Source organism: Podarcis melisellensis (genome assembly GCF_964234715.1).
Source record: "Podarcis melisellensis genome assembly, chromosome: 9".
In the NCBI taxonomy this organism is placed as follows: domain Eukaryota; kingdom Metazoa; phylum Chordata; class Lepidosauria; order Squamata; family Lacertidae; genus Podarcis; species Podarcis melisellensis.
The window spans coordinates 32,088,556-32,376,913 of record NC_138541.1 but is presented as its reverse complement, the minus strand read 5'-3'; the positions used below and the strand labels follow the sequence as shown (position 1 = coordinate 32,376,913).

The window sequence follows — 288,358 nt, the reverse complement described above, 5'->3', positions numbered from 1 at the left end:
CAGACTAAGGCAATTCTTCTTAACCCAAACTAAGGAAAGTAACAAAATTCATCAGGAGACACACACATACACACACACACGGGAATACTCTTTTGCCTTTTCAAAGAATGTAAAGAGACAAGGTATCTTTCTTTTCAAACAAATTTCTCCATTATAGTGCACTTTAATTTGATTAGACCATGAAGTATCATGTGTTTCCTAAGGGAGAGTAAGAAGCACAGAATGTTTATCTGGGAGTATGTCAAAGTTCACCTCTCTAGCTGGCTATTTTGATGCACTGACTTCATTAATTTTCAGAGAGTGAGAGGCTGCTGCCTTTCCCCTGACGTTCATCATTGTGAAGGAAGTATTGCCAAGTATTTGGGCTGTAATGCTCCTGGTCTGTCAGTGGGTGCTTCTATAATGTTGCTTGCCTCTGCATTCATTTCAGCTATTGTCAAATCACATTAAGGATGGGGGAGAATTTTAATTCAATTACATTTAAAGAGGAATCTACTTAAATCACACTTCCCAAAACAATGCATACATGGAAACCAAGCTGTCCTTTGAAATTTGACTTCTCTGTTTTTCTCAGTGCAGTTCTCTGGCCACATAATGTGTACATAAATGTGTATAGTTGGATAACATGTGCATAAAAATGCATACATTATTGAAATAGCATACAAAAAATGCACTGTATTACAGAAATTTGCTTTGCAAAAATTGTGTATAAATGGCAATATTCCATTCAAAAATGTGTTTGCTAAGACAAATTCACACTAAAATACTGGTGCATTTTCATGAGGACTCTTTAAAAATTAAGAAGAAGAAGAAGAAGAAGAAGAAGAAGAAGAGGAGTTTGGATTTGATATCCCGCCTTTCACTCCCTTTTTAAGGAGTCTCAAAGCGGCTAACATTCTCCTTTCCCTTCCTCCCCCACAACAAACACTCTGTGAGGTGAGTGGGGCTGAGAGACTTCACAGAAGTGTGACTAGCCCAAGGTCACCCAGCAGCTGCATGTGGAGGAGCGGAGACGCGAACCCGGTTCCCCAGATTAGAGACTACCGCTCTTAACCACTACACCACACTGGCTCTCAGCACAAGCTGATGTGGAAATGTGAAGAACTGAACTTAAAACTGGAGAAATGAGAAATGAAGAGAAATTGAAACGGATGGATTCACTTATTCCTAGCTCAAGGGGAAAGATAAACAGAGAACCTTTGAGAAAATTAAACAATACAACAGAAAACCCATTCCCTCAGGCATTATCCATGACAAGGTAGCAAAACCTCTCCAGTTCCAGGACACCAGATTCGGAATTGGCCCCAGACGTTTTTGATGCCTGAAGCAAGGGGACAAGATGGTAGTCTCCCTTCACTGTACAAAAACTGATCAAGCTAGCAGCTGGATCTTATTTCGACATGTGATTGGGCAGCTTCCTCCGCAGCACCTGAGGGCAACAGTCTAGTTTACAGGGCAGGTTATGTGACACACATCTCCATCCTTCACCGCTTTGCCACCAGTCCTTGCACACATGAGCAATTGACTTAAAGCTAAAGCAGAACAGCCAAGGAACAGGACTATCAGTGTGGCAAGGTGTCATTTCCAGTACAAAAGATTAAATACATGGGATGCTTAAACAAATCCACATGTCCTGAATCATTTAAGCTCTACTGTATGCTTAACACTTCAATAACTTGAGACAATGGTACAAAGGAAAAGGATGATAGCAGGAGCTTTTTACACCAATCCTCTGGCAGAAACATAGTCCAAAATGTGTCACAGTGATGAGATGGTTCTAAGGAGCTCGTGACACTTTCAACTCCTATGATAGATGCCGCCAGCTGCCACCATTTGCTAAGCAAGGAGAGACTGGAATCCCTGCATTTAGCTGAAAGTGTTGGGCAGAAGGTGTACCTCATTCAGCAATGGGAACCATGGCAGTTTCTAGCTAGATTGGTGCCCCCTTTCATGGGGAAAGTTGTTGATTTGGTGTGGGCATCTATGAATCCAACAAATGCATGCTTGCATAAAGCTGCTGTGGTACATAGGAAGTTGCTAGAGTAAGACAGATCATTGGTTCATCTAGCTCACTTTTGTTGGAACTGACTGGAAGCAGCACTTCAGGAATTTTGGCAGGAATCTCCCCTACTCCTACATGGAGATTCCAAGAATTGTACCTGGAACCTTCTACCACAGAACTACACTCCTGTATGATGTGCTCTATTACACTGGTTTTCTTCAGATGCTTACAGGTAAGGATGGACATTTACCTCAGCCTTGCTTTCCCCTTCACCATTGTTTCTGTCTGGTAAACTATATCGCTGGCCACTCCAGATTGTTCCTTTAAATTAGCACTGTGCTGAAAAATTGCCTTGCCTCCCACAACCATTCTCCACCAATTATTAAGAAAAGAAATTGCATTCAAAACTTATCAAAGATGATAGGAGATTTTTGAAGAAATTTTCATGAGTAGGGTGCAGGTTTTTCATTGCAGTTTCCTTACCCTTGAGATGGTCGAGGGGTATTTTATTTATTCATTCATCCTACAGATCATCTCAGTACTGGTCTATCCTCTGGAATGCCACCACTTCAGTCAAAGCCCAGCAGAAGACACTCCCAGGAAGCTTTTTCAGATCAGGAGCATGGGCAGCCAAGGGGGCTGCAGAGTGTTTACTGGAAAGAAAATACAGTGGTACTTCTGGTTAGGTACTTAATTCATTCTGGAGGTCCGTTCTTAACCTGAAACTGTTCTTAACCTGAAGACCACTTTAGCTAATGGGGCCTCCTAATGCTGCCGCGCTGCCAGAGCACGATTTCTGTTCTCATCCTGAAGGAAAGTTCTTAACCCGAGGTAATATTTCTGGGTTAGCGGAGTCTGTAACCTGAAGCGTATGTAATCTGAGGTGTATGTAACCTGAGGTACCACTGTACATACATCACACTTGGCCAACTTGCAAGACTAAACTAATCTCAAAATCCTGTACCCTACCAAAATTCTTAAGTTTTCTGAGAATGGGGCAGAAAAATGGAAACCTCTTTCACAGGGAAAAATAAATTGGAGAACAGATTTTGGCACAGCAGTGATTTTATTATTCATGTGAATGTAGAGAATGCAAAACTCCATCCACCCAGTTTTCTTATTTCAAATTAGCAGAAGGTTTGATACCCCTACTGCAATCATTTTTCCCCCGGGTTGCTGAAGAAGCAATTCCTCATTTAGATAGCTAACAGCATGTTTATCATATAAAAAGAAATTGGACATGAAATGACTTTTTGTTCCAATATGCCATATCATGTGCTTTGAATATTTCAGTCTTGTTGTTTTATCCAAAGCCAAAAGTATGCTAACCAGGATTTATGGTTCTGCTTTAAAATGTCATTTATTTATGAACTTTACATAAGTGTGACCTCCGCTATAGCAGGAACACTGTCAACAGGGTGGGTTCTTCTTCTTTTTCAAAGCCTCTTTCCGCTCCTTCCCCCAACAGCCTGTAATGAATAACTTGGAGCTTCCTCTGTGGGTGGATGTGACTGAGAGAAAAAAGTGATTTCATTGATTGTCATAGATGGCTTTCTTAAAGAGTTCAAGATAGCTGTGGCATTTTTCACATTCTTCCAAAGATGCAACGGTTCGGGGGATGCCAGGCCCTTTGCATTGGGGGCTTGCTTTGTTCTAGATTATTATTGAAAGGAACAATTCTGCCTTCATCGGAGAGAGATGTAGCTCAGTAGTAGAGCATCTACTTTGCATGCAGGAAGTCCCAGGTCCAACTGCTGGCATCTCCAGGTAGAACTGGGAAAAGATCCTGTTTGAACTCCTGAAGAGCCTACACAGTCAATGTAGACAATGCTGAGCTAGGTAGACCAATTGTCTGACTCATTCTAAGATGTATTTCTATGTGCCCCACACCATTCTCCAGACCACTGTGGCTAACTGTTAGTTATTTTAATTTGCAAAACGGGTATGCTGACTACATATTCTCTGCAGCAATCACTTTATGTGAAAAGCAGACTACGGCTTTTGTTCTTCTCACCACACGAATAATCAAATAGCTTTCCGAAGCTATATAGCATCACCGGAAAAGCTCAGAACTCCTTTGATAATAATAGCTTGAAGTGGTCTTGGTTAAATTAAGCCTCCTACACAAGGCTTAATGTGTCTTTGTAAGACGAGGAGAGGTGTTAAATTCAAAATATTTATGAGCTGGTTATCTTACAACAAGCCCACATAGTGCCTTGATTTTAACACCTTCTTTTGCGGCTTGTTTGGCAGATATGGCAATTTGCAATACATAGTTCAAGCATCTATTTACAGATTAAATCCTATCCTGGCAGCACAGGGTCTTCTCTTACAGTGCAACTCAATATGTGCTGTCCACTTAGAAGTAAGCCCACTGAGTTCAACAGGACTTACTTCCAGGTATGTGAACATAGGAGAGCAGTTTTATTCTGTCCCTGTCGAGTTTGCAATTTGTTTTCAGCAATAATAGAAATCCTGTTTGGATGTGTAACCTTGTTCATTTTAGCTTTTATCCATTCCATTTTGTACTGTGAGAAATTTGGCAAAACATCAACCAGCCTGAAAACCCAGGGGCCACCTAATAATATCATGATCATGACCTGGTACATTGGCTTCAGTGAAACAACATCAGTGTTGTAGTCACAATTTAATTACCCCTGAGTTATGTAACCAATGTCCAGTTGTATTTCTTATATACTTTGAGATTGTGCGCTAAAAGCATTGTGCATTTGTTGCACACAAATAAAATGTGTGTTTCTTTGTCACTGAAAGCAACATAACTGTAATGTGATCTGTTTCCAAGTGTTACTTAAAATAACCAGCAGCTTGCATTTAGATATGTGCCTGTATTAAAGACGCATAGATCATTAGTCTATTTCCAGATCGTGTCAATTTCACATGCATTCATTCTGTCCTGTTACTGGATTTATGTGTGGTTTCTTTCAATCCACAGAAAGATTTCTGTTTAGCTATGCTACATATGTAATATGCATTTCTAAAAGCACTTTAACAAAATGCGTTAAAAATACGCATTTTAGGATAATGGGGTTGATTGAGCTGAGAATTGAATCACAATATTCAGAGAAGTGTGAAATTCAAAATAAAAATATGTTCCAATCTATGAATTAGTTTGTCAGAAGTAGATAGGTTCAGTTTGCATCAGAATTCACAGAAACTAAATTCCTCAAGCATCATGCATGCAAAAACAAAAAAAGTCTATGATGTTTGATATTCAATTCAGTTTCCTTTGTTGGCATAGAAAGAGTGTGATGTATGCAGGATTCAGATGTTTGCTATGTTAGTTAATCACATGTGCAAAGTTACCCAAAAAGACATCTGTATTCAGGTACTGCTTTGTGTGTTTACTTAATCTCTACTATAATTTATCCTCTCCGAGGTGACCATTGTCACAGTCTCTTTCTGATTCTATGCTACCTTATATAATGGCTTTTAAAGAGGTTCCTTGTTTTTCTGTGAGCTATCCAGGTATAAGAAGACTGAAACAAAGGTGTACATTCATTATCTTTTCTTCACAATGGAAAGAATAACTTTCAGTTGCTAGGAGATCAGGCAAATGATGAGCCCTTGGTTAAGAGACTATGCACAAAAGTGCCTCAGCTTTTATTCCTTTACCAGTGCTGCTTGAGCAGTGAGGAGGTACAAAATGGAAAGGTATATTCATTATATCTTTTGCCCTCTTCGCTGGTGATTTAATAGCATTATTTGATGAGTCTAGAGAAGAAGAAACATCTCCCCTCATGCTCACCCCATGTCTGGCTTTAGCTCCAACACAGACACAGCCTCTGTTGTAATGTTGCTCTGCCATCCTGGGTTGCCAGACAATTGCTTGCACTATTCTGGAGTTCAGTGGAAAATCAGGACTTCTGATAGGGAAGTCCCGTCATAGGGAAGAAGTACTATTTTCTGCTTATTGAGAATCACATACCCTCCAAGTGTCTCAATTTTCCAGGGACAGTCCCGGAATTACAAGAGCCATCCTGGCTTCTGATTTGATCCTGGAATGTCCCTATTTCCCCTGCCAGTGCTGCCGCCACTGAGCTTGGGGAGGAGGATAAGCCGGTGCTTGTCCAAAGCAATGGCAGTGACTGCAGATGCAAGGGGACATCTCCATGGCTGCCTCCTCCCTTAAGCAGCTCCAGCTGCTGCTGGAGAGCTGGTGAGCAGGAGAAAAGGCTGCCACCACCAAGGCCTAGCCCTTCATGATGTGCCAGCTCTGTGAGGCAGGCAGAAGGCAGGGTCGCCCTGGGCGGGAAGAAAGAGGAAGCAGAGTGGAGTGCGAGGAATCCTGTTTTTTTCTTTTTCTTTTTAAGTGCTGTGTGTGTCCATATCACATCATGCCCCTTTCTAAAATTTATTTATTGGTGTGTGTTTTTCTTCTTGTAGATGTATCAAAGAACCACGTAAAATAAAATCAGGATTAAGGGTTTTTGGGGGGATGGTAGAGGGCGTGCGTACTGCATCACATTGGTGTAGTGCTGGCCATTGCTCTTCCTCTGGTAGGAAATGCTGTGGGGTGGGAATGGAGGGGAGGGTCAGTTGGGAGGGAAGTGAGAAATGTCCCTGTTTTCATCTGAAGAAAGTTGGAAGGTATAGAATCAGGACATAACTCAGGGGTCAATAACACGACACCCACGGGCAGCAGTGTGCCTCCCAATACAGTGGTACCTCGGGTTACATACACTTCAGGTTAGAGACGCTTCAGGTTACAGACTCCGCTAACCCAGAAATAGTACCTCAGGTTAAGAACTTTGCTTCAGGGTGAGAACAGAAAACGTGCTCCGGCGGCGCGGTGGCAGCAGGAGGCCCCATTAGCTAAAGTGGTGCTTCAGGTTAAGAACAGTTTCAGGTTAAGAACGGACCTCTGGAACGAATTAAGTACTTAACTCGAGGTACCACTGCACCTCATTTGGTGGCTGTGGAAGGTCTCAGCAAATACTCCCTTAGAAATTTGCAATGCATGAAAGATTGCTAATTCTTCCCGCTTGTTTGCTTTGCCCCAGCCTTTCTTACATGGAATATGCCCCTTTAAACATTTCATTGGATGCCAGGACTGGACACACTATCTTTCATTTGCAGAGGAGAGATGCAAAGAAATACTCTTTGGGACTGAGTAGGTGACAAAGCTGATTTTTCTTCATTGATGGGGGGGGGGGGAGTGCCTTTACGATTTTGTGGTCCTGACTCTTTCTGTGGCAGCTATTTTGTGTTAAGCCACACCTCTAGCGGTCATGTCCTCAAGCACATTCTCAACATTCCAAATCTGCCCACTGATCCAAAATCATTGGTAGCCTCCAACATAATCATATTTTCCCTGTTTGCTTTGCATAGTTGTGCTTCATCAGCAGTTAGCCCTTGAATCACTGGGGTTGACCCATAGGATCAGCCAAACCTAAATAATATTGTTAATGTCTTAGGACCCACATACTGTGCTCTCAAACTCTACATTTCTGTTCCCATGATGTTAATTGCCTCCATAAAGTTAATTGCTTTTGCTGTGTATTCTCTTCCCCTCTCCACAAAATACTTATCTCCTTTGAGATGCTGTGTTGATTACTATGCACCAACATAGCAATTACTTGGTTAGGTTGTCAGTCTGTCAATGAGCACAGTAAGTTCATTTCAGAATTGGTTCCTTTCAAGCAACTACCTGGTAATTTTGGTTGTTCTTGAGAACTTGGCCATGGGGCTTCAACTTAAGAGAAGCCACAAGCATTATTAGCATGTACTGTGAGATGACTTTTATTTGGAACAGGCTGCAAAATACGGCAGTTGCGAAGTATTTAGTACAACATCGCATTCCTTTAGTGCTATTTTGCTTGATTGGGTTGCATTCAGGGCTTCTTATTTATTCATTCATGGGAAATCTGTCATTCACCACAGAGTTCCAGGGTGACACATAATAAACATTAAAATCATACTTCACAATAAAATTTAAAACAAACACAAACCAAGCACCATAAATTCCAATAACAATGATAGTTTAAAAATAGGCAGCAGAAAGTGAAATGAAGTATCACCGCGTATTCCATACCTTCCCAAAGGCCTGGGCAGAATGCTTACTTTGTCAATGGTGTCATCACCTATTCCAAAGCTGTGGGACTACCTCAGAGAAAGCTCACTCAGCAATGTGAAGCTCACTCAGCAATGGAACCACCAATGCAGTTTCCTCTGTAGATCTGCTAAAATGAGAAGGCAGGTTGTTTAGGGCTATAACTGAAATCATACATACCTTGAAGCAGGCCTGAATGCTTCTGTCAGCCAATGCAGATAAATTCAATGTAGTAACTGGTGTTATATGCACGCAACCAGGATCACCCATTTGTATCCTATCCAGCACATTCTGCAGTTGTAACTTCCAGACCATTTTCAAGGCAGCCCCTGGTAGAGCACATTAAGTAGCTCAGTATAGAGGTTACTAGAGTGTGGATAATTGCAGCTAGAAAAGCATGACCCTATGCATGTCATCTGAGTTAGGACATAATACAAAATGGCAGTCCATCATAAAACTGTCCGCACTCTCCCTGTAACAGTCAGGACAATTTATATGTGTGTTTGGCAACCAGAACTGGCAACCAGAAGTTAGTCACCCTAAACATTGCCGAGAAAGGAGAGTCTACTAATTTAGATCACAGCCCTATGTTCCGTATGACCATCTAGTTCCACTCTTTCCCCAAAATATACATAGGGTTTCAGTCTTAGTGTTGAAATATATATCATTGTTTTTAGTTAATTTCCTTACAGTTATTTCCTTTAGTAATTTCGGGTTAGGTATATCTTGGCTTCTTTGCCCTTAAAAATGAACTATCAGCATGGATCCCTTGGCCTGATTTACATTATATAGGACCTTTTAAAACCATTGTGTAGTTTTGTCCAGCGAACATGCAATCATTACCCACCATCAGTTTTGTGCATCTACTGCAATGCTGAACTATTTGGAAAAGGAGACATTCCCCCAACCCCCCATTGAACTGGAACTATGTCAGTCATGAGTACGTGGCTGCCTTAGATCCATGAGCAACAATCTAATGGCACCTGTGGCCTAATATCTGCTACTGAATTACGCCATGAGATGGTAACTAATAAGGGTCAACCATTCCAAGACTCCCCCTTATATCTTTTCTGGATAGATATCTCCCTCCCTCCATTGCTAGAAACAAGTGAAGGCTGGTCACTTTTAGAGCTACGATAGCCATCATCCCACACCCCATCCCATGCCAATAAGTAATCACACTAATGCAGTTTCTAATGAAAAGAAAGTGGAGAATATGCACATTGCATCAGCTACTAGTAGGGATGAGAATCTGTAGTAATTAAGGTTGCATTGCCAGCTATGTTTTGACTTTATGTTGGTGAATAAATTAATTAAGCAAGGAAGGCAGAGGAGAAACTATGAAAGAGAGAGAGTGACTTTGGCGTGTGTAAAACGATTCCTAAATGATTCTGACAACAAAGAGGCCACATCCTCCCTGCTAGAACACAGCGCTTGCATCTGTGCTGTTTGCAGGGTCATTAGAGATGTTTGGACTGCAGGGACTAAGAGGTTCTGAGTAAATGTGATCCATATTGAATCAATAAGCTTGTGGCCGGTGGCATGAAAATCCATAGCGCTTGTCTCTGTGTTTATTTGATGCCATCATAAATGGCACCAGCAAAATCCATTATCTTTTGTGTCAAGCATTTAGAAATAGATGTAAGGCAACCCCAAGGGAGTACACTTATTTACAGTCTTGCTGCTGATTTAATTGTCAGAACATGCTTTATAGTTCAGAAGGTGCCTGAAGACAGCAGGCAAATAAGCTCGGTGCCCACAACCCGCAGAGATCACGTGGCTCTCCCTAGTTTTAAAAAGTATAGCTTTTCAGTACTCTTTGGCATGCGAATTTGCTTTGGAGGTGATTCATAAATAGGATACAGTCCAATTAGCACAATGTAATATGCAAATAACATCTTTAATTAGTATGCATTTCATAGAATCGTAGAATTGTAGAGTTGGAAGGGATTCCAAGGGTCATCCAGTCCAACCCACCGCAATGCAGGAATCTCAACAAAAGCATCCATGACAGATGATCATCTGAACTCTGCTTTAAAACCTCCAAGGAAGGAGAGTCCACCACCTCTCATTGGACTGTATTCCACTGTCGAACAAATCTTACTGTCAGAAAGTCCTTCCAGAATCTCATTTCTTGCAATTTGAAGCCATTGGTTAGGGTTCTAGCCTCCAGAGCAGGAGAAAACAAGCTTGCTCCAACCTCCATTTGACAGACCTTTAGATATCTGAAGATGCCTATCATATCTCCGCTCAGTCTCCTCATTTCCATGCTAAACATACCCAGTTCCTTCAATCATTCTCCACAATTTTATGATGTTTCAATGGTTTTTATTTTTGTTTACAGCACCACAAGAAAAATAAATTAAAATTATATTTCCTTCACCTGAAGAATCTCCTGAATTATACTCAACTCAGGGTGGTCTGATGGGTGGCAGCAAACTCTGGATCCAACTACACACACACACAGTTGTTGTGGTGGTTTTTTTAAAAAAAGCAATCTCTTCTCAATGTAATAGTGAATTCCATGACTCTCATTAAAAAACTATATATCAGTTTATCAACAAAGAAACACTTGATACTTTTAAGACACGTTGAAAGCACATTCTTTCCTACAAAGAATTCTGGGTAGTTTACGTCTCACAGAGTTACATATCCCAGCAGTCCTTAAGAAACTACAGTGCCCAGAATTCTTTGAGGGTAAATATGTTTCAAAAGTGCTTTAAAGTTATAGTGTGTACGTAGCCAAAGTGACAGGGATGTGCATCTTGAGCCTAATAAGCACATTTATGAGGAATTTGCATTGAAATGAAAGGGCTTGTTTCTAAGCAAATGCATTTGGGAATCAGACGGATGGTGTCAAATCATTTAGCTCCATTGATCTGAGAGACATTTCCCTAGCGAGCTCATATTTTTAAGGAGACGTCTTGAGTTCAGTCCCATTCAGAGTAAAGTAGTGCTTCATAATAGGAGGCATCAATAGCACAGGATGTTTAGTTTCAAGGGAGAAAAAGGAAATGTGCATGTACTGACAAGATGAATGAGGAAGCCAATGTGAGAGGTTAGACTTGGACTGTGATTGGCTGAGATGTTTCCATTCCTGGTTAGACGTAACCATGCAGCCATTATGCAAATTGAAGTGCTCCGGTTGCATGATAATAAGTTCCAACTGAAAGGGGCTTGCATATTGCATGGAGGAAAGCAATAATTGTAATGACATTAGGTTAATCAGCCCCACATAGCCAATCAGGATGCAGAAATAAATGAAGCAGAAATAGCTTTACAGCTACCACCACACAGACGCCACAGTCTCTCCACTGCTCTGACTTCTTGCCTTTCCTTCCCTTGCCTTGCTGTGTGTGTGTGTGTGTGTGTGTGTGTTTTAAAAGGTCTAGACTATAGAGTCTCCACTTGTATACTAATTAAGATTAATGTGAATGTGAAAAGTTGTTGACACTGTAAAAGCTAGTAACCCAAGGCATCTTTGAGCAAAATGCTTTTCAAGTTAACTTAATTGAAATAATTGTAATACTATAAAAACAGAACAAAATGGAGTACATTGGCAAAGGCCAGCACAGCTTGGGGCTACTGCTTGAATTGTATTATCCTACTGAGTAATGATGTAGTGTGGCATTGCCATAAAGAGCACTATATATTGCTTAGCTTCAGTGGGAGGGAGATAATGTAACGATGGTTATACAGGAAGTCAAGTCAAAAGTTGATTGTGATTGGAAGCAAGTTTCTCTTCATTGTGCTTTCTTCATCCCCTTTCTTCGTCGTTAGAAGTTATCATCGTCATGTTTCTCTCCTTTTATTCAGTGTATCTAGCCATCTGTTACCTTATTTCTCTTGCACTACCTAAACATTTTCCTCCTCTGCTGCCATCCTGAAGAAAACATTTCATCCGGAGGAGTGGTTTGCATTGGAAGGAAATTTCTCATTGGTTCGAATGGTGGGCTTGGATGCAGATTAGATGCCAGCTTGCTTAACTTTATTTAAAAGGTAAGGGGAAATCCACGATGATCACTACAATGCTGTAAAACCCGTGAGGCTGCATCCATACTATAAGTGCTGTAAAAGTCATTTTGTTGGATTTTTTTTTTAGGACTGTGGCTTCCTCCCTCTATTTACTTTGGAGCTGCAAGTTTACAGCTTGGAGTTCAAAACTGGGGCAGGGGAAAGTGGTTCAGACTTTTGCCCCCGTGGTAAAATTTGTAGATCTGACACTTGGCCTCAGTCTAAAGGTATTTGTTGTAGAAATGGGGACTAGTGTTTCTCTTTCCTCCTGGTTTAGCTCCAGACTCCTTGGAAACAGGCTCAGAAAAATCTATTGCTGCTAGGGAGCTGGGGAGTTAAGAAAGAGGTTCTACCATCAACTTTCCCTATCCTCAGTTTATCTCGTGCACATGATAAGCTTGGGGAAAGAGAGAAAATGGTGGAGGCCTATTGATATGGAAGGGCCATGTTGATTTATTTCTTTTGAAGTACATGACCCTTTGGGTCCCTTCCAACTAACAATTCTGTGATTCTGTGACTTTGAAGTTTCTGGACTTTATGTGGGAGTTCTTCAAGAAAGACCTTGTCAATTACAAATTGAGCTGAGGCAAGCTCACTGCCCCACTGCCATCCTACGCAAAGGTAGGAGTCCATGTTTCCAACATAGAACAGAGATCGTAAGATCTAATAAAAGTGTGATATTTCTTCCAGTTCCATACTTCATGTGACACTTTTCAGCATATATTAAATCTGTTCAATTCCTGATTTTTCCAGGGTAAAGTACAATGTTGTGTGCTTCAAACAAAGCAAAACTTACAAAACATTTATATAGTCTCTCTGCTTCTCACAGCAATCAAAGCATTCTGAGTGTTTTTTTCCTTCCATTTAGTTCCTGACTTTTTTCTACTATGCAGCCAAAGATGGCATACACTGAGCAGATCCAGACGGGATTAGTGCTTCAACTTGATAGTCCTTTAGGAGGCATTCTGGAAGATGGTCTGGAAAGATCTATGCCACATTATGAGTTTGCAGTTGCTGGTTTACTTTCTTTTCTCTTTTTTTGCTTTTTATTGTTTTTATCTATTGTTTTTATTAAGAATTTCCAAACAAATGTTTTGTAAATACATCTACACACACACACAAACCATAAGGGCAATAATAGTTAATAATGTTGCTATTATATTCACATAATGAATATAAAGTATCAGCATGATAAAGCTGATAAGTGAAAGCTTAAGGGTCAAATGAGGAGGAAAAGTATTATGGATGTTTTTCTTCTGGCCAAGGTGAGTATAGAACAAGTTACTTGTACCAGGTATCCATAGCTGCTGGAGGATGCAATTGCAAGTTTGCCTGTTGCAAAAGAGTTAAATACTGAAAGCTTTACTGAAAAAGGAGACAGGAACACCTCATCAGAACTGGACATTTCAGGACCCAGGGGACACAACAGAAAAAATATTGTTCCTAGTAAAATCAACCTAAAGCCTAGAGCAGGAATTCACTGACAGATTTCAACACTGATCCAAATTTAAGAATAAGGCATACTCATATTGTATCTGGTCTGATCCCTATTATCTGATCACAGGAAAACTCCAAGCCATGCTGGTCATCTGCAAAAGTGACTTGAAATGTTAGCGTGGGGTATACTGTATTTGGCTACAGAAAATGTGGTTTATGGCTGAGTAGACATGTATAGGATTTCACTGTAAAGCAGTGATCAAAAAAAGCCATCATGGAGACTTCCCCACACTTTAATACTAACAAGGTTTTGTTTTTCCTTCATCGGTTGCAGTCGTGCTTCTAAACAATGATTCCTGAAGCCCAAGGGGGTTTGTGTTTATTTATTGCATTACGTTTCTATCAAAACTGCAATATTCTGTGTTTCTCTTCCTCTAAACTTGCTGCTGCGTCAGGGACTCTTGCTCAGCATGTCAGTAGGAGTGACTGCCCAAAAGCACAACTTGTAGCAGCGGAGCCAATTTATTTTTTCTTCCATGTTGATTTAGACTGTAGCAAAGTGAAATGAACATTATAGGAAGAAATCTCAAATTGCTTTGTTGGTATATTTATTTTCATGCTACAGATGTCTCACCAAAGTTTAGAGCCTTTCTCAAAATTCTAGGCCTGAAACAAGAACCAGACATTTGCCAAATTTGCCAGTTATGTCATCCAGTTTTCAAATAAACAATGGCAAATTCGCCTCTTGATTGACGGGTGTCAAAAATGAAATCACAAAAACCATCAAATGTCAAAATTGGTCTACCACTGTATGCTTTCTACCAAGTGCTATCAGATAAAAATAACATTACATCTTAACTACTAAACACTGTAAAATACTGAATGCTATTACATGCAAACTATCAGATGCAGTTTTATCAGAAGAGTGTTCAATTATTCTTTTAAATTTACCACATTCCATAATATCAGACAAGCTACCCTAAAAGGCAGCTGATCTGTCATTCTCTTCCTCAGTGATCTGCAGCTACAAGGAAATAGTGGCATATTTCACAGGGGACATCCTAGAACATCTCCCAGAATCCTCTACACATTTTAATTCTTCTGACACCTTGCTCAATTGCTACAACACAGGGGTCGCCCTATATCCTGTTCCCTTGAAACACCTGAAACATCTCAAAGATGACCACCATTTCATCAAGCTCATAAACAGGCGCCCTTCTGAAGTTCCCTTTGAAGAACAAGAACAACTGTAGTGTAATTTCTTTCCCACACCACAATACTAATGGCAAAATGGTTTTCTCCCTCTTTCATAACACTAGAACTCGTGGACATCCAATGAAGTTGAACGTTGAAAGATACAGGACAGACAAAAAAAGAAAGTACCTCTTTACACACTGCATATGGAATTCATTTCCATAAGGGGTAATGATGGTCACCGTCTTTAAAAGAGTATTGGACAACTTCATGGAGGATAAGTCTATCAATTTCTACTAGCCATGATAGCCATGCACTGCATCCACAGTTGAATACCAGTTTGCTGCGAATCACAAGTGTTGTTGCATTCAGGTCCTGCTTCTAGGCTTTCCATAGGCATCTGGTTGTCCACTGCATGAGAAGAGGATGCTGGACAAGATGGACTGCAACCTGACCCAATAGATTTTGGGTTCTTGGGTTCTTTGATCCAGCAGAGGCTTCAGTTCAGAGAGAGGTGATTTTTGCAAACTTCCCCTTACTCCTGCAGCCCCTACCACATTGTTCCCAAGTGGGCTCCCAACCCATTAGAGCAGATTTTGGAGGAATGTAGGGGGGCTGCAGAGGCAAGCAGGAATCAGTGGAAATTGCCCCAGTTCTCTCTTTCTGTTAACAGAAGTTTCGACTGTTTCAACGGAGGACATAGATGATGCCTTCCTGGAACAGATGGCCAAGCATGCAAAAGGAAGGGAGACAGTAGTAATGGGGGACTTCAATTACCCGGATATTTGTTGGATGTCAAACTCAGCCAAGAGCATATGGTCAAACAGATTCCTCACTGGCCTTGCAGACAACTTCATTGTCCAGAAAGTGGGAGAAGCAACAAGAGGAACAGCCATTTTAGATCTGGTCCTAACCAATGTTGATGACCTGGTTAGTGGGGTAGAAGTGGAAGGTTCATTAGGCACGAGTGATCATGCTCTTCTGAAGTTTACTATACAGTGGAAAGGAGCAGCCAAGCATACTAGGACTCAATTTCTTGACTTTAAGAAAGCCGACTTCATAAAACTTAGGGAAGTGCTGGGTGAGATCCCATGGACAGTAATACTAAAAGGAAAGGGAGTTCATGATGGCTGGGAGTTTGTTAAGAGGGAGATAGTAAAAGCACAACTTCAGGCAATACCAGTGAGACGGAAACATGGAAGGTGCCTAAAGAAGCCAGGGTGGCTATCTAAAGAACTTTTAACTGAGTTAAGATTTAAAAAAGGATGTGTACAAAAAATGGAAAAGGGGGGAAACCACCAAAGAGGAATTCAAACAAATAGCCAGCACGTGTAGACACAAAGTCAGAAAAGCTAAAGCACAGAATGATCTCAGGCTTGCTAGAGAGGTTAAAAGCAACAAAAAAGGCTTTTATGGGTATGTTTGTAGCAAAAGGAAGAACAAAGAAACAGTGGGGTCACTCAGAGGAGAAGATGGTGAAGTGCAAACAGGGGACACAGAAAGGGCTGAACTCCTCAATGCCTCAGTCTTCTCCGATAAAGAAAACAATGCCCGACCTCAAGAATTTGGAGCAAATGATTCAGCAGAGGAAACACAGCCCAGAAAAACTAAGGAGATAGTACAATAATACTTGGCTAGTTTAGATGTACTGTATTCAAGTCTCCAGGGCCAGATGAACTGCATCCAAGAGTATTAAAAGAACTGGCAGATGTGATCTCAGAACCACTGGCAGTCATCTTTGAGAATTCCTGGAGAACAGGCGAAGTCCCGGCAGACTGGAGGAGGGCAAATGTTGTCCCTATTTTCAAAAAGAGAAAAAGAGAGGACGAAAATAATTACTGCCCAGTCAGTCTGACATCAATACCAGGGAAGATTCTGGAGCAGATCATTAAGCAAACAGTCTGTGAGCACCTAGAAAGGAATGCTGTGATCACCAATAGTCAGCATGGATTTCTGAAAAATAAGTCATGTCAGACGAACCTGATCTCATTTTTTGACAGAATTACAACCCTGGTAGATGAAGGGAACGCAGTGGATGTAGCCTACCTTGATTTCAGCAAGGCATTTGACAAGGTGCCCCATGATATTCTTGTAAAGAAGCTGGTAAAATGCGGTCTTGACTATGCTACCACTCAGTGGATTTGTAACTGGCTGACTGACCGAACCCAAAGGGTGCTCATCAATGGTTCCTCTTCATCCTGGAGAAGAGTGACTAGTGGGGTACCACAGGGTTCTGTCTTGGGCCCGGTCTTATTCAACATCTTTATCAACGACTTGGATGATGGACTCAAGGGGATCCTGATCAAATTTGCAGATGACACCAAACTGGGAGGGGTGGCTAACACCCCAGAGGAAAGGATCACACTTCAAAACGACCTTGACAGATTAGAGAACTGGGCCAAAACAAACACGATGAATTTTAACAGTGAGAAATGTAAAGTATTGCACTTGAGCAAAAAAAATGAGAGGCACAAATACAAGATGGGTGACACCTGGCTTGAGAGCAGTACATGTGAAAAGAATCTAGGAGTCTTGGTTGACCACAAACTTGACATGAGCCAACAGTGTGACGCGGCAGCTAAAAAAGCCAATGCAATTCGGGCTGCATCAATAGGAGTATAGCATCTAGATCAAGGGAAGTAATAGTGCCACTGTATTCCGCTTTGGTCAGACCTCACCTGGAGTACTGTGTCCAGTCCTGGGCACCACAGTTCAAGAAGGACACTGACAAACTGGAACATGTCCAGAGGAGGGCAACCAAAATGGTCAAAGGCCTGGAAACGATGCCTTATGAGGAATGGCTAAGGGAGCTTGGCATGTTTAGCCTGGAGAAGAGGAGGTTAAGGGGTGATATGATAGCCATGTTCAAATATATAAAAGGATGTCACATAGAGGAAGGAGAAAGGTTGTTTTCTGCTGCTCCAGAGAAGCGGACACGGAGCAATGGATCCAAACTACAAGAAAGAAGATTCCACCTAAACATTGGGAAGAACTTCCTGACAGTAAGAGCTGTTCGACAGTGGAATTTGCTGCCAAGGAGTGTGATGGAGTCTCCTTCTTTGGAGGTCTTTAAGCAGAGGCTTGACAACCATATGTCAGGAGTGCTCTGATGGTGTTTCCTGCTTGGCAGGGGGTTGGACTTGATGGCCTTTGTGGTCTCTTCCAACTTTATGATTCTATGACTGGATCAAAGGACCATACATAATGGTGGATGTCTCATTGATTCTGAGTGCAAGGTACTTTGAGGGCTGCATTCTTTTCTGGAGGAGCAGCATAAAATGGTGTCAGTAAACAAAAACAATAAGCAAACACTGTAGCCACTCCTACAACCTGAAGATAACATCAAAAAGCGATTGGAAACCGCATACAATGAAATGTTTTATTGGCAATTTTCATGAAAACACTACACTCTCCTTTGAAAATATCGACTTGATACTGTGCATTTATGTTATGGATCATTTTAAGTGTGTGGTTGAGATATGCCTATTATTCTTCAATAAATGTATGGTGAGAGAGACTAGAAAATGTTTTGTTTTTTTAAGTGATACATTACTGTACAATAAAGATTTAGCCTAGTGCTCTGGGAAGAATCTGGCAGTTATGGAAACAACAGTTTGCATTTAAAGGTGAGCCTGCCTTGTTTGCACTTTCTGCAGCCTCAACCCCCCAAATAAGGCAATGAAAGGACTCAGAATCAATTGCACGCATGAGTTGCACTTTGAAAAATAATGAAGGGAGAGCCATTGTATGAAGAAGGGTCATGGCTCAGTGGCAGAGCACATGACTTGCATGCAAAAAGTTGCCCCTAGGCAGATCTGATATGGAGTTAGAGTGGCTTTGTGTCCTGCCTTATGGAAGACAGTGCACTTTGGTAAGCAGTTGTTGATTTGATATTTATATTTATATATATTGATATTTATATATATTGATATTTATATTTTCTTGGGGAAATGAACTAATTCCTATGCCCCACAAATAACCCAGGAGATGCATTTTAAATAAATTTAAAACATGCTGATTCCCGGACTGCCCAGGGGCCGGATTTAGAAGGCAATTGGGCTGGATCCGGGCCCCGGGCCTTAGTTTGCCTACCCATAGGCTATCCTGTCCAAGTCTGGTTGAAAAATGAAGAGCCTCAAAAGGGACAGTAAAGCCTTGAAATAGCCTAGTAACCATTATCAGACTGAACACACATTAGTCAATGATGGCCACCAACTTGGATGGCTCTCAAAGAAGATTGGACAATTTCATGGAGAATAAGGCTATCAATGGCTGCTAGCAATGATGGCTATATACTGCCTCCACAGATGAAGGCAGCAATGCTTCTGAATGCACAAGCAGGGAGAGTGAAGTTGCACTCAGACCTTGATTTCAGGCTTCCCATAGGCAACTGGTGTTGTAGAAGAGCAGAGCAAGCATTGGCGAGATACGTGTGTGTTTGTGTATATATGCACACACAACAAATAAAGCATATCATAGAAACATATGTATGAACAATGGACTTACTTATATGTGATTGTTCCAAGGAAATGTTTGGCTGCCCAAGTTGAGGCCTTCCTCATCTTCATGGCAAATTGGCACAGTGGTGAGATTAAAGATCTTTGCAAACCAAAGGGTTATTGTACTTTGTTATCCCCTATAACAGTTATGGGAGCTGTTGTCCTTCAGATATTGTTGGTCTACAACTCACTTTACAGTGGTACCTCGCAAGACGAAATTAATTCATTCTGTGAGTTTTTTCGTCTTGCGAATTTTTCGTCTTGCGAAGCATGGATTCCCATAGGAATGCATTGAAAATCAAAAAGGAAACAAACTTGCAAGCCGTTTTTGTCTTGCGAAGCAAGCCCATAGGGAAATTCGTCTTGCGAAGCAACTCAAAAAACGAAAAACTCTTTCATCTTGCGAGTTTTTCGTCTTACGAGGCATTCGTCTTGCGAGGTACCACTGTATTCCTGGACTGAATGTGGATCACCCCAATCCTAATTTGACCCTCTAGTAACAATACCATGCTGGAAATATCCTGTGTAGCCAGTATAGTCTCATAGCTAACATATAACAAGAAATAATTGAATAGAACTTGGGGAGAAGATAAGCTAAGAAGACACCATTCCATGATGTTAGCAACCTAGATTCAAATATATGATGCTATATTGCCCAGGAATTACAGTAGGGATACCTTTACCTATTATTTTTCAAGCATCATTTTCTGTTTCCTTATTTTTTCAATCCACTCAAAAGAGCAGATCTACTAATGGCATTCTTTTAAATAGCAAAAAGAGATAATGGTTTATTATTTAAGTAGACAAAAGCACAGGCAGTTATAGTTTGGAAACATTTCTTGCTCTTGTTTTGTTAGGAGACAGCAGCAATTTTAGTTGACATGGATTGTTGTGGCCCATGGAGCTGGAAAGATGTATTCCACAAAATGTGCATATACAGTTAATAGCAGGATACAGTTGGATTATAAAATGCCATTGCTGTTCATTATTAATAGAAGAAATAAAATAATAGCTTCATTTATTTGCAATATGTTTCTCCCACTTCTGTGCATGAAAAGAAAAGATGTCCAAGTAGCCCCAATCATGAAAACAACTGTTCAAGAACAAACAGCTACAAAAATAATGTACAGCAGAGCAATAAAGAAATAACTCCATGCAGGGTGGCTGCTTGTGTACCACCAAAATAAAAGAAAATACATCAGCATAAAGGAGGACAAAAGAAAACCTAGGTTTACATAAAATGTGCATATGGTAATTTCTATGTATAGATGCACATTTTAAAATGTCATCCCATTGTAGTGAAGATTGTCCTCAGATGGCCAGCATGCCTGCTACTGAGGAGGAAGAAATTCAGTGCCGCTTGCATTTAAAGGCAAAGCCACCTCATTTGCACCTTATTTAGTTCTTCAGCTAAATGATGTGTACAAAAATGCATACCCTAGAATAAACTGCATAAAAAGGAATAAAAAGTTAAAGGACCCCTGGCAGTTAAGTCCAGTCGCGAACGACTCTGGGGTTGTAGCGCTCATCTCACTCTACTGGCTGAGGGAGCCGATGTTTGTCCACAGACAGTTTTTCCAGGTCATGTGGCCAGCATGACTAGGCCACTTCTGGTGCAACGGAACACCGAAACCAGAGCAGTGCATGGAAACGCCGTTTACCTTCCCACCGGAGCGGTACCTATTTATCTACTTGCACTTTGACATGCTTTCGAACTGCTAGGTTGGCAGGAGCTGGGACCGAGCAACGGGAGCTCACCTCAAGGCTCAGCGCCACCCGCATCCCTAAAAAGGCATATGTCAGTGAAAATTGCACGCAAGCATGTGCATATTATGAGAGACTTGCACTCAAATCCTGATTTATTTATTTTTTTTAAAAAAAGAATGCAAACTGATGTGGAAATGTGGAGAATTAAAGACTGGAAAGATAAGAAACTGAAATGAATAGATTTGCACATCCCTCATGCCTACTCAGTCTGCTATTGATTGTTAGGCCACTTCAAGGTCCTACTCTCCCTTTTTAAGGCTCTTCAAATCAAATCAAAGATTGATTATCAAAGAGAACTGTCTTCTGTAAGGTAGGACACAATGCCACTCCAGCTCCATGTCAGATTGGCTATGGGGCAATTCGTGAAGCATCGGCTCTCCCTTATTTTTCAAACCGCAACTCATGCCTGCAATCGAGTTCTTTCATTGCCTTATCTTTGGGGGTGAGGCTTGAGGAATAAAAACAGAACTGAGCTTTAAAAGGCTGAAAAACCTGCTCCTGGGAGGTGGGTTTCTGCTGTTACAACTTAGAAGCTGATCGGCACTGTGCACAGTCATCTTCAGCTGCAAACGTATCCAAGTAGTTTCCTTGGCCCTATCCAAGGAGAGAGGACTAGGTATGTTTGACAGCCAAGGAGAGAGAATTGCCTGTGTGGGGATGCAGCTCCATCACTACGCTGACTCCTTTTTATGCCTGTCTCTCTACATATCCTTAAGCTTCAGAACTGGGATTACTTGGGACTGAACAAGTTGTGATCAGGTCTCCTGGGGAAGAAGGGAGATTGAATGATTGACAGTTGAATCGGCAGCACATTCTTTCCCCCATGTATTGCAAAGGCAGACCTGGCCAGCCTTGCTCTGTGGAAGGAGAAACCACTGTTACCCCCTGTTTTTGTAAAAAATATATAATATCTGTTATGCACTCTAAAAACGGCTCTCTTCTGTTGTGGCTTAGGCACTCTCCTGCAAACTGAGATGTATGATAACATTTTATAGCTAAGCTCCTTTAGGATAGAGCCTGTCACAACAGCAGCTCCTGAGTTAAGAGGATGCCTTAAAGGCACAGCTGCTGCCCGAGCCATGTCACCACTTATATACTCTTTGCCGTTGCAAGTATATGGATAGCTGGAACTTGGTACATGTTGCCCGTTGGGATATTTTTAGACGATTTTCATGCAAAAGTGGCAACGTGTTTCTACTTCGGAAGCCGAGCAATGCGCTGGGAGGAGAAAGAAAGCATGCTCAATTTACAAGCAAACTATGCTAATGCCTGCTCCGTGGAAAGGGAAAATACAGCAAAAAAATGTATCCATTTTTAAAAATCTGTTCTGAATGGGAAGATCAGGAAGTCCTGAGGTGATCTGCTGAATAAATGCCAACCACATAGGTGAAAGCTGCCCAGTGGCCACTTTCAATTACGCTTTCACTTTCTGCATTCACAACGCGCAATTAAAGGATCCCACAACAATTCTTTGCACAAATCAATGCATCAACTCTCAAACCCTCCTCCCAAAATGACTATTCAGAGTTATGATCCCAAGTGCATATTGGGGGAAATATGCCTTGACAGAAGTGTTTTGTTTTTAAAATCTTTTTATTTTGTTACATATAACAATACAAATGTTTGTGAGATACAGAAGCAAACAATAGCTTGCCTGTTTGACATCATATGTTCAACAACTTAAGAAAAAAATGATGTAGAGTGGGAAAATGGTTATTGCAGAGAGATGAAAATAATGCTGCAGATAATAAGATCATGATTTCCTGCAAGCACAATGAAGCAGTCAATAAGTCCTAGAATACCATCAAATCCAGAAAAAAAAAATACTTTGCAGGAACTTGTCAGCCACAGGCTTGTCTTTTGACATAAGTCATGAGCAACTACCAGGTAGTTGCAAAGTCCATCAGTTTGGCTTTACCCCTGGAAACGTGTAAAGAATAAGTGAGTTTTTTTCAGATATTGAGATACAGTGGTACCTCGGGTTACGAACCGTCCTACTTACGAATGCTTCAGGTTATGAACTCCGCAAACCCAGAAGTGCTCCGGGTTGCAAACTTTGCCCTGGGATATGAATGTAATCCATTTCTGGGGCCACGGGAGGCCTATGTAGGGAATGCGCACCTCTGGTTAAGAACGTTTCGGATTAAGAACGGACTTCTGGAATGAATTAAGTTCATAACCTGAGGTACCACTGTATATAGGACTTTCTTAAACCAAGTATCAAGGGGAAATGCCGAGGTAGCCATCCAATTTGGGCAATGGTTAGTCAAGGGAATAGAATACATTTTTAAAAGAAGCCAGACTCAGCACTGGGAACTGTTTGTGATATAGATCAAAGGAATAAGATGAGGGTGGCCCTGCAAATCAGTGGCTCTTCATGAGCCCAGATGGCCTATTATTTTGTGTGCACAGTTCCTTTGAAGCATAAGGAGACAGGCCAGGGGAAAGATAACTTTAAACCGTGATGCATAGTAGTCTGTTTTATTATGATGTCTTCCGTCAATGCCTTAATGGCTATACTTTGCTATTTTTAAGTCAGGACTTGGCAGAAGAAGCTTCTCCTGCAGAGGCAGTTGATTTCCAGTTGAAGATTATGGTGCACAGCTGATAGTTCAGTGAATGAACCTGGAGTGTGGGGGAAGTTATCATTCCCCTATTCCCTCAGGACACTCTCTATTGTGCCTTCAGACTACATAATGCATGCTACTCCCACATCAGGCTGGGTTAACAATGTGGATCAGCCAGGCCAAAAATATCTCAGGTGTCTGAGTTGTTGGTGACTGATGCACCCCTGCAAGGCATATAGTTACTGACACCCCAGGGCCACTGGGAAAGCGCCTACTACTAGGATCTAACCAAATGTAAATTCAGTGATCTATACTCTATACAGGTTGACAGCAATGACTAGTGGGTAGAGTCAATACAGTCTCATCCTTTAAGCTGCTGCATCAGAAATACAGCTTTTCTGATAGCTTCAGAAACAGCTGAGAGTATTTGAAGGATGTAAAGGATGAGATAAATTCTTGGAGAATATGCCGTTTATTAGCCATGACAGCTAAAAGGAACTTTTGTGCACAGAGGCAATAGATATCAAAAACAGCATGCGAAGGCTGCAGCTGAACCATAGGAAAGCAGACACTATTATGCATGGCTTCTGATCAGAGCATCTAGGCATCTGTCTGAGTGGCTACAAGCATGACTGCTGGGCAGTGCTACATCTCTCTTAGATCACAATGTCGCTGCTCATTTCTACCAGGTGGAATCTGGTTTGAAATGATTTTAACTTTCCCCAAAGAACTTGGGGAGTGGTAGTTGATGAAGCCGTAGTATGCAAAGGAGTGCTAAATTCCCATTAGAGATCCCACAGGGCTAAATAAGAAGCTATGTTTACTGTGTGAATGCTAGTAAGGCACGTAATTTTTAAATAGCAGCCGTAGAACAGCAAGAGACGGAGAGGCAGAATTTAGCCTTTCTTTCACTGATGAAAATCCCCCCATCAACTCAATGCACAATTTCCCCCCAAACTGCTATTTACATTGTAAAAAGCATGCATGTTTAATTGCAGTTATGCAATTAATGTCACATCTAATTTAAGCCATTTTAAAATTATAAATCCAGAGACTTCCTTGTTTGGGAACCATGGTCTAGATTACCTGTTTATTGAGCAGTCATCATGGCTGGCTTGAACAAAGGAAAGGTTATACAAGGCCTGTTCCTTACTTATCATTCATTTTGATTTGTTTGAGGGGAAGCTATACGTCTTTCTGACAATCAATTGTTATCCCAGCCATTTTACTGTAGTTCTCCATCACTTTCCTAACTACAGAAGTCCACTCTTTGGATAGAGAAAAAAAGGAATTTGTTGTAGCAAAGCCCTTTAATGCGCCTTAACTGCAGAAAGATAAATATCCATTATATGATTTGATCTCTCCTGTGAAATAGTGACAGTGTGGAGGCAATCCATAACAATGAAACAAGTATGAGACTGGTTTAAATGTGTAGCATCAACATGCCCTTCCTTGTTTGTTCTTGCATTTCAGATACTGGAGCAGAGAACATTGCAAGAGCATAAGAAGTGTGTGCTGGGTCTTTCCCTAGATGAGACAAGGACCATCTAGTCTAGCATCCAGTTCTCACTGTGGCCAACCAGACCCAGAAAGTGGGACCTGAATCCAAGAGCAGTCTTCCTACCTATTGTTCCCAACAGCTGGTATTCAGAGTCATACTGATTCCAACTATTGAAGAAGAACATGACCTTTGTGGCTAATAGTAGCCTTTAACCTCACTGAAATAGTTTAATCCTCTTTTAAAGGTTGAGAGCCATCACTATGTCTTGGGGAATCAAATTCCATGATTTAACAGTGCACTGGGTGAAGTAGTACTTTCTTTGTCTGTCCTGAATCTTTCAACATTCAGTTCCACTTGATGTCCACAAGTTCTAGCACTATGAGAGGGGGTGGACTTTTTCTCAAGCAACTTTATCACTTCATGCACAGTTTTATTCATGACATTGTCTGCCCAGTTTCCTTTCTTTGAGTATCCCACATCCTTTCTTGCTTACTTAAGTTTCAATGCCTTTGTGCTGCACATCTGTCTGTGACGGATGCTTCAGATGGTGACTTCTCTTCAGAGATGTGCAGCAGTTCATGTTAGCTTTACAGTATTGTTCTCAGGAGCTCATATAGCACCACTTTCCTGGCTGTTGGTTCTTTCTCTCTCTGTCTTCACTTCTCAAAATATATCTGCATTTGAGTTTCATTTTGATTCTCTAATGTCCTACATTTTATCTGTGTCCGTTTTATTATTTGAATGGAAAACACCAAAGGTAGACCTCCAAGCTTCTATATCTGGTCCTCAGAACTCTTCCTACATCATACCATCTCCCCAGCCACACTGCCTCTCCCAAAACCACATCCCATTATTGGCCAAATAGCAAAAGAAACTTTATTCGCCTCAACCGATGGCCATAGCAACAACAGAACATTACAATATACAAGGAAGAAAATGGAAATTAAATATAAAAACACAGTTTAGGGTCAGATAATGGACCTTATTCTGATTGGATTGGCCCAATTTTGCATCCGGCATGAGCGGTTTTGCCTGGCTGGAATGTGTCCTTGAATTCTGATAATGCCTCTTGCTTGCTTGCCTGGATGGAGGACAGGGAGAGGTGTGTGGGTCTATTAACTATTAAATATAAATTTAACTACCAAATATAAACTTTCACCTGTGATGCAGGTTACAGAAGAGGGAGGCAGAAGTATGTCGTCTGGGTGGGATGCATGGGGTGGAGCACACAAAGCCCTGAAGCTTCAAGGCATGAAAAGGGCTTTGTAACAGCCTTGATTCTGAGTGCGGCAAAGCAAAGAGCCTTTTGGGTGAAGAGTCTGTGTGCTCCACCCCTCGTGGCCCCCCACGACACACTTCTGTGCTCCCTTCGTGCTCTTCCTCATGCTTCTGTGGAGGGGAAAGAGAGGGAAGCAGCCCCAGACTGGTGGCAGTGGCCTTAGCATGGTGGGAGTCTTGCCCCAAGAAGAATATTATTTGGGGTGGCACAACAGGCCTGAGACCCCTACAGTTGGCGCCTATGAAATCTGCCCTTTTGTCCTCAACATTGCCCTCCCCCCCCAAAAAACCCCCACATTTTATTGGACGGGAACGAAGGAACCTGGTTCCTTAGAATTGGCATCTATGAGCCAAAACATGACAGATTCTTTATAGATACCTAATACCCTTTAGGTGTAGTTTTGCTTAAACGCACAACAAAACTTTAAAAAAGACACTAAACAGCCTGATCTGAAATATTTTTATGCAGAAGTCCCAGTGTGTTTTCAGTAGATTTTACTTCCTAGTAAACAGCCCTAGGATTGCAGTGTTAAATGTGACTTCTAATAATATCTCCCATTCTCAAATGCCTTTGTTAGTTTCGCTGCTCAGTGAGGTGGAAATATCCCTGCAGATGGTCTTTACAAAGAATGAAAGCACTGAAGCAGCTCTGAGGTGCTTGAGCTTCGTCAATTGCATATGTTGCCTGATTAGTGAGTGTATCTAGCAGATACATATTCAAATAGTGTCATTTATCCCTCCCAGAGAGCTGTGCACTGGATGACACCAATGGGTTCTCATGCCATCAATGCTTTAACTAAGCAGAAAGTTAGCCTCCACAGTGCACAAATCTTTCAGTAATTTCCTGTAATTCAGCCTGGTGGCACTGGCATTTGGGAGAAAACAGCTGAATAACGAGATGAGACACAATGGTATGGGTGAACTGTAATGTACTAACTGTTTACAAAAGAGCTGCAGCTGAAACAGGGATGGGTCGTCACTCTCATTATAATTGGTATTGAGTAAGGTGGCACTGTGGGTTAAACCACAGAGCCTAGGACTTGCCGATCAGAAGGTCAGCGGTTCGAATCCCCGTGACGGAGTGAGCTCCCGTTGCTCGGTCCCTGCTCCTGCCAATCTAGCAGTTTGAAAGCACGTCAAAGTGCAAGTAGATAAATAGGTACCACTCCAGTGGGAAGGTAAATGGCTTTTCCGTGCACTGCTCTGGTTCGCCAGTCATGCTGGCCACATGACCCAGAAGCTGTACTCCGGCTCTCTCGGCCAATAAAGCGAGATGAGCACCGCAACCCCAGAGTTGGTCATGACTGGACCTAATGGTCAGGGGTCCCTTTATTTTTTTAAGGTAAACCAAGCTTGGTCTCTGAGTCTGGAGAAGTTATGACTACACTTTTCCCAGAAGCCACAACTTCTCAGGCAATGAAGGGGCCTTCGTGAGTCATCCTCTGTAGGCCCCACATCTCTAGCTTGGTGGCCATGATTGGCACCAAAGGGAACCCTTACTCTGCCCCCCCCCATCCCAAAGCCCTGAAGGGCAAGCCTCCTTAAAGGTGCCCCAGATTCTGTTTCTCCAGACGATGCCCAAATTGTCACCATATTAGCCTACAGCAGCTGCTCAGATCTGATTGCTATCAACAAATTAAAAAACAGATGAAAAATCCTGCAAACATAGGCCAGTACTGCTCATGAACCAAATTTTTCTCCTCAGCACAGAGTGACCAGTGAGCCTATACTACTACCATGGGAGGTTCAGCAGACTCAGGAAAACTGGAGAGATGGGGCCATGGGGTGGCATAGAATCAGAGCCAGCCCACCCATGAGGCAAGGTGGGGTGATCACTTCAGGTGGCAGGATCCACAGGGGCAGCAGATCCAACCTCTAAGGAACACATTGCCTGCTGCTGCTGCCGCTGCTGCTGCCACAGTCACTGCCACAATGGCAAGCAACAGCTGCAGTGTGCTCCTTGAAGACTGGATCTGACACCTCCTTGGCATTCCCCAATGCTGCCTCTATAGCAGCGTCTTGATGAATTGGAGGTGCTGCTCATCTTCTCCCATCCTTGTTCCCATTTAGATCTTTAATCTCCATTCCATTGTTCCTGATGTAGTTTTTCAATCACCCCTTCCCAGGTGGAGGAGATCATTTTTTGGTTTGCCTCAGGTGCCAAAAATGTCTTGTGTCAGCCCTGCATGGAATTACAACTTAGCCACACTTTTGCTTGACCTATATTTTGATTGTCGCGTGTACCAATTAATTTCCCTGGGTCCGAGAGCTTTCCTTATCATTCCATGGTTGTGCCTTGTGAAAATCCAGTCTTATCCGCTGATTTGAAGGTCGATTAGGCAAAATCTCTCTTTGGATTTTCCACACCTAAGTTCTGATTTAGCAGGTAGGATTGGATTTTCACATTGAACAATGAGAAAACCTCTCTGATCCAAGAGAGATTTATAGAGAGACAATATAATCAAAATATGGGTCAAGTGGAAGAGCCCCTGCTCAAGCCCCTTTCTACACAGGTGCGTATTGGCATACATACATCTGCATGTTTCCTCAACATGGCTTGTTCATGGGTAAACAGACACACCCTGATACATGCAACTTAACCCCCACCTTGCACTGTGGTTTGTGGATGGGAAAGAGGGTCGCCTGCATTCTTCTCTTGCTCTTTCTCTCATGCACACATTACTTTATAATGATCGCTCCCCGCTTAAAAACGGGGGGCGCCCTTTGCATGGACGCGTGCAGCCCCTAGATCTGGAGCGGCCCCAACAGCATAGGCTTGGCTTTGCCTTCCCTCAGGTGGGATACCTGGAGGTCTCCGCCTACCTCAGTCAGTTGTCCAATCCCACCTGGGGGAAGCGTTGCCAAGGAGACCAGGCCAGGTAGGGGAGGGATTACCTGCCCATACAATAGAGGGAGGAACTTACCTGGGAATTCTCACTTGGCTCCAGAGCTTCTCCCACCCTACCCACCCTCAGTTAATGTCTTATTTTGCAGGTTAATTTTTTCTCACAGGTTTTGCAGGTTAACTTTTCTTCACAGGTATGCGGGCGCTGCTACGTTAAGGTCGCTGTTATAGGGCCAGAAAGGAATTTCCCTGCATTGGCAGGTTTCGCCTTTCCCGTAGCAAAACGTCACAACTTTGGCGGTATCAGGCCTTGGGCACAATCCTTTTGTCCATCTTCCTCTTTGCGGTGCCCGTTAAAGGGGTTTTCTGAAGGGAGGCTTTGACCGTACACCGAAAGGTCGTCATTGCTCTCCCCTGCGGCGGCGTTACGGGGGCTGCTATCTCTGCTTGAACATATGTTTTCCAGAGCCGGCCCATCCCCCCCCACACACACACACTGAATAACCCTGATGCTCCCTAGATCCCCGGCTGGGGACTGGGGAGGGAGAACGCCCAATGCCTGAGCCAAGGTCTACCCACATTTGAAATTTAATAAAGTTGTGGCCAATTTAATCCCATAGCATGTTGTCTTGAGTCGTTATTCCACATGACGGGGGGACCGCACGGGATCTGGGGACTCCGCCTGTCCACGCAAACATCGAACTGTGAACCCAAACTTAGTCAAAATTAGGCTGCATGCATGACTTCCCCCAAAGAATCCTGGGAATTGTTGTTTGTTAAGGGTGCTTGAAATTGTAGTTCTGTGGAGTATAGACTATAGTTCCCAGGATTCTTTGGAGACAGCAGCGTGCTTTCAATGCTTTATGTGTACGCAGCCACAGCATATACCCATTCAAATTTATAGAACGTATGCTAGTTATTGCCTAATCTAGCCCCACTGTTTTCAATGGCATAGTTATAACCACTTTTGTTTTCAATATTTTAAACAATGGGTTTTTTCCTGATATTTTGTGCATGTGGATTCTCTTTAAAATAGGAACCATGAGTTAGAATATATTTGTTCTTTGTTATTCTTCTCCAGCCTCCCAAACTTACTAATGCACCTAAGTGGATACTTCCCCTGTGACCCATATACAACCACCATTTTCAAAAATAACTATATAAAATGTTCACTGCAGAAGAAAGATGTATAAGTTTGTATAATGTTACTTAAGACTATACCTCCTACAAACAGCAAATGCATAGGTTAAGAGAATAGAGCGATTCAAATGGATTTCAAGAGCTCTCTGTGTCAACCGTCAATATATATCCAAAAATGCTACTGTTGACAGTAATAGCAAGGTATTTTTTATAGAAATAATGCACCAGGGCTTTGGGCATGCCACTTTCAGCAAATATAACTATACATTCTTAAATAACTTCAAATTCACATTACTGTTTAGGATTGCCATGGGATACACGCACCAAATAAAAACATACTTTAAAGCATGTGAAGGATGAAGTTCACATTTTATTCATAGCAAGCAGTCGGCTCCCATCATGAGATTTTGTTAAAAGCTTTGCCAAATCTGTAGCGGGTTGTTTATTTGTAAGAGCCAGAACAAAGGATAAGAGAGAATATTTGATAAAGACTGAATGTCAACTACAAATGTTTCAGGAAAAGCTCCCGAGCCTACTAGAAAAGGAACATTTTGATGGCTGCCTAACTCACATATGATAAGTGAACCGCCCTGAGACTTCCAGGTATAGGGTGCTGTATAAATTCAATAAATAGTAATAAAATAATTTATAAACAGCAGAGAGAGAAAGAGAAAGATCATGAGATAGTGATAGTGGTTGGTGAGTTGGTGATAGTGGTTCTCTCTTTCCACCAAGGCTTTTCTGCTTCATTATGTGATGCCATTCCATGATCCAAACCTAAACCCCTGGATTAATTCCATCCCAGGACTTCTGTTACTCTGGAAAGACAAGAGCCATTCCATTGTTAATTGACATGCTAGCAGGAAGAAGGGACTTTTGAGAAGTCCCTTGCCCCTAATTTTCATGTCCACAGTGCAACTGCCTAAAGTAATTGGGCCTTTCTAATCATAGCCAGACATGCCAAGACTTCCACGTGACTTGGAACCCAGATTGTGCAGGGTTCTTGGTCATGAGGAAGTCTTCACAAGGACAGTTGCACATGCAAAGGCTCTGATGCTACAGATGGTCATGATTTCCTTCTGAAGGCTAGAAGTTGAGGCTAATTGGCACATCCCCAGTCCTATGCTGAGTGTTAATGTGGACTTGAACTAAAAGAGATTCTAGAAAGAAGAATCAAAGACTGCTCATGGTTGTATGAGGGACACGGGTGGCACTGTGGGTAAAACCTCAGTGCCTAGGACTTGCTGATCGTAAGGTCGGCGGTTCGAATCCCCACAGCGGGGTGAGCTCCCAGCGTTTGATCCCAGCTCCTGCCCACCAGCAGTTCGAAAGCACCCCTAAGTGCAAGTAGATGAATAGGGACCGCTTACCTAGCGGGAAGGTAAACGGTGTTTCCGTGTGCGGCGCTGGTGCTGGATCGCCAGTGCAGCCTTGTCACGCTGGCCATATGACCCAGAAGTGTCTTCGGACAGCGGCAGCTCCCGGCCTATAGAGCAAGATGAGTGCGCAACCCTAGAGTCGGTCACGCTGGCCCGTAAGGGCAGGGGTACCTTTACCTTTACATGGTTGTATGGAGGAAAGGAACCCAAGCATCGAACATTTACTTCTGCATTCAGATTCTTTTTCCTAAAAGTCCCAGGTCCTCTGACTATGGTACATTGTCTACTGCGTCATTTTCTGTGTGTAGAATTATTACACAAACACACACACACATACAAAAATTCCTATTAAAACTACATACTGAATACACTACAATTACTTGCACTGCAGGGCAGTAGAGAGAAGGAGAGATACATTTCCATAAGTGCTTTGGAAACAAAGAAAAGTGGCAATACATTCTGAACTGGTATATAAATTTATTGGTTTTTAAGATACTATATATTAGGATAGTTTCAAGAGCCTCCCCAACTCTTTTTCAAGCACCTGCCGTTTCAACATTTCAATATTTTCTTTGGAACTGATAATTAGCATGCCAGTGCATAGCAGCAGTGACAGGTAAAATTATCCTTTAAGAGCATTAAAATATTCTCTGGATAAACTATTATATTAAAATATGTCTGAGCAGTATTTTTTTTTCCTTCTGGGTCATAAAATTATTACTTTTAGCCAGCAAAAATTACTATGAATTAAGTCATCATTTGTATTTTTTTATAATTTAGGTACAATATAGTCTTTGGGAAAGGAAAGTGCTTTAAAATAAAATCCCTTTGCCCTTTGAATGCCCTGCAAGCTTCAAAATATCGGCTGACAGACATCCAAATGGAGAAAAAGGATGTTTAGGTTTTTAAGGCATTGCAAAGCCAAGACATCTTCTTAGAATTATGTTTAAGCATGGCTTGGATTTAATAGCATGCATAAACAGGCTGCTTTCATACAGTGACTCTGTTTGCCTCCCCCAATTTAGATTGTTATGTACTCAAAAGATATAGCACAGGAAAACTACTATCCATGAAGGTACTGTGACACATAAAGCATATTAGACAGAAGGAAATTCTGAGGCCATGGTGAATTGAATATTCTTATTCATGATGCTTGATTCTCACAGGACATATGGCACCTGTGCACAGCCTCACTCATTTGTCGACATGATAGACAAGGGGATCATGGCAGGACTAAGACAACATAAGAATTATTGAACTGAATCTACATTGTATATTGCTTTCTTAGATGCTGCCTTCCACCCTTCCTGGCTCAAGTGGGCATACAGGAAACAGGCATGTAGATAAAGTCCATTACCCCAGTCTGACAGCCACAATTGTCCTCTGAACCATTCTGGGCATATTTCTCAGAACCAAAAGCAGAACTAGATGAAAAGTTAGTAGACAATGCCAGATTTCATAGTTTCATGTTACTACTCACTTTGCAAGACAAGTCAGCTAGGACCCTCTTCAGACATTGGACATGCAGGAGACATACACATGTTCGGGGAGTCCGAGCCTGCGTCCGAGTCCAGACTCCACATCCCTCCTGTCGGCCCAGTGGACAATGCTATCCAAACATGCAGGGCAGATGGACCTAGGAATGAACAAAACAATATTAATAACTGCACCTCAGCACTGCTTCCGCACATAACCCCTGTATGCGTCAGACTTCCAGCGGCCCAAATCCTTAATTCTGTCAACAGACAAGCCCTAGTGCGCAGCAATAGTGGCAACACCAATATGGAAGGAATGAGGTGCATAATCACTGGCCAGCAGGCCACATGCTGCAATCGCCTTATGCATCACTGCAGCAAATTGATGCCTCTTTCACAAGGTCACATCCTCATGAACCAGGAAGGGACCATCCCCAGGTGGGTGAAGTGACAATATCTCTTGGCATCTTTCACTTGACAAGGGACAGGCTTACCAGTGGCATGCAGCTTCTCTTGTCCAAAAAAAGATCTTAGGTAAGGAATGGTGGAACTCTGGCCCTGAACATATTGTTGACTACAATTCCCATCATCCTTAACAATTTTCTATGCTTACTGGCACTGATGTTGAAGTCCGGCAACATATGGAGGCACACAGGTTCTGTATCCCTGTCTTTGACAGATCTGAGATCTTATAAATGGACTTGTTGAAGATTCAGCCTAGGACTATTATACATGCTAAGAATATGAGCTCTTTCTGTATCAGTCTGTCGGCCTGACTCTCTCCCTCTCCCTTTCTGAACGATGATAAAGATAAGATTGTTTTTCATATTTGATTACATACATGCTCACCAATGAAGCCCTTACCATTGAAGAACCACGTGGAATCCTTTCACACCTGGAATTATAGCAACATGCTCCTGCTCACAGAACATGACTTCCAAACAGGCTGATATCTTCGCCTCTCTCATTTTGCAAAATCAATTATTGTTTTGTGTGATTACTACTTGAAGCCACTCCAGCCATTCACTTCTTCTACATAGACAATATCCGACACTGGCACATTTTTCAATTTCAGTTTGCAGCATTTCAAGGCATCCTGGTGATTTGAAAGACATAGCACAAGATTAGATTTTTGGCTGTAATATGCCTTTGCCTAGGTGTCAGGGTCACGAAATAGCATGATATGCCTTTCAGAAGCATTGCTATACATCACAAAATGCTGCTGACTTTTTTTATGCTGGCTTGCAATACATACAGTTTTTGTTCTACGTTGCACTTTTATACCATAATAGCCCTGAAAATGCTGCTAACATTTAATTAGGTAAGTAAATGATTACTATTGGAAATGGCAATGCAGATAGAGAACATCTGGGGCTTAGATGATTCAAATGTTTTTAAAGCAAACTTGTAACTCACACAGATTTCTTTACATTATATATATATATATATATATATATATATATATATATGCTTTCGTAGATTTTCACGGGTACAGGAATGCAGGTTTTGGTGTCCTCGGGTGTCTTCCCGTGTAAAAGTTGGGGTGTCTAGGCGACGTTTCGACGAGGTCTCACTCGTCATCTTCAGGCTGGTGCTTTCGGCTTCTTGTTACTGGAACAGAGCAGGATCTCAGTGTTTGAGTTCCTATAAATACTGTTGAGGGGGTGTGGTGTATAGCCTCCAATGTTCTGGGCAGAGAGGAAGTTCCCAGGCTAGTGTGCCTTTTCTTCTTTTGTTCCTTAATTACTTGAGGGATATCTTGAGTGATTTCTTGAGTGATATCCTGAGTACCACTTAGGTGGGTCATTAGGTGTGGATTAGTTGCTAAAGTCTTTGTGTCTTGACCTCTTGAACTTTGTGAAGAGTTTTTCTGAGAAGATGGCTGTACTGCACTTAGTTGTGCTCTGGCTTGGCTTCGTGTATAGGGGCGAGCTGTGGTTTTGTGGCCTGTGTCAGCCAGATCTGTGTAGGGATTGCAGGGGGGTGCAGCATCCGGAGGTGCCACCATGGTTTGGCTACTGGATGGTGTCTGTAATTTATCTGTGGAGAGGGTCTGGGTTTGGGTCTGGTGTGGTTGATTGGTGATGGCGTTCTGTGTGCCTCTGGATCTGGTGTCAGTTTTTGTGGGGAGGGCTAATTTCCAGATGTCTGGCAAGCGGGATGTGTCGTCACGCTTGTTCATGTTGTGGGGGTGTTTCTCTATCTCGATGGCTTCCATGATTATTCTCTTGTGGTGATGTTCCATGTTAAAGAGCAATTTGGAATCTGCAAAATTAATTTCGTGTCCTGTTTCTTTCATGTGTTGGAAAAGAGAGGAAGTTTTTTCTTCTTTTTTGACGGCATTCTTGTGTTCTGCGATACGTGCATTTATTCGTCTGTTTGTTTGTCCAATGTTTGTCCAATGTCCAATATATGTAATGAATTTATAGCAACCATTGCTTAATTTATACATAAAATATATAAACTGAACTGGTGAACAGCCTACACTAATTAATTGGTTTTCTCATCATGAACTGCAAATTGAGAGCTTGGTTTCTTATGACAACCATATTTTTAATTCCAAATTTAAACAGAGGAACATTAAACAGAGGAAAGGGCAGAAGCAAATGAGATGGCACAGAATTAACAAAACTGCTAAAGGGGGTGCCAGTAATGGAACTGTTCATGTTTCAGCCTCATATACACACCTGAAGCTGCCTTAGAATGAATGAGACCACTCTGAACTGAAGACTGACTTACGGGCCTTTCCTATAACCTCTCACCATACCATTTAGCTGGAGATGTCAAGGATTGACCTCTGGACTTCCTGCATGTGGAGCAGATGCTCTGCCACTGAGTTATGAACCTTTTCCCATCCTCTAAAGCTGCAGCCCCCATTCCAGACATATGGCAACCCTAAGCACAGGTCCCCTGCAGTTGGTTGTGACCTTCCTTCACATGCCGCACAGCCCACCTGGAGACCTGATTGCCACAAAGGCCATATTCACACCATACATTGAAAGTGCTATGATACCACTTTAAACACTCATGGCTTCCCCCAAAGAATTCTGGGAACTTTAACATGTTGAGAGTGCTGGGAGTTGTTAGTATACCTCTTTTCCCCTCCCACAGCTACAATTCCCAGAGTTCTCAATAAAGAAGGATTGACTGTTAAACCACATCTATGTAGCTTTCTAGTAAGGATTTCCTTTTTTCAGATTTTCAGCTGATCATAGGCACCCTTAATAAACTGCAGTTCCCATAATTATTTGGGGGAGCCTATGGTATTTTAGGGTTGCAGATGGCACTGTGGTCTAAACCACTGAGCCTCTTGGGCTTGCCAATCAGAAAGTCGGCAGTTCGAATCCCTGTGACGGGGTGAGCTCCCGTTGCTCGGTCCCAGCTCCTGTCAACCTAGCAGTTTGAAAGCAAGCCAGTGCAAGTAGATAAATAGGTACCGCTCTGGCGGGAAGGTAAACGGTGTTTCGGCTCACTGTTCTGGTCTCGGTGTTCCGTTGTGCCAGAAGCGGTGTAGTCATGCTGGCCACATGACCTGAAAAAACTGTCTGTGGACAAACGCTGGCTCCCTCGGCCAGTAAAGCGAGATGAGTACCGCAACCCCAGAGTCATCTGCAACTGGACTTAACTGTCAGGGGTCCTTTACCTTTACCTTCTATGGTGTTTTAAGCTGGTAACACGGTGCTTTTAATGTAAGGGGTAAATGTGGCCAAAGTAAGAGAACAGAAGAACATATGGGAAAACTACAGAGGGAGAAATACAACAAGGCATGGCTGCCTTTCTTCCCCCTTTTGTGCAAGATGGGTATATGCTAAATGTTGATTCAGGAAAGGCAGCTACATGGAGTGCAGGAAACTGACTCCTTTGTTATGTGCAGAACTCTCAATAGAGCTAGTCAATGTACATTCCATCTTTGATGTGTGATAATTTTCAAAGGAGAGTTTGCATGGATTTATAGAGATAAGAAAATCAGAACTCTCCTCATTTAGTTTGCTACAAATCACATCAGCACCTACAGCTTTCTGTGATTATTTATCTGCAAGCGACAGCGTGCATTGTTTATTACACAGCCTGCTCATGAGGTATATTGCATTTATGAATTATATCCCCAATTAACCAAAGCCATGGAAAGTGCATCAGTAACATATGCATGGTTAAAGCTTCTAATCTTCAGCCACATGGCTGCACAGTATATTTCAGGTCATGCTGAAACCTTGAAAGTGCTGCAACTAAGGGATGCTCATTGAAATTGGCCAATTCAGAGCTTTGTAACGCACCCAACAATTGGGAACACGGTAACAACTTGCGATTCCTGTACCTGCGATTCCTCTACTTGCGATTCCTGTACCTGTTGTCTTTCAGCCTATGACCGGACAGCTGTTGTACATCTGCTTCTGAGCAGAAACTCTGAGTAGGCAGAAGGAAATTGAGTGGCCTGATCAGTAATGGTATTCAACCTTTCTGTTGAATAGACAGTGTTTAGTTGATCAGCCTGGGTAAGATTTCCTTAGGCCAATCATAGACAGTGGCTTTGACAGCTTGCTGATACAAGAAATCCACTACTTACAACATCCTTGATAGAAAGTCAACTAGACTCTGCTTAACAATATCTAATGAAAGGGAGACCACCCACTTCTGGGGCATTCTTCCTAGTGCTTATTCAAAATCATATTTCTTGTAATTTGAACCCATTGTGTCAGGTTTTACCTTCCAGAGCAAGAGAAACCAAATTTGCTCATAATCTATAGGACATCCCTTTAAATACCTGAAGATGACTTTCATTTCCCCTCTTAATCACCTCTTTCCAAGGCTAAAAATACCCAGCTCCAACCTTTTCTCACAGGATTTATCCATTTCCATCTTTGTTAGCCTGTTCTGGTCATGTTCTTTGGTCCATATCCTTTTTAAAGTGGACACAGTACTCCAGCCAGGAAAGAAAGATGCCTGTATACTGATTTAAGGGAACCATATGCAATACAGAGGAAGCCACATTCACAACGTAGGTTGAATGCACAAATATGCTACTATTAATATGCCTGCTATTATAAATATTGCCAAAATCTCAATGTATAGTACTGAAGATTGTCCTTCTGCCAGCAGGTGAAGACTGTTTTTTATTCTGACAGACTTATGGGAACTGACTGGGTTTTTTAAAAAAAAGAAAATGGCTTTTAATAAAGTTGTTTTGTTGTTTTTCTTTTTATTATCTGTAATTTAATAGTTTCATTATATGTTGTTTTAATTTTGTTACAGTTTAATTATTTTTAATGACTATCTGTTATATATTTTAGCTTTTTGTATTTTAATCTCTCTGCTTTTAATTTGTGTTAACTACATTGAGTCCCAATCTAGGAGAATCACATTGAATAAAAAGGAATACCATTGGCCCCATTTCTGTTAGTCTTCCTATGGAAGTAAAATCCCACAGAAATTCTTTCAGATTAGTAATTTAATATGCACAAGCACTAATTGGTTTGTATTCCAAGAGTGTGGTGAAAAGCTGCAGTTTTGTCCCGTCCCCCCCATTTTTTTAAATGTCAAACCTGAATCTTCAGTAGCATCCTTGCTATGTTAACACTTGGCAGAAATTCTGTAGTGTTCAAATAAGGTTTTAAGTCAAATATCTAGAAACAAATGAAAGCTAGAGTTGAGCAAACATCCTACTGTTTGCCTTGATAGTTCAGCCGCTTTCCCAATGATAAATGGTTATTCACAGACTAATGATAATTCTCTGAGCATGAGTTCCCAACTTTTCCGCAGTAGAGTGGAAATTATTTTCTATTAACTCTGAAACGGCATCTGTTTCTTTTACGTCAGTTGCAAAGATCTCTAGAGGAGTAGGTTCAATGTCCTGCTGTAAAGATACGGTTCTGTCTCCTGCAGGGCGGCCCTCTGTACAAGTTATTACTCTCCCTGAACACTTTGGGAGTAGGGTGACTTAAAAGTCTAGGGAAATTTTTTGCAGAGAGTAGCACTTCTGATGCAGAACTGAGGAAGAACAAAGGGATACAGTGAATACTAGGTGATTCTCAGGGGAATCCAGCAGCAGTGAGTAAGCTTAAGTGTAGCTAGTGAAGTACAGATGAGTGAGAAGCAGCAGAAGATGAGATCTAGCTTCTAGATGCCCGTTTCCTGGATTGAGGAATGAGTTATTGACAGGGGAGCTATTCTTCCCCTCATTTTCTTAATGGCTCTAGATTTTTCAAGGCAATGGAAACCATTTTAGAAGTTATCATTTTAGATTATTAAACATCTTAGGCCCACCTTCATGTGCCCCTATTTACAAACATTAGGCAGGTGTGCACCTGAAGAGTCTTTTTGGAGGTAGTGTCCCAGCTTGGTGATGGCATCCAGAGCTCACTTTCATGTTTTCTTTTGAGGCAAAGCTAGACATGACACTAATTTTCCATTTGCAGTTGCACATGGTTGCTATAAATCCCAGGGGGAAAGCTCCCATTTACACCAGTGGGGACTTCCGTCCTAGAACTAGTTTAAGTATTTTGGAGAGAGGGAATTTTTATCAAGACACAGGTTACTGTCAGGGATTGGGCAGAGGAGGAAAGGTGGAGGCGTCCTCCCCATCCTGACCCTTCCAGGGAAGAGGAAGACATTACAGATTTACAACAGGGGTTTGAGGGAGGTCACAGCTCAGAGGCAAATGAGGGGGAAAGTTGGGAAATTGTGGGAAAGCCAGAGCAGCTGGCTGACACATCATTAGAAAGCATTTCAGACCCACTATCTCCCAGAACCCAGCAGGTTTTAAAAGTAGGAGAGCGAAGAGCTCAAAGACAGAAGGCACTTAGCAGCACCCGTAGAGGAGGTGATGATGATGATGAATGAGGCAGTGGGAGAGACAGGGGTGGAGATTATCCAAGAAGCTGGGTTCTATAGCATCTCTCTATAAAGATTGGAATAAAAAAAGATGGTAAGAAACTTTTCCTTGTCTTTATACTTTCCTGGGCAACCAGCCGGGAGCCTCTAACAGCATCCTGACAGTTACCCTCCCTCATCATATGCCTCAGTCCTTATGGAAACTGGCCTACACTTACTCAGCCAATAAAAGTCATCCAAGCAACTGATGTCATGGTACTTCACCTACAAACCTTCAAAGATTCTTAATCTGAGCAATACGATGCACAGGGGGATAGAATTAGGTAATGCTCTGTAACCTTCCATCTGTCCTGTACCTGTTTTCCTCTTGTAGCTATTAGCACCTTCCCTTCTTCCCTATATTTTGCTTAGCTCACTTGGGCTCACTTCTTGCCTTCTCAATTTCACTTTGGACTATGCTGTTAGTCAAACCCTATGACGGCTGAACTTTCCATTTTGACAGCCCTGGGTCTGTTCCACTGGAGGAACCTGCCAGACCTGCCAGACCTTCCAAGGGGAGAAATGTAGCTAAATCATCTTCTAAATACATCTTCAGGTCAATGTGACATTGAACTGGCTTGTGGACACATAAACATGCAGAGAAAGGGTTGTCCAGACAAACACAACGTTATAAAAGGAGTGAGTTAAAATATGAAGGGAAAGTTGCCTTCTGACCTTTATCTTCATAAGTGATAACTTTCATATAATGACCCAAAGGTTAGCTGAAGTGAAAAGGTCATCTGTCAGTTCTCACTATGAAGACCCCTTTTCTAGATGTTCAGCTCCTGTTCATTCTAAACACCTTTTCACCGTACTGTGGTGTGTTTGTGTAGTTTATTCCAAAGTAAAATTTCCCATTCTGCTCTTTAAAAGAATATGGTTGAATGACACCCCAATCTCTGAGTGAGGGAAGAACGCTTGCCTGCTCCTCTCCCAAACATGAAGGATCACTGACTTCAGATGAAGGGCAGTAGTCAGCTTTTGCAAGAAATGATCAGGAGAAGGCTGCAGTGAAGTGGGTAAAAGAAAAGTAGGTGATCTTCTGGTGATATGCTTTAAAGTGTTGAAAACTCCTTGGGGATAAGTCAGTGCTGTGTGTACAAAAATGACGTTCCAGAATTAGGCATTCAAAAAAAGAAGAAGAAATAGCTGGTGCCTGGGTTAGGAACTGATAGATCACTACAGATGGTTTAGGTTGTTTGGTTTAATGGGCTGAATGTTGCCAGATGGCCAAAGAGGTCCATGAAGTGAGACAAATGTTAGTTGTTACAGGGGTGTTCCACTATTCTCTCAGTAGCAGTAGGTAATGGAGTGATATTGAACCTAGGAAGAGAAACCAACTGGTTCAATTAGTGTTGCATATAGGAAAGCAATAAAAGCAACATGGCAAGAAGACAAGGAGTAAAGAGGCCACGTTTTGCACCAGATGGTTGGTTAGTGGCATATCTAACCTGAAGCCATGTTTCCACAATTTTTTATATAAAAATACCCTCTAATACATGTTATAACTAATGCAGCGCTACAGACTGCATCAATTATTTTTCTCAGTGGCCAAGGGTTATATTATATTAATATTTGTATTTGCACAGAAAACAGCTGTAGACTACTGAATTCCAAATTCATTGTATGTTGTCCAGGATGCTAAATAAATAGATAAATAAGAATAAAAATGAATTCATGACAATTGAAAGCACATCCTTCACTTTACGTTGCTGAAAAAAATACTTTTATTTTATATGTTACCTGAATTATTTATTCAGTTTCTAGACAACCCAAGTATGCAACAACACAACATAATATGTAAATTCTGAAATTCAGATAGCTCCTAGATACTGTCCTGTTACAGTTAATTGTTGCTAATTTTTATAGTGTTCACATTCCCCCATAGCTGCCCCCATTCCCACTTTTTAAAAAACTGCTTTCTTAAATTCCTGCTCCTTCCATGTGGAATTCCTGCTCCTCAGTAGGAATTGAATAAAAAGATTCTGGAGTAAAAATGCCTGTGAGAACATAGCTACAAACAGATGACTGTACTGTGGCCATAACTGAAGGGGCTGACTACATATTACACACAAATGCATGTCTCGGACGTTAGAAGAAAAGAAATATCTTGGCAGAGATCAATCTGGAACCAAGGAGGAAAGGGATTCCAAATGCTTTCTCCAGTGACCATTTCCCTGTTCCTAGCTTCTAAGGCTGCTTTTCTTTCTTTAATTTATTCAAGCATCACACAGGTTTCTCTCACATAGGTATGTGTGTAATGTGTGTAATGTGCAGTAGCCATGAAACAGTGATGGGAAATGACATTTTGTTTCAAAATGACAAGATAACTAACTTCTACACTATTAGTCATTGTTGCTAAATTGAGGCTTCATATTAAGAAGCAATATCAGTGGTGTGGCCAGAGCTTCAGCCTCAGGACTGAAGAACAGGACCCTGCAGACCAGGGTGCCTCCAAATGGCCATTGAGAGAAGAGCTGGTGATGGGGCAAGTGGCAAAGAGGCCTGCTCCTAACACTTCAGCTGATGCTTCTCACAACACCCTTTCTTCTTATTTATAAAAGCATGATATAGTTAGGAGTCAGCCAGTTGGGCTTTTACATGGTTACTGATGCTCATCTGTATTATTTTTCTTTACAAATATATGATCTGCAACAAAATGGTGCTTATTCCCAAGTAAGTGTGTTTAGTGTCAGGGTAGTAGAGATTAAAATGTAGAACTGTATGCATTCAGAGCATTTTCTCAAAAAAGCAATACAAAAGGTTGGCAAACTGTTTGCTTGCTTGCTTGTTTGATCTATGTATGCCAGATGTTGGGACAAGGGCTTTCATGTCCTCCTTAAAAGCTTCTGGAACCATCTGGCTGGACACTAATGGGGACAGAATGTTGGATAAGGTAGATCTCATCCAGGAGGGTTCTGCTTATATTCCTACACAAGGCCCCTCAGAATGAAAACTGGGACAATTTGATAAGACAATGTAACCAACTGATGTTGAAGAAGCTGCCATGTCTGCTATGTTGAAAAGGCTCAGAATGTGGTTCCCTGAAAATATTACCCAGCCAACACTAAAAAACACTTTTTCGGGAAAATATTCATCTGTCTGTCTTTACAGCATGTAATGTAATTCTCCTTCTGTCTATAATGTTGATAACACCTTAAATGCGAGGGGAAACTGACAGTATGAAAAGCTCTTCTGATCTATGCGGCAGATTTAGTTTGTTGTGCCACATGAAAGGGCCAAGCCTTAGAAGCAAAGGAATTCCTTTCAAAGTACCAGGCCATGTCTTGTTTTGTTTTCATACCCTTTTTAAAAAGATGCCCATGCTCCCATTCAGAAAACACTTCAAGGCATTTGCACTCTCTAGACAGAACAGATGGGTATTGATGGACATGTTTTTTCTAGTGAATGTGAGGACTGTGAAAGGTTCAGTTTCACGTTGAATAGAATTAAATCAATGGAAAGGGGCCAGTTTGGTTGAAGGGCATTGGCAAAACAACTTCAGACTGTGCTAAGCCACCGCCACCCAAGTTCTTACTTGCAAGTTGTCTGGGTGGTGGCACTGCCTGTCAGGCTCCTCCTTTATAGTCTCAGCGTTGCCCTTGTAGAACTCAGCCATAAGGTATATAACGGCAAAACTAGAATTTGTTGGCTCTGCCTGTCATTGGCAATAGCACCACCTACTGTTGATTTCCCTCTGTTCTGTCCTACCAATCCCACGAGCACCAGCTACCACTGACTGTGCTTGGTGCTGTTCCAAAGCTTACTCCAAAGCAAAGAAGGTCACACTTCTGAGGAACTCCCCATCCAGCCTGGCTCAAAAACTGAGAGTGAATTTATTGCCTAATGAACCAAAGGTTGATGCATAAGACCAATCTCAGCAGTGGTGTAATGGAGGAGGGTGTGTGTGTGGTGTGTGTGTGCGTGCGTGCGTGTGTGCGTGTGTATACACACACACACACACACACACACACACACACACACACACTCTTCTGAGATTTTTTCCTGAACATCTGCTAGAGCAGCGTTTCCCAACCTTGGGCCTCCAGCTGTTTTTGGACTACAACTCCCATCATCCTTAGCTAGCAAGACCAGTGGTCAAGGATGATGGGAATTGTAGTCCAAAAGCAGCTGGAAGCCCAAGGTTGGGAAACACTGTGCTAGAGCACCAGAGTAATCAATGGACCTTCCTTGGCCTTAAAGAATATGTATCTCTGCAAGATTTCTCTGATGTCTTCTCCCTTCCTCCCCTTACACTTAGGGCTGAATCACTTCAGCATGTGATGAGACTTTGAATATCACTAAGTTCACTTTCTCACATCACTTGATGACTCACATATGATTGTTTCATCTGTCTCCACTGATAACCGTTGTGTTTGAACTAAGATGATGCAGCAGTAATACCCTATGGCAGTAAAAAGAACATTATTTGACCTCTAGGGATTAACATGTGTATGTGTCGTCAATAGACCCATATTTCTCCCCTTCCCTTCAAACATCAGTGTGTTGTTATATTTTCTGCTTGTTCCTTTCACTCTTAGGAATAGCAGGTCCTTTGCTCAAGCTACAGGACAGGCCTGTACATTCTGTGGTCTTTCAAGCAAGGAAGCACCAGCTCAGCTGCCATGGCAACTGGGTAGCCATATCCTTAAACTGGTGTCCTTAAACTGGTTGGCCAATTGGTGCCAAAGAAGGACAGAACCTTTTTTATGTATGCTACCACAGCAGCAAGAATTCTTCTGGCAAAGTATTGGAAGATGCAAGAACTACCTACTCTGGAAGAATGGCAGACGAAGGTGACAGACTTCATGGGACTAGCAGAGATGACCGGCAGAATCCGAGATCAGGGGAAAGAGACAGTGGAAGAGGACTGGAAGAAGTTTAAATTATATCTTAAAAACTGTTGTAAAATTGAGGAGTGTTGAGATGTCAAGGGGTAAGAAGTAGAGAAATACAGCTGTAAATATTAAGTTTAAAGAAATTTAATGAAAGGGAATCAATAGATAAACTGATTAAAGGGTTGCTAAAGAACTTTGGAACAAGGATGCAGCGAAAGGGAGGTATGGGGAAGTCAGTATATGTTTAATGTGGTGTATGTCTTTGTTTTGTAATGTGTTTGTCTTTTATTATGTGTTGGAAAAATTAATAAAAACTTTTATAAAAAAAAATAAACTGGTGTACTTTTTAAAAAAGAAAAGTGTGACAAATCTTTTTTTTTCAAATAATATTTATTACTTTTAAAGTTTACAAAAAAGGAAAAGAAGAAAGAAAAGACAAAAGAAGAAAAACAAAAGAAGAAAAACAATACAATACAAAATATAAACAATACACAACACAACCTTAACACATTAAACTAAACACATTAAACTAGACAAAACCCTATTCCTAACCCTAACCCTAAACTAAACAAAACAAAAACAATTTAAAAACATATATCACTCCTTTTCCATTCTCTATTTTTCATTCCCTTGTTTCATCGACCTCCTCTCACCTCCCTTTTTGTATTCCACTTCTATTAATTGTTTCAGCAAATCCTTTCCATCTTTCTGTTTTCTGTCATACTATAAATATCTTAACATATAACATTTCTGCTAAGGCCATAAAATTTCATTCCAACATTTTTCTATCACTATTAATTTTACAGTATAAATAAACTTTAAATTTTCCAATCTTGTTCCACCATCTCTTCTCCCTGGTCTCGGATTCTGCCAGTCCTTTCCATCAATTCCATATAGTCCATCAACCTGGAGATCTTATGCCCGAGGCTCTTAACTCTTTTCCAAGTCCCTTCTGCAGATCTTCTTCATATTCTTTAATGCTAAAGAGCAGATCTCGGGGAAACTCCAACCTAACAATGCTTTTATTCCTTCTCGACAGGTCAGCCAAATTTCCATAACTAAAATTAAGATCCATAAAGTATTTCAGAACATGTTTCAAGCTTCCTCCAAATCCAAAGGCCCCCCAGAGCTTCAATCTCCTCCTGGCCCAAGTCCATATCCCAAAAGTCCGTTAATCCCTGCATAGAGGGATCTTTCCAATTTTCCTTCTCCAATCCAAGCCGGGCTCTGATCCTCAAAATCTGACTTTTTCTAGATTGAATCATAAAAAGCCTCAACTTATAGTCATCAGTTTGCTTCTGTAAGGCTGAGGATCCCGCTTGTATTACTTTAGGTTTGACAACAACAGCTTTCTCCTTCTTCTCCACAATTTGTCCTGCCAAAGTAGATTCCTGAACCAAATCCTGAATACTTTCTGTGTTGGTGCTCACTTTTTGTCTCAAATTAATCGCTTTTTGTCCCAATAGTCATGTTATCTGTCTTCTTGTGAAGCTGTTCCAGCGAATAGCTTATCTTACATAATGCAGTCACTATGGCTTCTCCTGTCAACATTTTTTAATGGTCCAAGGTCAACCTCTGGTTCTCACAATTTCTTATCTTGCAGCTGGAGATTCCCCAGTTACACTCCTGTAACAGTTTCAAAAGCTCCCTCTAGAGGGAAACAGTCTCCACTTGTATCAGTCCTTTCAAGCACAACTCAAGCAATAAAAATAGTTTCAATTTTCAGTTACTTTTCCTCCTTTTTAAACGCAGAAGAGGACAATGGAAACAGTATCTTTCTCTTATCTAGCTAGCTGTCTAATACGTTCTGTTCACAGTCAATGAACTCTCCCAAAACGTCACTCTTTCTGGCAGCCCGCTTCCAGGTTCAGAGCAGTGGTAATTTGATTTTTCACTCTCTCCTGCAGGCTCTCTAGGTCCAAACTTCCCCCCTCTTCTCCTGCTTCCAAGGGGGGTTTTGTAGTTCTAACCGATGGAAATTTAATCCTTTGCCAAAGGCTTTCCAAGACTTTAGCTTGTAACGTCTTTGCTTCAATCTATTTACAAAAGAGGAAGGCGGACTTCCTGTTTAAAACCTTCCCGTTTCGGTGCCAAATTAAGGTATTTAAAGATCCAATTTTCCGTTCTACTCACGGGTAGTTGTTTAAAGTCCAATTGTCCACAGGAAAAAGTCAGCGCTCTCCGGCAACAGCAATGCGGCTTCACTCCGTGAAAGAAGCAGTCAATTCTAAGCACCGCACCACTCACCCCACGTCGCTCCGGAACCCCAAAACAGGGGTTCTACTACAGCTGTATGCTACAGCTGCCGCGAGGACCCTTCTGGCCCAAAGATGGAAAGTACAAGATATACCAACTATACAGGAGTGGCAGGCGAAGTTGACAGAATATGCAGAACTTGCCAAACTGTCAGGGAGGATCCGGGACCAGGGAGATCAAAGATACCAAAATAACTGGAGTAAATTTATTGAATACTTAAAGAAGAATTGTAAAGAGGTCAAGACACTAGCAGGATTGACATAATACCTCCAATGTATAATAGTACTAATTTGAGAATGATGTGTGTGATGGAAAGAGGATAAATATACCAGTTGTGGGGAGGGAGGGGGGTCGTGACTCGGCAGAGTCAAAGGGAATATATGGTGTTATTACAATTTGTTGGAAAAGAATATGCAAGGAAAACAATAAAAATTCACTTGAAGAAAAAAAACAAAACAGGGTTTCCCCACAAGTGGGGGAGACGCAAAAGGGAAAAGTGTGACAAATCATCCATACAGTACAAGAATGTTTCTGAAACATCCCACCCAGCTTGGCTCAACATTACTATAAGTAGATAGCAAATGGTCTACAAAATTATGTTCTGATAGCTCTGATTTTCATGGCACCCTATGTCGAAATCCTCTCACTTAATCTCTTTTCATTCCCACAACAGTCCACATATATAGGCTGTTTCAGCTTGCATTGTCCCCTGTCAGCCCATTTCAGAGGCCAGGACAACATGTGCAGCTGCATAGCTGTTTTCAAGCTATCAAATTAATTTATGGAGCCTTTCTCCACAGTGTTTCCCTGCAATCTTCACTGTGTGGTACAGAAGAGAACCAAAGAAAGCATGTAGCAAGCTAGTATTCAGAGCAGGTACCCAAGCTACACTGTGGGGCATTCTGCACAATGACATATGTTTTCAAGAAGGAAGACTTCAATTTATAATGGTAGCAAATGGGTACACTAACAATACTTGCACAGGTCACCTAACTGAGGCAAAGCATAGATGTTAGAACCAGTCTTTAAATGGCATTTTACTGTTTCTCTTGCACCTCTAACCCTGCTTTCTAGAGAGAAGTCCTAACACAACTCATAAAAAAGATTCTCACACAGCTAGGGATCACAAATACAGTGTAAACATAGAGTCATTCCTGACCTGTTATTTACCTGCCATTGTGTTTGTGTGGCTTTGGTTCTTGAACACTCCTGTTGGAAAGAAAACATACAATTCTCAAAAAAAGAAAGTACTGTAGTGAAAGTGTGTGTGTGTGTGTGTGTGTGTGTGTGTGTGTGATTAAGGGACTTTTAGTCCCAATAGAAACCACTTTACAAGTAGCTGCATTATTGTGTGCAACAACATAACCATTTTCTGTAAAAATAGAAGCCTGCAGAGAAACCTCTTTAAAGTTATTAAGTGAAGTTACTTTGATCAGACAATTTCAGAATGTTCTGCAAGACAGTTCAGCATGCGGGGAGTCCTGTTCCTTTCAAAAACTGATGTGTGCCTTCCTTTTTTCAAATGTGTTTGAGCATTCTGGAACTTTCTGTTCTCTCTCTCTCTCTGCATCCAAAGGAAGATGTCAACGATGAATTTGGGGAGTTAATCCAATGGGTAAAGTGTGTGTGTGTGTGTGTGTGTGTATCTTCACACACACAGGTCTAGCCAATGTCTGTTCCACACTTCTGTGACACCAGAGCAGCTAAGCCAATGACAGCCAGAGGACTTGTCTGCTAGTCCTGCCTTTGCTTCAACAGACAAAAATTTTGTTGTTGTATACACAGGCTTTTGGACTATTGATTTGTAACTGTGTTCAATTGGCTAGATTACAGATGCAACTTTATGCGTATTATTAATTGACATAGCAAAGTTATATTAGAATACTCTCTGAGAAAAAATAGAAACAACCCATAATTACAATAAAACAGTAGTGTATAAAGACATTATTGTATTTAATGATATAAATTTCTGGTTTGGTTGTTGGGGTCCCACTTTCAGAGGCATTTGGCAAGTACATAACAAATACGCAAGTAAATAATTTGCCATAAGTTCTGATGAACCAATGTTGGAAGATTTCAAAGAAAATGCAGAATGATTTAGGAACTTCTTTAATTATACAGAAGAAAAGTAGATTAAATATTTTCTCGTATTAGACTTTCTCACATCCCATCTGCCTCTCTAGAACCAACACGGCAATCATGCTTCATGCCAAAGTATTAATGACTAAGTTACTTCCCTCTTTCATGCTATGAGTCATCACAGGACCAATTCAGTTTCAAGTATTATCTGCCACTAATTGGAGGGTTAGTCTTACAAATGAAATATAAAGCAACATCTTCAGTATGTGGGTCGTGCAAGATGCTGAACAGAAAGTACCTTCAAAAAGAAGGACCAGCGCTGCGATATACACAAAGTCTCAGCATCTGTAACAATTAACATTATATAGTTCCTATGATATAGTCTGCAGGCTTCTTTCATTCTATAACTTCAAAACACCACACTAGTTTTTCTATTTAAAGTTAACTCCACTTTGAAATAATTAAATGTTTTGCTTTAGTGTTCTTAGTGAATTCACACTGCTATTTTTTGCTATTCTTTTTGCTATTCTTGTTGCATGGATATTTGGATACTTGAGGATTTAATCTGGTCTGTATTTTGAAATGAACCGATCTGATCAACACATACTGGATTAATGGGCGGATTGCACTGCAGCTGTCCTTTGGATATCACACACCACCTTTTTCAATGTAGTTCTCACTTCAAAATATGTATTTTTAGACTGATAGATTTAGAAAGGTCTATTTCGAGAGAAAATGCATTTAGAAATCCCTATTTTGTGGGAAAAGACATTGAAAATATGTTTTTCAGTAAAATGGATTTCTTTTTTTATTTCACCTATCCCCCTTTGTTTCCTACCCCCTTTCTTTGTTAAATTTGCTTTAAAAAAATAAACATGAATTTTCATGTGGATTTAAAGCAGAATCAGTAGTGTATAGACATGGACCCATGAAACCAGCATAAACAGGAAATGGGTGGATTCATCCACTCTTAGTTTAAATATCAGCATACTGTACCCTCAAATCTCTTAATTAGGCTGGAGAATTGGTCTTGGGACTGCATTCAACCTACATACCAAATAAGCAATGAAATGTGCTGGTTATATATGTGGATACCAATTTATGTATGATTTGCCCAATCTTCACAACCTTTTCTTCCAACCCTTAACAAGCAGAAATGTGTTCTCTGTGATATCGGTTGCTTCCACCACTGCTCACAAGCCGGGAGGCACTTTTATCCACTTATTCATAAGCCAGGAGGGACTTAAGAACTACAGGATATCTTGGGAGGAAAGAAATAAGACTTCTCAAGTCTGCCAGCCCCTGTCACTTTTGCGGCTGTATACCAGGTAAGTCTATCACAGTCTTCCAATTCAAAATATGTACTTGAAAGTTTCAATATAAAGTGAGTAGAGGAAATAGCTGTTACATTAAATACATCACTGACTTTTCTAGATAACACTGTTACAATCCTAAAATGCTGGTGTGGCTATAGGAGGGTAGCATTGAGGAAAGGAACAGTAGTGATTTCTGTGATAATTGTGCACAGTGACAAGCCTAGGAGAAGGAAGTGGGATAAGCCTAAGCAGAGAAAATAGGAGAAGCCCATAGGACAGGTTCCTGTGATAAACTGGGCTCCTGAATTTAAGAAGAAAGGACCCACCAGGTCTGCTCTGAAGCAAGAGTGGCCTGGCATTCTGAGGCATCAAGAGTGATGGATTAGAGGGGGGACCAGCTCACTGTGAAGTGTAACAAGGTTGCAAACAGACAATTTATATTTATGTACACTTAACCCATAGGTTATGATAAGAACTTGGTTCACATCCCACCAGAAGTCAAAAATTACTGGGACCATTAAAATCTGAATTGGCTGTTTCTTCTTCTTCTGCAATGAAGAATGCAACCTATGCCAGCCATTTTTCTCTTGACAGGTTTGTGAGGGCCTTTTAAGTTGTGGTGCCTTGTTTGTGGACTCCTCCCTCCAAGGTGGCTTGCTTTTCACCAAAACTTTTCTGTCACCAGGAAATGCCTTTTTAGTTGTCCAGGCCTTTCAGAACACACATGAAACGCTTTTCAAAGGATGTTTTTTTTCTGATCTTGCTTCTGTTGTCCTGTTGATTTTATTGTATCTCATATATTTAATGCCTTTTGCAAGCTGCTTTGTGAGTTTTATAAACTCATAAATTGTTTAAATAAATAAATGGTCAGGAGAGGCTTAATTTTTTCATGGCTTAATTTAGGATCTTTATAATTGTCATTTACATTTTTAATGTATTCACTTATGTGATAAATGCGTTAAAAGAGTAGAACACTGCCAAAATAGACAAGGGAAAGAAAATGGAATGGGCAGTCTGGGAAAATGAGAAAACAATATCAGCCAATTCCAAAACGTTTTTGATCAAGATTCCTTTGCTGAATTTCATGTTATACTATACTTCAAAAATCTTCCATAAAATTTGATATTCTGGGTGACTTGAGTCCTGACTGTGACAACATTTTTATGTTGTTGTTTTGTTGTTTAGTTGTTTAGTCGTGTCTGACTCTTCGTGACCCCATGGACCAGAGCACGCCAGGCATTTCTGTCTTCCACTGCCTCCCGCAGTTTGGTCAGACTCATGTTTGTAGCTTCGAAGACACTATCCAACCACGAAGACACTATCCAACCAATGCAAAACATATCAGTTGAGTCAATATTGTGTAGTGGATTGAGAGCCAGACTAGGAGTGAGGAGACCTAGGTTTATATCCCCACTCAGATATGAAGCTCACTGAGTGACCTTGGCTCAGTCACAAACTCTTAGTCTAACCTGTCTCACAGGTTGTTTTGAGGATAAAATTGTGAGCACGGTAGCTTGTGTGTCACCTTTTGCTCCTTGGAGGAAGGATGAGGTATAAATGAAATGAATTTATTATTATTATTATTATTATTATTATTATTATTATTATTATTATTTTGCCACCCATCTGACTGGGTTGACCCAGCCAATCTGGGCAGCTTCCAACAAAATATTAAAAACACAATAAAACATCAGTCATTCAAAGCTTCCCTGAACAGGGTTGCCTTTAGATAAATAACGCCCCCCCCCCCTTGGCAAAAGAGCTAAAATAACCATTTCTGTTTTCTGCTCAAGACAAAAGATTGTGTTGCAACTCCTCTGAAATCCAAGATGCCTGTTTTAGCCATTACAGGAGACAAACTCATATTTAAGGACATGCATATGTGACGGAAAACCAGTTACAACACCTCAGGGGGCTTGTACATGCTTCAAAATATATGTTTTCCTCACCCGTGGCTAGTGGGCTCAAAACGGTGAGACTCAAGTTATGCAGGAAGCATCATAGCTCAGTGGTAGAGCATCTACTCTGTATTCAGAAGGTCCCAGGTTCCATCCCTGGCATCTCTCAATAGGGCTGGGGCAGAATCTCCCTGCTTGACACCCCAAAGAGCTACTGCAAGTCAATGTAGAGAATACTGAGCTTGATAGACAAATTGTTTGACTTGGCATAAAACAACTTTCTATGTTCCTAATTTCTAGTGTTACAGATTTATACAGAGTGTGATGTTTTAATAATTTTGGTCAGTTATGTATGATTTCCATTTGCAGTACAAGTTGATACTATCCAAAAAGGCCTATAATATACATACCATTCTTCTTGTCATGTGTCTCTTAGCTTTCTTGTAAGGATTTCTTTCTTCAGATTTTCAGCTGATTTTCATTATTTTATAAGCCTTTCTTTCTTTCTTTTTCTTTCTTTCTTTCTTTCTTTCTTTCTTTCTTTCTTTCTTTCTTTCTTTCTTTCTTTCGAGTGGTGCTTTGTACTCATCACTCCCCTGCTCCCACAAAAGCGTTATCATTAAAAATAAGTAAATGTCAGCATTTTTTTCTGGTAACAGCATCCGTTAGAAAGAGGAGGAAAGGACAAAGTGTTGGTTTAAAAAGAAGTGTCCAATACATAAAAGGGATGAAGAATTTAAACAGATGGTATCATTGGAATATATATATATATATATATATATATATGCAGGTTTTGGTGTCCTCGGGTGTCTTCCCGTGTAAAAGTTGGGGTGTCTAGGCGACGTTTCGACGAGGTCTCACTCGTCATCTTCAGGCTGGTGCTTTCGGCTGAAGATGAAGCCTGAAGATGACGAGTGAGACCTCGTCGAAACGTCGCCTAGACACCCCAACTTTTACACGGGAAGACACCCGAGGACACCAAAACCTGCATTCCTGTACCCGTGAAAATCTACGAAAGCAAATATATATATATATATATGTGTGTGTGTGTGTGTAAATATATATTGAAACAGCCTCCAACTCGGATTGTGAATATGACTCTCAAAGCATAACTGCAGACAGTTATAAAAATAAAGTGACTGTGAAGAACAGTTGCTCGGTTTCATTTTGTGATAATGTGCTGTGCTGGTCCTTTAAACCTACAATTGGAAGTGAGGAGAGAGCAGAGGAGTTTTTAAACAGGAACTTGGCCATAGCACAAAGAGCGATAGAAACTTTCATGCTCAGTTTGTCAGCTTGCCAGTCCTACTAAACTGCAAATGCAGTACAATGCAGTACACCCACTCCAATGTAGTACATCTACAGCAATGTTGGATTTGGGCCATTAGTGTCATGGCAGCTATCCTTTGGAACTTTCTCCTTTTATTTATCAGGCAGGAGCCTTCTCTAGTGTCCTTTTGGCGTCTATTCAACACATTCCTCCTTCTACAAGCCTTCTAAATGGAGACTTTTAATTCCTGTGGGTATCTGTATTGGATTTGAATGTAGATATGTAATTGTTTATTTCAGGGATAGGGGACCTGTGGCCCATCACCCTTAGCCAGCATGTCCAATGATCAGGAAGGATGGGAGTTCTAGTCCAACAAATATCTGGAGGGCATTGTGTTGGCTACCCAATTTAGAAGTACTTGTACATGACCTCTTTGCATGCTTCTCAGATTGTAAATGGGAGATGTACTCTAACAACTGAAGGGCCAAATGTTCCCCATCCCTGGTTTTTTATTGTAGAATTAACCTGTGGCCAAAGTATAATGCTTCTTTCTTGTGTCTCTTTTTGCACATTTTACGCAGAGTCTACAAAACAGAGAGAGTGGTTTCATGGAGAGAGGTAAAACAGATTTCAAAGGAAGGTGTGGGAGTTCAGTCTCATAAAATGATGAAAGAACTGCCTTGTAAAGATCACTTTGCTAAGAGAGCCAGCGTGGTGTAGTGGTTAAGAGCAGTGGACTCGTAATCTGGTGAACCAGGTTTGCTTCCCCACTCCTCCACATGCAGCTGCTGGGTGACCTTGGGCTGGGTGACCTTGAATTCTCTCTGCCTCACTCACCTCACAGAGTGTTTGTAGTGGTTGAGGAAGTCAAAGGAGATTGTTAGCCACTTTGAGACTCCTTAAGGTAGTGATAAAGTGGGATATCAAATCCAAACTCTTCTTCTAATCAACAGTGGGAACAAACACTGCTCACTCTGTTGTTTGGATTAAACTTAGCATATGCACGGGAGAAATATGGTACTATATCAGGCAGGTGTAGACACTTGGTTGCACTACTGCAGGGCCAGCTCAATGCATTTTGGCACCTGAGGTGAACCATAAAATGATGTGTGTGTCCCACCCACCTGCCAAGGAGGAAGGGGTGAAAGAAGGTGTACATTGTAAACAAGAGTAGAGTAGAGATCTGCATTGGGAACAGGGGAGGGGCAATCACATCGACATTACCTGATGGTTGAAGTGGGAATCAAAGGCTGTCATGGGGGTGTGGGGAGGAAGCCAACTGAATCATGCCAGGCATGTGCAAAGCCCAGGAGACACCAGAGGGCAGCCCCTGCCATTTCCTCCCTGGAGATGGGAGGAGACCAGCAGCGCCTCCTGTTCTCTGTGAGGTTGCTGTAGAGGTGGCATTCTGGGGGGTGCTGAGGAGGAGGCAGATCCAGCCTCCAAGGTGTGTACCACAGCTGTCATTGATACAGAGACAGCGACAGCAGCAGTGCATTCCTTGGCAGCTGGATCTGCTGCCCCTGTGGATCCTGCCACCTGAGGCAGTCACCTCACCTTGCCTCATGGTTGGGATGGTCCTGCACTTCTGAATGCAACAGAAGCTGGAAAGGCAACCAGTGAGGTACAGTTGGCATTGCCAATGATATTTACACAGTAAACACAAATGACTTACCTACAGCTGAGAGTGAATCCATGGGGTAGATTTCCATTGGGTGCACATTGGTGTTATGCTATGGATGCAAACTGCATTCTGCCCTATTCCCATCTGCAGTGTGGAGAGGTAAGACTGAAGTATCAGCATGGTGTTTCTTTCTCCCTTTTTAAAGTCATTCAATTTAATTATTTGGTTGTTAACACCTAGAGAAAAATGATGTGGCCTTCCCTTTGTTCAATAAAGTGCATATAAGTCTGATTTCTTCCCCGCTGACATAGTGATCCCTGAACACTTCATAGTATATTTATGCCTTCATTTCAGCAAACCTGTATGGAAAAACACAGTATGACTCGACATGAGTGGCTACTTTTTAATTGGCATTTATTCAGCTTTCTCTCTTTTCACACTTCTGGTTTATAAGTCTGTGTTAATAATTTCATTCCTTGCATTCAAAACACTTGACTTTGCTCTCAAGCTAACACACCTTGAGTTAATCAGGTTGTTCTCAACACAGGAGGGACCTTCTGGTCTGGATATCACGGGGAATTGATAATAAGCAGCATAATGGTTTCATTCATTATCCAAAGATAAAAAAATTCAACAGTGAAATGATCAGACTGTCCCCATTCCAGTTTCTATGACACCTGCCCAAATAATACACAGACTCCAGCAAAATATTTATTTATGGCCTTGCTTATTTATTCAGGTCATGTCACTGAGTCCTACGATTGTTAAAACATTCCCTTCGAAAATGTGACACTGGTTCACTTCCCATCAAAATGCATGGGTCTCAGGCAGGCAAAGCATTTTGAAGATCATGACCAAAGCATTTTAAAAGAAAACTGAAGTTAATGTGGGTTATTCTTGGAAAACTAAGCCTGCATCCCTATGTACCCTTTCCCTATGAACACAATGAAACTTACTCTTGAGTAGACATGCCTAGGATTTCACTGTAGGCGACAGAGCTCTGGCTTTACACATGGTGGCGAGTGATAGCACGTTTCTGATGCGCTTAACCTCCTTCCATTACATGTGAACCAAAGCATCCAGATGCATGCAAAAGCATGTCCCACCTGTGCAATCCATCTGCCTCTTCTTGGTAGCCAATGCTTTAGGCTGCCGTCTAGAACTTATGCACATATTATTTCTAATTTAATTTATTTCAAAACATCCTGTGCTGATAAGTGCCATTATGTACTTTAGCTGCTAAGTGGCATTGGACACTGTTGTGTCAGGGTAGAGTCAACTAATCTCTGTCGTTTCACAGAATCATAGAACTGTAGCATTGGAAGGGACCCAAAAGCTCTTCTAGTCCATCCTCCTGCAATGCTGGAATCTCAGCTAGTTCATACATGACAGGAGGCCATCAAACTTCCGCTTAAAAACCTCCAGTGAAGGAGAGTCCACCACCTTCCAAGGGAGTCTGTTCCACTGTTGAACCGTTCTTACCATCAGAAAGCTATTCCCCTCAACGCTTCTGTAAAAGAGGAATGCAACATTTGTCCCGGCTAACCTAAATAGCCAGAACTATTTACGTTTTCAAGAGGCATAAATTGCCTTTGTTGTATTCTGTTCCCTTTTTTATGTTGTTGCAAGTCTGGATGCATTAAACAGATGCTTGATATATGTGACAGCAGAACAACTATCTCGCCCCTCTGAGCTGGGGAGCCAGATGTCTGTCATGTGGATCTCAATGGACATGAAGCCTTGGCTCTGGAGCTTCTCTCTCAGTCCCCAGATGGAGGCCCAAGTGGAGATGCCATTCCTTGCTTGACAGCTTAGCTAGATGATTCTATCACCAGACCACCAGGCCTGAATTCCCCCCTGGGGCCAGGTGCCATTCTTAAGGGAAGAAAGCTAAACATGTGGGAGAAGATCAAAGGGAGTGGACATGGTTTATTATTCTTGTTTCACTAAACATCCATTCACCTTCTGGTATAAAAAAGACAAGATGAAAATTGGTAAGGCTATCCATAGGCAGAGGGGTGTTTTCTGTGTGTGAGTGTGTGCTATTCAAGACAACCTTTGTGATTGTATAGCTCCTTCAATAATCTGTCAAAAGCTGCCATCGCTGGGTAAAGAAGAGCTGTTCATTTCTGTATCTCATCTTGGATTGATGTATGTGCCACTTCCCTCCCCCACCCCCATCCTTCAGCTCAGGATAACATTTGCCCTTTCATGTTCTCAGTTTAAGCCACTGGGAATTGAGAGAATTTCAAAGGATAATTATACCAATCTGCATATAAAAGGCTGGATGTCCTACAGAGGCTTCAGTCGAAAAGCAAACTCTTCCCAAAGATGAAAATGAGAAATGAGAAGTAAATCCCAAAACTAAAGATTCAATAAAGTTAATGCATTTTTCATCTGATGGGGTGAATGTGGGTTTGTAAAGTGACTGGGAGATTTGCTAAGCCACTGCCTTGAGTCAGTCTTCTGACATAAAAAGGGAGCTGTAATGGGGCCCCTAAACTCAATCTCTCCCTTGGTTTGCGCTAGTTTATTGACCTTCAGGGCATGCTGCAAGGCATACTTGTTAGCATTAGATGAGAATGAGAATGGAGGGGTTCTGTTAGAGATCCTAAATGGGATACCCACCCCCACCCTGTTGAGATATTGTTAGGTCTCCTGAAGGGAGGCTAAAGAGTAATGTGATCAAGCTTGAGTTATTTAAGAATTGCTAGTACACATCCATACTAAGGAGCGCACATTCTTGTGATTTAAGTCTTGTTGATAATTTTAATAAATAATACATTTTAAACTTGCCTTTACTATATATATGCTATCAGAAGTACAGGAACACCCCACATTTTATAGTAGCAGCTGCAAAATGGCATTCTAGCATATTGGATTAGGAGACAGGCAACCTATCGTATGACTTGAGAACCTCATTTTCACCTCTAGGTTTGATCTAGGGCCCCAACCTTGCTTTTGGCTTTATTTTTTTATTTATTTAAAAGCACTTAATATTTCAAAAACCCCTAAGTGTTTTTAGTCTGGTCAATATCATCTAGCATTAGCAAATATTTTCTTTCCATTTCATGTAAAATCAGCAGGCTTTGTTTTACATGAACTGAGCTGCTAGGCTATTACATTCCATGATTTAAGTCACAGGCTTGGACAGGCTTTGGGCTTGTGTGATCTGCTGTGTGTGTGTTTGCTACTAAAACGTCAAGATCCACCAATCAGAGCATGGTACAATAGAAGCAAGCTTACGATTAAAGAATTCTCCATCCATGAGTTTGCTACAAGTCCTAGTAGAACTAACCTGACCTCAACGTCCTTCTGTACAAAAATCTCCTCCTTGTTACCAGCAAGAATCCTTCATTTCAGCAGTATAATTTAGGGACAGTGGAAATCATTTCCCCCAAGTCAACTATTGTTAAGCAATTAAGAAAATGAAATCCTTGACAATCTACTACAAATCTACCAACTACCTTAATCCGATCTGCCTTCTGTTCTCACCTGCTTTCAGATCACCTGCTGAGTTCCTCCTTTGTGCGCTGCTTCTTCCAGAAGTAGGGTGGATGCTAGTAAAGGGACTTTTCACTTTTGGAATTTCCTCCCCAAAGAGACCTGCCTAGAACTAATATTGTTCTTTTCAGTACCAGGCAAAACCTGGTGACCTTACATTTATAATTCTAACATGTGGTATAGTCTTGCTTTTATTCTGCTGAGTACATTACACTATACTTTATTGTGTTTTAATTGTGGAATGCCCTAGAATGTAGATATAGGTACCTAAATGTTTTAAATATCTGCATCTGAGAGTCCTGCCCCATTATAATATATAAAGGAATTCAATTTCTATGAGCAGAACAAAATATTAATATAGCAGAAAATAGTAAGTTCTCTTTCTCCTCTTTAATAAGAATATGGAAAAGATGTTGAAGCTAATTACACTGGCATTGTTTTCAGTGTGGTTGGAGACAAGAATAGGCACATCTATAGATGTGAATTTTAGCTTTGCATAGTATGCTACACCCCACCCATGCAAAAATCAAATGTTTCTATAACCACCTACATCTTTCCATCCGGCATCCAAGCAACCAAGCAGCAATATCTCACCTCAAAGACACATTGCCACAAAGCAAAAGTACTTAAGGAGGGTGCAGAGCAGGGTCTAGAAGGCGTGCAGCCTGGGGAGAATCATATGGGCTGAATAGAGGTCTGGCAGACCTGAAAGTCCCTACTCTTGCTAGAAAGCCTGGTTTGTGAATGCAACAGAATAAAGTGGGAATGAAGAGGTAGGATTTTGAGGTATCAGAATGACAGGTAGAACTTCAGATTGCAAGTACCCTAGTATGACATGCATTTCTTTCTTTTTGGAAAAAAAACAATTTTTCCTTAGCGGTAGAAAACTAGTGCAGTAGGGACTGGACCCGTCTAGAAGTTTCCCCACCTTGCAAATGTGCTAGTGTTTTAGTTTTACTCTCAATGATCCCTCCCCCTTATTGGTAAGGATCATTCAAAACAGCTATTTCACATTTTTATAGAATTTGAAAGTTTCGGATTGCTCTTGAACCTCTGTTCTGAAATGCGTTGATGAGCTGTAATAGATGTTGACTGTCATTTCTGAGAGCTATTTTTTGCATTCTTTTTGTGAGGAGCCTCTGAGCCTGTTTTGCAGTTGGTTTAGGCCTTGTACAACCCCAGCAGAAGACATCTGTCCGTGATCATGCAAAGGAGAAAGGGCATTAACTCTGTCTCGTTTGATGTCTGTTGGTTCTGTCTAATTGTGGAGTGATTTTATTATGACCCGAGACCTGGGTCTCTTTCTGGCACTGAGCAGAATCTGGCACAGGGGGCATCCAATATTAATTAAGCCTTTAGGGTAGATTATCATCTGAAGCCATTAACCTTTAAACAAGCTTTAAAATGCAAAGATGAGAAAAATCAAAACCAAGCAAAATAATCCAGTGCTCAGAAAATGTTTATGATGGTTCTATTTCTCATGGGAGGCACAGAATTGTTTAGTCTGACCGTCAGAAAAGCAGGCTTTGCAAATGAAATATGTTTATATGTCACAAACCTTGTATATTCCAGGAACTATATAACTGAAGGCTGTTAGCACAAACGTGATGCAGCACATGGTGATCCCAGTCTCCAACATGAAAATGTGCCTGCCTGTGCCAGCTCTTAATTACTAGCTCATTAACACTCAGGTGTCAATTGCTGGTGGCAAAGGCAATACCCAAATGGCATGGTTGCTGTCATGCACAATGTAATTAAATTGACCTCAGCGAAAGGAGCCCAGCAGTTCCCTGATACTATTTGGACACTGGTTTCAGGCACTATTCACAATAGTGTAATTTGGTGAATCACAAAGTGTAATGAGGGAATGACTCTGGAGAGCAGAAAATTGTACTTGCATATGTAATAATGACTTTAAGGACAATTAAAGGAATATAATCACTGCTGTGTTTTGTTCCAAGCTAGTAAGTGCAGTAACTAGTTGATTTTGCATTGTTGATTTAAAGCTCTCGATGCTATTGGGGAGTGACTTTTTAAAGTCATTTTAAACCCTCAGGATTAACATTAAATGTTTTAACGCTAATTGAAAAAGTCTTTAGTAGTTCCACTATAGGCTCTGGCTTCTAGTGGGTTATCATGAAGCACTTTTATTTGCCCATCACCTCCTAATTGATAGTTGTAGTGTGTGTGTTTTCAGACTATGTGCACTGCAGTTATTGAGGATGACTTTTTAAAATAAAAAATGCATTATTGCACACATGCACATCGCTGAAAAGCGTTTTCTGTTGAAACACAGTTTACATCAGTCTTCTTTGGCAGGCTGGAAACTGATTCCAGTTACATTCCAGCTAGATCTATGGAGAAGCTGCCTTGTGATTTGTGTCCTATAGAGCAGGCAATAACTGACCAACTGGATGAGCCTGATTTAATTCCCGAAGCTTATGGGTGGGGCAAACCCAGGGGGAAACTGGAGTTAATTCCTGATTCCTTAATCAGGCTGGGCCTTGGCATTATATACAAAGGATGTAGAACTGGCCAAGAAGGCGAAGGATCTTTCACTGTAGCTGTAGCTCTAAGCAGGCAGGGGTGAAGCAAGCACACTATTCTGTCCAATGGCTCTGTTAGGGTTGGACAGAAGTCCAGGGCCCCGCAATGCAAGGGTGCCAAATGACTCTCAGAGCAGGCAACAGCAGAAGCTCATAGGGCAAACAATGTGACATCACCATTGGGATCAGAAAATGGTGCACCAGGGCTGATGTCAATGGCTGCTACATATCTTCCTTAAACATTTAACCAGGTTTGTGCACTACACACAGGGCTGTTTTAAGCATATCCGGTGCCCTGGTGCAAAGCTCCCTCCAGCACCGCTGGTGGGGCTGGTGGAGGCAGGCAGCAGCTGGAGGGCGGCTCCTCTGGCAGGGAAGAGGCAAAGGCTGGACGCGGCACCTCTCGGCTCATCTGGCCGTTTTGTGCCATGGTGGCCACGGCAGATGAAGGCTCCGGGTGCAGCGAGGGCAGCGAGCTGATGCCGTGAGGTGCTGCATCCAGCCTCCGCCTCTTCCCTGGTGCCCTCCAGAACTTGGCGCCCTGGCGCCCTGTGCTACTAACCTCTATGGGTAAGACACCCCTGGCTACACAGCAAAATGCTGCCACTGCATGCCAGAGGCACCACGGGTAAAGGAAGGTGTTTGGCACGGCTGGATCCTCAACAGCAGGCACTTTGCTGAATAGTGCAGCCTTCCAAATAGCTGTTTCTTGGAAAAAAGGAATATGGACAAAAAGAGTCTGATTCTCATTTCACATCACTACCTGAGAAGCTGTGGGAGGGAAGCAACCAGGTGGCCACAGCAAAGCAGCCAGGGTGGGACATGATGGGGCAGGAAGGAGAGGGTAGAGAGGATGCCCAAAGAGCACCTTGCCCACTTTCACTCCAACCCAGCACAGCTATTGACTCTCTGAGTTAATTTCCCTTTGACTTCATGTGGATGTTTGGGCAACAGGCCCCTCCTTGATCATGCCATGGTAGCACTGCATTTACACTAGTGTTTATTACCAGGTTGATATTGCTACTAGTGTTGTGGTGATTGTTTGCTGACAAAATGAAAGGGGGCAGTGAAGTGCCCCCTGAGTGGGGCATACAAATATACATTGTTGTTGTTGTTTTTATGTGTTTACAGCTAGACTTGGTTACTTCTGTTAGTTGCCTTTTCAGGGGCACTTTTTCCCTTTCACCATGTGGCACTAACCCACTTAGGAAGATTCTAGTCCTCTCAAGATATTATTAAAACGTAGTCATGTGGTAAGTGTAGGGCAGGTATGCTGGTTCCCCCCCCCCCCCAGCTTTGAGCATGCTTACAAGCAGTGCCTTTTTCTTTAAAAATGTTGAGGGGTACTTTCATTTTCCTACTCATATTGAAATACTGCCCCTCAATGAGGCCAAACTTAGATTCGCAAAATGTTTAGGGGTATGTGTACCCCTGCGTCACCCCAGAAAAAAGCACTGCTTACAAGCCTCTCCCTGGGAACATCCTCCTCCACTGATCTGAGTAGAAAATCCTGCTCCTACAGGAACTCTGTGTATGGTTTGAACCCCCCAAATAATCTGGTTTGGGAGCATGGACTATAAGACATGCTTGGGTTTTTACACATTACATTCAACAGGTATACAATCTGTGTACCTGTGTACACAAGTAGTAGAGCTGTACACTTATACATTTATTCACATGTACTTGGAAGCCCTAGAAGGCACTCCCAATCATGCTTTGACAGTGGAATGAAGCCTGCTGCACCAGCTGTTCAAGCAAACTCCCAGGGGAAAAGCAGAAAGCATCTTTCTACTCTACCACCTATCAGCTCTGCCCACCTGTTAAATTTGAGCCACAAGGCTGTGACTGGATAAGGATCTGACCTACAGAGCCAAAAAGGTTTTCTGCCCCTGACATACAATCATTTAAAATCTGGTTCTGCATGCTTCTATTTCTCTCTAAGAAAAGAATTCCTTGCTACCAGGTACAGCATGGCTCGTAGTACCAGAGTGAATACAAGCAGAAAAAATTATTACCCATGAAAAAAGTGCAACCCATCTCATAAAGTGTTTCTGAGCTGGAAAATAAATAAAAGAGGCTTTGTTTTCCTTGTGAATGATGTAAACAGATTTGCTGACAAGTTTATGCAAAGGGAGAAGTCATTTCCAGAGGCATTACAAAAATCTAATGAATAGATGAAAGCATTTTCTTGATTATGTATTTATTAAATATTGAGAAATCTGGGGGGAAATGATCTAAAAGAGGGAAGGCAGGGAACAAAAGGAGAGCACTCCCTTGAAGAGTGACAAGCAGTCACACAGAGATGATTTCCACTGAAGTGCTAACAGCTCCTGCAGGTGGGAATGAGCATGCTGAAAGGTACCCAGCCTAAAAACAGGAGGAAATCAACACCTTTTGGTTTTTCCCTGGAGAAAAACTGCTTAGGTTAGCTTCAATAAACAGTGCTAAGCGAGAGAAGCAGAGATGAGAGGAGAGGAGGGGTCAACACACACACACACAAAGCAAAGTTAGAATATTATGAAGATGGGAATCTTGTGGGGGGGGGTTCCCATTTCTACAAGAATATACAAATGAGTCCTTTCTCTACCCATCTCCAGGGCTGGCATAATCTCACCCCCACCCCTTATGGGAACATTTGGATCCTATGTACTCACAGCAACTTCTGGCATGCCCGCAAAACACCCACCTTTTTGCCTTCTGCAACATCAGAGCCTGACACAGCTTTACAGCTGAGGTCTGCAAATTTAGACCTCCCTCTCTAAGATCAGGCCCCTTTCTACACCTTCAAAGAGGGAGATCTGAATAATCTTGTGTCCCTGGGATGCCCTCCTGAAGGCCACCAGCTTGCAGCCTAATGTATGTTTTTAACAGATGTATGTTGGGGGGACAGGGACAAATTATATAGCAATTTTGCTGCCATCTTTTAAGGTATATTATTTGTTGGTTTATTTACCTGCTTGTCTACTTATTTGGCTGTTTGGATGGTTATAGAAATCTGTAGTGCTTCCTGGCCAGATTCCCTGAAGCAGCTTACAACAAGTCACAAAAGACAATCTTGTTGAAATGATTGTTGAAATGTTACAATTCGAAAACTGAAATGGAAGGACTCATTTTGGAAAGATTCTTTTGCAGAAGGACGTGATAAAGTAAACCACTAAATGAGAGCTTCTCCCAAGATTGTGCTGGTTTTATTGGGTGTATTTAAAATGATACAAGGACTGCAGAGAATGTGTGATTGATTGATTGATTGATTGATTGATTCTCTTATAATGGCAAGGACTGAGAAAATGGCAAGGACTAGTTGGAAAAGGGAAGGAGCTCTCTATTGATGATTGGCTGAGGGTAATGTGGGGTGCGGGTGGCGCTGTGGTCTAAACCATTGAGCCTCTAGGGCTTGCCAATCAGAAGGTCAGCAGTTCAAATTCCCATGATGGAGTGAGCTCCTGTTGCTCTGTCCCAGCTCCTGCCAACCTAGCAGTGCAAGTAAATAAATGGGTACCGCTGCGGCGGGAAGATAAATGGTGTTTCCGTGTATTCTGGTTTCTATCATGGTATTCTGTTGCACCAGAAGCGGTTCTGTTGCACCATGACCCGGAAAGCCGTCTGTAGACAAACCTCAGCCTGAAAGCTAGATGAGCGCCCCAACCCCTTAGTTGCCTTTGACTGGACTTAACCGTCCAGGGGTCCTTTACCTTTACTTAACCTTTTATTGTGGTGCACCATGCATGAAGGCTAGAACTTGATTAACAAATAATTGAAATTTTTGGAATAGACAATTTAGTCAAAATAGATCATTTTATACGAAATTATATTGGCACTGCTTAGAGATATATTCTAATGGAAAATGTGAAAATAATATAACCATTTATTTATTTATTTATTTATTTTAAAATGGTTTTTTGGGGGGGAATCACTCATAGATAGAAACTGGGGAGCATAAAAAGAAAGAACAGGTAGAAAAAATAAAAATTAAATGCTGAAACCCAACAGCTACAAAACAAAAGCAAACAAAATCTCATCTGCCTTTAATGTCCACACTTTCAAAACTGTATATAGCAGTCTAAAGTTCTAAGAGGCCCTCTTTATGGTCATTGCTGTTTTGTCCTCTAGTGGAATATTTTATTGCTTTGCTTTTACTGACTCAGTATCTGTCCATGCTGTTCTAAAAGGTGAAAGTAACTGGAGCTGCATCTGCAATATGGCCTGGAATTATTATTCTCCATGGAAGAGCAATTCCCAATAAGTGGGTCATAAAACAATAATGCTTAAGTATTTTAAAAGAAATATTTCTGTTCCCAAGATTGCATTAGAAATTTTGGTCCATGCTACACTCCTCTATTCCAAGCCTCCCCTATCACCTCAAGGCTGCGATTTTATAAATGCTTACATGATGTGAGTTAATCCCACCGAACTCAACAGCATTTACTTTTGAGGAGACATGCATAGGCTTGCACTGTTACTACCATTTTCTAACTAGTCTATTTGCCATTATCTTCAAGAATGTCTGGACAATTGTCTTTCAGAATAACCTATCAGGATGATAGTTGGGTATCTTCTCTTGCATTCTCTGTTTTATGCAACTGTTTCAAACTCCACAGATTGTTTGGTAGGCTAACTTTTTTTTTTACAATGTTTTCATTGCTGATAAGCAAAAACTACATCTGGCAGCTAATAGTACCTAGGGAAGTCAACAAAACCCGAACAAATGGTTAACTTCACTTGTTACTATACAGTTTAGTGCTACATTTGTTTCCACACAGTGTGCTACTATATGGCACCATACAGTTGCTTGGCCAGTTTATCACTATGCCTATATAATTCATGGATTTTAGATTGTCTTCTAATACAGTTCAGGCACAAATAATGGAAACCATTAGAACAGCTAGATCAGTGGTAGCTTTCAATATGGTGCTGAACTGCAACTTCCATCGTCCCTGAACATTGGGCTTGCTGGATGAGGCCTGGGGGGTTGGAGTCTAAAGCCACATTCCCCATCCCTGAGCTAGAGTGGAAGAATACTGGTGCTTTGCTTTCCTGATTTCACAAGCTTTAGTTAGCAGCAGCTGAGTGAAGGATGTATGGACATAATCAGAGGTAGGTATCTGTGGAACTGAAATCTTTTTTAATTCCTGGCCTAAGAAACTGATCATTGCACAACAAACATGGAGAAAGGTAGATTTGTCATAGTGCTATCTGGACTAGCTGTACTAGTCTGGTTGTCTAAACAATCATGCATCTCTGTGGCAAGGCAACATTGTATAATTACCCAACTCAGTTGAATCTTCAGTTTCTGACCCATTGGTAGAAACCTTGGCCTCAGTCTCAAGCCTTGTCCAAAATGTATATTTCAAACTTGCAAACTGTGCTGTCTAGATTGGCTCTGGGCAGATGACTCTTGCTCTGAACTTCACTGAGGCAATCCAAATGCATTTCTTGTGCATATCATGACCCTGTTAACCCAATGGATTGATAACTTGGACTTAATCTGCAGTCTGAATCCATATTTTGTCTCAGCCTTCATGGCCAGAATCCTGACAATACCATCATCATAATGTCTCTTATCCATCAGCCATTAGCAGAACAAAACCAGCCACAAGGCTTTTCTCGAACTTGTTCTCGACTCTTACTGTTCCCAGGTGGAAAAGCATAGTTTAGCTTTGTCTAAGGAAAAAATGATCTTCAGTCATACACACACATACACACACTGTTTTAATCATTTCAGGGAAGGTGAATGAATCTGAATAAAATATGATTGTGGGAATTGCACACTGAACTTGTGTGTTTTTGAGTTTACATATTTTAACAGCGCACAGTGCACACGGTATGTTAAATATGCTCTAAGCTCTGAGAAGAATTAGTTAGCAAGTCCCTTTCACATAACTTAAACATTCCTGGGGAGAAGCTTGGGAGCTGCATAAGGTGAGCACCCGCAGAGAGACAGACACTCATTTCTTCTCCTCTGCACATCAACAGACACTTGCCCATTAACACTCACAGTGAGAACAATCCAATCTTAATAAAAAGTTAAAACTGTGCAATCAATCACACCAAGAAATAAAGCTAAAGGTGATGTGACCACAATACATTCAGCTCTATGCTAATTTAAAAGCCTGTGCTCTACTTTAGGCTGCAAGCCTATGCCATTTACCTTGGAGTAATTCCCTTGAAATTCAATAGGACTTCAGTTGGAGCAGACCTAGACTGGATTATGTTGTGAAGAAACCAACAAACAGTACTGTCAAGTCTCAAGAAGCTGTTCGAAGTGGATTAATGCTGGCATAATGAAGTGCTATCTTTATTCCTGGCAACAGCACTTCCACAATGACATGGAGATTTTTATTTAAAAATACTACTTTAGACAATCTGCAAACTCAGGCAGATGTGTTTCTATTGGCCCAAATTATTGAATTTTGAAAATAGTTCCTCTGACCCCGGATCCTAAAAAAATTCCCTGGTGCTTTCTCTCTGAAATATTGGTAACTCATGCCTGCAACGTCAACACATACATAAAACTGTGCAACTGTCTGTATACCACAGTTCAAAGATTTTGTTCTTTCACTGCAAACCTTAGGGATGCTTCAAACCTAACAGATTTCCTGCACAGATGTTACTTATGTGTAATAAGAAAAATATGCATACATATGTCTTTTCTGATATACGTTATATATGCAGCCAAACAGAGAAATATACAAACATCACACATACTCTTTGCTAATACTCTAAACACTCAAAAGGAAGATCTGTGCAGGGAATAATCTGTTACTCATTATAATGCATAGTCACCTCCATAGGCCTAACATGCTTCTTCCTACACAGATGTACTTTCCAGTTAGTAAATTGGTCATGTGTGAAGTAGCCCCTAGGGTCAGGACAGAGATTAATCTAGGGGAGGAAATATTAATATGGAACTAAATAAATGTAATATGGCTTCTACATGTGCATGTCCCACTACCCCTCAATTTCCCAGGTGCAGCTCCCTGTGGGTCCAGGGACCCCTCTAGAGCAGCTCTGGCATAGCATCAGGTTCTGAAGCCAGAAGCAAAAATAAGCAATGTATTGAGAACACTCAGGAGAACAGGCATAGATAGATAGATAGATAGATAGTATCTATGTAATGCAGGTGAACATTATAAGCAGCCTGAAATACCTGTGGCCCATGGTTTTAATGTATCTTGAGACTGTTTCTACCTACATGCAGGAACATACAAAAACTTCTAATTTCTGGTAATAAAGAAAAACATAACAGAAACACCCATTATCTGCCCCCCCCCATATACATATACACCATGCACTCTGGTTATCTGTAGGACCACAGTGAGCTTGCTGGGGGGGAAATGATTGTGTGCACAGCCGTCATTGCTAGGCATTTGTTCACTGTGATTCAGAATGCTTAGGACAGAGATTAGGAACCTGGGTCCCTCCAGATGTTGAACTAGAGCTCCCATCATCCTTGACCATTAGCCATACTGGCTGTGGCTAATGGAAATTGGAGTCCTAAACATCTGAACAGTCACAAGTTCCCCACCCCTGGTTTAGGATAAAACTCTGGCTAAATTGAAACAGTGGAACATGATTTCTTACAATTGATATTTTACAGAGACCTCAGTTCTATTTCATCTCAGTAACCTAGATCCTAAAAAAACAAACATCATCTAAATAAAGAATTCCATTGTTGATGAGATTACACTAGATTAACTGCTTGTTTTCAGTAGACCTTTGACCTAATAAGCCAGAAATGACAATATAACAATATAACTATCCCATGGACAAATGCATTGTCCCTGCTCATACTTATTCTTAAAAGTGTATATCATTTCTACCTTTGAAGTCGTTGAAGAGAACTGTACACAGAGACCATTGATTTATATGCCCAGAAGACAGTGATGGCCAAACTTGGCCCTCCAGATTTTTGGGGATTACAATTCCCATCATTCCTAGCTAACAGGACCAGTGGTCAGGGATGATGGGAATTGTAGTCCGAAAACAGCTGGAGGGGCAATTTGCCCATCACTGCCATAAGAGGACACACAGTTTCATGGACTTTATTAACAAACTCAAATGCTAAAACAATTTCAATTTGAGAAAGCTGTCAGAATATACTTGTGCATGTGACACAGAAGAGCATGTACAAAGACACAGATAATTAGGGCCAGCCCAATACATTTGGGCAGATGCTGTGAACAACAAAATGAAGCCAGCTTCTGCCAGTGAAGAAGGGGTGTGTGAAGATCTGCATCAGGAACAAGGAGGTAATAAATATCTGTGTTGGGAACAAGGGTGGGGGGAGACCAGCAGTGTCTCCTATTCACCCAAAGGCTGCTGTACAACAAGGGTGTAGGAAGGTAGTTGCGGGAGGTGCGGGGGGTGCAGGTCACCCCGGGTGTCATCCCTGAGGGGGTGACAAAATGGGCACACCATAAGGGGGGCACGTACCGCGGGGCCTGGCCTGCAGTGTGCCCGAGCCACACGTCTCTCCTGGGAGTGATGCAGTGGCTCAATCCCCACGCTGTTAAAAACGGCAGTGTGGGGCTTGCGTACAGCAGGTAGACTCTGTGGGCAGCTCACTGCAGTGCCCCCATGGGCGGCTTGCCCCACCCCCATGTCTGGATCACCCTGCTCCTGTGAGTGCCGGAGCAGCTAGCTACGTCCCTGCTGTACAGATGGCATTGCAGGAGAGAGCTGCTGAGGAAGTGGCAGATTTGGTACCTAAGGAGCATCCCACAGTTGTTGCTGCCACCATGGAACAGCATCCCTTGGAGACCGGATGTGCTGCCTTTGTGGATCCTGCCACCTGAGGTGGCTGCCTCACCTGCTGGTAATCAGCAATGGACTGTGTGCGAGAGGAAGACAGTATTTATGTGCACACTTCCATTTATACCAGAGGCATATTAGCAGACATGTGGGGTGCAGGATAAGATGGGAGAGCTCTTGAAAAGATTTTCCATCCCTGGTTATATGAAGTCTTATTGGAATACTGGACAGATTACACCATTTTTATTCTCCATTTAATCCACAACTCCCAGATACATTTGGTCCACCCCTGAAGTTTATTATTAATTTCAGGATTGTGAACACAACCCATTAGAAGCTGCTGTTGACCAAGGCACATCAAAATTAATGGGAATCACACCTTTTGTTGGGATGTAACAGTATTTCATTTCACTGAGGCTCACATGTAAAGCCTACAACCAGGACTTCGCTGTTCCTTTTAAGAATGGAATCTATGTGTGCATGTTGCTTTCACAAGAGTCCTGCAGGTAGATGAATCTGTGTGTGCAACAGGTCACTTGGATATGAACTGATGGATCAAGGCACTTGGCCAGTAGCGGCCTTCAGGAAACTTTGCAAATTTTCCATAGTGTATTAGAAGACCACCTGCCACAATGGTGTTGCTTTACCTCCACACTTGGGATGCAATATGCCTATAAATAGCTAGGAACACATGTGGGGGAGAGTTTTACTGCACTCAGGTCCCGAATGCAGGTTTTCTAAAACCATCTGGTTGGTCACTGTGAGAATAGTATGCTGGACAAATTTGTCTTTGACCTGATCCAGCAGAGCCCTTATGTTTATGGAATAATGGCAGGGGCAAGTTAAATCAGATCACTGGTGCTTCCAGCCCATTACTGTCCATACTGAATGGCAGCATTTTTATAGGGTTTCATACAGGCATATTTCCTGTTGCCAGGGTATGAATCTGGAAACTTTTGTATGCAAAGCCTGTGCTCTGTCACCAAGCTAAGATCCTTCCCTATATATGCTGCATGTGTGTGTGAACCATGAGTGAGACAGTCCTAAATAAGAAGAAGAATGTGTAGATGGGCAATAACTAAAATAAATAAATTAAATAAAAGCTTGGTTGTGCTTAGCAAGAAGTATATTGAAGTGTGTTCAATTGTATTTAGGCTGCAATCCAAACTCCCTGCAACCCCTGACCTTGTGCCTTTTGGGAGAGATGGAGCCAAAGCTGCTTCTGAAGTCTCATGGGTATGGTTGCCATCTTTCTTCTGGCAAAATACAGGGCGGGACATCTTTTATTCTTCTAGTGCTGAGGTGGCTTCAAAGCAATCCATTAAGATCTATTGCAGCCTAATAGGATGGCTATTGCACACGCATGCACACATGCGCACATAAACATCAATTTGTAAATCTGTCTGTGCTCGACTACCCAGAGCTTAAAGACATGACCTTTCACACACGTTTTCAAACACATGCATTTGGAGAGGATCCTTAACTGGGCAGAGAAAGAGACTTGAAATACAGGACAAAGCTGTATCAATACAGGACACAGCATTTTACATTGAAATATGGGAGTACCCTGTTTTATACAAGACATGTGGCAACTCTACTTATGGGAGCCACAATGGAATGTATGAGGCAGGACCATCGGGTCCAGACTGGGCCCAATGTCAGTTTGCAAAGCTGCGAGACCGGCTTGGGAGTCAGCAGGTCCTCAGCCAGCTCAGTCCCTTCCCTGCCCCAGAGTGCCCCATTTGGGGCCTCTTCACTGGTTTCCACTGGTGGGGATGCTGCCTGCCCACAGATCTGGAAGCCAGCTTGCCTCTACTCAACCCAATAAGTGGTGGTGATGGTGGCTGGATTGTTCTCCATTAGCTGAGGTTGCAGCTGCAGCTTAAGCAATGTAACATAAAACGGCTAAATCTTGTTTTCCATCTATTTGTTGGACATTTGAACTATTTGTTGGACATTAAAACCATGATATTAAACGAAATTTTAAAAAAATTGCAAAGAAAGTATAGTTTGGAAAATGTTGCCATGAGAACTCTTGCTACTGACTTAACATTACGGTGAACGACCACAGCTCCGTGTTAACAGCAGAGGCTTTGAAAGCTAAAGGTCTAAGGATCTTTACCTGGCATCTCAAGTAGGGCTAGGAAAGGATGAAAACCTGGAGAGCCACTGCAAGTCAGTGTAGACAACACTGAGCTAGGTGGACTAATGATCTGATTCATTATAAGGCAGCTTTCCAGGGTTCCTAACATGTCAGGCTGCATCTGTTTACAATCTCTGTGACATAACCAAAAGCAATTATAATTTAAATGTGTTGGCCAGGCTCAAGGCAACCTACTCAAGCTTTAAACCTGGACCTGCTCAATTTTTCACAGCTGAAATCTCCTCACATTGCATTGGAGGCTTCTGTGAAATTTCTGGCAAGGTGCAGGAGAATCTTGCTGGACAATGCAGATCAGATCAAATGCAGATCCTATCAGGGGCTTGCTGTTGAAAGGAGGAAGCTGAGGTTCTGTGCCATATGCAGCTTTGTGAATCTGAGGCTGAAATACTCAATGCCATTTTACATACTTCATCAATATTGGAAAACTTAAACATAGTTCAGAAATGCAAGGAATTGTTTAAATTGTTTATTTTTACTCTAGGGAAAGATCCTCAAAGTAAAAACAAAACAAAATAAAATATATTGGCTTTTAAAACCACCCTTCTGTTATGGGATTTGGGGCCCATTCATATAATTTTGATGAAAAATCCAAACCACACACACACACCTTGATATACTATCTAATAAGTGGATGCAAACTATTCTAAAAGTAGATGCATGTTGTCATTTCTCTTGTACTTGGGCGGTTTCCCATCAGGCAGCTTACAAGTCTTAAACCTGCTTAGCATCAGCTGCAGAACTGCATTTGTACCACCTCAGATATTCTATACCTGTGCAGGCATTTGGCATGCAGAAAGCTAGAAGGATCCATTCTCTTTAAGCAGATTATGTTGGTTTTAGTTGTGTTGGATATGTCCTTTAGGATCACACCTGAAACTTTTATATCTTTCACAGCAACTTCTCATACTGTATTGGAAGCTGCTGTGAATGTTTCCCAAGAGTCTTGGGATGAGTGAAAGTGCAGAGAATTTGGAGTCTTGAAAGAAAATCAAATTCCACATTTGATGGTTCACAAGGAAATCAGAAAAAAAATCCCAGTTGCCTTTTTGCCTACAGCAAAAGTGCATCAAGTCAACAAACTTAGTATTTAAGCTATCTGAATATTTTACACTCTTGTCTATGCAATAGCTACAGCAGAGGTGGCCAGCATGATGCTGTACTGATGAAATTGGACTATGACTTCCTTCTAACCCAACCTGTGCAGCCAATGGTCAAGGATTATTAGAGCTGAAATCCCATAGATCTGGAAGTCACCACATTGGCTGCTGCAGAGCAAGAGGATTATGCTTAATTTCTCCAGCAGGTCAAATTTTTCTAAAATTGTTTCTTCAAAATGAAGAGATTTTCTCATATCAGTCCATGTGGTGAATTGTTTCACCTGCATAATGTGCTACTGGTTTTTAAAAACATAGGTTTGAGTTTCCACCAGGCCACAAATACCAGAAAACGCTCTGCTAGGGACATATACCAGAAGACACCTTGTAGTAACAAAAAGTAATCACCGACAGTAGTAGATCAGGTTACCCCACAACCAGATGCCCTCCAGTCGCTGTTGGACTACAAGACTTATCTTCCATGAATGACCATTGGTCATGCTGGCTTGAGCTGATGGGAGTCCTAGCCCAAAACATCTGAAGGCAACCAGGTTGGGGAAGGAAGTTGTCCTTGAACCATTCCCCTTGGTAGTAGTTAGCATCTTCTGTTTAGGCATCTAAAAGCCCAGCTTGATCATGTATCCATGCACAAGTCTCCCACTGACCTCAGTTGCACTGAGCATATACAGAAACAGGAGAATAAGGAAAGGCGAAAGCATGAAATGAATTGATGCATGCCCATGTCTTCTACTCATAATCTATTATAGAGAGAGATGGAATAAATGCACTAGAAAAGACAGATGAAATAACAGCATTATGAATATTTTCCCCAAAAAAGTTGCGGGCAAAATGTGAGGGAGATTTTCAGTAAATAAAAACACCTTTAATAGTCTATAAAAAAGAAAAAGAAAAAGTGATTATTTTTTCTCCACAGGACTAGAAACAACCCTAATTTACAGTATACACCTCTGTATAGAGAGGCTATAAAAATAAAGCAAAACCAGTTCCAGGAGGGGCATTTCATTTCTTGCCTTAAAAGCACGCTCAAGTTGACAGATTTCTTCAAATGAAATATTCTTCACACATTTCATTATTAATAGCCCATTCCCCCCTCCCCGCCATAAAACTTAACAAGGCATATAGGTGACCAGAACTCCCATTACCTAAAGCTAAAGAAGAATTTACGGCTGTGTTTGCTCAAATTAATAGTTAATTTGTGTGCTTTCTTCTTCTTCTGTGATTCATATATAATACACATTGTTAAATGGATCCCAAGAAATCCCTGTCAATATATAAATAATTTAGAAATATGCACTAAAAGTATTTAGCAGGAATATTTTGTTTCGTTTCGTTACGAGTTTGGAAACTAACATTGCTTATAAGTCAACAACTTTTGTACACACAGTTCCCATTCACACAATGGGAATATGGCAGAAAATAATTGGCGGAATAAATTCTTGTAGCTACTACTGGTGTCAGTCTGCTCTGCAACAATTTGCAGCTATTGGGACTCTGATGCACTTGCACACCTGGAAGTACAAAGATATGCTTGCAAACAGTTACCCCCACCACAGAAGTGAATGAGGAAGTCTGCCTGCAGGGAAGCTTCATGTGTGCATTGCTGTATATGCAGACTCAATAATAATAATAATAATAATAATAATAATAATAATAATAATAATAATGTAATCGTATTTTCACTCCCCACCCCACCCTTACTTATACCGAGTCATATATACCCTGTGAACAGAATTCATTGTCAGCAAGGAAGCAATTTTATGGTTCTAGGGTATGAACCAAAGGCTTCCAAAATAAAAAGAGTGGATTCTTATCCTCCATTCAAAAGGGCACTGCATCCATTACCTCCAACTGAAACACAAGACATGCTTTTATGGTTGTTGTTTTCCTGAACATTTGACAGGTAGTCATCAGAGAGAAAGAAAAAGACAGTAGCATTACGACAGAAAGAACAAACGAAAAGCCTCACTATATTTGACCTTTCTTTTTTCAATGGTACTTGTAATCAGAGGCCATGAAAGTAAAGGAAGCCTTTACTTTGTAGCATTTTGAATTTTTGACAATTTATTCTTTTTCTGATAAAAATATCCTTTCTGAAACGCTTCAAACCATCCAAACTACAAAACGATAACACAGGCAGGACTAACCTGCTTACCGCTGAAGCTGGTTCTGACTATTCCTAACTTCAAATCGCTTTTACGTTAAAGAGAAATTAATCAAATTAATGGCTTGGCAACATGTATGACTTTGTGGTTGGTCTTTCTTTGAAAACCACTGCAAGTCAGCATGAAAAGATGTATTGTGCAAAACAAGGTTAAAGGATGATATATGTTGTCAGCTATGAGTCTGGTGGCGCATGTGTGTGTGTGTGGGGGGGGAGATTGCCTTAAAATAGTTATCTTCACTTAACATCATATCTTACATTGCAAAATGTACAGACACCCAGTGTACTCTTTAACAACATATACATGTGAGTTTATAGAGCCTTTATAAAAAGTTTTTTGATTCCAAATTAAAAACCATAGAAATAGAAGCAAAATAATGGAGGTTGATATATATACTTCGATAGTACATAGTCAGTGCTCATTTTCATAATTATTGACAGCTGTATCTTTGGCATTGAAAATTCAGTACAACTTTCAGGAAAAAAATGTTGTTGCTTACAGCTTTTTTTTTTTTAACAAGGACAAACAGGATTGACCAAAGTACAAAAATTTGGGAAGTATTATTAAAGATTTATTTTATTTTTAGGCAAGGATAATTTAAGGACCCTGAATTACCTTCTCGCTTTAGTGTATGGTGTGGATTGTATGAATTCATTTAAAAATCAACTAAATGGTACCACGTTTCCCGGAAAATTATATGTAATATAATATATATATTTTATATTTATTTAGAAGCTTTGAAATAGTACAGTAAACACTTTGCAACACGGTGTATAAACTACAGAATGTCTTTGATATTTTGTGGGTCGGCAGATTAACAACATTTCCATGACCCACAGGTGAAAAGAACATGATTCACAATTTCTTTTGTAAAGTTGGAATAGTCTGGGGGACACTTGATCACACAAAAATAATATAAAACAGTCAAGTTTAAAACAGTGATATTGCATTTATAATGCACGTTTCCTTTTTTAAAATCTGTACGATTGGCTTCTTGTGGCGAATATAAACATCTAAAGGGCTCAGTGACATTTTGGAGAGAGAAAGAGAAACAGAGAGCGATATAGTGCTGTAAACAGGCACACACTGATCAGGGAGGCAAAGTCAGTTGCCCCTTGAAGTTTCTACAGTTCCATACATTTCAACTCATTTCTCAGGCCTGCTGAGAGCAATTAGGTCCTATTATTGGCCAAGATGTCTCCAACAGCACAGTAAATCTTCAGTTTTACACAGAATCGGATGGCCAAGATAATGACGTTGAAAAGTTGATGCTTTTGTTGGTCGACTTTTGTGCAAATCATGCTGCTTCAGGTAAGTCCCGTAGAATTGACTAGCATATCCTTTTCCGTGCTGTGGGGGGAAAGAAAGAAACTTCTGAGAAAACAAAGAATAATTCTGTGGCATGTTAACACATAGCTGGTGCTCTATATTAAATAGAAGAAACAGCAGTGGGCAGAGTTCAGTACTCCATAGGTAGCAGTGATAACTGGGCTTTAATGTTCTCTTTCAGTAGTTTTCCATTTTGATAGGCAAATAGTAAAGTTGTTACAACAAAGTGGATGTGGTTTAGCAAAACTACAGTGTTTTAAAGTCCCATTTGTAAAACTGAAGATATTTGAGCATGTGCTTTATTCTTCCCCACTGAAATCAACAGGTCATGCAGCATAAATCTAGGTAAATTCTGTCCAATTTCCATGGGGGTTTGCTCCCAAGTATATTGAAACATCACAAATTTCTTTATTTGTATAGGATCATGCTGAATTATGGATTTAGGAGAGGAGAATTACTGTGATTTTACATTACTGAAACCCAGCTTCTTGTTATGACTCCTCTGGTAGCCCTGGTTATAGCTACCTATGTAGAATTGTAACCTAGACTGAAGAACACGGAAAATCTATACAATGTATTGTTCCAGTCACCATCTATTTCTGCATGATAGTTCTGCATGATTGTTTATCCCAAGATTGCATTATTGTATTCCAGATGCTCTTGTTTCATGCCTTTATAGCTTGGTTACATGTCTGGGATAGGGTGGCCTAACATACTATGGTTAAGGATGTGTACTGGGTTTGCACAAAACACCAAGAAATAGTTAAAGCAAACTACGGTCTGTATGCCAGCAACAAACCATGGCTTCATACTGTGGTTTGTTCACAGTAAAGAAACCCTAGTTAAGTTGCTGGACAGGGCTTGGACAACCAAACAAACCATAGTTTAAAGAAACAAAGTTTAGCATTATGTGCAAACCAGGCTAGAGAAAGCTTTTACAGTAGTATCTCTGGTTACGAACTTAATTTGTTCCAGAGGTCCATTCTTAAGCCGGAATTGCTCATAATATGAGGCACGCTTTCGCTAATGGTGCTTCCCACTGCTGCCGTATGACTTCCGCTCGCATCCTGGGGCAAAGTTTGCAACCGGGAACATCTACTTCCAGGTTAGCGGAGCTCGTAACCCGCAAGCGTTCGCAAGGAGGACGGTACGTAATACGAGGTTCCACTGTACATCAACCACATTCACCTTGAAGACACTAAAAAAAATTCATTGAAAACACCAATTCAAGCGATATCAGGTATATGTATAGGAGCCTACACTAGACCTAGGACTGGCTGGCTAACCAATAGCAGCTTTCTGGATTTACGAGTCAAACTTTTCTCTGCTATCTCAGGTACTTGGAGTCACCTGGGATTGATAGTGGGATACTATAACTTCAGAGCCAGTGAGCCAATGTCTCTCCTAAACCTACAATCGTTGGTTTAGGAAATGACTGCTGGAATCCTAGTGAAATGGCCAGTAGGATTATATGGGAATGCAAATGAAACAACTGGACTTGAGGAACAAACTCCACTTGTTGTAGGCTCTGTGGTACTCTATTTTTCGATAAATAATCTGGTAGGCCATGGCAAGGATTCAGTAATGCTTTTTGTACATTTTGGATGATGAAGAAGCGCACTTTCACTTCAATATAGCATTATAAAAGTAGCACTTTGAAACCAATTTGCTTTCTCCTTTCTCCTATTTGCTAAAGCTAAAGATCCCACAACAATCTTAAACTGGTTTTTCCTTCCCTTTCTAACTGAACCATTATCGTAGTCACCAACAGATATATGTATTTTCTGGGACTGACAGAAAACGAAAATATGTTGCACTAATCCCACCATTCAAATCCAGGCATTTACTGTCATGCTGAAAATTGACCTTCTTTTTTGTAGGTGAAAAGGGCCAGTGCATTAGCAGACGGGTATCCAAATCTGCCAGCTATGCTGGCCGTGTATTGTTAGCACCAGACATCAGCTATTTTGACTGTAATTGGTAGCAAAGGTAACAAACAATTTTAGCGGCATTCAGAAAAGACACCAAATCAAATTCTCATCTGAGTCGCATGCCTGCAGCTAAGATGAGAAAGAAACTTGCTCTCTTGAAGTGTTCTTTTTGAAAATATTACACTTGTGTCAATACACGGTTTGCCATCAAACTATCAAAGGCCACATGGAAGAATCATCATTAACATGTTTTATGGGGTGAAATTTAACCTCCAAGGTTTCAGTGTCTTCAGATTCTAAGCTGTGGGTTTTTTTTTTTTTTAAAAAAAAGCTTCATTATGAGGGAAGTAAATACAAAGAAATCCCTATAACTGCTTTAATAAAACATTGCTACATGACAATAAATTAATTAATATTGTTGAACACTCTAGTTTGTTGTAAACCTAAATTGCTTTGAACCCTAACTTGTTTCAAACACATTTTGATATTGCGTTTTAATTGTTGTAACCCACCCTGGGACCTTGGGGTGAAAGGCAGGTAATAAATTGTAATAATAATAAAAAAACAAATATGATCCTATCAATAATTTTAAAAGAAACTATGGCAAAATTATACAAAACACACTAAAAGGTTGGAATAATATTGAGTCCAAAGAATATGCAGCTTTAGTATCTATTATGTTTATACTTGTTTATTTATTTTACCTATGTCTTTATTTGCATTTTACTTTTATGTAGCCTGTGATTATTTTTTACTAAAGGACAATATATAAAATTTACATATATGCATTTATTTATTTTTACTGAAAGGCAGTATAAAAAATACATATATGCATATTTATATTTATAAAAAATAAGCAACAAATTTACATACATCCTTCACCCCAAAAGGCTTACAGTATATTTTGATGTTATCCTATTGTAAACTAACAATAAACACAATCCAAATAAAACCTAAAATAAACAATGAAAAGCAGGAAACTCTTAAACTTATATAGGATGCTCTATCAAGGTTTATCACTTGATAAACTTGATACTTTATAGATTGCAGGTGAAAGAATGAAACTCTTCCACTGAAAAGCAATAGGATGAAGATTCCCTTCCTTCAACAGGAACTTTCTGGCTATTTTGGAAGGCATGATTGGATGTAGTGGAGACACCATTAGGATTTCAAAAAGGCATTGTTTAAACATTTTATATTGAATTTTAAATGAACAAAATACATGATGATACTAACTGCCTAGAATCCAATGAAATCAGTTCTATGAGGACAACCCTATTAGCAGCAGTCCTCCATCCCACATGGTAGCAAGTTTTGAAAGTAAGGGGAGTTTTAAAAGGAGTTTGTGATATGGTGTGAGGATCAGTTGCTCAAACAAAGAGAAAAGTTCCTACTGGACATCTTGCAGAACTGTAAACTGGAGTTTGGTTTTCAGTATTATGCAATAAGCTACTAGAATAGGAAAACTGAAAGTAGACTCTGTTCATTATGTATTGGAATACAAAGTATGAAGCGAACTGAGATACTGTTTCCTCTTTAGTGTGGCTTTACTTTACATTTTTAAAAAGAAAGAGAATGCCTATTTTCTTGAAGTGTTACTTTTTGCAACATCCTACAGCTAGTGTTGACATCACAGTAGCCAAAGCCATATGGAAAATCTGTTGTTGAGGTGGTTTGTGGGATGGAGGTGTTGGGATCAAAGTAAAATGTGTTTTCATAACCTACAGCTGAATTAATACATGCAAATCATGTATTCGCAGAAGCAGAGACGTCATTAAATCAAGTTGTCAGTGGATGTTATTGTAGGGTCCAGTTGTAGTACCCCCCCCCCCACTCACTCACACCTCATGGAAAGCACTTTGATCCTGGAAAGGTCAGATCTAGAAAGTGATTTTTCCAATTTCCCTCTTTCTCCTCCATCCTACCTCACACTGTGCCAGTTGGTCTCTGGTCTACAGTCTATGTAGCAGGGTTTTGGGGGTATGAGTGCAGGGGCCTGAGAAGTGAAATTAGCAAAAAAAATTCATTCCGCCTCCAGAAGAGGAGAGCCAGGGAAGGATGTAACCCATATTGTCTGATCCGAGCAAAATAAAACAGGAGGAGATCCATGATCTCTATTAAAAAAAAAAAAAAAACTATTAAAAATACCAATGCAGGAGAAAAAGAATCAGGGCATTGGGAATAGGAGGTGTGAAACCATTCCTCCAGATGTTTGCTTAAAGGTAAATGTAAAAGTACCCCTGACCATTAGGTCTAGTTGCGGACGACTCTGGGGTTGCGCGCTCATCTTGCTCACTCTATAGGCCGAGGGAGCCGGCGTTTGACTGCAGACAGCTTCCGGTTCATGTGGCCAGCATGACTAAGCTGCTTCTGGTGAACCAGAGCAGTGCACGGAAACGCTGTTTACATTCCCGCTGCAGTGATACCTATTTATCTACTTGCACTTTGACACGCTTTCGAACTGCTAGGTGGGCAGGAGCTGGGACCGAACAATGGGAGCTCACCTCGTTGTGGGGATTCGAAGTGCCAACCTTCTGATTGGCAAGCCCTAGGCTCTGTGGTTTAGACCACAGCGGCACCCACGTCCCTCAATGTTTGCTTACTAAAGCTCATATTGTGCCCCCTGGAATGACACAGGTTCCATGTCTTTTCCCTATTGGGGAAATTGGCAGCTTGTAAGGGGCATTATATTGGGAAAACAACACAAGTTCTAAAAGCTGATGCAGCCCTGAACAACAAAGTCACTTCTGCCATGTCAAAGACTGACAGTAATTATGGCATAAGCATTTAAGGATTACCGTTCACCTTGTCTGATGAAATGGACTCTACTTCATGAAAACTTGTGCTGTAATTAATTTGGCAGTTTTTAAAGTACCGCAAGACCCTGTTGTTTATGTTGCAACAGATTAACAGCTATCTTGCTGGAAACTGCACCCCTGAACTGATTCACCACCCTGGCTGCTTTTAAGATAAAAAAAAAACACACACCAAGAGGCACTCACAAATAAATAGGACAGAGGCTTTGATCCAGTCTCTGTACAACTTTCCTTGTGGCCACTTTTATCCTCATCTAGTCCAGCTGCTACTGTAAAGCTAAGTCATCGTGAAGACTCATTCCAAACAAAGAAGAAGAAGAAGAAGAAGAAGAAGAAGAAGAAGAAGAAGAAGAAGAAGAAGAAGCAGAAGAAGAAGCAGAAGAAGAAGAAGAAGAAGAAGAAGAAGAATAGTAGTAGTAGTAGTAGTAGTAGTAGTTTGGATTTGATATCCCGCCTTTCACTCCCTTTAAGGAGTCTCAAAGCAGCTAGCATTCTCCTTTCCCTTCCTCCCCAACAACCACTCTGTGAGGTGAGTGGGGCTGAGAGACTTCAAATAAGTGTGACTGGCCCAAGGTCACCCAGCAGCTGCATGTGGAGGAACGGAGACGCGAACCCGGTTCCCCAGATTACGAGACTACCGCTCTTAACCACAACACCACACTGGTTACAAGCTGTAACCAAGGTTTGTTTTATGGCTTACCTCTCTTAATTTGTCTTGGGGAGACAAACCATGATCTTGGGTTTGGATGGGATGGTTTAGTTTATGGAAGCACAGTGGCAGCAGGACAAGAGGAAGAGCAACAAGGTTTGCTCTTCTTTCTGGAAGACTCACTTGTGCTAAGTTATGGTTTTGCTTAGTGTTATGTGCAAACTGGACAACTATTTACTGTTGGGGAAGCCACCTATAAGCCACCTATAAAGCAGTGACGAAATCAAGCTTTATATCTATCTATCTATCTATCTATTCACACAATTTCATTACAGCAGTGTCATGACAATGCTGAATATCCCTTTCCAGGGGGCACTATCAATTAAAAACCAATTTAAACACTCATTAGAGTATGCAGTTATTAAACTAACAGACTGTAGGCCTACTTGATCAGATCCTGGGACAAGAATTCCTGAACTCACTTAATCCTCTGGAATTTAACAACGTTAGCATGTAGTCCAAGGTGGAGACTGTGACTCTACAAATATTGCTGAAGTCACATCATCCCTGAGCACTGGGCATGCAGGCTGGAGCTGATGGCAGCTATAGGTTCTCTATCCTTGTTATAAAACAATGCTTGAGTAGAGTTGAAAGACAGACAATAATCCCAACAAGAACACTCCCGTGACATGATGGGATGAAGATAATGTTAAAATGATCATGTGGACAAACAGCAGGGTCAGAATTATTTGAAGAGATGGGGGTGGAGTTAGCATTTTCTATAAAGAAACACACTGAATTGTGAATCACTCAAAACAGCCAGAAAAAGTGTGTAGCCTCAGAATTCTTTGCTTGCTGAGACAAAGGTATCTATTAGGGACAATATTATCCAATCCATGTGGGAACTGCTGTATGGTTCAGAGAATGATTAAAAGGCTTCTGGAAACCAGCCTGACAATATGGATGGGGCCTGATTGTATGGGTCTTTCCTGTGAAAATTGGTATCATGGAAGAAGAGAGGGGCTGAAAGTCTCATGTAGTTGAACCCAGCCCACAAGGTTAGGGCATTTAAACATTCTGCCAGTCTGCAATGTTATAAATAAACAGCTCCCCCACAAATGGGAGAATCTCTAAAGATTCAGAAACTCTATGAATCCTGACAGTATGAAACAGTATCTGATTTATTATGAGAGAGAGAAAGAGAGAGAGAGAAAGAGAGAGAGAGAGAAAGAGAGAGAGAATATTATTTAGTTAAAAGCCAGCATATTCTATTTAATACTACAAGTACCAATAGGGATAAAATAAAGTAAAACAAAAAGGTAAGTAAGTAAAACTGAAGGCTTAATAATTTAAAAGAGAGATAGGAAGTCTATATATATCCAGTAGGTAAGAGTGACTGATTTTATAGGCTGACGTGCAAAATTTTGTGACTAATATTGTAATCTCTGGCTTTCCATCTTCTAGAAGTAATCTAGATAATTCCAAATTAGAACTTCTGGACATTCTTCTAAGCAATGTGGCAATAATCTTTCCACGAGCATCCTGGTAGTAGGGGCAGAGTAAAATGATATGGTCTTAATTACGTGAATGTTCTTAATTACTTATGTGGTCTTAATTAATTACATGAATCACCAGTATCTGTATAAATCTGATTAAAGGCAAGAAGCTACACATGTGTTTTCATCTTGCATGTTTTTGCTGTAAGCCACCCTGAGATATCCAGATGAAGGGTGGTATACAAATTAAAGAAATAAAACAAATAAAAGTAAATGTAAGATACGGTGGAAATGTTAGTTTCAATTAGTGATGCTGCCAAAAGGTCATAAATGGGGAAAGGGAGTTGGGAATCAGTTCTCCCAGTTTTGGACATCTAATGCCAATAACAGACCAAGCCAATACCCCACCACCACCTTAAGTTTGCACTTAGCTCGTAATGGGCTTGGCTGTCATCATTTAAGCCAATAACTGCTGCCCACTTCTTTCTCTAACCAAGCTTACCAAATAATGCAGGGAAGGAATTGCATCTGAGTCTCCATGTTGGCCTTAATGGCTAATGCACCTACAGCCACCAGGAAGCAAGGGAGATGTAATTGCCTCTGTATCTTTAGCAGAAGTGTAATGAATGCACCTGGCCATGTCTGCACACCCATCCTGCGATACTATGCAGGTTTGGTTTGGAAAGGGAAGAGACAAGAGCAAAGGCTGTCTGGGTAGGGCTTAGTGGCAGAGAACTTCCTGGGTCCTGATGGTAATGAAGTCCAAAATAAGGTCTTTTAGTGAAATCCAGATTGAACTAAGTCTGGGGAAGCTTGCACATTGCTAACTACAACCACATGAAATGTAGTACTTAGTGTGTTCAATATATCACTTTGCTTTTCATCAGTTAATGAATGATTACCGTATATATGTAAGCATCTGCACAAAAATCTTTGAAAAAGAAATATTATTACAAATAGTTTGAGAATGTCAAATCACAATAAAACAATTAACCAGTATTTCCTTACAATTGCAAGAAACAGATGTCAATGGTATGCATTTTGAATATTATCACTATCTCAAAACCAACTGGGTTCCAGGAAACATGATGTTTACCATTCATTTAGTTGCTGCATGTATACATAGGCAACAACTGCTAAATACTGGAGTGTTTTGGCAGTCAGAGCCATACACATGCACAAAAAGCAATTTGGTTTTACTAAACCAATGAAGGATGCGTAGAGGGATTCACACAACAAATGGAGTTGAAGTATGCACATTTAAATCCATTTAGACCAATGGGAATAAACTGGCATTCATCTAAGGATTTTGATTTACCTTTATCATCATAACCATCATAACAAACACCACCACCCCTGCAGATCTTGGGGATTCATGGAGAAGAGATTCTTAGACATAAGCTGTTGTAAGAAAAGTCCCTTCTGAGTCTAATCAATATTGATTTTTTTCCTCGAGTAATAACACACTTCTGCTGGGATTTTATTTTCCTTTTTGCTTGGTCTCTGAGGACTCTCTGTTTGCCTGTGGCTTCCATATAAGTAAAAATGCTCTTTGGAATCTTGATTAAACTGCCTAAATTTAACTGCCTAAATTTATCTATATAAAAATATGATCCATGTTCATCTGTTGTAAACTCCTTCACTGCTTCATTAGTTTGGCCATCAATGGGATGATACTGAACCATTATTTATATTAAAAAAACAAACAAACACTTGTATTTAAATTCTTCCAGTTTTGGAAATTCAGCAGTTCAGAGTACAATGATGCCTCTATCTGACCGTTTCTAAATCACCTCATAAAAAAATAATTCTGCCGTTTTCAAAACTCTTAATTCACCATACAACAAAAGTTAGCCAATATCCTGCTGAATTAATTCCTTTCCACAAAATTTAAGAGAGCTTTTTCCCACTGCAAACTTCAAGTGGAAGAATATGACCAGCCTCAAAGGTGGGGTCAGACCTAAATGTCTCACTTTCCAGCAGGCAAAGAAATGTGCCTGCACGAATATCTGTCTGAACCTGTATTATTATCCTTACTTTACAGTTGGGGAAATAGAGTCAGAGAGGTTATGTGGAAAGAAGGATTGCCATGTGGTTAAAGCAGGAGATATGAAGACAATATATCTGAGCTATTTCTGGCTTTGTCTTGAGGTTGGGGGAGGAAATCATCACTAAACCTCTCTGTCCATGATTCCCCCATCTGTAAAATGAGAATAATAATGCTTACCTATCTCACAGAGGATCTGCTGGCCTTAAATCACTATTCTTTTATAATCCACTTTGAGATCCACAAATGGCAAGGCCTAGAGAGGCAGAAAGCATAACGGTTATTACAAGAGTTCGCATCAAAAATAAAGAATTCTAGCTCACACTATATTGAAGCTTTTTACAGTATCCTCATTATGGTACACCGAAAGAGAATCAAGAGGATAGCTTTCTGTTTATCCCTTGAGTCTGATGCCTTTTTTTGCTTCATTTCTTATTATTAAATCATTAGCAAAGTTAAATAAAATTGCTACCATATTTGCACAACAAACTAGGTCCTGTAATATGTGTCTAGGGGGACAAGGGATTAACAATCAGTTACACAGAAGAAGCAGGAGGAGAAAAGGCTTTTTAAATCTGTTCAGGGGTTTTCTACCTTAACACATTTATTCCAAGAAGAGTTCGGATATTTTAAAGGCACAAATCACAGTATGGTATATAGAGCAGTTTCTATCCCAAAAGGTGATGGATTTTAAGAGCTACACAGAGAGGACAGGATGTAATATAATATAGCAACCACCCAAAAGCAAATGTATTTATAACAATGTGTGCATTTATTTCTATGTGTGTGAGAGTCTGTAAAAAGGCAATGACAATATGGATAGGAGAAAACTAATGAATCCCATTAACAACAAGGAAATGGGGAACCCTACTTTTTATTTAAATGCTTGTATATAGTGACCTGCCAGATTAAAGCTCCGTCCCTAGGTACTTACTGGATGTAAGCTTCATTGAACATAGTAGCTGTTCAGATGTTTGGCCATGGCTCCATAAACCACGGTTTATGATGCATGACCACATGCCATGGCAGTATATTCCTCACTTTCTTTGATACAGAAATCCTGGCTTGCTTTGGACCAGAGTCACCCATTGCATCTGAATCAGGAAACTCTCATTTAATGTTGTTAAACAAATCAGAATAAGAAACCAAGATCTGATCTTCAGCAGGTCCTGCATGCAGCTTGTTCACAACCTGTGGTCCGGAGCTGTGATGCTTCACAAATAGACATTTAAATGTCTGGAAAAATAGCCATAGGGATTATTTGATGGAAATTGGCAAGAGAAAAATGCAGCCCTGCTTATGGTAAATGGCAGCTTGTGGCTGTCCTCATCTCAGTAAGTTAGATCAGGGGAAGGCAGAAGATTCTTCCTGCCTTTGTAGAGTTTTCATACAGCCCATGTTCTAAGCACAGCATGTACAAAAATCAGCTGCTGCAGCTCAAGGGAGTCTATGACTCACAATTAAGTATTTATTCCTGTTCAGATCTGACAGTGCAGTGATGGAGTATTTGGGTCATCCTTTGGGGGCTCCTGGCTGATACTAGCAGGAAAGAACATTGCAACCATCTCTTCCAAACACTGAAGCAGACAACCTGCTACTTGTGCGGAGCCAGCAGCCGACAAGCAGCAGAGAAAGGCTGCTTCAAACCATATGTAAGATCAAATAAAGAGCACATTTCTCTTTTGAAAATGTTGAAAATGTACAATGGTAAAAGGCAAAGCTAAGCTCCTTTGTACATTCAGGAGTCCCAGGGGACTTGTACCCAGGCTAGGGAGAAGCATATTCAATTGTGAATCCAGGGGAAGGACTTTTGAAGAAATCTCAGTGTATTGAAATCCCAAGGATTTTGCAACAAATGGCAAAACCCCCGTATCCCATAGCCAATGTCCATTTAAAGTGGGGTCATAATGTCCTCTGAGAAGGCAGATCTGCTGGTCTCTTTCTGGCATTTTCTTTATATGGCAAACTTGGGGAGAAACATTTCATTTTTGGAAGACACGCTGTCTGTAGTGTTGTGTGTTTTTTAACACTTGAGCTTTTAAAGCATCACACAGCATTATGGAGGTCCCCACTTCAGTTCATGGCACCTAGGAGAGATCTTGCTTCAGTTCAAATAAGTCCCATAACTGTCTTAAATAGCCCACTTTGGTTCAGGGTTTGTCAGAATCCAATGCACTCCAGATCCCATCCCAAAACAGATCAGGGCAAAGATAGAGAGTGAGAGATGTAACTTGGAAGACGTAACCTCTACTTCACAAAACACTAGAAGCAGCAGCCATTCCACAAATTCACTCTTCATTTCTCTTCAAAAGCAGCACAAAGGAAAGCAGTCCAGCCATTTTAAAAGCATTCTGTAGCCAGACACAACAAGACAAGACAAGACCACCCTTTAAGAGAGCATGCAAAAATGTGGAAATGTTTATAACAATAGAGGAATTTTGTCAGCTAAAGGAGCACAGTTCCAAATGTTCCAAAAAAAGACATTTTGCTATCATGTGTTAGGAACACCAGAAGCTGCCTTACAGCAAGGCAGATCATTGGTTAATTTAGTTCAATATTGTCTACACTGACCGGCAGTGACTCTAGGATTTCAGGCAAGAGTCACTCCCAGTTGTACCTGGAGACTGAATCTAGGAAGCATGTTCTATCACTGAGCTATTGACCTACATGATGCAAGCGGACAGCCAAATTTTCTTGAATGCCAGTGGTGGTCTCTATAGAATAGATTTCTAGGACAACTGATTTCTATTTTTTTAAAAAAAAAAGATTCAGGAGCTGGTGTCACAGTTATTTCAAAAGAGACATACAAAGGATCTCCTGAGATCTGCATATGACAGGGATTGTTTTATAGAGACAAGAGAATATTCTAAATTGTCTTGGATGCTTTAACGTACAAACAAACTGCATAGAAGAGCAGCTTGTGTATACTATGTAAGTGCTATGAAGTCAAAACTTGGATAATCTCCTCAAATGTGGAGCAATGGCAGAATGGGGCTGCGCAAAACAGTGGGATAAATTTAAGGAGGGTTTGGACACCCTGGTCTAATAAAAAGAAATCCTATGGACGTTTTAAGACCTGACACCAAACCATACAGCATGCAAACAGCCTGCAGAACACCCATTCCCTTACTCCACAAGGTGGAAATGGACCTGGAAATGATGGAGGAACACGGCATAATTAAGGAAATCAAGCCTACCTTGTGGTGTGCACCAAAGTTCCTAGTCATCAGGGGAGAGGTGGAAAAAAGAAGAAGATCTGTATTGATCTTTAAAAGCTGAATGAAGACGCACTCTAATAAAAAATATGTACTTCTAACACTAGTATCTTTCCCAAAAGTGACAGGAATAAAAATATTTGTCAATTTGGATACCTCAAGTGATTTCTGGCAAATACTTTTGACAAACAAGAGTGCTAAATTGATTACATTCATCACACTCTTTTTGAAGGCTTGCCATTTGGAACAACAAACGCTTCCAAAAATTTTCAAAGAAAGGTGGCAAAACTCCTTAAGAGATTTAAAAGGAGCAATTGCCCCATGGATGGGATCCTAATACATGGCACATCAATGGAAGACTATGACAAAATCCTGGCAATTGTTTAGAATTAGATGCATGAATCCTAGCTAGGAGAAACACGTTATTTTGCAAGATGAAAGAAGAGTCTATACCAAAGCTGTGCTTACAGGTACCATATAATGTAGGCTAGCTTTGAACATCTATCCTTTTAAGAGATTTCTGCCACCATCTCTTCTCTGCATAGATTCAGCAGACAGGAACCCCTGGATGGTCAAAAGAGGTGAAAAGGAATAGGGGGATCATATTCCATCTTTGAGATATTTAGCTTGAGTGGCAAACAGGTGGGCTCAACCAATTAGATGAGCACCATGTGGCCAGAAAGGAACTCTTGGCACCTTGTGGGGAGCTAGCAAATGAGGTCAAAAAGGTGTTAATTAAAAGGAGATTGCTCAGGCTATTCTCTGGTACTCTGACATATCAAAGGAGCTCTCATATCAAAGGAGGTCATTTATTTGAAAGTGTCAAGAAATACATGCATCTACAACAGCACTGACTCATAAAACCTTTCTAGGAATGGAAAACTCATTAGGCCATTATTCGCAAGCCATCTCAACAGAGGACTAGCCACCAATCTATTACTGAAATGTGTAGCATCCTAGTTTTTGAACCAGATCAGGAAATCTAAAGGAAACAACCTCCAAGTATGTTCCAGGATTTATTCAAGCAAATACTTTCAACATCATTTGGTGGGGAAGCAGGATATACATTTAAGAAACAAATAAATAAAGTCATGAAGTCTCAAAACACAAGCAGACACTTAAAAAGTCATTCTGCGCCAATCAAACACCAGTTCTTTTTTCCATCTAGCTGTTAACAGTGCTATTCAGAAGCACGGCATTATGAAATCTACTACTAAATCTGTGTCTATTGTTTCCTTGCAGTTTAGTAAACAGTCTGTCCTAAACAGACTCACTTTGTTTGCTAGTACCATTTGGACAGGGAAATATCCAATGCCTAATTTTGGGACTACAGATGATCGCTCTTAGCTACAGCAATAAGGCCAGACTGTAAGCAAAACCTAACCTTACATTTCACTACCTGAAAACAGCAAAGTACCCAAGCCAGCTAAGTTAGTTTGGCAGTTGAGACAGCAAACACCATAAACTCCCAAGGCATGGTGCACCTTGCCTGAGGTTAACACCTTCCTGAAGCTACACAGGTCTGGGTCTGGTCAGTGCCTGGGTGGGTGACCTCCTGGGAGCAACATGTACACCACCTTGGGTTCCATGAAGAAAGGGTCCATAAATGGAAAAATAAATATAAAGGTAATAAAGTGAAATATTAAAATAATGATGCTGCCTCTGTCTGTTGATACCATTTCCAACCAAACAGAAACCTCAGCATTAGTCATTATGTGCTTTATAACTAAAGCCCCAAGCAATCAATGCCCCAGTACATTACTGTTTCCCAGCATGATGCCCTCTGCTATTGGGTACCTGCTTTCCAAATAGATTTTAAAATCAGCTACCCCCAACATCACAGACAAACAGACTCCCATTAGTGTTATGATGTGGGAATGGAAAATAAAATAATACTAGCTACTTATTTCTCTTGGGAAAGTAAAGCATACCATGACGAAGGGCGAGATACCTGTAAGAAGGCGATGCAGAGACTCACTTGTCTCCAAAATAAAAAATGAATGGCCAGAATCCAAAGACCTGTCCAGGCTTTCACAGGCAGAGAAGCTGTTTCCCTTTTGAAGACCACTCGATGAAATGATGTGGCTCAAGACGCATCAAAACATCTCTTCTGATTTTTTGTAAATATACGTTAGGTGTATTACTTTAGGGCATGCCAAGATGAACAGTCAGATGAGTGGAATCTACTCTTCAACTTGTTTGTGTACTGGAGTAACTTTCTCGATGGCCCAGAACCCCAACCCAGAGGGTGGGGGCCTGCAGTGGAGAGTGAAAGGAAGTAGGATGCTATCAACGTGGATGGTTGTAAAAGAGGGTTAGATAAAATCAAGGAGGACAAGGCTATCAATGGCTCCTAGCCATAATGGCTACGCTCTACCTCCACCGGCAGAGGCAGCATGCCACTGAATATCAGCTGCTGGGAATTACAGGTGGGCAGAGAACTGCTGTGCTCATGTCCAGCTTATAGGCTTCCCACAGACATTTAGAACAGGATGCTTGACGAGGTGGGCCACTGGCCTCATTCAGCAGATTTGTCTTAGGTTCTTGTGTTCTTGTCATTGCAGGCTATGGATGACTGCTGAGCACTTGGAAAATTATGTATTCTCTTTAAGACTACTTTCCCAAAATAAAAACAGATATGCTGACAACTGGTGATGCTGGAATACGTATACAATGTCAGTCCTTATAGCAACATTATTCAGTGTTTGAAAAGCAGCTAAATGTAGCAGTGAAGAGCCATTTGAAGCCTTTCCTTACCGTGACCCCTATGTGCACTGTCACAATGCTAGTTATTTAACAATACATTTCCTGCTACAGTTCAAATGAAGAGCAGGAAGGAATTTCCACTTTGGGGCTCATGCTCTGAAGACAAGGGTGAAGTTAAAAATAGGCATGTTGCCACACTTTGCAGAAATGGTTTTATATGTCTTTTGGGGAGCCCTGAAACACACAAAAGCACAAAGCAAATTAGCAGAAAAATGAAGCATGATGAGGAAAGGAACGAGAAAGGAATCAAGGATGGCTGCATGATGTCAAACACCGCAAGATCAGAGCTGACTATATGCATACACGCTAACCATGAGATCCGTTGTTGTGCAGCAGTTATAGTGTAAGACTTAAGACTGGAGAGACATAAGTTCAAATTCTTGGTTCACTGAGTTACTGGCAGCATAGAGAAATACTAGATAGAGAAGGCAAAGAAGAGCCTTTAGAAATATGCAATAGGAAAACCTCTCAGGCTGTGATCCTGGATGAACTGAAATATTAAATACCAAAGAAAATTCTTAGTTTTCATCTGGTAAGGCATGAATTGTATGCGTATTGAAGAATAAGCTATGATACACTTCAGTTTAAATGTATTCATAAATGCTAATGCATACTGGAATGTGAACTCTCCTCTGCCTCTCCCCCCATCTACCCACATATATTGAGGTGCACTGTAGATGTGGATAGATGTGCACTGTTTCATAAAATGTATTAATAAATCAATAATGCATGTGAGTTTTTAGGTAACTAGCCCTAGGAAGCATAAACACACACTTCATATACGGTTCTGTGGGCATGCTGGAATTAGTATATTAACAGTTTTCACTGCCTTCCACATTTCGTTTCTTCTTCTTAAAATGGATGTGAAGTATAAGCTGTTAAGGTAAGGTGCCATGTCTTAAAATATACTCCAAATATGGCTTACATTGCCTCAACATTCTAACAAAAAGTAATTTTGAGCAGTTCTGCAGCTCTGGATTTTAATATTAATTTGTTTTTTTAAACTAGCTTCCAATCTGTTGTGTTTTTTTTAATCTGCTTGTACTTGATTGTTCTATTGTTTTCACTGTGGTTCTGATATTACATGGTATTTTATGTTGATTTTTCTCCCCATTATATTGATTAGTACTGCCTTTTCATTATGTCGATTAGTACCAGAGAAGGAATAACCATTGGGAGGAGCACAGAGTGAAGAAACGACATTTGCACCTTTAGTAGCAAACCTGGATGCCTTCCTCTGCCCCACCTGTACTAAAAAACATGTCTCTCCCAATCAGTCTCTACAGCCACAGCAGGCACTGTAACGCCCCAATAGTTTGACTTTTTCATTGTCTCCTGTGAAAGATGGATGCCAACAACTGTGTACTTTGTTATTAGCTGCTTTGGGAATTTTTAATGTCTCTGCATATAACATTTTGTAAGGCCATTTTAAATGTGCATTAGTGAGATTATTTCCTTCATCAAAAGCTTTGGTTTTGTTTGTTTGTTTTGAAAAAAAACAACTTTGAGAATTAATATTCTGCAGTTCAGTGGTGAAAGACATGCTTTTGTAAGCAAAAGGTAACAGATCTCCTGACATCTCTAGTAGAGCTGGAAAAGACTCCTGTTTGAGAGCCACTGTCAGTACTGAGATAGTTGGTCCAAGGTAGCATCCTATGTTCCTCTGAGCATGTGAGCTATCCATATAACCAATACTCCTTGCCATCACCTATACTCAAGTTTTCTAGCATTCAAGGCACCTACATGGCTCTGTCTGTTACACACCATTGGCATAGCATAGAGTTCAAACTAAGTATTTGATAAATGTACAGCATGCAGCTATTTTTTCTTATTTAATTATAGGTAGCGGGGACTGAGCAATGACAAACCTAGACAGCATCTTAAAAAGCAGAGACATCACCTTGCCGACAAAGGTCCATATACTTAAAGCTATGGTTTTCCCAGTAGTGATGTATGGAAGCGAGAGCTGGACCATAAAGAAGGCTGATCGCCGAAGAATTGATGCTTTTGAATTATGGTGCTGAAGGAGACTCTTGAGAGTCCCATGGACTGCAAGAAGATCAAACCTCTCCATTCTGAAGGAAATCAGCCCTGAGTGCTCACTGGAAGGACAGATCCTGAAGCTGAAGCTCCAATACCCCATGAGAAGAGAAGACTCCCTGGAAAAGACCCTGATGTTGGGAAAGATGGAGGGCACAAGGAGAAGGGGACAACGGAGGACAAGATGGTTGGACAGTGTTCTCGAAGCTACCAACATGAGTTTGACCAAACTGCGGGAGGCAAGAGAAAGCAGAAATGCCTGGTGTGCTCTGGTACATGGGGTCATGAAGAGTCAGACACGACTAAACGACTAAACAACAACAACAAAGTGGGGACTGAGATACTTACTGAAAAGGCTGCATATGGGAAGGGAGGATATTGCATCCTTCCTCCGTGTTATTGGAGTTAAACTCTTTACACACCTAAACAGTTAGGAGTCTTAAAAGAAAAGCACCCCACTGACACAAAGGGAAGCATTATTCTTAAGGCTCCTAGCTATGTGTAGGGGGTGGAGGTTCACTCTAATCATGCTGAGGTCGTGAGATATAAGCCGTACCTCCCTAGGAGCTGCCTTCCCCATAAGGGTTGACCCACCGTGTCTGTAATTAAGAAAAAAACTAGGTGCTTAGCAGCGGCATGCTACATGTCTAGCAAACATCTAGTTTGTCACATGGCTTCCAGAGTAGCTAAGAATAAAGTCCAAGAGTCACATAGGAAACTCTAAAGTAAGCTGGCAATGCTCACCCTGACATGTACAATTATTTATAAGCTGTGTAAAAATCAAATGAGAGATGTGAGCATCAGCTCTCTGGGTTGTGCAATAAAACAATGATTGCAGTAATTGCTGTTTTCTCCCCCTTTGCAGCAAACACCCTTGCTTTCATCTATATAAATATATAAATACAACAGATCATTTCATCTCTATTCAGTGTACCAGTGGTTTTGTCCATACTCAAGAGGTCAAAAAAATAATGAAAAAAGCACATCCAAAAGCTATCTTGCCCCCAGCAGGAATAAAACCCTGTCCTTCATCTTGCTGCATGTAAGTGCATGTGTAATATTGCTGCCCAAATCAACTCAAATCCATTTTGGTGACACTGATACAAACATAAGCAGGGATGCAAAAGGCACTGATGGACATAGCACTAACCATTCAGAGCTTTTTATCCATCAAAATGACTTTGATGCTGATGCTGTTACCTCCACCATCAAAATGGGGCAGATGGCTCATCTAAATGCAAATAGGTCACTTTTTCTGTCAGAGCATATTTGTGGATACTGGACCAGCAATCAAGTGAATTTGCTAAAAAGGGTTATGAACCAAATTCTGCAGACAGACAGACTGTTTCGTCAATTCCAGCACAGAATACATCCTAGCAGTCTAGATGAGTCTGGTAGTCTAGGTTATTCAGGCAATCTAGTAGAATTCGGATAAGAGGACAAAAAGTCCTCTTTATGTTAGCCTTTTTGTAAGAACTACATTCTGGGGCTAAAATCTAATCTACACTTACCTGCAACTAAGCATCACCGAACTTGTTACCGAGTTAATATTCATTGGTTTATGCTGTTCATATGCATTCATATCAAACACTTAATACCACTGATTTCCCTTAGGAGAGCTCTTGACAATTAAGCAAGCATTTAATGTTTAGAATATGTGTGTGTGTGTGTGTGTGTGTGTGTGTGTGTGTGAATACACACACACACACAGTCATACCTCTGGTTGCGTTCGCTTCATGTTGTGGATTTTCGGGTTGTGAATGCAGCAAATCCGGAAGTGTATACTTCTGGGTTTCGCCCCACGAGCACACCAGAAGCAATCTGCGCACTTCGCACATCCACAGAAGTGCTCTATTGCGCTTTGCGCATGCGCAGTAGCGACACTCTACTTATGGACTTTTTGGGGTGCGAATGGCACCCCAAAATGGGTCACATTCGTAAGTAGAGGTACCACTGTATGTATGTGTGTATGTGTGTGCGTATATATATATATATGAATGAATGAGACAAATCTGATCATGATATTCCAGATGCAGCATAAAATGTTAGGTTTTTTATGGTCCGTAGTGAGAAGTAATGTACTTCAACCTATTCCTAAATTTTCAGCACGCGGGGGATGGAAAAAGTTGTGTAAAGAAATACATAAACAATTATCCTGACCATGCTACACATTCCATAAAGAACACCACAAACTCAACAGTATATCGCAAATAATTACTGCACACTGATATATTACTGTACATTTGTATTTGAAATGTAGCCTCTGATGTTGATTATCTTGTGACAGCTATCCCATGCTTTCAGAGGCTTTAACTGATTATTCAGTGCTTCTGTTGTGGTGACTTCTTTAAGCACATATTAGCACATATTCAAGATCTCTCTAACTAGCAGCAATGTTTAACTAATTGCCAAGCTTGCATATCACTACTCAAAATACCTGCTAAAAGAAAGGCTTAAAGAAACTTTCTAGAAGTGAGATAAATGTGACTGCAATTAACTTGGAGTGCAATCTTATGAATATCTATTCAGACCTAAATCCCACTAAGTTTGATGGGGATTACTCAGATAGGTGGGCATAGGATTGAAATCAAAATGTATTAGCATAGTTTTTCTACATCTTCATGTAGCACCATCCCCATCCTTTTCCTAAATGCAGATCTTACACTCTATTCCCCCAATGTAAACAACAGAGGTTATATGCAACCAACCTGCACAACCTTCACCACATCCTCCTCATGTTCCCAGACCCCATAATCCCATGTCCTACCATCTCAGCAGTCTGTCCAGCAGAGGTGATGCATCTCATTTTTCTGCCTGGGATAAAACAAGAACGTGCTGCTGCACCACTTCTGCAGCCTCCCTTACCTGGATTGCAATGCCTGTGAAACAGTGATGACGATGATGTATTCTTACAAAATTTTGTGAGACCTTTTGTGAGTTCTCATGAAATTTCTGCCACCCAAGGCAGCTGCTTCACATTGACTCATGGGCAGACCAGCCCTGATGTCCAGATTTCAAGCCAACATGCCTGCATGACACTTTCCCTTCTGGGCCCTTGAGATTTTTCACTTCAGTCTACCTTCTCTCACTGAAGATGCCAAAGGACATACTACTGCAGTTCTGCCCCTTGGAATTATCAGTCAATCACATATTGGGGAGGGGACACAAGTCCTCATTACTTATAAAGCTGTTGCTATTAATAATATTATTGACTTGGCTCACAAAATTGACTCAGACTTACAATACAGTATGAACATGAAAACAAACAAATAAAAACTTTAAAAATTCATACATATAAATAAAAGACGGGTTTTACAGGACCTGCCTATTAAGAGAGGCCACAAATACTCAAAAACATGCACTAAATTGTGTTTAGATTTCTTGCTTGTGACCCATGAAACACATTGCAGCTACTAAGCACCCTCTTCAACTTCTGCCAGTTATGAAGCCACCATCCTACCGTATTCTTCTTTATAAATCCTCCAATTGGGGCTACATGGTGACCGTCTTACATTTTTATGTATATAGTGATACACATATACAATATAAAACTCCAGTTTGTACAATAAACATGTCATCGTCTCTGCTTTATTTCTTTTATGCCATTTATTAAATATAGATTATTTCAGTCAAAACACACAAATATTTGCCACAAGGATGCAGAAGAATGTTGAGATACCAATGAAACCAGTATTTCTTTAGCCTCCATTGGCATGGGCAGCTGAAAAAAGGCCCTCCAACTATTCCATCTAATCAATCTAAGGTGGTGATCCGGAAGGGTCCAACCAGGGCCAACAGTATGCTGATGTGGTTAACTAGCAGACTCAAGGGAGCTAATAGAGGAAAGAAGGCTTCCTTCAGAAAATGGAAGTCATGTCCAAATGAGAAAATGTATACAAATTTTAGCAAAAGAAATGTAAGCAGTCAATGAGGGAAAAGAAAGAAAGAAAGAAAGAAATCTAAATATATTAAAGCAGGAAATTGGCTAAGGATGTGGTTGGACCTTTGGATGACAAGGCAGTTGAAAGAGGAAAGGTTAACTCACATCCCTGCCCCGCCAACTGCTCACTCTGTCACATAGGAGTAAGACCACCTACAAGCAATAACTCATGGAAAGTGTCCTTGCCCTTGTCACATCCAAAAGAAGCAACCCAAAGGGGTACCATTCCCTTCAGAGTTGATCCTCTGGACCTGGGTTGTCAGTGGGTATTCTCCAAATAGACTTGTATCCTGGAAATCATCTAGAGCAATGGAAGTTCTTCCTCTTCATGTGTAGGGCTAGCTCGCCAAACCATCTGATTACTCCACCAAACTGTTCTTCAGATGCAGTAGAAAAGTTCTGGAAAAGCTAACATTCATAGCCATCTCCTGTCCAGCCATAGTCCTGCTCCTGTTACCTATATTCTTAAAGTAAACCCCACTGCATTTTACAATGGAAATGCGACGCTTTCCTTGCAGCACTAAGGTTTGCCGCTCAGTAACAGTGAAAATATATCCCAAAGGGTTAGCTGAATAATATGTGCACATCAAAAGACGAGTCTCTCATTTTTTCCTATATTTTGCTGGATATTGGCATGGATCCAACATACCATTGCAGTCGTGCCAGCGAAGATCGAAACATACCCTCCAACATTTCTCAGATCTCTCCCCCTCCCCACAAGCACACACACATCTGGCCACATAAAAATCCTCCCCCAGGCAATCTGAAGCGTCAATAGACATTCAGGTGCAGCTTTGCAGGGATACATGGACTACAGTGCTATAAAAGCCCAATTTCAAACCCAATGTGATAAAAGTCTTAACAAATCAATTCTCACCCTTTTCAATTCTCAACTTAAAATACAATTTCTGAAATAAACCTTAACACTTGGTGGGCATGAAATGAAAAAGCAAAGAGTAGATCTACATATTTGGGGAAAACATGTGCACTCCTCCAAGAACAGTAACCAATTTAAAATGCAACTGGTACTGATGGTTTCAGTGATTTCAATGCATTTAAAAAATCCCTGCGCATGGAAAGTTAACATGGCAAGGAGAATGTTTCAGCAAATCCTTCTGTCTAGCACCCAAGTTTTATTCATGCTTCAAGTTCCTTTTTTCTTCTTTTAATCTGCAGGAAACATCAACCCTATTCAGGCATGGTGCCTGAAGGACGTATGTGCCAGCCCTTCTTGCAATGCTCCTGCCTGACCTTCCCATACAGTGGTACCTCGGGTTACATATGCTTCAGGTTACAGACTCCGCTAACCCAGAAATAGTACCTTGGGTTAAGAACTTTGCTTCAGGATGAGAACAGAAATCGCATGGTTGCGGTGCGGCAGCAGCTGGAGGCCCCATTAGCTAAAGTGGTACCTCAGGTTAAGAACAGTTTCAGGTTAAGAACGGACCTCCAGAACAAATTAAGTTCTTAACCAGAGGTACCACTGCACTATGAGGAAGTTTGAAGGCTCCCATACTCAACACGGGAAGGTCTCTGGCAGGGATGCTGCAGGTGGGACCTGCATGCACCCTTTTCTTAAAGGTACAAAATGAGTTCACATATCCACAATGATGCTTTCCGTCCGTGCTGGCTGTTATTTATTACAGCACAGATCTTCAGATAACAGCATTATCATAATCCAGCCAGTGTTTCCTTAGACTTCTGCACATTTGAGTTACTCGTCCTTATTTTCTTCTTCTTTTTTTGTGTCACTTCTTTATCCGCTTTGGTCTTTGATTTTGTGTTCAAAAGCAAAGCAATTATATCGTGTTTTGAAGTGCTATCCTATCAAATTTCAGCCCGTCCTTCTAATTTATCAAGATTATAGAGTACTTAATTGCATTCCGCAAAAGATTTGCAATCCTTTCCAAGCTTGTATTGTTTAAATATGTGATTAGCATACTCTTCACTGCAATGTCTAAGTCACTGATGAGTCATATTATGCCTGAAATAGGCCACTTGTTATCCTCTTCATCGCTGACACTAGGCCATCATAACAACAATTAGTGTGCTTTGTTACCGCAAGCTATATTTCTGAGCTCTTGTTTTATTTAACTACAAAAAGGTACTGACACAATGACTTTGATTTGGAATTGGGCAAACTTAACGCTGTAGATTTCTGTGCCCCACACAGGTAGGCCTAACAAAATGTTTACTGCCTCCTGGGTTTAAGATGGTAAAAGGGGCCAGGCAGCTCTGAATCTTTGTTAAAGGACAGGCTACTACAAATATAAACAACTCAATTCTTTTTATAATTTATTATTTAAAGACAGTTTACATAAAATAAATCAATTCATTTTGCTTCTTGTAAAATCACAAATGAGGAAAAGAGGCTACTGAGTACCAAGAAGGAAAGGAAAACATAGCCACCTGGCATATTTAAGCCATTTAATGTACATTCTGTCCAAGCTAAATTCTGATAAATACATTAAATTCTGTACTAAATTAAGAAATGATGGGCCAAATATCTCTGCAGCACCCGCCATGTGCAGGTTGTAGTTAGCTAAGTCTCTGTGTTCGTCTGGCAAACTTGACAAGCTAAAACCGTGGTAAAAGATTTATTAAATTTATATCCCACCCTTCCACTCAAAGGAATGCAGGGAGATGCCCATCCCTCCCTCCCTTACCTGGTATTTGTTGGTTTAACAATAATGATGCAATTACTAATCACATAATTAATGCAACACAAGGTGCTTGGTATTTTAAAATTTTACCTGAGGGCAACTTTCACCTTTGGCCAGCTTTGCATGGGTCACTTGCTAACTATGGGTTGGGGGCACACACAGAGAGGCATATAGCCTCTCCTCTCTTTCTGATCCATGCAGATAAACTGTAGAAGGGACAACTATCTCCACCCTGCTCATCATATGGTCAATCTGATGACTGAGGAGGGGACAATTTGCATCTCCATTAGAATCCCCAAGTGCTGTGTCTACTTTGACTTTTTGTGCCAGTTTCTGCCCAAACTGGTATGTTCTGGGTGGGTGGGTGAAAAAAAGTGCTTGGAGTGCCAGATCAGTCAGGAATTAACCACATCAAATGCAATGTATAGTATGCTATGTGAAGTTGTCAGTTGGTTCAGAACATGGCAGCTGGAATGCTAACTCATTCAACGCTTGGGAGTCCCCTATTACAACAGCTGAATTGGCTTCTGGACCACTTCTGGGGACATAGTGAAGTGCTGAATAGTAGCAGTAATAGTAGTTATTAATTAAGTTTGCATAATGCCATTCATCGAAAGATCCCCAGGGTGGTTCACAATAGAAAAACATAAAATGAGAATACAAAAATACACAATGCAACAAAAACAAACACAAACCAATAACCCCCCTCCCAAAAACACATTCAAACAGTCCCTCCTGCCTTTTAATTAGATTCTGCTTTAGTTCCTAATGTATTCCAGACAGATTGATTAAAAATATTTTGATGTAGAATCACAGAAATGGAGGGAATCCAGTATCCCTTCTAGTCCATCTCATTGCAAGAAGAAGGAAATCCAGAGCTAGAGAGCATTCCCAGCAAATGGCTGCACAGTCTCCATTTGAATTTTCCTTTCAAGAGAGCCCACCACTTCCCTCAGTAATCTGCTTCCATCATTGAACTTCTCTTACAATTTCTCCTAATACTCAACTGAAAACCATCCTCCTGTAAATTCAATCCACTGAATCTAGTCCTTTCCCCGAGGCAGAAGCAAAAAACCCATTTGACTTCACCTAGGTATGACAACCTTTCAGGTAAGTTGAAGATTGCTATCTGTTGCAGCTGGATGGACAGATCCTGAAGCTGAGGCTCCAACACTTTGGCTACCTCGTGAGAAGAGAAGACCCCCTGGAAGAGACCCTGATGTTGGGAAAGATGGAGGGCACAAGGAGAAGGGGACGACAGAAGACAAGATGGTTGGACAGTGTTCTCAAAGCTACCAACATGAGTCTGACCAAACTGCGGGAGGCAGTGGAAGACAGGAGTGCCTGGTGTGCTCTGGTCCATGGGGTCATGAAGAGTCAGACATGACTAAACGACTACACAAAAATCTGTTGCAGCCAGCAGAGAGAGGCATACACCTGACCTTCCCACAGTAGGGTCGCTACAGCTTAGCAGGAGGGAGAGAGAAATGGGTGCAGTGGTGGGTTTATTGAGAGTGCCGGATCGGCTTGGCTGATGTGCCCACACAGTACAAACTTCTCCACCACCTCACTCCAGCAAGCTGCTGCTGTGTAGTCAACTTTGCCTTTCTTTCTTTCTTTCTTTCTTTCTTTCTTTCTTTCTTTCTTTCTTTCTTTCTTTCTTTCTTTCTTTCTCTCTCTCTCTCTCTCTCTCTCTCTCTCTCTCTCTCTCTCTCTCTCTCCCCCTACTCCTCACCTCTCCTGGTCTTCTCTTCTTCATGATAAACCTATGCAGTTCCTTCCATTTTCCCCTCACAGAAACAAAGTTGCTTTGAGAATTTTCTGCTTTAAAATAAATCAAAACACCAGTTCAAGTATGCAAATATGTTTGCCAAGAAACTGCAATGTGTGTGAATATTTAATTCCAATTATGGGAAGCAGTTGCTCATGATACAAGCCAGGTGGGTGGATAGGGCACAAAATGTATCTTTGGTTGCGACAATGTCCCCGAACGTACCCCAGATCTAAAATACATTTAACTCAGGCACAATCGCCTGCATAACATGCTCATCACAACAGCCCACATGTCAGTCATGAGAGTGAGGCTTTAATGTGGTTCAGAAGCAAGCCACAGAGTAGAAAATGCATGGTAGATGAATGACAAATGTAATGCATGTTAAACCTAACAACTTTGTTATATTGAAGACTTTAGTCCTGACTTATTCATGTTCTTCATTATATAATGTAGCACTTAACTATTTTCGTTCTTACTAAAATAGCGTCGGCAGTCATTTAGATAGATAAGCTTCAATTTCTCCTTTTTAGTTTTGACACTACATACATCCTTTTCCATTTTTCTCTACGGGTACATAAATTAAATACACACTTATGGCAAAGTGAATGTTATTTTCATTTGTGCTTTTAACCCCACAGATAAATCTTCTGTTTCACATTTTGAGAAGGCTGCTCTCAATCACTATGCCTCAATTATTATTGTGTGTTCCCCACCACTACCTTCCCACAGATGAACAGTAGCATAGCACTATATGATTTACTGCCAAACATTATTAACCAAAACAAACACAAGTATTTTATATGGTGATTACATATGAAACTGACTTTTACATGGTTAGACTATTTGCCCATTTGGCTGAGCATTGGTTAATGCAAACTGGTGCCCTGCAGCAGTTTTTGTCTACAATTCCCATCAGCTCCAAGAAGCCCTACTGGCTGAGCTGAGGGAAGTTTTAGTCCAAACCATCTGTGGGCACCAGCGTGACAAAGCCTGGCCTAATTTGACTGGCAGCAGCTTTTCAGGTTCTTCCAGAGATCTTTCACATTTATTGCTGCCTGATCCTTAAAAACAAAAACAAAAGGAATGCCAGGAATTTAACCTATGCAAAGCACATGTTCTACCACTATGATAACATCCCTTGCTAATTAAGTTTGTGTAACTATTATCTTTGGTATAAAAATGAAATCTAGTTTTGAATAACAGAAACCAGGGGAAGAAGGTTTGGATTCAGATTTAGGACAACTAAATCTCTTTTATTACAAATCATAACCCGTTCACAGTATTCTTTTTCCTCAACCGATTTGTCCAATGCAAGCTTGTATTCCTATGCATGCATAAACAGGGGCCTCTCCAAGAGCTAGTTTAATTCTCTGCTCTTCATACGGTTGCTTCTTCTGCGGGACGAAGATAGTTGAAAGGAAGTCTTCTTAAATGAAGGTGGATGTTTTGGAACCAGGGACCTTAAGATATTAGTGGCAGAGTATTAGGAAAAACATAACAAATTAAACAAATTAAAAATATGATACCTAGAAAATATTGCTGAGAGATAAATTAACTACTAACAGCTGGGTTTCCTCACTATCATACAGATCCAAAAACAAGAAAAACATTGCAACAGGAAGCTCTACTGTGCACCTCCTTGAGATCAATGGATTTCATACTCCATGGAGGGTGTTCCAAGCATAAAGTACAAATAGAGATTGTATTTATGGGGCTGGGGAATGCTCAGTAAGAATCAGTAATGCTAATGCTTAAATTTTTTTAGCTGTGTACCCTGTTAACTCATGTTCTCCCAAATTAAGAGCAACTATTCCATATCCTAATTATGATCTCCACTGCTTGAATGAAGTCATTATGACAGCCTCATTTTAGTACTATTTAGTACTATTTTAGTACTATTTTAGTACTATCTCAAAACTGTGGTGCAGTGCCATTTTTCGGTAAGGTATATACCTGAAATTCCAAAAAACAACCATAACAATCCATAATATGCTAAAATCATTCTTTCCAATTTACAGAGGTGATGGCATGCTATTTTGTGGTATTTCTGGTTTGCCTAATACAGTTGCTAATTTTCAGTTTCTTTGTGCAACTAAATGGTTTCTTGAACTATTAGCGCATATATAATTTCTCCACCTTTTGGTGATGAACTAACATTATCTATTCTTGGTTTTGCAAAGAAGCTTATAGTCATTGTGGTTGAAAGTACTACGCAAATGGCACTGAATCATCTCTCTCCTTGCTGCATTTTATAGAGACATCATACTGCAAAGTTCTCTTCGGCATCTTTACCACACAAAGCAGCTCCTGCAATAGCTGCATAAAATAGCTGCTTTGTCAATCATATATTTAAAACTAGAAAAGTGGATATAGTCCCCTTCCTGTTTTTCTAGATTTTTCTTGTTCTTTTTAAGCAGAATTCAAAATATACATGGAATAAATATTATTTATTTGTAATTTTATTCCCAAAATGAAGTTAATTTTCAGGATATTTCAACATAACTATTTCCTCACTACCTGTTATTCTAACCATCCCATGGCTATGACCCTCTGAGAGGGCAAGTAACTGCTTCCTTAAGATTACTAACAAGAGATAGAATATGAGATAGAAAATCTTTTCATACATTATAACAGTTTAATAAATGATTTTTACAAGATCACATTACAACCCACAAAAATGAACAACAACACTAGTTTGGTATGGGGGGGGATTTTCAATTTGTTTGTTTGGTTTTTTTGAAAAAAGATTAGTTTATTTATTTAAAAGCAGTGATTTTTAGAACTGCAGGCAGTCCTATGCATGTTTATTGAGAAGAACATCTCAGCATGGCCAATGGGGCTTGCTTCTGCTAGGTATGGTATGTATAGAATTATAGGTTTAATATCTCAAAATGCAGATGGACTAAATGTGGGAAATTCTGCACATAGTATATCTAGCATAGTAAAAGGTCTCTTTTACATCCTGATATGGTCCAGACACTTACATGAGTTGTTATTTTGAAAGCTTGTCTTCTCAAAAGTTTTTTTCTGACCATGCCATTATCCATGGCCAAATTATAGGCTGCGGTTATAACATCTGAATGATGTGGTTTTGTCTGAGTAGCATAATATTCCCACTGAAGTCAGCAAGGGTTTGGTTCAGATACAGAGGATCTTTAAATAAAAGCCCTGTGTGGATTCTGCTTGTTGCCATCACAAATTATAAAAGACTTTCTTCATCTTCACTTTTAACTGCAGCCTCTTTAACTGCAAAGGGGCACTGACCTTCAGGAGTGACTTTCAAAACATGTGGCGGCTGTGAGACGGGCGATCTGGAAAGACTCAGCCTATGCTTAACTCAAAATTCCCCAACCTGGTGCCCGCCACTATTTTGGACTGCAACTTAAATCACTCCTGACCAATGGCCATGCTAGCTAGGTATAGTTCAACAACACCTGGAGTGCAACCTTTCCTATCTCTTCAGCTGGAGAAGAAGAAGAAAGGCTTTTCAATATATGATTACATTCTACCTGACTTGAACAGACCAGAGCCCAGGCTGTATCAAATACTTAGCATCGGCGCCTCATCTCAAGTTTTATAGGCAGATGCCAACTTGAGTCTAATAAAACGCCCTTTGGTCACTTTTCCCAAAGGCTGGACAAGCAACCTGAAAACCTTTTTTAAGCCAGCTATCGATCAGCACATCTAGTCTCAAGTCTTTGCCATGATTAATTATCTCTTTTAGTGACTGTATAAAGTCCCATTCAATAGGACTTGCCTCTGAGGTAAGTTCACAGAACTTCCGTTTTGGTCTCAGTCCAATATTAGAATCCCAGTACTTGGTTTTTTACTCTTTAGTATCATTAAATAACTCCAAAAGAATAAATATCACATTTGCTCTTTTTTTAAGGCTCCAGACAGGAGAGTTTCATAACCCAAGCTGGAGATGTTGGAACTGATTGCACACCACTGAGCTACAGAGCTTCCGCAACATACCGTTATTATCTAGATACTTACAATCTGGGGCTAAAATTATATGTAACAGTCTCAAGATTCTTTCTGTCCATATGGGAGAAGGGGACAACTTCCCTGCCATTTATACACTCATTACTGTCCCCTTTCCCACTCTATTCCCATCTGGTTTTCCACTTCATGTCCTTTAACCCTTTCTGCTGTCTGTCCTCTCTGCTTCAACAGACTTTATCATTCCTACCATTGCAGGAATAGTGCTTTGCACATTTGCCCATATTCTGTCTTTACAAATGTCACCAGATAGGAAAAGGACTACTCTTTTCTTAGACATTTCATGTCTCTCAATCCTTATGACGTCTCCTGAATTTTCAGTAGTGCCATTCTAAATGGATGAGATTTGATAACCACAGCAATTATAAAGCATTGCAAACTGAAACATTTTCCAAGTTTAATTTATCTAGAACAAGGGACAGGACTATTTCTGTTGAAAATAAAGTCAACTTCCCCCCCTGAAAATCATATGCAACGGTTGGATGAATACCATCTGGTATAAGCAACTTATTTTTATTTAACGTGTTAGTATGTTCCAGCACTTTGTCACTTGACTTCTTATTCTCAGATGTGGCCTCTTAATTACCTGACATGAACAGATAAAATGAATGCAACTGTCATAACAGCTACTTTGGAATCTGCTTAATCTTATGAGTCGATCTCTGCTAAACTAAATTATTTTTATGCTGTTCCAACTACCTTTTAAACACGCAACTGCTAGGCTTGGGCATTTATTAGTTATGTGAGATATATGCTATATTTTATTGAGTTAGCTGTAATTTTCACTAACCCACTCCATATTCCTGACTTACTCTGTGAAGCTCTATTTAGCATCTTGAAGTTTTGTGGTGCAGAATGTATATGCCTCTTTTACATTTCTGGTTAAGTATACATTCTTTGGCTATCACAGGAGTGGGGAAACCATGGGCCAAATGTGGTCCCTCAAACCTCTCTATATGGCCCTACAGCTCTCCTCCTGCCACACAACCTCTTCAACAACAAACACTCTCGCCAGGCCATTCACCAGCTCTACTTCACTATCCCTTTGTAGCTTTCAACAGCTCTTTGATACTTTTGGGGGGGGGGCACAATTTGCCCCAAGAGAATGTTAAACTTAATTATCCTGTGGTCACTATAGCTCGACTCTAGTTACCACTTGAATAAACTTGGTTGCTTCTCTTAGAATTGCAACTGAGAATAGGCTCTCTCTCTCTGTTGTGTTCAAAAAAGAAATTATCCATTGTAAAATATTTTCTCAACTCTATGAAACATCATGCTCTTCAGTAGCTGGTTTCTTCTCCTTCACCTACCTCTCCCTCTCTCTAAAATAACTCTTGCTTGTTATGAAGTTCAAAACCTAACCTCATGCAAAAGAAAACATTAATTGCATGTAGGGGAAAACTTGTCTGATTTTAGATTTAATATAGCTTTATCCTGAAGTCTAGATGCAAAAAAAACAACAACAAAAAACAGCCCTGAATCCCTATTCCCCTTTAAATGTCTTTCAGATACCACCAACACATTGTGCAGGCTTAAAAATCTTCAAATGTACATCACAACTTATGAGAAAATAAACAAACTAGAGGGGCAGCTATGTAGAGTGGTCTATGATTTAAAAAGGCAGAAGCAACAGGAATAGGCTGAATTTGGATGATAAACCTCTTATAGCTGTTTGGCACTGCAAAGTTGCTGTTCATTTTCAGCCATTAGAAGAAAAAAGATACACTACCTTAACTGAACAAGCTCGGGCATCACCTTAAAGAAATGTACAATGCTACAGGTCTGAAACATATGACCTAAAATCATGAAAAGGTTATTAGGAATGCATGGCTGAAGTAGTATCTCTAGAGTGAAGGGTGCATTTGGAATGGCTGATCTGCCGAACAGTGAAAAAAAGATCTGTCAATCCTCCTCTAGATCATTAAGTTCATAGGTAACCCAGCAGATACAAGAAGTACAACTAGATGGTGTTTCGGCTTTTTTCTTTTTCTTTTTGGAACAAGTGATGCGCCTTAACATCAGCTGCTAGAAACTAAAATATACAAAGCTGTAATCAGAAGCTTCTGCTATGTCTGGCTTCTTAGTCTAAAAGCTAAAATAAGCATAAATAAAGCATAAATTCCCACTTTAAGAGGGGATCCCTCTAGGACAGAGCTGGGGAGGGGATGGCAGAACTGAGAAAAGGAAGCACTGCTATATTGTATTTCAGTGGTGACATTACCACTCTCATCAATTAGATTTGCTTTTCTTTCTTTCAGAAAGATCCCTGCAACCTTTGCAGCCGCTGCACTTCCTAAATGAAGGCACTGGTTTTCTTCATTTCCAGACACACAGACTCATCCTAAGCACTTATAATCAAGGGAAGACTTTACGATCTCCTAATAAAACATAATGGGCCGGTAAGCATCGCAATGTAGAATCTCGGGCCAAAGAGTGATTTCAAGGCACTCCACTTGGCACGGAAATGAATAAGGAATTCTCCTCTTTCACCTAACCCTATGACCATCTTCTGTATCACACACAAGCACCATCATACTTACAATGGTCTCAAGAATTCAGAAAGCTCCAGAAAAGATTGTTAAAAGTTCATCCCATGAAGGATGGTCAAGAGAACAAAAGGCGATGTCAGCAGCAGCAGCAGAGAAATATGAATCGGAGAATGAATGCCAAGCCTTGCTCAATGGGGAACAAAGCAGCTGTTGGGTACAAAACAAGTTTGGTACCACAAGTAGTCCCAATGAAGAAGCACCACAAACAGCTTACAAATGTGAGGAAATACTTGTCTTGCTAACTATTTACTTTTAAAAAATTCATTAGGGAAACAGTTCCAAAAACAGCATTTTTTAAAAAAACAAATCCATCTTCAACAAGGTCCTAGAAATTACAAACTAAAAACGCCGTAGGCATTTTCTTTTAAAAAATAATAATTATATATCAACATTGTTCTCTTCAGTGGTTCTTAATCCAAAGGGATTCAGGGCTTCTTCCCCCCATTGCCTCTGGTATACTGTTCTATTCCTAGCAAGCACCCTGGGGAATGGAGTTTTATTCCCATCAAGGGAAAACTCTCTAGCAGCCTTTTGAACAGTACTTACTCAAATATGGTGGTTTGTAAGGCGCTCGTGTATTAGACAGCAGTCCATCCAGTTCCTTCCTCTCCAGAGTGCTGTGAAGGGCCTTCTCTTTGCCAAAGGTGGAGAAGGACCTCTCTGCCCCTGGCTGGGCTTCTGGTGTTTCAAACACTTCAGTGTCTGGAACAGAGTCCATACCGGGCACATGAAGATTGCTGCGGTAATCCGCAGCTTGGCGTCCATCAGAAGGGACAAAAGAGGGCATCCAGCACCGATCCGAGTGGCCCAAGGCTTTACATTCCTCCGTGCAATTAGAGAAGAGATCCATGCCTACAAGCAGGAAAGAGAGAAAAACTGTAGATATAATCTTCAGCATCATGACCAGCTGCTGGTGATCAAAAAGGAGTTGGGTGTTTTTTTTCATCACCTTCATTCTCCCAATAAAGAATCTGATCATTCAGTCTTCAAAAGACAGCACCTTCATTTAAAAAGAAAGGAAGTGCTAGAACGCTCCACAAATGGCAAAGCAAGCATAAGATGACAGGAAAGATTGTTATTATATATATAATAAAATCTTGCGAACTTCCTCCATCAAGCTATCTGGGAGCTGGTCCCACTGTGTTTGATGGTAATGGCAGTGGCTTGATGCCCAACAATCATCAACAAGGGGTTAGTATGACACAAAAAGGGTGGCATAGTGGGGAGAAAAGATGAGAAAGGGATGTAACTAAGTGGAATGAAATTCCACTTGTTCGACTAGTGGAAAATGTCAATATACAGATAGGCTAAAGATTAAGGACCTTATTTTGGAGGAAGGAACATGACCTAAAAGAGCCAGCCTTTGGCATCATTTCTTCCAAGTTATTTTTTCTGCTACCATCTACTTTACAGTCCCTTAAGCCACATTAGTAGCTATAAAAAAGCCTATTGTGAAATTACTCTAATTAGTGGCACTAAGGGTAGCTGAAGCCTGATGTGACACAGATCCAGATACTATTGACAAACGTGTTAATGCTTACTCTATACCAGCAAACACTGGTCCCTGCCAACATGAAACTGTTTGCTTACAAATCCTTTAAAGCTATTAGAATTCTAAATGACAAGTGAGACTATCTTCCGATAGGCATTTCAATAGACTGATTCCTTTAAGGCACTAGGACAGGTTTCTCGAAGGAGCAGTGATGGCTGAAGTCGTTAAGAGTGGAATGGAATAACCAATGTTTGCTCAAGAGTGATATTACGGCATGCTTAAGAATTCAGTGGTCAAAAGTTGTTTTTCATGGCTTTGCTTGGAGAAAGAACTGAAAGGTTTTAGAGCTGAATTTGTACATGTAACAGTGGAAGAAAGCCTCATGTTGACTTGGCTGGACAACAACAGCAATAAAATCACCCCCCCCCCTTCCCTAACACAAAGCTTACCGCTCCAACAAAACACCAAAACTCATTAACACTAAAGATACTGTTCAACACCAACAAAATGATCCACACAGCCTGGCCACCATCAGATGTTCATCACTGTAAGCCGCAGATCGTCATTTCCCAAACCTAGAGCCAAGACTCACTGGCATTGCATCATGGCAGCCTTGCAAGTCAGTTGGCAGGCTGCGGACTGCAGAGAAAGGAATAATCTGCCACAAGACCTTTAAAGTGTACAACTCCTCTGTGTCAGGATTCGGGAATGGCAGCTGGTTCCTACAGATTACATTTTCCTGATGAGAAATGTCTACTATAGAAAAGACTATGTAGCCACTGTCCTAAGTCAGTATCAGCTATCCCCACCCACACTACCCTCCAAGCAAAGATTCATATTAAGAATTCTGCTGCAGCTTTTATAAGTAGAAGCAGTGTCTTAGCAAATTTTCTGCAAATAAGGTATCCCACCCAATTACCAACAAGTGCTTGATAACTAGAGAAACACAAGGGGATTTGTCTCAAGATTAATCTCACTTTATAATGACAGTTTTATTTTAAATTAAGCTTTGTGCAATACAAAGTCTGGATTTGACTGTAACCTTCTACTGATAATTGCTATGCAGAAGTCTGGAAGTAAATTACTAATCGGTGAGCTGTTGAGGAATGCAAACGTGAACGGCAGCTGGGATTAAAGATTTAGGGGAGGAATAGCATCCGAGACATACAAATGGTTTGTGAAATAAATGGCTAGCTTATTTCTTTGCTGACACAATGGTAAAGAAAAGGGGTGGACAGAAAAGGCATTCTGAGACATTTTCAACATTTCTCCAGCAATATTCCTCTCTTTATATAATAAATCCAACTAGTAACTTTGCAATTGCAAAGCTGATTTTTAAAACATAGCTTAACATTTATATTTCATAAAAAATGAAGCAAATATAAAGAAATAAGTCATAATATTATCCAGAAGGATTTCAAGTTTCATTACAGTCACAATCTCTGTATTTGTTCAGAAAGGCTTCTGAAAATAAATTTCAGTTTTGGAAACTGACACAAAGACATGAGAAAACAAGTAAAACTATATTATATTCCTTGTCTAGGTCATTCCTCCCCCAATTCAAAACTACCTGTTTGCAGTTGTGAAATATCTATGAAATTGTAAACTCCTTTGATTTTTGCTGCTAAATGCAGTGAATTAAACATGTTGTACAATGCTGTGCAATAATATAGTATAATGCAAAATAGGAAATGATACAATAGCTACTATTAATAGGTATAATCAAACCCTAGTAAAGCACTTTAAGTTCCCATGTCATCAGGTAACTGATAATAACAGGTGCTATCCAACAGAGTGACTTTCAGAATAGACCCATTGAAACAACGGACTGTAGTTACTTTCGTGCATTGCTTTCAATGGGTCTGCCCAGAACATGACTAGTTTTGGATATCAGCCACAGGAACTTTTAAAATGCTATTCTGCTCAGAAAAACTACCATGATTTCAATGGACCCTACTCCCAGGGGTATAATGTTTGTGATTCAGGTGCTAAACCTTGCCTGAGTCACATCCTAACACACACACACAACATAAGTTAGGCAAGCATGGATTTAAGGGTTGTAGCCAATGGCAGGTTGCACAACCAAAAGTGTTTCTTCAAGACCCGGTTTCCACCAACTTCTACTGCCAAATCCAGTGGTGAAAACTGGATGGCTCTCCTTGTGCTAGCAAATGTGTTTTTGCTAGCATAAAGCCAACAAAATCCCAATTGTTTAGCAATAGGCGAAACAAAATGTCTCTCCCACCCAAACCTTGAAGACTGAAATGATCAGACCATTACATCCTACAATACAATAAAGAGAAATGAAGATTCTGGTTTAGAAATTGCACTGGCAAAAATGCAGACTTTAATTCAAGTTGTGCATTCTCCTATTTTTAAGCAGTCTATAACAGGGTGACATTTTACCAAATGGTTTCTAACAGGTGTTTCTTCATGGTGTCATAATGACCTAGAATTGGAGCAATAGAAGCACAGCTGGTGATGCATAGATTCAGTAAACAGAGAGATTGTGAATGGCTCAGTGTCTGGGAATTGAATTGGCTCTGGGGTGTGTGTTTTTTCCCCCAGATCAGATTGCAATGTAGTTTTATGGCAAGCTAGCAATCTTATGCACGTTTACTCTGAAGCATGTCACACTGTATTCAATGAGACCTATACCCTAACTGGTGTGTTTAGGATTGCACATTCTGTCACTCTCATGTAATATTTAATAATGAAAACCTTTTAGAGGAAGAAATAAGATTGGGCTTTGTGCTCTACTTTACAGAAAGAGAGACCGTATCTACCATCAGGGAAAGTCTGCTTCCACCTGCTATGCCCTATTCTCCTGCATTAGGAGGCTTTATCAGAAGACGACAGAAGGACAGAAGTTGGGGAAGGGGGTGGCTATATACTAATCTCATTGCCTTAGGGTTATTTTCACAGTTTGTCATATGCCTCTTTGTAATATATGCCAGGAATGTGGAATCTTCTTGCAACCCAAGGGCCACAATATCTCAAGGGTGACCTTCTGGGAACCAGTGGGGTATGTGGCAATACCTGCCACTCTCCACCTTCCATCTAGGCAAGCAAGACGTATTGTCACAGATAAAACCACAAGAGGAGGATGCAGAGAAGGTTCAGTGAGGGGTGGAGCCTGGGGAAGGGGTGTGGCCTGAATCCCAAGGACCACCTACAGAGGCCTGGTGGGCCACATTTGGTTCCCAGGAACCTGCTTTATATGCTGTCTTAATTTTCTTTGATACATTTTGAATGAATTGTTGCATTGTGTAGTAGGAATATTATAATTGTTGCTATGCACCATGTCTATTGCACTATTGCATTGCAGTTTTGTTTTCTGTAACAGCTCTGAAGACAGATGTAGAAACAATCAGTCATAAAACTGACAGATTTTAAGCGCAGTGGCTTCAAATAAGTGATTTAAAACCACCAAGCACAAAACCAGTTTCTTTAAGTTTTATAATACCATTTTCCATTTATGCAATGTCACCAAAAGTCTTTTTATTGCCTGGAGTGTGTGTTTAGGATAGAGGGCTTCATATACCATCTATTTCATTACATTTATAGCCTGTACCACCCCAAAAGACTGAATGTGTGTAACTTCTCCTCTTGCAAACAGACAAAAACCCAGCAAAACCAAATAAACATGTTTGTGGCTTATGATGTTCCGGAAATCATAGTAATTATACATTTCTTTAGACTTGGAGAGCTATTTTGCAAGAAATAAACAACTAGTCAATGAATGGCTGGTGTTATCACTAACACTTGTTGATTTACCGCTAAAACACAGCTTGTTCACTATTTGGTAAACTTCGGTGCAAAAGAGCCCTGCCAAGGACTAAGGAAGTGGTTGCTTCCTCTGAACTTCTCAATAAACCAAGAATCCCGTTACTGATTTATATATAAAGGAAATGTTCAGTCACTCAAACACTTCCGTCTCAACTTTGTCATAAATCTAACATGATGTGCAGTCTCTCTCTGCTAACTTATCTACTATTCCTGCCAAATCTACATTGGGGGAGATTGAATTAAAAATGGTAATTGAATTTGAAAAAAAAGGGAAAATTTCCATTACATGTTAAACTGGGATTTTAAAAGTAAATGAGAGTTATGGATTTTCAATGGCTGTGCCAAAAGGGTTCTTCTAACAACTAGTACAAGTTACTTGTCAATAATATCCCTCAGTATATCTCATTTATTATAAACAAAAAACACGAGCAAACAAACAATTTGTCTCTCACACTCCATCTATATTTCTGAACAATTTCCACTGCCACTAGCCATATCATGGGGTATAAACTAGGGAAACCAAAAAGGCCATGATTATAAAGACTACAGTCAACAGTAGTATTGATTGAAGAAACAAAGGGGTATGCTTGAAACTCCTCCCGCAGTCAACACCCAGTTTGCAAGAGAACTTAAACAGGGAAGTAGGTTTTAACTATGTGTGGAAGTGCAATCCCATTGAATTCAATGGGGCTAAAGCAGTCTAGCTATTCACAGTAATGAAGCCTTTATAAGGCATTCAAGTTTACATGAAATAACATGATTTGCTCTCAAACGTTAGGCATTTTTGAGATTTGTTCCTTCTTGATTAAATTAAATTAAGAGGAGAAAGAGAAAAGTATGCACAGAAAGCCTCTAGAGATTTTGAATAATCTTCAAAGTATCAGTCTCTAATTATCCAATTAAAAATTGCAACTGTAAGTAATAAGTATGCCAGACTTTCTTTCCTCCTCCCCTCCTCCCACCTGCCAACTGCACCTACTTTCTCCAAAACAGTTACATTTTTAAATAATAAAAGGCACTTCCCAGCTCTTTGGCAGCAAAAGTAGTCTTCAAAGTTTGCTTTCAACTACATGCATCTTTTTTTCCATCTGTGCTCTATGTCACCGCAAGGTTTTCTAGATATTACAGTAACGTCATGACAGAATCTAGACCAGTGGATTGTGAACAATCTTAAGGATAGCATCTACAGGGAAACAACTAACAGATACAAAAGTCTTCCCAGAAAATAAAAGCACCAAAATGATATTCAAATCAAGGAACAACCTGGGATGAAAAATAAGAAATATCTATCTATGCTCCTTTGGAATTTTGGCATTTTCATTTCTCATTCTCCACACAGTAACAGCAATGCAATTCTCTTTCCAGTTCCTAGAATTGAACCCTGTTGGTTCTTATCTAAGCAGCTAAGAATTGTTCCTTAAATCCCTTGACAAGAGAATCCTGCTAAATTAAACACACACACCTTGGTCGTTGGCTTTTTAATGGCAATTCCCTTAAGATGTTCAGATGCAAGCAAAGATTTAAAAACAAAAACTAAACATAAATCCTTGCAGTACAGCCAATCACACACTGGACAGTCACTCTATCCCTGTTTCATTCAGATCTGTGCCCAAAAGCAAAGCCATAAATTTTGTCTACAACCCAAGTCAATTTTTTAAAAAAATTCTGTACTGTAACTATGTTCAAGTTTGAGAAGATCCCTTGCCTTTTTCTTTCCCTATGAAAAATCTAGCCTTCTCAAGTCAGCGTACTTTTTGTATGTTTATTTCGTGAACATCTAGATGCAATGAGGTGGTGGCTGAGGTCCAAGTCCTGGCAGACAGGTGCTCATATCACACAGCATAAATGCAAACAAACACAGAGAGTGGTACTTAGCACCTATGCTGGAAGTCTCAGAAGAGAAGCCAAGAACTTAATTACTCATGGATTAAAAAAAGCACACACATACACCAAGAGGCATACATACACCACTAAATGCACTCCTAAAAAGATTTATCTTCAGGAGATAATTCTACATGCAGAAAGTGTTTATTTAATGGAGCACATCCTGCCAAAAGCTACAACAATTATATCACCTGAAGTCACAATCTAGCAACCTTACTTTGTGCCAAATTTATTGTCTACACTAAAATTACGGCATGAGGATTCATTTGTTGACTTTGGGGTCTCCCCCCCCCCCTCCAACCCTCTCTCTCCTTTTGTTGTACTCCTCCTGTTGGGTTGGTGTGTTTTTTTTACTTTTTATTTTAGACTCTTGAGATTCCTCCCCCCTCTAAAACCCCAATAAAAACATTTATGTGGGGAATATACTGAACAGTCCAACGATTTGCCTGAGCTGTAATTGATCTCAATCAAATAACGAGTCCACAATACTTCAGTGAGTTGCAGCAGGGAATTGGACTCTTTTGTTTAGATCATATACCATTCCATCTTTCAGGAAACAAAATACATATAATATTATGTTGTACTGGTATAAAGCCATCGGTGTCCATGATGCTTTACAGAGTACAAGAAGGCAAAGCCATGTCCAGTGACTTTACAATCTGTAATTCAACACAGAGGGATGGAAATTCAGGCAGTATAAACAGAAAGTAAGAAAATAAGAGAAGCCCTGCTGGATGACACACTCTGTTCTCATAGTGGTTCACCAGATGTCTATAGGAAGCCCATAAGCAGAACATAAACACACTGGGAAGATGGTAGTCCTACTCAACATAGACCCATTCAAGTTAATGGCTATAACTAAGTTAGACTCATTAATTTCACTGAGTCTACTTAAATACTTAAATACAACCAAACAGCACTCTCCTACACATGATCCCTAGCAACTGGTGTTCAGTAGAACAAGTGGCAATAAGTCACTGACAGTCTTATCTTCCTTGTTGTTGGCACCCTCCTTGAATATGACTAATAGCCTTATCCTCTGCAAATTCCTCCCTTTTCAAGCTGTCCAAAGCCAGATTGGTGACCATCACTACAACTTGCAGTAGCACATGCCATCATTCAACTATGGGATGTGTGAAGAAGTGCTTCCTTTTGTCCTTCCCAAGTACTGTGCAGTGGTACCTTGGGTTACATACGCTTCAGGTTACATACGCTTTTGGTTACAGACTCCGCTAACCCAGAAATATTACCTCGGGTTAAGAACTTTGCTTCAGGATGAGAACAGAAATCGTGCAGCAGTGGCAGCAGCGGCAGCAGGAGGCCCCATTAGCTAAAGTGGTGCTTCAGGTTAAGAACAATTTCAGGTTAAGAACAGACCTCCGGAACAAATTAAGTACTTAACCTGAGGTACCACTGTATTCCAAAATTCAGGTTTGTTGAAGGGGACTGGGTTCCAGCAGTATAGAAGAGTGAGAAAAACTTTTATCCACTTTCTTACCACCAAAAATAATTTGATACCACGAAATCATGTCCCTTGCTGACTCCCCCCCCCCCTGCTCCCACTATATTTAAAAGCCCCAAACTTTGTAGCCTGGCTTCATAGGGAGGTTGTTCCAACCCGCTTTCCCTTTCTACATAGGGAAATAATATGGGATTCCTTCAATTACATGTACTAAGGAGGCAATCATAGACCCACTTATCTGGAAGCAAGCTCCATTTAACTCAATGACTATACATCTATAGGACGCCACTGTTAAGCTTAGTTGCATTAGGTAATGGGTTATTGTGCTGAAACACTTAATGAAAAAGGGGAAATCTAGGTATATATAGTAGCTGTATATAGCACATTCTAAGGGTGGTATTCTAAGGATACCATTTGGTATCAGCTAACAGAAGGCATCTGTCCGTGGAATGGGGAAGGAGGTAATTTTTGGCCCCCATTTCTCTCCAAATCTGCTTCAGGGTTTTGGTGGGCCCTATGGATAAGATCTGGGAACACAGGGAGCTATAGTGGGAATCAACTCCCTCTCTGGTCCACTAACTGCCTTCCATCAACTGCAGGACACCAACTGTATACAACCTTTAATATCTGTATATTATTTCCCAATGTTTCCAGCACTTCACAAGGATTATCGAGCTGCAACACTTACAGCAATCCTACGGGTGTACCTAAGTATACTGTGTGCTTATTTGAAGATGAGGAGTTAGATGCTGTGAATGGCTTGCCTAAGGCTATCTAGTGAATTCACCATGCAAGAGACAGGATTCACACCAGGTCCATGGTTGCTAGGCATCCCTGCTGGCATAACCCTAAGGACCATTTTCTCCAAGCTTGCCACAAACACCTGACATCTCTAAAGTGAACACTACAGCATTTTCTTCTACCTGATGCTAAACACAGGGCATAAACGAAAAGGGCTTGAGGGTTTATGTATTTTTCCCCCTTAATTTCCAGGTGACTTCATTTATTAGCAGTTTTAGATCACTGATGCAGTGCTATTATGCAAGCACTTCTGGAATGAGATGAAACTAAACAGAATCAGGAAAACAAGCAAACTGTGAAGCAAGAGAGCAGCATTAGGAGACATGTAGAGTGAAAATGAACTATTTTTAAAAGCAAAAGTGGAAGCGGGGATTAGAAAGACATTGTGGTCATTTGCTATGGATAGAACAACTTCTGCATCCATAATTAAATAATGCAAGCACACACACCTGTATATGTAAGTAAGTGGATAAGAAGACGGGGATAGTTAAGTATTCCAGCCTTAGCCTCTTATTTTTTTTATATTTAGAATACTGATGAAGTTGGAGGCTGAAACACTTAACTTAATTCATTTATTTATATATTACTATTTGGCTGCATCATATATAGAGCCTTCTTTAATGCAGTTTAATTTTGTTGTTTTTCATTCATGTGTGTGTGTGTGTGTGTGAGAGAGAGAGAGAGAGAGAGAGAGAGAGAAAATATATAGTGCCCTTGAACACTCCTCTAGATCGTTGTTAGCTACTGAAGTTCAAAGAAAACTCGTTCCCTCTCTTTCATAGAATAAACCAGGCAAAATGGACGGGAGTGAGAGTGAAAGCAGGATCCACTTGTTAGAAAGGGTGCTAGGGAAAACGTGACCTATGTGAAGAAAATGGAAGTCTTGCATTTATCAAAGAGCTTAATATATGTATCCCAAAGTCACAGGAGTAAGGTGAGATATTCCAGGACACTCCATGAATATGGATTCACACAGTGTCAGTATACCGCAAAAATCCTTATGCAAAGCGATAGCCATAAATGCCTAGCAGTAATTTCTCAAAACTGGTTATTTCAATTATTAACTTAAGTCAAAGTTTCAATTCGAAATGTTAAATCTAATTAGACTCAAAAGAAATTGTTCAATATAATTTATTCCTCTCCACTTTATTTGCGCAAGCCTGTAATTTAACAGGCAAGTCTACAAGTCAAGAATACCACAGACCATGCGTTTTTTTTAAGTAAATGGATCAGAATTGGTTTAAATTCAAGCATTTTAGCTTGTTGGGCTTTGGTGTTGAAATCACAAATAACTAGATTAAAACAAAATGAAGCCTTTAAAGTTTGGACCCTACGTTGTGAAATAAATAGCATCAATGCATTAGGGCAATGCAAGAACAGATAAAAAGTCTCAGGTCATCATAAATACCCTAATTTCAGATAATCCATTAAAAACACACAGAGAACAGCAACAACAAAAAGCTAAGTGTAGTACACTGGTAGATGCTTCTCAACTAAAATGGCTTTTTGCTTGATGTGCATTATGATGATTATATTCCCGCATTCTGCCTCTCCATTCCAGGCCTTTGTACAGATGTTTATTCTTTTCTCTCCTATTTGGTTATTATGGTTCATTATGTTGAGAGAATAAACTGATTGAAATGTTCAGAGAGATGAGTACCGCAATAAAATGTGTGTTGGGAGGGGGTGGGGAGGAAGCAGACAGGGAGATGAGGGCAAAGGGGGGTTTTATCATGCTTGAATACTGCTGCCTCTGAAATGAAGCAACTAGGGGTAGCTTGGAGGAGGAAGGAGCCTAAAATGCATATATCTGGAAGTCGGGGTAGCGGGAACCATATGCCAGATATAGAGAGAGAAAAGAAGGGCGGGGGAGAGAGAGCGGCTCTGTGTTCCAATGTAAACTTCTGGCAAGAGCTGGTTTGTTGTCAGGTTCCCAGACACAAAATAGATGCTCTGTTCACTAAGCATGAAGCCCTGCAAGGAGCAGGGAGCTCAGAGGCTCTTGGCTTTCCTCAAGTCTCATTAGGTCTGCATATTAATGACTTGCAGTAATATAAAGCAGCCCTTGAACAGGCTTTCCTCTCTCCCCCCACCCAACCCCTTCTTACAACGTGCCGAGGCTTCTCATAGCAAAAGAAACAATACACTTGGAAGAGCAAAGGGCTGAAAAACCAACCAGCAAGCCTCCACTCCGTCTCTCAGTGCTTCTGAGGAAATTGAGTAGGGTGGGATTCACCTTCATGTCCTCTCTCCAGATGGTTTGGGCTACAGCTCCCATCAGCTCTAGCCAGCACTGGCTGGTGCTCATGGGAGATGTAGTCCAGAACATTTGGAAGGGATCCAGCTGAGGAAGGCTGTTCTAGCAAGAGAGACATACACACTTCCTCAGAGGATCACCTTGAAAGGTGTGGCTGTAACAACCAACAGGAGACCCCTTGAACCTTTGTGACTTAGCCGTTATTAATACAAAGATTGGATTCCAAGACCTTAGCTGATGACAATTCAGAAACAGCTGACACGGAATACTGTAGGGTGTGCATAACAGCCATGTAAATGCCAAAAGAATCCTTGCTCCTCTCAAACTAGTGGAAGCAGATCCACCACAAGACTATGCTCTCTATTCATCCAGAAGCCGGTGAAGAGCAAATCACTATGTACCACACAATCATGAATCCAAGTATCACAATTAGATGCAGCCCACTTATTGGCTTATAAAAGCCAGGTAAACGAGATAGAAAGTAGCATCCTGCAAGTGCAAGGCATCACATATTCAAAATGCCCTGTGAGAAGCTACTGATCATCACACACACACGCACACACAAACCTTCACCATCCAGCTGCCATTCAATCATGACTCTTTTGCTGCCTCGCTCTTTCTCATTCAAACCCCTAGGGGCACACTCCTTGTGCATCACTCAACAAAGCCAGCTATCCAGTTGATGCTGCAAACTGCTTTGAAATCTTCTCAACAGCTTTTCAGAAGATCTTTTTCTGCCTGGTCCCAAATGCGTCAGTACCTCTGTACCTCTAATAGGCAAGGAAAGTCCACCACACAGATTAACATACCAAAACTCTGTAGCTCTCAAGAGCAAGCCAAGGTTGTGGTGTGTGTGTTTTTAAAAATCACACACACATAAATATGTATTAAATGGAACACTCTTAAAACCCATCCATGCATCTGTAGAAAAAGACAACAAACACTCTGTATCCCATTACTTTCAGGCCTATTATTTATTTATCTATCTGTAATTGCCCTTGCTGCCTCGCTTATTAAAAGATCAAATATTTAGATTCCCCCTTATCAGACTTACCAGAGGATTGACCTCGATTAGTGGCGTCATGATCGCTGTCTCCTTGCTCACTGTCTCCATGACCACTGTCCTTAGAGCTTACTATGTCTGCTTCCTGGAATGCAGAACTAGAAACATAAAAAAGCGCTTAATATTTGAACACCCAGGAAAAAGGGAAAGTCATAAAACATTCTTCTGCCATCACATGGCCACATGTGGAGCTGCACTCAGCCAGACCTCCCGCTCACAGCACTGATGTTGCTGTTGCTGCTGTTGCTGTTGCTGAGAAGCTCTTTCCATCAGAAACAAAACTTGTACTTCCAGGCATTAATAATCCATCTGGACAGTCAGTAGCCATTATTACACTGCCTGTGCTACAGAGTTGCTATGAATAATTTGGCTGAATTTGCTTAAACTGGGAAGCTAATTTCTGCACAGAGAAGTCAATACTATATGCCAGTTCTTGAAGAGAGGCTCATAAGTATTTGAGGCACGTTTCAGACCAGCACAAAATGAGATTCCACTCTCTTTTCAGGTAATCTCTGCAAGACCCACCAAAAGCCATAATTCAAAGGTGTTCATTCAGGGCCGATTTATTTTGCTTAATGTTCCTGTCTGAACAAATTCATTTTTATATTCCCCAGCTATTATTCGACATCTGCAGTAAACACATTTCCACGTCCTCCTTCATACTTGCTGAAATACATCTCAGGTTGTGCAAAATTAGGGCCATAATTTAGGAAATCAGGAGGTCCTACCTGTTTACCCGCCGTGGTCTATCAACTAGATAACTGAGCTCTGCACGCTGGTGTTTAGTCTAGAAAAATAATTAGAAAAAATAATTGAACTCCCAGTGTGTTTTTTGCAGGCAAAACCAGTTTATGTATCTATAATTATTATAATGGATCTATAAGTGCATTATAGTTAAGCCATATAATACCCAAGAAACAAGTATCACTGGTGTATATGAGTTCCTTACTTCCCTTACATTGGCAAGGACTGAAATATTAGCCCTAAGGCAAATAAACAAAGATTACTCTTGAATTCCATGCCTATACTGAATAGCAATGGGTGAAAAATGTCAAATGAAGTACTACTTATTCTGAATAATAAACCTACAATTTGAACACCACTGTGTATTTCATTGCAGCATATGGAAAGAAGAAATACAAATTTATTTATTTATTTAAAAAAAGATGAACAAGGAGAATATTTCTTCGTAAGTTCTAGAAGAACAATTTTTCAAATATTAGCAAAAATTCTTCATTGGCTTCTCCAAGGTGCAAAACACTGTTTTCTCTCAGTAATAGACACAGAGAGTATACACTCAATTAAATACCCAGCAGACCACATTTTAATCGAAGAATGTTAAGTCCAGATTATGTGATCTGCAAAAATTCTTTACACACCAGGGTAACACAAAACATGCATAATGTGGCAGAATGTTAAGCTTTGATAGAAGCTTTCAGTTGCATTCTTTTGAGATGGTTCTTTTATAACAAAAAATGCTTCATATGGAACCACTCTGCTAGAGTCATGAAAAGTTAATTAATAAGTCCTTAATTCTTGAATTAATTAAAACTGCTGCCTGATAGTTAGATGTTCATAACCACAAGAAACCCCCCCACTCCCCCCCCCACAACCTTAATCATACAGGCAGGCACTTTGAGATGTAAATGGCAGCTTTTTAATTAAAACACACACACACAAAAAAACTTTACTGCATTGAATAGAAGCATCATTACAGAAACTATTTCAGATTTGCTGTTCCTGAAAGGAGTAATAAAATAACTAAAGGACCAAACGAACAGCAAAAAAATTCCCTGACATGCATGGATTGGTCTGCACTGAGGGAAAATAAAAACTGGCAGCTGACCCAGGGCTGTGTTGCTTTGATACAGAAAAGGAAGAAGCTAGGCTAGCTTCATTCAAATGCACATAGTGTGGGCGCTTGGTTGCAACCATTTCTAAGATGCTCCCCAGTGCACAATTGCTTCTGCCTCTGAAAAGAAGCTACTTACTGGCTGAAACCAAAAGGTGCCTCAAAACACACAGAGCTGTCCAAGTAGCCTGCCCTGCATCAGGATGGAGCAAGATGGATATTTAGGAGGGGTGTGTGAGAGAGGGGGGGGAGGTGGACAAGGCATGTCTACAAGTCTATACAAAAGTAAGTCCCCTTATGTTCAGTTGAGCTTTTCCTCAGGTAGCTGCACATCATTACAGCCTACATAACAGTGAAGGAATTAGAGATGGTGCAGATGAAGGAAAGCTGCACTGCAGTTTGATGGCAGTACAGTGGCTGGAAACGCATGCGTTGCTGGAGAGAGGGCATAAATCAGCTGACTACTCATCTGCTACTACTTGCCACAACTGTAGTAGTAATCTACAGCCCACTTAAGAGAAGTGAACTGAGCAGCAGGTTGATAGTGCCAATTAATAAATGACAGTCTGGAGACCTGTAAGCATTTGAGCAGGGAGATTATAAGGCAAGTCAATGCTAGTAACACTTAATACCAGTAGTAATACCAGTAGTAACATTAATAATTAGAGAAAAATATGCAACCAGTTAAGTGAGATTTCTGTGTGCAGCTGCTCAGGAGTAAGCCCCCTAGAAGGCAATGGGACTTACTTATGAGTAAATATTTGTTTACTCTTCACTTGACCACCTTGGAACTTCCACCTGATTTAAGCGCATCAGGTTCCAACACTGATAGCTGGTAACTGTTACAGCTCAAGAGCCAGTCAGATATAATAGGGTGTCAGACTAGGAGCAGGTGAGACCTAGATTTAAAACTCTTCTTGCCCAAGAAGCTGGTTTGGTGACCATCATTCAGCCTGGTCTACCTCTAAAGGTTGTTGTGAGGGGAAAATGGGTATGGAGAACAACATGTGCCCCCTGCAGTTCCAGGGAGGAAAGGCAGGCCTGTTGTAAGTCTAGCAAAAGATAGTGAGGGCTACAGCAAAGGGAGAGGGGGAGTACTGCCCTTGTAGAAGTGGCTCCTGAGGTTGTGAGAAGCCCCGAGGGCAGCCAGACGCCTTACCTCGCTGGACAATATACTGCCATTGGAGATGATGTCGGGCTGCTGGTCGGTGTATCCCGTGACGATGGCCCCGCAAGGGTTGTGCTCGGCGTCGGTGCTGCGGGAAGGGCTGCAGGGCTTGAGGAACATCAGGTCGGTCTTGGCCGACTCGGGGGTGAGGCAGACCTGGTAGCAGTAGTTCTGGTTGTGGTGGTGGGAGCCGAAGCTGGCTGACTCCTCGACGGGCACCTGGGCCGGGTTGCTGGGAACGTTGGAGCTCTGCACGAGCATGATATCGGACTTGCTGAGCTTCTTCTTGCGCGCCCGCGCTTGGCGGCTGCAGCAAGGGCAGCAGCAGCAGCAGCTGAGGCAGCAGTCGCTGGCCAGGCACGTGTAGATGTTGAGCTTCTTCTCCTTCTGGCAGCGCACGGCCAGCACGATCATGGCCAGCAGGAAGATGAAGGAGACCGAGCCCAGCGCGATGATGAGGATCAGCGTCAGGTCCAGGGATGTCTCGCCGCCGGCGCCGCCCCCCGAGCGGCTGGGCCGGTGCTCTCCTCCGGGGCCCCCAGCGCCCCCGGGACCCAGCCCCCCGCCGGCCCCTGCGCCGCCTCCGCCGCCTCCCGCGCCCGCGCCCTGCCTCTCCACGGCGCTGTCCACCAAGACCACGTGCAGGGCGGCGGTGGAGGAGAGCGGCGGCTGCCCGTGGTCGCGAACCTCGATGACCAGCTCGTAGGGCCGCTGCGCGTCGCGCTTGGCAGGCACCTTGCGCGCGGTGCGCAGCTCGCCGGTGCGCCAGTCCATGCGGAACAGGCTGGCCTCGTTGCCGCGCGCGATGCTGTAGGTGAGGCGCGCGTTCTCGCCATCGTCCGCGTCCACGGCCGCCACGCGGGTCACCAGGTAGCCCGGCTCGGCGCCGCGGGGAAGCACCTCCCGCGCCGGCGTGCCATTGCGCCCGGGCAGCGGGCTGACGATGGCGGGCGCGTTGTCGTTCTGGTCCACCACTACGATGTTGACCGTCGCGTTGCCGGCCAGAGCTTGCTCGACGTCGGGGTCGTCGGGTCCTCCGCCTCCGCCCGCCGCGTCGCGGGCTTCCACCTGGAAGCTGAACTCCTTGAGCTGCTCGTAGTCGAAGGAGCGCAAGGCGTACAGGAAGCCGTTCTCGGAGTTGATGGACACGTAGGTGAACACCGACATGCCCTGGATCTGGCTGTCAAGGATGGAGTAGGCCAGCTGCGCGTTGGCGCCCTGGTCGCGGTCGGTGGCGCTCACGGCGTAGATGTACGCGCCAGGCACGTTGTTCTCACTCACGTACACCTGGTAGACGGGCTGCGAGAAGCGCGGCGCGTTGTCGTTCACGTCGCTGATGCGCACCTGGATGGACTTGCTGGTGCTCAGCGCCGGCTCGCCCAGGTCCCGGGCTACCACCGTCAGCGTGTAGGCGTCTCCGCCGGGCTGCTCGCGGTCCAGGGGTCCTTCGGTGACGATGGTGTAGTAGTTCTTGAAGGAGCTCTTCAGACGGAAAGGCGCGTCGCCCTGCAGCAACTCGCACTGCACTTGCCCGTTCTCCTCAGAGTCGCGGTCGGACACGCTAAACAGAGCCACCACGGTGCCCGGCGCGGCGGCCTCGCTCACGGCCTCCTTGACGGTGGAGAAGCTGATCTCGGGCGCGTTGTCGTTGGCGTCGAGCACCCGCACCAGCACTTTGCAGTGGGCGGGCACGGCGTTGGGGCCCAGGTCCTTGGCTTGCACGTACACCTGGTACACGCTGCTCTCCTCGAAGTCCAGCTCTCCGTTCACCTCGAGGCGACCCGTGCGCGGCGAAATGCCGAAGAGCTCTCGCGCACGGGCCGAGATGTGGCTGCTGAAAGAGTAGATGATCTCGCCATTCTGGCCCTCGTCCGGGTCGCTGGCGTTGAGCTGCAGCACCAGCGTGCCCGGCGGCGAGTTCTCGGGCAGGGCGACCGTGTAGACGGGCTGCTCGAAGGCGGGCACGTTGTCGTTGGAGTCCAGCACGCGGATGGTGAGCAGGGCTGTTCCCGTGCGCTGCTGGGGCTGCCCGCCATCTACGGCCGTCAGCACGTAGCGGTGTACAGCCTGCTGCTCGCGGTCCAGCGGCTTGGAGAGCACCAGCTCAGCGAAGCGGTTGCCGTCGGGCTGCGTCTGCACGTCCAGCGAGAAGTAGCCATTGGGGGTAATCTCGTAGGTGCGCAGCGAGTTGGTGCCCACGTCCGGGTCGAAGGCGCTCTCCAAGGGGAAGCGGGTGCCTGGCGTGGCGCTCTCCGAGATCTCCACCGTCAGGTCGGGCTCCGGGAAGGCGGGCGGGTTGTCGTTGATGTCCAGCACTTCGATCTCGACGCGGAAGAGTTCCAGCGGGTTCTCCAGGAAGACCTCGAGGTGCAGCTGGCACGACGGGCTCTGCTTGCAGATCTGCTCGCGGTCGATCTTCTCGTTCACGTACAGCACCCCGGTCTCCAGGTTGAGGTCCAGGTAAGGGCTCCGCGAATTGGGCACCGTCTGGAAGCGGCGAGCGGAAAGTTTTGTAATGTCCAAGCCCAGATCTTCGGCGATATTCCCCACGAAAGTGCCATGCTCTTGCTCCTCCTGCACCGTGTAGTGAAGCTGCGAAAGGGCTCCCTCCACCATCCAGATTAAGGCAAAGACGAATAGCACGACCATCTCCAAAAGGGGAAAAGAGATTTCCCCCCCCTCTCCGACGCTAACACTTCCCCCTTCTCCAGGAAAAAAAAAAAAACCCTCCTCCTTCGAGAAACACCGTGTCTGTGCGGGGAGGGAGGGTGGGGAGGGAGCGCCAGAGATTGATGGGAGCTTTAGAAAGGATTTATGATTCCTTTCCCTTCATGTTCTCTTTCCTCCCCCATCCCCTTCCTTTAAAATAAATTTAAAAATTGAGGTGGGGGTAGCTGGGGGGGAGAGGAGAAATATCACCCAAGATGGGCACGGGAGGGAGCCAAGCCGAGCTCCCACCTCATCGGTGATCTTCGCAAGAAATGACCAACTGGAGGCAATAGGTAGGTGGCTATATAGACACAGGAGCCCGCTTTAATTTATTCCCAGAGTCCTGGCACTGCACCGCGGCAGCCGGAAAGGCGCTGGAGGCAGCGGTAGCCACGGCAAATCCCGAGGAACTGGTCGGTTTCAAGATTGTCCTCCGTTGGGCTTCCTGGTCGGAGCGGGAGCGCGGAAGGCTGCGGGAAGAAGCGATGGGCATGCCCCCTTCCGATGAAGAAAAAAGCATGAGAGACGGGGAAGGTCCTCTCTCTCGCTCTCAAAACATTTTTTTAAAGAGAGACACAAAAATATGACAGCCAGCGGAAGGATGGGGAGAAAAGCGGCAGCCCCAAACTTTAAATTCCCTGAATTTCTCCGGGGCTTTGCTGAGATGCTCTTAAATCTCCAGCTCTTCCTTGCATGCCTTTGCGCTCAGTTTCTTTCCGCCGTCTCCTCCTCAGCTGCTTTGCCTCTTTCTCGCTGGCTTGCAAGCACATTCACTAAGCAGTGCTGCTGCTGCTGCTACTGCAGCTCCTCGCGCTAGCTCGCCCGCCCGCCTCCCGTCCCGAGCTCCAGCTCCCGCGATCTCGGCTGGCAGTTTCTGAGCTCGGAGCGCTCGGCTCTTCTGTTTTTGCGCAGCGACCTGCTCCTGCCAACCAATCGCCTCGCCGTCACAGCCCCAGGGCGGCAGCCCATTGGATGTGCCGCACGTCCAGCAGCTGTCGTCACGGAGCAAAGAGGGAGGGGGAGGAGGAGGGGGAAGGAGGGAGGGAGCCCGGGAGAACCCTGCGCTCCAGTCGACTCGGCGCGAGGGCGCGCGTGCGCGCCGGTCTCAGGCAGAGAGAAGAGCCCTGCCGCTCCCGAGGCGCTTGCCGGGGAATCTCTGCCTCGGAAAGTTACTATTCCCTTGTCGCGGCTCCTAAGCGAGGAGATCACCTCTCGTCATCAATGCAAACCATGACGCTAATAAACAAGCTGCTCCGTGGAGATGGAATTTCCACCTGCTGCCGACTTTCCCTTTCGCCTTTGCCTATTTCGGTACCTTTCTGCTCTGGAAAGCATCGCCAACAAGGAAAACTTGACATACATTTCCCTTACTTATTTTTCTTTTCCCCGCGGTTTGATTTTCCTTTGCCGAATCGTCTTTGACACGCAATGGAGAGCCACTTGGAGTTTCCACCAACTGCCTGCTGTGGCTTTTTTGGGGGGGGGTCCTTAACAGCAAGCATTTATCTTCTAATCGATTTCACAAAGCAAGCGCTCGCAGAGTGATGATGACACTGAATAACAATATATGGTGAACGAATTTATCCACAGGCCACCTATGCTACTATGAACATCGTACCCGCTATGGCTCAGTGGCAGGGCAGAGCAGAAGGTCGCAGGTTCAATCCCCACCGCACCCAGGTCCGGCTGGGGGAGTTTCCTCTCTGAAATTCTGAAGAGGAGCCGCCAGTCAGTAGAGATCATCCTAGACCAATAGTCTGACTCGGTTTCTATGTCTAGCCAAGAATCTGATAGGATGTGGTTTTGTTGTTGCTTTAAAAAACAGTAATTGTGGATTAGAGAGCCTATCCGATGCAAGGCAATATTCAAGCATATTACAAAATCATACTACATACAAGGGTAGCCAACATGGTGCCCTCCGGATGTTATGGACACCAACTCCCATCAGCCTCAGCCAGCCTTGCCAGTGAGCAAGGCTGATGGAAACTGTAGCCCTTAACTCCTGGAGGGCATCACGTTGGCTATCCTGTGTTTCCTAGTTTAAATGTAGGTGCTTAAATGGTTATAACCAGTGTCCCGTGCTAGAATTGTAGAAGTGGGGAGCAGGGGTGCCAACTTGAATAAAATATTGGGGGTCCCCCAGGTAAGCTCCACCCTGCATAATCGATCACATGACCCAGTGCGCGCGCGCGCGCACCCCCCATTTGAATGGCAATGCTCATCAACTTGAGGGGGCACCCTGGAATATTTTATAGGGGTGCAAAGACCCCTCGCCCCTTAGGAGTTGGCTCCTGTGGCTCATTACCTTGTTAACAGCCACCCTAGTTACTGATGAAAAAAGATTATGGGGCAACATGCTTTTGCTAAAACTTGGGGTGGGAGGAGTGAAACTTGTGAATGGACGGACTACCAAACTTTTTCTCCCACTGTCGACGACTCTAGCCTAAAACATGTATACTCAGAAGTTCTGCCGAGTTGAATGGAGCATCTTTCCGAGTTGGGATTTCTGTTTTGCTTTCTTAAAAGTGCTTTGGAGGCAGTGACGGTGGAAGAGATTACGATCAGCGAGGCTAAAAAAAGCGAACTGGTGAAATCCCCCGTTCGACGCCCCGCGGGACAGAGTCTGTTTACTACGATTGGCTCTCCTGTCTTCGCGCAGTGACTAAAGGCTCCTTTACGCAGAGGAATTGCACTATAGCAACTGAACGTAGGTGCTCCCTTGGCGCAACGCTGCCTTGCTTTTGCGCCTTATTGTTGCACGTTAATCTTTGAACTTCACGGAGCCGTGAGAGGCTCCCACTCGCCTCCCTAAAAGCATCTTCGCGCTGTAGGGAAAGGACGTTCCCGGGTCGTTGTGTCTAACCCCCCCCCCACGCCCACTCGCAGAGCGTCATAATTTATTACATTTGAGGAGCGGAATCAAAGAGAAGAGGGGCCAGCGGTAGTAAGTGGCCTGTCAAAGTGCAAAATGCAGCTCAGCAACTAAATGCTCTCACGTCATTTTTACAGTACGATCTTCTATTAGTCGGAAGTAAGCCACACCGAGCCCTTGGGCTCATTCTCCGGTGAACATAGGCTTGAAATCCTACGCTTCCCTTACCTGGGAGGGAGCCCTATTGAACTCAACGAGCTTACTTGCGAGTAGGCGTGCATAGGCTTACACACTGGGTAGTGCTTCAGCGAAGCTCCTCTGTCTGAAGCAAGGGGTTTAGGATTGCAGGGGATGGTTTGACGTCACAGGATGGGAAATGTACCCACCAGTCATTCCTCCAAGTTGCCCTCACGTCTTCCTCTAAAATCAATGCAGAGTCAATCGGAAATGGCCACCGAAACTAGTGCTCTCGGGCTAAAAGTGGGTGATCGCTATGCGGTTGCTCCGGAGTAAGTGGCTTGTGAACGGCAGCCTCCGTAGACCATTCCCACAGTGCTTCCAGGACTACCTTGCTTTCTAAATACACATGCGGGGGCGGGGGCAATGGAACCGTGTGTACACGGATTCTAACGTTCGGCATCTCTCTCGAAGTCGATTCGAATCGGCTTCTCGGTCCCCAGCCGCAGACGCGGAGCTGAGGCGGGCGCGCACGGGCGCTTTTCTTTATGATGCATTATAATTTGGGGCTGAAAATGTACAAGCGAGCCCTTTGGCAAAGCATAGAGCACATTATCGGATACCTGGTGTCCTCTGGAGGAGGATAGCCTTTTGATCTGCAGCCGCTTTATGCCTTGGCTCTAAGCCCGCTCATTAATTCGGGCCGAGGGTCCATTTGCCCAAGATGGTGTAAAAGCGCAAGAAAGGATTCCGGAAAGGATATTTGAGGAGCAGTGGCAATATTGGACTGGGGACGGGGCTGGTAGTAAATGAGGCATGACCCTAGATCTGTACATGACTTCCCCGTGTATAATAGTCCGTCTCCGACTCCAAATCGCCCCAGCCTCCTGGGGAATCTTTCTTTTCGCGAAGACGGCTGCCGCCGCCACGGCCGTCTCCCTCTCCTCCTTTCCCCGCCTCGTCTGCCTAGCGCCGCCAGCCACCCATTTCCAAGCATCCTCCCCTGCCTAGCTGCGCGCATCCTTCTCTTCACTGCGGGCTGCTCTCCCCCTCCCCCTCCTCCTCCTCCGCTTCTTTTCACGTGAATGGGTCCTCCTGTCTCTGAGCATTCAAAACCCTGGGTTGCCTCTCTGCCAGCAAAAGAGAGGGGGTGGGGGTGGAGGGGAGCGACAGACAAAATGGCTAGTCCTTTCACAGCTGCAGTAAATTTACGGGCGGCCAGACAGAGCCAAAAGGAAAACCGCGGCAGCGTCACACGCTGGCAGCAGGGGAGGAGGGACCGGGGAGCCGGCTGAAAAGGGACCTGTGGCTTAGCCGGAGAGGCTGGTGGGGTGGGAAGGGAGCCTGCAGGGTGCCTATTTGAACCTCCCCACCGGATCAGAGACTCTGCTGAACCCTCAGCCTCCGTTATGTACTTAACGGGAAAGAAATCGCCGTCGATTTCAACACCCTCTCTCCGGACTGGCAAGGGGCGCGCGTGTGCGTTGGGTGGCGAATGCTTATCCGGTTTCCTCCGTCCTGGTTTTAAAACGCTGTCTTATTGTGGCACCTTGGTTGTTGCCCCGAAGAGAACACCCGAGCCGCCCCTGCCTGTGTGTCAGTGTATACACGCGCGCGCACACAAGCGTGCTCGAAAGCTCAGTGTCGTTGACTCCAACGCTTAAAAGGAGAGGAAAGCGGGATGCGCCGCCGAGAGATGGATTGGACGGGTCTGGTGGTAAATAATCCACGATATCTACCGCCACGACGTTTTAAGTTTCCTCCAGCTCCGCAGGGGAAGTGGCGCGCGCTTGGCAAATGTAAGCAGCAGGCTCCTCCTAGCGGCCAGAGCGAGCCACTGCTGCAGACGTGACGTTTCGTCGAAAGAGTTGTGAGTAGCAAGCAGCAGCAGCAGCAGCAGCAGTGTGGCTCCTCCGTCCCTTGGTGTGAGCAGTTCAAACAACCCTCCCCTCTTCGAAAGAGCCTATTTGTATTTGTAGCCTCGCCTCTTCAGCGAAGAACTGCTGCGAAAGGCTCCTCTACGGAGGAGGCAGCACTGCATGCGATTTAGTCCCCTTGGGCTAGAAAAAGCATCGCTTTGCCTTGGCTCTGTCTCCCTGTCTGAGCGTCTTCACCTTCCCCCGGCCCCCTCCCTCTCTCCTGGACGTGACTCTTCCCCCTGTCCCCTTTCTTCCTTTCGCGGGCAGCGCCCGCCGATTTACGACGAAAGGGGAGTTACATCACGGATGGGATAACGACGGCTATAAAGCGTCGTGGTGTATATTATAAACAGCGCGGTGCCCCTCGAAGGCAGTCGTGGCCACAGCACAACTGTAAACCCCACGCCCCGGCGGCTCAGCAGCATCGTCCTCGAGAGAGCACGACCCTCCAAAAACAGGGGCAGTCTACCGTCCCGATCACAGCTGAGGCTTGAGGTGCTGCTAAGCTTCACTCGCCTCCTTCAGACCAGGGTAACAGAGTTACTGCGCCACACATGTCCGGATCACTTTTGGGTCTTAGGTGATTGATTTCAGTATTATTATTTTACCTTGATTGATCCTCTCTCTCTCTCTCTCTCTCTCTCTCTCTCTCTCTCTCTCTCTCTCTCTCTCTCTCTCTCTGTGTGTGTGTGTGTGTGTGTTTTAATACTGCCCAAATGTTCCTTTTCAGAGTTCTGGCCAAACGGTGAGGTGGAGTGGAGAACGGACTTTCTGTCTTCTGCAGCCTTTGGGAGAAGGAGGGGGGCAGTTTGTTAACATCTGGATAAATGGCTGCTTGTGGTGATTTAACATGACTTGAAAGCAATCTGTTCCTAAATCCTCTTATTATTGTGGCATGGCTCGGGGCTTGGCGAGAGGCGTTTTTCCGAGCAATTGAGGAAAAATAGGAAATCCAGATGGGATAATAAAAACAGGCATTTTCCAAAGCAAGAAAAAGGAAGAAAGAGGCTGGGGGAGACAGTCCAACTAGGATAATTAACCAATAAACAAGGGGCAAGGAAAACACACAAGCATCTCTTCGGGGAAATTCATGTGGGTGAAGAAAATAAGAAATGTTAGTGTAAAAGATAAGAAAAAGCCTGGAAAGCAAACTGCCCGTTGACCAGAATGGAGTACCTCACAACAGCATAGAGCCAGAGGCTGCATCTCCCATCGCCCTAGACCCATGGTTCCCAATGTGGGGCACATGCCCCACAAGGGGAGAATTTGATTTATAAGGGGGGCAATTTGAGAATGAGTTATTAACAGTCAATGGCATTTTAGGCTTCCTCCAAGTGAATAGGAGTTCAATTTTGAATAATAAGAATTATATGTTGGGGGGGGGCAGCGCATCAGGATTTTGGGTGGAGCATGGCCAAAAGAAAGGTTGGGAACCACTGCCCTAGACCCATTGGGCATGCTCATGGCTGGTGCTGATGGGAACTGGGAGTCCAGCAACATCTGGAGGTTCCCCATCCCTGGCAAAGAGTTCCTGCAGACTTCCTCACTATAATTGCCTCTTCCCTGTTAGGTCTCTGCTAACAGGGAAGACAGCAGAGACATCACCTTGCCAACAAAGGTCCGTATAGTTAAAGCCATGGTTTTCTCAGTAGTGATGTATGGAACTGAGAGCTGAACCATAAAGAAGGCTGATTGCCGAAGAATTGATGCTTTTGAATTATGGTGCTGGAAGAGACTCTTGAGAGGCCCATGGACTGCAAGAAGATCAAACCTATCCATTCTGAAGGAAATCAGCCCTGAGTGCTCACTGGAAGGACAGATCGTGAAGCTGAGACTCCAATACTTTGGCCACCTAATGAGAAGAGAAGACTCCCTGGAAAAGACCCTGATGTTGGGAAAGATGGACAAGGAGAAGGGGACGACAGAGGACAAGATGGTTGGACAGTGTTCTCGAAGCTACCAACATGAGTCTGACCAAACTGCGGGAGGCAGGGGAAGACAGGAGTGCCTGGCGTGCTCTGGTCCATGGGGTCATGAAGAGTTGGACACGACTAAACAACTAAACAACAACAACCCTGTTAGGTTGAGGGTGCACAGAGGCAATGTGCACAATCTCAGAGCCACAGCCCCTCCCCAAGGACAAAGGAACAGACTTCCCAGCCAGTTAGTATTATTCATTCGTTCATTTTATTTTTATGCCGCTTTTCCACACAGAGAGAGAGACACACACACATCATGTTCAAAGTGGCTTGCTACAATAAAGAAACAAGATATATTTTAAACAAACACTACAAAATAATTTCATGATAACAGAGCAAAACATAACAGTAATGATTTCATAACATAGCAAAATAATAACTTCTTAAGAACATAGTAAAACAGTGGGAAATATAGTAACATACAAATACATATTTCAGTACTATAAATATAACAAGATTACTTAAACCACATGCAGCATGCAATAGCAAAAATAACAAGGGAGCGTCACAGTTTCACCTTGGTCCTAGAAACGTCCCTCCCGTGATGTTGCTCACAGTCCCTCTTCTTTTGGTAGCTTCTTATAAGGCTTCCAACCTCTCCCATGATTATAGATGTAGTGCAATTGGTTTTTTATGTTTTGTAAGCAACTTAGAAGCGACCTGGGCACTAAGCGGTAGATAAATTAATTAGAATAGTAAGCACAATCCCTTCACAGGTATGCTATAGATCAGGCTTCCTCAACCTCGGCCCTCCAGATGTTTTGGGACTACAACTCCCATCATCCCTAGCTAACAGGACCAGTGGTCAGGGATGATGGGAATTGTAGTCTCAAAAACACCTGGAGGGCTGAGTTTGCCTATGCCTGCTATAGATCTTGTAGTTGTTGGCATCTGTCTGTCATGGGAGACAATGGAAGTGTGTGCCTTCAGGGATGAATTCAAACCACTGGAGAGTTACAGCGGCCAATATGGGAGAGGCATGTGGGCAGGAAGGACAAACCATATTAATGCAGGGGTGAGTAACCTCAGCCCCTGGCCTCAGCCTCTCTGTCTGGCTTAAAGGATACTCCCCACACCACATCCCCTACTCCAGGCATCGGCGAATGCGGCCCTCCAGATGTTTTGAGGCTACAATTCCCATCGACCCTGACCAGTGGTCCTGTTAGCTAGGGATGATGGGAGTTGTAGTCCCAAGACATCTGAAGGGCCAAGTTTGCCTATGCCTGCCCTAATCAGCCACACTCACTTGCACCAGCCCCCTTACTAGCCCTGTTTCGCACACTCCCTCGCCTGGCTGGAAACTGCCCTTGAAATCTGAATGTGCTTTTCCTTGTTTCCTTGGATAGAGAGGTGTGTGTGTGTGTGTGTGTGTGTGTAGAAAGGTTAAAAAAAATACAGTTTACCCCCTCTCCATCTATTTTTGCCTCTCATGCCACCTACCACAGGCTCGTGGCTACCAGTAGGTTAGCCAGAAGATGACCTTCAGGCAGTGGCGTAGCATGGGTTGTCAGCACCCGGGGCAAGGCAAGTAATTTGTGCCCCCTAACCCGTGGATTTGCGCCCCCTAACCCTAACCCCCAGATGTTGCGCCTGGTGCGGCTGGCCCCCCCTGCACCCCCACGCTACGCCACTGTCTTCAGGTTGATAAAGGGTTCCTTAACCCTGTATGAAAGAATGCAGTGGAATTGTGTCCCCAGAGAGCATGTTTGTCCATTAGTACTTAGCTGCCATCCTGAAGTGAATAGAGGGTAATTTGTGGGATGTAGGATTTTATTTTTATTTTATTAAAAAAAAAAAAAGCTGGGTGTTGTAGGCAGAGAAAATTGAGTCACTTTATCTTTCACTGTACTTTTCTAGATGCTTATAGTGAATTATGTCCTTCAGATTGTTGTCACCGTATCTGCATCTTCTTCATGTGGTACCTCGGGTTACATACGCTTCAGGTTACATACGCTTCAGGATACAGACTCCGCTAACCCAAAATTAGTACCTCGGGTTAAGAACTTTGCTTCAGGATAAGAACAGAGATCGTGCTCCGGCGGTGCGGCAGCAGCAGGAGGCCCCATTAGCTAAAGTGGTGCTTCAGGTTAAGAACAGTTTCAGGTTAAGAACGGACCTCTGGAACGAATTAAGGACCTCTGGAATGAATTAAGTACTTAACCCGAGGTACCACTGTATTGTTATTTTTCTAATTCTCTATAGGAAAGATCTGATTATACCTTAATTCGAATTTTATTTGTGATGGAGATAGGTTGGAAAGCTTATAGGTTTTTAAACTCACACACAAAGTTCTCGTATATAAGCATTTCTTATGAAGTCGCACAATCTTGTGCACATTGCGCCTAAACACCCAAACTATGGTCTTGTGCAATTCCCTGTCATTTCCATGTAGTTCCACAGGAGGGTAATATGCATAAACAAGGCTTCGGGTTCCACGAAGACTCTGGAACTGCAAAGGGCATTCTGCGCATCTCTTATCTTTATTTGTCCAAGCTCCATGGTTGGGCACTTCATTCTCATATAGTCTCAGTTGTCAGACAGGGCTGGGCAGCATTTTGTTAAGCTTTAAAGAGTGAATTAGAAGCACTGATGATCTGAAGCAGCCCCCTAATGCAAAATGACAAATTGCACTTAGGCAATACATGAACAAGAAAATGATTTATGGATTTTCACGATGGTCTGAGCAAATGAAGGCAATATGAATTATACATCCTAATGCTCACTATATCATTTTCTAATAATACTGTTGCAGCTGCGAGGCTGTACATGGCTCTCTTCAATAGGGGCTATTGATTAATAAGAAGTCCAGGCCTAGTTTTACAGCACATATGCCTTCTCCTCTCTCTCTCTCTCTCTCTCTCTCTCTCTCTCTCTCTCTCTCTCTCTCTCTCTCTCTCAATGCCAGCACCAAATGAGGTTTTCTATTTTATTTTATTTATTTCTTCATTTCTGAGGCAAGTGACGAAAATCGACCCCACCGCCACAGTTCCTGTCAGCTCCTCCATATGTCATCGTTTTAGGCAGCAATTACTTCGACAAATGAAGACTAATCTTTTGCAAAACCACATTTTGCTCCATGCTGCCACTTAGAAATGCAAATAAATGGTTCCAGGCTGGTAAATCCACCTTTCAGATTGAAATGGAAAATTAGCAACAGATTCCTCCCTCCCTTGTAAAGTGCCTTGGTCTTCTTGATCATCATTTATCTCCTTTGCCTCCAGAAAAATGTTTTCTTTGCAATTATCTAAGACTTTGGCATCACGAAAAGATGATTTCAGCACACGGTGTTATTCAACTACCCTTTGTTTTTGTAATGGAACATGTGTGCCAGCCAATAGAATTTCCTCTCCCCTTTATTTTCAGGGAATCATCAATGTCTGCAAGACCTAAATATCCATCATTTTCTGATTATTGTCAATGATCTGAAGAACAACAGGTGGAAAATGTCACAATCTCTCTTGACCTTGGACTTTATTTTCAGGGGTATTAAAAATGAAAGCAATTGATTGATCTACCACTGCATTTTCCCACTTCAACGAATGGGTTAATCCATGGAAGAAAGCATTCTTGAGTAATTTATATATCCCTGTATGAAAAAAGTCCTTTGAATACATGATGCTGAGAGAACTTTTTCATACCTTACCATTTTCTTTTTTCAGGAGTCAGCAGTTACTCTGCCTTTATGGTGCCTGGAATGGATGCATCAAACAGATTTAAGTGTGAACACGAAGTAATTCACACCACTATTTTCTAACTACAACATGACCCTTTGGCAATCTTCTTCTGGAGGATATCCACATGGAACCCATTTTTTGTGACTGAATCAAAATAAGCCCAGCAGCCTGTGCAAACGAGATGTCACACAAACTGGACAGAAATCACTTCATGGTGAGAAAGCAGTTGTAACTTGCTGAAGAATAGTGGCACTGTGGCAGCTAGAGAACAGTCTCTTAATCAACTTTTCACATCCCTTTCATGGGAAAATCTAATTTGTATTAAATCATTGATTCTGAGTCGAGACAAGACAATAGTAATTTGTAATTGTGACTAGTATTAGTGAAAGGATATAAACCTCAATGCCCTTGAGAGACGAAAAGATTTAAGCTTAACCCAAATATTTTGAAATAGATTTTGTTTAAATGGGATGGAAGACAGTATTTTACATCTGTGTATCTTTTGTTGTAAGATAGCTATTCCAATGAAGATCTTTTGTGTGGAGAAAAGGCAAGGGTCACAAGTAAATCGTACTCAAATGGTTTATTAGTTGCCTAGACATGTTTAATTTGTATTAATTTGTAGCTCTCCTTTCTTCCGGCAGGGCTTTGGAAGAAGCATAAATTCAAGCAGTGGCGTAGCGTGGGTTGTCAGCACCCGGGGCAAGGCAAGTAATTTGTGCCCCCTAACCTGTGGAATTGCGCCCCCTAACCCATGGATTTGCACCCCCTAACCCTAACCCCCAGATGTTGCGCCCGGTGCGGCCTGCCCCCCCCGTACCCCCCACGCTACGCCACTGAATTCAAGCAGGTAGTGGAGATGGTGTGATGGAGAACATTTCACATAAGGACAGAAGATTATCTCTACTAGATCAGATTAAAGGCCTATTTAGTCCAGCATCCTGTTTTCTGCAGGGGCTAGCCACATGGCTGTGGGAAGCCAACAGACACCCTCTCCTGTTCTTTCTCAGGAACTGGTATGCATGCCTCTAATATATAACTATCATGTCTAGAAACCATTTATCTGCTGTATTTATGCCTATCAGATAAAGGCAGGGACAATCTGACTTTACTCCTGCATAGATGATGATAATGATTTTACTAGAATCTCCAATGTGTTTCAAATACTGTTACCACAATGCTCTTGGTTAAGCATAACCAAGGAACTGCATTAGGGGTAACAGCCTGTCAGTGATCTTCTCTTTTTATGAACTTTGCAAAGCAGACATGACCGGAATCACTGTGAAAATTGGATTGTAAGAAATTATAATACTGAAACTATTTGGCTGTCAAAAGATCACTAAATGCAGAGACTTTCTCTGCTTGAAGGATCATAAGCAAGCTAATAAAGTTTGCACCAATCATCCTTGAATTTGGACTTTGAAAGCTCTGGCAAATACTTTCCCCCTAGTACCTTCTCTTTAGTTACACAATAATATTGACCAGAGGAGGAAATTACTTGAATTCCCCAAGTGACTATGATGCACAAAAACATGGCAATTCAATTTCAGACTCATGCAACAAATCAGGGGTTGTTTGTTTTCAGTCCTTACAATTTACAGAAATATTGCACATTGTTACTCGTTTAGGTTCAAGACAGGTTCTGATTCATTTGACTGAATAAGTAAATGTTTCTTAGGTTTCTCTTATTAGTCTGACCTGACAGTATAGCATGCTACATAAAGTAAGGATTTCAAACTACAATCTTACTAAATACTCTTTGAAGCATACATGCTCTCAGTTACAATGGGAAATTCTGCTCTCGCTGTAGTTTCTCCATTAACATTAGATGTGGTCTTCCTAGCAGTTCTAAGAGAAATCTCTAGGGTGTCATTACTCAGCTTAATTTTAATTATCTAGGCTTACAAAACAAACAAACAAACACCCTGGTCCTGTTTCAAGAGGATTAATAACTGCTCTTAGTGCAGGAAAGATTACCAAAATCAATGATGTGATTAGGATTGTAAATAAGAAGAACAAGCTGTTGCCATATTTTAAGAAGTTGCCTTCATGTCTAACAGCTCAGTCTACATTTTGCTGATGGGGTAGGGTGATTGGGTGGGCTTAGGCAAACAAACAAACACCTTGGTTCAAACCTTGTGGACCGACTGAACAGGAAATTACCTGGAAGGCCAAATTTAAGGTTAATTGTATGAGATGGAAAAGGTTAACTACATCTGTTACCACCTATTCTCCTAAAGTGTTCTTAATTGCCAGTGATGAGACAAAAAGAAAAAAAATGGAAATCTACATTCCTCTGCAGTCTTCCAAGGAAGTAGGCCTCATTGACCTGTATGAAGTTTACTTCTGCATAAATAGGCTTATTCAGACTGCACAGCTCAGTCCATTGTAAGGAACTCTATGGTATATAGCACAGGGTGGGTTGATGTCAAACTTGTCTGTACTTGAGACTGTGTCCATTAGGATGATTGGGGAAGTGTCCTATCAAGCACATCTGCCCACTGCCTCCTGACATCAGGAGGCAACATGTGGGTCCAGACGGAAAAACGGTGTCACTGGCAGCTGGCCAGTGGTGAGTGACCCAGGGTAGGGGACTCCATTGCTCTGCTCCTCTCCCCATCAGCCACCTGAGGCAAAAGTCTCACATTGGCTTTTGATAGATCTGGCCCTAACCCATAGTCACATAATTTAATACTGGTTTGGGGTAAGTGTTTCAACTTACAAAAAATCCCCCTCCACCTCTGATTCCTTAACGTCTTGCCCTAAACCCTGTCACAATTATAGGAAGTGGAATGATATAACACTTGTTTCATAAGTGGGATGTGTTCAAGAAGAGCAAATAGATTTTCTTCTCTTGAACTTCTAATGAGTCCATGTGTTACTTTAAACCACATAAGGAGACAGTTTGTCTAGTAATCTAGCCAGCTCTTGCTTGTAGCCTCTTTGTCCAGTTTAACTCCACCACTAAACCTGAGCTATTTTTTGGTTCTCTTTCCCAACATGTTGATACCAGATATCTGCCTTTTCTCTCTCTCTTCTCTACACATCCTGTAAATAGTTCCTGTATGAATAATGCCCTTGTACTCCAGAAACTACAAGCAATTATTTCAATCTGATTTACCCAAGATGGTACATTTCTTGTCCTTACTATTGTGGCCTAGTCAGAAACACTGTTAGGTTCAAATTTTGGTAGTTTAGGTTCATGGTCTATCTCCTGCTTTAGTGGCAAGGCAAGCCCTACCATTAGAAAGAGCAAGGTGGCTGTCTCAGCCAGCCAGTGCTGAGCACAGGGCAGTGGCAGTGAGGTGCTGAAAGACATACATGGCTTAAGCTAGCTTTCTTCCCCTGGGAATGATGAAGGACACTGCCCTGGCTTCAGCATTAAAGTAAGATTCAACAGCCAGCCCAGTTGGCTTCTGTATATCAACTGGGGGATGAGACACCCTCTCGTCCTTTATTTCAGGTAATAAAACACCTTGTCTGGTCCTGCTTGTGAACTCTGTATACACAGGGAGACTCTCAAAATAGGACTGGAGAAGAAACCTTAATTCCATGCTACAGCTTAAATGTTAGTTCAATGAAGTTAATGATGCTTATCTTTCTCCAAACAGGGGAGTGTGTGAGAGTGCACAATCATGTGTGTGTGTGTGTGTGTGTGTGTGTCTGTGTGTGTGAAAGAGGATGTTCTGGGATGTGTGCATCAATATAAATAAGAGTGACAGAACTGGGTTATATCTTTAGTATTCCAAATGACATTTTGACGATGCCTGATGACAAGGTGACAAAGGTTTTCCAAAGTGACTAGTCATCTCAGGTTTTGCATTGTTTGAGTGCCTCAATTGAGTCCAGCTTGCCTAGAAATACCTCTTTTCTTTTCTTTTCTTTCTTTCCTTTTCCTTTTCTTTTCTCTCTAGATGAGATCCCGAATGGTTAGTTATTATTAAAATAGCACTGTAAATAGAAAATAATGAGGCTGATGATATTCAGTCACCTGAGTTCTGTAGAAACCTAGCCAGTTGGGTGGGGTATAAATTATTATTATTATTATTATTATTATTATTATTGTTATTATTATTATTATTATTACAATGATCAAAACACAAAGGGATACACACACACACACACACACACATATATATATATGAATCATATATATATATATATATATGCGCGGGTGGCGCTGTGGGTAAAAGCCTCAGCGCCTAGGGCTTGCCGATCGAAAGGTCGGCGGTTCGAATCCCCGCGGCGGGGTGCGCTCCCGTTGCTCGGTCCCAGCGCCTGCCAACCTAGCAGTTCGAAAGCACCCTCGGGTGCAAGTAGATAAATAGGGACCGCTTTCTAGCGGGAAGGTAAACGGCGTTTCCGTGTGCAGCTCTGGCTCGCCAGAGCAGCGATGTCACGCTGAACACGTGACCCGGAAGTGTCTTCGGACAGCGCTGGCCCCTGGCCTCTTGAGTGAGATGGGCGCACAACCCCAGAGTCTGGCAAGACTGGCCCGTACGGGCAGGGGTACCTTTACCTTTACTTTACCTTATATATGAATCATAGAGGATCATCTAGTCCAAACCCCTGCAATTCATGCAGGAATATTTTGCCTAGCATGGGGCTCTGCACAACTACTAAAGATGCAGGAGCCCTGCTGCTCCCTTTTGCATCTGACCACTCTAATCACACAACTCTAGTATCAAATCATAATAGATCAAAAATGTATGTTGTCAAAACACTTTATTTCCCCCTATACATCTGCTTTTCAATTTCTCTCTCTCTCTCTCTCTCTCTCTCTCTCTCTCTCTCTCTCTCTCTCTCTCTCTGTGTGTGTGTGTGTGGCATTGGTGAATTTATAAGGAGAGGAGAAATGAGAGCAATAGAAAAACAAGAATAGGATCCTTGCATTAATTTTGTTCTCTTGTATGAAAGTGTTCTCTAACAACAAAAATGTTTCTTACATGCCTGTTTCATTAATGCAAATAAGAAATAAAGGAACCTGACTGAGCATGTATCACTGTTTGCCTAATGAACGAGTTTTCCCTTGTGAACCTTGTCTGCCCTGCAGCTAAGTGGCCTGACGTGGTGAATATAACTTTATCCTCGGCAATTAAAGTCCATTCTTTTATTTTCATTTTAATCTTTAGGGTTAATTCATTTTTAATCAGGAAATACTTAACTAAAACACAAAAGCGTATTGTGCATGGATCTGCTCAAGCTTAGTACATGTCACAGCATGGCTTTTATAACCTAATTTGGTTTTGTAGATCCGAGGCAGTATCCTGGCAGCAAAGGGTGTGTCGAGGTCAAGGAGTCAGCAGACAGCAAGAACTGATATCTTTGTTGCTCAGATTGGTGAACTAACCTGACCCAGAAGATCTTACAAAGGTCAGGATGAAGCATTTGTCCTGTGGATTTCCTTGGCTGGTGATCTTTGTTGCCTGCAATTAGGGATGCTTGAGGAACTTTTGATCTTTGCAAATTACAGGACAAACAGATCTAATGTGCACCTCCCAGACTAATGTGCAGATAGCGACAAAGTTATCCATTGGATTTCTCATTTTTCTGAAGGTTGCAACACACATTTTGGCTCAAAAACATACCAGATATGCAGTTAATATGTGTATTTTGAGATAACATACATTTTAAATTACCTATTTAACTGTGAATTGTTGTGTGTTTAATGAAGAAACAAGATGGGATGCATGCACGGGTAAACATCCCTTTTATTATAAAGCAGCCTTTCTCAACCTTACTTCCCTAGATGTTGTTAGACTACAACTCCCATCATCCCTGACTGCTGGCCCTGCTAGCTAGGAACAATGGCAGTTGCGGTCCAACAATATTTGGAGACACAAGGTTGAGAAAGGCTCTTCTAGCCTGTGCTTCATTGGTTCATTGGGTGGGCTACAGTATAAAACACATGCAACAATTACACAAAGAGTCAAAGACAAGTCTAAAAATATAAAGCACTGGACAAAGACGTGAAACAGTCAGTAATGGAAGAAGCTGGAAAGCCAGTTATTTAACAACCAGTCTTGCAAGAATGCATGGGTGAATGGTATGGCGTCAGTCAGTACAGAGAAGCAAATGGCATCAGTGCCAGATGCACTTCAGAGGGGAGAGCATTCCACAATCACAGTACCACCATAGAGGTCCCAGCACTGTACTGTGTCACAATATGCCTCACTCAGGGCCAGCCTGATCATAAGCCTTGCTGAGGCAGTCACCTAAGTGGCAGGCTCAGGAGAGTTGGCAGCCGTGACAGACCTGAAAAGGAAAGAGATAGGCATTCTCCTTTACCTTTTCCACTCCTTCAGTTGCAGATGCAGTGCTGCAAGGATCTTGCCACTGCCCGCCTTGGGAGGGATCTGGGCCTGGTGGCTCCACAGGCTTTCTCCAGTTGTCTCAGCCTGTGGCTTCCTACAGGGGCCACCACAGGTCAGAGGTGGAGAAGACACACGAGGGCCCCAGCTGCTACCATTCCTGTCACTGTCATCTGTGCCAGCCCCCAGCACTGGCCCCAGCCAATGAGTGAGGGGCTTTCCTGTTGCTGAGTCACCTCAAGTGGCAAAATGTTTTGGAACTGGCCCTGGCTCCACCCAAAGGTGCATCAACAAGTAGGATCTGGGCCAGATATGGAGTGATATTTGAATGTGGCATAGAGTGATATATGTATTGCTATAGTGGTTCACTCCAGATAAGGGTATACAGGGTACGTTTCTCCTGTTTATAACTCAGGCAACCACTTTAGTGCCTGTACAGCCTAATACACATTTCTTTTTCTTTCCCACCCACCACCCAATCATGGTTGAAATCTGAACAACATTCAGGTTACTTCACTGAACGTGGAGAGTGCAAATGAGGCTCAAAGGCTCATAGAACATTTCAATTGCTTGCTTTTCTTTCAGGGTTCACATTACTCTGTCAAAGATAGCACAAATGAACTCTCATTATTTATCATTATGAAAATTGTACTCGTGGCTGTGACAGTGTAGGTAGCTCAGATGCTGATGCAGATTCCTTATGTCAGAAAGAAGTACAGTGCTTGTTTAAGAACCGCTAAGGAGGGGGTGGATCATGGTATATTGTGGCCACAAGTCCCAAATCCACATCTTCCTATATCTGCTGCTCCCCAGATATCCATCTTCTCCAGGAGTAACCATCTATTCCAGGAGTTGGGAACTGGGAAACTCATGCCTGAGGGCTAAATGTGGCCTTCCATATCTATCTATCATCTATCATCTATATCTATATCTATCTATCTATCTATCTATCTATCTATCTATCTATCTATCATCTATCATCTATCATCTATCATCTATCATCTATCATCTATCATCTATCTCTATCTATCTATCATCTATCTATCATCTATCTATCCATTTATCATCTATCATCTATCTTTCATCTATCTATCTATCATCTATCTATCATCTATCTATCTATCTATCTATCTATCTATCTATCTATCTATCTATCTATCTATATCTATCTATCATCTATCTATCATCTATCTATCTATCTATCTATCTATCTATCTATCTATCTATCTATCATCTATCTATCTATCATCTATCTATCTATCATCTATCTATCTATCTATCATCTATCTATCTATCATCTATCGTCTATCTATCTATCTCCATCTCCCTCTGAATTCTTCCTACCCCACTCCCATACCAGGACACCCCCCCTTTCACCATACCCCCTTCGGTCCTGATTGACACTCTCTTCCAGGGTTCTTTCTTGGACAAAATGTGTCCATCAACTGCATTAATGCCTCTGGCTTGGTTAGATGAAGAGAGGCATGTTGCGTGTGGGTGTAAAAACCTCTGACTTCTGACTGTCTGGAAGGTAGCCCACGCTAAAAAAGCTGGAGACACATTCATTATTTTGCCCACCTTTGCCCTCTGCCCCACCAGCATGTGGCCTCTGGAAGAGAATGTGGCCCTCTGGCTGCAAAAGGGGATATATTCAGTGGGTGCTTGTTGATGTCTATGAAGTTGTTTGGATTGAATTTCCTGAGAAAATTTCTGAGAATGGTTTGCATTGGGTGGGGCTTAAATGCAGGCTGATAGTTGCAACAAATTAAAAAAATGTTGGAAATGGTGGTGGTGATGGGAAGAGATGTTGATGTGTTAGTTTCTTAATTCCTGCTGAGAAGAAGCTCCCCACTTCCATGCCACCTTTTTGCCATGTCATATTTTTTACTTCTTCACATATTACCACACAAGGCCTTGTATGTTTCGTTCCTAAGAGTATTGCCTGAAAGCCAAGTTACCAGCAGCAGTGAAATGGAAATCAATATGGTAAAGGTGTAAAACAGGGAAATATGCCTGACAGCATCCTTCACAATGTAGAAACTGATCTGTAGAAAATGTAACTTGGAAAAAAAAAGACATTGCACATACTTTTGTAAACCAAGAAATCTTTAATAAAAAATACAGTAAAAAAATATTTAAAAAATGTTTTAACCACTTGGAAAAAACTTCAACATTTGAAGTTCATTTTGGTAATAGGTCCTTTCTCTGTTTTCTTGTATTGTATATTCTATGGTAAGGCTTCCTCAGCCTTCGCCCTCGAGATGTTTTTGGCCTACAACTCCCATGATCCCTAGCTAGCACAACCAGTGATCAGGGATGATGGGAACTGTAGTCCCAAAACATCTGGAGGGCCGATGTTGAGGAAGCCTGTTCTATGGCTTGTATTTCTGCTAATACAGAAGTGTCCTTCATGTCCTATAAATGTCAAGGGGGCTCCATGTGATTAAAAGGAAGTGGGGCGACATTGCTCCCCTTGCCCTGAGCTCATGAGCTTCCTTGCCCCCAGACTTCTGTAAGTTGAGCACAGATGCCTAAAAAGAAGAACTCTAGGTGCAAAAGCTTCTGTGTGATCTCTTCTCCTATTCAACTATCCATAGTCAATGTGCAAGGAGGCACATTCTGGGTTGGAGATGGCATACATAGTTCCACTTCCCCTTAATTGTGTGGCATTCCCTGCATGAGTGCAATTGTGGCTAAGAAGCCACAGAATAAGCATGAGCGAAGCAAGGGCGAGTTAGAGGTGGGCAGCTCAGTAGAGTGCCTAGACGTTGCTTTGGTGTATTGTCTGGGAGAAAAGAAATCAGGGACTCTATCCTGACCAGAGAGTGTTACATGGCAGCACCAATGCTGCAGTGACACTTTGGTGCTTATTATTTCATCCAACTGTTTTTGCATTGAGCCTCCTGACCAGGCGCTCCAATGCAACAGCAGTTGTACAGCTTTGCCTTTCTGAAAGTGGTGGAGAAGTCTCATCAATTCCTATTTTGTTGTTCTTCCCAGTTCCTGGTACACAAATGTGCTTAAAGACTGTATTTCTTAAACCCTCCTCCTCCCCCCTCCACACTCTTGAACAGTTAAGTAAAGAATAAGCAATATATAATATATTAGTTCTACTCTTTCCCCTCTGGTACGCACCCAGAATCGTTTTCAAATAGTTCTAACAGAATTGCTTCTCTCCATTCACTGTCATTGGTGGCTGAGTTAATGGGACTGCTGAGGAGTGGACTCAAATCAATAGAAAACTCCCATTCATGCCAATGGGCTTTTGATCAGCCTCTCATTCTTCTCCAAACTGCTGACTGCAACTGTACCATGGTATGCCTGGTGCTGACTATGCAAGGTGTTTGTTCTTCTGCTTAAATGGGAGAAGGTGGAGATTTACCAACAGATTGTTTCTTTGGAAATTTTGTTTTAGTCTCCTTGCAGCTGTTTATATAAAGAGGATATAAAAATAATCACACATATATTCCTTAAAAAATAAAATGGTGCTTTTGCATTAAGGCATCTCAAAGCTGAGGCTAGTGCAATTCTTGATGAAAGACGATCAGCTAGGGCTTATTCTGTGGTAAACATCCATTTATCTCCTGTGAATAGGGAGTTAGAATAAAGTGATCACAAGTTGACAATAAACCAGGGCTTATCTTCTCTTTAACATACAGGTCATATGTTTAAAATGGAATTGGAATATTACCATCTTTCCTTAAATTGACAAATCACTCTCCTGTGTTAATCTTCCATATATTAAAAAGTTGTTTGGTTGGTTATTTACCCACATAATTTAGCATACCCCCCTTCAGCTTAAATTGAGGATAGCATACAATTAAAGAGATAAAAGAGACTGAAACATCAATTAAAGCAAAAACTAAAGGATAAAAACAGAAGCAAACTAAAAAGGTAATGCCACTGCAATTTCCAGTAATAGCAGATGGGATATTTAAAAATCTGGGTAAGGAAAGATCTAGGTGAAGCTGGGTAAATTGAAAGGTCTTTGCCAGGTATCCAAAAGACTTGGCTCCAGGCTTTGATCTTGTGGGAAAGAGTTCCATACATGAGCTGCCACTACTGAAAAGGCCCTTTCCCTGATTGCCACTTTCCTCACTATACCCAGAGAAGGGTCTCTGCACATGATATTAGTACAGTTTGTGGGGGGGTTAGGCAGACCTTTAGATGTTGGAGTTCCTAGATGCACAAGCTTCAAATGTTAAGACCAGTATTTTGAATTGTTCTGTGAAATGGACTGATAGCCTGTAAAACTATTTAAATACTGCAGTCATGTGTTCTGTCTTACTGTTAACTATCAATGATCTATCAGCAGTGTTCAGGACCCATTGAAATATCCAAGTAGCTCCAAAATGCAGCACCACACCTATAATGAATCTCAGTTGTCTAAACAGGATCATACAAGAGCACAAATAAGGTGGAGGCAGCAACTGGCACAGCACCCACAGTGCCACAGGTGCCAGTTGGGCATCCAAAAACAAAGCTGGATCTAACAATGGGACTCCCAAACCTGAAAATTCATCATTTAGGTAAATATACAGCTCAATCCAGAATAACTCAATCCTTGGTTCACTACCAACCTTACCTCCATCCTGTCTGAAATGAGCTTCATTTTATTGCCCTTTATTGAAGCCATTATGCATATCAGATCTGATGTAATATTTCAAGTGCATCACCTGAATCAGATAAAAAGAAACAGAGCTGGGTGTCATTAGCACATAGTATCATGGGCAGATCAGTGAAATTCCAGAACCACTTCCTGGAACTGGCTGTCAGTGTGCAACCAATCGCCATCCAATACAACTTGTTCAGAACAGTGGAGGACATGGCCAATAGTATCAAAAGCTGCCAAGAGGCCCAGGAGAATTTTCAGGGCTGCATGTTTTGGTTCTTCTAACCTAGGTTATCAAGATAACTAAGTATCAGTACCAAACCTGGGATCCATATAATCCAAGAATGTCTGAAGTTGGCAATTAAGGGTACATGCACTATTGATTACGTGTTTGGCATCAAGCCGGAAGCTGGTGGAATGGATAGGAAGACTTCACTCATAAACAAAGTGACCTTTTCCCAGGAGGTTCTTTGCTTTGATACGGCAGGAAGTAGGTCATGCAGATTTCACAGTCACGTTGAGTTGTAGGTGGCTTTCAGTTAACATTTCAGAAAAAAAGGACTAGTAAGCCCAATAAATAATAAAGTACCAATAATTAGACTCCCCTCCTTCAGTGGGTCACCAACAACAGGCAGAAAACAAGCACAGTATTGACAGCTTGATGGGTGGTGGTGGTTCTGTATAATGGGGTACAAAATGTATCCAGGAAGGGCTTGCAATCCTTTCAAAAAGCCATCAATCTCAGAATGCAGAGATAAGGACACCTACTATTCAGTACTACTAGCGAGGAAGCCACTTTGAATTCTAAGTCAACTGAAGTGCTAAGGCAACTCCTAGTAATTGATACAAGAACTGGACTAATGCATTGCGAAGGACCAAGGTTTGCTTTGCTAAAGAGGAACAAAAATGTTTTGCATAGAAACATGGAAATGGACTCCCTTCAGGTTCAAAGCATAACAGCTGGGAATGCAGATTACTAGCGACTGTGTGGAAAAGTTTAATTTGCACCTGTAAACTTATGAAATCAGGTGAAATTTAACTCTGCTGTGAATATTTTTCCAGTTCCATGAAACACAGAGACACTCATCACCCACCCCCTCACTAACATTGGGCCAAGTGTTTAAGTGAGCAAACATAAGCACATCATCCTTAAAGCGTCCACCAACAAACCAAACATTGTGGTGATACACAATGTGATACACAGTTTACAGCTTTGTAATGGGAAGGGGAGAGAGAGAGAGAGAGTGCTGAGAAGATTTCCAAACTCTTTCCATTTTTTTCCACCCAAAAGTCAACTTTACAAACAAAAGCACCATTGACAATTAATCTCACTCTTTTTATCAATGTTTGTTATGGTACTGTCTTTGCTTGTTGTTGCTAACTGCCTTGGGTACTGTGTTCAGGAAGGGAGAGAAAAAACAAACAAGAGTAACAAACTCCTCAAAATCATTTATGTAATAACCTTGAAATTTACTCCAAACGATCCCAGATATATTCGCTGCACAGATAATATCTGCTTCCTGGCCCCAGTCTGGATTCAGACTTAGTCACGATTAGAGTGGGTCTACTCTAAAAGTGACTCAGGCTCCAACCTTAACCCCACTGACCTGGGATTAAGCTCCACTCAATTCAGTGTACTTGAGTAGACTTGGTTGGGATAACAGTGTAAGTCTGGATCCAATTGATTGACTGTAGCATCAGCTGGGGATCCTATCCCGAGAATCATCATCATCATCATTAGTAGATTTTTACACCACCCTTCATAAAAAGATCTCAGGATGGTTCACAAGATAAAAGTACAATATAAAAGCACAAACAAATAGTTAAAACTTTCCTCCACAAAGGAAACAAAAAAATACAAAACAAGGAACAACTGGGTCCCTTTTGCGATAGAATTTCATCCAGCAGTGGCGTAGCGTGGGGAGTGCAGGGGGGGCCGGTCGCACCGGGCACAACATCTGGGGGGGGCGCACTCCATGGGTTAGGGGGCGCAAATTACTTGCTTTGCCCCAGGTGCTGACAACCCACGCTACGCCACTGTCATCCAGTATCTTCTAACTAAACTTTTGCAGTTACTTTTGCAGTTACCCCTTGGCAGCCAATTCACAACATCTTAAAAAAGCTATATTGGGACGCAGGTGGCGCTGTGGGTTAAAGCCTCAGCGCCTAGGACTTGCTGATCGAAAGGTCGGCGGTTCGAATCCCTGCTGCGGGGTGCGCTCCCGCTGCTCGGTCCCAGCGCCTGCCAACCTAGCAGTTCGAAAGCACCTCCGGGTGCAAGTAGATAAATAGGGACCGCTTACCAGCGGGAAGGTAAACGGCGTTTCCGTGTGCAGCTCTGGCTCGCCAGAGCAGCGATGTCACACTGGCCATGTGACCCGGAAGTGTCTCCGGACAGCGCTGGCCCCTGGCCTCTTAAGTGAGATGGGTGCACAACCCCAGAGTCTGTCAAGACTGGCCCGTACGGGCAGGGGTACCTTTACCTTTACCTTTAAAAAAGCTATAGGTATGCTTCCTTTCACTGCATTCTTCTTGTCTCCACATCTATGCAAATGACTTGTTAGAGCTGAACCAAATCTGCCTATCATAAATTCTGAATGGCATCATTATAAATCCAATGGGCAAATTTATCTTAGGGGGAACTTACGGTATCTTAGGAAAACGGTCACCTTCAAAAGCAGAATGGCTGGCAAGACCTATTACATCACCTGCAAGCCCAGCATTGTAATATATGTTACAGAGTGCAAATGCCCTGGATGTCGCATGCAGTATGCTAGGAAAACATCTATGGACCTTTGCCCCATGCGGAAATCACAAGTCAGCAATCACAGCATAAATGCTTGAACAGCCTGTTGCAAGACGTTTTAATATAGGTGACCGTATCCTTTCAGATATAAAAAAAGCATTCCTAATTGAAAAGTCATCCAATCTTGGGCTAGTGACAAATGCGGGGCAAGGGGCACATTTCTTAAACACCCAGTGTCCTAAGCTGGAGGATAATACTTCAACTTTCACTTTTCTTATTAAAAAAAACTGCATTCTGCATGCACGCACATACATTTTTAATCCAAGTTGCTCCAGGTGGCTTACACATTACTCCCTCTCCATTTCACCTCACAAAAACCCTATAGGGTAGATCAGGTGGAAAGGTCGTGACTGGCCCAAGTTCACCCAGCGAGCTTTATGTCTGAGTGGGGATTTGAACTCTGGTCTCCCAGGGCCTGGTCCGGCACTCTAGCCACTACATCACATATGGCAGATATCAATATCCTGCGTATTATCTCCAGGAGGATTCTTAGAAATATCGCCTTGGTTACCAGTGCTCAGTTTAAAATCCAACTCTAACCCTATTTACATATTATATGCATGTAGGGGTGGGACACCTATCTCAGGGGTCAAATGCAGTTTTTCAGGAAGACATTTCTATTTGGCCTTGGAGACCCTGCGCACATGTCAGGAGTCCAGTCCCCGGCTTGATAACACAGTGAACATAATTCATTAAAAATATGATTTATTGTTGAAACAAACAGATACCTCCGGACAGCTCTAACCCAGCCTCTGCCATCATCAATCATGATGACCCTTCTAAGGAGTCTTTCCTCCTACACCAACATAAACAGAACCTATGATGCTTACATTTCTGATTCTGTTCCTGTCATACACCCTCCCCCAGCGACAACTCTCAGGGCTCATTGGATCCCCTCCAACTTCTTCCTGAGAAGACAGACTGTTAGTCTTCTCTTCCATGCCTTTTCCCTCCCCCTGAGAGACCTGGCTGAGATCCTGCTCACTCAAGAGAGTTCCCTTGCCAACCTGCATTCCAAGGGACGGTGGAGTTACCCCTGTCTGATGTGAACTCTGCTCAGCCTGCATGTGATTTGACTCTCTCTGTTCTTCAGCAGACTGCAACCTTTCGCTTAGAGCTGTCTCAGTCTTGACACCATGCAATGCCCCTCCCCATGGGTCATGCCATCCTTGAGTACTTTTCTCGCCTGGAGTATGCCCTTGAACTCTTGCTTGCCTGAAAAGGGGATGGAGAGATGGGGAGCATGTGTGCAGAAGCCTCCAACCTACTGTACAAAACTAAGAGAGTCACATCCATTGGTCCTCCCACCTCCCAAACTTGACCACCACTGATATGTTGCCTCCAGAAAAAGGTTCTCCATCTCTGATGCTAAGCTTCTGTGTCAATAATGAGAAGGTAGGTTGTGGTGCTGGTTCTGCTCCCAGTGTCACAAGCTTTGTTTTATCAGCCACTTATTTACATATACATTTCAGAGTAGGTGTTAAATCCCACAAGGATATAAAATCTAGGTGGATGCAGCAGTATTTCATTGTTTTTCACATCATGTATGCATCTATTAGCACATATACACTTTTCTATATTCTCCACTGCAGTTGTTATGTGATCATGAATAAGCAGCAAACAGTCTCTGCAACTGGAATGGAGTCAGCCAGCTGCTAAGATGTGTGTTCGAGTTTTTATTAAAAAAAAAACCAGAGCACAGCCAGCAGCTGAATCCTAATTGTAGCAATTCACATTTATGGAGTTTAAAAACCTTTCTGGTTTTCTTCCGAACAGGTGGATTTTCCACTACTGAGGGAGACTGAGCAGAAATTAACTAGAGCTCGGAAACAGTTGCATTCTTTTAGCTATATTGTATTTTCCTATTGTCTGCAGCGTTTTGATCCAGGAAAAAGCATTATGCTTATGAACTGGTGATGTGCTTCAATTACAGTCTTTCCTCCTCGGCAAATATTGGAAATAACGATTCTTTAAAGAAATAGTTTTCCTTCTCATGTGAAACTCTCTCAGACATAGTCAGATCCTGAGCCAACCCTACATTAGGCAGAGTGAGGAGCACAACTCATGTGGCAAATTGTTAGAAGACAGAGCTGTGTGCACAACTTGTTCTGAGCCACCCAAGCTAGCCTGCTGTTGTTGGTTGTGGTCCCATTGCCAGAGATGAAGCATGTTTCAACTACCAGTATGGTCTGCTTTTGAACACAGAACAGGATATGTTCTACATTATCCATTGCCCCAGGCAGCAAAATATCTTGGGCTAACCCTGGTTAGGGCCATCTAATCTAGCACTGTCTACTCCAAGAGCTCAGATGGAAGACCTTGGTGAAGGGAGTTGCAGAAGACTGAGATGCAGAAGACTGAACCTTCCATATATAAATGTGTTCATGGTAGAAATCCTTTCAGAACCAGTGGTGAAAAGATGTCATGTTATGCTCTCCAAGGTTTTTATAAGCATTAAGAAAGGTTAAGAAAAGCGGAGAGAAGCAGCAGCCAGTCTTGTCCTACTGGATAGGAAAAACACCCCATATTCATTTTAAGTGTGTGAGTCAATATGCAGACTCTAAAATAAGATAATTACTATTTTACTACTACTACTACTACTACTAATTTATTATTTGTACCCCGCCCATCTGGCTGGGTTTCCTCAGCCACTCTGGGCGGCTTCCACAGAAACCAAAATTACACTAAAATCATACATTAAAAACTTCCCTGAACAGGGCTGCCTTAAGATATCTTCTGAATGTCAGGTAGTTGTTTATCGCTTTGACATCTGCTGGAAGGGCGTTCCACAGGGCAGGCGCCACTACTGAGAAGGCTCTCTGCCTGGTTCCCTGTAGCTTTGCTTCTCGCAATGAGGGAACCACCAGAAGGCCCTCAGCGCTGGATCTCAGCGTCCAGGCAGAACGATGGGGGTGGAGATGCTTCTTCAGGTATACTGGGCCGAGGCCGTTTAGGGCTTTAAAGGTCAACACCATCACTTTGAATTGTGCTCGGAAACGTACTGGGAGCCAATGTAGGTCTTTCAAGACTGGTGTTATGTGGTCTCGGCGGCCGCCCCCAGTCACCAGTCTAGCTGCCGCATTCTGGATTAGTTGTAGTTTCTGGGTCACCTTCAAAGGTAGCCCCACGTAGAGCGCATTGCAGTAGTCCAAGCGGGAGATAACCAGAGCATGCACCACTCTGGTGAGACAGTCCGCAGGCAGGTAGTGTCTCAGCCTGCGTACCAGGTGGAGTTGGTAGACAGCTGCCCTGGATACAGAATTGACCTGCGCCTCCATGGACAGCTGTGAGTCCAAAATGACTCCCAGGCTGCGCACCTGGTCCTTCAGGGGCACAGTTACCCCCTTCAGGACCAGGGAGTCCTCCACACCAGCCCACCCCCTGTCCCCCCAAAACAGTACTTCTGTCTTGTCAGGATTCAACCTCAATCCATTACCCGCCATCCATCCTTCAACCGCCTCCAGGCACTCACACAGGACCTTCACCGCCTTCACTGGTTCTGATTTGAAAGAGAGGTAGAGCTGGGTATCATCTGCATATTGATGGACACCCAGCCCAAACCCCCTGATGATCTCTCCCAGCGGCTTCATACTACTTACTTCGTACAAAAAAATACATGAAACTCTTTCATTTTGGACACACCTTGATAGATGAAACTGTTCAAAATGGGGGTGTATAGAATCAGGTAAGTTTGGATCTATCTATCCTAGAAGGAAATTGTCAATCACTAAATAATACTATATGAAAGGCAAGTGAATGTCAAAACTGAGATAGATCAAACACAGTGTAGTTACATGTTTTGGCTTCCACCCTCCACAGCAAAACATTAGGGATTAATATTTGGGATGGAATAACTCTAAGAAGTGTGACATGTGCAAGAAAATTGGACAAAATGTGTTGTCTTTAATCTTAAATTCCTGGTCTGATAGGACCCTTTATACATCTAAAACTTCTATTTTCCTTCTAATCTCCCTCAATTTGATGGTTGCTCTGAAGCAAGGATGAGAAATTTGTGGCCCCCCAGAAGGTGATGGATTACAACTTTCACCATCCCTGATCACTGACCATGCTGACTGGAGCTGATGGAAGTTGTAGTCTGAAAATATCTGGAAGGCCGCAGATTCCCCATCTCTGTTCTGTAGGAAATAGTTCTAAGTCAGATAAGTTGTGTCTATGAGAAAAGTCTTAAACAGCTTGCACACACACACACACACACACACACACACACACACACACACATTTTATATACATGACATATACCCACTTGTTCTATCTAAACCATATATAAATGCCTACTGTTGTTTTACCAATGTATTGGGCATGGTACCCATGGAACATAGATTTAACAATACTAATAGTATTAATATCATAGTTAGATGTACAGACAGAAAGGAAATATGTGTACCTATCTGCCCATTTTATACACTTCTGCTAATTTGTACAATTAGGTTTGTACTCCTGACAATTGTATCATAATGATTCAAAATCTGAAATATGGAATTGATATGGGGGGGGGGGGAATGCAATTCCTTCCACTTTGGAAAATTCAAAGGGAGAATAACAATTTTTTTTGAGAGAAAAATTAAGTCAGGTCATGTCATTTTACAATGGTGGTATGGAACAAACAGAGCAAAAGAACAGCTGCCATTTTAGTTCAATAGACCTTGAACCCCCTTGTGATACTGTTTGGAGCCTGCAGCGTAGGAAGAGTTGAAAGGTCTATTGTAAACGACTCAAAATTCTATTTATTAATTAGACTAGTCAGAGGCTGCTTTGTATTTGAAACAATGACTAACCTTTATTCCTGGGGTGTAGCTAAGCCCTTAAGCTAATGTGATTTCCTGCTTTTGCTTATATTTAACAATACTTTACCTTTATTTAGTTATTGCTCTGGATTGAACTTTCAGTGTTTAGATTTCCCTTTTATGTTTCAGATTGCCTGCTCTTTGAAGAAAGTGTGGGGGGGACCCATCTCATTGTAATGGCATTAAGGATTTGACCAGATGGTTCCAGCCAGGTACACTCCAGAGAGCTATCCAATAAACACATTTCTCTCCATGCCTGTGTTTATCTCAGGTCATTGAAACAGGAGAGGGGAAACAGTTGCATAGCTAACTTACAGGCTGGAGAACAGTTTTTTTGTTTTTGTTTTTTAAAGTCCTGACCCACCATTTATTCCCTTCTGCCAGCTTTTTCTTTCTTCCTGCATTTCTTCCAGCTGAATTGAAGAACAGAAATAAACCACCAGGAGGGAGAATTTTAGGGGTGAATTGTTGTGTGTGGTAGGGAAAGAGTTAAACACCCCTTATTACCTGTTGGTTTGCTCCTGTAAATGGCCTGTTGTATTACAATTTTCTAGCAAAGTTGTGATGAAACATGTCTGCCAAGTTAATGGGATGTTCGGTACAAAGGGTCAATACAGGGTGTTGTCAGGACATGCTGGGGTTCACAGCATCCTTGGTTATTTCAGGGTCACCTGCTTCTTTAAAGTGGCTGCAGTCCACCTGGGATGCAGAAGAGCAAGAGGTGGTGTGAGGCTTTTTCTCACACTCTGCCGGTTGGACATGGACCAGCTGCAGCCATAAAGATCTAATAAAAAGGTTCCTGGAGTCAATGGGCTTACATTATCCTGTGAAAATAGTTGGGGGAGGAAAGAAAGGAGTGTGAAGGTATCATGAGTCACAGGAGAGACTGATCCTAAATATCCATTTCAGGAGAGACTGATCCACATCAGACTCCTTTCTCCTCTCTCCTTGTCCCCACACAAGCCCATAGAAAGAAGCTTTAAGAAAACCCACTGAGGACTTTCAAGCCAGAGGCAACACAGAGTTTGAAGCTATTGCTCCAGATCTCTTTCCAAAGACAATATGGAAGAAGACTGCACCTCTTGAGAAAGTTTGCCAAAGAGATGAGGCCAGATCTACAACATTCCTCACAGCTACTAGGGCAAGAGTGGGCAAGCTGGTCACCACTCTGTGATCCACTGTTGGGTTGGCCCACTTACCGTACTTGTCAATCAACTGACATCATAATTGCACCAGGTGGATCTGAGCCCACCGGAAAGCAGCAGGACTTTCATGGGGTGATGGATTTAAATGGTGTTGAATGCAAATAGTGCACTCCTGAGAGTTCCTTAGCAGCAAAGCCAAATGTGAGCCCTGCTACTTTCAGTAGGGATCAGATCCACTCAGGTGGACACCCTACTTCCACCCATGTTGCAGCTCCCCTGACATGCCACCCTCCATGTGTTTTGAAGTCCAATTCTCACCATCCCTGGCCATGTCTCACTATAGTTGTGGTCCAAAATATCTGGAGGCATCAAGTTGGAGAAGGCTACTCTAGAGCTTGTTTGTACCATCTTGGTCAATGCAGAGCAGACTGTCCGGGTAAGGTTGCCATGCTAATGTTGAAGAGGTGGAGAACATCCCAGAAATATTCACTTGGGTGACTTTTTCATTTGTTTATGCATACACAAGTTGGTGATTGTACTGTGCATTGTTTGCCTTTTCTATTCTATTCCACAATTGCCTTTTTAATTATTGTTTGTTGTGCCAATGAGATCTCATTTCTGCCTTGAATTTGTTACCACAGAATACACACACAAACCTCATACAGATAGAGGAAGCATGCATTTGCAATACCAGCAAGGAAGAACACAAAATGTTATAAAGCTAAAAAGCAATGTTAGAAATGTGTGCCGGGGGAGGTGGGATTCCACGAGGACATTGGAAGTAAGGAAAAAGGCTAAAAATACTGTTGGTCCCTTGACTGCTAGAAAAGGTTAGGGTTTTGTTTTTTATTAGTTCTGTGCTACAACCTGGCCTCCAATTTCCACAAAATTTTCTTCATCTGTGGAAGAGGCTTCTGTTTTTCTGACGCAGTCCCAGGGTGTTTCTGAATTATTTTAGAATTCTAGTGGGTGTGGGGTTGAGCTTGCATTTTCATTGCAAAATGCCTAAGGCCACATTCACATCATACATTTAAAGTGCTATGATGCCACTTTAAACAATCATGGCTTTCCCTAAAGAATTCTATAGTTCATTAAGGTTGCTGGGAGTTGTTAGGAGACCCCCATTTCTCTCACAGAACCAAAATTCTCAGAGTTCCTATGAAGATGGGTTGGTTGTTAAGCCAGCCTGAGAAATGTAGCTCTGGCAGGGTATCTGGGATCTCCAAACAACTCTCAGTACCCTTATTAAAATACAGCTCCCATAATTCTTTGGCAGAAGCTATGACTGTCTGAATTGGTATCATTGTGCTTAAATACAGTGGTGTCCAAACTTTTTTCAAAGAAGGCCAGATTTGATGAAGTAAAGGGCCGTGAAGCCAACCAAGAAGAAGAAGAAGAAGAAGAAGAAGAAGAGTTTGGATTTGATATCCCACTCTATCACTACCTGAAGGAGTCTCAAAGCGGCTAACATTCTCCTTTCCCTTCCTCCCCCACAACAAACACTCTGTGAGGTGAGTGGGGCTGAGAGACTTCAAAGAAGTGTGACTGGCCCAAGGTCGCCCAGCAGCTGCATGTGGAGGATTGGAGATGCGAACCCGGTTCCCCAGATTACAAGACTACCGCTCTTAACCACTACATCATACTGGCTCTCCAAGGGGTCGGCCAAAGTTGTTGACCTTTTTTAGGATTGAAGATGTTGAGCCACAGGGGCCTGATTTAACTGACCAGATTAGGCCCCCAATAAAGAAGAGGCAAGACTCAAGTACCGTATGTGGGGTTGAACTAGGGTCATATTTTATTCAAATGTCACCGGAAGGTAAACCATGTGTGGGAGCAAGTCTAATTCCACAGAACTTGGGCAAGGCCATGACTTGATCATAGCCCCTTGCACAAGGCCCAGCCTCAATAGGGAGACTTTCCAGCCCTAGCCCAGCAAAACACAACTCCTGATAGATGAGTCCAGGAAGCAGCACAAGTCACACAACCTGAAAGGGCCTGGTACGTCCCTCATCTCCAAAGGTGCTCACCTGTTCATCTTACCATCCTCCCATCTCTACCTACCTGCCAAAATATGACCAATATAGCCTGTTTAGCAACACTCACTTCTAACACGCTTAACTCCATGATATAAGCACAAAGAAAGCATAAATTTCCTTTCCACATGAGCCAAATTGCTGATAAACAAAGAATTCCTATTCAGCCTCAATTGCCATGGATGGTGGGCATTGTACTCCAAGAACATCTAGACGATGCCTTGTTTGCTACTCCTAACTCAGCACAACAAATACTCTTGCCCCAGCCATGAGCACTTTCTCTCCTTTGTTATTTTTTAATGCAATCTCTTTTCTCATTTATTCATGGGATATGATGAAAAGCACAAAGAAGAAATCAGCAGATATAGAAAAGACCCGGCTGCCCAGTAATTTGCTTGGTTTTTTTTGTCAGAGGAAAAATAGTTGTATCAGATGATGAGCAGAATTGGTGTACATATTAAAGATGGGTCAAGAATCATGATAGGAAAAGTCTGTCACATAACATGTGGCTACCTTGCATGAGAAGTCATGATAAATCAATCCATCTTTCTAACTCCTGATATGCAATGCATCAACTGCCTTGGGGATATGTGTTCAAAAAGCAAAATATCAATCTAAAAATAAATAGCTACATCCCCACCTCCTTACCTAACCATCCTTGCATGCTGGTGGATGTAGAAATCCCAGAGCCACTAAGACAGCAAATTTAAGCAGATTGAGAGTTTGGCTCTCAGGGATACTAAAAATCATCAGCATAAATTAACCAAGTTATTCGTGAGAGATGAGTAAGATGAAGAGCTTTTAGTAAGTAAAGCATCACTTCAATTTGAGGGTTTAAATTTTTTTAAAAAAATGTGTTAGTAATGAAATGAGTGGTGTAAGAGATACTTTTCATATGTTATGATTCTATGGAAACCCAAGGTGGGGCAGAAAGGGCAGAAATGGGGAATTAATTTTAAAAATGGTGAAGCAGGGCTTGTGAATGGAAGACTGAATAGTGATTATTTGATATCTAATATTATTTCAGTGCTAATGTAAGCATTTATTTAAAAAAGGAATGCTAATGATCTTATAAAGATGGGGAGAACAGATAGATATACTAGATGCGGCTACATTTCATATCAGGAGGGATGAGTGATTATGTCAACTTCTGCCTTTCTGTTTCTTCTTTTCCCATCAGTTTGTGATTCATTTTTTTAAGTCATCATAAAAAATTGTCAACATTTTAGTGTGAATTTCTCCTAAACTGCACATTTTGGTATGCAATTTTGCCTAACAGACATATCTTTGCAAAGCAATTTCTCCTAATGGAACACAGGTTTGCATGTTATTTTCACTGATTTATGTATTTCCATGCACATTTACCCTAATATATGTGGGAAATCCAGCCTCATATAACCAGCATGCTTAGCTCTAGTTAATGCAAAAAGGGGTAAAGACCATAGAGTAAGCTGTTTTGCCATACTTGACTAGATTGACTATTCCCCCTCTTGTTGAGTGAGGAAGGATCAGCTAGTTTAGAAACATTTTACCACGTTATGTAATTAAGGTTTTCTGCTTGAGATCTGTTGCATGGGAAAACACATTAAGCTGACCTTTGACAAGTTTGTAAGTAAATCATTTTGATAGCTTACCAAACTGCGTGGTCTTTTCTATGCTACAGAGGGAGAAAGGGGAAGCCTTGTAAGTGACTTAAAGAGGGGATCTTTTAAAGGTCTAACAGCCTACATTTTCATGCTTTGCTGCATGTTTTGTGCTTTTTAAATATCTGCTGGGACTCTCTTACCAGAGAATGCTTGCCCCATGTCTGGGGCAAAGTCTTTTGTTAGCCAAAACCAATCATAACCGACAATATGCAGTAAGTACTTTTGTACACATTACTTGGCTGGACAACTGCCTTGCAAAATTCAGAACTTCTTGTTTTTAAAAAATTGCATTTTGTTTTAGAAAGTGTGCATCAGGTAAATTCAACTTTACACGTGAAGTGAATCAAATCCCTCCCCAATCTCGATACGTTAGCATATGGAGTCATGGTCTGATACCTTAGAAAGGCAAATATCATTTGGGGGATAGATTTGTATTAGTCAAGGTGCTTAACACTTTCACTATCCTGTTTATCACTTCAAATCTACCATAGTGGTTCCCCTGCATCTGGTTTGTAAGGACAAATTCAGAGTTACTATAAGGTTCCTTATGGCCTTCACCAGTACAACATAAAGGCATCCATGTTCTTCCTAGTATATATTAATTGAACCAGCTACTCCAGCAATATATGAATATTATGGGAGACTACAGAACACTGCACTCCTGTCTAGATTAATGGGCTACAGAAGATTAATTAATAGATAAGATTTTTTTTGAGAAACAGGTTTGGGTTTTTTGCTGAGCTTGTAGTGATTTTTAACAGATGTTGATCTCCTTTAATATTTTGCACAACAGCTTATTTCTTTCCTAACCACTCAGTAAGACTAAATGAAATTCTCCATCTGTATTTTATTTTTTTCTCCTCATGCAGATTGTCAAGAATCTAAGCTCATGTTCTCTTCTCAGTATTGCTGGATGTAAATCTGCTAATATTTCCAACTCCATGTCAGAAATCTTTAGGGGGTGTCCTGCCCATACCTTTTGTATTTCATCTTTTACTCTGTGACATATACAAGCCAGCCTTGTGTAATTTATTTGAAGTCTGACATATATATATATAAACATGAAACTTAAACTAACCCCCCAAAATGCACCCCATGTTTGGCACTATGTAGGTTTTTCAAGACTGATACACATAGGCTGCAGATGACCAGTTGTCCTTCTCACTTGGCAAGATGATACAAAAGGCTTACCAAGGAGCTACATGATCATCTTATTAACTATTATTTAGCACTTGTTAAATAATTGTCCAGCCACCTATTGGAACATCTGACGGATATTGGCATATCTGAACAATGTCATATTTGACCTAATTAACTATACTTGCAGAGATCACAAAAGACAGTGGAACATCTGTAGGATATGACCCCATATGCTACAGAAGAAGCCTCATTTGTGCATCATTAGAGAAATCTGAATATTGAATGGACTCTGCAGCCATGCTTATAAGACAAAACCATATTGACTTATGAGATGGATGTGGCTTCCTGGCAGATGTTTATCTGAAAGGTTTTCTTGTTGCATTGACTCTATTGATTCATCTAAGGTGCATACATGTCACTCTTCAGATAAAAAGTTCCAGGGCACCTCATACAATTACATAAAAACAATAAAACAATAATAAATACAAAATAAAACCTAGTAATAAATGCCACAGAAATCAACAGAAGCACAGCTGAGGGATAAAACAGAATAGTACCAATAAAACTATAAATTTAAACCATCTATGGCAGGAGTATGGCAGGAACTGTGTCCCCCAGCTCTTATTAGCCCCAGTCAGTATGGCCCATGACCAGGGATAACCAGAGTTGTAGTCTTGAGTGCATACACGTTCAGTTTATCTACAGTGATATGCTGAAGAACCTGCACAAATAAAAAAAAAAGTCATTGCCTGGCAGTGGAAATATATCAGATTTGAAACCAGGCAAACCTCCCTGAGGATGAAGCACCACATATGAAGCATCAGAACTGAGAAAGTACTCTTGCAAGTCACTGCCTGGCAAACTTCAAAGGGCTTGAAGGAGAGCCTCCAATGATAATCATAAAGTTCAAGCATGATTCTGAAGAAGATAGACCTTTAGGCAGCTAAAGCCCTAAGCCACTTAAGGAATTAAAGGTACTTTGAATAACAGAGAAATGAATCACCAGCCAGTACAAATGTTTAAAAACTGGTGAAAGATATATTCTGTGAAAGGTCCCAGTTAGCAGTCTGCAGCTACCTGAAGTTTATGAGAAGTCTTCGAAGACAACCTTGCATATGTTGCAGTAGTCTAACCTGGAGGTTGCCAAGGCATAGGTAAATTGTGGGCTGGCTATCTCTGCGCAGAAGTGGTCACTACTGGTGCACCAGTATCGACTGGTAGAAGATGCTGAGTACCAGAGATTTGATTTGGGCCTCCAGTGGTAGGGCTGGAATTAAAAGCACCCCATAATCTGTGAATCTGACATTTATTTATTACATTCACAGGATAGTCCAACTTCATTTAGAACACCAGCTCAATGGTCAGATGAACAACCCACCACCAGAACCCCCATCTTGTTTGGGTTGAGTTTGAGTTATCTAGTCCATTGGTGTTCTAATACATCAATCTAGCATTCCTACTGCCTCACCTGAATCTATGAAAATGGTGTCATGTATTGAAGTCTGTGCATAGTATACTCTAGTGTCAACATGTTGAGAAGCAAATTGCTATATGGATTAATGTGCATTAGAAAGCAACATGCCTGCAAAACGGAAAACTGGGGGGAAATAGCTTTTGGTGTGAAAATGCAATTACTTCATTTCAATTTAATATTTGAATTTAAGAAGATCTGTTTAATCACCACTGCTGCTTAAATGTGGAGTATCATCACTGAAATGGAATACTTTTGTGTGCATGTGTTCCATGCAATTGATGTAAAATATAATATGCTGTTCTTTTTCTTTTCTTTTTCTAGCAAAAAAATAAAGAAAATCCCGTAGAGCCAATAATAATGTGCTGTCAAGGAAAACACTGTCTTTTTTTTTTTTTGAAAAGAAAATGTTTGGAGTTCCTGTTACAGTAAGCCATTTCAGGCAATCTAGGAAAACAAGTTTTGGAGAGTCATGTGCTTGCTCATGTAACCTTGTAGCCAATTGCCTGATAGGGTCACTCTTCATTGCATACCTGAATAAGCCCATTAGGTTTGAAGAGACTGCAGAGAACATATATATTTTTTTAAAAAAATGCACCAGCAATTCAGCATGAGGAAGCACTGAAAATATTTGCTATGCAGAAGCTACTGGAGATGTTTTAGACTGACTTTGATCAACACACTGTCACTAACTCTAAGAAAGTGCTAATTTTGGGAATGGAGGAGAAAAACCAACATTACCCAGAGTGAATAGTGATGTTCAGCTTAGTTATTTGGCTATTTTGCAAAAAACCCACAACAGATTTTGCTCTGTGGAGCTCTCTCATTGCCCTACATGATCTTTGGCAGGGTCAGGGATTTAGGAATATAGTGGTACCTTGGGTTACATATGCTTCAGGTTACATACGCTTCAGGTTACAGACTTCGCTAACCCAGAAATAGTACCTCAGGTTAAGAACTTTGCTTCAGGATGAGAACAGAAATCGTGCTCTGGCAGCACGGCATCAGCAGGAGGCCCTATTAGCTAAAGTGGTGCTTCAGGTTAAGAACGGACCTCCGGAACGAATTAAGTGCTTAACCCGAGGTACCACTGTACTTTGAACAAGCAAGACTTAGCAGTGCTGTTATCACAGGGCAAGAGCTGGCTAGCTAGGCAAATACAGAATTCCAACATGGGTGAACAACACCCTCTTCCTTGATATCCTGATTCACTGTATAATAATTCTATAAAATTATGAAGCAAACACCTCAGAATGTACAGACCATGTTTGCAGTTCAGAGCACCAATGGCTGTGAGGAAGTTTGTTGACCTGCTCTATCAGTTGTCCTAGGATGAAGCCTATTTTTACATGCAAGTGATAAATCAGGAGCATCACACTGGTTGGATCTGCACATGGGAAGCATGTACTGTGGCAGGAATGACACTGCAGTATGTGCAAACCTAGCCAAGAACACTGGAGAAAGGGAAAGTGCCGTAAATTAAATTCCTGCTGGTGCTGCTAACACTTGAAATATTTTTTCCTTTAAAAAAGCGTACCTGAACAGGGCATGGTGGGGTGGTTCTATAGCACGATGGGGAACCTGTAGCCCACCAGATGTTGTTGGATCCAACTCCTTTCATGCCTGGTCATTGAACATACTGTTGATGGAAACTGGCATCCAATAACATTTGGAGGGATGCAGGTTCATCATTCTCTATAGAAAAGGGGCTGCACTGTATTGATTAGGAGATGAAATGCAGAACAGGCTCAGCATTATTTCTTGCTGGTTGAGCTCAGGAATTTTAAACAATTTTTAACATGGTCATGTGATGTGTACAACCTTTAAGAAATGGCTGTTAGAGGAGAAACAATCTTGCCCTTACTTATCTAGCAAATGATCACAAAGCCTCCCCCACCCACCCCCAGTCTGGAAAATGCTTCTGATGTTTGCCCTCCCCCTTCAGTTGGTAAATTTGGTGCCAGTGTGATGATGGATTTTGTCATTTGTTTTGCAATATGCAACTCAAATTTTGTGAATGAACCATCAGCTGTATTTATCATCGTACATCCCCATCAATAGTGAGTATCTGCTTTACTTGGAAATTATACATGCTCTCAAGATTATAATCAGCTAACTTTTCAAATGCATAACTATAACATTATTGCACTGAACATAATGGCCCGCTCCTTTCATACTACCTGATCTTTTCCTTTTATTTTGTCTACTAATTGTGGTGTTCCTCCAACTCTTTAGAAATCAATTATGTTTCTTGATTTGGAGCAGCTGCTAGATTTATAAACCAGTTCCTCTCTAATAAGATTACAAAAACTTCTTTCAAGCTGGCTTTAGCTGAGCACAGTAGACATCAAAGGTCACTTGAGTGCAATTTCTGTACTACATTGAAACCATATGCTACATTGTGACCCAACAGCCATAAATTATGTCCAAATAGGCTATTTATTACTGAATGCCCAAACATTTCCTATGTGATCAGAAAAGTATTAATCTTTCATGTTCTCCACGGTCAGATAAGACAAAATTCCTGCACATATAAGTATTTCAAAGGGTTATGCTAAACTACTTATATATGGCAGGTTACTTTTCTTTAAGTAGGAAATAAAACATGGACCTTTGACCAAATTGGTAAACTACAGTGGAAAGCAGAGAACAACCCCAAAGCTGGAGTTTGGAGATAAGCCCATGGCCCCTGACTGGTTTATTAAGGAATTGTCCTGATTTGCTTGCACAAAGCTTTCATGTAGGTGAGATTCTATCTGGTCTTTATCAAGCATACATTCCTATTTGTTTGCAGGGCAATTATAGGACAATGAGCATCCCTCCTAATTTGCTTCAAAGGGCATTTAGACATCTTCCTGTTTCATATTCAACCGACACTTTTCAATGCATTTCCTCATCACTTTCCAAACTGCAAAATGCCCAATTCTTTCACAGCAGATTTGTTACACTAGGGATGCAGAACCCTTTAATCCAGGTGAGCTGCAGAAACTCAACTTTCCAGCTTGCTTGAATCCCTCCCACAAAATAGTGACAAATCTGGATACACCCTTAGAAAGTACTTGAGAAAGGCGTAGCTCAGTGGTAGAGCCTCTGCTTTGCATGGACAAGGTCCCAGGCTCAGTCCCTGCCATTTTGAGGTAAGGCTGGGAGAGATGGCTGACTGAAATCCTGGAGAGCTACTGTCAGTCAGTGTAGGCAAATCTGAGCTGGATGGATGGATGGATGGATGGTCCTCTTCTCCCACAACATGCTGTTCTGGGGGGGGGCGCGTTATGCTGACCCCGAGAGCTGATTTGGTCACATTGGGCATGCACAGGGGGGAGCAGAGGAGGAAAAACTCTGTTGCAGTAGCAGGACTTGTTTTGGCTCTCATTTGTGTGACTATTTAGAAGAATCCTGTTCAATGAACCAAATTTAGTCATGTCTATTACTCCAAGAGTGAGTTGGACTAGCATAGGCATTTACCTGCGTGTGTGAATCTACTTGCTGTTTAGTCTCAGGCAGCAAAATGACTTAGGTTGTCCCTGGATGGATAGTACAAATTGGTTCACAGTTTCATGTATTTGCTGCCAAGGAAACAAAATTATATTTCCTGAAGATTTTGTTTGGGGGTGGGAAACCCTTTAATTTTATACAAAAGGCGGGGGGGGGGGGAGAGAAATCAAATTACTTTTGTTCCCATTGATTTGTGATCTGGAGCCAGACATAATTACCATAAGCACACTAAAGCAAAGTCTCGAAAAAATCAATGCATACCATAATACATCCCAATGTATTTATATTCTCCATAAGGGGAATTTATTGCACTCTATGATTTCTTGTTAGCTCTTCAAAGGGTAAAACCAAGATGAGGTCCCTATTTAATACTCTGCATGTAAGGAAATTACAGATAGGAAATTGCTAGATGGCTGCTTTCTAATGCTGCAAAAGTCCATTTATATCACCTGTTTGTTTCAGCGTTTTTCCTTGGTTCCTAAAGTTTTTTTTTAAGGTATCAAAGGAAATTAGTGTAATGATTGTTATGCGATTAGACAGAAATCCTGAAAATAGTAAGCAAAATGGAAAGCTGCTGTGCTTATAACAGCCACACAATATTACATCACTGCATTTTGGTAAACAGGTATTATTTCCCATATATATGTATATGAAATTATGAACACCATAATAAAGGAAATAGAAAATTAAATGCACAAAGGAATGGCGGCAATTTGCTTTTATTGTATGGGTTGCTGTCATACAGAAATTGGATCAGGGGAAAATAATTGAACTCAGAGGTTTGTAATTATAAAAAAAAAACCAACCCACATACAAATGTGAGACTTTATGTATCCTTTCTGAACAGGTTTTTAAATGACTAATGCATGCCAGGAAATGAATGGAATGCATCAAACATAAATATATCCGAAGCAGAAACCATATGAGAGACTCCTGCAGAAATACTGGATTTTGAGGTGTCTTTGTGTGAGGGAGGAATACTTTAAGACAACATGATTGTGTGGCATGGTTTATGCATGCTTAAAGTAGGGATAGCCAACTTTTGGGTACTGGGAATGGGGCCTGGATTCAGCTGACACTGCCCATGTTAGCAGCAGTATGGAAGAGGCCACCACTAATCTGACAGGTAATGACCATGGTGGCAGAAATGTGAAAATTGACTTCAGCCCATCAGTTGGCCATCCCTGCTGAAAGCTACTTGCCGCACCCTTGAGCATTTCTTAGTGGGGAAATTAGAGCATTTCTAGTCCACATTTTACATTGTTTCACAGTGGTGTACATACCAAATGTTGAAATCACAGCACAAAATAAAATTCAGTTCGTAATCCAGGGCAGAGTTAAAATTATAAACTTCTGTGGGAATTAAGCACTAGTTTAAGGCCTGGTTCCAATTCATTTCACTGGGCCTTGTGCAAAGGTGTCTGGCATTTGTTTATTTCACTTCACTCTCCACCAAGCAAAGTCTCTGAGTTGAGGTATATTAGAAGCGGCGAGAATGCATATATAACTATGGTCCAAAAAACATTTCTGTTTGATCTAGCTGTCTTTCATGATTGCCACAGCCAAATCAATAGCCTAAACTGATACTCTTGTCTGCACTTTCCAAGCTGCTTACTACACCTCAGTTATGTGACAGGTGGGGTCCCTCATTGCCTCAGGGCAAGATGGTTTCTAGACAGTCCTGTAGTGGTAGGTCAAGGAAGAAGGCACCTGGTCTAGCTCCTACTTACTCCAACAAAGTAGGAGCTAGACCAGGGAACCTCGATTAGCTGGCTTCGGAAGGCAGTGCAGGGGCTGGGTGGTGGTGGTCAAATGTACAGTAGCTGAGGACCACCCAAAAAGGCCTCGAGGACCTTGTTGGACCACCCTGAGCTGGACACTGGGCATCTGACAAGCTGCCCTGTTTGGGTTTGAACCTAAGTAGAACAGGAAATTCAGAGGGGAAATTGAATGGTTATGGGGGGGGGGAATCCCCCACCCATTTACCTTTATTTTCATTCCTTCAGTGGACATTCACATCATATCCATTCTGAATTTTCTCATTGTGCTGGAGGGAGCCACCCAATTGCCTAGGCTCTCCTGATCTTCTGGTGTTTCATTCAACACAGTGGAGACTTACAGGAAAGTGCAGCTAGGCAAACTCTTTCCTAAATTCGTTTCTCATGCTAAGATCCAATTTAAAATGGATGTGCTCATCATGATAAGAAAATAAAAAGAATCGTAAGATAAAAGTGGATGGACGCTGCAGTGCTTTATGTCCCAAATACAGTTTGCTTTGCCCTCTTGTGTGCATATTAACCACACATGCATTTCAAGCATTTCTTACCATGTGCATCGTTCACCATCCTTTACAATCAAAAGATGTTATGCTTGTTGTTCCAATATTTTTTTTAAAAAATATTTTTTATTAAAAATTTTCTTGGTTTGCAAAATTATGTGCATTGTCTCTTTTTCAGATTTTAAAATCTTTTCTACAGATCAGTTACATTTGTTATGAGACATTAGTGTTGAGTACAGTATAAGGTGGGGGAAGAGGTGTACATGTATAGTGTACATGTGGGGTTTGGTGTCAGCGTCAACTGGGTCAGTTCTCTTTCTATTCACTTATTACATTTCCTTGGCAGTGAGAGGTATTGGAGGCAGGTTGTGGTTGGTTGTCTGTGGTTGGCTGCAGTGAGGTTTGTTCACATTTGTGAGAGGGCGGGGAGCTTGTTGGGTCAAGTAAGCCAGATCAATTCATATGTTATCAGTGGGTTCTTGCTGTTGTCTTGTTGTTTCAATATTGAATAAACATTATCCAGAATTTGATTAATTTATCTCTCTGGACGTGTCCATTTCTCATTCTAACACTGCTACTTTGATTTACCAGTCCTATAATCTGCCTCTTTTTAAAATAGCATTTCTCATACCCAAATAATGTATCCTGCCCTTTCCCTCTAAATTGCAATCGAACTGTAGACTAAGTCAAGATACTGTCAACTGAGGGAAACTGTATTTATTCTTGCTTTTCATTTACTCTGTGTAATTTACTTAACATTTGTCTTATCTCCCTGAATACTGACAGCGTTATTGTTCATTTGCAATTATTTAGTAATATTGTTGAAGACTGGGGAGAGATTATTTTGTTTTAAGACCAGGCAGCATCAGAAACAAACAACAACTGGACTCTGTTGGGAACTTCTCCCTACAGATGCAGATATTAGAAGGTTTGATTAAATGAGGGAAGCTGGAATAAAGTACATCTCCAGTCTACAGTCTTGTTACAGTGAGGTAGGTTAGAGTTTGTTAAGATAACTTAACCATCAGGTCAGTTACATGTCTACCAACATGTGTAATGTCAGACAAAGTGTCCCTCTCCAAGTAGCTGCAGTTGGGACTTCTGTGAGCCAGCAATTTGTACTTCTTGAACCAGTTTTTAATCTTATTCATATTAAGAAATAGAAGTACACCACTTAGCTGGGGGTGTTGATCAGGCTGCCCATAGCCATTTGGCTCTGTGTGTCGGCAGAGAACCTCCTGGAATTTTGCTAAATGATATCCCTAAAGAAATCCTTGTGTGTTCATATCCAACTGTTAAAACAGTGTTAATAGCTGTTTGGCCATGTCTTGCCTTCATATATTCTTGGCAGATGCTAATATCTGGACGCTAATATCTGATGCGTGGTCACTTCCAGAAACATCAGCCACCTATCTAGATTACTTCTGCAATGTTTGGTAGAACTTAAAACTTAGCCACACTTACCTGTCCTATGTGCTTTCCTGGTACTGTGCACACTTTAAACCTCCAGTTCAGAGTGCCTGTTTGTTTGATTTCCTTCAGAGCTTTCCCCATGAAAACCCACTCTTTAAAGCTGAATCAGAGCAAACAGTAATCGACATAAAACCCGAATAGCCATTTCCTCTAATTCAGCTTTAAAGGGGGGGGGGGGGGAAAGCTCTGGAGCAAAAAAAAAAAAGTTCACTCAGACATAGATCTGTCTTAATATGTGTCTGGATATCACCACATTCTGCAACTCCTGCTACCAGAAGCAACCAATTGTATGAAGGAGCAGCATAACTTCATAGTAGAGCATGAAGATCCCAGGCTTAACTCCTGGCATCTCCATGTGGGGCTTGGAGAGACCCCCACCTGAAAACCTGGAGAGCAACACTGAGCTAGACGGTCCAATGAGCCCAAAGGGGGAACATGGGGTTCATACATTGATGTCAGAAGGAAGGCTAGATGTATATTCTGATGTTTAGTTTAGTGCACAGAAGGAGAACTTCATTGTCAAAAAACTTTATTTGAAGTTTAGGGTTAACAAATGAACACCTTTCTCCTTTGTCAGAATCTATGCTAGATCACAGGATCTGCATGTGAGGGACTTTGGTATCCTCATTCTTTCAAGCTGAGAACTGAACTGTGTCTCAGCTTGATTTCCAGCACATCAAGCAACATCTTAAATGCCAGACTTTTGCTCATTCCTATTATACAAGAACCATTTTCTCCCTTCCTCTGAGTTATTGGAAGACATCTGCACTTTTATACACAAAGCTTTTAAAAAAGCAGAATGGCTTTCAGTAATGTCTCACTTTTATGCAATCGACTCTTTAGTGTCTTCCTAAATCTTTGTTGCCTTTCATACTGGAATAATGTTACAACATCTAATTTTTAAAAGTTTTGCTTTTGTGGCCGAATGATTCATGGATACTTTGGTGTCGATACTGAGCACATCGTTAATACAGCATATTTTTCAGTGACATACAAACAACCAGTTGGCAGTCTCTTAAAAACAGTTCCCATATATTTTCCATTTTCTTTTATTAGTCCTTCAAAAACTCTAAGAAAACAGAATTAATCAGAATGGGGAGGGGAAAACATTTTGAGATGTGAGATATATAGTCCACCAGGATAGGACTGCTTATTATGGACTCTGTAGAAGTTCTTGTAGTAGAGGTTCAAAGGTTCATAGCCAAACCATTCTTCAACAATAAGTTCAGCTGTTCTAAAGCTGTAACAGAAAGGGAAATTAAGAACATGGCAGCAGATCATATTCTGGTATCTTGCTGAAATGCAAGACATTTGCACACATACAAAACCCCATTTGCACACACATAGAAGCCTCTGTGCATAAAACATGGGTACACATAAACTCAACAAATAAAAAAAAAATCAATCTGCATAGGCTGGAACAGGGTGAGCAAACATCATCCAGGTTCTTAGAATCATAGAATCATAGAGTTGGAAGAGACCACAAGGGCCATCGAGTCCAACCCCCTGCCAAGCAGGAAACACCATCAGAGCACTCCTGACATATGGTTGTCAAGCCTCTGCTTAAAGACCTCCAAAGAAGGAGACTCCACCACACTCCTTGGCAGCAAATTCCACTGTTGAACAGCTCTTACTGTCAGGAAGTTCTTTCTAATGTTTAGGTGGAATCTTCTTTCTTGTAGTTTGGAACCATTGCTCCGTGTCCGCTTCTCTGGAGCAGCAGAAAACAACCTTTCTCCCTCCTCTATGTGACATCCTTTTATATATTTGAACATGGCTATCATATCACCCCTTAACCTCCTCTTCTCCAGGCTAAACATGCCCAGCTCCCTTAGCTGTTCCTCATAAGGCATCGTTTCCAGGCCTTTGACCATTTTGCACATTTTCTTCATTGTGCGTTGATTCTACAGCTTTGGTGCATCTGAAAAGAACCAGAAGGTGGTGGATGAGAAGGCACCTCATCATTTCATCAGATTTAAAAGTTTGGTGTCCTGGCTTGGAACTGTTTGTGTGCTGCTACTGAAGACCTTGGATTGTTTAATACAGTGGTGCCTTGGTTCTCAAACGCCTTGATTCTCAAATGCTGAAAACCTGGAAATAGGTGTTCTGGTTTTCAAAAGATTTTTGGAAGCTGAGCAGCCAATGTAACTGTCGGTTATTGTTTCCGGGGCGCCTGCACCAATCAGAAGCTGCGCCTTGGTTTTTGAACATTTCAGAAGTCAAACAGACTTCTGCCATTTTTTGTCTCCAATGCATCCAATAGTAGTCCTACTTAGGTAAAGGTAAAGGTACCCCTGCCCGTACGGGCCAGTCTTGACAGACTCTGGGGTTGTGCGCCCATCTCACTTAAGAGGCCTGGGGCCAGCGCTGTCCGGAGACACTTCCGGGTCACGTGGCCAGCGTGACATCGCTGCTCTGGCGAGCCAGAGCTGCACACGGAAACGCCGTTTACCTTCCCGCTGGTAAGCGGTCCCTATTTATCTACTTGCACCCGGAGGTGCTTTCGAACTGCTAGGTTGGCAGGCGCTGGGACCGAGCAGCGGGAGCGCACCCCGCCGCGGGGATTCGAACCGCCGACCTTTCAATCGGCAAGTCCTAGGCGCTGAGGCTTTAACCCACAGTGCCACCTGCGTCCCGGTCCTACTTAGAGTAGGCCAATTGAAATGGATACATATAATTAACTTATGCCTATTGGTTTCCATGTGTCTACTCTCAGCAGAACTGAGTTGACTATAATCCTGTGTTTCTTTCTTTTAAAATACATTTTTGAAGCTTTTTTTAGCAGGAAAAAAAGAGCAAAAATAAATAAGGACAATAAGCAATAATTATAAACTTGAATCCAAGAGCTCGGTAATCAGTCTTTCTAAAACCTGTCTGCTGGAATAGATGTGTTAGTGGACCAGGCTTGCCACATATTCCTTATTTCAAAGAAATGGTACTTATATAGTATTAAAATGCGGCATTCATTTTCATGCTAATAAGGAATGAAATTTATTCCTTTTAATTCATTCTGCCTCAGACTGGTTGTTGTGCACTGTAAACGCAGTTACAAGAGGGTGATTGTAGGTTACAGGACTCCATAAATCAGCCCTCCTAAGTCTATCCCCAAGGATACGGAGCAGATTGCATTGCAGGGTGGGGTAGAATTCATTGAAGGGTTTTTTTTATGTGTGTGTGTGTTTTTAATGAAACGATCAACAACCTTTTGGCAGAATTGAATGAAATTTGCCAGCATAGTAGCTCCTTCTGCAGGGATGAATCCTGCCATATTTCAAAAGGATATCTGCAAAGTTTTGATTTTATTTCTTTTCTTCTTTTTGTTTGCAAGGGTTATCTTTATGGTTTTTGGTTGGTTATAAAAGGATTGATTATGAAAGAATAATATTCTGTTCACAATTTGTATGGGAATGCTTACTTCATAAAGATTATCCCTAGGTACGAAATCTCTGGTATTACATAAAAATATGAAATCCAGGGGTTTTCATGCTGGGCACATTTAAAATTGGGGAGTGGAGGGGGAGAACTAAAAAGAAAAAACTTTCCTCATTGTGAGTTTGTGAGCTATTATTTTCATATGAAAATGGCATTATTACATTAGTGCTCCACCATCTTTTCATTCTGGCATTTTACTTATAAGTCAAGCTTTGAGAGAAATATTTCTGTTTGGCCCAGATATGCCTCCTACAGCACTCCAGTATGTTTTGGAGGCTTCCGATTGTGTTTAGAGAAATTCAGAGGTATCTCATTTAAATTGGCACAAACTCCAAATATTTTCAAATCATCCCAATTTGGTTGAGGATTTGATATCTATCCAAATTTTGTACATGCCTCTGCTAGAGAGACCATTGGTATGATTCCATATAAGGCTATAATTCCATGCTTTCAGCCTCATTTTATTCACTACCAGTTTTTATGGTAGGGAAACGTCAATGTTTATACTGCCACTGATCTGAATCTCTTTGGATTTATGCCTATTTCTCTTTTATCAATGAATAAAACTGGGCAAGGAATTCCTTCAAATAACTCCCTGAAAATATACAATGCAGAAATGTACAAGCAATTTTATTTCCAGTGATATTTTTATTCTTTGTACATGTCTGTTGCCTTCTATCCACCTTTGTTTTGTGTGTCTTTTGTATGTTTTGATGACCCCCCCCCCAATGGAACTGACTGAGATTCTCATTTCTCACTAAGATGGCAAATGACTGAATACCAGGAAAGTGCCTGTAGTAAGAGGATGGCAAAAGTTCAGACTGATGACTCAGGGCTCAGCAGGCGAGCATTTCATATACCGCCAGTGCTCTGTGACAATTGATACACTGGCTCAGGGATGAATTGCACTTTTCTTTATCATTGCAGGGCAATGAAGAGTTTTGTTTCAATGATTTTCTGCCACTGTATGAGAATAATAGGGTCTGTGACCGCTAGTGCAATAGAAGAATAAGGGTTTCCTCAATAAGTTTCCAGCGATAGAGAGTAGGTACCACATTGCTCTCATTTCACATTTTGAAAGATGAACCTTTAAGGTTCATGGAAGCTTAAAGCAACAAGCAACTGCAGACTGTGAGGGTCATTTCTCTCATAAAGCACTTCAGTTTCACCACAGAACAAGAGCATGTCAATGACCTACCTAGATGAAGGATAGATCAGGTTGAACGACATGTAATGGACAAAATCTTGAATGCTATTTGCACTTACTACAAAGGGCAGAACAATACTTATTTGGGATGGAAGGTGAAGGGAAGAGGAGAAGGGGTGAAACATCATTACATCGCAGTAATCTGTCAACATAAAGTGGCTTCATGGCTTAGAGCTTTTGATATGCAGAATGACGGAAGGGTAGTGAAGCCACATAGGTATAGCAAGTACTTCTCTTGCTTCAGCACAATCCCCCTTTCTGATCTCCCAGACAGGTTAGCTCACCCCATGCTACTTGCAAGGCCAGTAGTGGCAGCTATGTGGCAGCCAGCCAGGAGGACAAAGGTGAAAAACTGTTAGCTGAAAGAGAGATGGAGAGAAGCCTTCCACAGACGCTGAAAAAGAAAATTTAAAAAAATGTTGGAATAAAGTGTAGAGAGACCATGGCACCAGCACATTATCCTAAATAGCCCTGCTCCATTCCAGATCTTACCACATGGAGGTCAAAATGGGATTCACCACACATTTGACTAAATATATTAGGAATCCTCCCTAAAAATGGGAAGCCTGTACAATCAAGATGGGAACCTTGGGGGCAATTCTAAGCATGTTCAGCTAAATGAGTAAATAATTCCACTTCATGCCTTCGGTCTCAGTCTATAGAGGTCAACATGAGATGTTGGGAATGGAGATAATGTATGGGCACCTTCCTGCTTCCTCCACATTTTGTTCCCATGCACCTTCTTTGAACACCTAGAGCAGAAATGGCCAAACCTTTTGAGTCCATTTGCAAACTGAAGTTGTAGATACCTTACGCAAACCACAACGAAGCACTCACTGCAAACTATTTGAGTGACTATAACAGAATGCTTCTTTCAAGCCTTGGTTCAATGGCAGAAGGGGGCAGCAGAGCGTGCCTTGATGGTGCCATGGAATGCCTCTGTAAATACTTGTGTGCCCTCAGCTAGAGTATTATGAGGGGGGAAAGAGCCATTGAAGGGATGCATATTTATCTGGATTTAAAAGTCCATTCATTAGTACACTTCGTTTGATATCCCAGTAATATGAAAGTTTGGCGAAGGTGAATCTGCTGCTGCACAAACTGCAAATACTTTGCAAATCAGGAGAGGAGAAAAGCAATGACCTTTGCAGTTAAAAATCATGAATATATTTTAGAAAGGTAATGACATGTCTATCTATCACTGAAACAGGAGGCAGAACATGGGCACAAAAAACTAATGATTATTTGTAAACCTCCTTAAAGATTTCCAAGGACAACTCATGTTACTACACACTGTTACTTTGAATATGAATGGCAGAAGTTTAAAAGGAACAACCAATAAAAAGTTATGCTCAAATTACCTTGCCCTTTTGGTGAATATATAATTATCTAGAAAGAGGTTTTGTAATGAACAGCGTGGTGAATGTGCTGTGTTCCGGATCATATTTGCTTGTTTCCTATGAGCTTGAATGACATAACTCAAGGCTCTATATTTGCTTATGCTAAAGCCACAAAAGGGAAGAATTCTCATCACAGTGAGAGACTTGCCATACGGTCCTGAAGCTCTGAACAGAAGTAACACACATACACATGTGTTTATTTAATTGTTTGATTTTTAAAAAATTATTTTTACCTTTTTGTACAATGTTCAGGGTGGCTTAAAATAAAAGTTTAACCCCCCCTTTTAAAGAAAACCACATTAACATCATTTTAGCTAAAGCTGCAATAGCAAAAATAAGTTCCTTAGCCTACTCTAAATAGGCTTTCCTGAGAAGCCAGATCTTGGATGCATGTTTATTTGGGCTTTTACATCATATGGCAAGCCTGCACAAGGAGAATCGGGCTCCCTGTTTCACACAGTTACCCACCAACTTATTGAGGATGACAGGGATGTTTGATCAGGGCTGGATCTACACTGATCTGGAAAAAGCTATAAAAATGCTATAAAAAAACTCCCAGTGCAATTTCCCATTGGCTAAAGATCATTGTTCTACAGCACCAGCACTAGCATGCTAATTTCTATTCACTGTACAGATGTTAATTTTACCACTTTCCTGAAGCTTTCTTAGTATTTCCTTGAGCTTTTTTAATATTCTTATTTCTGGGGTATTTCTTTGGTAATTTTGAATTGGGCTGTCCAAAGAGAGGAAGTGCATCATAAAAAATCGGATCAAAAGAGGATACAGATCTGCATAAAATCTGCATATGCTAATTTATAGGTACAGAGGCATATCCTACAATTTAAATTGAAGTGCAATACAAGTCACTATAACATAGGGTTACCATGATGCACCCAGGAAATCCCAGATATGTCTTTTTTAGGGGGGGCCTACATGCCCATGGGGGGGGGGTTTGCAAATGTAAGCAAATGTCTGGATTGGGGGGGGGTTAAAAATGTTTGTGTGTGCATGCAGATGGTTCGGGTTCAGGCTCTGACTCTGGCACAGACAGCTCTGGCTCTGTTTTGGGCTTTGTCAAGTGTGGGTGGTTCAGGCTCGGGTTCGGTCTCAGCGGTAATGGCCGGCCGAAGAGGCCTCAACAACTTACTTTGTCCAGATTTTTACCTCTGGAAATATGGCAACCCTACTATAACAGAAAAGACTGTGATGCAGCCCACATTTTCTCAGTGGTTTACAGGCAAGACCTATTTCCAAGTAACTAGGGAATTGTAGTTCTGTGAGAGAAATAAGGCCTACTAACAACTCTGAGCATCCTTAACAAACTTCAGCTCTCAGAGTTATTTGGGGAACATCATGGCTGTCTATATGAGAATGCATTTTAATTCACCATGGGTAGAACTGTAACAGCAGATTACATCTTGCTCTTAGGAAAGGCCAGTTCTTACTGAAATCTTGGCTTGTACCTCTTGTCATGGGAAATTGTAGAGATTAATAGTGACCCAACATAATTCTGTAAACTGGAATGAATATTTGAGAAGCAATAGCATGTGGTCCTAATTGGCATCTAAATAAATGCACAGAGGGAGGAAAATAAAACAGGCTATAATAGAAAGACATTTTTCACCTCTGCTGAAATAACACAACAGCATGGTTGACTTGAAGCTCAAACCTTCAGCACTAGAACATAGCTGCTCTATGAAGTTATTAAAAAACTTGCTCTGTACTTTTTAAAACTAATGTAATTGAAATCTAGTGAAATAAGATGTTCAGATGTTTCCTTGTAGCTGCAACATTTTTTATTTTATGTTACTGGTGGTAAACTAACATTTTTTCTTATTCAGAAACAAAATCCCAAAATGGTAAAACAGAGAAAAGAAAGTGTGTGTGTGTGTGTGTGTGTAGTGTGGCAAGGGGTGGGGTGGAACCCAGCCTTACAAAGGAATTCTCTTTACAAAGATTCCCTGTGTTGAAAGACTTAGTCCACCTTTTGCTCTGCCAATTTACCATCCCTGCTACTAAAATTATCTCATAATACTGAAGTTTCTCTTGAGTTCCATGTTTTTCTGTGTTTATCTCACAAAAGCTTTGCCAATGATCTGTGAGGAAGGTAATTGAGGCTGTCAGCTTATCTCACAAATCCAGGAGAAAAGGAAGACATCAAAAGATGAGTTTAAGCAATACATGCTTCTCAGATGATCATTTTCATGTCAGACTGGCAACGCCCCTATTATTTTCTCTTTATTTGCTGTTGCAGAGAGGCTCTATTATAATAAAGTACTTAACACTTTCCTGGTGGCGGTGAGAAAGGACACACACAGATGTCTGAAGTTGTTTGGGGCCTATTTTCAAACTGCTTATTACAGAATTCTGGCATCCCAATGGGAAGTTACCTTTTGAGTCATTGACATGACTCCAATGCTTGACAAGTATCCCTAAGACAGATGATAGTTATGGGACCTTTGGTGACTTCTGCTGCTTCCATGATTAAAATGATAGAAGGAAATGGTGAACTGTCATAGTTCTATGGGAATTTCTAATGCATGCTGAAGAGGCAAGACACATTGCAGTGTGAACTACAACATGGGAATATAAGAAGCTGCCTTCTACTGAGCCAGACCATTGGTCCATCTAGCTCAGCATTGCCAATTCTGGTTGGCAGCAATTCTTAAGGTTTTCATACAGGGATTTCTCCCAGACCTACCTGAGAATGCCTGGGACCTTCTGCCTGCAAAGCTTCTACCCCACAGCTGCAGCCTTCCCCTTTCTAGTCCATTCAAGGAATGGAAGAATAACTTACAGACCCAATAGGACAGAATCCAGTTCTATAGGGGACACAATCCTGCTTCATAGGCCATGAATGTCCTAATTCTTGCATGATCTGCTGTGTTTTCTAAAACAAGAGGGCAACCTTGGTATCACTTAACATCACGGTATCACTTAACAGTGAAAGTGATCTTGAGTATGCATCATTCCTGAGAAACACTTGACTGGGGACTGGCTTTCTTCAGCCTGGTGCAAGTTATTCAACCTCTAAGCATGTTACTAAAGAGAAACAAATAAAACAGAAGGTATACAAACCTCACAACCCCCTTAATAGCTCTATATGTGCTGTGTTCCAGCACCAACATATGGAGTTTGGAACTAGAACTATTGAGTCCTGTGTTTACCCTCGTATACATGTCCGCTGTGCACAAGCTAAAATGGATTGGGTCCATTGGCTGAGATCCATTGTAGCAAGGTTGGATGTTCATGCATGCAATGGGACTGCTTCTTCCTTTTTTTTTTTTTTTTTTGCCCCTACAGCCCATGTGCAACTCAAAATTCTGTTGTAGAGGATTGTGGCCCTATCAGACTTTGGGGCACACGGGGGGGGGGGGGGCTGGAGAGAGGAAGAAAAATAAAATAAAATAAAATGGGGAGTCCTATTGCAGAAGCAGACTTCCATGCCAAAATGGGTGGGCATCATTGTTGTTACTCGTTCCACAGCACATAGTGGCATAGAAGTAATAAATATTGATTAATTAAATGCCTTTCAAATATGCAGTCATGTTCGTGCTGCTAACAACTTTATTGTGTAGTGCACAATGCATCTATCAGTGAGTCTTTTCCCACTGGTGACGCATCCTTGATGTTCTTGCATTTCCTATTATCTAAACATGTCACAACTTAAAGAACATATTTCTTGTCACACCTTGTCCTTCAGCTCACAAACTAGTTTTTCTTCAGACCACATTACAACTTTACTTTACTTACAACTATCACATTAATTAAAAAGTACATATCCCTAGTACATACTCCTCCAACTATTCCTTTACATAGAAATTAGGTAATTGGTTGAATTAGTTGTAACAAGTCTTTCTCATAATGTCATAATGGCTGTGTAGAGCACAGAGGGTTCTAGGGCAATCTCCCATAATGGCACTAATCAGAGTCTGATCTGTTTAGCTTCCTTTGGCATTCTACACGTAACTAGCAAGCTCATTTTATGTGCACCATCCATACACTTGAAGGTAGGTACTGGCAGACCTGGGGGAACCTGAAGGCTTGCAGAAGTACAACAAAATCTTTGACAGGAGGAATAAAAGTATGAACATAGAGCATGTTGATGAGGACTAAGCATGCTCAGTGACCATAGAATGCTGACTTACTATTGGAGGGAGAAAATGAAAAGACGGTGAAAGAGGAGTGGGATGGGGTATCCTAGAAAAGGGCAGGGCTGGCTGGCATACTTAGGGTGAGCTTTCCTAAGTTCACAACATTTTGCTGCAGGTACCTCTTGGTCATGCTTAGTACATAAATTGATGTAATTGCTTATACAAATATGAAGCTTCAGGTAACCTCTCCATCACATGACAAAAGGGTAGAGCACAAGAAGGGGGCTTGGGGGCTCTGCAAACTAGACCTGTGCCCCATTTGTGATGTGTCTAATGACCATGTTGTCCCCCCACATAGTCATCTGGCATGTAAAGGGATTCTGTGCAGATAGAGGGTTCTCCCTTGAGTGGAGGGTATCAGCATAGTGCTCCTTAATATCTCATCCAAATGTATGGGTTCTGTAGGCTGTATGTGTGGAAGTGGAGCAGTGACAGGGATAGACCATAAAGTAACAGCCTCTGTCACATACTCTTTCAACACATGGGGGGTTATGGTAGCAGGTAATTTGAATTATGGTCAGGGTAGGGCATCCACACAGGACCAGCATGAGAGGTTGGCCAGGCCAGATACTGACCAAGGGTCCTTGGGACTCTTAATATGTGGGAGATGGATTGAGGATTAAATATGTAGATTTAGCTCTAAACCTCTTATCCCTCATGTGTGGGAGAAATACAAAAGGTAATCTGACTGTGAAGCCTTTTCAGCAGAGTAAGACACTTATAAATTTTACATCTTATTAAAGGCAGTTACTTTTTTATCTCTTACATTTGTGGTCTGTTGATCTCCCCCTCTTCACCCCAGTTTCAGAGAACAAACCACACATTTTTAGTTTACTTACATTTCTATGCAAGCAACATATACAACAAAAGTAGTATGAAGAAAAAAATACTTTTAAAGTTACAATAAATACTTCTAAGTTACAAGGAGCTTTAGTCATGCATGTCTGGTCAGCTTGGAGGCATGGTAGAAAGAGAGAGTCTCCTCACAGGCAGAAGGAAATTTGTTGGATCATCTCCTTTGTTGCTGAGTTCCTGCCCAGAGGAGGCAAAGGAAGTGACCACACACAGAGTGTCATCTCTAGGAAGTTCAAGAACTCTCTGTATACTAGCCCTGTGCTTGTCTAACAGAATATGCATCTGTAATTTGGGTTGCAAACCCCAAACAGAAGGGACTCATTGCTACTCAGCACTCCTTGCTGGACCTCTGGACCCATTTCAGCATTGGGAAGGCATCCACCATGTTACCGAAAGCTAAGTAGGCTCAGTCTATAGATTTTATGGATCTACATATGAAAGATAAGCCCAGGTGCGAAGCCCTTTGGCAGCACTGTGCTGGGAGCCCTCTGTACTCTGGCCCTGCATCTATATTATGGTTGAACTGGGGTTGGAAAGAAATGCCTTTAGTCAAATCAAGACACATGAAGAACTTCACAAGGCAGCAATGGGAAGTTATAACAGCACAGAAGCATCTTTAACAATCCAATTTCAAGTTTACATATCTTGCAAAGGTAGTATAGATTAGCGAACAAGTTGGTGTTAAGTGAATGTATTCAGAAAACTATTACAGCATTGTGACTCTGCAGATATGAATGGCATATATGGGATAATTAGGACACATTCTTTAACATGCTATGGAGCAATTTCATAAAACTTAATGGGACTTAATTGTGAGTAAAAGATGCTTAGGATTGTTCTGCATGATTTCTCTGAAGAGAGAACACACGCAGCGATGGGTGTAACCATCAGAAATGCTAGCATTGTGAAATAGCACTTTTGCTTATAAACAAGGTTTTGTGTTTAGTTTTAATTGCTCAATAGTACACACATCACTGCCAGGATCTGCTAACATTCCTGTGAAATTTTAAATGGCATGTTAAGACATATTATTTGTTGCCACCCATAAAGCAATTATTTCCTATCCAGTTCAGTCATCTAAATTTGAGCTGCTTACATTGCACCATTAGTCTGAAATAATTTCCCCTGAAACAATGTGATCCTGTGCAAGAGAAACTTACAATTGCTTTAATTGACTATTTAATTAAACTAAATGCAGAAGATGGGGGAAAGCCTTTGGACTCTGACTCTCATTTTTTGCTAGAAGGCTAAGCATGTGTTTTATATTACTGCCCCAAGAATTTATTAGATACAAAACTTTGTTCATTTCTGTTTAACTGATTTGCAAATTGGGCTGTCAATGGAAGCGACAGGACTATGTCTTTGAATGCACCCAGATCAAGCAAGGGTGAGGATGGTGCATATGAAACTAGACTTTAAGGCATGTTCTATATCTGCAATAGGTAATGCCTGGCAGTAAGAACAAGTCAACATCTCAGAACCTGGGGTGCACATGTGCTGATGTCTTTGTAGGAGGGATGCTAATTCCAGGCACAGACTGAAATGACTAATCTGGAAATATGGGCTGAACCTGTGTTGGAATGAGGTAGTAATCCCCTTGAAAGATCAGGTCCAGTGGTATCCTCAACACAGCCTTGCTGCTTGTTGCCCAAGTGGTGGCTGTGCCCCGGTGTCTGAGTATCTTTCTTCATCTTAAGCTAGTATGCCAGGTGGGGCCATTTATGTGTGGGTTGGATCAAAGTTGACATGCTTTAGTTACACAGAGACTGGATGACTGTGATGTATTTTAAAAGGGGCTGCCTTTGAAGAATCTTTGCTAACACAAGCTGGCCCAGAATTCACCAGCAAGGCTGTTGACAACGGCTAGTTCCTAGGAGCATGTGACTGACTTCCAATTTGCTTCAGACTGTTTACTGCTTTTAAAGCCCTAAATGGTTTGCAACCAGGAGACCTAAGGGTCTGCGTCTTTCCCTATTATATTTTAATTAGTGCTGCTGAAGTTTTCATCAAAAGTAGAAATGCAACTAGCTGGAAAATGGGAGCAGCCCTTAGCTTTTGACATGCCCAGGCTATGGAACTTCTGTCTGGTGAAGTGTCCTCTCCCTGGCCAAGATGTTTCTTTCTGATGGCTTGTTTTGAGTTGCCCCTAAGGTTGCTTTAATATGTTTTGTCTCTGTGATTTATTATTATTATTATTATTATTATTATTATTATTATTATTATTATTGATAGAGTGAGTTCAGGTGCTGCCTTTCCACAGTGAGCTGTGCCCACTCTCACCTTCAGAAGATGACAGAAGCAAAGGGGAAATGCTGGGCAAGTCCTCTCCCCCAGCCTCCTGTAAGTCCCACCACCTGCTTCAGGTCTTCACTTTCTTATTGTTTCATACTATGTGAGTTTCCATTTGCATTGTTTTACAATGGAAAGGGAGGATGCAAATACACTGAAGAAATAAACAAACTTGTGGCCACAGGCATGAGGTACAATTAGAATAATTTTGCTAGCTGAGGAGCTCAGAGGGACAGTCATGTGGGCCTTGAATGCACCCCAAAAATTATTTTGCAAAGTCAAATGAAGGCCTAGGAAATCCTGTTAGCAGTCTGTAAAGTTTCCCATTTCTCATAAGTTAAACAGATTTGACAGCACTAGCCTTTTCTTTGGCAGGAGATGTACCATTGTGCACAATAGAGAAGTTCCCCAAACGAGATCACGTATTTTCTCTCTCTGTTTGTCTTGCTGTATTTCATTATCACAGAAATGGATTGTACATTCATTTGTTCCCTGTAGAGAACATTAGCTTTACATAATTTCATCAAAATGCAACATCTGAGGTCACTAACAACAAATGAAACACTCTGGTTACACTTGTATGTAGTATTAGACACACTCAGATTTCTTTCTGGAAGGTTGCAAGTTGAACATTTCTGTATGTGTATTTCCAAGTAGCTCATACCCACAGTAGATCCATTGACATCAGTAGAGCTAATTCCATTGATGTCAATGAACTTGCTGTGAGAATGATTAACACTGTGTATCACCGAACACGTAGGAAGATCAGATGCCACTTTCACACACACACACACACACACACACACACATCCACTTTCCTGATTCCACAGAACTACATTATTATACTTGCTTAGGCACAGACCTGAATCACAAGGCTAAGGCGACAAAAAATTCTTAAGCTGCATATGTAATTTGCTAAGGGTACTGGGAATTTTACCTCTGTGAGGGGCAAACTACATTCCCCAGGATTCTCTGTGGGAAGTTGTGTGCTTTAAATGTGTTTTAAATTTGTGGTGTCTACACAGCCTTGCTTTATAATATTAAGTTCAATTAAATATAAGCAATATGATTAATGCTGGATGTGATTCAATTGATAATGATGGCACAATGAAAACTGTAACAACAACAACAACAGACCCCATTAGATCCTAGGGTGGGGTACCAAAATAAAAAATAAATGTAAATTAAAACAATTTACAATTAGAAAAATAGGATGGGACTAAAAATTACAATACGAAAGTTTAAAATAATAAGGCAATACACTTGGATCTTTGGTGGTGGCGGCAGCAGGTGTCACTTTTTTAAAAAGCCAATTATCTTGAGCTATTATCATCTGCATTTCCTAATCAAGAGTTCATAATCTTATATCACACCTAGCAATTGTCGGCTCTGTTTCTACTTGTGTGGGTTCTGAGTTCTGCATAGCTCTTGAAGCATTTGCTTCATTTACATTGCAGAAAAGTACCGGAGGGCATGACATGTGCATGTATAACCTTTCTCTCAGGCATAGAAAGTTCATTCGTGAAATCTGTAGTGTTATGAATGGGTGCTTCCTTGTCTAGGCAACGCTTTTTGGCTCAGGAAATTAATTATGTTTCAGTATATAAAGGAACTTCCAGTTTTATAATGGCTGTTTCTTCGTTGAGTACATTATTCAATATTTACAGCAAGGAAGCCTTTTCAAGAGGAAATTTAATCAAAAAGGTGGCATTGCTTAAAAAGATGATTTCAAAACCACTTTTTTAAAGTATAAAATTAATTCTCATATTTTATTTTTAAATATTAATATTTTAATGAGGTTTCCTTTTGGGTACTCTCTTAATGCATTGATATACTTCTCAAGCTAATTAGAAAGTACAACATAAAATGCAGAAACAACAATACGTTTTCAAAAATAGAAATAAGCATAAGAATCCTGGATAAACATCTATGGCTAGTGTCAAAAGCTGAACAAGGTTGGCACTTGGAGGGCCTTTCTAGAAAGAAAAATCCTACAAAGAGAAGACCCCCACTGAGCAAGCAAACATTCTTTGGTTTCCATACATCTTTCTGGTTACCATAGATGCCAGGGACACCTGGAGGGACACCTCAAAGCATGAGCAGGTTGATATGAGAGTAGGCATTTCTTTAAGTACCTGTGTGTCCTAATACATAGAAATGGTTTGAATTGTGCTCAGAAATCGACCAGAAGCCATTGAAGTCCTGTCAGTACCAGTGAGCTATGTTCCCACCAATTGTTCTCAGTCAATTGCTTGATGGCTGTATTTTGAACTAACTGATGTTTCAAAGGAGTCTTCAAAGGCAGTTCCACAAAAAGGACATTACAGTAGCCAGTCCTACATGGTTCCAGAGGCTATTGATGTACAGCAGAGGTTGAAGTTGGAATACCAGCCTAAGCTGATGTAAGGCATATGAAGAGTATCCCATTCTCCAGTGACAAGGCTGATTCAAGGAGCATCTGCATACATACTCACCACCCCCAACAACAATGGTACTCCTTTAGGGGGAGCGCAGTTTCATCTGGAAAATACTGAACGCTATTATTTTGAACAAAGGAACCATCTCTGACAGAACCTCTATCTTGCTGGGACTGAGTTTAAGTTTATTGACCCTGATTTATCCCATTATGGATTTCAGCACATTCACTGTGTCACCTGAATCAAGTGATAAAGAGAGGCAGGGCTGAGACAGAGCTTTGGTACGGCCCCCCCCCCACCAGTTTGGGGGCAGAATTCCTGCTATTGGTAGCTGCTACTGTGATGTGCCAGGATATCCCTTTTAAATATATAATTACTGACCACCATTGCTCCTATAACCATTTTTATCTGGACATGGTATTCAGGTATCATTGTTTTCTCTATGCCATCTATCCCAGAAGAAAGATAGCATCAATAGACAGCTTTGGAATACAGCATGTTAGTGGTGTGTCTTGTCATTTGTGCATTACGGGAATGTTTCTGCTTAAGCATTGGCAGGATATACCTGAATAGTCTTTAAATTACCACTGTCACTTAGTAAGATCATTGTCTTTCATATGCAGGTAAACACCCAAGCCTTATCTTCAATCTTTGGGTGTCAACATCTGCTTTCATCAGCAAATCCTACTGCATCCTTGTGCAATAACTGAATCTACTTTAATGTTTTTATTCACTGTCTCTCCTCTCCCACAAGAGATAAACACAGATTAGAAACATTCATTTTATTTCAAAACTTAGTCCATCATTTTTTTAAAAAAAACCCACACCAAATCATCAAGGCACCAGAACAAGTTTTTATCTGGGGGGGGGGGGGTCCTGATAATTTTATTGTTTTGTTCTTTTTGTAAACCACTTTGAGGTTTCTGGTTGTTATTTTTACAATAAATGGTATATCATTTGTGTGAAATAAATAAAACCAAACAAATAAGCATATTCGCAGATCCTTCTGAAGCTACCGCTTCTGTTATCACTGTATACTCCTCTACTATCATAGTTTTGGATGGCAGCATTGTAGAACTGTGAAGTTTTGTAACATCTGTTTATTTATAGATGGAAACCCATTTTAGCTGTGAACCTGAACTCAGTGACCAACCTGAATCAAGGTGGAAATAGCAGGTTCTATATCGATATCTGTATTTATATGAAGTCCCACCTCTGCAGAATGCCTTTTAGAGACTGACCCTTTAACTTCACTACATCAAAACAGCTGTAGGCCTACAGTTTCCACTTTGCAACTGGTGCTTGCAGGCCTGCATCTTTCTTCCAACAGTGCAAAGTACCAGTTATATTTTTATCATTTTATTGCCATGGAATATGGAGGGAGGACCCTGCTGGTTTCAAGAATCACAAACATATAGAAAAAGCAAAGAAGAGCAAAACTTTGCCCATGTTTCCTTTTCATTTCCATCCCATTTGCAAGATCCCAACTTTTTTTGACTTTCCCAAAAACTTCTTTTAAATTGCTTCTAGGGCTAAGCCAAAGTGGTGTTTGTGGACACACACTTATTGTGAATAACCACTGGCAATTCTGGGGAACTAAGAGAGAGAGAGAGAGAGAGAGAGAGAGAGAGAGAGAGAGAGAGAGAGAGAGAGAGAGAGAGAGAGAGATGGAAATGCTTAGGTGCTGGTTATGATCCCATTGCAGAGTTAACTGGACTGGCACTTGCATGTTCAGACCCAGAAACCTCCCCCCTAAATAAATTCACACTTGACTCAAATTTTAGTTTGGTTTTTGGCATAATTTAGGCCACAACTTTATTGATTACAGTGAGTGGTTGCATAGGCTCTTGTTTGACTAGCTCCCTGCCATGCAGGTAGCGCTCACTCAGGGTTCCAGCATATGTCAGCCAAGGTTGAACACCTGGATAGGCAGAAAGACGGGAAAAGACTACAGTGGTACCTCAGGTTAAGTATTTAATTCGTTCTGGAGGTCCATTCTTAACCTGAAACTGTTCTTAACCTGAAGCACCACTTTAGCTAATGGGCCTCCTGCTGCTGCTGTGCTGCCGGAGCATGATTTCTGTTCTCATCCTGAAGCAAAGTTCTTAACCTGAAGTACTATTTCTGGGTTAGCGGAGTCTGTAACCTGAAGCGTGTGTAACCTGAAGAGTATGTAACCCAAGGTACCAATGTATGTCCCCCAACCAGATGTCGTCCTGGACTCAGGCAAGGGCACAACCCCCTCTCAAGGGTTGACCAAACCATTTGAGTCCCTGGATTCCTTTAACGGAATACCCTTCACATAGGGATGGCGAGAGTGTCCTCCAATTCCTATCACCCATGCCCGCCACCAACCACTCACACCTGTAACCAATCGCTTAACCATGCTGACATGGAGGTCAGCCACAAATCATTCCCAATTACAGACAGATGAACCCCATCAAGCCTGTAAAGGGATGCGTCATGGAAGTTAATGCCAGGGTTACGGATCACCAGAACCTTCTTGGCCACTGTGCTCTGGACGCGCCTCCTGGCCCTCTCAGTGGCAGCTGGGCATCAGCTAGTTCACCACACACATCGCTGCAGCAGCTGCAACCAAAATATTTTGAGTCCAGGAAGAGCTGCCTTCAACTCTTCCAAGTCCTCCTGCATGCGGGTAAATTGCTCTTTCTTGGCTGTGCAGAGGACACGTTGTTGCCATTCCGAATGCACACACCGAAAGAGGAAGCTCTGGGTCACGTGCATGGGTATATAAAGGTCCCTCGAACAATTTGGACTGTGCCCCATTGGCCAGATTGAACCCAGCATTGAGGGACCTACCAATCGGGTGTTGTGGCTGACCAATCTTACCCACCCACAACATAGGGGTTTGGTCTCACCGCAGCATGTGCCCTCCTTAAGGGAGGACATGATTTCCTATGCTGCCAGTACAGCTTGGCAGTCCCTCACCTTCCCTGTCCAATTTAAAGGGGGGGGGGTCATAGCAGCAGAGGTCTAACAGAGCATACAGCCACACCCACAAATAAATTCACAATCAAGCCTTTAAATAGCTCAGACAAGAAACCAGTCTTAATCCAAAAGATACAAACTCACTCTCTTCAGTCTCCTTCATCAATCCCTCACAAGTGCTCCTCTTTACAAGTCCTGGTCACAAGCTCCCAGAGACTGAAAGCAACTAAGTAGAACTACTGTGACTGCATGCGCCCAAACATGATTGGCTGTATAGCTCCTTGATAATGTTATCATTGTGTGTTTCCTGACTGGCTGGTATCATTTGGGAAACAAAATGACAGTATCAAATAGGAATGCAAGAACTGTGGATTGCTTTCAGCTGCAGTGAGAAATGGTGCTTTTAGGGCTTTAGAGGAATATTTTAGAGTCCCACCTCCAAAGGAGCCGTGTAATCCTGAAAAATTCCCAAGGTAAACATTCAGCTCAAATCTATTTGCTTCCTACTTCTTAGTGATTCAAGAAATAGGAAGTTCCAGTATGGCTTTCCATAGTGGTTTTAAAAATAAATACAGTCCCAAACGCTACAAACCTGGAAGTGCTTGTTTCAGTTTGCAAACGTTCTTTTGGAACCCAAATGTCCAACAGGGCTTCCACGGCTTCTGATTGGCTGCAGGAGCTTTCTGCAGCCAATCAGAAGCCGCAATTTGGTTTTTTAATATTTTGGAAGTCAAACGGTCTTCCCGAACGTATTCCATTTGACTTCCAAGGTACGAGTGTATACACATTGAACATTACAAATATGCAGATAGCAATACATAGATAGGCAGACCCATACATCCCAAAACCAAAGGAACAATTTTATACAGCGTCAGGCTTTAAATAAATTATTTCTGTTTCACCATCCAGATCCAAACTCAGTCTCTGGTTCTGGGTATGCTGACCTTTAGCTCATATTGTGACTGCTCAAACCATTTTCACTATCTTTTCCCATAGTGGAGATGAGCCTGAACAGACCATCCAAATGGCCCAAGTGATCAGTTATTGTGATTGCCCATTAACTAGCAATCATTAGTGGCAAAGCCATGCCAAATCTAAAGGGAGCATTTGACTAATAGGACAGCACAACACAATGCAACACTTAAAAGACAACCCTCTTGAGATCAGCATTTTAAGATTTGCTTGAAGGAAACATAAATTGATTATAGAGACTTTTATTTCACTGCTGAGCATGAAGCAGGCTCAGAAGAGGAATTCTGAAAATGGGCTTCTGCATCTAGGCATCTGAAGGCTGTTACAGTGGGCTGGAGCAATGTGTAAACATACCATGAGAAATCTGTTTATATATAAAATAATAATATTTAATTCAGCTAAAATCCATGTAATTAGCATCGGGGGAGATGTAGCACTGAAAACAAATTAGACCATTATTTTATTTAATCATCTGTGAAGGGTCTAAATAATATATGGTTTCTGGGGATATCCAGCTGCCCCACATCCCAGTAGGGCTCACATGTCTTTAACAGCTTCAGAGGTGGCAGATGACTTTTTCTTTTCTGGCATAGAGATTTGCTGACTGAGAAAAAAGATCCCTGCTGTTTGATTGTTTTGATACATAGCTGTTATAAAAGCAGAAGAGCCCTGCTAGGAAAAAAGTTGGAAAGTCTGGCAGCTATTTTTAATCTCATGCCTTAATACTGTAGTTTAGCAAGGGTTCTCAAAATGGAATTGCCACTTATTGGTGTGTTTTGGCTTTACAACATCATTTGCTCATAGCAGGAATGGGGGACACATTAAAATTGCCCTCTCCTAGAGACCTATAGGGATGCAGGTGGTGCTGTGGGTTAAACCACAGAGCCTAGGACTTGCCGATCAGAAGGTCAGCAGTTCGAATCCCCGTGATGGGGTGAGCTCCCATCGCTCGTCCCTGCTCCTGCCAACCTAGCAGTTCAAAAACACGAAGTGCAAGTAGATAAATAGGTACCACTCCAGCGGGAAGATAAACGGTGTTTCCGTGCACTGCTCTGGTTCACCAGAAGCGGCTTAGTCATGCTGGCCACATGATCCAGAAGCTGTACGCTGGCTCCGTCGGCCAATAAAGCGAGATGAGCGCCGCAACCCCAGAGTCGGTCATGACTGGACCTAATGGTCAAGGGTCCCTTTACCTTGAGCTTGTTTGGAGGTTCTAGCAGGGGAGCGCAGCTATCGTATACCCTTTGACAATATTTCTTGGAAATTTATGAAAAAGAATCTCCATGGGATGGGGGTAGGCCAAGGGTTTGAAAACGGTATAGGTGCAATATATTCTGAACAAAGAGCGAAATTAATTGTGAACAATGTGGTAATGGATGAGATACCAATAGAGAAAGGTACACGACAGGGATGCCCTATATCCCCTTTACTGTTTATATCGGTCCTGGAGGTTTTATTAAACATGATTAGGAAGGACCAGCTGGTAAAAGGAATACAGGTCGGATCCAAACAATATAAGTTAAGGGCATTTGCAGATGACTTAGTGCTAACTTTGCAACAGCCAGAAGCTAGTACAAAAAGAGTTTTAGAATTAATGGAGATATTCGGCCAGGTCGCAGGATTTAAATTGAACAAACAGAAAACAAAGGTGCTGGAAAAAAATCTAACAAAAGAGGAGAAAGATAGGTTTCAAAGTGAAACTGGGTTGGAAATAGAAAAAAAGGTTAAGTACCTGGGGGTAAATCTGACATCAAAAAATGTGAACCTATTTAAAGACAACTATGAAAAATGTTGGACAGAAGTCAAGAAAGATTTAGACATATGGTCTAGGTTGAAACTTTCCTTGTTAGGCCGAATTGCTGTTATCAAGATGAATGTATTGCCAAGAATGCTGTTTTTATTTCAGACGCTACAGATTCTAGACAAAATGGACTGTTTCAAGAGGTGGCAGAAAGATATATCTAAATTTGTCTGGCAGGGCAAAAAGCCCAGAATAAAATTTAAGATTTTAACCGATGCAAAAGATAGAGGGGGCTTTGCACTGCCAGACTTAAGACTTTATTATGAATCAGCAGCCTTTTGCTGGTTGAAGCAATGGCTACTTCTTGAAGACACAGACATTCTTGATCTGGAAGGATATGACAATAGTTTTGGTTGGCATGCATATTTGTGGTATGACAAGGTAAAGGTGTATAAAAGTTTTAAGAACCATATTGTCAGGAAAGCATTGTATAATGTTTGGAATAGATATAAGGATTTATTGGAAAGTAAAACTCCTAGGTGGTTGTCACCAATGGAAGCGAAAGCAGTGAAAAAAATTAATATGGACTCTAATTGGCCTAAGTACTGTGAAATTTTAGAATATGATGGTGAAAGACTGAAGCTACAAAGTTTTGAGAAGCTAAAGCATAAAGTTCGAGACTGGTTACACTACCGTCAGATAAATGAGATGTTTAAGCAGGACAGGAAACTTGGTTTTCAGAAGGAGAGGTCAAAGTTAGAAACAGAATTGCTAGAATCCAATACTAAAAACTTATCTAAAATGTATAATTTGCTGCTGAAATGGAATACACAGGATGAAACAGTGAAATCAGCTATGATTAAATGGGCACAGGACATTGGTCACGACATTATGTTTGACGACTGGGAACAGTTATGGACCACCGGTGTTAAATTTACGGCATGTAATGCCCTGAAAGAGAATATAATGAAAATGATCTATAGGTGGTACATGACCCCAGTCAAACTTGCAAAGATTTACCATCTGCCCAATAATAAATGTTGGAAATGTAATGAGGCTGAAGGTACCTTCTACCATCTTTGGTGGACCTGCCCAAAGATTAAGGCCTACTGGGAAATGATCTATAATGAAATTAAGAAAGTCCTTAAGTGGACATTTGTAAAGAAACCGGAGGCTTTTCTCTTGGGCATGGTCGGCCAATTGGTATCAAAGAAGGATAAGACATTCTTTATGTATGCAACCACGGCAGCAAGAATCCTGTTGGCAAAGTATTGGAAGATGCAAGAATTACCTACTCTGGAAGAATGGCAATCGAAGGTGATAGAATATATGGGACTGGCAGAGATGACCGGCAGAATCCGTGACCAGAGGAAAGAGACAGTGGAAGAGGACTGGAGGAAATTTAAAACATATCTAAAAAATTACTGTAAAATTGTGGACTGATAAGATGTTAAGGGGTAGGAAATAAAGAACTACAGCTGTAAATTTTAAACTTTAAGGAAATTCAAAAGGGGTTTAACTAAAGACTGATTGATGAGTTGCTCGAAAAATGGTAAAACAAGGATGTGGCGAAGGGAAGGCATGGGGAAGTCGATTTTTGTTGTTTGTTTTTTATGTTTGTGTCTGTTTTGTATTGTTATTAATATGTGTAAAAACTAATAAAAATATTTTTTTTTAAAAAAAGGGTCCCTTTACCTTTACCTTTTAGAGACATATAGATTCCAACAGATTCCTGAATTGAAGGATTTTCTAGTGAATAAAAAAGGCTATCTTGTTGAGGTCCTGGCAGGGTTTGTTTTTTAAAGGGGGAACTCACCAGAACTCAGTTCCAGCTGCTCTCAGGTGAGTTCCGGCACTTCTCAGGCATGTGCCAATTGAAATTTTAAAAGAAAGAGGGAGGAGTTCATGGTGAGTACTGGCACCTCTTTTTCTAGAAAAATAGCACTAGGTCCTGATCTCTCTATGGAATTGTGACATGTGGGTGCTAAACACCATGCAGTACCCGTTAGGATATGTGAGACTGGATCTAGAAGGGCAACATCTATATGAACCATCCTTGCTTGCTATTTCACTTTAGTTGGTCTGTTGGAACTGAAATTTGAATTTGTAAGTAACTTGATGCTCACAAGTTAACTGCAGAATCTAACACAGCAGTTTGCAGAAAACTATGCCTTTAAGGAGAAATTATAAAGTTAATAAAAGAAACCTTTTTAGGGAGATGTTTTGCAATTTTTAAAATATAAAATATGCATTACACTACTTTTTAAAGTACTTTCACTAAGGAAACATATGTCTTGTTTGCAGTAAAAAAACAAACACACAAACCCAAAAGCTTTGTTAAAAGAAAAACAATTAAATTGTAATTAACCGAAACCATGAATTATGGTGACAAAGAGAGTAGAGATGGTTAATCAAAAAGTAATGAAAAGTGTAGCAATCGTATGTTAATTATTCTTCCATTTCTCTTTATCTGCACCAAAAATAAACAAGTAAATTCTAGAATAACTCATTTTCAAAATATAACATTGAAAAAGCTGAGTCTTGGTAAAGTTTGAGTAGCCTTCAGTGGTTTTGCTGAGCAAAACTGCAAACAGCCATTATGTTGCAAAGGGAGAACTATTATCCTTATACTTTTTTTACACTGGTAGAGGGAGATCTTGGTGTTAGTAAGTGCTTCACTGTTGACTGGATAGCTGTTCCTGGTATCATTCAGGACCATTCAGTTAGCAACCATTTATTGAACGGTGCTGGCGCCACCTGCATCCATCACTAAATGTGAAGTTAAGAATTCTAATTTCCTCCTTGACTGACACACAGCTACTACTGGCAGTTTCACCTAGTGAACTGTAGCAGCAACCTCTCCTGATAGCCCTTCTATCATAACATTCTCTAATAAGCTAGGATAGTGAATGATAGCCTCTCTTTTCATTGTTAGGCATATTATGTGTATATATGGTTGCTCCATAAGGAACATGTGAGATCACTTAATCACAACCAGGAGCTACAAAACCTTTTGATAAGCAGCAATTCTGACACAAAGGGTCTCTCTGATAAAGCTTGTCAGCACTTGTCTGTTAAATGCAACCAAAGTCAACCACAGCTTGAGATGCTAGACAGATAAACACTACACGTGCTTCTCAATTTTCTCACTTTCAGCACTGCTGCGATGTCCATCTTCTGTTGCTACTTCAAAGATGGCAAAAGTAATCTTCCCGCTTCAGTGGCATTCTAACACCTTGTGATTGCAAAGCTTTGATACCTGGATTTGCCATGTGATTTAAAATTATAAATGGGTAAACATCAAAATGTGCTGCTTCAAAGTAGTTCAGTGACACCAAATTCCATGCCATAAACCTAATATCAACAGAATATTGCATATATATATATATATATGTTGCTGCACCTTGTGGTCCACCAGATATTGTTGATTCCAATTCTCATCAGCCCCAGCAAGAATGACTAATGGACAGTGATGATGGGAGTGGGAGTTTAGCAATGGCTGACCTAGCCCTGTTCTGTGTATACAGTGGTATGCATACAGACAACAGTTTATAGTGGACAATAGAGCTGCCGAAGCTCCAGTGACCCAATCCAGGTTGTGCCAACTCCAGGAATCCCCAACCCAACCTGGGTCCAGCCTCAAATCAATTTGCGGGAAAGGCTAATGTTTAATGTGGGAGAGGGGAGGAAACACAGTGTTTCCTTCTCCGTGTGACTGCACTGCAGAGGAACACAGTGCAGGGAATGCACAGGTGAAGCAGTCCCCTGCAGCCAGCAGGACTGAGTCCTCCACTTGCCAGCAGGAGAAGGGAAAAAAATCCCCCTTGCACTCCCTGCAGAATGCAGCAGAGTTGATTCTCCTGCTCTTTGCAGTGTGGTTGTGGGAGGGTGGTGGTGCAGGAAATACACAGGGGAAATAGAAATCACTTTTCTTTTTCCATCCTCATGCAGGGCTCAGTAGCGCTCTCTGGCTGCTGCTTCTCAGCAACCATAGTGCCTCTGAACATGGACGTTCCTCATGACAAACAGCCATGGACTCCCATGTCAAAGAGAGCACAGTGAAAGCATTCTCACTGAATGGCTGGAGCTGTCCCCGGCACAGAGGTTAATTGTGAAATATGGTTTATGTGTGTCTGGGAATGCCATGTGCACATGTAGTGATGGAATATTGTGGATGTGTTTGAGATTAAGATACGAGCAGAGGCATTGAATAAAGCTGGTTAATTTTCTCGGTTTAGGGATACTTAATAGACTCATAGATTGTCACAGCTTTGGGGACTGCATTATTTGGGGCTTCTGCACAAGCAAGGCCTGTAGCTATCCGCTTCCTCCAGAGCCATCAGTATATATCATTGCTGCCAGTTTTCCCCCTGCAGACAATGACATATGCATTTTCTTTGTTCTGGTCTAGGCAGCATCCCAAAGGTTGCTAATCTATGACAAGAGGGAGATGGACTTGGCAGTAATTTGAACTGTATGTGATTTTACAGCAATAATCACATGTTCAGATGCACAACATTTCTGAGAAATAGTAGATTGAATAATATGTGCATTAAAATAAAATTGTTTAGTCCTCAGTCTATGCCAAGAATCAATTTTTTATTTGAATGGCCCTAATAGTTATTGTTCAAAAGAAAGGGGTGTGAGTGTTCAAGCCCATCTTTAAATAGCAGCTCTTGCTCTTGGAAGTTCCAACTCAGTCCCAAACCAGCCAGAGTGGTAAGTGATTACTGGAACCTGCACAAATATACAGACACTTTTACAGGGCTGCTGACCCTCTGGGGTCCTGGGTGCCCGAGCACCCACAAATTTTAAATGAAGGGGCTACCCCCCAAATCCTCTCAGGTATGCCGCAGGTTGTGCTGACATCACTCATGTATGCCACAGTGAGCCACAGCACGCACTGGGCATCTGTTGTCACAGGGCCAAGGCAACACACCTACACTTTTATATAAATCACAGAATTATATTGAAGAGTACCTCATGTGTGGGCATCTGTAGTTCATTCTAGGTTTGTTAAACTTATTCCCAATAGCTAGGATTCATACATCAACAATCATTAAAATATTAGCAATTATTTATCTTAGGGTTTTTGAGGTCAAAACTAGAACACACCTGTTCACAAATTCAAAGCCAATGACACAATATTTACCTCAAGAAAATAAAATTCTTTCCAGTAGCACCTCAGAGACCGACTAAGTTTGTTATTGGTATGAATTTTCGTGTGCATGCACACTTCTTACCTGTACCTCAAGAGAGTATGCTCATCATGGAGGTGAACTGATATCTTGAATTAGAATTCTCATCAGGAAATGAGCATAGTTGCCTGCTGTCAAACAAAATGCCATGTGTACATGGCAATACATTTGGGTAAATACCACTTATCTTCCTGCCAGTACCACCTCAAGGTTGCCATAATTGGACTCCACACAAGTATGCTTATCTATCCTAAGCATTTCAGAAAACTGCTGCTGCACTCAGGTTTTCTTGCAGGCTTCCTATAGGCAACTGGTTGGCCACACTGAGAACAGGATGCTGGACTAGATGGGCCATTGGCCTGATCCAGCAGGCTCTTTCTTATGTATTTGAAAACTTATTATCCACTGCAGTCTTACATCATGCATATGTACAGTCTACTGATGACAGGTTTATGGGTTTATGGTTCAGCACTATTTGAGTTACAGCCCCCTCAATCTAGACATTTCTTTCCTAAAGGGGAAAAAAAATCTATCAAACTGATTCATCTCCAACTCCAATCCCAATGAAAATAATTTATGCTTAATTGCATCAAAATCAGGCCTGCCTTCCATCATTTCGACAAACTAGTTCAGAGTTGCCCATTAGACTGTTTATTTTAAGACCCATTACTCATAATTGCATAAAACTTTGTCCCTCTTTCACTCTTCCAGATAGTACAAAATTACTCATTTGATTCAAGAGATATTACTCTCTGTTCTTCTGTTACTATATCACAATGCATTGTGAACATTAGCGTTGCCTTTGGCCCCCATAATTAAGCTGTTAGTTAATTGGTTCAGACCTAATCAGAACACAAATTAACGTACAATGTTGTCACAACATTGCACCTCTTTTCATAACAATTAATATGTCTCTCTCTTTGATGGGGGTGGGGAACCCTTTATCATTGCTTCATGTTCTGCCTCACTGCAACACAAATCTGGAACCCCACACTGGAACAAAACTGAACATTTACACTCTGTCCTAAAATTCATCAAACCTATCACTATAATATTAATAATTATTTAACTGAAGCATATAGTGAATCCAGAACATAATAGAAATTCAAAGAAGATTGACACCAGGGCAGCCGTAACTAAATACACTGGGTGTATTTATAATAATTTACACAATGGATATTTATTAGATACCAGATTACAGTGTGCATCACCTTTCTGGTAGTAATTTTTGCAAGTACCCACTATAGAACACTTGTATCATGTCATGAATGTTCATGCCTTAGCAATCTTTTGCGGTTTGTGTGTGCATGCACATAAATGTTGAGGTCATCACACAATAAGCACTTGTGAATGTTATGTTCAAAAATAAATTGTTTTCAAGCAACATGGAGACAATCCACACAAATATCGCCCATTGCTACTATTAAACATGTCTTGACTCTCAGTAAAAAATAAATTAAAATTATTCAAGGTTATCTAAATGTTGATTGCCTCCATGTGTCATGTATGGATGGACAGAGAAGCCAAATTCATTCTACAGTGGTACCTTGGGTTACAGTCACTTCAGGTTACAGACGCTTTAGGTTACAGACTCCGCTAACCCAGAAATAGTACCTTGGGTTAAGAACTTTGCTTCAGGATGAGAACAGAAATCGGGCAGTGGTGGCGCAGCGGCAGTGGGAGGCCCCATTAGCTAAAGTGGTACCGCAGGTTTAGAACAGTTTCAGGTTAAGAACGAACCTCCAGAACGAATTAAGTTCTTAACCTGAGGTACCACTATATTTCAATTTAATTGGAACTCAGTCATAAATCTGTTCCACCTGTTTTATTTGGTATTAATTATTATGATGATGATTAAAATCCATGAAACATATGCATTCAAACTGGGCATTTTTGTGTGGATTTTGTATAGTTTTTTACACTTTTTACATAAAATATGCAGCTATACATAAATACACTTTCCCCAGTGTTTTCCCAATACATCTGCCTCATTTTTTTGTGTACTGTTTGTACAGTGAAATTGCATTTTGATATCTGGAAACATGCATAATCTGACTGTGTGTTTTATTCTGAAAGCAAGTTTCAGTCTCAGATTGGTTTGGACTGCTTTGAGAAATGGACTAAATAAATTCCTCCTCCAATGGCATGAGAACACGAAATGAAAACAATTCCCATTCATTCAGAACCAAGTTTATCCAAATATTGTGCGTACGAAGCTTACAATTAACACAGGGCCTTATTGTATCATGTGTATTACAGTGAACATTAGAAACCTGGTAAATGTTGACATTTATTGGCAATGCTTACAATTTTTATGAACCATTGGGAAATCTATAAAAATTCTGACATTTATTTTTGTACACATTGCATTGTTGCAATGAGACTTATAGTTCAGCTTGGGAGGGAGCATTTGGCAGTCTTATTGAAGATCTGGATTGAATAGAATGGGATCCCTCTAAGCTTTAAAGGGAATTCTTTCTCTACAGGAGAACACATGACTGTATATTATGGCTTTGGCTTGTGCTAAAGAAGTGGAGAACCAGATTTTCAAAATTAGGCAAAATATGCATGTATGCAAATCAGGTGTTTTGTGTGCATATGGCAAGTTAACTATCTGGCTTTTGGCCAGGCAGCTGTATGTTGAAAGAAATTAATGTACTGAGTAGTAATTGTTTAGGGCTATATCACTGGAGATCTTTCATGCCAAGAGATGAAATAGCTTATATACTGTCTCTCAAAACAGTTGTGAGATAATGTGATAAGTGAGCAGCCTAGTCTACCATGTATCAGTGTAGATGAAGAGGCAGTCTGTGATTGAGTCTAGTCTATATCCCAACTGAGATTTATGTTCAAAATGCAAGAAAACTGAAAATTCTTGAATCTGTGACAAAGCAAATATAATAAAAAATATAAAGCAAATATAAGTCACTCAAGAAACACACACATTTAAATATGATTATTTTAACTCTCAGAATTTTTGAATTTGAAAGTACATGGAAATAAAAGCTCATTTTGATTGTGAAACTAATCATCTAGTGCAATTAGGGTTTCAATATTTGTAAATATTGAGGCCTAATGACTCTTTTCGGACCTTCTCACACCCCTCATCAGCCCTGCTTTGCACCCCACTTGAGTGGTTTTACCTGGCTAGAATTTGCTTGGATGAAGGTTAGAGAGGAATGTTTGAATAACTTAAAAATTATTACTCTACCCACATTTGATTTTGGTTCCACTCGCCATTGGCATGTGGGCCCTGGGAACTTGCCTAGAAGGGAATACAGCACCTGGGAAGAAAAATGTTCTATAACTTTAGTTTACCTTTTAGAAACTTATCTTCACCACTTCCTCACAAATAGCTTCTTGTTAGATAAAAGCAACAACAATCCAAATTTGAGGATATATCCTTGTGTGTATATAATATTTGTTGGTACACATAGCCTTATATATAAACTTAGGCTGCCTTCACAGAACAGTTTTATTCCGTTTTCCTAACAGTTAATTTCAGCATAACATTTGAGCTAAGTTTAGCACTCATTTCTGTGTTATTTGCTTTTAGGGGGAAAAATACCTTTGTAAATAACACATAAATGAACACCGAAATTCTGCAATATTCTGCTATATTTCTGGAAGTGGCATTTACATCGTGTGAAATATAATGCCAAAATGAAGAGTTAGGGGAATGTTAGAGAAAACAGAATAAACTGCGGTGTGAATGCAGCCTTAGATACACAGTGACTTCCACACAAATGATAGGGCATGCTTTAAAAACCATTTTATGAGCACACGCCTAAGATAGATTAATCTTTCATGAGTTATGATGTGTAAGCTGCTCAAGCGATTCATTAATTTTTGTGGTAAAGAAAACCAACATTTTCATAGGCAGATGGCACTGTTATTTTGGAAGAGAAAGCTGGAGTCAACGAGAAAAGAGTGTGATCTATTGTTTGCTGTGCATTCAACACTACAGGGAAAGAAGTATGGGGAAATGTCAGCATCTGCAACATCCACAGCAGCAGGTACTTATTATCACATGAAGTCAAAGTGCTTAGAGAAACCACAGTTTGTATGTCCTTTTAATTGTGCCATGCAATCTTGATACAGGCAAGAAAGCAAAGTTGTTCTCAGGGAGGAAGAGGACTCATAATAGGAGACAATGGCCTAATTGTCTCATTGGTTGGAGGCGGGGTGCTGCAATGTGCGATGGATAAAATTTGCTTGCAAAGAAGCAAACACTGTGATGTTATTTCAGATGGTCAGCACCATTATTTTAAGAGACAAAAGGAAAAGTTTTTAATAGACTTGGTAAGTCCAGTGCTTTTTTCACCTAGAAAAATAGGTGCTGGTACTCACCATGAAGTTGTTATAGTAAGTGCCACACTTCTGAACAACAAAAAAAGGGTACTGTGTATCCTTGAGTATCCCCTGGAAAAAGCACTGGTTATTAGTAATAATAACACAGTTTGCAAATCATTTCCCCGTAACATAACACATTCCTGTATGTTATTTTCAGAAATAGATACATTTGTATGCACACTTTACAGAGTGCATACGCCTTATGTACAGAGGTGGGGAATGACTTGTAGACCAATCTTGGTCTGCCAGGCCGTTTTCCCCAAACCAAGTACATACACCTATCAGTTGATGTCACTGGTGACATCAGCTGATGGGCAAAAGGTCAGGTTTTTATCCTGCATTGGCAGTGCCACCCTGTTCCTAGCAGGAAACATAATCGTGCAGGTTAGGCACTGGGATTTAATCTCCACTCATCAGCTGAGATAGACAGAGACAGAGAACCCAACAAACTGTCAGACTAAGACCAGAGAGACTCAGGATCAGGTTTCTACTCTGTCATGAAGCTCCCTTGATGTCATTGGGAGAGACTAACCCACTTTACATGTTTTGAGGATAAAGTAGAGAGAGTGAACCATATATGCTGCCTTGAGCTTTCTGGAGAATGGATAGGATAAAGGTGAGATGAATTATGAGTATCAGTTTTTTATCCAAGAGATAGGATAGAAAATTGTCTGCACAGATTCCTAAGTTGAAGGTTGATTTGCAAATCACTGTCATAGGCAATGCATAAGGTAATCTTCCAGAGTTCTAGATCACACCAAGAGCCTCCAGGAACACAGGAGGCTCCCCACTTCAGTAATTTATGGCGGATGATGCGAATTCTGAATAGGTCAGAAGTATGCACATTTGTACAGCTTGTGTGTTGCTTGTAAGTGCAAGTAGAATGCCTGAAGAAGGCTTATAAGAGTGTGTGATCTGAAAGCAGCCTCTACATTTCAGATTTCATCTCTTTCATTTCTTTTTTTTTACTTCTGATGAAAAATGGAAAGATGTCTTTGAAGCCTGCAAATGAAATAAAAGATACTTTCCTAAAGATAACCCATGTTATTTCAAGGCCATCCATCCTTTCAGAATCAAATGTCTCTAGGTTGAAGACATTAGTCAATTGTGAGAGTTGATGTCACTGGCATCTATCTCAACTATACATGCAAGTAAATTGCCTGCCTTCTCTCCACAGATAATTGGCATGTGTGCACTGTAAATTATCTTTCTTTTAACACCACTCCAGCTGAAGCTAACTTCAGTAATCTTCTTCACACCTTATGGCCAGTAATTTGTCTTACACCGTGCACTTAACCAAGCTACACTCTGCTTTGGAAAATCCTTATATTCTAAAAAGAGCCATTCATACTCTCTCAGTACAGTATGTAATTTATGTATGATAAGAGTCAGAAGTGAGTCTATAAGTGTTGAGATCATAGAATGGCTTGCAAATCCACATAGATAAATTTACAGATAGATAGATAAATAGATAGATAGATGATGATGATGATGATGATGATGATGATGATAGATAGATAGATGATAGATAGATAGATAGATAGATAGATAGATAGATATAGATAGATATAGATAGATATACACATATTTAGTAATAGTGCCAACATATTAAAAATCTAGTAAGACTCCAGTGACACGTTAGAAAGAACATGTAGCTCCTGCAGGCCTTCTAAAATCTCCCCCATTATGTTTAACTCAAGCAAACATGAGGTGAATTGGCATGGTTTTTAAAGTGATGACACCTTGACCCTACTTCATTGGCTGCTGATATTTTACAATGAAGAACCTAAACATCAAAATGTCAAGAGATATGACACCTATAAATGTTACCAAATATATATATGAAGAAGCAACATGTATCAATGGCATAGGAAAGACCATTTCTGGGTCAAACCAAAGCTCTGTGTAGTCTAGCATCCTGTGTTCACAGTGACCAACCAGATGCCTCTGGCAAGACCCAAAACAGAACATCAGGGCAACAGCTCTCTCTTGCAGCTGACTAGCTACTAGTATTTGGAAGCATACTGCCTTTGATCTTGGTGGCAGCATACTTATTCCGAACGAGAAATATATGCAGCATTCAAAGTTTGCACTGTGGACTATTGAGAGCAAGCCATTAGGGAGCTGTCCTTTGCAAGTTGCCCATTGAAATGAACAAGAGTTGTGCAGGAGCACACTAAATTCAATCAGGGATACAGAGTGAAGATGAGAGAAATAACAGCAGAGCAGGCCATATCCTTTAGGTCAATCTTTCCCAAATTTGGGTCTCCAGCTGTTTTTGGATTACAATTTCCATCATTTGTAACCACTGGTCCTACAGGCTAGGGATGATGGGGGTTGTAGGCCAAAAAGAGCTGGAGTTCCCAAACTTGGGAAACACTGCTAATAACAGTTTAATTTATATCCTTCCTTTCCTCCCAAAGGAGCCCGAGACAGCACACAATAAAACAATATAAACATCTTAAAAATATGAGGGGAAATTTCATGTGAACAGGTGTATCTTAGGAAGAATCTGCTGATGAATTTGCAGGAAAACATTTTTTTAAATGCATGGAACACTAGAGACCTGAACTTAAGATTGGGAAGGGGAGGGTGAGAGAAACTAAGAGAAACTGAAATTTATAGATGTGGCCATCCCTACCATCAACTAAATCAGAGAGTGCTATTTGCACCCTAGCAGTTTCTTTGAAATTTCCACCATTTTGCTGAATCACTTTTTATGAAAAATCCATAAGTTTCTGCCCTATATTTCAGTGTTTTCTGTGCTGCTGTCCTATCTTTACTTTCATTTAGGGAGGGTTTCCAGGCGATAATCTGGAGAAAAAGCAGGTAGCTTTAACCTCAACAATCAAACCGGAGACAAGGTAGTAGCAGATGTTCCTGCCCATTCCTAACTCTGTTGTTTTTCACCAACTTCTCCACCTCCAATAGGGTTGGAGAAAAGCTGTTGAAAGCAGAGGACCAAGGCAGACAAAAGCACCAGAGAAGGATTGGTGGGGGTAGCAGTGATTACTTTGTCTGCCACATCACTGGCATATTTAAAGATAAAGCTCTCATTCTCTTGGTTGCAGTCCATTCTTGCACACCAGTGAACCCCCTGAGTACACCTCAGATGGAACCAGAAATCAGCCATTTCATTCCACAGTGATAGCTTCAAAGTACTCACAGCACTGCCAAAAAGCAAACAACACACATACACAAAGCCACCAGAAGATAAAGAACTGTGACATAAATCATTGTGTGTATGAGTCATCAATCCCTATGCTTTATTTTAATATATAACTGACTAGCACAAAAGACAAAACAAATGACTCTCCACTTGAAGAATTCATTTCTGTTTGTTAGTGCTTACAGTGTGACTGTGACAGTGAATGAGTGTGCATCTTTAATGTAGCCACTCTATCTCCATTTTAAAAACCTCAAAAAAACAGGGATCACATTCAGACAATACTTGCTAGTCATGTCTGATTTAATCCATCTAAAATAAAAGATAAGCATTTTATGTTTGCAATGCCCCAAAAATGTCCTGCTGCTCTGTCTGTCAAGTCAACTGCATATCTTGGTGACTTCGATGTAAGCTAATGAAGCTTTTCTTACATTATGGAGAAGCTGTCACCATAAATAGATAATGTTGGGAAATGTATGCAAACCCTTTATTTTGCAAAATATGATGGGATGGACTTTGCTTGCTTTCCTGCTTTCCCCAGGCCTGAAAGAGATGCGAACTGGAGACTTGATTATGAAGGTCAATGCTCATCAATATTTCCAGGGAAACAAAGGGATTGTCAATATGAAACCCTGGAATGATGAATTGTACAAAAATTGTGACCAGAGAGGTTAATAATAAGAGGCCTTATACACTTTAAAACAGGGAGAAGTCATGGCTGGAGATAATCTGTTCTGCAAAGTGTACACTCTTGTTGATGCCCATCTTAGACCAGAGTCTCTGATGCCTTTTGAAATCAACAACAAAAAGAGATGTTCTCTGTTCATCTAACTTATCAAAGCAAGCCTTGCCTAGGGCCTTATTCCAGAACAAAGAAGAGAAGAAATGATCAAAGAGAATGGACCCAACAGGAACCAGGCAGCAACAGACTAATTGGACATTCTCTCTCCTCTGCTCATGTGGTACTGCTTTACCCTAGATCTACTAAATTCATTCACCTTTGCAGCTGTTTTGCAACACTTGGATTAATTAATTAACATTCTACTTTCAGGCAGTAATTCTTTGTTGTATCACCATCTGAAAAGCAACACCTCCAAATTAGTCCATAGCTGATAGTTGATTTTAGGCTGTAAAGCAGGGGTAGTTAACCTGTGGTCCTCCAGAGATCACTAAACTACAACTTCCATATTCTCTGCCCATTGACCATGCTGACTGGGGCTCATGGGAATTGAGGACTAGGAACTTCTGGAGGGTCAAAGATTAGCCACTCCTGATGTAAAGCTCTAAATGGCTATTGGCCAGATTATTGATACCAGGGAAGTCAAACTCCCAAGAGACTGCAATCTACTCACTGTATAAAAGAATGGCAGTGATCTACCCACTGTCAGAGTTTTTGAGCTTTTTTTAGGGAGCCAGAGTCATTGATCAAAAGATCAACCAAGGACATCCCGCGATCAACCAGTAGATTACAATAGACCTGTTGGACATGCCTGATTTATACCAAGTGAATTACAGCAGTCACAGTAGCAGCCAAGCTGTAGGATGAGTTTTCAAGAGAGGCTCATATGGAACCCACTTTGTACTATTTTCAGTGTCAGAAAAAGTTTATTTTTTATTTTATGGTGGGGGGAGAGATTACAGGGCATTTTAGAGGTTTTTAATGGCTTTCAAAAGTGCTGAGGTCTGCTTGTGAGACTTGTATTGCTTGATTTTGTTCTCCGATGCTTACAGTTTTGAAAAAAAAACAAACTTTTTTATTTTTATTGAAGGGTGGGGGAGGTTTCTGTAAACCATCCAGAGAATCTTGGTTCTGGTTATACCAGGCAAAGGGCCTTCTTAATAGTGGTGCCTGCCCTGTGGAACACCCTCCCATCAGATGTCAAGGAAATAAACAACTATATGACTTTTAGAAGACATCTGAAGGCAGCCCTGTTTAGGGAAGTTTTTAATGTTTGATATTTTATCACATTTTTAACATTCTGTTGGGAGTTGCCCAGAGTGGCTGGGAAAACCCAGCCAGATGGGTGGGGTATAAATTAATAATAATAGTAATAATAATAATAATAATACATAATAATACATAATAGTACCTAGATGAATTTCCCAAGCAAGAAAGCCAAACTGAGATTGAGGCAAAGGGGAAGGCAGAAAGCCAATCCAAGGCCAATTCCAAGATGTGCTAGAAGTGGAAAAAAGGAAAAGGGATACTTTCATTTGCAGGGGTTGGGGTTGGGGTTGGGAGAGGACATGGGGTGATTTTATTTCATAAGAACATAAGAGACCTTCTGCATCTAGTCCTCAAGGACTGCTTCTCCCCATATGATCTGACCTGGACTCTGTGTTCATCATCTGAGGCTGTTCTTTGTGTGCCTCCTCCACGTGAGGTCTGGAGGGTGGCAACACAAGAACAGCATCTTTCTGCAGTGGCAGCCCATGTACAGAATCCTCTCCCCAGGGATGTTCTCCTGGCACCTTCATTATATATCTTTAGTTGTCAAGTGAAAACGTTCTTCTTTGGGCTGATTAATATCCCACAGCCTCTTCAGTATGTTAGTGGAAAGGGGGTTATTGTTTTGTTGTTTTTGTTTTAACTATTTATTTGTGCTTTTGCCTTTTATTTTTATCTTGTGAAGTACTCTGAGATCTTGTGATGTAAGGCTTTATATAAATCTATAATCATTACCATCATCTAGCATTCTGTTCTCAGTGGCCCTTGAGAAACCTGCAAACGAGACCCGAGTATAACAGCACCCCGAGTATAACAGCACTTGTGATTCCCAGTACACTGGACCCTCCGGATACAAACTTAACTCATCCCGGGGGTCCATACTTACCCTGAAAAGCTTCTGCGCACATGCGTGGCGTGATAGAGCACTTTTGTGCATGCATGTGTGGCGAACTCTTGCTGCGTTTGTAACTCAAAATTACCTTACCCTACAGTAACGTAACCCAAGGTACCACTGTAACTGGTAATTCATAGGCTTACTGCCTGTGATAATGAAGGTAGAACATGGATGTTAAACTTGCCTGTTTCTTCTAGTCCAAACAATTAGGGCCATGTTGTACTAGCATACAGGGAAGAGAGCAATATAGGAAGAATTATCTCATAATTCTAATTCATCACATTTCAGTTGTCTAGTCATTATTGGTATTCACATTCTGTACAGCTATCCCTGTGTTTCGCTGGTTAGCATCATTTTCTCTTTAAGCATTTAAGGCTGAGTATGCAATGGCATCTTCAGTGCATATTTAAACAGCTCTCCACTTTTGGGTGCTTGATTGGTTGGATGGATTACAAAAAAAAGAAAACGACAGAAGTGCAAGAAACAATTGATGGCATTTATTTTAAAATCTACAGATGCTTGCTGATATAACATTGACTTTAGCTCAGAGAGGTAATTGCAAACAGCAGGAAAAAGTCTCACAAATAAACTTCGGCTCTAGATTTGATTTAGAATGTGCTAATAAATGTGAATGTAGTGGCTGCCATTAAAGAAAATAATCTGGAGGGATTTCTAAAAATACGAGCTTCTGTAAAGCAATTTCCTGCAGGGTACATAAAATCATAGCTTCTAAAGGGTCTATTTTCCAGGCAGTTCCAGTTAGTTAATATCTGGTAACTAGCACAGGCTTGTTCTCCATAGCCAGACATTTGTCTTTAAAGCAATGATTGCTTCTAAATATGCAATGCAGCATATATTTGGGGTGATTTAAAAGGGTAAATAGCCCATCATACTAGAAGGAAAGCAAACAAGGCCTGTTGAAAAGAGAACCAGAAGTTTAAAATACTTTAAAGCACATGAACATTTTTTACAGGACTTCATTGAATGGGTTGGGCTGAAACCTGTCTTCCAATTTATAAAAAAAGCTTTATTCTCCCATGAAAGAGACTTCTCTTTGTCTATGTTCCATTCACAGGGCACATTTAGAATGTTTTTAGCGTTGAGTTTAACTTTATCATCCTGAGATAGCCAAGGGCAGTGTGTAGGTTTTTCTTTCCATTAAACATTTATCCAGCACTCTGCAGCCTCCCTGGCTGCCCTCATTTCCTGATTGGAAAAAGCCCCATGAGAGAAATTACCTCATGATGCTTCCCCACAGGCTTTAATTGAAATGTGGGAGGTTATTGGGGCTGACTACTTAGCACCTGATATCCTTGTACTTACTGGTTTTGTTTTTAAGTGAAGTTCTTACTTCCCTTCAAAAAACCCTAAAAAGACTTTTCTTAAAACAAAACAAAAGCAAGCAATGAACAGTGGTCAGTTGGATGGGAGAACTCTGATTACAGGAAAGCCCAGCTGAGGATGTAATGGGATTTTTAGGAAATGCAGATACCTGGGATGGCTGCGGAAAGCAGACCACTGGAGAGATGATTTGTAGAATGAAAGTACACTCACAAAATTGCTCAGTCATCTTGAGCAATAAAAAACCCACTCCTTTGGATGTTTCACCACAATTTCTCCCTCTCTTTTAAAAGTTTCTTTTCTTTTCTTTCTTTTCTTAACTGATGGAGAACAGCCTAGAAAGATACGGAAGAATTTTTCAGTACAGTAGTAGAAGGAACCTATGGTCATGGAATGTGGATTTCTGTAATCCTACATGTTAAAGGCCACATGTACTTGTTATCCCAGTGGGATGGTATCTGGCCTGTTGAAATAGCAAACATTAACTGGTTGCTTGTGTGAAGTGGCTTGTATGAAACTGAGGCTCATTGTAAACATGAGGCTCATTCTTGAGGCAGCCCTGCACATGTTGTGCATCGCAAGTCCAGTAACCAGCTCCTCCAGAGCAGCTCAGACTCCTCCACTGTGTGCAACATCACACACATGTGATTCACGCCAGGCACCCCCCGAGCTTGGGGGCAACCTGGTGCCTCTGGTTATATGGGCATTTTTTAACACAAGTGCTTAGCTGTGCAGGTCAGCAACCTGATGGTTGGGATAATGTATAAATAGGGCCAAAGAAAATTCAGAAAGGTAAGAGGGTATATATAATTTTATGTAGTATGGACTGTATTTGGGAGTGAAGAGTGTATGTGATGAATCTGTGATTATACATCGTAGGTCTGTGATGATCAGTCATCAAAACTGCATGGCTGAGCTTCATAAGACTACATTGTGGTGGAGTTAACCATATGTGAATCTTCTATATGGATTAGTCTCATTATTTTTTTAAAATGTAAGGCAATCTGAACAAAGCTGGCTGATCAGTTAATTTTCTTAGTCAGTTTTAACTGGACTGTTATCACACCTACATAATTAAACCTTCTCTATAACTCCTTTAGCTGATCCAATCTTGTCAAGCCATTAGGAGATGGAGAAATTATTTTATTTTCTGAAAGTTTCTATTCCACAAAGCATGCATAGTTGTTTCCAAAGAACTTTCCATGTCAATGGCAGGAAATGAAGGAAACACTTAACGTGGGATCAAGGTTACATTGCTACCGCGGGGCGGGGGGGGGGATAAAAATTCACTTCAGATATTTCAATCATTTCATTTCACAACTAGGATAATTTCTTTTCACATGTTTGAATGGAATGATCCTGTCTCTAATTAAACTTTCCACTCTCACATCACATCACATTACATCACCACACAAACACCTGTTGGGGTGTGTGTGTGTGTGTAATTACAAGCCACACCATTGTCTCAAAGTTCAGCCTTTTTACAAAGTTGCTAGATACTTTTATAGTGACATCTTGAATTACATAGAGGAGTGTCTTCTGAAATTTTTCAAATGTTGTAGGAAGAATAGTAAGTCTCTCCTCTGGGTGGACACAGTTACATAAGATGATTAACACTTGCCTCATTCCAAACGTGCTGAAATCAATAGTTGTCTTTCCACCGGGAGTTATATCATGCCCTTGCTGCATACTTTATATAAAAACAGTTGCTCTATTATTATTTTTTCACATTCTTTCAGCAGACAGAAGGGAATGCAAATCAGGATGTTATAAGCATTTTTATTTCTATTTTTAACCAGTGATCACCAACTTATGGCATAACTGAGGTAGAGGCTTGATTCTTTTGTCTTTTCTAAAAAAAAAAAATCCAATGGAACATGTTAATTTGTGTTCCTTGTTCGTTCTTTCTTTTAATCATTATTCTTACATTCAGGAAGATCGTTAAATCTCTCTGACAATCTTTCGTGGAAGCCTGACATCAGTTCTAATTACGTGCTCACTATGTGGAAGGTTTTTATGTAATTGGTTCTTTTTTCCCCCTTAAAAAAAATGTAATTCTATTGTTGACTCTGGTTCCTGTAACTTCCTTCTTTTCTAGGGTATCAGTTGTCATTACTGCTCTTGAAGGTATTGCAGATTTTTTTTTTTAATCCACTTGTATTTCATATAGAAATCTTCCTGGCTTGTATTTCATGAACCACACCTCTTCCACTTCAACTGCAAAATTCTATCCGGTTTTCTGAATGCAGAGAACAAAACTCTCTGCATACCAGACACACTAGCTTGTCCCTGCTTGCATGCATATTTTTCAAATTCATTATTCATTTGTCTTTTGCTCTCAGGCTAGACAGTGATCTACAAATACTTTCTAACAAATGGAAATCAGTCTGTTTATGGGTACCCACTTGATTGTCAACCACCTTGATAGAAGTTTAATTGAAATGAATCAATGGTTTTAAAGAAAATACCAATGACAAGAATACCAGGCTACATCCAACAAAGTCATATTTTGAGTAGTCCCACTGAAATCAGTAGATCCCTAGCTCCTTTTCACATGTACTGCTAGTAAGCCAGATGTCCCCCATGTTATATTTGTGCAGCTGGTTCATCCTGCCTAAGTGTAGAACCTTACATTTGTCCCTATTGAAATTCATTTTGTTAGTTTGGGCACAGTTCTCCATTCTGTTAAGGTCAGTTTGAATCCCAATTGTGTCTTCTGCCACATTAGCTATCCCTCCCACTCTGGTGTCATCTGAAAATTTGATAGCAAACACTCAAGTCCTTCATCCAAGTCATTTATAAACATAAAAACAGGCTCAGGACAGAAACCTGTGGCACCTCACTTGTAACTTTTCCCCCACGATGGCTGAACCAAACACCCCCTCCCCTTAAATCTGCCTTTGCTTCCTCTCTGTGCTGTACATGTTCAATTGCACACAGAATCTCCTATTTGCAGCGAGGCTGATGCAAAAATGCAGTCAGATGTGGATTGCATTTTGGGACATTGCTTTTCAGTTGGAACTCACAGAATCATCAGGCAATGGCTAAAATGCAGAAGGAGCCCTGTGGATTATTCCTCTTGATAAGTTTTTCAAACAAAATGAGACCAGGAAAAAGTGAACAGTAAAAGTTTTACTTTGTAATTTAGATGTGCATACATCTTTTGAGAAAAGAGGCAATATTTTTTTCATTCTTTCTTTCCAAAAGATTAAATGTTGGTGAATAAAAGTTAACCAAGTACTAGAAAGCAATGCTAGAGGCTGTTCTAGATGTCATTGTAAAGCATTACAAAGTGATAATCATGTTAGGAGATGTGGAAGCAAACCCCTTATCCTAAAGGCAAGACTGAATGGCAGCCATTAGGAATGGCCTATACGGAACACAACATTTTCCTTCCTCTCAAATGTTCAAAGCTGTGATACTGAGGCAAATAAATATCAGAAAAACGGCATCTTGACCCTTTGCCTTTGCTGTTCCTGCTTCTGGGAAATCTAGGGAGGTCCTTGAATCAGAAGACAAGCTTCTCAAGAAGAGAAACTGCTTGTTTCAGACAATGGACCATTCTTGTTTGTTGGCTGAGACTCTACCTTCCTGCCCACTTTCTTGCCAGGGTGGTCTGGTTATCTCCTGATTGGACCAGAGAAATGCACTCTACATGGGGATATCTTTGAAGGTGACTCAGAAACCACAATTAATCCAGAATGCAGCTGTCAGACTGGTGACTGGGAGCAGCTGCTGGGAATATATAGCATGAGTCCTAAAAGAACTACATTGGCTCCCAGTACATTTCCAAGCACAATTCAAAGTGTTGGTGTCGACCTTTATAGCTCTACATGGCTTCGGACCTGTATATCTGAAAGTGTGTCTCTTCCCCCACTGTTCAGCCTGATTACTGAGGTCCAGTTCCAAGGGCCCTCTAGTGGTTCCCTCATTGTAAGAAGTGAAGCTACAGAGAACCAGACAGAGGGCCTTCTTGGTAGTTGCACCCACTCTGTGGAGTGCCCTTCTGTCAGATGTCAAAGAATTAAATAACATCTAAAAGCAGGCCTGTTTCAGGAAACTTTTAATGTCTGATGTGTCTCTCCACCCAGACCCTCTGTATCTTGTTGGAAGTCACCCAGATTGGTTAGGATATAAGAAATGAAATTATTATTATTATTATTATTATTATTATTATTATTATTATTATTATCTGCTACTTGGACTAATGCAGGGGTAGGGGAATCTCAGGATTCAAATGCAATCCTCCAAGCCTCTGTTTAATCCTCATCTCTCATTGTATGGTGAGGATGACCCACTCTGGAACCACCTAGTTAAGGGCAGGCAACAAATATAACATCATTATTATTACCCATACCACACCCCATTCCTCAGCTACGCCCCATGCAACACCCCTCATCTGCTTGGCATCCTCCTTGACTATTTCTGGAATGTGTCCTTGAACTCTGATAATACATCAGAAAAGCTGGGAAAGGCTTAACAGTGGTAGAACATGCAGAAGGTGCCAAGTTCAATCCCTGGCATATCTAGGCCGGGATGCAAAAGACTCTTATCTGAAACCTGGATTCACTGCGAAACAATGTAGATAATACTGACCTCATTGGACCATGGGTTTGGCAGTTTCATATCTTATGTTCCTCTTGCTTGAACTTCAGTTTTTTGCTCCTGGGATGTCCCACCTGCACACACTTAACAATAATTAGAGTCTGGAAAAGTATGTTTACCAGTGGCACCAACTTGAGCAAAACTTTGAGGGGAGCCAGTGCCATTCTCCTTTCCAGTCGTGGGGTGGGGTGGGGTGGTTAGCCTGTCGTGCACCCAGACAGGCACAGCGAGCACCGACAGCATGGTTGGGGCACTCATTCTGCCTTCTTTCCTCCTTCCCTTGGTCGGCTGGACAGGCACACTCTTCAGCCCTTGGGCCACCATTGCAGTAGTTTCAGGGGTGAAGTCCCCTGTGGAGGTTGGCTCACCTGTCTGCATCTTTGTAGGAAGCGAGGGAAGCAGGCAGGCAGGTGGGGGGATAAAAGATATTGAGGGGGCTGTGCCCTAGAGGAAAAGTATTGGGAGGGCAAATGGACTCTGCCCCCTAGAATTGGGGCCTATGATGTTTACACAGTGTCTCTGGCCCTGAGGTGGCATAGTCTGAAAACTGAAAAAGACAGAATTGCATAACCCTGAAGCTTAATCTATTATGGCCTGCTAGATATTTGGCAACACTCCTATTTTTTGCAGTCCCAGATAGGAAGTAAAAACTAGTAGCTTTATTGAGTCCCATGATATTATGGATGGTAACTAGGCTATGTTCAACTTGTAGACCAAAAGTCTTGTAGGCCGAGCTGATATGAGGAAACATAGAGAACTTCAAGGAATATATTTGGATTGATCACATACAAGAGATCAAGAGTGCTGAGAACAGTCCTGCATCCAAAATAATTCTCTAAAATATTCAGTACCATTAGACATCAAACCTCAAACCATTTCTTCACACAGAAAGGAGAACTTTTAAGCTTCACCTTGAATTTCCAGTCCTCCTTGAATTCGGATAAGACCTGCAAGGAAAATGGAGAATGACAATGAATGTTCTTTGAACCAGTCATTTATCTTGGTTTAATAGGCACTAACTGTGTCCTTTCTGTCTCCAAATATCAAGCATTTGAGCTTTTCATTTGAAAGTGATATTTGTGCCCACAGCATATCTCAGTAATTCACTTAGGGCAGTTGAAGCAACATTATGAACATTTCCAGGAGGAAAAAGTCCTACCTAGCTATATTCTAAAGCTGTTCTGTTTTCTACAAAGAGAGTAGCATTCTAAAAACCCATTTATATTCTGTAATATTTTTAAGCACAGATGCTCTAATGTGCTGCAGAATTCTGTCAATTTTCATAAAAAGGCTTCAGTTCTGATGCTTACCATGCTTACCTAGGTCAACATTTTATTATTAAAATTGGATTTTCCTTTCAAATTGTTGCATTCCTAATGCCAGCATCTATTTATATATCTTAAAGAATAATACAAGTCACCTGTTCAATATAATGTTCAGATATGGTTCAGCTCATAGCTCCTGTTTCCAGTTTCTGCATTGATGACATGCAGATGGTACCTCAGTATTTGAAATGCTGTTTCTCTTTGTAGGAAAATCAGTTTCTACCAGCAACACTGACTGAGGCCTGTAGAGGCTTCTCTCCACACTGTACTTTGTTTTGAGAAACCCTAATCTTCTCACTGGAGAGCAACTGGACATCTCTGCTCAGGAGCCAATCAATGCAGCTTATTAATCAATTTGAGTGATTTGCTGTGAAACAGCTTCTTTCTCCCTAGTGTGATGTGCTTAGTTCACAACACCCCCAGATCCCCTCAGCTAGTCCACAGAGTAAAGCAGCTGAATCCTGATGCGAAGGTAGAAAAGCATGCCCAAGTCATAGTAAATTATATCCTAATGCCTCTGTAATGAATCCCAAATTTGCAAAAACACAAACCACCTACTGTTTGCGAGCTCTGTAGTGATTGAATTGGCTAGCTGGGGATGCATCTCATTTGAAGAATGCTTTGAATAATGTGGCCTTGATTTTATGAAGCCTTCTTGAGAGAAATGGCATAAGAGAATGCAATTAATCAAGAGCAAGATTTTAAGACTTGATGGATTGAGTGGTTGCAGTTTTAAATGTAAAAGGAAGGCTCATTTTCAAGATGTTGCTAATTGTAAATCACACCCTGAGATGTTTTGTTGGAAATGCAACTGCAGTTGAGAATCATTGTTGTTTTCAATTTGGTACTTGTATTTCAATATAAAAACACTATATATTGTTTTGATGGTTTCTCACAATGCTCTTGATTTTTAAAATTTGAATGCCCCGTAAATGACCACCAGCAAATCTAAAATCAGATATCCTTAATGTCGATCACAATTACTTGCATAAAGAAGTGGTTATACAGTGGCTAACCTAAGTAGCTGCTAAGAATTATTGCTACTCCAAAAACATTATTTTCCATGTAGCTTTTGTTACAAATTCAGTTGAAGTTAATGAGTTTTGACTAGTGTTATGCTGGGCACAATCTATTGTGTTTGCGCAGACCTAACTTAAATTGGCTATGCCAAAGAAAAGAGGCCTTACTCTGTAAGGAGACTGTAAGGAGAAAATCCACAGTAGGGATGACTGAATTGGTCCATTTCAGTTTCTTTTTATCAGGGGTGCTTCTAGGCTTGAGGGGGATGAGATGACAGACTATTGTACTCTTTTCTTGTTTCCCACTATCATTGACTTCTTCTTCTTCTTACCTTTGTGGTTGTTGTAATTTACAGTGGCCAAACTATTCCCTCTCTCCCTCGATGGCTGGCTAGTTGGGTGGCAGGTAGGGAAGCTGGAACATGTGAGCAAAGCTTCTGGCTGGTGTGCACTGCAAAGCAAATTGCTGTGCCAACCAGCTCCTCTGAGGTTCCAGCTGCTCATCATACACATTTTAAGAACACAGTGGTATGCCTGGTTGCGAATGGGATCCGTTCTGGAAGCCCGTTCACAACATGAAAAGAGTGCAACCCGCAGCAATGCATCTGTGCAGGTTGTGATTCGCCGCTTCTGTGCATGCGTGTGATGTTATTTTGCACTTCTGCGCGTGCGCGAGTGGCGAAACCTGGAAGTAACAATTTCCGGTACTTCCAGCTCGCCACAGGCCGTAACCTGAAAGAACGTAACATGAAGTGGACGTTACATGAGGTATGACTGTAGCTAACCTTAGTGCAAAAATGGCAGTGAGGTCTGCCAGTGAGACACTAGTTTTGGTATTGTGGGACCAATGATAGTGCCAGAGTAGCAGGGGGCAACCAAAGCCCCCCCTTAACTCCCCCGTCCCTGCTCTCAATGCCCCTGTGACCCAAATGGTAGTGTCTAATTGGTGGAGTATCACTGCCGCTAAGAGCATAATAATGTAAACAAGAGCCTGCTAGACCAGGCCAGTCACCTATGTTGTACAGTGGTACCTTGGGTTACATACGCTTCAGGTTACATATGCTTCAGGTTACAGACTCCACTAACCCAGAAATAGTGCTTCAGGTTAAGAACTTTGCTTCAGGATAAGAACAGAAATTGTGCTCCGGCGGCAGCAGGAGGCCCCATTAGCTAAAGTGGTGCTTCAGGTTAAGAACAGTTTCAGGTTAAGAACGGACCTCCAGAACAAATTAAGTACTTAACCTAAGGTACCACTGTATAGGTTCTCACAGTGGCCAACCAAATGCCTGTGGGGAAGTCTCAAGCAGGATTCAAGCAACAGAGCTCTTCCCTCCTGTGGTTTCCAGCAACTGGTTTCCAGCAACTTCTTAATCTTTCCATTTTTGGGCAAGTAACATTCTTGCCGCTGTAGTTGCAAGTTTGTTGTTTAGCATTTTGGGGCAAAGTTTTTTAATTTCCCCAGACTTTTTTTTTTAACCAATTTCTGCCAAGACACTGTATTCTGGATATGTTCAGGAAATGTATGGCAGATGTACAGCAACCCTATTCTCTGTTTACTGTTTTTACAACCATATGTTCAATCTGCCTCATTTCTGCATTAGCTCATGATCACCCTTCCCCCCCAAAAAAGTCCACACAAAATGTTGTTCTTGTTTTAATGCATATTTCTTCTAATATGCATATTTTTGCAAGCAATTTTTGTACAGTTTTTACTAATATACACATTTTTGTGTGCATGAATATATAAGCTTGGTTGTTTGTTTGGAGAACTTCACCACAAAATTTACAAAAGTGCAAATTTATAAGGACAACTGGGTTTTGGTTCATAATAGTGGTTTAGGCAATGCAACAGAAGTGTGAATGGAATAAATTTATCTCCCATCCCTAATTCACAGAAAATATTCACTCTTCTGTGTTTTCCATTGGTTCCAATGGCTGGCAAACTACCAAACTCAAAATGTCAGACACATAAGAAGGCAAATGAGCAAAGCTCTTTCATTCCAAAAAGCAATAAAATGGGACTTAGAAAGATCTCACTACTTTCTGTTTCCCCAGGAGAGGATTTTGCCTCAAGTTTTCATTTGCCATAGGACAGGCTCCTCAGAAACCAGGAGGACAAAATGTATGTTGATCAAGGCAGGGCAAATTAACCTCTTAATAGGTTCTATAGACCTAGTATCCTTAATTGACTCCATTCTGGCCAATGGGAAAACATAGGAACAAAGGTCGCTGTCTCACTCTAAATCAGACTACTGGTCCGTCTAGCTCAGTATTGTCTACACTGACTAACAATGGCTCTCCAGGATTTCAGTAAGGGTTTTCTCCCAACTTTACCTGGAGATGATGGGGACTAAACCTGGGACATTAGTAGTTCTATTACTGAGCTACAATCTTTTTCCTAAACTGATTTTCTATAGAAAAATATGTAGGTTGAGGAAGAGGATAGTGGTTGGTTGGTTCGTTTAAAGATACAGGGAAATTATATTTCATACCACATCAGTTTGCTTTCAGCCTTCGTTCTGTTGTGAAACAGCACCTTCTGCAAGCCCAATTCAAGAAATCTTATTCAAAGCCATATAGACAGATTCTAACCTCTCTGTTAACAGGTCCACAAAATCCTAAGCACCAATTTTTTCAAGTCCTACAGGTTAAATTTCACAATATAGCCATTGATTTCTTTATTGAATCCCCTTGCAGCATCATTTTTCAAACAATGATATTCTTAAATGGAGCATGTGCTACTTTTGATTTTAGTTTGGGATCTCAAAATGTGTTAAAACTGTCAGATTTTCTTTTTGCTAAATGGCAGGAAGAAAATGAGACCAGAAACCTCACAGCACAGAAGTCTCAGTTATAGATCACTTTCTTCCATACCTTTAATTTGCTTTATATCAAATTCTGATTTCCCATAGAGAAACGTAAGTGCCAATGTACTCATTAGAACAAAAATGCTGTCTTATTTTGGGGTGTCCTTTTAAAAATGTGCAATCCATCTTTTACAAGTCGCTGATGGAGCACCAGGCTCAGTCCTCATGAAATCAGCAAAGTTTTGCCTTCAAAGTAGGCCTGTAAAGAATGATGTCCTTACTTTGAAGAAAGCATATAAAGAAATTTCTCACAGGTGTGTGTCTGGAACTACTGTAGAGTTCAACTTTGAGGTTTTAATCTGTGTCTACAGATGGCAATCTATAGATACTCCAGAACATTTATGCTTTTGTACCTTTCACATGTTGCAATCTCTGCACCAGACCTAGAACATGGTGCCAATAATCTCTTCAGAACAAGACAATGGTTGAGGCTTTGGGGAAATGACAGTCACAGATAATACACTTGCTCATATTTGAAAACTGCAGGCATTAGAAGCTATATATTGGTCGTATTTTTCAAACGATCAAGGTCTTCAGCTCCTGTTGACATTAGCAGAGTTTCTTGGTGCTCATTGCTTTTGAAACTGAAGCCATCACAGTTAGCAAATGTATGTATTTAGCTCCTGTGATGCTTCTGTAGTTGAGAAAAGTTAGAAGTGATTGAAAATAGTTTTTATAAAACTAATCTTAACAATGGCACCAGATGTGGATGGGGCGTTTTTTGGAAGTGGGAGAATGAGAGATATCAATTCTTTATTCTATTAAAGGTTTCTAAGAATGACACTTGATATTATCAGAGAGTTTAGTGGGATAATTAGGTGAGTTGTAGAAGATCAGGTGATAGAGAGATGATTTCATTTTGTATTAAATGCCATTATAATTTCCATGCACTAAAATCTCTGATGTCCCTTTCGAGGGATCTGCTGTATTAATGCAGAAAGGAGAAATGTGCTCAAAGACCAGTTAATGCATAGTTGAATGACACAAAATGATATCCAGTTATCCGTGCCTCAGGGGTAAAAACTATGATGTGGTTGTGTAATTTATATCCTTAAACTACAAATCTCTGAAGTGGGCAGGGCAATGCAAATCAATCTATGGAATCTATGTTTGAATTTCTGTATATCTCAAACACTGTCTAGGAAACAGTTTACAATAAGTAAACATTCAGTCAATATTTGTTATTAATCAGCACCATTCTGGAAGCTATATTTACTTTTTAAACGTACATCTGAATCTGTATCAACTCCTGTTAACTTTTTTCTATCAATCATGCTCCATAATCTTATTTTCATAGTCTGACATTTTTACTCATCAGTAAACCCAGCGGTATTCAGTAGGATTTTATTGGCTGTGCTAGCATATGGGACAAGTCAGGTGAACACCATTAAAAGATGCCACACCACTCAGGAGACATAAAAGGGTAAATGAACAAATTAACATTTAAAGAAGAGATAGTCCACATTATAGTGGTAGCTAATGAACACTTGTCTAGAGCAATATTTGCTGCTGTAAATTAGTTGTCTTATGCACACTGTTCACTAAATCAGGAAATAAAGTTCTGTTCTTAAACATGTGCAAGTCTTACATGATATATACAATCCTATGCAAATTTTCTCCGAAGTAAGTGCCATTTCTTCAGTGGAACACATATTGATATAGACAAGTGTAAGAGGTTTCTTTTCTTTTATATGGTACAATTATTCATGGAAAATATTGTTTCTTGATCCATTTTACCGAAACATTTTGCGCAAATTTGAGGTCTTCTTGCCTTTCCTAAAGACCCGAAGTTGACAGAATCTGAATGCAGTCATCTGCACACTTATCTGTGAATAAGGATCAGTTGAATAAGATGAGCCTTACAACTCAGTAAACATACATAGGATAGCTGTGATCCTTAGCACAATTTCTAGGGATTAAGCCCCACTGAACACAGGAGAACTTTTGTTGTCGTTTAGTCGTGTCCGACTTTTCATGACCCCATGGACCAGAGCACGCCAGGCACTCCTGTCCTTCACCGCCTCCCACAGCTTGGACAAACTCATGCTGGTAGCCTCGAGAACACCGTCCAACCATCTCGTCCTCTGTCGTCTCCTTCTCCTTGTGCCCTCAATCTTTCCCAACATCAGGGTCTTTTCCAGGGAGTCTTCTCTTCTCATGAGCCTCAGCTTCAAGATCTGTCCTTCCAGTGAGCAATCAGGGCTGATTTCCTTAAGAATGGATAGGTTTGATCTTCTTGCAGTCCACGGGACTCTCAAGAGTCTCCTCCAGCACAATAATTCAAAAGTATCAATTCTTCGGTGAATCTTTATGGTCCAGCTCTCACTTAGTTATGGGTAAATAATTATAGGATTTGTCTGAAAATGACATAAAACTAGAGTTAGATGAAATAAAATCAAAAATATGTATGTGATCCAGATCCTACTCTTGAAGGCTTTAGAACCACAAGCCATCAAAAACCAATGGGGGGTTTAAAACTCCCATGGTCCTCCTGTTACTAGTGATCTCCCACCCATCATCACTTACCTCCATCACCAGCCCCCCCCCCACTTGACTCAAAGTTAATTTTCATTTTATTTTGCTCAGGAAGGGATTAGGTACTTGGTAGGGGAGAGGCTTCAGCCAATTTGATGGGTATTTTCTTTCCCCCACTTCCTTAAAAAAAACCAACCACTCCCCCTCCAGCCCCCTCCCCCATCAAAAAAACAAAAAAAAAACAAGAGAGGGAGAAAAGGTTTTTTAATGTGTGGTCAGGGGAGTTTTAATATTGCTGGCTGAAAGTGATTAATTTTCATTACTTGATTGTCCTCTGGATGTACACACTACTTTTTATAGGTCCTACTTTCTTTCCAAGATAGACAGAGGAAGGGAATCAGGTTCTCTTCACAAATCCAGCTTCAAATAATTACAAAATCTTCCACCACTGTGGATTTCCAAATCGGCATGTTGCGTGCATTGCTGTATAATGATTTTCTTACTGGAATTTCTTTCACAGCATGTCTTCTAACCCATAAGTGGCATACTAGTGCTTCTTCATCCTTTTCTTTTCATTTTTTTCTGATGAAAATGGTTGTCATCTCAGTGTCCACAGGTTGAAAGGCTTTCACATTTTTCCTATAACCCCAGTCAGCAGTTTTATATTGCAAAAGGGGGTGGGGGGAATTGGCATAGACTTCATATTTCTAGGTCTGCTACTGTGTACCTAGTAGCCAGTTTGAGAAGCATGCTGAGTTTCTATTGCTCTTCCCATGTCTTTTACCATTAGTGTCTTAGAAAAATTTCTCCAGCACAAGAAGCTGTAATTGCAGCTACTTGGTGACCACCTGAGAAAATTACCTTTACCATTAAAAGTGAATGGATGAAAAAGGCTCGGTTCATCCTTCCTCTACAAAAACATATCTCAAGCAGAGCACAAGCATCAAGGTGATCTGGGGAACTGAATTGGGTTTCACAGGGCACTTAGATATCTTTGTGCATGTCAATATTTTTCTGGAACAATATTCATTGAGAAAAGATAAATTTGTATCCAACTAAATTAAGAATATAAGGGTTGTATCCAACTAAATTAAGAACATAAATAGGACCTGCTGGGTCAGGCCAATGGCCCATTTTGTCCAGCATCACAGTCTCACAGTTGCCAACTAGGTGCCTATGGAAAGCCCCAAAGCAAGACCTGACTGCAACAGAAATCTCCCTACCAATAATTCCCAATAATTGGTATTCAGAACCATACTGCCTCTGAAGTTATACTCAGCCCCAATGAAATCAATTTACTTGTTAGTCATGAATTTCAATGGGTCTGCTCTGTGTATGGCTAACACTGGATACAATCCCCAAAATGAAAAATGCTGCTTAAGTAAGAGACAGGCAGCCTAAGTATGTTCTAGAGATTTATGTCCCCAGATTTGCAGTGTCCCTGGCTGTAGTGAATTATCGGAGGGCAGGTCTGCATAGAGGGAGCTTGGCCACACAACTATTCTCAAAGCTCTTCATAGCTCAGAGTACAGTCTAATCTGAATAGCAGCCATACAAAGGGTATTCCATCAACATTTTGAGTTCCCATCAACTGATTGCTGCTCTGAGTCATGTGAAAAGGGAAACACCATACCATGTATTGTGATATTACAAGATATTGTATGGGCCTCCAGATGTTTCAGTCAGCCATGGTTAAAATAGTTGTGGCAAGTATGGTAGGAAAATGTTTCACAAGGATTGTAACCATTATTGTATCTGCACCCTAAAGACTTCTCCACTCTTTAAATACTTCTGGAGATAATCCAGTATTTGTTACCTAGCCATACAGCAGAATTCCATTCCCCTGGTGACAGTACTGACAATAAGCCCCAGGCAAAAAGACCATATGCTCAACAAAGGAGTGGGGGAAAGGAACAGAGCCTTGATATACCAGAGTGTAGAAACCCTCCTCCAGAGATTTAATTCAAATTGCTGCAAACTTGTGCAACCTCTGTTGCAGCATCTGCTTTCACAAGTTTCACTTCTCTGCTAGAATAATAGTTTACATCTACTAAAATGAGCAGGTGCTATCTGCATCTCTCACTTTTGTTTTGACACTGAGACATGCCAGGTTGAACAGACCCCCGTCACTCCTTGAATGGATGAACACACCATCTTCAGTTGAGCTGAAGGCATATGAGAGCAGCGGGGAAATGAATATGCCAAAGAGAGCTGGGACAAGAACCCAGCCCTGTTCCACACCTTTATAGCGAAGGTTTTAGAGGATGAGCTGACCTACTGGATGGTGCCACACATGTTCTTGTGGAAGGACACAATAATATTGTGAAGTTTAGGTGGGCACCCTGTCTTGTTGAGAAGTGAAGAGTCCTTTATGGCTGATGAGGTCAAAGTACTTCATCAGGTCTATGAAGGTGATGTAAAAAGGACAGCTCTGCTGTTGGCATTTCTCCTGAAGCTGACGCAGCAAGAAAATCATGTAGACTGTTGACCTCTGAGATCTAAAGCTGCATTGTGACTCAGGATAGATCCTGTCAGTGAGCAACTGTAATCTCTTGAAAAATACATGGGCAAAGGCTTTACCCACTCAGCAGGGAGATTCCACAGTAGTTGTTACAATCAAGGCAGTTACCTTTGTTCTTGCAGAGGGTCACAATGCTGGAGTTGTGCATGTCTTGTGGCAGAGATCCTTCTTCCCAACACGACAAGAGTAGGCCATGGAGGCATGCCATGAGAAAGGAATTGAAGCCAGCTTTCATGTTTCCAGGGGTGCAGTTTTTCTGACTGTTCGTCCAAAGGCTTTCTTCATGCCTTTGTACATTTTGTGAGTATTGCCAGCATCAGCAGCGAGTTGAGTGTTCTCACACAGCTTTAGCCAATAGTCATTGGCACATCATCTGTCAACCCACTGGGCATGACTCCTTGCCTTTCTCAGTGTAGCAAATGTATTTTTGCAGGGTGTATGCTTGTAGTTCACAAGAGCCTTGCACTTTGCATCAATGTTCTTTTTCCCAGCCTCAAACCAGTCAGGGATCTGCTGTTCTTTTTGGCCAAAGGCGGAGATAGCTGTGTTGTAGATTCCCTCCTTTTTGAGGTTCAACCTTACGGTGACGCTATATCTCGAGCAGTTCCGTTTGGCAGAATCAGAGGAGCATTAACAGAGTTCAAATATGACAGTGTTGTCACAGTGTTGATTCAAGTCTGTTCTTTCTGCTATTTGCTATGCACCGTCTCTGACTGGAGATGGCTCTTGCCACCAGGGAGTGATCTGTGTTGCAGTTGGCACTGTGGTAGGTCCATGTGACAAAAATACAGTTAAGTGCTGATTGCCTGGTGACAATCAAGTCCAGCTAGTGCCAGTGGTCTGACCTTGGATGTCTCCAGGACACTGGGAGTTTTGTCTTAGTAGAAAATAACATGTTCATGATGCAAGCACAGCTCAAGCAGTCTTAGTTCGTTCTAGGTATTAATGAATATAGTTTTTGCCTATAAGGACATCTGGCAGCTAAGCTTGAGTTTTCTTTGCTTCTCTGTGGAAATACTTTTGCGTGACCAGGCGGTGACAGCCCCAGCCCCCAGGGATCATAAGGAAGGAATAAAGACACTGACAACGTATATGGAATTAAAATTAGGCCACAACTTTATTAAACTTCCGAATGTAGGAAGCTGTTTCTCCTCAACATCAGCACTTGCTAAATGTAGCTTCAAAGTGACATTAATCTATGTACTGATATTTATCAATGACATCACAACAGCACACTCGTGCTTCCTGAAAATCTTGACTGTTCTATTGAAATCAAACCCAACTGCATGTTTCACCACACTTTATCTTGCGTAAATAAAATGTTGCTTTATGACAGTCATTATGCCTAAGCAATAAATCTGATTGTGCTTATCTTGCCATACAAGATCTGGCATGGACATTCTAGATGGATGATGTTCTCATTGGAATGCTACAAAACAAAAATGGAGTGAAGGAGGAGCAAACACTTTAAGGGGGGGTTGTATTGAGAATACAGGCTGGCATCTCAAAGGAAAAAGAGTGCATTATGTGCTATTAATAAGTAGAAAGTTACCAGGTGATTTGTATATCTTTCTTATGATTGAAATATCAAGAATTCACCCAATATCTGTTCTACTTATTCTAAGAGTTCTAGAAGTTGGTCATTTTCTATCAGTGCTAGAGAGTGCTGGCAATATCTTTCTCTCTGATTACAAATTAGACTTACAATGGAGCTCTTTCTCCATGCCCCCTTCCCATTCTGGTGTTTGCTTCATCCCTTCCCAACTTTATGGTAAGCTTAGAGATATTACTTTCATTTTCAGCAGACACTTACTTCCACTTCATTTTTTTAAAAGTCTGGTCAGTCAAGGTGCAGCGAAACAGTTCAGGGGCCCTTTCTTGTACTTGTGCAGATTCCAATTTGCTTCTGATAAAATATCTGCAAAGTATCTTGCTTTGGCTCAGGATGCAGAATTCATCCAAATCCAATTTGTACCTCTAGTATAGTCACTAGTTGGGGGTAAACTGTATTATCTGATTATTGTAGGAGTGGAACAGGTCTATTTCTGACTCCCATTTATCTTGAGTCTGTATAGGATTGTGAGGAAACATGTATTGCTGACTCTTCCACTTTGTTTTTCAGTCCTACTGGGTAAAACTGGTTTTCTTCCCATCCTTTTAGATGCAATGTCCTCTCTAATCTTTTTATGTAGGAGTGCATGAATTTGTTGGTCTTAAAGGTGCCATAGGATTCTGCTGATGTTTTGGCTACAACAGCACACTTTACCCTTCAGGAATTAATATATTCAGGGAATATGTTGCACAAAACTACTTAACAGGGTACCTTATTTTTCCTTAGGGACTGTATTTTCATACTCTGGGTTTAGTACCAAAGCACCAGACATACCACATGAGAAGTGCTTGGGTGTATCGCTGTATGATGGATGGGTGTATCCTTAATAGTGTGTCAACAGGATAGGCAGAAATAGTGAAGAATGATCAGTGCAGCAATTTTGAGTCAAAGGAGAAAATATATGCTATAAAACATACACTTTTAAAAAGAGTTTTCAAATAACCAGCAATATTCAGGAATGGAATTGCAAATCTTTCCCTCCTAATGTGCATAACATGCCGGATGAGGTCCTCAGCTGCAGTAAATGGGCATGAAGGTATGGCCATTTATACCAGCTGCCCATAATAAAATTGCACTGTCAAAGAATTTAGCATCATAGAATTATTCCACCAGAATAATAAAACAAACCATCATAGATACCACTTCCCCTCCAGTTAGAATCTGCACTGGCTTCATTGAAAATTCTCTCTTTATATTAGTGATAGAGAACCGTATTGTTAAATACAGTCTCATGGCAGCTAACATGAAGGAGGCTTCATTCGTTGGATGACAACAAACTGGAAACTCCCACATACTTCAAGGATTTCACCAAGTTCTTTACTAACATTTTCAAAAGGGTGCGGCTGTGAGAAATGTTTACAGCATTATGGTTTCAGCTATTAGTAGCTGCTGGTGGTTATCCAAACATTTCACATGCATTAAGATAAAATTAACACCCGCAGCTCTTCCAGCTAACACCCAACTAACTACAATAAATGAAGTCTAGCCACTAATTCCTTCCATACATAATGTTAATATCTTTGCTGTAGAACCTTTACATTTTAATAAGCCTAATGTGACTCTGATCCAAGTTTCTTCTGGCAAATCCTGCAGACTACAACTGTAAAGTAATTATAGCTGATTATTTAACAGGACAAATAATATTTAATATTTGTTGAGTTTCAACAGGATGCTAGGCACTTTAAAGAACACAGATGTCAAACCAAAGCCTTTACAATGTACGGTATATTAGGTGGAGAAGAGGAACATAAGAAGCTGGCTTATAGTGCATCAAATTATTTGTCAGTTTAGCCTAGTATATTATACTCTGATTGGCAGCAGTTTCCCAGGAATGCCAGCAATTTTCCCCTGAACCTTTTAAATTAGGCTCCAGGAGGGAACATAGGATCTTCTGTATGCAAAGCACACACAATACTGGTAAGCTATGGTCACTCTCAGCAGCAGTCAGGGGTTGACAATAAGGATGGAATAGAAGGGAAACAAATGGTAGTGGATATGTAGTGGTAATGGTAAAGTGTTGCCAGAGAGGAAATAGCCTCTTTCTCCCTTTTATTGAAAATAAATTTACAAGACATGAGCATGGCTGGAACAATGCAGAAGAGGAGCCAACATCAATCACAAGGAGCAGTATTGTAAAAAGGGTTATAAGACACCCTGATTCCCACTTAGCACAGTTTTAAACTATGCCCCAACATCTTTTCCCTAAGAAGCTCCATTGTGACTAGGGAATATAAACTAAATGATGTCTTAGAGAACCAGGACAAAGACCAACCTTTAACTTCAGGAGTGGTTCTTGCCAATTATGCAAAGAAGCTCAATAACCCCAGAATATGCAGATGCCTGGTTTCTAGTTCAGTCAAATTGCCCAAGTTGTGCCCACTATTCGGACATTTCAAAAGCCCAGATTGAGGACACTGCATACCTGAAACACTGATATCCCCAGCAGCAAACATATTTATAAGTACTTAGCCACTAGCAGCTATCAAGGTTAGGAACTTCCACCCAATAAACTGCATTTAGTTTTTACTCCAAGCTCTAGCGTTTTCTTTGACTTCTAACTCCCCCTCATGTAATCTGCCTCATGGTGCACAGGGACCCTTAGCTAAAGACTCAGACATGTCAGTTGCATACACATGTACATTTGTGTGCATGTGTAGATGGAGATGCACAGTAAAAGCAGTATCTATTCTAGCTTCCTTAAGAACTTACAAAACATTCAAAACTCAAAATACACCAGAATGAGAGAGATTGGATTTGGTGAACCTTGTCCTTTTCCGGCTTGGTCTTTGGTGAACCTTGGCCTTTTCCGGCTCAGTCGGTGCTCACAAATTGTAAATTCTCCAGTGGAATTTAAGGTAATGCCAGTCCCCCCCCAGGGGTGTTTTAAAGGTGTGCCAGGGTGTTTTAAAGGTGTGGCAGGGTCATGCTGGTGCTGGGACAGAGCAAGGAGAGACTTATACATATTCCAAACCCTTTCAGCTCTATCATGTGACCTACTGACCTGACGGAACTTAAGCTGGCAAGAAGGTGGTGTAAGGAAAATTCAAGCTGGACCCACAAGTCATGAAAGAGCTCCCCCTCCACTTCACGATTCTTGTGTTTTACTTAAGCTAGATACAAAAGATTCAATTTTGCAAGGCTGTTCTCTCTCGCTGCTGACATTTTCCTTAAATGGAAAAAATATATTTTACCCTTAGATGGAGTGAGTGGGAGTGGGGCACCACAAATACAAAACTGGATCATTTTCATATCATCTTAGCATAATACTATGAGTCATGCCACATATTCTGCTATCAGTCATCAAATGTACAAAATTCAAGTGGAGGAAAATGAAGTGATATAAGTGCAATACAGTCAGGTTGTGTATCCACAGCAGTGACCAGAGGAGGAATGACCACTGGGAAGAGCGCAGAGAGAAGAAATGTCATGCACCCAATATAGCAAAACCAGGTGACTTCATCTGCTCCACTTGCAATAAAACATGTCTCTCCTGTATCAGTCTCTACAGCCACAGCAGGTGCTGTAACTCTCCAACAGAGAGAAGAAGAATGTGCCTTGGGGGACTTTACCCCCCAAGGCACATTCTTCCATTGTCTCCAGAAATAGATGGATTCTAACAACAACAAAAACCACCAGTGTGTTGTTGTAGCTGTCTTCAGCAACAGAACTGTCATTCGAAAAGAGGACCTGATGATACAAAGTAGTTATATACTACCTTTTTTGGTCAATAGAATGAAAATTGAGCAAATTTGTTTAGTAAACTTACCTAATTATTTGTAGTTCCTTAGCAACAAAGCTTTCTTTCTTTTTTGAACAAGTCCATTTCAAATTGTCAAATGTAGTTTATTCCATTTTACTCTATTATTATTTTTAAATACAATTATTTAAATACCATAGCATTGCACCCTAGCATTGTACCTTCCTTATGATATATTACTGTGCTATAAACTGAGCTCATGACTCTTCCTCACCCATGCCCCTGTTTTCCCATAATTCAGTCACTTTCTCTAAACATTATCCATCCCCTCCCCTGATGATTTGTTAACTTAATTTACCAAAATGAAATTCGTAATCAAAAAGACTTCTGAAATAGCAAGAACTCCATCTGTTCTAATGGAGTGTGTGTAATAAAAATGTATGGCGCTGAACACCTCTACCATTTTTTTAAAAGGTCATTTTTAAAAATATTGCAGTAAACATTAGACCAATTAACACTGGTACTGAAATAGTTTCAGGCCTTATGTTCTTGCACTTGCAGATTTATGAGGAGAGATGCTGTTGTTTATAAATTGCATGTATACTTAATTGTATAGAATTCTGCTTCCTCATCAGGTTATGTAAGAATACTCAGGCATCGTTCAGCCTTTATATTTTTAATTTAGGCCATGAGAGGTCTCATTTTGTAACACGTTATTACTTATTTCTCTCAACAGAATTATCTTGTTTAACTGGAAACAAAACAATCTTTCCATTTTGCAGAACTTCAATGAGACTTTTTAAATGTTGCAACAGGCATTGTCTATATGATGATCACTTCCAAGTATCCAGTAATGGAATAGTTAACAACAACATTAAATATGGCACCACCTAATCACTGGAAGAATAATGTAATTTACTGAGTGGGATTTGTCACTGGACTGTCTAAAGAAATGCACACATTGAACTTTGATATGGTAAGCAAAGCCAAAATGGGGAAAGAAAGTGATTTATTTGTTTTGTTTGCAAAACAAAGATGACGTAGTGAAGATGCTATCGGAACCCCACTCATGCTATGTTGCCATTGCTGCCTGTGGCTGATGGAGTACATACCGCAAGCACTTTTCTTTTGCTACAGTCAACAGTGGGAGAGAACACATTGGCCCCAGAGAATGGTCTGAAGGTGTAAAATGCAGCAGCTTTGATAAAATTCAGCAGGTCTGGGTCTGGTCAGTTCCTGGCACAGGTGGGCTCATCAACTCAGTGTATAGCATGAATTTTAATCCCCCTTTAAGCCATTGAAGCTAGTAACCATTACCACACCTCATAGCAGCAGATTCTATAAATTAACTATGTGCTGTATGAAGGAGGATATCTCTTATTGTCTGTGCTGAATCTGCTGCTAACCAGTTGCATGTGATGACCCCCAGATTCCAGCCTTGGGCATCCATGGGATGAATCTGTTGTTGGAAATAACAGCTGAGAAATAGTCCTTGCTAGTAGACAAGGGCTCTGACACTGTTCAGGGTGCAGAGGCTAAAAATGCAACAGAACTCTCTCCATAAATGCAAAGTTTTTATTATCAGTGCCATTATGTGATATAAATATGTTTTGTTTTCTTTTCTTCTTTTTTTAAAAAAACCTTGTTACAAATGTCATCATTCACACTTCATTAAGAGGTAAGTCTGTGAATTTTACTGCTCTCTCAAGCCACTCCCCCTCAACCCAATGCTAACTTTAAACTATTATTGGGCAAAAAAATGAGAGTCTCATCTGAATTCCATTCTTTGATAACCCAAAATAACAGATGGTCTGTTCTCCTAACCCAGTTATTATTTATCAAGGTCTCTTGGGCTTTTTAGAAGCCCTGCACAATATTCTGAGAATAAAGAATATTTTTCTCAGTCAACTCCTTATGCTGTAAAGTGTGGAAATATTTGTACACTAACAACAGATTATGGATTAGCATGACCAGAAAGCAAAACAATAGTGCAAATTACCACACGCAGATCCGCAACAGATATATCTGATTATGCCTTTGATCATTTTTAAATAATTTCCTGGCTGCATTACGAACCTTCTCAGCAACACCCCTGAAATAATGAAAGCATTGTAATTGTCAAAGTTGAACATCTTTTCCTGTGCTATATTAGGTTTGCACCTTGACTTGGTTATTATTACAGAATTGAATTTTGTGCTAGGTACTGTACAAGGAAAATAAACAAAAGCTATAATGAGACCCTGCCAATGGCTGACAATGTAACAAGCTGTGTTTTGTTTAAAATTGACAGCATTGTCTTCTGCTTCATCCACTTAATTGAACCTGAAAATATGACCTACTGACTAACAAGGAGTAACTTCCATACGGACAGATGTTTTTCTTCTGCTTGGTAGATTAGCAATTTATGTGTTAAGCTTAGTATCCCTTTGAGAACGTCACTGAGAACTTTTGTCATTGCTTAATTTTTTAGCGTATTTGTTTAATGAAGTTTGACGCTGAATAGTTCAGTTGCTTTGCAATAGATTTTTAGATGGGCTATTAAGAAGAATTAAGGAAGTGATTTAGGCAAGTTGCAACATTCCAGCCAGCTAGGCAATTTGAATGCTATTGTCAGTTTATGCTATGTCATTTGACTGTGAGTTTACTGCAACACCTAAATGCTATTCATCTCCTGCTGGCAACACTGAAGATGAAAATAGTTGCTCAGAATTAAAAGCTAGCATGGTTTGAAACCAAAAGATAGCTGATACATTAAAATAATAGCAATCAAAAGTTGTGCATGGAAACAAATATGTGTTTGTGCCGGTATGGATGGATTATGTTAAAAACTTGGCATGCCACCTATCTTCTACCAAGTGCACAGATCACAGAGGAGTATTCACTGGAGGGAATGGGACCAAGTTTAGGTACTATAGGCTCATCACTCTCTCTGTGGGTCTCATACTCCACAGGCTGCTATACTATCCATCAGATATATGGGCAGTCCACCCTACAATCAGGAGCTGTGACTAGGCTACTGCTGGTGGTTCCCCTATTGACCTAGACCCATTTCCACGCATGATTCAGTATATCTGAAAGAGCGTCTCCACCCCCATTATTCTACCCGGACACTGAGGTCCAGCACTGAGGGCCTTCTGGCAGTTCCCTTACTGCGAGAAGCCAAGTTACAGGGAACCAGGCAGAGGGCCTTCTCGGTAGTGGTGCCCTCCCTGTGGAACACCCTCCCACCAGATGTCAAAGAGAACAACAACTACCAGACTTCTAGAAGGCATCTGAAGGCAGCCCTGTTTAGGGAAGCTTTTAATGTTTGATGTATTACAGTATTTTGGAAGCTGCCCAGAGTGGCTGGGGAAGCCCAACCAGATGGGTGGGGTATAAATAAATTATTATTATTATTATTCATCATCATCATCATTATTATTGACATGCAACAGATGCTACCCTGCTGCCTATAGAACAGCTGTCCAAGCCAAAGGAGCCCTGGTGGGGTGTGCAGTTTACAACTCCATGCATGTAACATTTTCAGGAGCCACTCCATCTCAAAATGCTGATCATGGTTACATGGAATTGTAGATAGAGATGCCCCCCCCCACGATTTAATTTGGCTTCAGTTTCCCTGAGGGCAAGACTGTTGGGAGGAAAGAATGATGAGGAAGTGGCAATGAGTACTTTTGTAATGCTCCCTGGCATGTTAGAGTCGTTGCAATGGAATCCGTGATTAGGACCTTGTGCAGAGTAGAAATTAATGTTCTCCACCACAAAGCTTTAGAGTGTTAAATCTGTTACAAATAAACATTACAAGATGTAGCCCCATCTTCTTTTTTATTCCTTAATGCAGTTCAATATACTTTCCTTTCTCTGGTCCCAAAGAGAGATCCTAAGCAACTCGCTTGTATCATCACTGAGCTTACTTGCTATTACTACTGTTGCTGCTGGCTCCATCCATGGCAAAGAGACTGAACTCTCAGTTTTCACCTTCCTGCTGTGAGAGATCTGCAGCTCGGGTTTCTGGTGATGAGTCATCAATTAGCCTAAAGACTGAAATGGAAAAATGCCCAACCTTTCCTTGCCGCTTTTGCCAGATTGAAACCTCCTTCCTAATGAGAACTTTTCTTCATAGCATTTTAAATGCAATGCACTCAAACCATATCATTTTATGGATATTATATCTTTATATACTTTATATACTTTTATATCTTTAGCATGTTTATTAGGCCAAATAGCAGGAATGATTTATCACAAGAGTTGCCAAGAGATAGGTAGTCCAAAAGGGTTGGTTAGCCCACAAAGGAACCAGGCTATTTGTCCATGTGGTGCTCCTCTTGATTGGCTCAGTGCACCACCATGTCTAGAGGGCATTTATACCCTAGATTTACTGTAAAGCTGGGGCCCTGTGCATGTGAACTAGGCTAGAGCTCCTCCTGAAGCCTTTGTGCTACAGACATCTATGACTGGGTCTTGGGACAGGAAGACCCCATTATATTCTCTAATGTGCCTGACTCATGTCTACTGCTGGGATGGTTAGAGAACTGCTCTGTGAGTTCCAGGATTTCCATCTTGTTTTGCCACTGAGAATGACTGGCTGCTTTTCCAGGCATGCAAAAAGTTTGAGAGAGGCATATGGCCCTCACTTTCCCTTAGTGCAGTTTGAACTCCCATTTTGTGCTTCCTTTCTAGCATTCCTATGTTCTCAGAAGTTTATGGAATACCAAATTAATGGAGGTTAATAAAAAATAATCCCCTAACGCCATTGTCAAGCCTTCACAGCCTTGAAGACGAAGAATTAATTGAAGGTTTGTTTGCTAAAGATAAAAATAAACCTCACAAAAGACACAGTTTCATTTTTCTACCCATGAATAATTTATTGTAAAGGGAATGAACTGTTTGAGGCACAATTGAGCTCAAATTCAGAATTTTTACATCTCATTGAATTTAATCGGGGAAGATTAGGCATATGCATACATTTCTCACATTGTAGCGAATTGAATGGACCTTAAAAGTGCTTAACCTGGCTAGATCATTACTCAACACTAAAACCCTATACATGTTTCATTGGTACCAAGTCTTAATGTGTAAGATAATATTGTTATGCCTTTAGTCCTCTCTTCCTATTGAATAGGCATTTATTTACAGGGTTAACAGCACCAATCCTAAGAACATAAACAATAGAACTGCTGGATCATATTAGAGATTTTTGTAGGCCAAATTCCTGTTTCCCTAGTAGCCAACCAGATGACATGTGAGATGTTCATAAGCAGGGCATGAGGATAGCATCTCTCTCTTGCTGCTGTTCTCCAGTAACTGATATTCAGTGGAATGGTACCTCTAATGGGATGTCAGATGTATTAGGGGAGGGGTAGTACCTCTGATGGGACACGTCATGCTACTTCTGGGATAGTCTGTCCACCTTTGGTCCTCCACCCTGCACTCAGCTCTCACTTGTGACTCCTAGATGTAAGCATGGGACAGTGGCTTTGATTGGCTGGCTAAATTAGGTGAGGGTCACGGGTGAGTATATTAGGTGAGGGTAAACCAGTGAGTTAGGTACTCCCCCTGCATGTGAAGACAGGCAGATTAAGCAGACAAAACCAATACTGGGTCCAGTAGTCAAGAAGGCGGTTTCTGCATGTGCTCTAGAGGGAAGTGAGGAGCAGGTAGGGCTTGTCAACCTGGGAAGCTAGCTCATCTAGGAGAAGGAAAATTTTGATCCTAAACTTCCACTGCCCTGTGGGATATCTTTGGGAAAAGAAAGGACTAAGGAGTAAATCCTACAAAAAATCCAGAGTGGAGTCCCTAAAATGGTTGAATGGTGCCTTGTACATCTCCTTTCAGCAGTTCCTGCAGCCCAGCTGGTGTTTAATGTATTGCTCTGCTTTCATTTGGTCTACATCAATGAAGCCAAGAGGAACGTCTTGTTATCTGGGCAGCCCAGGACCTCCATACACATGGCCCAGGCTTGCATCCTGGGGACGTCATTTTGGTGCTGCCAACATAGCAGTTTGACTTCATCCCTAGAGGGGCACTCCATTGCCTCTTGAGATGTACAGATGCCAACAAAAACGTGCCTCTGATCCAGGAGGTAGTATACAGCAGTTAAGACTAGTAGCCACTGGTAGCATTCTTGTTCATGAACTTGCCTAATTTCCCTTCAATTTTGGGACTGTCACCACATAGTGAGGAAATGAACTCCACAGTTTAAATATGCACTAAGTGAAGAAGGACTACATTTTATGTGTGCTAAATCTTCTACCATTCAGCTTTATTGACTGACCGTGGGTTCCAGGAGAGAGGGAGGGAGGGAGGGAGTAGATACTGTGATGTAAGTCCTCCTTTGTAGCTCAGCCAGAGCCAACCAAGATAAGTGTGCTGGTCCAGGGGGGAGGTTACCATGGGGCGAGGTCCAGGACCTGAGTCGAGGGTCGGCAGACAGTCCTCCACGGGTGAAGCGGGGTCCACAGCAAGGAGCCAGGCAAGGACAGGAACTCTGGGGGAACTGGGTGCTGGCCGAAACAGCTCTTCAACGACGTTGCTCCCGCAACCTGGGACCAGGCTGACTGGCCTTTATCTTCTCTGAGGCCAGGTGCAGTCCCAGCCCCCAGGAGACCTGCCACTCCTGGCCTTAAGACGAGCACTCCTCCTGGGAGAAACCAGTTCCCTCTGCCTCTCTGCCCTGAGCCTCTGCAGTTCAGGAGAGGCTGAAGGGTTACTGGACCCAGGGGGAGACTCACTTGTAGGCACTGAGTCCTTAACCACCTCCGGAGCCAGAGTGGATAAACCTGGTGCCTGCTCCTGAGGATCTGGCACAGGTGCAGGCGCTTCAGAATCAAGGCCCTGCCCCAGTTCAGCCGGCCCTGGAGGCGGGGACTCCTGTGCAGGCTGGGATTCCTCCGGTTCAGCCTCTGAATCAGATTCCCAGGCCATCACAATGAGGCTGGTATATGTCCTGCAGAAAGGGTGTTCTGGAGTTGGAAGAGAGGGGAACTATCCCTTTTCCAAACTCTATTCTGCTCAGTCACACATGACCCACTGGACATTACACTAGAAAAAAGGCTGGTGCAAATCAAACTCTATTTTAAATGCTGCTTCTTTCTCTGCTAGGCTTGGGCTTGCTTATGTGGTAGTAACCCCCCTCCTGAACCGAGTTTGGAATAGTGGTACATTACATTGCCATTATTTACTCCAGCTGTATTCCTATAGTTTGGATTGCTAAACTGCAGATCTAACATGTGGAAATACTATGATATGAGATGTGCTGCATTTCTTTTTCCCCCTTGCAGATTTTCTGAACTTGTCCAGCGCAACAGTCACATTATTATTTTTTAAGAATAATTTGAAACACCCTTATTGAAAATTCACTATTGTCGGTCATTATAAAGGCAGATGAAGAAAAAATAATAATGTTATGGGTAATTTTTATACTGACTTAAAAATGCTAAAAGATTGCTAAAAGGTAATTGTTTCCTTTGTTTTTTTTTCTTAACACAAACATGTTCCAGTGCTAAGCATGGTGTTACTTTTATTTAAATCTCTGAAACATCACTGGCAATCTGGATCAGATTTTCTTACCCATCTCTGCCAGATTTGCATTATGAAAACAGTGCTACTGCCCTAGGGCAGAGCCTTTTGCATGTTGTGTTTCCAGCTGATCACGGATTGTGATGGTGGATATTTGTTGCTTTAATTGCCATTTCCAGTTCTCCAACTGAGACCAGGTTTCTACCACAAACATGATCATGCCTGGAGCTTTGGAATGGGAAAAAATGTAGGAAAAACAGGGAGAAGATGCAAATGAATGGCAGCTCGGATTCAGTGAGCACATCTTTCTGGAGAGGATATGCATATTACAGTCTCTGAATCATCTGAGCAAGGACAGAAAAAAACTCAGCAAGAATATCAAGTAGAGTTTAGAAATATTCAAGGCAGTCAGGTATTCAGTTTTCTTTATGAAGGAAATTGCTGGATATTTATGTAATGTTTGTCACTATCTGCTCATTAAAAAATATCCATACATGTCAAATAAGTATTAAGAGGGTACAAAAGCAAACATTAGCAGTGCCAGTTCCAAACAAGAGAAAGGGGTGTTTTCTTCCATCTCACTGTAGCACAACCAAATGCAACTGAATGTTAAGCTGTTTTTAATGAGGCATTTGATGCAAACTTGGGTATAGTCATCCTAGTTGTAAAAATACACATTTGTAGTAGTAATATCTTCTAGTTTGCATGGTGAACTGCTGCCCACAAATGGCACAGTCTGTGACGTGCTCTATACATGCAGCAGAACGAACTCTTAGAGGTGGTATGCTGGGATGTATCACACCAAATTGCAGGTGGGGGAAGCACAGTTTTGAATCCTATAATCATTAAATTGTAGAGTTGGGAGGGACCCCAGGCATCATCTAGTCCATAGGTCAGCCAACTTTCTCAGTCCACTGTCCCTCAGAACTTGTGGGGGGGCCTGACTATATTTTTTTTTTGTGGGGGTGAACAAATTCCGATGCCCCACAAATAACCCAGAGATGCATTTTAAATAAACGCACACATTCTACTCATGTAAAAACACGCTGATTCCCAGACCGTCCGCGGGCCAGATTCAGAAGGCGATTGGGTCGGATCTGGCCCCCGGGGCTTAGTTTGCCTACCCATGATCTAGTCTAACCCCTGCAACTGAACCCTATTCTCCTTCTTTTCCCCACCTGTTTCTGCTTCTTCCTAGTTATGTTTTAACTGTCTCTTACATAGAGAGTAACTTCTTTGTGACAATGAATTAGCCTAGAAAGAGAAATCTTCATCTACAACTATTCAGAACCAAAACGGAGCTACACAAAAGTACTTTTTTTTTTTTTTGCAAACCTTCACAGAAAATATTGCTAAGATGTCCTTTTCTTCGTGACTTTTGACAAAGAGTGCAAAGTTAATTACTACCAAATACAGTAAATCAAACAGGAATGTTTGAAATAACCATCTGCTGATTTCACCTGAAGCAAAATATACACTATGGAATAAAACAAACAGATTGTGGCCTACAGATTACCCCGCCCCCATGAACAGCAAAGAGCATTAAGTTAATATAGCATTAGTTGGCACTAGTGCTCCAAGAAACAATTAAAGAAAGGAAGATTTTCAAATGTGTAGCTCATGCAAGATTAATAATAAGAGAAGTGATGTGCTTTGTGAAATTCAGCATGGTGTCAATGACATTTAGGAAGAAACATAAGTCTTTGGGTTTTGGTTGTATTGCATTTGTACACAGGCCTGTAGCTAAGTTTAAAAGATCAACATTGCTCTTCCCCACACCCCCAAATGGATGTTTCAGGTTTATCGCTTCAGTTATTTGGATTGGATTTGTTTAGACAAGCATAAAGTGCACCTTTTATTACTTTAAACCTGTCCAAAAATGTCAGAGTTACTAACAAAGCAAATTTTGGGATGTTAATCCAGTTCCTTCATTTTAACATAAATCTTGTTGGGGGTGTGCTGCTCATGAGTAAATGCTACACCCCAGTATCATTATACTTGTCTGTCTCCATGAGTTGGAGCAGGAAATATGAAGCAGGAAGCCTCCTCTATTTGTAGATGTTCCCCGCCTGGCATGATTTAGAACCCCCGATTTCCAGGGTTATAAATCACATAGGGAAACTCCATTAGTAGAGGAGGCTCCCCACTTCAGACCTTTGCCTCCAAGTCATAGAGGGTAAAGAGGATATCAACACTTTGGGATACTCATTGATCTGTCTCCATCACTTGACGTCCAAGTGGTCCCATTGGCAAGGCATGCCTATTTCCAGCACCAGCTGTTTCACAAACTATAGAACTTCCTGGAGAAGGAATTGGCAACCATGATCCATGCCATGGTAACCTCTCAGTGGGACTTCCCTTGAAGATGGTTCAGAAGTTGTAACTATGTTAGCAGAAGAGCCACCATTTTGCATCCTTTATAATCAAGCTTCATTCCAGATCACTGTGCGGGTGTATGTTGGGGTGGCGGTACCAGGTAAGATAGTCAAGTCTATTTGGCAAAAAGTCTGGAAAAGGGTAATGTGAGAGATAAAAAACCTGGGTTTTTCTCAGAAAAATCAACTCTGCAGGAAAGTGCTGCAGGAAAAGTATTTACAGTGGAACCTCTACTCACAACCACAATCCGTTCCGGAAGCCCGTCCTTATGGCAAAATGGGTCACTGGGAGAGGCGCCATTGTGCGCAAGTGCAGGCAATTGCCGCTCCTGCACGTGCGTGAATGGCGGCAAACCCGCTGGTTACTTCCGGGTTTGCTGTGGTTGCAACTTGGAACGTCTGCAAGTGGAGGTGGTTGTAAGTGGAGGTTCTACTGTCTTAATTTATATGCTGCTTACCTGCCAAAATTGCTAATAGGTGGTTTGCAAGTATAAAACCACTTTAAAATAAGGGCTGCGCATAATTCAAATACACTATAAAACAGTTCCATCAAAACATTGGAATAAACACACATAATTAAAATGTGCAATAAACAAGGCCATTAAAACAGCACAGCGATTAAAGCAGCGGTTAAAAGAATAAAAACAAGAGATGAGGAGAATGTTAATCTAAACAGATGCAAGCAGAGAAAGCGCTTCACAACACTAGTGCCACCAGTGAACAAGACTGCCTCCATGTTATCAGGTGGTAAACATAGGGCTGTGGCTCAACCTCCTACGTTTCATTTTTCTTTCTTACACACTTTACATACTTGGTTGATTTCTACATATATATCCATTTTTTTCAGCCTATTACGGGGCGTATAAAGTTCACCATGTCCCCTGATGCTGTTAACCCTTGCTAGAAAAGCTTACAAAAAGGAAATATTTACTTGGGTTGGCTATTATAATGGCCACTTAACCAAATTTAAGAAAGAATTTTATATTCAGAGCCGTCTTTTAAATAGCTCTTTTATTTACCAGTTGAATTGAAGGCACTGGCAAATCTCACAGTTGCACCTAATTGTTCTTGACTGCACATAAAATTACTAAAGGCCCAGCTTGCTGCATGCCAGAACATGATCTGAGCTGCCACTGAACTGACAGATGCTATTCCAGGATGTTTGCAAAGAGTCCTACTAGATGCTTATCAAGCTAGTGAAGTAAGTCTGTGCCAACATCCTCATGTGATATGATAATTATGGGAAAGCAGAGATACTTGCAACATTTCAAAAAAAAAAAAAAGGTCACACTAGATGGGATGCTAAATGCATCACTAGGTTGCATATCAGGGATTTAAAATAAATAATGGGTGTGGGGAAGTGATTTTCATTGAGACAGCAGCGCAAGGAGAGGGGGATTCTTCGTGTGAATTCTGCTCATCCATTTTAGGGCAGAAGTATGAAAAAGCTACTTCTCCTGTATATCATAGTGTATAAGGCTGCATTTGGAATTTTGAAATGGCAGCCAAAAAACCATTGTAATCCCTGTAAGAAATACTACCACACCAATAAAAAAACAACTGAGCTGTGATAACGAAAAGTGGGGGGGGGGGGGGATAGGCTCAACATTTTTTGAAAGCAATCTGTGTTTTTAATAGGTTTATTTTAACCATTCCCCACCCCCCTGGCTCCTGTAAAATAGTTAAGTATGTCGAGAGATTCTGGATCTCTGCCAAGGTATTTGGCAGACATTAGAATTTTAAATGATATATTTGATGTGCCTTGGCAGTTGAAAAGTTACAGTAATGGCTGTCTCAGATACAATAGGGCTTTAAAATAAAGATAATTGATTTGTTTTTTTATAAAAAATAAAAACAAGACTTAAAAAAACCTTATTGAGTGCTCCAGATAGCCAATCATGTTACTCATACAACCTTGTGGATATGTGCTCCATGACCTAATGATTCACTAAGGAACAGGGAATTTATACTGTTTACAAAGGAGCAGACACACTGTCTGCTGATTTGTACCGGCAAGAGGAGCAGAACAGAGAATTAAGGGACAATCGGGGAATTTATCTTTCTGGTGCCATACAGTACATCCATACTCTACTAGACGAAGGCAAATTATGACATTAGCCCTTTACAAGTTACTCTTGCTTCGTCTCATTGATTCATGAAGGTTTTTTAATTTACCTTAAGTATTTAGAAATGAAAAATGCAATATTTGTTCAGTATAAAATAAAGTATGTGATGTAGGGTTTTCATTTTAAAAAGTCAGTGTAATATAATAACTCTTCAATTATGACAGAAGAGAAGCTTAACACTAGGAGTTGCACTCATGAGCAGATTTTGTTTAGATCTGTATTCATTGTATTGTAAAACAGACTGTCTTGATCTGAGATGCTTCATAGGTTGCCCAGTTCAACTCATCAGTCCAAGTCCATGTTGCTTCCCTCCTTCAATTTCACTGTTAATATTCTTTTTTATTAAAAAAATATATAACCCATCCTTTTGGCAGAAGTAGATTGATTTTTTTCTTTTTTTTAGGAACTGTAGCTCCCCCAGAATAGATAAAGCCTGCTGGATTGCAGGCAGCAGCCTCAGGGTTTTTTTGTTTTAGATACATCTAAATTTTGATATGTAGTTTATAAAATTAATACTTACAATTTTTAATCTGTTTGAGAAAAACTGGAAGAAATTTGCAGGCAAGTCTATTCTTTTTTCAGGAAAGAATCCTGTCAAATTTCAGAAGAATAGCTGCAGTAGTTTTCCTGCAAGAAGACTGTCAACATTTTGGGATAGTTAAAAAAAATTTATTTATCTTTCGTTGGTGTTGCATGACCAATGGATCTGAAAACTGCAGACATGACATGTCATTGGGTAAGAAGCCTGCCAAATTGCAGAATAATAGGTCCAGAGCATTTTGGGCTATGCACTCACAGTCATGGCCTGTCAATCACAGCACAGCTCTCCCACCATGCAGCTTGCTCCTCCAAAGCATTGGGATTGGAGTGCGCTGATAAAATAATCACCTTTGATTGCAAAGTAGACCTGTCAGTCATGAAGGAGTTTCCCCTAACTCCTGACATTTTCCTAGGGATGGGATGTAAATTTTGATTTTACAAAGCTACTCCATCTTCCCACATCCTGACATTAATTTTCTGAGGACACTTGATTTCATCTTTTTGCGTGTCGAGGTCCCCAGGGCCACCCCAATAACTCACACATCACACAGAATTTTTTGTTTAAGATTTTTGGCATAATTTTGGCCACAACTTTATTAAAATACAAATTTGTGAGTGGTTGCTTAGGCATTGGTTGCAACTATCTTCCCCCACCGTGGGGGACAGACTGACATTCCGCACGATGCGAAAGTCAGAATAGGGGAATACACTTGGGGGTTATGCGGAGCAGGGAACCTGCCCTCACCCCAAATGCAACCAGGAGCTCATTGCTATGGCCCGAGCCCCCTTGACAGAGTGGACAAGCAATAGTTAGCTCCCAATTCCTTTAACGGAATCCCTTGCAGCAGCAGCATTAGAGGGGCAGGCACTCAACTTACCAAGGGCAGGCACTCAACCACTGCCCCTCAACCAACCAAACCATAAACTAATGCCTAACCACAACCTTACAAGTTGTGACGATTTGCTACGCAGTAGGCAAAAACCAAATGGCCCCAGCCAATCAGCCAGATGGACAAAATTCCTACCGGGCCCCTGCCCCAAGAGCAGACAACCCCATGACAGACATAGCAAGGTCAAAGCAAACAACCCTAATTCTAGGGAGGGGGGATGGGCAATCCAATGCACGGGCGAAAAGAGGAAGTCCTAGCCTTGTGCAAGGAGTTTTAGCATTTCTGGCTGTCAATCAACAAATGGCAACATTAACTTCTTCCCAACAACAAGGGAAGCCCCAATCACATCAGTGGTCAACGATCAATTAGCCCGCCCCCAACTTTGGAGTGTCCTGGCAGCTCCCACCGCAAAAATGTGCTCTCCATGAAGGAGAACATGCTTTATTTAGTGTCTGGATTCCTGAGGAAGACACAGCACTTCAAGGGCTTTCTGCCTTGACTCATGTCTACCTTGTGGAATCCAAAAATTCTTTGAAGGCACCCAACCTCAGCATACTATGGAGGATTTGTACAGCTCTACTCAACACTCTAAAGTCTGTACTCAGGGAGGAACACATGTGCACTTTATTAACTATGAGTTCATTTATAATACTTGAAATTGGAAGCCTAGGCATAGAGTCATAAAATTGTAGAGTTGGAAGGGACCTGATGGTCATCTAAATCCAACCCCTGCAGTGCAGGAATCTCAACAATACATTTACATCTGCCACTGGCTATTTTAAAGATGCAGGTACAGAATTGTACATGTATGTAAACATAAACATAATATTTGATTTCTCTACTGAACATGATACAAATTTAGGATCGCATTGAAATAACTTTTACTTAGAGAAGACCCTCTGAAACTAATGAACCTAGGTTAGTCATGTCCATTAACTCTAATGGGTCTACGCTGAGTAGGACTAGTGTGGAATACCACCCGTAGTGTTTGATATCAGCCTAATTTTATGATTAAAGTTGGTATGATAACAAGTTACAATGAAGCTTGCGAAAACATTTGCTATAGCCAATATGTTGATTTTTCTGTCGCCTTTTTCATATGCCCTAGTTTTGCTTGGGAGGAGACTAATGAGAAAATGACCCTTTTTATATAAGCCAAGGAGCTGATTTCATATTTACATGCTTTAAAATCATATAGAAAAACCATTCAGCAGATCAAGAGCAAAATTGAAAATGTCAAAAGTTGTGGAGCACAGAACAATAATTATCAAAGTACATCAGGTGTTATTAGAACTTTCATAGCTTCCTCATTGACAGCCAAGGTAATGAGAACAGAAAAAATACAAAATTAATTTATTTTATGACAAAAAATAGCAATGAAGTGAGATGATGGCAGACAGTTCATACTGTTAAAGTTGTCATTTCCTGTTGAAATTCTAGGGTAATTTAATAGCATAACTAAATAACTTGTTGGAACTCCACTTTTCTAACTGTGTGCTCAAGAACACAATCAGGCCCTGGTACTAAGGTTTACATTTTGTGGCTACAAGAAAGAGGTGGACATTCAGTCTGAAATAAAATTCCACTGCTGTATCACCAGTGTAGACATAAAACTAATACAGTGGTACCTCCGGTCACGAACTTAATTCGTTCCAGAGGTCCGTTCTTAACCCGAAACTGTTCTTAACCTGAGGTGCACTTTTGCTAAAGGGGCCTCCCGCTGCCACCGTGCCACCAGCATGTGACTTCCACTCACATCCTGGGGCAAAGTTCACAACTGGGACATCTACTTTCGGGTTGGGGAGCTTGTTACCTGAAGCGTTTGTAAGGAGGATGGTATGTAACCCATGGTTCCACTGTATGGTGATAATTGAGAAGACACAAAATCTCCAGGCCAGAAACACACCCTTCTAAATACACCACTCTCCAGTAAAGAGGTGTAACCTGAGAAAGACATTTTGTGTTGAGAAAGACAGAAAAAGCTTAATTTGGGCTCTAGACCTTGTCCAGGTAAATTGCTCAGTTGGAGCTCTCCAAATTCTGTAACTCTGGACTACATCTTTTTACTTTAATTATGATCAAAGTTTATTTATATACCACATTTCCCACAGTGATTTACAAAAAAAAAAAGGCAAAACAGATGTAAGTACAAAATCTGGAATAAAAAATACAATATCACTACAGCACTAACAGGTCAACAAGTTTTTTTTTAAAAAAAATCATTTAAAATATATAAAAGAAAGAGGAGCATAAAGTTTGTCAATAGGTTCATTAATATCCCACCAACTAACTGTAATAAGTACAGCTCCCCATGCCAGCACTTTTATACCCAGACTCAAAATTCCAGGGAAAAAAGCTCACAGCTCATTTGCTTAGTTACGACTGTCTTGAGTGGATGCAACCATTGCTGGATGTCACATAGACTCTCTGGCACCTTGGAGTTTTTCTGTCACTGAACAAGTCATTTACCCCAAATCAAAGAATATTGGAGGGCAGAGAACATAAGAACATAAGAAGTGCTTGCTGGATCAGGGCAATGGCTCATCTAGTTCAGCATCATGTTATCACAGTGGCTGACCAGATGCCTGTGGGAAACCATCAAGCAGGTTTGGAGTACAAGAGCACTCGCCCCTCCTTTGTTTTATAGCAGTAAAATAATACTGCCCATGAAGGCAGAGCCCAGCTATCATGGCTAGTAGCCATTGATAGCCTTATCCTCTGTGCATTTGTATAATCCACTTCTAAAGAGTTGGTGGCCATCCACTGCCTCCTGCAGGAGTGAGTAAAAGGTAAAGGTAAAGGGACCCCTGACCATTAGGTCCAGTCGCAGATGACTCTGGGGTTACGGCACTCATTTCGCTTTATTGGCTGAGGGAGCCAGCGTACAGCTTCTGGGTCATGTGGCCGGCATGACTAAGCCAGTTCTGGCAAACCAGAGCAGTGCACAGAAACGCCGTTTGCCTCCCCGCCGGAATGGTACTATTTATCTACTTGCACTGCATGCTTTCGAACTGCTAGGTTGGCAGGAGCAGGGACCAAACACCGGGAGCTCACCCCATTAGGGGGATTCGAACCACCGACCTTCTGATTAGCAAGCCCTAGGCTCTGTGGTTTAACCCACAGTGCCACCCACAGTGCCACAGTGCCACCCTTGCAGAAGTGATTACCATAGTTTAACTATGTGCTGCCTGAAGAAGTATTTTCTTTTATCTCTCTCTTGAATCTTCCAACCTTCAGCTTTATCAAATGTCCATGAGTTCTAGTGTTATGAGAAAAGGAAAACCACTTTTCTTCACCCACTTTCTCCAAGCCATGCATAATTGTATAAACGTCTATCATTTCACCCTTTCTCTAAACTAAAAGTTCACAATACTGCAACCTTTCTACATAGGGGAGTTGCTCCATCCCCTTGATCATTTTGGTTGCCCTTTCTTCGTAACCTTTTCCAACTCTAAATATCCATTTTGTGGTGAGGTGACCAGAACTGTACCATTTTATTTTCAATGCCTTTCCTAATGATCCCTAACATAGATTTTGCCGTTTTCATGCCCACTGCACACTGGGTTGACATCTCCACTAAGCTATCTACTATGACTCCAAAGTCTCATTCCTGGTTTGTCATCAACAGTTCAGAAGCCATGAATGTATGTGTGAAATTAAGATTTTACACCCAAACATGCATTACTTTGCAGAAGTATCAATCTGTCTGTATTCTCCACCAAAGGAACTAGCCTGGCTCTCTGTGCTACTCCTCGGGCCAGTCTACTCATGCGTGAGCATTCTGCCTATGATAAAGCTCTGTGCTTGGGCATATAGTTAGGCTAAGAGCAAATCCTGTCCAAGCACTTCCCCATGGTCTATGTTGTTGGCTACAGGTGCCTCCTGAGCCTTGGAAGACCCCTCTCTTCAAGCATATATCTGGCTTCACCATCAAAGTTCCTTACTGTGTCTTAACTGAAACTCACAGTGGCCAATGAAGTCCAGGCTGACCATTAACTGTCCATTCTTCATTGGCTAGAATCTCCAACCAGTTAGGGTCCATTTTTTACCAGACCAATCAGAATGCATTTTCCTGATCCAGGCCCTGCCTATAAATTCTAACGTGAGAGGCTTTCCCATCTCTCTTTAGAACTTGTGACCAATCAGCTAATGCTAAAAAGTCTTGCAGCACAGTAGCAGCACAAGGCCTTGGACTCTGAAAGTTACACTCTGGCATCACCAAAAGCCACAGAAGTCCATTTCAAAGTATAAAACATAAACAGATATATACACAATATTTCCCTCACATGTTCAGGTTTTCTTCATCCTTTTCCCTCAAGAGACCTGCTCCATAGTTCAAGAATGTAGGATTTAGTTCATATGTAGCCGAGGTAGGAAAGTCTCTCACTGCTAGCAAACTCTCAGCTTTAAAACCCCACAGGAAGACCATAAAACATCCAGCCACATTAGTGAAGGCTCCTGGATAACTGGTGCTAACATGTGAAGAGGTGGTTCAGTGCTAGGGAAGTTAGAATCCTTTGAATTGGGTAGTGTGGGTAGAAGACTATAGAGTTCAGTTTCATACTTGAAAAATTATCATCTAAATAAATACAAGAGAAGTTGTGGGAGTACACCAGAACTTTAATGAAAAACCATGTAGAGCTTCATCTTATCTATTAACTTTCCATTTTCCCTGTAGAAATTGTTTCTGTCAATATTTTATTATGACAGGGGATGAATGGGGAGGGGGGAGTGAAGTCTAATCTAAGCAGATGTTGCCATAAATGACACACAACAATTGAGACTACTGAAAGGAATCAAGAGATTTCTCCTCTTTTCCATGTTTATGCTAGAAGTAGTAAAATGATTCATTGGGGGGGGGGAGTAGGAAAATGAGATGCAAAGCAGTTGGAGAAATAAATAAAGCACTGAAAATATCTCTTGGACATTATTTGGGATTGAGATTACCACTGGAGCTTAAACAATCAATGCATTCATAGCTAACAGAAAACAATAAAAATTGGCATATTTATTATAGTCATGAATCGATGGTCTTATCTTCTGAGATATTACAAGGTTGATTCATTCTGACAGGAATGAAGGAATGTCTTTCAAGCTGTTTCTCCATTACTGATAGATCAAATGAGTTACACCATGTTTCTTGTCAATGAGGTGGATGAAAATACTAAGGGGTAACGGCTGATGGTAAGGCTAGATTTAGCTTGGTAAGCAAAAAAATGCAACTCAGTAGCTATCACTCCTTTCTGATTAAAGATCCAAAGCTAAGCTTTGATGAAAACTTTTTCTTGGTTCTTTGCAATATAATTCTACATCCCCTTTATATATAGTTTTATAGTACTGAACTACACAGTATACTTTTAAAAAATCTATAGTTTATTAGAGTTTTTACATTACTACAATAAAACAGTATTTTTCCTTATTTCCCCACTCCCAGCTCTCCTCCCTCCCCTTATTTTATCTTTTAACAAACAACAACCTTAAAGCACACTTATTTCTGATGCCTCTGATAATGTTTGGATAAATTTCTATTTCTGTATGGCTGCTTGTGGCAAATTGCATCTCCAACAATCAACCATGGCTATGATGTCCATGAATTTAAGGCACATTCACTGATATTGAACACATTCCAGAGTAAGGACCACTATTTTATTCAGAGTAAATATATTTGAGATTGGGCTGAGGTTATTATTTTAAAAAATAAATGACAACAGCCTCTATGATTCAATGGGCAATTGACCTAGGACACAACATAGATATGGCCTCTTGGGAGAAATTGTGGAAAACAACAATATGTTTCTTGGCATGCTATGCCTAAAAGAGAATCTACAAAAGATGATAATAGATGGTATTTGACCCTAGAAAACTTGAAAAAGGGAACCAATTTATGTTGGAAATGTGAAGAGATTGAAGGGACATTTATACACATGTGGTGGGGTTGCAAGAAAGCCAAAGAGTATTGGGAGATGATATACTCAGAACTAAAAAAAGATGTTAAGGGTCTCATTTCCCAAGAAACCAGAGATGTTCTTACTAAGTATAGCAGAGGGGGAAATATCAGCAGCCAGAATAATTTATACCCAATGGTGGAAGGACAAAAATAGACTGGCATAATAAGCTAATAGAATAAGCAGAGCTAGCAATGTTGATTGCAAAAATAAGAAATCAAGATGAGTCTGATATAAGAGAAGAGTGGGAATACTTTGGTGAATATTTAAAGAAATATAACAATCAGATAACCTTCCAACTGTGGTTAGATATATGGGTAGCAGTTAAAATAAGCAGAAGTGGGGTGGTAATTATGGAGATGCAGCTTAACAAGGACAAAATAAGGTACCATGGAGGGAGGAGTGTTGAAGTTAAAGAGTGTAAGATAAATGATGACAGTTGTATAACTGATGTACTAAGGTATGTAAAATGCACAAGTAAATAATTAAATAAAGAACTGAACAACAATTAAAAACCACCTGAATTGTTAATTGCAGTTAACATAAGGGTTGTCTAGTGTTGTTGGCAATATGTGAAATGACACGAACCACAACAGAGTCTACCTACTGAGAAACAAATAAGTTTCATCTCAACAAGCCAACAATTCATACATTTACCTACAACAGAAATCCACTACATTCCCCACACAACAGCTCAGCAATACAAATAATCAAAACTAGGGCTGCCAGTCAACTGAAGCAAAGATAGAGATCTTCCCTGACTTAAAACACATCGGTAAATTAGACAATGAACAAGGAAGCAGAGCATATAATAGAATATTTAATTTGAGACTGAAAAGATAGTTATTCAGACTCTCTTTGGTACAATTTGAACAATTATTGCATAAATAGTGATGCCCCCCCTTCACGTCTGTCCTCTGCAGTAAGGATTTTGTTGCAAATCCATATTCTCATTTAATATGATGGAGAAAATGATTTTCATAAAAAAAAAATTCTTTCTATAAGAATAATAACTTGGGATTACAGTGGCTGTAGATTTGGATTTGAACATCTCTCTTTGGGCAGTCTATCATTTCTTTGAACACATAACCATATACTGTCAATGTCTCATCAAGTAATTTGATCCATTATAGACTAATTTATAACATGTAGAGTGAGGTAACATGGGAACCTGATTGTTTCAGGCAATTACATTGATTGACAAAAGGGTCTTAGGCTATGCTGGCAAATTAATATTCAGTGAGGAGCAAAATGTGAGTATTTTTATGTTGCTACATTACAAAAATGTGTGTGTGTGTGCATGCATGCATGCAATTTCCAGCAGTTTAAAATTATTTTTATCATTAGTTTTCCTGCATGGATATAGATATAGATATTTGTATAACTTCTAGGCTAAATACATTTCTCCATGAAATACCTGAAAACATTGCCATAATTTTAGGACCAGCCCAAGACATTTTAGCACCTGAGGTCAACCACAAAATCCTCCCCATGTTTAGCTTGTGGTCTATTAAGACCCCTATATACTTTTCACATGTTCCACTAACAAGCCAGATGTCCCCCATCTTATATTTGTACAGCTCATTATTGCTGTCAGTGCAGAACCTTGCATTTGTCCCTATTGACATTCATTTTCTTTATTGGGCCCAGTTCTCCAATCTGTTAAGGTCATATTGAATCATGATTTCATCTTCTGTGGCATTAGCCCCCCTCCCACTTTGTAACTTGGATGTGCATCCACTCAATTTCTTCAACCAAGTCATTCATAAAGCCCCTGAAGAACAACTTGTCCAGGACAGAACCCTGAGGCACCCCGCTTGTCACTTTTTTCCAGGATGACAAGGAACCATTAGTGAGCACTCTTTGAGTTCAGTCAATCAACCAGCCACAAATCCATCTAACAGTTACCTCATCTAGCCCACATTTTACCAGCTTCTCTGCAAGAAGCTCCTGGGGTACTTTGTCAAAAGCCTTGCTGCAATCAAGAACACCACATCCACAGCATTCTCCTAATCCACCAAGCGATCCAATAAGCTTGCATCAAAATAAAAAATAAGATTCATCTAGTATGACTAGTTTTTGAGTAAGCCATACTGGGTCTTAGTAATCACAGCATCCTTTTCTAAGTGTTCACAGACTGGATGTTTTATTAACTGTTCTAAGACCTTTCCTGGTATCAACATCAAGCTCACCAATCTGTGGTTTGGCTCTCCTTTGGCTCACAATTGGCTTCAGGTAGTGAGTGAATTTCCCTTAATCTCATACACCTTCATACCAGCTGCAATCCTTGGAGTTTGGAACTGCTATCTCTGTGGATCCTGGCACCCAAGGCAGTTGTCTCAACTTGCCTCATATGTGGGCTAGCCCTAGTTACTTCATCACCATTTATCAGAATGGAGGCTGTGATGCATCTCAATATCTGAGTGGTGAGAGACTTATCCAGAGTTCAGTTTCCTTGGAAAGAAGGTCATAAGACATTGTCGTGTCTTTAGTACACATGGTTTTATTTACACATATATACAACCTAAGCATAAGATGGAGCGTTAATGCTGTGAGTCTGACCAACAGATCTTGCTTGTCCATTAAGTTTCAAGTAAGGTCCCCAAAGTCACAGCTTCGGATTCCTCACAGAGAGCAAGCTCCCAGCTTCAGACCAGACTTAAAACAAAGACCAGTCCTTGGCTTGTTGTCCTCTTATCCCTAGGATGATGCAGCATTCTGCCAGGGGAGGTGAGGGGAGTCTTAGCCCCCCTGAAAGAATATCACCACTCAGTTGTCTCTATGGCAACACTTCTGTTCTTAACCAGCTCCTCAGGCATGTAAATGGAGTGCTTACAGGCTTGACTGGGAACATAAACAATTCAGTGCAAAGTAGCTGTAAAATCAATGACTCACATTTGCGATACAATAAAACACAAAGGATGAGATGGTATTTCATAGCTGTCTTGTGTACTTAATGGTTTGGGAGTATAGCTTTGGACAAGAGCTTCATAATCAGTGCAGAGATATATTAAGATTCTCAACAAGGCTACCATGATTTATTTTGATTTCTTATGAATTGCTTCTTCTTTTTACCTCCTAAATGTGCTTAAGAAAGCACATGTGAAACTGGTCTTCACATAATATTCAATTCACACTAAGTCAGACCTTCAAGTTCTGCAAGCCAGGTGCTAGTGTCATCAGTTCCCTTTATATCAGCTTGTTATTCACTGATTGACTGGCCCACCATTTATTAACTGCAGCAAACACATGTACCAAATGGTCCTTTTCAGCCAATGTTAACTCACAGAATGCCAGGCAGTTATGTGTACCACAGGATGAAGAGCACTGGCCACAAACAGAAGCAGAAAATTCTATCTAAATAAATAATAATAAACTATGTGGGAAACTCAAATGATCTTATAATGGCTTAATTTATTATCTTCATTATTTACTATTGATAAAATGAAGATGGGAGGGGAACTATGGAGAAAATGTTTGATATACCCATCAATGATATGTATCTGGCTTCTGTGCAATTCAGTTTTTGCAATCAGCCCCAAATACAGTGAAGTTAGACCACATAAGATATGACCGATTTGCCTGCTGTTTGATATATATTTTCATCATTGAGTGCAGTACACAGTCAAAATGGGAAAAACTACTCACTACATTCAATCCTACACACACCTGGGAGTAATTCCTTTGAACTTAATGAAACTTATTTTGGAGCAGATAAGCATAGAATTGCACTGAAAGAATACTAGAGTGTAGTTGCCAACTTGAATTGCCGCCACTTCTCCTTTTTTATTTATGTATCAGAAAGACTGGGTTTGTGCCTGCTTTTTAAAATGGATGTAAAGAAGAAACAAATGTAACTACAGAAACACCTGACAGATGGGAAGTACTTCAGGGAACTAAGGCCAAAGGATAACCAATACTTCATATACAAGCAATGAAAGGAAATAAATAGCTGACACTTTAGTCTCCAGCATATCCATGGAATGAATTACACAGGTCACTGGGTCTGGATAGTGTTCAAATACTCAAACAATATTGTACAATAATTAAGAACAGTGTGGGGACTGGAACACTGGCAAAGCATCATGTTTCAACAGAGCATCTTCAATATAACAAAGGAAAATGTGCTGCCTACAGAATGCATTATGTTAATGGAACATTCAAGCAAAAGTATGTGGTATTCAACATAGGGTCAGCATTAAAAGATCATGAATACATTACTATAACAAATAGGAAGGTAATAAGTTTTTTAACAAAACAAAACAAAAAACAAAATGTAATTAACAACATGCACATTTGAAGGCTAAAGTGGCTTATTTGAAATGCTATGCAGAATTTCCACCTCACTGCTATTTTTTCCAGTCTAAGCAATAAGAGATCTAAGTATATCCCACCCCCAAGAGAAAGCCTTATTAGTGTAAAAGGATTACTAAAAGCTCCCTGTCCCATTTTTATTTAAAAAATGTATCACTATTGCCAGAATCCTACACCCACTTACCTGCAAGTAAACCCCAATAAATACAGTGGGACTTGCTACTCAGTAACATGCATAGGATGTATGGAAATTTTCAATGGAAATGTTGAGATCTGAAGACTTGCGCATCAAGGGTATGGTGGGGGTCAAACTGCAAGACCCAGAACTTAAATTTTAGACAAAACATTCAGTTAAAGCTCTTTGCTAGCCAGTACTGGAAGCAGCAAGAGTTGAGAAGCACTTTTGAGATGATAACAAGCCTGTGCACAATAGCGATATCCAGTGCCAACCTCAAAGAGCTTCTCCTTCACTGCCATCACTGTTAGCTGAAGATGAGGAAGTTGACCCTATATTGAAGAAACAGGTATGGGGGGGGGAGCTGTAGGGAGGACAAGTGGGTCTTAGTCTTTTGCACTTCAGATGGTTCAAAAAGGCTTACAGTGCAAGCCTATGTATGCTTACTTAGTATTAAGCTTCATTGTGTTCAGTGAGGCTTCCTCCCAAGTAAGTGTGCATAGGATTGGAGCTTTAGTATGGCCCAATCAGGCACAATTGCTCATCTATTTCAGTACCCATAGTCCAGAAGAAATCCAGACTTCAATATGCAGTGGCCCCTACCAGTCCTTATAGCCAACAGAGTCTGTTCTAGCTGCTGCTGAGCCTAAACTTTCTGCCACATATTTTTTCAAATATTCTCCATCAATTAATGAGAAAAGAAATAGAAAAGGGGAGATTAAACAGTGAAATTATTATGGGTGTGGTGCAAGACTTTGTTATGTGAAGCTTACTTTTAAGGTCATTGAGCAATGTTTTATGAGTGTCATTTCTTCCCATTTTGCACCCTGCAGCCTTTCTGGGTGCTCTCTTTTCCTGAAAATTTGATGACACCCCCAATGGATTTACCTGTAAGCCCAGTAAAATGGGAAGACCACTCCTAATGTGCTCCTAACAGCTGTCACTGTTACCTATTGTTTTAGGTCATTGTACTTTTAAATAAATCATCAGTTATTAACAATAAAAGGTAAGAGAAAGACTTCCCTTAAAAATAACATCATTGAGCACACTAATTCCAGACATTCTGTAACCAGCTTCGCAGGCTTCCTACCTGTCGATTAAAGTTCAGGGAAAGACATTATAATACATTATAAGGTAACTCATCTGATGGGACTTTTTCAGGACAGGAGGAATAGGCAGCCAGGGAGAATGCAGCATGCTAGAATGGAGTTTAACCTATTGCCAGCTTACAATAAAGCAAGCTAAACTCTGCACCCACCAATAATCTGAATAAATTCTGAAGTGCCCTGAGAATGTGTCAGCAAAATAGAAGCCTCTTTCATGGGCAGCACAACTGCGTTAACCTAGGGGTACAAAAAAGTGTCTCTTGACATGACTCAGAAGTGTCAATACAGCACTTGACTACTTGAATATGAAAGAAGACTTTGGAAGGATATTCCCTCCCCCTGTTTTAAACAGTATGCTACTAAAAAGCAAAAGGCACAGAGTAGGAGAAATTATAAATAAAAATGTGAATAGCACCTAAATTCCCCCCTCAATATCTGTTTGCCTTTCATTTAGAGGGTGGGAGATGAAAAACAATTAGATGATGCATTCACTTTGCTAGGCTGATTAAAAGCTCATCAAGGGCCTCAAGTGGCACAAAGTTTTAAATCCATTGATTAAATTTGCATCTCTTAGAAGTGTTCATCCACACAGGGTGCAACCTAAACAGCAAAATCTTTTGCCATGTTAGGTATAGATTTATAACACTTTAAATAGATTGGTCATAGATTTATAACACTTTAAATAGATTGGTCAAAACTGGTGTTCCACATGATACATTTTGAAATACCAATTTGTGCTGGATTTTAACAGCCCCGTAAACCAATGGTATCACTAGAAGGCATATGGATAAGAATGACTCTGTGGATAAGAAAGGAAATATGAGGTATTTGGTTTTAGTTTAATTAATTTTAGCGTAGGATTTTTAAAACGTTTTACCTTAGAACAAGTACACTCAGGACTTCGGAGCATAAATTATTCCCATGTGGTGGTGCATAGAAAATGACTTTTTCTTGGGACAGTCAACAAAGAGCAGTTCTCCTGTTAGCCAAAGCCAGCAGAGAGCTCCAGAACACCCTAGTGCTCTTGCAATTCAGCGTTTAAAGCTTAATATCAGGGGTCAGAAACCTTTTTCAACCATGGGCCAGTTCACTATCCCTCAGACCATGTGGTGGGTCGGACTATATTTTTTTTTGGGGGGGGGGAATGAACGAATTCCTATGCCCCACAAATAACCCAGAGATGCATTTTAAATAAAAGGACATATTCTACTCATGTAAAAACAAGCTGATTCCCGGACCATCCGCAGGCCAGATTGAGAAGGCGAATGGGCCACATTTGGCCCCCAAGCCTTAGGTTGCCTACCCCTGCTTAATATTTTGTTGTTATTTTTTGAGAAACAATTTTGATTTCAAGGGATTAAAATATTCAGGACACCACGTAAAAGGGAAAGAAACAGAAAGACAATTTGTTAATAAAAGGGAAAGAAATAGACAATTTTTTTACTAACAGTGGTCCACTTATCGGTCATAGTGGTCCATTTCTCATGTTACCTATATGTACAATGCACACATGAGGCAGTGGGGAGCCAAACCACAACCCACACTCATGCTGGTGAAGCACATAATGCCCATGCATTTGCTACAGTTTCTGTAAAAGTCACGTGTCAGCTGCTGGATGCTCTTTGTGACTGGAGTCCCTTCACATATTGGTTCTTTGCAATAAAAAAAAATGTATAAAAAGGCATAATCTGATGAGCCTTTACATGCATGTACAACATTGCAAACTCTTTTTTTAAAAAAACCCTATTAAGTTTCAAAAGCGGCCTGACAGATATAGCTCAAGGTATTCTTTCGGCTAAAGGAACAAAAGCTCTGCAATATACACGTAGATCTTAAATGCTCTTTCATGGTCCAAGACTGAGATTATCAACACATTTCCTTGGAATCTTAGGACTGAGGTGTTAATTGTCTTTTGTCGTGTAATAATGTGCTGTATTGCTGCATATTTCTCTGTGCTAAAATTTGATCATGTTAGGCCAGACAACAGATGAGTTTTGCACCCAATTTATGTTTGCATGCCAACTGAAAGTAAAATTGACAAGGTCCCTTGCAGTGTCAGTAGCAATTGCAGGGAGCTGGTTCATAAAGGCATTTTGTTGTTGTTTAGTCATTTAGTCGTGTCCGACTCTTCATGACCCATGCTACATGAAGAAGTGTTTGTGGCTAGATTACACTGAATTTCTGAGTATTAATTTTTCACTTCCGTATAGGTGTTGGCAAATGTGATTTCTTAAAAATAAAACTTTTGCTTTTCAACACTTGACTGTTCTGGGGATGGACACAAAAGACATGAATCAATTCAACCCAGGAGACCAGTGAGCAGGCTCTGCCATGGTTAGCTTTCATTTTCTATAATTAGCAGCACCATACAGCTGTTTTGAAGAATTGTATTAAATAGATCCTTCTGTATTTAATGCTTCTCAAAATACCATATGGTTTTTTTATTAAGCTTCTTTTGATATCAAAAGATAAATATATAAAGAAGAGTAGGAGGAATAAGTGCCACAGAATTTATTTAGCAGTTTGGTGGAATTTTAGTATATCTTATTGTTGGAAGGTGGCCAAGAGAAGTAGGTGCATTTTCCTCTGCAGTAAACATTTCTGTGTAGAGCTGCTTTGACTGCACACTTCCTGATCAGAAAAAGCCCAATAAGAGGCAGGGGCGGAGGAAAGGGGGTGTAGTGGGGTGGGTCGCCCCAGGTGTCGCCACTGATGGGGTGACATAATGCCGGGCGACACTCACCGCGGGGCCTGCAGCACGCCCAAGCTATGTGTCTCTCCTAGGAGAGACACGGTGGCTTGGGCGTGTACAGGCTCTGCGCTGTCCAAATGATCTGCCCACTGCCTCCCCCCCAGCTGTAGGGTGGCTGAGTGGAAGGAGGCAGGCAGACTCTGGAGGCCCCGCAATGCGCCCCATCCTTATGGACGGCTTGCCCTGCCCCTGGGTGCACCGCCCCAGGCACCCGAGCAGCTTCCTCTGCCGTTGATAAGAGGAGTTGCTTCCTGATGTATTTTCCCAGGCTTTAACTGAAGCATGGGCACCCAGGAGAGAGCCAGTGTGGTGTAGTGGTTAAGAGCGGTGGACTCGTAATCTGGTGAACCGGGTTCGCCTCTCCGCTCCTCCATATGCAGCTGCTGGGTGACCTTGGGCCAGTCACACTTCTTTGAAGTCTCTCAGCCCCACTCACCTCACAGAGTGTTTGTTGTGGGGGAGGAAGGGAAAGGAGAATGTTAGCTGCTTTGAGGCTCTTTCGGGTAGTGATAAAGCGGGATATCAAATCCAAACTTTTCTTCAGGAAGGCTACAGAGTGCAGGCAACAGGTGAGATGATAAGCATAATGAAATAAAAGACACCCACAGACACTGCTTGGCCACCCCAAAAGTAAGGTAAGCATAACCCTACACATAAGAAGACAATTCATTTTCTCATTAATGGGAGAGAAAGAATGGGGGGAAATGCAGATAGGAAGGGCACAAAGTAGATCTTTTGATGAATAAAATAAAACAAAACTTCAAGACACTGCAGGAGTTCCTCATCATGAATCTTCCACATCATGCCTAGCTTTTTAGTAATGTAAAATGAAATCCCATCCCTCACAAACAAACGAAGTTATATGCATATGAATTGGTATCTTCAATTGGACTTACGGACATAAAGAATATTGGATTGTAGGCATAATACGAGTTCTAGAAGATGGTACAGACAGTTTCTCTGAAATAGAATAAATACAAAACACCACTGGGCAGTTGCAATATTCATCCATTACAATCATCCTCTTAAGAATGTTGGCTATTGATGAATTCTGTCTGACAAAGGCACAAGATCAAGACACAAGTAACAATAGGTTAGTGAGTAAGGAATACATTTTCTGGAAATTGTCATTAGCAATTTGCTATGGGAATGGGAAAGAAAAATACCTTACTGAAAATCAAATATGCTCTTTGCCTTTTAGACCACTTAGCAATTTGAAGCATTGACAGAAGAAATAGACATTTATTTTTTTCAGGGAAGGAAAAAAAAAGGACAAAGGAATCACTAAGGCTGCCACATGCTGCTATAAATCATTATTAAATGAAATGCAAATAAATCCAGAACACTTGATCCTGCAGCTCAAACCAATGTATTGAGAAGAGACAAAATAGCTGAAACTCCACTGCAACATTATATTTTGTGGTGTTACACTGATTGTGCGATCTAATTGGGATGGCAGACTGACACAGTGGCCTGTATTAATGCAGCTGTGCTACCAGCTGCCCCTTTAAAAATGTCAACAACCTGATGCCAATGTGGTGGAGTAGGAAGATGATTGACTAGGGCGAACTTCCCATTTCAACTCCTAGAGGCCTGGACACACTACGTACAGCTATGAACTAAATTCCTCTAGTGGGATTGGAAAAAGAGGCAGTAGAGAAGAACAGGCATGCTTAACTTTTTATATACCACCATCAGTGTAAGTGGCACTTTATGGAGCAGCATAAACAAAAGGTGTGTCACTGATGAGTTTACAATCTCAGTTTACACAGTGAGTTGTTAAAGACAATAAGGGAGGAAATGGAAGGAACAAGGAGAAAACAAACTGCAGAAGAGAAGGAAAGTGTGAGTGGACGTTGACAACGGATGAAGGCAGCTGCACGTACATCACATTTGTTTGTGTTAAGGAGCTGGACTAAAGGCACAATCCTAACACCCAATCTACACTGCTGGTTTTTCCCTACCACCAGGCTCCACCACCCAGGGGAGAGATCTTCCACCTCAGAAGCCCACACTGTATCTACCAAAGGCATGGGATGATTATTAATTACTCAACAGAAGGAATCCTGTCAGCAGAAGTCCCTGAAATAGTGCATTTTAGGAGAGGGGTGTACCAAAGCAGACAAAGTCTGGATCCCATGCCAATCCTGCTGTGCCCCATCCCTGAAATGTCCTATTTTGGGGCCTTATTCTGGGAAGATCCCTGGATCATCTGCCAATCCATTTGCTGAATGGTAGCAGAAAATGCAAACCTGCCCACTTGAGTCTGTCTGGACTGTTAGGAGCTGGCAGGGCTTCAGATGCAGCAGTGGTTTTTCTTCCCTGATAAACCCCAGAAACTTTCAAGATTGTTCTGGATGAGACTAAGCCAACGGCTTCACAGAAGAGATGAGCAGAGAGTTGAAGAAATGAATGTGGTGGTTCATTATGGGTATTTTGGCTCTTCTGAGAAACCAGCTCTATTTGGTTCCTCCCATCTTTCAACTATCACTAAGTGTTAGCCATTCTGTTTGGTTGCAGCAGAGGAAGAGATGGGGATGAGGCCTATCCCATCAGCTTGGCTCAGCAACCGGGTCCATTTAGGAACTGCTGCCTGAGTTTGCTTGCTTGAATCTTCCCTTAGCACCCCTTTCCCTGTTTGTGTTGTCTTTTAAACAGTAAGTCTATGTTTGTTATTGAATTTATGTAGCTGCTCATGGATTAAACCAATCAGTTATATACCCTATATTAAAATGGTTCATGTCCAATACATCAGTAATGTTTACATCATCTTTGTAAGGTATGAAGGAATGGGTTTCTGTGCAGTCAGTTTGAAACTGACCCAAAATCCCCATTTTTCCTCCTCCAAGGGAGCATTTCTAAAATGCATTAACCTGAGCTTTTCAAGCTCAGGAAACTTGAGCTTGAGTCAAAGTATAAACAGAAAACCCAGCTGTATAAACAAGTGCTCAAAGCCCTCTCCCTTATCAGTCCATGATGGCAATGAGTGGCCTTGCTAGTTCCAGTAGAGCAGGGATGGCATGTCTGGGTCTTATCTTACATCCTGACCACAAAGACCACAAAGACGCACAGACCTTGTCAAGTCTGACAAGAGACCCGGGAACAATGCCAGGAGTTGGTGACCTCCTGCCCCAAGATAAGAGCATAAGAACAGGAACAACCTTTTATGGTCAAGAGTGCCGGAACAGGAACAACTGTTTATGGTTGTGGATGTCAACTTACGTGTATAAGCTGATGTGCTTGAATTCCTGGGGAAGGGGGGAGAGGGTGCCTGGAGGATATATATACTGCATGAAATTTCTCATTTCTTTGGACTTGCTGTGAACTGACCACGCAAGTGCCTTCTGCTATCCGGAGAGCAGAATAAACTCTTTCTCTGAATCAACCTCGGTGTCATTTGACTTCCTTTCTCCCTCCTGGGAGCAACGCAGACCCCACCAGTTGGTAAAGCCTAATAAGGCTACAGGTAGTACTGCATACTCAGTTTATGTAAGGGGAAAGGCTGAAACTAAACTGAAGCTGCAAACTAGTGGCTTGCCTAAGGTGATTTTTCAGTGCTGAGATAGGATTATACAAAAGAATATCCTCCTCATGAGTCAGGTTTGAAGGTGGACTTGGAGTGCTGTGAACCTTTTTTTTTTTTTTGCAGTCAGAGCATTTTTTAATACCTTACATCTCCCTCTAGTCTAATTTATCTCAACTCTCCAACTCATACTGCATTTCTCATTTTTTCTACACCTCTCTAGGAAAATTGAAGTTGGGTACTGGAGCATTTATGTCTATAGATGGCAGCCCCAGAGATTGTGAAACAAAAGACTCAAAAAGAAAATTATATACAAAATAATTCTAGGCAAGAAGATTTCCACATAAGAAAATTACACCCACAAATCTACCTTGAAATGTTTCATTTGGAAAGAGTTTGTGTTTTATCCAAGAGGCAAATTCATTTTAAATGTATTCACTTCATGTATAGCAAAGGTACAGAATGCACATTTAATTAACAAAAAATTAGAAAGTGAGGTACACTAAGAAAACAACAACAGAAGTGTGAGGGATTTCTTTTTTCTTCTTCTTTTGCATCTGCTTGTATTATTAAAAGATATAATTTCACTATATAAAAAATGTGGGTCTATAATCTTCCCTCTGAGTAAAAATGAATTATATCGACTTTAGACAATGGCGTATTATAGAAGAGTGTCAGTTCTGTACTTAACTCTTTCTAAACTGCCTGCAGTGCATTAGAGAAGTAAAAAGGGCACACAAAGTGTTAATTGATTCTGTAACGGTGGGGAAATAAGAAATCATAAGGTTAGGGTGAAAGCAAGGGAAATCTGCTAAAGTGATGCATAAACTGCACAGGAGACTGAGAGTTTAAAGATTCATTTGATTGTGTCTGAGCGATTCATGATTATAAGATTAATGGAATACATTTTAAATGCTAGCAGCTAGATGGTAGTCATACACAACACTTTTTCAAATATATCCCTCTTCTGATTTTGTTTAAAGGAGGAAAAAAACCCAAGATAATGATTCAGTCACTACCTCCAATAGACTATCATTTTATCACACACTGGTTTTGATATAAATTATGCAAAATTTGGGATATTAAACAATGCATTTTGATTTTTTAAAAAGTTACATTTGGTAATATTAAGAGTTCTATGGCTAAACATGAGATGTCACATTATAATGTTGTAATCAGCATTATATGGGTTAGATCCATAGAAGACTGAGTGAAATTTTGTTTGGTCAGTGAGACTTTCCTGGTTTTTCCTTCGCTTACAGTGCCTATGTCCCCATGAAACTACTCCTGACCCTGTGGAATGAAGTAGAATTCAGCAGGATTGACTTGAGCAAGCAGATGTGGTTTTGGATTCAAGTCAATAGCTTTTCCAGCTCTTCCCCTCATGTACAATACTTGTGCAGAAGGCACAATCTAAAGCAGGGGTAAGAAGTATGGTAGATGTTTTGGAGTTCCATCATTCCTGGCCAAATGTCATGCTGGCTGGGGGTGGTGGAAGTTGGCACCACATTGGCTTTCCCTGATTTAGAGAACTTTTCCTCTTCAACAGGTCTGGCTTCAGGGTTTGGTGGCTTTTGGGAACAGGATATCTCTAAACTCTTGGCCTCTCCCTTTCCTCCATAGGCCTGCCCCAGTAGGTGAGACTGTTTTGGGGTGGAGGGCATTGTTAGCACTGCACCAAAGGCCCCCTGAAGTCTGAGTTTACCTTGGCTGGAGCTAAGGTTTCATCAATGCCAGTCTGCCTCAATGGATCAGCTCTCCTGGAGCTCTACCTCTATGGTGTCAGAAATCAAGCCTTTATCGGGAGAAACTGGCAACTCTCCCAGGCACCCGGCTTGGTCTCCTGTTGACCTCCCTGGCTGCATTCGCCAGCAAGATCCAGGCTAGGTCTCGATAGGCAATTCTTCCCAAACGTGGGAAGAACACACCCACTCCCTCTTGCTCCCCCCGGCAGGGAAAGGAGATAGACAGAAACATATTTACATGCTTTTATTTCTGTCTTTGCAGCATTACAGAAAACATGTCTGTACTCTTCAAACTCCAGCAGTCAAGTGACAAAGACATCCTGTACTTCCTGTACATACACAAGAGGAAGAGCTCATATTACACTCTGAGCAAATTCCAGTGCATTGCCCTGTGAACTGACTGTCCCACTGTTTCCCACGGACAGTCCCAACATTCCCATTTCCACATTTCTAGGATGCTGCTGTGATTTCCCCAAATATATACCTTTTTTCCAAACCATGGCATGAGCAGCATACAAAGTATTTGTCGAGAGCAGACCGGGGTAGCAGGATTGCAGCAGGATGTTCTGGTGGTAACCATTATTTTCAGCTATGCTAAGGTAGATTTATGGTAAGTGGGATCCAGCAACTCTTAGGATAATTACATCTCATGATCTTTAGGCTTTGTGCCTCAGCATGCTGCTACCCTGGAATACTCCAAAGAGACAAACATAAACACATGAAAAGAGCTTGTTGGATCAGACCAATCTTGTCCAGCATCCTATTCTCAAAGTGCAACCATATGCCTGTGAGAAGCCCACAAGCAAGAACTAAGCACAAGAGAACTCCCCCTCCTATGTTTTCCAGCAAGTAGTAATCAGAAGAATACGGCCTCTGACCGCGGAGGGAGAGCATAGCCATCATGGCTAGTGGCCATTGATAGTCTTCTATGCATTTGTATAATGCATGCCTCCATGTTAGTGGCCGTCTGTGGGAAGGTATTCCATAGTTTAACTACATCCTCAACCTTCCAACATGCAGCTTCATTGGATGCTCAGCGTTCTAGTGGGTCAGGGACTGGACTGAGGGGGATGAGACTGAGGAGGAATGGTAGAAACCTTCCCTCCTCCTCCTGAACCTTCCAGAAAAGAGGAAGGCAGTATTGAATTACAGCAGTGGTTTGAGGAAGGTCACAGCTTAGATATAGGTGAACCAGAAGAGTTGGGAATTTTGGGAGAAGAGAAGGGGGAGACAGAGCGAGAGGAGCCAGCTGACACATTATCACTGGAGAGCATTTCTGACCCCCCTTCTCCCAGAACCCGGCATGCATTGAAAGTGGAAAAGCAAAGGACTTAGAGACAATTAGCCCCTGGCAGCCACCTTAAGGGGAAGTGCTGTTGCTAGGAAGGAAGGGGGGAAGAGCCAGCGTGGTGTAGTGGTTAAGAGCGGTGGACCGGGTGAACTGGGTTCACTTCCCCACCCCTCCACATGTAGCTGCTGGGTGATCTTGGGCTAGTCACACTTCTCTGAAGTCTCTCAGCTTCGCTCACCTCACAGTGTGTTTGTTGTGGGGGACGAAGGGAAAGGAGATTGAGACTCCTTAAGCGGAGTGAAAGTCCAAACTCCTCCTCCTCCTCTTCTCTTTCTTCTTCTGTTGGACCAACACCATTAACCCAAGAGGCAGCATACAGAGGCACTGTGAAGATTGAATATAGATTCGGTAAGAGCTTCCTTGTCTACTTCCTTGGCTGTCTGCCATGAGAGGGGAGAGGATCGGAATTCACTGAAACCTGACAGTGCTATGAGAGGAAGACAAAATTTCTACTTTCTCCTTGCCATGTTTTATACACTTCTTTCATGAGAGTTTCCATATTTCAAAAAGAAGTGAAAAATTGCTGAGCTTTTTCTAGTTTTGCCCAAAGTTGTTGAACTTTTTTTGGCAAAATCGGCAAAATTGTTTTTTAGCTGTTTTTAAAGAAAATCAGCAAAAAAACCACTGCTGACATACGTCTAGTTTTTCCTGGCTATTTTACCAATTTCTGCCCGGACACTGTTTTTGAGTGCAATATTCCTAGTATGTCGAGGAAATTCCGGACATATGACAACCCTATCATGTCACCTCTTATTTGCTTTTCCCACCTTGGGTTACATAACCATACAGTGATGATCTGACACATCTGTCCTCCATGGCCGGTGGGTCACACATTTGTGCAGGCCTAAACTACCTGGGACGCGGGTGGCGCTGTGGGTTGCCAATCAGAAGGTCGCGGTTTGAATCCCCACAACAGGGTGAGCTCCCATTGCTCAGTCCGTGCTCCTGCCCAGCTAGCAGTTTGAAAGCACCTCAAAGTGCAAGTAGATAAATAGGTACCGCTCCAGCGGGAAGGTAAACAGTGTTTCCGTGCACTGCTCTGGTTCGCCAGAAGCGGCTTAGTCATGCTAGCCACATGACCCGGAAGCTGTACGCCGGCTCCCTTGGCCAATAAAGCGAGATGAGCGCCGCATCCCCAGAGTCGGTCATGACTGGACCTAATGGTGGTTAGGGGTCCCTTTACCTTTAAACTACCTGCACTGTGCTACCTTCTCATATCAATACCTTGAAACTATGTTGCTGCAATGGCTCCCCTGTGTCTGCCAAAGTGCCTGTATTGATTTTTCTTAGAACTGTGTTCAATTGGAAACCTAAGCTTTATAACACACACAAAGAAAGAGAAACCCCTAACCCTATGAGCTTGCCTAAACTCTTCATTGACCTCTGTTTTGTCTGACTACAAAATGATGGTTAAAGGTAACTGGGAAGAGGGACATTCTGGATACTGTGCCCTGAAGAGAATATTATTGGAATACCTTCTTCAAAGAGTTTCATGTAGCATGAACTCTGGTGCTATTTTGAGGCCAACTTTTTAAAAATCTCACTGGACATCTCATTATATAATTAAATTTGCTTAGATTATGACTGTGTTTGTTCTGTTGAATTTTTTATGCCTCTGTTTTAATTGCTGCTTCTGCTGTTTTATTCTTGGAGTATTTATATAGTTGCTGTTTTTATTCTCTTTTTTGTACGCTTTCCCTGGGAGTTTTTAACCAAAGGGTGGCATAGACATCTTCCAAATAATAAATAAAACTGCAGCAGCACTTTTTGCACTTCCAACAAATGCATGGAGGTGGGGTGTAAATTGAGATTGCACATCTGATGTTCTGACTAGAGCTATATGCATAAAATGGAATGTGTATAGGTTTTCTGCGCAGGCGACATGCACATAGGGTCTATTCAGTTGTTCCATAAAACTTCTGAAATGTTGCTTTCAGGAGTCATGATAGCAGGTACTATCGCAGTTCCCTCCCTTCACATAGTCCCCAAAACTGTGAAAAGGAGTACTCACTAATGTGTCTGAGGGCTGGAATAATTTCAATCAGGAGTAAGGAATGTGACTCCTGAGATGTTGTTGGCCTCCAGTTCCCATCACCCCCATCCAGCATTGTCAGTCATGAGGGATGATGGGACATATAGCTCAAGAAGACTGGGAGAGCCACAGGTTCCCCACCCCCAATTTAGACAAATACCCAGATGTTTAGAAGGTTTAGCCAGTCTGAATCTCTTCAGGTGAATAAAGATTTAGAAATGTCTTATTTTTTATTCTGCATGCCAAAAAATGCAAGTAATCATGTAGCCATATGGCAGTTGTTGTTGTTGTTGTAATTATTATTTATTTCTCTTATTTTCCTATGCTAACGTTTTGTTTTGAGATCAAGAGCCATTTCCAAATAGAGTTGTTAACAACACAAAATGCTGCCTGTGAACAAGAAAGAGCAGAGGATCAGTTCCTGGCGTCTTTGTGATGCTTAAAACGAGACAAGAAAATAAGCATGCTCAGGTCACACAGATAAGCCTCCACACTTTAATTATATTTTTACCCTTTGCCTCTATGAATGTGTATTTTCAAAATAATAATAAATATTTCCAAAGTCATCTTTCTTAGGTTTTATCTTTAATAACCTCCATACAATATTCTGTCAGATTGTTATTTCAAGAGCTTTTTAAAAAGAAAGAAAGATTGATTTAATGTAGTCCGGGCACTAGCAACAATCTTAGAGTGGGCAGAGAGTTTTTGTGGGGTGTTCCAAGTTGGTGAGTATGCTTTTCTTGATGTCAAATACATCATGACTATTTTGAGTAGGCAGAAGAATATTTTGTATAGGTTAAAGTAGGTTTCCCATTAACAATTCAAGCCAGGTTCCTGACAGTCAAACATAATGCTGTCTCTGCTAAAATAAGATTCATCGTGTCTGCAGGTTCTAACAAAATAAAAAAATCCTACCAGTAGCACCTTAGAGACCAACTAAGTTAGTTATTGGTATGAGCTTTCGTGTGCACGCACACTTCTTCAGATACAGTCGATGGACTTCCATTTCATGTGGCTCAATGTGGTGCCTTCCATAATTCTAGTTACAGGTAAGTAGCCATCTTGGTCTGCCATAGTCGAAACAAAATAAAAAAAATCCTTCCAGTAGCACCTTAGGGACCAACTACGTTTATTATTGGTATGAGCTTTCGTGTGCATATCTGAAGAAGTGTGCATGCACACGAAAGCTCATACCAATAACAAACTTAGTTGTTCTCTAAAGTGCTACTGGAAAGATTTTTTTATTTTATTTTGCAGAGCTGAAAGGCAGAGCTGAAAGGTAAGGGGCACCAGCTCATTCTGTGATTAAAATTATTTTGAACCAGATTGTCCTGGCTTCTTTTGATTGATGCATGGGCTGCAAAGGTTTTACAACCTGGAGAAAATGGCAATGCTTTCTGTTCATTAGGCATTATGAGAACCAAATACTGAGCCCTACTAGCTAGGTAGAATTAGGCTGGTTCCGGATAGGTTATTTCAGTGTTTCCCAAACGTTTTTGGGCAACGGCACACCTGTTTACTGAAAAAAAATCTCGCGGCACACCACCATTAAAGCCCCGCCCCGTGACGTCAGCGCGCAGCGTCACGCCGGGAGGGACGCACAAAAGTGAAAGTTTTTTCCCTCCCCCTTGCTGGGGAACCTCCAAGCTTTGGGGGTGGGAGGAGGCAGCAGAGCGAGGGACTGAGGGACGGCGGCAACTGAGGCGGCGGCGGCTGAGGCAGAGCTGGGAAGGGGGTTTCCAGGGGACACGGCAGCTCCTCGAAAGGCTTCTCTCAGCTGCGCTCAATCCGCCTCGGAGAGGATTTCCCCTCCGGTCCCATGCGTTCGTTTGGGGCATCGCTCCGGCTGCTCCCTCTCCCGCCGCGCAGGAGCGATGCCTCTCTCTGGCTCTCCCTCCGCGCAGGCTGAGGGAGGGAGGGAGGGGCGCGTGTGACCCGTCTCTGCTGGGAGACCAAACCCAGCGAGGCAGAGTCGCGCTGAGGCGCCCAGGCAGCGCTGCCGGCTGCGAGGAGGAGCGCCAGGCAGCAGCAGGAGGCGCGGCCTCTCCTCGCCGCCGCCGCCCCGCCTCTCGCCGCCCGACTCGCCCGCCTCCCTCCAGGCATCTCGCGGCACACGAGGCAACGTCTCACGGCACACTCGTGTGCCGCGGAACACCGGTTGGGAAACACTGGGTTATTTAACTGAGCATTCTTCCTGATTTGGTTACAAAAAGTTGGGATTTAGACAAAATGTGCTATTTATTGGGTGTTCATTCTGATATAGATATTAATATTTTTTTTGGCAGGGAGGTTCAGAGATGTTGTGTTAAGAAAATATTATCCTATACTCTCCAGGGTGTTTACTTATCACTTTCCTTACTGCAAGAAGTGTGGAATTATTTTTGCCTGGACAGGGTTGCGGGGAGGGGGTGCAGGGAAGTCATTCTGCTCTAAATCAACTTTTAATTATGGAACCTGACTTTGCTGGCATATGTCTGAATTCCACCCCAAAATATTGACAGTCTGGAAAGACCCATACTTGCACACTTTCCTGGAACACTGCCACACTATGAGACAAAGAGGAGAAAAGAAAATGTTACAGAAAATGTTAGCAAAAGCACAATAGCCTTTATTCCCCCCCCCCCACACTCATAGATGAAGGATTAATGGCAGCTTCTAAAGGTCACCACTAAACATTCGGTTGATACATCCAAGCAGGAAGGGTCATGTGCCTGAATCCAGAATGTGCTTTTCATAACGAAGGACATCAGGCTTCTTATATTATCAGAGAACTGGGGGCAAACACAAGCATTCTTCTTCACAATTAAGCCAGATTGCTACATTCATAAATATTGAAAGATTTCTTTAGCACTGTGAAAGCAAGTGCCTCTTACTTAGAAGCAAATCACATCAGTAGCTTGATGATGTACAGCAGACTGCCCACAAAGAGGCACTCATGGATCTAAAGACCTATACTGCATTGTACATTCTGCTTCAATTCTGACAACAGAAACACATTGAAATGGCAAAGTTCCAGGCATGCAGGGCAGCTGTTAGCTAACACACAAATCGTTGGGCTCTCATAAGTAAATATATTGATAGCAGCTGCCTCAATTCCCCCTCCCCCAGAAAAGCCAAAAGTATGCCTCAGCTATTGCAACCCTAAAATCTACCGAACATGAATAATGCAAATAAGAAAAATGTTGTGCTGCTATGTTGATTCAGGAATGCTTTATATGCTCATTAGCTAATGCATATTATAACTGAACTCCTAGAGAAGTCCGTGTGACAGCCCCATGAATGCCAAATGAATGTGTGATGATTAATAGTGTTTCAATGAATATCAAATGATTTTTTAATGACTGAACACTTAACATTTTACTGTTGATTCTTGCAGAATACAGAGGCTCTCAAGAAGCTGATCAGAAATGGCAATAAGAGAAAGCTGCTTGAATTTAGACACAGGGTGTCCTTTTCCAGAAAAAGGTTGTAGAGTCTATGACACTTCATAATTTCATTGTCAACTTGTGGCATAGTTAAAACAGCAACAATAACAAACCTGCAAAATATCAGTGAGTAAACTCTAATCATCAGATTATTTAATTCACATAGGATTTCCCCCCAAATTTGTTTTAGTTTATGGACCTTTGTATTTCATGTGTGTATCCCCACGTAAATTCAAAAGTGCCATATTATGTCCTACTGACCTTGGTGAGTCAGGTGCACAAAGCAGAACAGCCTTCATTAGCCAGCTCAGTGCCACACAGATGTTCTGGACTGCAAGTCACATCAGTCCCATCTTGAAGACACCAGGTTGTCGAAGGCTGAGGTGGAGCTTCATGCAACCATGAGGCTGGGATTTAAGAGATTAGGATTTAAATAAAACTGGAAAGAGTCAATAATAAAATGTACAGCTATATCTCAATGACCAACAATATCTAATATCCTAAAGCAAAAAAATATATTAAGGACAGAGGGATGAATGCACCAATGAAATTTAATTTCCTATATTGCCTTGCAGTTAGCAGTCTTCTTATCTAGGTTCCTAGACCCTAAAAGAGGATTCTGGATATGTTTTGAGTAGATAGGATGAAGTCCTTTATTAAGTAAAGGACAATCCAATAATTAACACATAGCCTAGGACAAAGGGAAAGGTCAGGTATAAGCTGAGTGCAGAAATTTCTCAGTGAACTTTAATATTCCATAATGACAAATTTAATAAAGAAAATGGCTGAGATCCAATGTGCAACTTTAGATATGCCCAACTTTAGATATGCTTCCCCACCCCTTAAACAGCATACTACCATGTTTTTGTTGTTGTTGCTATTTATCAGGCATATTCCAGCCATCTGGACATGTTCTGAAGCCCAAATCCACATTTGCAATGCCAAATGTTTCAGTCCCCTGCATCTTCTATTGGTTCTTTCTTTACTCTTGTGCTTTCTCTGCACTACACCTCTATGATATCAGGGCTGCTGAGCACATGCTTCACATGCAACAAGTTCTGGGATCAGGTAGCAGGTTATGTGAAACTCCCAGGGCTTGGGGCATTTAAGGACAGTGCAGCCCGAGAACACCCCTTTTCTTCTTCGATTCAGCTGGAGTTTCCCACCCACCTGCCCTCTAAGTTTTCCCCTCTGACTTTGCTTCGGTTGGTCGCCACAAGGGGCCTGGTAGGAGTTTTTCCACTTGGCTAATTGGCATCGTTTTTAAAGCCATTTGGTTTTTTCGCCTACCTCGTAGCAGAACGTCACAACACCTTTGGTTTGGGTGGTTAGGCATTGGTAGGGGTATTATTATGCTGACGAGTTGGGGGGAGCGCCATCACCTCCCCCAAATGTTGAGGGGTAGTCCGATAAAGAATTCCAGGGGGCGTTGCCTCATCCGAAACCTACAGAGGCTAGAGCCTAAAGTGCACCCCCGAGCGGTGACCCCTCGGGGAGCACCTAGGGATGTACATCTCAGGGGCTCCCCCTGCTGGAGTTAACCCCTCCCGGTCTTTACCGGATAGTCTGATAGGACCAATGCCTAAAGCCAATACTGCTCCTACCTGTAATCAATAAAGTTGTGGCCATTTTTTGCCCATTAACCTTAAATTCTGGTGTCCTGTGTCTTTATTTCTATCCAACTTGGGGGGGGGGGGAATCGCCACACAATCATTCTTTTCATTAATAGTAGTTTTCTATGGTTTCAGACAGGGGTTATTCACTGCCCAGCTGTAATGGCCTGGGTCTCTCCCACAAACGCGAGACCACTCTGGCAGTCAATTATTTCAGATTTATTGTTCAAACAAACAAACCAGGTCGGAACTCAGCTAATTGCCATCATCCTCAGATAGCACAGTTGCTGGAACTAAGCCCCGCCCCCTTTTTCCCCAACAGGAAAACCCCCACCTCCTCTTCCTTTTCTTTTCACGCTTCTCGTAAAGTCTCATGATCTTACGAGATTTTGGAGAGGGCACTGCCGGGATTCCTGGGTCTGGGTCACTGTCTGGGCTGACAAGCTGCATTCTTTCACTCTGGCTCTCCCTTCCCTTATCCCAGAGATCAGGTTATGGCTGCTCCTTGCCCCTTCTCCCTCCCCTCTGCATTCCATTCTTATCTGCTCTTTCTCTATGCCAGTGTTCTCATTCCTCGTCAGTGAAGGAATGTAGCTGACACCAACCTGGGGATGGAACCTGCATGTAAGGCAGATGCGCTGCCACAGTTCCCCAATGCCAGACTCTGATCCAGTGCTGCCAGAGTAGACAATACTGGGATAAATTTGAAATAGTCTGGCATGGTAGGCAGCTTCCTATTTTCCATGGGAAGCTCAGCCAATCACCCCCCAAAACTTTATTACAATATATATTACAGCTAACTGTAGCAATATTACCACTGTCCCTCCTTCCTGAATCTCTTTGGTAATCGCCCTAATGTTTGGAAGATCACATTGCAGTAGATGGGTCATTGATTATCCCCTGTGTTACTATTTGCTGCTTTAAGTGGGTGGCCATATTGACAAAAAGTTGCATACTATAGTGCATTGCTGTCTAGTGAGCTCATCATCTTTTTTCAGGCCATTAGTCTCTGTTGTGGGTAACGTAGTAGGCCATAGATTACAAAAATAGCACACATCTCTCTACCTGCACCATTTCTGGCAGACAACTAGCTTCTCAGAGCATCTATGAGTAATTGCTTGTTTAGTATTGTGGTGCAATTCCCAGCAATGTGTTTTGTCAGCCAATGCAGTACTATTCCTAATATCTCATACGAGTCCCACCAGATTAGATTTATCACATTCATAGGAGAATATGCATCAAGCGAAAGATTTATAATTTATCAGAAATCTCCACTTTTAGCTATCTTTATTTCCATCAACAGATCAGTTCTAGAGCATATGGTAATCTCAACCATGAAAAGCATAATAAGCTTCAATGTGGCATTTTCAATTAGCTCCAATTTTTGTGCTCAGGTGCTAATTATGTATACCAACAACTATGCCAAACTAACCTAAAGTTCTGCTCTGAAACGTGAAATTGCACAGCTCTAAGCTTAGCCTGTGTTTGGATAAAAATAGGTTTCTTTTCTTAACAAGTATAATTATAGGGAGAACCAGCTAGCTTTGTGTTAAGAACAAAACTACAAGGACAACTGAAGAACAGAAAGGAAATGGACTTTATGTTGAAATGCTTTATTGCAGAAAGTTAGCGTGCTCAAAACTTTAACAGGAGTACACCAATAATTCATTTATTTGGTTATTTTGGTCATTTTGGATCAATACCTTCCAAGAACATTGTATGAACACACAAAAACACAAATTTATTCTGTCTTTAAACATTGTGAGGACCTCCTGGATCAAGAATCAGCTCTCCAAAATTCTGAGCACAACTGTCCTATGTGGTAACCAATAGAATTAAGGTTAGATCATTTCCCTCGACATTAAAACTTCAACCAGAATGGTCACTGGCTCTCCTTAGCACAAAGGGATATAAAAGTTTCCTGTTTGGCTTTGGGGTCTTTCTAAATCAGAGGTGAGCAGCCTGTGATGCTAGGTTCCTCTACATTCACATAATAAAGTATTCACTTAAGTACAGATGCATACTCTGCAATCAAAGGAAAGGGGAATCAGCACCAGCCTATTCTGTAACTAGTGGAGTGGGTGGTGCTGTGGTCTAAACTACTGGGCCTCTTGGGCTTGCTGATTGGAAGGACAGAGTTTCAAATCTGTGCAACAGGGTCAACTCCTGTTGCTCTGTCCCAGCTTCTGCCAACCTAGCAGTTCAAAAGCACACCGGTGCAAGTAGATAAATAGGTACCACTGCAGTGGGAAGGTAAATGGTGTTTCCATGCACTCTTGCTTCTGTCATAGTGTTCCGTTGCACCAGAAGCAGTTTAGTCATGCTGGCCACATGACCCAGAAAGCTGTCTGTGGACAAACGCCTGCTCCCTCGGCCTAAAGCGAGATGAGTGCCGTATCCCATAGTCGCTTTTCACTGGACTTAACCATCCAAGGGCCCTTTAGTTTTTACTTACTTATTCTGTGACTGCTACTATGCAATAAGATTTAGCAAGCAAAACCAGAGAAAGGCTTGCACAGTGCTTGCAGAAGAAATGATATTCCACCCCCACCTCCAACTGACAGGGCACGCAGGTCAAAGAATAGTTTTTGATTGACTCCTCATATGCAGATGCAAAACAAAAGTATATTTCAATAGTAACAATGTGGTGCAGGAAGGACAGCTGCAGAACAAGGAAAACGGTGTTGTGCCCATCCTAGGGAGACGGTCAACTGCAGAATGCATAATGTGAGGTAATTTAATTTAAAGCACATTTTCAATTCTATGCTAATAAGAAGTGCTTCTATTTTCATGACGGAAATAAAAGGGGGAAAAATCAGTTAGGGTTGAGCAAATATTCCGCCATGAATTATTTATTGGACAAGTTTTGCCCTTTTTGTGTGTGCTGGTAGGATATCCATAAGCAAATTGTAATTTCCTCAAATTTCCCTGTTGTTTAAAGTTATTCCATCAATTTCCTCTCATTTTGCTAACTCTGCGGAGTGATTGGAATATATTCCTCCCAGTGCCTCTCATTTATTAATCAGTATTCCAGCTGTGTGGGTTGTTCTGATTGTGTGGCAATCACGCAACACTATAAGCAGAGAGAGAAGTCATAGTGTATCTTTTCCTTCGTCTCTCGGCGTAAAGAACCAAACTGATATTTTCCTGCCTGTTAGAAAGATTTTGAAAGCAGGATGGCACTCAAGAAGAATCAGGTAAGGTTTCCAGACCCATTCCTCCCCCTCCTTTAAGAAGTTCTTCAACTGCAGCTTCTCCAGTCACTTGAACACTAACGAGAGAGGCTATATTTTCAGGACTCTAAGCAGCCACAAATCACTCAACAGGATAGGAAATTTGATAAGAATGGAAACCAGTAGACCTGGATGTGCAACCGTGGAGATTCCATAGTACACAAGGGCAAGGATTCTGTATTGCACTGAAGTTAGACTCCCCCTTATGCTGTGGGAGGTTGGATTGCATGGAGGTCCACTGGTTGAGTCAGCCTCCTACCAGCCATTGAATAGGTGGGCAGCATCTTTGCCAGCAAGGGTTGAAGAAAGCCTGGCAAAGGGATGAGGCCAGGGTGGAGTTGAGGCAGCCCATGGTCTGCTGGATCTCAATCTTGTCCCACTGCTGTCACAAAATGGCATCTGGTCCAATCTGGAACTGGTGTACAGGTCCTGTCCTGTCCTGCCCATACCCTCTGCTGTGAGTTTCCAACTTCTAAGCAGCCCTCCCTTAGCAGTGTTTGGAAGTTTTGACTGCTGCTGTAATCAGTTGCTAATATTTAGCTTTAATAAAGGGAAGGGCTATTGCTGAGTGGTAGAGTATATGCTCTGCATGCAAAAATGTCCATGTTAAAGCTCCATATCTCAAGGTATTTCCTGGAAAGGCTTACGCCTGGAACTGTGGAGAGGTGCCCCCAGTTACTGTAGACCATGCATGGCCAAACCTGTCTCTCCAGCTGTTTTGGGGCTACAACTCCAACCATCCTTAGCTAACAGGTCAGGAATAATGGGAATTGTAGTCCCAAAACAGCTGGAGGGCCAAGTTTGGCCATGCCTGCTGTAGACAATACAGCGCTAAATAGACCTATGGTCTGACTCAGTATATGTCAGCCTCCTATATTTCTAGCTATGCCATGACACGTTTCAAAACTCTGTTAATGGAACAGGAGTAGGGCAAACTATATTTTATGGCGAATGGAAACCCTACTGATGGAAACTATCAAAGGCAGCCAAGATTAAATTCTTGTCCTTGACTTCATTCACACATTCTACCTCTTGTGAATATTATCTTGAAGCCATGGTTACGTTTTCACTGCCACACACATCTAAAAGTTCTTTGCCTATTTATACATTGCCATTTCTGAGTGATGGGGCAAAATGGGAACAATATTTATTTTTATGTGTGTATGTGGAGGTGTTACTGTATGTATTGTATCCTGCCTGCTGGATTTTAACAATCATGGGAGGTTATTTTCCCTGCTGAATTAGGTCAATGTATGTCCTGCATAAACTGTTGTTCCTAATAAGCACTCAATAAGCACACATGGTACAAGTGTGTGAAATATTCTCATGTACAAAGTTTTCCCTTCCATACCCAGTCTAGTTACGCTAGAGGAGAAGAGGTTAAAAGACCATTGTTTATTCACAGAGCAAGTCAAAAATGAAGAGAAGTGTAACATGCCTCATGAGCAGAAAACCATTAAAGTTGTTATTATTGGATATTTCAGTTTTCCTGTATGACTGAGAAACTTTTGACAAAAGCACAATAAAAATAACAAAAAAATATGGATGAAGTTCCTGACCTTCTGTGTCAAAAATCTTAATAGGACTGGACCTGTCCAATCTCAGAGAAAATGGGTAGCTCGTAGATTAGAAATTGAAAAAAAATAATGTGATGCCTGTGACCCCATGATAGAATTCAATATCATTTATAATCCTAAACTAAATGTCACATCACAGTGTTACATACAATCTCAGATGTCTAATCTTAAAAAAAAAAATGATTTGCTTTCAATTAGCCATATTCTCTTAGGTTCCTTTTATGGCACATTTATTTATATAAGGATTTTGATTGCTGTTCAATGTGCTCAGCTACACTGGGTTTTACTTGTTATTTGATTTATTGCTTAGAAATATAGAGGGAAGAGAGAGAGAATGGGATAAATAATATTAAGTGATTTCTGTGATTAAGCACAAAACTTGATTCATGGATTATGCAGCAGTTCATATCCATTTATCTGTCTTCATATTCCATTGGTATCTTAGCATCATTGGACTCCTGGGAAGCCTCACTGGTTTCAATAAGCCGAAGACCTCTCAGCCATGTATTGTTTACAGATTATAAAAGTCAGATGAATTGCCCTCACACAGAATTGCCCACAATTCAGATGAATTGCTCTCATGTGGAAAGGGAGAGGAATTGCATTTGCAAGTCACATCTCTAATGCTGAAGAGTCCACTAGTTATGCCCCTTCCCAGGAGGCAGACATTTGTTGTTAGTAAGAAAGAGGGCATACTCTCATACAGATGTACACAGATACTTCTCTTTTAAGGGAGCAGGAACTCTTATTGACCAGAGTTGCCTCTTAAATGGGAGTGCCTTACTTTCTCATATCTGTTTGCATTTAGCCGCATAGGCATGGTTGCCAGTGAATGCGTAAGCATTGCAGGGCACGGGTTGAGGACATGATCCAGCTCTCATCTCGTGATTATTTATTAAATGTGTGAGAGGACTGATTTGAACACATAGTCCAAAAGTAACAGGTGCTTCAGTCCTCAACACATTTGTCAAAGTCTTAGTTGCAAGGAGCTTTGCAGTATTTACTTCTGAACAAACCAGGTAAGGATCAGGCTACTTGCTTCTTCATCTGTTGGAGACAGGTGACTCATCACCACCTCCCCTCCCCTTCCCAACCTGTCGTTAATCTTTGTTAAATTTCCCCACCAGCAATGCACAGGATGGTGAATATCACAGGTACCAAATTCAAGGAGACCCTTTGGTGGTCACAAGCAAAACTATAGCTCCTTCCCTCCTACAGCTCTTTAAAGGTAACCAGCAAATTAAATCTAAGGAATAACTTTTTAGGTTTTGCACTTTCTCTGTTAGACTATGCTTTCCAAAATCCACATTTTGAAGAGGTTTTTTTTTTTTTTAGGCTTATCTGATTTCAACCAAGGAGGCTATTCTGCCTTTATATGTGTCTCAAGGACTAGAGGAGCCTTGTCGACTTCCATAGCTTTCTTTGACTCACTTCTATAAACTTCTGAGGACCATGGCAGATCAGTGATCTGAGAAATCAGGGACTGGATCTCCCTTTCTCCCCTAAGCAGCCATTGGGAGCTCTATTTTTTATCAGAATGATGGTGATGGGGTTTTACCCTTTATCCATCCCCCACCACCTCATCTCAACCACCCACCAAAAGCACTGAGACATCATCATTATACTAAAGTCTTTACTATTTCCAAAAGAGAATAGCAGCTTCAAGGGACTATATAGACCAGTAAAATATAACAGAGAGAAGTATCACCCCCCTGCTCAAGCAGTAACACTACTTGATTAAAAAAAACTGACACCTCCATGGTTCTTTTAAAGGGAGAAATCAGGTAATCTAAAATCTAAATTTCCACATTATATCTGTAAGGATTTAATTTAAGGATTAACCTCAAATCTGCTTTATAACAAAGGCCTGCAGAAAGCTCTTTCAACTGTTCTACGAGGCTGGGCTCATAGAGTTGTTGAATTGCCATTTAGGTCAATGACCACCAGACACTAGAAACAGGTCATAAAAAGAATTGATTATAATAAATAATAATCCCTAGTACGGAAATAGAAGGATAACATGACATGTCAAGGAATATACTCACAAATGCATGCAGCATTTGTGAGTAGCAGCTTCTACAGATGATGGGACTTTACCTCCAAAAAATCAATTCTAAGGAAAAGACACCCACTTGGCCTTAAGCTTGTACATTCATACCCTAAAAATTGTCAGTGCCACCCCTCTGGAATATGTAATTCATGAGCATCTTACTAGTCAACACAAATCAATGGGCTGATGTACCACCTTCTCAGAAGCCATGCCCATTTCTAATTTTTGCAGATGCTATGAAACTTGCCAAGTTCCTCTTTCCTCCCACTGTTCACTATGGACAAGGATGAGAAGATCTTGCTGGATTACAACTCCCATCACCTATAATCATTGACCATGCTGGCTGGGGCTGATCGGAGTTGGAGTCCAACCTGGAAGGCTTCAGGTTCCCCCTACTTGCACAGAACAATGGAAATAAACAGTGAATGAAATGTGGTTCAGTAGGATAGGCTTTCTGCAGAAGACTACATAATGACACAGGAGAATACAAAACTAGTGAAAAGTCTGGAAATGTTCCTCAATTTGACTGGATCTACCATAACTCTTTCTGAAGCCAGATTTTTAAGCCAGTATCTTGACTTCTCTGTGTGGCAACCTCATTTTCAGTGACACATGAATTTTTACAAGTTGTTGGATTTAATATTCTATTTGTGTTTTTCATTCTGTGCTTCTTCTATTACATGCTCCTTCACCAGCATTACTACTAATGACTTTCTCTCCTTTTCATCAATAAAAAGATGTGCTCCAGAGTGACAGCCAGATCATCTGCTAGAAACCAATTCAAGGTTGATAAGACAATACAAAAGAGAAAGGAAATTTATTCCAGACCAGCGCCTGCCACATCTGTTCACGGTGAAGGGGAATAAAGATTTCCTTCTGCCTTCCATTTTAGAAAGATAAAGTATCTTTTTCACTTGCTTGAACTAAGACAGCCATATTACCATAAGCCATAACTAGTTCATTCCTCTATAATAGCTATACCAAAATGCATGAAAAACTCAGACAGAGGATAATGCAAGCAGTTTGATAGGCAGAATGAAATAGGGTCACCGATAAGTGAGCTTATCCTCCAACAATTGATTTCGTGGCTATGCTTGTCCACTATGAATATCATTCTCCATCTCAACCACAGAACAAAGCATTCATTTGCAACAGAGCATTTGATGTGAGGAGCTTTGGTAAAAAAAAAAATCACACTGCACTGACATTGAGGAAAGTGGTAATAATTGTTCTTTTGTTCTATGGGATATCCACATTCTTCTGAATATTCCTCATATGTGTGGTATCTTAGACATGAAGTGACAAATAGTATGCATATTGGGGAGTAAACTGATTTCTTTTCTGAAAAGTAAAGTGGATGACTTCAACAACATCCTGGAGGACCACGAGTTCTCTATCTCTTAGCTGGACAATGGATTTATTTGAATTTCAGTTTCATGCATGTAATACAGAAAGGTAAAGAGAAGATATTCTGCACAATGTCCTGTTCTAAAGGCAATCTACCTCAGAAAGTGGTGGTCTCTCTTTCATTGGACATTTTTAAGCAGTGGTGGGACTGTCATTTGTCAGGGATTCTTTAGCTGTGGTGCCTGTATTGCTGGGGGTAGGACTGGAATTCCAATTCTATGATTCTATTATTCATAACAACACAACTGAACGAAGGGACGGAAGATATTCATTGTGTTTTAAAATGGCTTTCACTGCATGTTTTCACAGTATACCCAGCATCACAGAAATGATTTGGGTAGCCACTCCAAAAGTCATACACTCAACAAAAATGGCTTTCCAAATGAAAAACGCTACTCAAAGATATCCCTAGGGCTGTATACACGCAACATTTTCTGACAGGACTTACACTGTAGTTATACAGAATAACTGTAGCTTTACACAAGTGATATTGATCCTCAGCCAGGAAATTTACAAGACCAAACTTAGAAGCAATTCTTTTGAGCAGTAATAAATTATATGGTGTATGGTGAAGTCTTTCCAACTGTATACTGTCAGTGATATGGGAATTGGCTTGGCAGTTGGTGCTTTCACAATGAGAATGATTATATTGTTATTGCTTTATTGAATAAGTATGATTCTTTCACTATGTGATATTACATCTAGCATTGTGGTAGAGGTACATCATTCGAAGTCTGCTTGTGGGGACAAGTAAAAAGTAGTGGTATTTTATCCCCAGATTTACACTTGGCCCTGTGTACATATCTCAGCTGAGGGGACTTCAGGCTTATAGATGACTTTATTGGAGAAGCCTAAAGTATCTAGTGTTTATCTTATCACAATCCCCACCCCCCCTGTTAGTATCTATTTTCTGGTAGTTATAGTGGTGGTGTTGGGGGGAAAGGGTAAGCTCAAAAATGTGTGCTTTATTTTTGTTGCATTGAACCTCCAGCTTTTTAAAAATATATATATTAAATGGTAGGTGCCAGGAAGGAGCAGCAGGTGGTTAAAGGAAGGCAGTAGTGTGGTGTAGTGGTTAAGAGCGGTAGTCTTGTAATCTGGGGAACCGGGTTCGCGTCTCCGCTCCTCCACATGCAGCTGCTGGGTGACCTTGGGCCAGTCACACTTCTTTGAAGTCTCTCAGCCCCACTCACCTCACAGAGTGTTTGTTGTGGAGAAGGTAGGGAAAGGAGAATGTTAGCCGCTTTGAGACTCCTGAAGGGGAGTGAAAGGCAGGATATCAAATCCAAACTCCTCCTCCTCCTCCTCCTCTTCTTCTTCTTCTTCTTCTTCACTACAGATCTGGCCTCCTGGCAGTGGTTTTGCTATTGAATATCAAGATAGTGTGGGAGTAGGGCAGGGCAGGGCAGGGCAGTGGCAGTGGCAAGGGCAAGGCATCTTGGGTGCACTAGCAGAGCCAAACTGCCCAGCTCACTGCTGCCATGACCAGGCCCCCCACCATTCTTGTACACAGTAGCTCCACACCACCACCACTCCAGATTCAATGCCTGAAATCTCATACGAGAGAATAGAATTCCACCTAAAATACCAAAGAGCTGCTGAGATTTTAGTATAGAGAATGTTAAGCTAGATTGACCAGTGATTAAATTCAGTATAAGGCAGCTTCCTGCATGGTGGCTGTAAGGTACATAATTTAAGTTTTATATTGTCAAAAATGGCTGAGGACATATCCCTTATAGCTGTCAGAACATCCTGCTTATATAGTTAAGAGCAAAAGTTACATTTGCTCTGGATTGTTATAGCTCAAATTAAATTTTCCAATAGTAAATATAATGAAATCACATGGCAAGGGAAAACTGAATTTATAAGCTGCGAAATTTCCTCCTGCCATTTCCGCCATCCCAAAACCTCATGTACTGCACATAGTCAAAATTTATCATTGAAGAAGGATATTGGGCCTACCAACCCTCATCCAAAAATTTTAATGTTGGGATGGCAATTCAAGCCTGAACACAGTAAATGATAGTATTTTAAACACTCTAGTCCCTGTACCCTAAATAATAATTCAGTAGGAAATTTTTATTGGTACTTATCATCAACAGTTAATCAGTATTTCAAACATCTGCTTTATCGTTTCTGCTTCTAAGCTACAAAGGTTAAATGCAGAGGTTGTTTACAAATGCTTTCAAGCTTTTTAATATGTGTCAAATTATGATAATGAATACTTCTTATAGCACTTACTTAGTGTGCATATGGCACAATCCAGAGAAAATAACATGTCAAAATCCCATTGAAATAAATGTGATTAATAAATATGTCAATGGGGCATGGGCGCAAACACAAATTTATCTCAATTGCATCCTTAAACCATTATATAAAAATCTGTGGCCACTGAAGCTACTTGGCTGCACAAAGGGGCATTTGATCATTCCTTGCCAAACAGATGATCAGCACTGTCATCAGTATGCAGATGATGAAAGGTTGTTGGGCTCAAAGGTTTTACACTCCACTGGTTATCAGCACTGTCAGAACTGAAAGGCAGGTGGAATTTCAGGGTGAGGAAACCTGATTCATGCACCCATCATCTGTTCTGGATTCTAGCCAAATCTTTCCTTCCCACAATGTTCTGAGGTAGTTTCTTAATATTTCCATTTTATTGATCGGCAATTCATTGCTCAGATCCAGAGACCTGAACAGTGAATTCAGGATTGAATTTTGATGTGGACCAAAGTCTCCTCAGTCCAAGTACCATGATGCAGCAATGTACCACAATGACTCTCAGTACTGAACATGACGTACAAGGTAATTCACAACCCTTTCAAACTCAGAAAAAGAACAGATTGATATACTTTTGAAATGATCATTGCCCCTTCAGTCCAAACTAGATGTGAAATTAGTTGGGTGAATGGCATTCACAGCAGCATTAAAAAACAGAAGAAAAAATCAAATCAAAACAACCCCTCCCCCCTGTAAACTCTTGTATCACCCTATTAATCACTGTGCTTTGCAGATTAGGGCCACATGCAGATAACATCTTATCAGGGGCCTCTTCCATACATTACAGGAATTGCGTCTTTATTGTTGTCACATGCATCCAGGGAACTCATTAAGTATTAGACATGTGCTATCTCTTGTCTTTTTGATAGCTATCAAAGACATTCCTCTTTCAAGAAGCCTTTTAAGTCAAAATCCTTCCCAGTCTGCCTCTGTATTGGAATTATTTCAAAGAAATTTTTAGATGGCAGGAAGAGTGGGATAAAAATTAACAACAGTCACCACAAGGAAGGAATAGTATAACTGTGGAAGATAGGAAGTTTAGCCCTATCCCTTGGCTTCTGAGGCCCATGGGCCTTAGGTTGCCGACCCCTGCTTTACTGTGTCCCCTACAATGTTATACAGTGGTGCCCCGCAAGACGAATGCCTCGCAAGACGAAAAACCCGCAAGACGAAAGGGTTTTTCGGGTTTTGCGACGCTTCGCTAGACGATTTTCCCTATGGGTTTGCATCGCAAGACGAAAGCCCATAGGGAAATCTCGGGGACCTTTTTTTAAATGCTGGCGGTGGGGAGCAAAGCCTTTTTCCCCCCTCCGGACTTCAGAAGAGGTCCAGGAAGGCCGGCGGGGGCGAAAGGCTTTGCTCCCCACCGCCAGCATTTTAAAAGCGGTCCGGGATAGCAGGGAAGCGCTTCCCGCTATCCCGGACGGCTTTTGAAGGCAGGCAGGGGGGGCAAAGACTTTTGCCCCCCCGCCCGCCTTGGGAAGAGGTCCTGGACCTCTTCCCAAGGCGGGCGGGGGGCAAAAGTCTTTGCCCCCCCTGCCTGCCTAACCGGGGGCTTTTAAATCGCCCCGGGACTGTCCGGGGCGATTTAAAAGCCCCCGGACGGCTTTTGAAGCCTCCCCCCGCCGCCCGGCATCGGGGCATCGTCCCGATGCCGGGCGGCGGGGCAGGAACGCCTCCCCCCGCCGCCCGGCTTCGGGGCATCGTCCCGATGCCGGGCGGTGGGGCAGGAACGCCTCCCCCAGCCGCCCGGCTTCGGGGCATCGTTCCGATGCCGGGCGGTGGGGCAGGAACGCCTCCCCCCACCGCCCGGCATCGGAACGATGTCCCGAAGCCGGGCGGCCGGGCAAGAAAGCCTCCCCCCGCCGCCCGGCATCGGAACGATGTCCCGAAGCCGAGCGGCGGGGCGAGAAAGCCTTTGTCCCCCCTGCCTGCCTTCCCAGGGGCTTTTAAATCGCCCCGGACAGCGGAGAAGTCCTCCGCTGCCCCGGGCGATTTTAAAATGCCGCCCGCCAGAAGAGGTCGGGGGAAGGCGTTTTCCATAGGAACGCATTAATTGATTTTCAATGCATTCCTATGGAAAACCGTGCATCGCAAGACGAAAAACTCGCAAGACGAAGAGACTTGCGGAACGAATTAATTTCGTCTTGCGAGGCACCACTGTAGATATGAAATCAGAGCAATATAGATACAGAGCAGTGAGAAAAGATACCTGCAAAGGGATATACATCTACATTACTTAGTGGGGAACCTCAATGTGACAGAAAAACCAATGGGGAATCCAGCACTCCACTTACTACTCCCTTACTTGCTTAACCCCCATTGAAGTAAAATAATAGGAGTTGTGTTGACAAGGGACCTTGAACACTGTGCTAAGGAATTCATTGATCAGCTAGCTAAGCACCTAAAAACAAGCATTAAAGTCAATTGCCGCTTTTGCTCATTTCAGTGAATGGATAGAACTCATAAAAGGGAGAATCAAAATAAAATAAATTGCTTATGTTACAAAGTCTAAATTGATTCTAAGCATCTCGTGTGTTATCTCCCAATTGGGATAACAGTGTAAGATGTAAGCAGTAAATTGAAGCACAACTATTAAAAGAAGAACAAACAACCTACATGTATTAACTACTGAAATTTGAAATGAAAGCTTAAATCCTAAAACATGTGGCAGGACTGGAATATCATGAGGCAGGGAGAAGCAGGTGTATTAAAGTAGCTTATTTTGGTTCGATTGTTTACTTTATTGTTGTTGTAATTATGAAGAGAACCTGACTCTTCTCTTATGCAAAACAGTCCATTGCCAGTGCATGTCACTTATGCATTGTGTTCACCCTTAAGTCTATTCTATCATGGTTCTGCAATTGATCGGCTATCTTTTATATTTTAAAAACTGATGACAGTTAAAGCAGGCTGGTGCCTGAAGATGACTAGTACTGAAACAGCATGTGAGCTCTGAGCTTACAGAGTCTACATCTTACCCAAGTCTCTAATATAGATGTTAGTGGAGGTGCAAGTTATCATGTTTATTCATTAGATACTGTAAAGCTGATTTGGGAGTCAGGGATATCTTCAGGTCAGCTCCCCTACTGTTTGAGCTGAGAAGACACCTGGGAGACAATGCAGATCTTTCCAGGGAACAGTTTTCAATACATAAGCTTTATTAGTCTAGCAGTATGTATTAGTGATGTGTTTCAGCTGTGTACAGATCTGAATTATGAGAGAAACTGAGGTGATTTGAGGCAAACTCCCACATTCCTGAGTTTAATCACATCATTACTAAGGAGGGTTAATGTGAAATGGGGAGTTCCCTACCTTCTGTGTAGTTCTACTGCTTCACTCCCCTCTCCAAGTTAAATGTGGAAACTTAAATACCTTTTATTTTCTAGCAAATGAAACCAGTGACCAGGGATATGTCCAGAGCTTAGGTGGGTAGAAATGGCGTTTTGTTTTTGTTTGTAATTTGACTTAAAATTCAGTGCACTATTTCCCCAGTTCACTCCAATCACAGTAGCTTGGGAGAGGGATTTTCAAGTAAATAAGCAATACTGTTCTTCATGGGGGGTCATCCTGCTCCTCTGAGGTTTGACTGCGGCAACAGCATGCAAGCAGCAGAAATTGGCTATTGGGTTCACCTGCTACTTCCTTGCCCGCTCGCCCCCTAAAAACCACTAACACTGGAACTCTGTTTCTCTCTTTCTCCATGGAGGTTACTCCTAAGATGAGGTAAGGTAGGAGGTGGTGGGAAGTGTCTGCAATTTTGCAGCTTTGTTTCCCAGAAGTACTCCCCCTTATTTCCCCAGTTTTAACCCCCACCCCCATTAACAAAAAGCCCTGTGAGAGGGAATACGATTTGAATTTTCCCACTCAAAATGGTAATCTCTGCCCTTAAAGGAGAACCACTGCACCTATCTTCCTGAAATTTTGCACCCCCAACCTAAAAATATGTGATTATGTCTGCTATTAGCATCCTAGAATCATAGAATTGGAAGAGACCACAAGGGCCATTGAGTCCAACCCCCTGCCAAGAAGGAAACACCATCAGAGCACTCCTGACATATGGTTGTCAAGCCTCTGCTTAAAGACATCAAATTTTAAAAGTCCACCCCCTTCACTCCTACCCACAGATGAATCTGCCTGAAATTTAACAGGCTTAATGTAATTGTGGCAGCAAGTGGGGAATCTTTTGTCTGCAAATTCCATCCACTTATGTGAAAAGAAAAGAAAAATAGGTAGCAGTTTTGTAGATTCCCCATTATAGTCAGTGGGTGGAAAACAGAGCTTCAGATTTAATATGACAGATTAGATAAGAGGATAAGAAATCAGACACAAATGGTACAGAGTGGATCTGAAACAGATTAGTCATCTTCCAAACCATTACAGATAAAAGAAGAATATTGTAATCACTGTATACCCATAACTGTGTCCATTTGAGGCTTTTAATAGCTATTCCTCTTCAGTCCATTTGGAAACTATTTCTGGCTAACACAACTGCATTTGGAGTGTCCTCAGTCTGAAAAATAGTTCTCCATAGGACTGATGCTTGGAAATGGTCCAAGACAACTTGGGTATATGGAACTAGTTGCCCTGTTCTTTGGATCATGGCCATCAATTCCAAAAGTGGTTAGCATAAATCTTGATTTCTTGCATTAATTGATTTGTTCATTTGAATGCTAACTCTATTTCATTACTATGCTTCATTTACTTTAGTGTGTTTTATTACCTTATTCCATTTGGACTTTCAAACATGATATTGAAAAATCAACTCATAAAAGCCCAGGAGTTTTAAAAATGATCACTCACCCAATTAAGCAATATGCCCTGTAGCATGTGCTATGATAAACAAGCAATCATAAGTTTCACATCATCAAATAAGCACATTCAGTGCTTCATTACATGTAGTATCATTTCATAGAATCATGATTTATGATATGATGATTTTATTTCAGAAGTTATTGATTTTATGATTTATTTCATTATGACTTGATTGCATTTTGCCTGAAACTTACATTAACATCAATATTTAGTCCCACAAAATTCACCTCATATCAAAGTTCCAGTAAATAAACTGAGATGTTAAAGGGTGGGAGTGAGGCGAGGCGTCAGTGCTTTTAGGTCTTCTACTCTTGGTTTCGACATACTATGCTACATCTGAGTTTAGGATGAAGATGCATGCCATTATCATTACTGGGTTGTATCTAATTCTAGTCATCCAGTGCTAGTCACACTCGCTGTAAACGCAGATAACTTCCAGTGGCTTTACTCTGAGTAGAATTTAATTAGAGACAATCCATAATTATTTCACACCATTGTTTGACATGGAACTAGTTACTACTTAATAAAAAAGACAGAGAAAACAAGTTAAAGATTCAATGATAACATGGGCACAGAAAATTGATGGTAATATTCCTATGGAAACCTGGGGAATACTGTGGAAAAGAGCTCACAAATTATAATTATACCAGGCTATAAAAGAACAATGATATGAAGTTCTATCAAGGTGGTATGATACCTGTTGCAACTAATGCTATAAACAAAAATATACAAAACTGAGCTGGCAATGCACACACACGCATATATCATCACTTCAGCATTCCTTGTGGGATTCTGATTCATAAATGACATGTGTTACTGTTACAGCAAGGCTGTATGTGCCACATGGACTGCTTTGCAACCTTTAAGCTAGCCTGCTGCTCCCAAATGTGGTGGAAGACCTTGTCCCATTGCCACTGTTGTAGAAAAATGCCAGTTGGGTTGTGTGTATGGTACAGGGGTGTCATCTATTCCTTTGCTTCAGGCAGCAAAAAGTCTTAACCCAGTCTTTGTGCCACCTCAGAAATGTTGTCACACTCACACAGAGGAAATAAACAACAGCAACCAAAAATAATCAGTGTCTGAATTTCTTGTAACTATATCTTGCATTCACCACAATACGGTGCATTATAGAGTATGGCATTATATATTCTCTCTCTCTCTCTCTCTCTCTCTCTCTGTGTGTGTGTGTGTGTGTGTTTGGATATACATATGATTCAACAGCTTCATTCTTATTTGTCTGCTTGTATCCATAGGCATATTTCTAAAGGTTACCATTCAATATTTAATTCTGCATGTATTTAGAAAGACAAAGACTTAATAAATTAATGCTTTAACTAGCTGATATTTCAGCTGCTACTTTTTTTTTCTTTTTGCCGTAAGAACCCATCAAACATTTACAACATAACAAAATCCCTCCAACCTGCAGCCAGTTTTAATAATGAATTCAGAGTCAAATCATCACCAGCAGGTTACCATTTTTCTTACCATTACATTTGCTTCCCCTGAGCTCTTGAGAGAGGTGAAGCAGACTTGGCCTGCCTAGATATATGTTATCTTTATGGGGATTCAAACACAACTGCTAGAATACTGTTATTTCTGGGAGCTTAATGGTTCAGTGAAGAGCTGCCACATGCTACTCTAATGGAGAGGGTTATGATTTGCCTAGTACCATTTGTTACATCATTTACTCTTTCAATGTTCCTCTGTCACAAAAAGACATCCAGACGTTCCTTTTAAATTCATTGCTTAGCATGTATTGTGATGCTGCAGAGCTAGGTACCTATGAAAGCTGTGTGGCCTTAGAATTCATTATTAAGATCAGGCCAATATTGAGCCAGAAAGAATGTCATGCATGCATAGTAATCACACACAACCAGCCTTTCAAAAGGAGATTAAATAACTGAGAGGGGTTGAGTAATCATCCTGAAAAGTAAATAAAATAAAATAATGAAGCCCTCTTCAACCACTTGCAATTCTGATATGTGTTTTCTGCATAATCCTGAAAACATTGGATGAAAAAGGACTGTATGTTATATTTGATTTGAA

At 41.4% G+C, this 288,358-nt stretch overlaps 1 protein-coding gene and 2 long non-coding RNA genes across 13 annotated transcripts; 1 reads left to right on the top strand and 2 right to left on the bottom strand.

The window, feature by feature from the left end:
* Window positions 1–74,236: 74,236 nt before the first annotated feature.
* Window positions 74,237–128,121, bottom strand: PCDH10 (protocadherin 10). Of its 9 annotated transcripts, XM_081925963.1 has the most exons (7): window positions 124,535–128,121; window positions 122,252–122,310; window positions 121,515–121,621; window positions 109,322–109,627; window positions 89,024–89,045; window positions 86,007–86,082; window positions 74,237–76,908 (listed from the first exon to the last, which is right to left on the bottom strand). In XM_081925963.1, the coding sequence occupies exons 1-6, from the start codon at window positions 127,190–127,192 to the stop codon at window positions 86,040–86,042; spliced, it is 3,195 nt and encodes a 1,064-aa protein (XP_081782089.1). In that variant the 5' UTR covers window positions 127,193–128,121; the 3' UTR covers window positions 74,237–76,908; window positions 86,007–86,039. The 9 variants fall into 9 exon arrangements, with proteins under 9 accessions (XP_081782089.1, XP_081782090.1, XP_081782091.1 ...); XM_081925964.1 differs by lacking the exon at window positions 86,007–86,082; XM_081925965.1 differs by lacking the exon at window positions 89,024–89,045.
* A 4,446-nt stretch (window positions 128,122–132,567) lies between these two features.
* Window positions 132,568–139,995, top strand: LOC309378253. The gene is made up of 4 exons (XR_014171956.1): window positions 132,568–132,800; window positions 137,859–138,087; window positions 138,518–138,550; window positions 138,728–139,995. It is a non-coding gene; the product is annotated as an uncharacterized lncRNA (long non-coding RNA).
* Window positions 136,746–271,438, bottom strand: LOC309378264. Of its 3 annotated transcripts, XR_014171969.1 has the most exons (4): window positions 271,288–271,438; window positions 214,922–214,957; window positions 209,557–209,740; window positions 136,746–136,806 (listed from the first exon to the last, which is right to left on the bottom strand). It is a non-coding gene; the product is annotated as an uncharacterized lncRNA (long non-coding RNA). The 3 variants fall into 3 exon arrangements; XR_014171970.1 differs by lacking the exons at window positions 136,746–136,806; window positions 209,557–209,740 and adding an exon at window positions 172,190–172,328; XR_014171971.1 differs by lacking the exons at window positions 136,746–136,806; window positions 209,557–209,740 and having other exon boundaries at window positions 214,765–214,957.
* Window positions 271,439–288,358: the final 16,920 nt, after the last annotated feature.

Coding starts and splice junctions, on each gene's coding strand:
- PCDH10 (XM_081925962.1), bottom strand. CDS start 127,192: ATGGTCGTGCTATTCGTCTTTGCCTTAATCTGGATGGTGGAGGGAGCC. Junction 121,622..122,251: donor AGACCACGGCGGGTAAACAG/GTAGGACCTCCT, acceptor TTATGTTTCTAG/TTCTGCATTCCAGGAAGCAG. Junction 109,628..121,514: donor TAATCGAGGTCAATCCTCTG/GTAAGTCTGATA, acceptor TCCTGCTTGTAG/GCATGGATCTCTTCTCTAAT.